The sequence below is a fragment of the Dipodomys merriami genome, unplaced genomic scaffold (genome assembly GCF_024711535.1).
Source record: "Dipodomys merriami isolate MVZ:Mamm:240054 unplaced genomic scaffold, mDipMer1.0.p SCAF_25, whole genome shotgun sequence".
Taxonomy (NCBI): Eukaryota; Metazoa; Chordata; class Mammalia; order Rodentia; family Heteromyidae; genus Dipodomys; species Dipodomys merriami.
In genome coordinates, this window is record NW_027203937.1 from 17,484,615 (window position 1) to 17,757,445 (window position 272,831).

General features: G+C 40.4%; 2 protein-coding genes across 10 annotated transcripts; one reads left to right on the forward strand and one right to left on the reverse strand.

The window, feature by feature from the left end:
• Positions 1 to 16,589: 16,589 nt before the first annotated feature.
• Positions 16,590 to 239,357, forward strand: Fchsd2 (FCH and double SH3 domains 2). 2 transcript variants are annotated; one of them, XM_070035064.1, is made up of 21 exons: positions 16,590 to 16,936; positions 18,693 to 18,790; positions 55,650 to 55,695; positions 118,371 to 118,447; positions 128,169 to 128,313; positions 132,821 to 132,954; positions 136,860 to 136,914; positions 137,938 to 138,066; positions 181,188 to 181,310; positions 188,666 to 188,761; positions 189,290 to 189,361; positions 191,751 to 191,867; positions 200,918 to 201,022; positions 212,097 to 212,258; positions 224,283 to 224,417; positions 230,736 to 230,819; positions 230,934 to 231,111; positions 231,399 to 231,619; positions 233,620 to 233,749; positions 233,846 to 233,928; positions 236,694 to 239,357. In XM_070035064.1, the coding sequence occupies exons 1-21, from the start codon at positions 16,916 to 16,918 to the stop codon at positions 236,775 to 236,777; spliced, it is 2,295 nt and encodes a 764-aa protein (XP_069891165.1). In that variant the 5' UTR covers positions 16,590 to 16,915; the 3' UTR covers positions 236,778 to 239,357. The 2 variants fall into 2 exon arrangements, with proteins under 2 accessions (XP_069891165.1, XP_069891166.1); XM_070035065.1 differs by lacking the exon at positions 189,290 to 189,361 and having other exon boundaries at positions 16,592 to 16,936.
• Positions 239,358 to 246,011: 6,654 nt separating this feature from the next.
• On the reverse strand, positions 246,012 to 261,170 carry Atg16l2 (autophagy related 16 like 2). 8 transcript variants are annotated; one of them, XM_070035066.1, is made up of 18 exons: positions 261,018 to 261,169; positions 258,937 to 259,036; positions 256,967 to 257,081; positions 254,209 to 254,282; positions 253,673 to 253,924; positions 253,454 to 253,519; positions 253,079 to 253,186; positions 251,952 to 252,014; positions 251,273 to 251,381; positions 250,738 to 250,843; positions 249,805 to 249,875; positions 249,438 to 249,509; positions 249,195 to 249,315; positions 248,781 to 248,886; positions 246,998 to 247,147; positions 246,786 to 246,833; positions 246,589 to 246,690; positions 246,012 to 246,329 (listed from the first exon to the last, which is right to left on the reverse strand). In XM_070035066.1, exons 1-18 carry the CDS (start codon positions 261,133 to 261,135, stop codon positions 246,242 to 246,244), a joined length of 1,869 nt encoding a protein of 622 aa, XP_069891167.1. In that variant the 5' UTR covers positions 261,136 to 261,169; the 3' UTR covers positions 246,012 to 246,241. The 8 variants fall into 8 exon arrangements, with proteins under 8 accessions (XP_069891167.1, XP_069891175.1, XP_069891168.1 ...); XM_070035068.1 differs by having other exon boundaries at positions 246,241 to 246,329; positions 246,589 to 246,664; XM_070035074.1 differs by lacking the exon at positions 258,937 to 259,036 and having other exon boundaries at positions 261,018 to 261,168.
• Between the last annotated feature and the right edge of the window lie 11,661 nt (positions 261,171 to 272,831).

Genomic DNA, 272,831 nt, shown 5'->3' on the forward strand with positions numbered 1-272,831 from the left:
TGGGAGGGAGGGAACAAGTGGGAAAGAGGGAACAGCTGACACTCTGCAAAACAAAAGAAATGTACATAGCACCCAATGTGGAAGAAATAACTGTATTGTAAAGCTCACAGAACTCATAAATGTTATAGACCATGATAAATTGCCCCATAAAAGTTAGAATGTGTTTGTGACTTTAACTAGGCATCACTATCCCACAAAACTGTGAAATTTGGGAAATTATGTAATCACTTAATCACAATAAAGAATTTGTAAGCAAACAAACAAAAAAAAGGGGATGGCTTTAGTGATAGAGAAAGCACTTGTAAAGACAGCACAAGGCCCATCTTTAATATTTAGTACCGCAAAATATAAAAAATAAAATGTGAATGTGATCTTATCAGGCAGAGAAAAGGGAAAGGTGTTGAAAGCAGAGGGAAGAGCTTATGCAGAAGTGTGAAGTTGTAAAAGGAGCCTGGTGAGTTGCTGAAATTGCAAATGAACATGACATACATGTGTAAACAAAATGATGCATTTGGGAGATGAGGTTGGGTAGATTCTGGCTGCAGTCATCTATTGAGGGGCCTTGAGTGTCACATTGAAAAGCTGGGGCTTGCTGCTACCATGGCACTTATGAGAATGCACCTAGGTGGCAGAGTTGGAACCCTTAAAAGGAGCATGATTGCCATAACTGTGACACTGTGTGTGTGTGTGTGTGTGTGTGTGTGTGTGTGTGTGTGTGTGTGTGTGTGTGTGTGTGTGTGTGTGTGTGTGTGTGTGTGTGTGTGTGTGTATACTGGGGCTTAATCTCAGGCAGGGTTGGAACCTTTAAAAGGACACCTGCCGGGGGCTGGGAATGTGGCTTAGTGGTAGAGTGTTTCACATGCATGAAGCCCTGGGTTCAATTCCTTAGTACCATATAAACAGAACAAGCCTGAAGTGGTGCTGTGGCACATGTGGCAGAGTGCTAAGCTTGAGCAAAAGCTGCTTAGAAAGTTCAAGCCCCAGGACTGGCAAAAAATAAAAGGAGCGTGCCTGTAATTGTAGCTACTCAGGAGGCTGAGATCTGAGGATCATGGTTCAAAGCTAGCCCAGGCAGGAAAACCTGTGAGACTCTCATCTCATAAACTCTCAAACTACTCATAAAAAGCTGTAAGTAGTGCTGTAGCTCAAGTGGTAGAATGCTAGCCTTGAGCAAAAGGAGCTCAGGGAGAGCGTCAGGCCCAGAGTTCAAGCTTCAGGACTGGCAGAAAAGAAAAAAAAGGAGCATGATTGCCATAACTATTTGTGTGTGTGTGTGTGTGTGTGTGTGTGTGTGTGTGTGTGTGTGTGTGTGTACTAGGATTTAAACTCAGGGCCTGGGCACTATCCCTTAGCTTTTTCTTTTTTTTTTTTTTTTGTGGGTTGTGGGATTTGAACTCTGGGCCTGGGCACTGTTCCTCATCTACTCAGCTCAAGGCTAGCACTCTACCACTTGAGCCACAGCTCTACTTCTGGCTTTTTGGTGATTAATTGGACATAAGAGTCTTACAGACTTTTCTGCCCTGGTTGGCTTTGAACTGTAATCCTCAGATATCAGCTTCCTGAGTAGTTAGGATTATAGGCTTGACCCATTAGTACCCTGGTTGCCATAACTTTTTTGTTGTTGGTGGTGGTGGTCATGGGGCTTAAACTCAGGGCTGGGTGTGTTCCTGAACTCTTTTTGCTCAAGGCTAGTGCTCTACCATTTGAGCCACAGCTCCACTTCTGGTTTTTGAGTGATTAACTTGACATAAGAGTCTCATGAGGACTTTTCTGCCAGGGATGGCTTTGAACCCTGATACTGAGATCTCAGCCTCCTGAGTAGCTAGGATTACAGTCGTGAGACACTGGTCCCCGGCTTGCCGTAACTTTTGATGTTCCTTTTCCCAAATTATTGAAATATTTTTGGCATTTCTAAAATATTGGAAGAATAATAATCCACATGACTGGTTGTACATAAGTTGTTAATAACGAAAAGTTATAAATTATGTCACTTCCAGGTTACCAAGGATGAATAAGAGGAAGATGAATATTTAAACTCACTTCTGTGGGGAGCTGGAGGTGTGGCTCAGTGATAGAGCATTTGCCTAGGAAATCTGAGTCTGTGAGTTCAATCTCCAGTACTACAAAACCAAAACACGAAAAGCCACAAAACTAAAACTAGCTTTTGAAATATTTTATATGAGTTCTTGAATAAAATTTGAGAACAACAATAATAGAAAAATCTTCGTTTTTTTTTTTTAGGGGAAGTAAAGAGCCATAGAAAGTCTTTGAGCAGAGGAGTCCATTTCCAGATAGCTTGCTATAGTTTGGTAAGAGGATAGAAAGTAGGAAGGAGTACAGGGCTGGGAGGCAGGCAGGAGTAACTGCCAGGAGGTAATGGCAGAAGGCTAAAGACACCAGGCCAGTCCTTGTTGAGAAACTAAAACAGAAGCCTACAGCCCTGTGGAGGAAACGGAAACTGAAACTTAGGTCCTGCTGTGGCTGTGGTCTAGGCAGGTGTGGTTAAACAAGGGAAGTGAAACAGTTGGGGTGACTGGCAGCCTAGTTTTAAGGGAGAAGGACAGCTTGTGGTCTGTTTTAAGGTGGGTCAGGGTGAGGGCTTATACTGTAAAGGGAGCTAAGGGACAATGTATTCTTTTATTATTGTGAAAATACTGTACAGAGGGATTACAATTACATGGACAAGATAATGAGTACATTTCTTATCAAGCGTTGCTGCCTCCTTTGTTTCCCCTTCCCATCTTCCTCCCCCCCAGCACCTCCCGCCCCCACCCCCACTTCTCTCTGCCCCCCCTCACCCCCCTCCAAAGTTGTAAAGTTCATTTTTCAACATAGTCTTGTACAGCTATCTCTTTGTTGCAAGGGGTCCACCTGTATCCCTATTAAAACAATGTATTCTATCAGGTCCCTGTCCTTGTTCCTCCCTCAAGGAGCCTACTTCCTTCCTTCTCCCAAGCCTCTTTCTTCTGAGAGAAGCCACCATACTCCATTCTTTACTTTTCCAGCCCCTCAGGACTCCTTCCCTGCCTGCACCAAGGCTGTTCTTCATTTCCTACCATCTTACTCTCTCTCCAACTACCTGATCAGTAGAACCATCAGGTTCTGCCACAGAGATAGACTTGGTTTTGTGATTTTGCTTTTCCATGTTAGTTACTGCTACTTGACCGTGCAGATGCCACTCTCTCATTTGTCTTTGCCTCTGGTTTTTGAGCGTGACAGAAATAATAGAATCAGGTCCTGGGCCTCCAAAAAAGCTAGTACTGCATTTGCCTCTTCTGAAGCAGGAACACTAAAGTGGCTGATTGTGGGCTAGGCTGGCTGGTTCTCACTTCAGGAGAAAGTCTCGATCTGACTAATCCAAATGGCAGATCTAGCTGGAGGGTTCTGTATCAGCCAAAGAGAGACTTTAACAATGGGGATACTACAGAGGTATGCTCAGACAGAGAGAAAAAATCAAGAGGGAGAAGAATTATATTCCTGTAGTCAACTGAGAGATAGGACCACCTGGTAGGAACTGAGATCAAGGAAAGAACACAGGGAGAAACATTCCCAATTCTCTCTGATCTTTTTTTTTCTCTTGGTTGTGGGGCTTGAACTCGGGTCCTGGGGGCTGTTCCTGAGCTCTTTTGCTCAAGGCTAGCACTCTGCCACTTTGATCCACAGTTCTACTTACAATTTTTGAGTGGTTTAATTGGAGATCAGAGTCTCATGGGGACTTTTCTTCCTGGGCTGGCTTTGAACTGTGATCCTCAGATCTCAGCCTCCTGAACCACCAATACTCAGCTTTTCTCTGATTTTTTTTTTTTTTTTTTTGTCAGTCGTGGGGCTTGAACTCTGGGCCTGGGCACTGTCCCTCAGCTCTTCAGCTCAAGGCGAGCGCTCTACCACTTGAGCTACAGTGCCACTTCCGGTTTTCTGGTGGTTTTATTGGAGATAGGAGTCTCACGGTCTCTCCTGCCCAGGCTGGCTTTGAACCGCGATCCTCAGATCTCAGCCTCCTGAGTAGCTAGGATTACAGGCGTGAGCCACCACTGCCCGGCTTTTCTCTGATTTTATCCCATAGTCTTCCTCATTGTCTAAACCAACATAAGTGAATCCAGTTGGAAAGAGGTGAGGTGATGGTGGTACAGCTCTCAGGAGTCAGCCTCCTATAAAGGGTATAAATGGAGACCGATCATTTCCAGATGTGCTTGAAAGATTATTGCCCAGGTGTGACATCTGGATGCAGTCACTTCCCTGTGATCAATGCTGGGTTGGAGGAAGTTTTTCCAGCTGCCCCAGAGAAGAAAGGCAAGTTCCATCTCTTCTCTTCCCTTCTCCTCTCCTCTCTTCTTTTCTCCTCTCTTCTCCTCTCCTCTCTTCTTTTCTCCTCTTTCCTCTCCTCTTTTTTCTCCTCTCTTCTTTTGTACTGTCAGCCTCTTGAGTAGCTTGGATTATAGGCATGAGCCACCAGCACCAAATTCAAATCATCATCTTTATATTTATTTTGTTACCATCTCCAAAGTACTCTCTAATCTGATAGCTAAAAAACTAGAGAATTTGGGTGCCGGTGGCTCACACCTATAATCCTAGCTACTCAGGAGGCTGAGATCTGAGGATCGCGGTTCAAAGCCAGCCCAGGCAGGAACATCCGTGAGACTCTTACCTCCAAGAAGCCACTCAGTAAACCAGAAGTGGCGCTGTGGCTCAAGTGGTAGAGTACTAGCCTTGAGCTGAAGAGCTCAGGGACAGTGCCCAAGCCCAGAGTTCAAGCCCCACGACCAACAGCAACAACAAAAAAAAACCTAGAGAATTTGGGCTGGAGATGTAGGTCAATGATAGAACACTTGCTTAGCATTCATGAGACCTTTGGTTTGATCTCTAGCACAGAAACAAAACAATAAAAGCTCAAAACAGACAACTGTGTCCAGATTATCCAGGTAAGGTTACATAGCTAGAAGGCAGCATGTCAAAAGTCAAACTGGTCAACCTGACTTAGAATTTAATTTAAACTCTGAACTGAGTATGCAGAGAGGATAAATGTGGGAGTTAGTGTAGCCTAGCCTAGGGTGTCTTATGCTTCAGACCTATTCCATCCTCTCCTTATTGGCTACCTAACTCACAAGCCACCCCCTGGGTAGACTAGCAGTGAGGTCACAGGCCCAGTGTAGCAGGTAAAGACAGAGGGTCAAATATCACTGGGCAAAGGACCAGACTGTGTGGGCCTCAGGCACACCTTCCTTTTAGCCTGCTGTACCAGGCCTCCTATTCTGGAACCTGGCTGCCCACGGTAAAGTGCTACTTCTGGTCAACCTCTGGGACTCTCAGACTTCAAATCTATCCATCCAACATGCCTGCTGGGTACTATACCTTATTTTAGGTATGACAATATCTCCTGGAAGTGTATGGAAACGAAGGGGCAATGATAGGAGGGTTGAGATAGCCAATATGTATGCCTGTAACAGAGCAGGATAAACATCAGAAAAAGGTATTAAACATTGTTTTTATTTCACCATCTAGTCCAGGATGGCTTGGATCTCACAATATCCTGCCTTAGTTCCCTGAATACTGGGATTATACATGAACACCAAGATGCCCATCTTACATATTTATTTATTTTTTGCAGTACTGGAGTTTGAACTCGGGGCCTCATGTTTGCTAGGCAGGTGCTGAGACATATCTTTAGCCCTTTTCTCAAGATAAGGGTCTCACTTTTTTTCCCAGGCCTGGGCTACAACTATGATCTTATTTCATCTTCCTATCATAGCAGGAATGACAGACATATGCAACCACACCCAATTTCTGCTGTAATGGGGTCTTAGGGATCCCCCTCTCCAACACACATACACTGTCTGGAATGACAGTCTCCTAAATCTCAGTCTCCTAAAAGCTGTGATGACAAGTGCATGCTACTGCACCTGACTATTGGCTGAAAGGGGATCTCTGGAACTATTTGCTCATGCTGGCCTTGAACTGCAATGTTTTCAAAAATCAGCTTCCAAAGTAGCTAGAATTAGAGGCATGAGTTACAGTGCCTAGCTCCCCATGCTCATCTTTAAGGAGCATGGCTTTTTACAATTTATAGCAAACATCGAAGAGGGGAACCAATTGGAAGCTCATTTTTCTAGCATTTGTTTTTCAAAATTATTCTCAAATGTGCTTCAGGCTCATCACCTTTTTTTTTTTTTTTTTTTGTCTTACTGTTCCTCTATTGGGAGTGCTCAGCTACTATGTATCAATGTGTACTTTTTTTTCTTTCCCTTTTTTATTTTTTTCTGGTGCCAGTACTGGAGCTTGAACTCAGCCTGGGTGTTATCCCTTAGCTTTTTTACTCAAGGCTGGCTCTACCACTTGAGCAACCCTTCATTTTTTGCTGGCTAATTGGAGATAAGACTTCTGCCCAATATTAGCTTTGAACCACAATCCTCAGATCTCAGCCTCCTGAGTAGCTAGGATATAGGTCTGAGCCATCAGCACTCAGCTTCAATGTGCATTTATAATGCGGCTTTCCAGGCTCCTTTTTTTCAGGCAGAGGCAATCTTCTCCCTACATAGAACTACCATAGCACTGTGTTTGGAATTTCTCACTCAGATTCAAACAATAAGGGGAGGTATAGGCCTTGTCTGTCTGTCTATATTGAGAGCTCCTGTTAATCCAATTTGTCATTCTTTTCTCCTTGAACACTACACACCCATTTTGCTCAGTTAAAATGCAGCAACCTCCATAAGGAGGGGCTGGGTGAATCCAGCAACTATGATGGAGTGGATAACCCCGGGACACAGGAGCAGAGCCATCTGGTGGTCCTGTTCCTTCCTAATTATGTGATCTCAGGCAAGCAATATAACCCCATCGTTAAAATCAAGATAATAGAGGTTGCGAGAATCACTAGGTTAACACATCAAAGCCCCCAGAGCCCTGCTTGGTACCTCCTAAGCATCCAAGAAAATGTTAGTTATTATTATGACAGCTATTGTTAGGAGTCAGCTGGGTGTGCTTTGTGAACCACTCCTTACACCCAAGCAAAGCTGGTACAGACATGCATGCTGGCTCAACACCGCCATACTTAGAAATGCAGGAGTCTGGGCAATTGGAATCCCATTTTATTTTATTTTATTTATTTATTTATTTATTTTTGGGTCTGGTTGTGGGGCCTGAACTCTGGGCCTGGGTGCTGTCCCTCAGCTCTTCAGCTCAAGGCTAGCGCTCTACCACTTGAGCCACAGCGCCACTTCCGGCTTTTTTCTTTTTGCTTATGTGGTGCTGAGGAATTGAACCCAGGGCCTCAGGCATGCAAGGTACACACTCTACCACTGGGCCATCTTCCCAGCCCCTGGAATCCCATTTTAGAGATAGAGGTTCAGGGAAGTCAGGGGCCTTCATTTCTTTCTTCTTTTTTTTTCTTGGGGCGGGGGTCCGGTCGTGGGGCCTGAACTCTGGGCCTGGGCGCTGTCCCTCAGCTCTTCAGCTCAAGGCTAGCACTTCCGGTTTTTTTCTTTTTGCTTATGTGGTGCTGAGGAATTGAACCCAGGGCCTCGTGCATGCAAGGCAAGCACTCTACCACTGAGCCACCTTCCCAGGCCCTTCTTTCTTCTTCTTCTTTTCTTTTTTCTTTTTGTCGGTCATGAGGCTTGAACTCAGGGCCTGGGAACTGTCCCTGAGCTCTTTTGCTCAAGGCTAGTGCTCTATCACTTTGAGCCATTGCACCACTTCTGGTTTTCTGTTGGTTATAAGGAGATAAGTCTCAGAGTCTTTCCTGCCGGGGCTGGCTTTGAACTGTAATCTTCAGATATCAACTTCCTGACAGGGAGCCACCAGCACCTGGCAGGAGCCTTCATTTCTTTTTCTTTTCTTTTCTCTTTCTTTCTTTCTTTCTTAATTTTTTTTTTTTTTTTTTTTTTGTCGGTCGTGGGGCTTGAACTCTGGGCTTGGGCGCTGTCCCTGTGCTCTTCAGCTCAAGTCAAGTGCTCTACTACTTGAGCCATAGCACCACTTTGGGTTTTCTGAGTGGTTTATTGGAGATAAAGAGTCTCATGGATGTTCCTGCCTAGGCTGGCTTTGAACCTCGATCCTCAGATCTCAGCCTCCTGAGAAGCTAGGCTTACAGGAGTGAACTACTGGCACCCAGCGAGCCTTCATTTCTTGAACACACATCTATTGAGCCATTTTTCTGAGTCAGGCAGACTCTTCTCCCACACCAAATGTACTACATCATTGTAGGAATTAAACAAGAATCCCCAGGTATTTCAGCAATCAGCCTCTGAAAATCTCGAAAGTACTTGGATTCTAAGATAGTAGATACAGGGTTCCAAACTTCAAGTGTGGCCCTGTGCTTATGGGGGACACAATCCTCCAGTGGCAGCTCAGCATAGCAATGGTAACAGCAGGGACTGGCCTGTTTATCTGGGTACAGACGAGTGCCACTTAACTTGTTTTGTGCCCTTGAGACAAGTTACTTAACCTATCAATGCTTCTGTGAAATGGGGCTAATAATAGTCCCTACCTCAGACTTGTTGTGAGAATTAAATTAGTTATCTGACTGAAGTGCTTGGAATGGCGTCTGCCACATACTATTCTAAGGCATGAGCTGGTATTAATGTGCCCAGACTAGCATCTGACAGAAGGAGGGGGCGGTGGCAGCTTCCCTGCTCTTTACCCAGGATTGGCTCTATGTGCCTTGTGGGTGGCATCTGTCTCTTGGGGAGACTCACCACCTGCTCCTTTCCGCTGGAAGTGCTTTCCTGAGCCAGGGAATTCCCTCCCATGGAGACCGACAGTCGCTTCAGGCATTCTGATACCAGATGCTCTGCCTACAGCAGCACAGTGAGAATTGGATCCTGTCTGGGGGCCTAGGCCAGCCTGGAAAAACAGACAGGCTCAGGAGTTGGGGGCATCCACTTTAGAAGGCTGGAAGTGGGAAGACAGCATAAACATGGGGTCCCTCTTCTGCCCCCTCTGTGCCAGTTTTGGCTGAGGGTAGTGCTGCAGACAGGGGAAGGACAAGTGCCCAGGGACAACATACAGCTTGCCAGGGTGTCTGCCAGCCCTCCAGGACACTCATTTTGGCTCCTTGCCTTCTAGTAGGGAGCAGGAGAGTGTTTTGTTTAGGCATTAACCGGAAGGCTGTGAGAAAATAGGGGGTGGGGGCAGGCTAAGCTGGGCAGAGTCTATTTCCTTCACAAGCCAGCCTACATGGTGATAGGTCAGGCATTTCTGTCCCTCCACTGTAAGTCCATCTTTCTCCCTTGGTCCCTGCCTGACCCTCTTTCCTCCTCAACAAAAGGAGATCACAGACTGGCAGTACCCTATGCCTCCCAGGTTGGGCCTCAGAGAAACGGCCTAGTGGAACCACTGGTGTTACAGATGAGGAAATTGTGGCTGAAGGAGAAGGGAAGGGACTTCCCAGGTCCTCACAGTGAGTCAGGGGCAGAACAAGGATCTTAGTTGAGCTCAGTTTCCCACCATGGGAATTCCTCTTCTTGTTTCTACAAACAAGCTGGGCACTGGTGGCTCATGCCTCCTAGCTACTCAGGAGGCTGAGATATGAGGCTCAGGGTTTGAAGCCAGCCCAGGAAGGAACATCTTCCGATAAACTACTTGAAAAAAAAAGCCAGAAGTGGAGCTATGATTCCAGGTAGAATTCTAGCCTTGAGCAAAAGAAGGTCAGGGACAGCGCCCAGGTCCCAGGACCAGCACCAAACAAAAGCTCAACAAAAAAAAGATCAAAATGGGGGCTGGGAAGTTGGCTCAGTGGTAGAGCGCTTGCCTTGCATGCCTGAGGCCGTGGGTTCGATTCCTCAGCACCACGTAAGCAAAAAAAGCCGGAAGTGGCACTGTGGCTCAAGTGGTAGAGTGCTAGCCTTGAGTTGAAGAGCTGAGGGACAGCACTCAGGCCCAGAGTTCAGGCCCCATGACCGGACACACACACACAAAAAAAGATCAAAATGGAAGAAAATTCACATTTGTGGACCAGCACAGTTGCAAGCACTTTAGATGAACATTCTTATTTAATTCTTACCAGAACCATTATTTTCATCTATCTATCTATCTATCCATTCATTCACTGGGCCTTGGACACAAGTCTTTCTACTCTTGCTTGGCTTTTCCCACTTCTGTTAAGTGAAGAGTCCCACAGACTTTTCTGCCTGGGCTGGCTTGGAACTGGGATCCTCAGATCTCAGCCTTCTCAGTAGCTATGATTACAAGTGTGACTTGTTTTCCATATTAAGAAAAACCAATTGAAAAGAGGTTTCAAGACTGATTGGAAACTTAAAACTAGACAGAAGAGGAACCAGATGTCTAACTCATGTTTGCTGGATCCGGAACTCTAGAAACATCATCCTTCCATCCAAGATGACTGTTCTATTCTTTGGTGCTTGGTTTTTGGAGCTGGAACCATAACACAGTTCCAGGTGGAAGACCATGTCAGAGTCCTACATAGGCACTCAGCCTCCCCTGACATATCTCAGGACTAGCAGTCACCAGCTTACACAGATACTCAACCCTGCATAGATCAAATTCCTGAAAGTTAACTAAATTGTGCAATGAAGGAATATAGGACAAGTCTGCTATTCTCCTGCTACAATTGTGGAAACTGAGGCTGAGAGGAAATGATGTATCAGATTGGTGCCTGGCAAAAAAAGCTAGAATTTGATTTCTTGACTCCCAATATCAAAACCATGTGCCTGCCAATTCTTACCACAGTCCTGGAACTAAGTACTCACTACCCCCAACTTCTGAGCTGTTATATTTACTTTATGGCAGAGGCACAGACTAACTAGACAATTACCTACCCTAGTAAGTACTACTTACCTCTTAAGGATTTGCCTCGGGCCTTAAGTCCCTAGGCCCTTATAACACCCTGGCCTTGGATGTCCCCATTCACTGCACTGACCTTTGGTCTTGGTACTGTAACTGGGAGTTCCTGTGGGGCAGAACCTTGGTCTTATCCAGAGATTTACTCATGATTAAGCTTAGAATAAGGGGCTTGCTGAATAGCACTGCAAGAAATCCAAGGCCTAGTTTTGCCACAATACACTGTGCGCCCTATGAAGAGCCCTTGCCTTCTAGTAGCCACCATCCTTAGAGCTGGGATTCTATCTTGAGAGCTGGACACTCCCCTAGGGCTGATAAGAAGGCTGTGTTGAGAGAATTAATTTGGGAGGAGCAAAGATGGGTAGGGTAGGGAAAGGAAGGCAGGGTTGGGAAAGGTGAGTGGGGTAAAATGGAGGTGAATGATGGAGGAGTGGGGTACTCACAAAGCACATTGTGTGCATCATTGTTCTGGATGCTTTGACTTGGTGGGGTACAGGCAGGGAAGAGCTGGCATTAGGATGTGCTGACAAGTATTCCTGAGAAGTCTGTACCAATACAGGTAAGGGATAATAAAGGCAGGAGAGGGAGTGGAGAGGGCTGTGAACTTCAGGTGCAGGAAGGGTTTCTTGGTACAGTGTGGGCAGGTAGTGTAGTGACTAGCATCTCTGGAGAAGGCCTTGAATGGTGTCAATTTGCCCTGGATCTGGAGTAGAGGGTTGCTCCTATCACAGTACTGATGATCTTTTATAAACTTTGCTTCCCTACAATTTCTCCCAGGAAGCTGGTGGAATATCAAACAAGCTGGTAGGGGTGTGTGTGTGTGTGTGTGTGTGTGTGTGTGTGTGTGTGTGTGTGTGTGTGTGTGTGTGTGTGTGTGTGTGCGTGTGTGTGTGTGTTCTAAGGCTTGTGTGTGTGTGTGTGTGTGTGTGTGTGTGTGTGTGTGTGTTGGTTCTAAGGCTTGAACTCAGGGCCTAGGCACTGTCCCTGAGCTTTTTGCTCTACTACTTGAGCCACAGCTCTACTTCATGGTTAATTGGAATTGAGTCTCATTGATTTTCCTGCTTGAGCTTGGCTTCAAATTGTGATCCTCAGATCTCAGTCTCCTGAGTAGTTAGGATTACAGGTATGATACATTGACACCCAGCTCCTTGGCAGCTTTTGAACCTGGTTCTGACAACCTTACACTTGTATATAGTATATTGGGAGAGGTGTCCTGCAGCACACTAAAGGAGGGCTCAGCTTCAGAAGCCAGAGGGAACCTGGGCCAGGCCTGGTTCTCCTTTATTAGATATATGACCTTACGTAGGTCATTCTATTTCTGAGCTTATGAAATCTGTAAAATGGGGTCATATGTATATTGAGTGGTTGTTGTGAAGGTTGGGAACAATGTAAATAACATGTCTATCTCAATGTCACAAACACACAGGCAAGTAGTAGCTATTAACTTCTTTCTAGGGTAAGAAGTCCATCTGTGACTGGCTGCTATTTCACATCTATAATCCTAATTACTTAGGGGGCTGAGATCTGAAGATTGGGGTATGAAGCCAGTTTGGGCAGGAAAGTCCACGATTCTCTTATTTCCAATTAATCACCAAAAAGCTGGGAAGTATCGCTCAAGTGGTAGAAATACCAGCCTCAGGCAGAAAAGGCAAAGGGACAGTGCCCATGTCCTGACTTCAAGCTCCAGGATAGGCACAAAACAATAATCTTAAATAAGTAAGTAAAATTCTATCTGTGGCTGCTTTGATGGAAGGGAGACAGTATTTGCTTATGTAGCCCCAGGGATGGGGAACATCCACTCCTGGGACAGCTCTGCCTGCAAAACCTTCTTCCTGAGATCCAGCTGAGGCCTGGCCTAGTTCTGTCTCTAGGGCCACAGTGCTTGCTAATCTGCATTTTTCCTAAAGAATCTGAAGAGATGGTACTGGTAACACAGTGCTGGCCTGTATTGTAAGAACAAGGCTCTGGAAATCCCTACACTTGTTCAGAGGAGTCCTTTATTTTCTTTTTTAAAATTATAAATGATTATCTTTAAGTAGTTCTACAAAGGAGTTACCCTTGAACAAATCAGTTTATTAAGTAAAATGCATTTTGATGGATGTCGCCCCATTATCATTCTCCCTCATCCCTCAGATGAAGGCATTTAAAGTCAGGCTTAGATAAGTCACAAAAATCCTTTGCTCTGTCCCATAGAGTTCAGAATGTATGGGTTTTATGTTCCTGAATCTGCTTACTTATTCTCCCAGCTCTTTTAAACATTCTTCATAGAGGACCATTCCCCATGAAAGAATTGGGTTCTATGCATTCAATTTTTGTTATTTTGAGACAAGAGTTTCATTGCATAGCTCAGGCTGGCCTCAAACTTGCAATCCTCTTGCCTCAGCTTTCTGAGTACTGGGGTTCCAGGTGTATTCTATCATGCCCAACATCAATTACCTTATTCTGCAAAAGGACTTCAGAGAAGGCCTAGTAGATCAGTGGTCTAGGCTGGATCCTAAAGATCCCAACAACCAGCATCTCTATACCCTTGGTATTCACTTCTTGAGGAGGGAGGTAAAGGGAAGATAATGTCTGGGCTAGAGCAGTTGCATCCAACTCTTTGTTAGTCTCCTGCATCTGAGCAAGTGCTGCTATCCCTCCCCAAGAGACCAGTGTCATTTATGGGATAGTTGTCTAGAACTTGGCCTTGGTATAGCATAGGCTGATGCTGTTCGGCTCAACTCTACATTTCTAGTGCTTGATAAGCTTTGAATAAGGAGTTGTTTTTGAGATAAAGGGGTGTGAGGAGAGTAAGCTGGGAAACCCACCAGTTTTCCACAAGTTAGAGTCTCAGACAGCTGTTCTCAGAAGTGCAATTCAGGCATAAGAGGAAGGTCAGTGAGGTCTGGATAGACCAGGGTAACTTGCTAGATGGCCACATGTAGCCAAAAATTGGACAGTGGAATTTGAACCCAGGTGGTTTACACTGAGTTAGACTATAGATAAATCTTGAGCAACAAATGACCTTCTTTCCTTCCTTCCTTCCTTCCTCTTTCCTTCCTTTCCTTCTTCCTGCTCTGGAGCTTGATCTCTGGGCCTGAACGCTGTCCCTGAGCTTCTTTTGCTTAATGTTCTACCACTTGAGCCACAGTACCACTTCCTGCTTTTTTGAGTAGTTTATTGGAGATAAGAGTCTCAAGGAGTTTCCTGTCTGGTCTGGCTTTGAACCATGATTCTCAGATCTCAGCCTCCTGAGTTGCTAGGATTAAAGGTGTGAGCAACTGGTGCCAGGCTTCACAAATGGTATTTCTTGAGTACTGACTATGTGTCAGGTCCTGTTAGGAGAAATTCTCATTAATATAATAAATGTGTGAGGAAGGTATTATTTCCCCCACTTTTTTTTTTTTTTTTTTTTTGGAGTTGTAGGGCCTGAACTCTGGGTCTGGGTGCTATCCCTTAGCTCTTCAGCTCTACCACTTGAACCACAGTGCCACTTCTGGCTTTTTCTGTCTTCTGGCTGAGGAATCAAATCCAGGGCCTCATGCATGCAAGGCAAGCACTCTACCACTGAGCCACCTTCCCAGCCCTGTAACTCCACTTTAATTTTATTTTATTTTGGGTCCCGTCGTGGGGCTTGAACTCTGGGCCTGGGCGCTGTCCCTCAGCTCTTCAGCTCAAGGTGAGCGCTCTACCACTTGAGCTACAGCGCCACTTCCGGTTTTCTGGTGGTTTATTGGAGATAGGAGTCTCACCGTCTCTCCTGCCCGAGCTGGCTTTGAACCGCGATCCTCAGATCTCAGCCTCCTGAGTAGCTAGGATTACAGGCGTGAGCCACCAGCGCCCTGCTGGCTTTTTTCTTTTTGCTTATGTGGTGCTGAGGAATCGAACCCAGAGCCTCAGGCATGCAAGGCAAGCACTGAGCCACCTTCCCAGCCCCTGTACCTCCACTTTTAAAATGAGGAAATGACTAGCTTACAGTTCTACAATGGTGGGGACTGAGACTGGAGCCCAGTCAGTTTGTTAGCTCTAGCTCTAGCTGTGGTCCCTCAGCCAGTCTGGGCTCAGGGCCCCTGGTACCCATTTGCTTGCCCCAGGCCTTTCCTGATCTAATTGAGATTTTAGTGGAGGATTTTCATGGAAACCAGAAACTGAAAGATAGGTCTCCTAGTTTGTACCCAGTTCTAGATATAGAGCTGACTCCAGCAGAGCTATGGCTCTTTCCTGCACAAGAAAATAGTCTAACTCAGTGTGAACTACCTGGGTTCAAATTCCACTGTCCCAATTTTTGGCCACATGTGGCCATCTGGCAAGTTACCTTGGTCTATCCAGACCTCAGTGACCTTCCTCTTTTGTCTGAATTGCACTTCTTAGAACAGCTGGTTTACCCAGCTCACTCTCCTCACAGCCCTGTATTTCAGAACAATTCCTTAGGTATGAGGAAGAGCCATTTTCACTCTTTTAAGGAGCCCAAACAAGGCTGACACCACTCCTCCGGGTGGTGTGGGCAGAGCAAGAAGAGGTGTGGAAGGATCTTAGTTTAACCAGGCTACCAGCCTGGGACAAGCAGGATTGACAAGGACTTCCTCCAAGCTCCTTGCTGTGTCCTCTACTTTTCCCTATAGTTATCACCCATCTTTCTCTTCTTTCCTTTTTGTCCCCTCTTCCTTTTTATGTGGTGCTGAGTATGAACTCAAGGCCTTCACAATGGTAGGCAAACATTATACCACTTAGCCACCCCTCTGTCTCCAGTTCCTGCATCAGTTTCTTTACAACGAACAGAACCTCTCCTGAACTACAGATTCTAGTTCTGCCGTGTGACCTTCAGAGCATTTCCAGTTCTCTACAGACAATAGCCTTCACATATGACATGGGGCTGTGGCCTTAAGACCATTCTGTGCTCTTCCAGTGAGACGCTGGTGACCTTCGTCTTGGGGGTGCATTATAGTAGAGCCATTTGTTCTTTTGCAGGACAACTGCTTGCCTCCTCCACCCCCCAACCCCAAATCGTAACGGCCTGGCACTTGCGGTCAGTTGCAAAAGGACTCGTTCATGCTCAATCTCTTCGTGGTGGGGATCCAGAGGGAGGAAGAAAAACACCAAAAACCAAAACCGGTAACTCTCTTAGAGTCACCGGCATGCTGACCGCTCCCGGTTGCAAAGAATAAAATCTCACTTCGAGCATCGCCTCCCACCCTTATCACACATCCCAATACAAACGCTGCAGTCGCTGGAGCCAGCAGGAGGCGGGGGGCGGCCTGTGCGCGTGCGTCGGCGCAGAGCCCTCTCTCGCCCACGTGCGCGCCCCCGGCCGGAGACGCGCACCGCGGCCGGCTGGCGGGAAAGCGCGCGGGAAGCCCCCGGTTGCCTCTCCATGTGGGGGAGGGAGGACTGGAGGCGTTTGGAACGTGCCACTCTCAGTGAGAAAGGGGGGATTTTCGCGCTTCTTTGGTTTTTCCACCTCTCCCATCCGTCCACCATTCCGTTAGTTCCCCCTATCCGCCAGCACAATACAGAGCCCCGCGCCGCAACCCCGCTCCCTCGCTTCAGCCTGGCTCGGGCCCCCTGAAGCCGGGCGCAGGACTGAGCTGTTTCCTTCGCCGCCGGAGCGGGGCGCTGCACCGCGCGGCGGGGCCGGAAATTCCCGCGGCCTGAGTGGTGGAGCTCTAGCTGGGAGCGCGGCGCCGCCTTCCTCCTCGCCGGGCCGGGCGGGGGCGTCGGGCACCGCGAGGGCCGGGCTGCCCGAGTGGGTGGGGTGGGTGGGGTGGGGGGCCGCCGCGGCGGGCGGGGAGCGCGAGCGACGCGGCTGCTGTTCACCAGAGGCTCGGCGAGCCGGGAGACCCTGGCGCCCCCGCTCCCGGCCCCCGCCCCCTCGCGGTCTCCGCCTCCTTTTCCTCACACACCCCCCGGGCTGTCCGGGCCCCAGGCCTTCCCCGCGCTCCTCCTCCTCCGTCTCTTCACACTCTCTCCGACCTGGGTCCTTTTGCTGCCCGTCGGCCTGGCAGCCTCTGGGGCGAGTCCTCCTCGGGCTCCCTTTCACACGCACGCACGCGCCCTCGCTCGCAGGGCGGCCCCCTCTTCTCCAGCCTTCCTCCTGACCGTCCTTTAAGGCCGCCGTCGGGGGAAGGATTGATGTCCCTTCAGCATCATGCAGCCGCCGCCGAGGAAGGTAAGGACGCAGCTGGAGGGGCTTGGGAGCTTTGAAGGGATGCGTACCCGGAACGCGACCGGGGCCACCACTGTGCCCCCTCCCCCTTTCCGCAAGGGGCCGTGACCGCTGGTCGCCTCTGGCATGTCACTGAGTTGCCGCCGGTTCCAGGCGGGGGTGCGGGGGGGGGGATGGGGGGAAGGGGGTGGGAGGGGGTGGCGCGTGTGCGAGGTGCCTGCCTTTCCAACCGAGGGGCAGCCAGGGACTCCGGTAGCGCTGGAGCCCCCCCCCCTTCCCGATATTGTGCAAGAGTTTTGGGTGTGTATTTAGGTGTGTGCGCCCGCATGGTCGTGCAGCCCACTGCAAAGTGCATTCTCGGGGCTGCACCGAGGGGAGCCAGGGGGAGCCCCTGCAGATTTGCAAAGCCCTTGTGCGTTGTGTGATTGTTTAGTCTGCACCAGGTTTGAGCCCTCCAGTCGGTTGTCGCCCTGCGCGGCGTGTGTGTGTGTGTGTGTGTGTGTGTGTGTGTGTGTGTGTGTGTGTGTGTGTGTGTGTGTGTGTGTGTGTGTGTGTGTTTGTTTCAAGCCTAGCGGTAAGGTTTGGCCTGTTCCCCCCCACCCCCCTCCCCTTTTACCCGGGACTGCCGTAAAGAAGTTGGAGGAGTCACCGCCCTTCCACCCCAAGGAAAAGCAAATTAAGAATTGACGGATTCTGCCTTTCTTCCCCCCACCCTCCACCCCGCCCTGCCCCTGTCAAGAGGGCCAGGAAACCGAGGCACTTCCCCCAGGAAAGCGAGTTTGCGGCAGCAAGCTGGGTTTGGATGGCCAGGGTGGGAGTGACCGGTGTTTTAGGCTAGTGAGCAGCTTCCCTTGCGTTTAATCCTGCAGATGAATACTGGTTATCTACTCTGGGCGCTAGATGGAGGAGGCCGTTCTGCCCTCCTCTTCTGGGCAAACATTTGCGGAATGTCTAATTCACCCGTCCCCAGCTTTCTCTTCTTTCCCCCTTTAAATGGGTGTTTCTCCAGCTGAATCTTTTTCTTTTGCATATGTACTACCTCTCCGGTGGTCAGCATTCCACTACTGGAACCTCGAACTCTGGGGTCCAGCCTTGTGGTCGAGGTTCTGGCCAGCTGGCATTTGCAGCTCTCGATGTTTGAAGTGGAGCCACCATGGGGCCTGGCTTGCTGGGTTAGTTTAAAAGAACTGTATATGCTGGAAGGTCACTTTTTGAGTTCTCCTTTGTGAGAAAGAGATTGTGGTTTGATGGGCTGTCAGCGAATGGAGGACATCATCCCCAGCCTGTCCTTTCTCCCAGCTATTGTGGAATAATTTATGTAGTTCATTCATACATATTATTTCACGGTGGTCTAAATTTTGGTTGTTAGGTGTTCGGTATTTTTAATGTCTCTTCTCCCATCTAATCTCTGCCTATCTCTCCTAGTGGTCAGCATCTGTATCTTTTTTGGGGGAGAAGAAATGGAAGAGAGGTTCTTTTAAAACTGTACTGAGCTTGTGCATAAAGTAGAATGTCTACTATGTTTTGCAACTCTTTAAATCTGTCGTTTTTTACTTGTGCACAAAAATGTGTATTCAGCCTCTTTCAGATTATTTGCTTATTACGTATCTTTAGTAATAAAACTAGATGGCAAATAATGGGTTTATGGTCTTCAAGGAAAGTAGAGCAAAAAGTACATATTCTGACAAGTATTAAGTGTTTTTAAGTAGGTTGTGCTTCAAATTGTAAAAAGACTTCATAAATATATGATTTATTCTAGGTGAAAGTTACACAAGAGTTGAAAAACATTCAAGTTGAACAGATGACAAGACTTCAAGCCAAACATCAAGCAGAATGTGATTTGCTTGAAGATATGAGGTAAGGTTATAGTAAATAGTTTGATAACTTATCTATCTCTGTTTCCAAGGACCTTTGAGTTGTTAAGCTCTTGGATCTGATGATGGAATTTCTTTCTTTTTTTTTTTTTTTTGGGTCAGTCATGGGGGCTGAACTCTGGGCCTGAGCGCTATTCCTCTGCTCTTTAGCTCAAGACTAGCGCCCTACCACTTGAGCCACAGCTCCACTTCTGGCTTATGTGGTGCTGAGGAATCGAACCCAGGGCTTCATGCATACAAGACAAGCACTCTACCACTGAGCCACCTTCCCAGCCCTGGAATTTTTTTTTAAATATTATTTTATTTTATTTGAGAACATACTGTACAGAGGGGCTACAATTACATGGGCAGGATAATGCATACATTTCTTACCAAGCATTGCAGCCTCCTCCTTTGTTTACCCTTCACCTCCCTTCCCAGCCTCCCCCCTGGAATTTTTTTTTGGGTTTCCTGCTTTAAGACTGTTAGAACTTTTATTCGGCTGGAACTTGTAACTGAAATTACAACAGAACAAACTTCCTTCAGTGGAGAAACCTTAATTTACAGATACTGTTAGGAAAGAAACAAAGGGCTTAAAGGTGTTAGATTATGATCAATGAAAGAAAAGTTATTTTTTCATCTGTTTACTCTTTTGAAATAAAATTTTTTTTTTTTGCTGGTCATGGTGCCTGAACTCTGGGCTTGGGCACTGTCCCTTGAGCTCTTCAGCTCAAGGCTAGTGCTCTACCACTTGAGCCACAGCACCACTTCCAGCTTTTTCTGCTTAATGTGGTGCTAATGAATCAAACCCAGGGCCTCATGCATGCAAGGCAAGTACTCTACCACTGAGCCACCTTCCCAGCCCCGAAATAAAAATTCTTATTTACATCTTTTCACTGAATTATAACGGCTATTTACTGACTTTAACAATTTTACACAGGTTTTGTTTTTTTGTTTTTTGTTTTGTTTTTGTCAGTCATGGGGCTTGAACCCTGGGCCTGGGTGCTGTCCTGCAGCTCTTCAGCTCAAGGCAAGTGCTCTACCACTTGAGCCACAGCTCCACTTCTGGTTTTCTGAGTGGTTTATTGGAGATAAGAGTCTCACAGACTTTCCTGCCTGGGCTGGCTTTGAACTGTGATCCTCAGATCTCAGCCTTCTGAGTATCTAGGGTTACAGGCATGAGCCACCAGCACCGCCTACACAGGTTTTTTTTTTTTTTTTTAAACTGACACCTGTAGTTAATGGTTAATATCTGGGGTGATTCAGTCAACCTTAGATGATTGTATATTAGTGCTGTTCATTACTGCATGAAATAACTTTGTCTTTGAATGATAAATACAACACAAACTGTGTTTCTCATATTTTGTTGTTACTTATATTTATAATCAAGATAAATTCAAACTTGATAAGACATCTTCTAACATTTCAAAAATGAGTATCAGAAATGTTACACACCTGTAATCCCAGCACTTATGAGGCTGAGCCAGGTGGATTACAGGCTCAAGGCTAGCCTGGGCTATATATTGAGAACCTATCTCAAAAATAAAACGGAGGACAAAATGAACAAAAAGAAATGAGGGTATTGTGAAAATGAGAGGGAAGCATGATTTAATTTATTGAAAGAAATGTTAATTAACAATCATTGTACAAACTGACAGGTCAACATGTATTTTTATAAATAGAAAAGATGATTTGCATGCTGAAATAGAGTGGCTACAATCCTTATTTCCTTTGAGTACCATAGTTATCAAGTGAGAGGTTTTGAGTGAAGGTATGGCCCCAGTAGTAGACCATGGGCCTTGAGTGAAAATTCAAGTGACTGAAAAATATTCTTATTTTAATTCTGAGTTATTTTCTTTCTCCTTTTGTTCTTTTCTTTTTCTTTTTTTGCTTCTTGTCGCTACAAGAGGAAAAAAAAGGTTCTTTTAAGTGGTGCTGAGTATTGAACCCAGGCCTTGTGTACACTAAGCACACACTCTTTACCGGCTCTTCTCCTTAGTTTCAGTGGGTTTTTTAGATTAAAAAAAAACTCCTGTGTAAGATACCTATGGCTAAGTCTACCAATATATTTTTATAGAAATCTCTAGAGGAAGCAATCAATTTTCAGAAGCATTTCAAGAAGGCAAAATTAGTGTGTAAATGAAGATTCTGTGTGGAGTGTGGATGGTCACTGGTCATTAAGTCTTGCTGAGTATATGTGTCTTCTAAGAATTAATTAAATTCTTTACTTCTGTTGCCTGTATGCAAGAGTTTAAGGCCTAGACTATGGACTTTGGAGTCAGTGTCAGATTCGTGTCAAATGTACTTGATGCAAGTGCTTAAGGTCCAGACTATGGACATTGGAGTCAGTCTTCAATTTGTGTCCAGGCTCTGTTACCTTCTAGATGTTCTGGATTCTGAAAAAACAACTTTCTTATTCTAAACTTCAGTTTTCTTATTTGTAAAATGGGGCAGTAGTGGCCTGCATTCACAAAGATTGTGCACTGAATGTTGATATGGCATGTATTAGGAAAGTTGATGTAGATTGTTGTTCCTGCTGTTGTTTCTTCTGTATATTTTTGATTAATCAATTCTGATTGTACTGTTACAATATTCTAGTTATCGTAACTGTGTCTTCATATCTTCTATATCCCATCTCACCTTTTTACTCTGTCTTCTCCATTGCTGTCAGTTAGTTTTATTATATATGAGTTCTCTGAGGCCTTCTGGATAAAGGCTGGCCACCTTGTCATGGCATACATGACAGTAGCTTCCCTAATTACTATCTTGGCATGCCTATGCTTACTTGTTCTTCTGTCCACTCAGGGCATCTGATTATTTGTGTATTCGATACTCATGCATTTGCTTTTGCTGTTTCCATTGCCTGTTGATACCCTTCCTGCCACTTTTTCACCCGATAATCTGGCTACCACTACCTCTGCAAGTTAATTGCCCTTTGTGATCTCAAAGGATTTCAACATTCTTATGTGAATTCTTTGAAGTTAGAGGCCAAACCTTAATCTTTTTTGTAACTTTGTACTTTTGTAATGACAAAATTATCAAATGAATATAACTGTTATATTTAAATGTACCCTTATTTTGTTCTTGGTAAAATATTTTATAAGGGCCTGTAGAGGTATCTTTCTGCTGACCCTACTTTATACTTTGATTTACATGGGCACTTTATACTGTGCTATTTGATGTAGACTGTATATTTATATATAAACAGTAAGTGCAGAGATTGGTGGTGCACCATGGATCAGCAGATTATATTTTAAAGGAGTCGGTGTGCTTTTCTATTTATTTGACATCTATCTAGTTTTGACTAGAGTACTGTATTGCCAGAGGAAATGTGATTGAGGTCCCTCTCAGTCTCTGTCTCTGGGTGTTCAATTTAAGAGATTTAATTGTTAGAGTATGCTATGGTGAACGTAAGGTTTATTATTTGACACATTTTATGAAATGAGATGACTGAGCCACATGTTACCAAACATTGCTACATAATTCAACTTTCTAGAAACAAGGATTCTTTTCCCCTTCTCATTATACAGAACAAATGTGAAAGTGCTGAAAATTTTTATGATTTCTCTTATTGGGAAAAGAATCCGTTGTGGAAATTATGCACCTTATTGACTCTTTTGGGTATGTCCACCCATAAATATTCTTTTTTTTGTGCTGGTCCTGGGGCTTGATCTCAGGGATTGTGTGCTGTCCCTGAGCTCTTTCTGCTCAAGGTTAGCCACATGGGCTGGCTTTGAACTGCAGTCCTCAGATCTCAGCCTCTTGAGTAGCTAGGATTACAGTCGTGAGCCACTTGCATCTGACTTCCATGAGTGTTCTTAAGAATGTATTTTAAGGAAGTGGCACTGTGGCTCAAGTGGTAGAGCATTAGGCTTGAGCTGAAGAGCTCAAGGACAGTGACCAGGCCCAGAGTTCAAGTCCCATGGCCAACAAAAAAAAAAAAAAAAGAAAGAAAAAGAAAAAGATGTATTATAAGCAATAGGGTTATTGCAAGGAAAATATACATGCACGTCTGAAATATCACCACAGAACCCCTTAGTGCAGTTAATAAACACTTAAAAAAATGAATGACAGGAAGAGTAAAACACGCTCTGTTGGGGATAGAATACCAGCAGAATCAGAGAGGGCTAATAAAGAGGGTGACTGAAGGTTAAAATGGTCCAAGTAACTTGTTTACATGATATATGTGTATGTATATATATGCATATATATGTATACATACATATATAATGTACATTACATGTAATACATATTATATATACACACACTGAAACCCTCCTGTACTGATGTATGCTAACATGCTAATATTAAAAAAGAAAAAAAAAAAGGCTGGGCACCAGTGGTCCATGCCTGTAATCCTAGCTACTCAGGAGGCTGAGATCTGAGAATCCCGATGAGCAGGAGAGTCCATGAGACTCTTATCTCCCTCCAGTTAACCACCTGAAAGCTGGAAGTAGCTCTGTGGCTCAAGTGGTAGAGTGCTCCCCTTCAACTGAAGCGCTGAGGGGCAGCGCCCAGGCCCAGAGTTCAAGTCGTTTGACTGACCAAACAAAAAAAGAACATTAAAAAAAATTGGCATTGTAGTGCTTACCTATAATCCCAGGTTGAGGCAGGAGGATGGAGAATTTGAGGCCAGCCAGGGCTATATAATGAAACCCCACCTCAAAAAATCCTATCTCAAAGAACTAAAACAAGAAAATGAGAAAAAAAAAAACATTTCATAGAAATGTTTCGGTTCCCCAAGGGGAACTAAGGAATACTTGCTTTGGTGCTGCTCACAAACTCAATAAGCCCATAAATTACTTTATATAAACAACACCAGTTAATCTTTAAAAAGTCTCCATTAGCTAGGCATTTTCTTATACTGCTATACCATAGACAAAGGGCTTTAAAATCATTAGCTTTAACTTTTCTATACATACTGTATTGGTTAAGAACACACAATTTTAGATGCCTTAGTAAGAGAAATACTTGAAACTGACATTCAAATAAGCTGTAACATTAACTTTAAAACATCACCAAGTCATCATCTACTTGTTGTCTCAATTTTATTTTTTTGGTGCTGGAGATTGAGCCCAGTGCCTGCTAAGCATGCACTCTATCATTGAACTATACCTTCAGTCCTTCCCAATTTTAAATAGATTGCAGTTGAGACTAGATTGGCAATTGGCTTTAAAATTGATTTAACATAAGCAAATTGGCGTTTATGGATACAGAAATGATAAAGACCAAGATCTGTCTTACGCAGCATTACAGTTTACAGAACGATTTAAACTAATATACCTACCTTCATTCAAACTGTAAAAACCCTGCTGAAAATCTATATGACACCTCTGCTCATGAGTGCATTTTTTTTTTTTTTGGGTCCAGTGGTGGGGCCTGAACTCTGGGCCTGGGCGCTGCCCCTCAGCTCTTCAGCTCAAGGCTAGCGCTCTACCACTTGAGCCACAGTGCCACTTCCGGCTTTTTTCTTTTTGCTTATGTGATGCTGAGGAATGGAACCCAAGGCCTCAGGCATACAAGGCAAGCGCTCTACCACTGAGCCACCTTCCCAGCCCCATGAGTGCATATTTTAAGGGCTCCATCACACCTAGAACTGTATATGTGTTTAAAAATTTAGTGACAGTTGTGAAGAGTGTGTCCCCAAATTCTATGCAAAACATTTGAAAAATAGTGAAATGCTAGCCTGAGAGGTTTTTCTGCTTGTCTCTTTCCTGCATCTTTGAGAAGCACAGGCTTTTACTGTGGCAAGCCTAATAATAATAAGTGTCATATGATAAAAAGAGTTGAGGTCTAAATTCTTGTTATTAAATCCTGGCCTTTTATTTAAAGTTGGAAATTGTGTGAGTTACAGTAATCATAGTTTGTGAGTTATAGTAATCAAATCAAGCAGTTGTTCAAACACAAATTTACTATTACCAATTTATCAAGTATTGCTTTGTATAAACAAAGATACACATAAAATCAAGCTAGTATAAGTCTAGGTTTGTGAAAACTGAATTAAAACATGGAATTTTCACTTGAGACCCTTAGAAAGTATGACTGTTGTTTTCTGAAAATATGCCTTGCTAGCCAGGCACTGGGGGCTCATTTCTATAATCTCAGTTCAAAGCCAGCCTGTGCAGACAACTTCAAGAGATGACCTTCAGTTAACTAGAAAAACCTAGAACTAGAGATGTGGCTCAAGTGCTAGAGCCCCAGCCTTAAGTAAAACAGTCAAATGACAATGTAAGACCTAAAGTTTAAATCCAGTAATGGGGTAGAGGTGGAGGCCATTTTAAATATATCATGTAATGTGGTGAACACATTAGTAGATGCATCTTCGTTAATATGTATATTCAAATATTGAGTGTCTGTATGAAAATTCCTTTGGATATAAGTAGTGTAAATTTTTTCATTTTATTATTTTTAAAAATTATTGAGAGAGGGTCTTGTTCAGTAACTCAATCTGGCCTGGAACTCATTGTTTAATCCATACTTGCCTTGAATTCTTGACTCCTCCTCCTGCCTTCAGAGTACTGGGATTACACCAGAGTACTGGGATTACACATCCTGTCTAGCATCTGATTTTCAAAAGTCTTTTAGGTATAGTGACACATTTCTTTTCCTTTTTCTTTTTGTTGGTCTCAGGCCTTGAACTCAGGGTCTAGGCGCTGTCTCTGAGCTCTTTTGTTCAAGGCTAGCACTCTACCACTTTGAGCCATAGCACCACTTCCAGTTTTCTGGTGGTTATTGGAGATAAGTCTCAGGGACTTTCCTTCCCTGACGAGTTTAAACTTATAATTTGTTTCTTTCCTTTCTTTCTCCTTTTTCTTTTTTCCCAGTGATACAGGTTGCACACCTGTAATCTGGAAATCTGAAATTATCTGCTAAGAAGGTTTTGGATTTTAGAGCACTTTTGTCTATGTAAATATTCTAAAATCCAAAAAAAACTCTGAAATATGAAGTACTTTTAGTCCCAAGCATTTTGGATATGGGAGTTGAAATACTGAATTGAAGTCAAAGCTTACTTATTCAATGTTCATAACTTAAGCTGCTTGAGAAGGGAGGGAGGAGTTCTGACTTTTTCTACCTGTCTTAACAAGTGGGATGACCTTTTAAAAATTCATTGTGACTGGAGATGTAGCTCAGCAATAGAGTGCTGTAGCATGTGAAAGACACTTGAGTTTGATCCTCTGCACTACAAAAACAAAAAACTCATTAATGATCTCTGTATTCCGGCTTTTTATATATACTGTGTTGAGTGGAATCTGGGTCTTTTTTTTTTTTTTTTTCTTGAAACTGTCTCATTATATACCTCAGGCCAGTCTTAAACACTATCCTTCTACCTCAGCCTTCTGAGTGCTGGGATTATAGGTGTGTACCACCATGCGCAGTATGTTTTTCTTTTCTGAGACTTCTACTATTCTCTTCCCTGGAACTTTACCTTCTCACCAGATTCTCTATTAGTTTCATGCTCAACTTGTTAGTATTAATTCATTCATTAAAAGAGGGCATATATAGGAGCTGGGAAGGTGGCTCAGTGGTAGAGTGTTTGCCTTGCATGTATAAGGCCCTGGGTTCGATTCCTCAGGACCATATAAGCAAAAAAAGCCCAAAGTGGTGCTGTGGCTCAAGTGGTAGAGTGCTAGCCTTGAGCTGAAGAGCTGAGGATCAGTGCCCAGGCCCAGAATTCAGGCCCCATGATAGACAAAAAAAAAAAAAAAAGAGGGCATATAACTTCTTATTCTTAACATAAATAAATAGCAGGTACTTTTTCTTAAAACAAAACACAACGCAGTGCCAGGCACTCGTGGCTTATGCCTATAATCCTAGCTACTCAGGAGCTGAGGATCAAGGTTCACAGCCAGCCCAGGCAGGAAAATCCCTGAGATTCATCTTCAATTAACCACCAGAAAACTGGACATGGCACTGTGGTTTAATGTGGTAGAGGCTAGCCTTGAGCTGAAAAGCTCAGAGACAGTGCTCAGGCGTCAAGTTCTAGCTCCATGACCAACAACAACAACAAAAAGATAGTGTGGGGCTGGGAAGGTGGCTCAGTGGTAGAGCACTTGCCTTGCACGCATGAGGCCCTGGGTTCGATTCCTCAGCACCACATAAGCGGGAAAAAAAAAAAGCCGAAAGTGGTGCAGTGGCTCAAGTGGTAGAGTGCCTTGAGCTGAAGAGCTGAGGGACAGTGCCCAGGCCCAGAGTTCAGGCCCCACGACCGGACCCCCCCCCCAAAAAAAAAAAAAAAAAAAGATAGTGTTATCTTGTAGTCCCAGCTCAGGGACAGCGCCCAGGCCCTGAGTTCAAGCCCCACAACCGAAACAACAACAACAATAACCCCCCCCCCCCAAATCCACAACATATTAAGCTATAAACAGGAGAGCTTTATGCTGAATGTGACAAGTTCCTCTCTCTCTTTCTCATCTGGAATTGTGAATGGAGATATTAGTGTGATACAGCTGTTTTCTTTGCTTTCCTCCCCTTCATTTCTTTTAGGGATGCATTTGGAAGCTGGCGTGTTGGGAGTATAAGAGGAAAGATAACTTATTTGCTGTTAATCAGGAACATTCCATTCTTTGGGGAGATTTTATACTGATGCATTTCCTGTTGATATTTGCTGCCAGCAGTAGACAAGTACAGTTTACTTTCTTTTTAGTTTATTATTTATTTTTTTCCTCTTTGCTCTCAAGGCTTCTTACCAATTATGTTTCTAGATACTAGAACCTATGTGGCTTTGTTTTGTTTTGTTTTGGTTAGTATTGTTTATTCTTATGTGCTGAATCAGAAAGTTTTTTGCAGAGACTCAGAATATAAAGAACCTTCTTAGCAGATACCTTTTTTTTGGGGGGGGGGGCTGGTCATGGGGCCTGAACTCTGGGCCTGGGCGCTGCCCCTCAGCTCTTCAGCTCAAGGCTAGCGCTCTACCACTTGAGCCACAGTGCCACTTCCGACTTTTTCTGCTTATGTGGTACTGAGGAATCGAACCCAGGGCCTCATGCATGCGAGCAAGCACTCTACCACTGAGCCACCTTCCAACCCTTAGCAGATATCTTTAGGAGCTTATTATATAGTATGAGAAAGTTCTAGACTATTAGAATGTGGTAGCTATATTGTGTTTGGTTATCTTAGGTGTAGGTGGAAACTGAAGCACAGCTTGATGAAGTAATTAATTTTGGTGAAGTCTCTAAGCTATTGTACTCTCATTGTGTTTCTCAAGCTGTATGTGTATATTGGGGGCTTGAAATCAGGGTCTCTTGCTCAGCTTTTTCAGTCATGCCTGGTGCTCTGCCATTTGAGCCATACCAGCTTTGGCATTTTGCTAGTTTATTGGAGATAAGAGTCTTGAGGGTTTGTGTGCCTGGGCTTGCTCTGAATCTCGCTATCCACAGACCTCAGTTTGAATAGCTAAAATTATAGATGGGAACCACTAGCCCCTGGCTTCCCAAGCTTTTAACCAAGGAACCAAGTATTTGCTATCAAAATATGCATTATTAGCTGAGTGCTGGTGGCTTTTACCTGTTATCCTAACTACTTGGGAGGCTGAGATTGCTAGGATCATGGTTCAAGGCTAACCCATGCAGAAGAGTTTGTGAGACCTCTGTTAACCCACAGCTGGGTGTGGTAGTATATACGCCTCATACTCTCATATGTGAGAGGCTGAGATTGGGAGAATTGTAGTTGCAGGTCAGCCTGGGCAGAAAAATCTTCAAAACTGTGTCTCAATCAACCAAAGCTGCTTGTTATTCATGTACACTGGTCATCCTAACTATGACTTGAAGCCTGCAATAGATGAATTGTAGTCCAGGTGCATGCCCATGCAGAAAATGAATGGTATGTAAATAAAAATAACTTGTGCAAAAAAAGGGTAGGGAGAGCTGGAAGCATAGTTCTGTGGTTGAGTGTCTGACTAGCATGTGTGAGGGCCTGAATTCAAATCCCAGTAGTCAAAGGGAGAAAAAGATTCAGAAGAGCTTAACTCTTTTTGAGTTCAAATTCCAGCACTATTAAAGGGGAGAAAAGGATTCAGAATAGTTTAACACTGAAAGTGACCAGTTTTATCTTTTTAAAAATCAGGCATGAGAATATTAGATACAAAAATCTGACTATAAGTTTAAAAGAGCTTTGACAAGTATAAATAAAAATTGTGAGATAGGTAATACCTCACTATAACTGGCAGTATCTTTTCTTAGTGGGACATAAAATTGCATGATGTATCATGAAAACTTTAAGTTGCATATCAGTTAATGGACTCAGGTCTTTCCCTTCATTCCCTAATCATTATTGTTTGCTAGTCACTGTTCTTCTAGCCACCAGGTGCTGGTGGCTCAGACCTATAATCCTAACTACTCAAGAAGCTGAGATCTGAGAATAATCATTTAAGCCAGTTTAGGCAGAAAAGCTCTTGAAACTTTGATCTCCAAATAACTAGCAAAAAGCTGGTAGTGTAGTCATGGCTCAAGTGGTAGAGCACCAGCAGTGATTGAAAAAGCTGAGAGTATGAGGCCTGGAGGTCATTCCCAGTACTGGTGCAAAAACATACATTTGTATGTACACAAGCGCGCACACAACCTAGATCTTGAGAGGGAGATTTGTGGTACTGGAGGTTGAATCTGGGCCTCAAGTTTGCTACACAAACATCTACCAGAGAAGGAATTTAAATGATTTTAAAACTGAAGTTATAAGGAAAAAGATCAAATAAAACCATACTTAGTGTTTCTTTGGAGAGAGGCAAAAAATGATTAAAAAGATGTGAACATTAATAAAAGATAACACAGAATTTCATCTGACTAAATGAATTTAAAATTTAAATATAATATATCCTTTCATATTATGGTCAGTTGTAGAGGGAAGAGACTAAGAAGAAGATATAAGCTAGGCAAAAGATGAAATACAATATGATAAAGTCTTTTTAATAAGATAGTTTTTTTTTTCCATGATCACTGCTTATTTAATTGAGTCAAAGTTTTGGTACTACCTCTTCCTATTGCTTATAAGCCATTCCTCAAAGTTAGTGACCTTAAAATTAAAAGAGTTGATTAGATTTTAAATGGGATAGTCATTGTAGTCTACTGCAAGTTATTTTTAAGATTTTAAATGGGGGTAGTCATTGAAATCTACTGTAAGTTATTTTTATGATTTACAGACTTGAATGGAGAATACTCTCCTGACTCAAATGGAATTAAACTAAAGCTAGTAAGGTTAATCGGATGTGGTGGCACAAACCCAGTAATTCCAGTACTTGGGGCTACATAGCAAGATCCTATCTTAGAAACAAAAACAAGCAAACAAAAACAAGTGCTGGATACTTTTCCTTGACCTGGTCGTTTTTTTAGCCACATCTAGATAATTAAATAAGAGAGATAGTGAAGGTGATCTGGTGTGATAGGGTAGGGTTATATATTGGAATAAGTGCTGCTTAGGAGCTTACTACCAGGGTACAACTCCTACTGCTTAGTCTTTTATTAAGTGTATGATTTTGGATACAAGTCATTTAAACTTCACTGAACCTTATGTTTCTTATCTGTAAAATGATAATAATTATAGTACCTTATGGACTTATTTTGATAATTAAACCAAGTAATGCATATAAAATATCTCTTGCACAGTGTGTAGAATGTAATAGGTGTTCTACAAATGCACAGGACTATAATTTTGTTAACTAATTGAGAGCATCAATTCAGAAATTATGGTCTGTGACTTATCCTCCAAAGAGTTAACCTGAAGTTGGGATCTGTAATTGCCAAAGATAAATTCTTCCTATGACGCAAAAGCATCTCTTTCCCCAAAGCCAGTGGTCTAGGTGTCTATTTCATCTTTCTGTGATTGTAATATGCTCTTATTTATTGCTGATGGCTTTTACAGCTTCAGTTATCATATTTTTTATAAGATTATTTGAGGTAGAAGAAGAGGAAAGAAGGAATTTTTCTCCTTGCATAGCTGTTACCCTTCTCTTCCTTCTTTCCTTCTACTAGGGAAGATGGTTTTTGCCAGTCCTTCTTAATAGACTTAACTTGATAGTCTCATTGATTAACTTTACTTCATATACCATGCATGCCTCATGTAAAGGAGCCTGAGAATTTATCTTCTTGGAAGTTGATCTTTACTAAGAAATAAAGTTATAGTGGTGTAATGTGACCTTTACTATGTAACTGTTTTGCCTAATCTGTCACAGGACTCCATTTCCAATTTACTCCTGTTGATTCTCATAGTAGTATTAAAAATACATTAGTCTTCAAATATGAAGTACATTGATAGAATTTCAAATGTCCCAAGCTGATTTTGGATCAAGAACTCCATCTAAACAATTTGTATCCTCTTCTTCCAACCCTTTTGAGCTCAGTATATTATTTTAGGAGTAGGGGTTTGTATTTGCCATAGGTAGAGTGGCCAATAGGCAAGTGGCCTCTTAGGATACTTTTCAAAGGGATTGGTTAGAGTTAGAGATCTTGGTACTTTTGGTCATCTGATACTTTGGAGAAATGGTGGTTTAAAGGCCCTGCAGACAATTTTATTTTATTGACCACCTTTGCATCTCTGTTGAGAGTGCTAGTGAAAAGACTGAATTGAAAACAAGAAAGGGCAAATGAGGGCTACAACTGTCCCTGGCAGAGTCATTTGCCCTTACTAACTGAGGCAATTTAGTCTTGAAGTATAAGGTGTGAAGCCTATTATATAAGGGGGCCTGTAATGACAAGTTAGTATTTTTCTTTATAAATTTGTGAAATAGATGTTAAGTCCCACAGAAGCCATTCTGTGTTGTGTCAGTCTTCAGAATAAGAGTTTGTTTTATAAATTGTTTTTATGATGTTGATTTTTCAATGACTAATTTGGGAACTAATTGTGGAAATTTGTATACCTTTCCTTTGCTCTACTGCTGCAGATGTTCTCTTATGTGTTGGTCGGGACTAGCTTATAGTCTCGTAACTGGTATTTTAATTTTATTATAACCTCACAACATTCCTTTGGCTTGCTTTAGGTAGATCTCCTTCTAGGCATTAATGTATCAATCTCTTGTCTTCCAGATGCTTTCTAAAATTTGTCCACTTTGAAATAATATCAATTAAGAAGAAAGTGTTATATTTGGTGTTTCAGTGTCCATGGGCCCAAGGAAATTATTGGAGTATACATGTCTTCTGTGCTGTATTTTATTGGTACTTGTGAAAACAAGTACCTCCCTTTGGTGGCTAGAGGAAAGTGTCAGGAGCAGACTTTCATTATATCTTTTCAATTTTCAACTATGTGAATATTACCAATTAAATGATTCAGTAATATTGAATATTTTATTACATATCTGCTAAACACATTAATTTTTGCTATCATTTTTGCTTTTAACTAGTTTTTAGTAAATTTATTTTCATTATTAATAGACTTTAAAATTTACTTATAATATGTATAAGTATTAAGAATATTTAATTACAGACTTACAAAAATGATTGCTTTCCAGCTGGCTGTAGCTCAGAATTTGGGAAAAAAATCTTTATGCACTACTGTGTTCCCTTTTCTTCTTTTATCTTCAAATAAACAAATATATTAGGTTGTTAGATTCCTGTCCAGCCTCAAGATTTTTAAAAACTCGTTTATGCTGGGGATCCAACCCAGGGCCTCATGCATGTTTGGCAAGTACTCTGCCATTGGACTGTGTCCTAGAATTGATGGGTCAAATATATACTGTTAATTGGCTGTTTATTCTTTTTTGTGGTTATTTTTGTTTTTTTGGTACTGGCTCTGGGGCTTGAACTCAAGGCCTGAACACTGTCCCTGAGTTTCTTTTGTTCAAGGCTAGCACTCTACCACTTGAGTCATAATTCTACTTCTGGCTTTTTGACGGTTAATTGGAGATAAGAGTCTCACAGACTGCCCAGGCTGGCTTTGAACTGTGATGCTCAGATTTCAGCCTCCTGAGTAGTTAGGACTACAGGCGTGAGCCACAGGTGCTTAGCTGGCTGTTTATTCTTGTGGCCTAATTGTTTTCATTCATAACTATATATGTATTTGTACAGGTCTGTTGTTCTAGACTTGGAAACAACATGTGCAGATCCAGTATACGTTATCTGAAATTCTTGGGACCCAGAAGGGTTTTGGATTTTTTTCAGATTTTGGAGTATTTGCCGTGTGTGTGTGTGTGTGTGTGTGTGTGTGTGTGTGTGTGTGTGTGTGTGTGTGTGTGTGTGTGTGTGTGTGTGTGTGTGTGTGTGTGTGTGTGTGTGTGTGTGTGTGTGTGTGTGTGTGTGTGTGTCTGTGTGTGTGTGTGTGTGTGTGTGTGTGGCACTTGCTACTTGCCAGAAATCTGCCTTACCAATTGGGCACTTCCAGAGAGTTTGTGAATATTTGCATATGCATGATGAGATACCTTGGGAATGTAATCTGAGTCTAAGCAGGAAATGAATTCATATTTCATACACACTCCATGTCTGTAGCCTGAGGGTAATTTTATACAATATTTTTAGTGCTCCTGTGTTTTGATTGACATGTCACATGAGGTCAGATGTAGAATTTCCTCATGTGGTATCGTGTCCATACTCAAAAAGCTTTGGATCCTGGAATATTTCGTATTTTAGATGCTTTTGTTAATACTGCTTAGTATTCTCATTATTCTAGTATTAAAACAGTATTATCAAAGTCTGACTAATATTTTAATATTAGAATAATGATAATACCCACTATATAGTAGGCAGAATATTTTCATTGCTTAATTATCTTTTGGAGTTTTACCAAAGTTGGATTTTATGTGTTTGACTGTTTTATTATGTTTTCACTAGTTGTTTTTCCTTAGACTACGTTTTCAATTTGAAAGTTTTCTTACTGTTCTTTAAAAGAGGTGCTTTTTAGGGAGAGGAGTCTCACTAGAGCCATATCCCAGTCCTTGTGCTATGTAATAATCAAGTCAGTTCTAGAAATATGAAGTGATGTTTGGGCGAATTACCTTATCAGATAAAAGTAAAATGTTTTACTGTTGGGATTATACTGTTTTTACATGACAGGCTCTCTGGGTGAACCCATTGCTAAACTGCCTTTATTTATTTATTTATTTATTTATTTATTTATTTAGTCACTAACAGTCAATCAGACTAGGAACCTTTATTAGCCTCAGTCATTGCCCTTCATTTTATCAAGACAGTGAAGAACCCTGCCAAACTCTTGTGGCAGGGCTTTAAAGGGGCAAGCAGTAGTATACATGATAGCAAGCAGGTCTATAGAAGCAAAACTAGCAGTTAGTGATCACAAATAACAATTACAATTTCAATCAACAAAGAAGTCATCAAGGTAAAGGTTGAGGAACCTAAGCAACTCCATTTCACTTAAGACCCCCATCTCAGTTCTGCAACTTAACCCTTGACCCACTTCAGCCCCAATGCTAGGAATTAGGACAGCAAGCCTTGTACAAACAATTCTTGGAACCACAGATGGTGTTTTCTCAAGACAGTATGTCAAGGTATCTAAAATTCCAGAATTGCCCCTCTTGGGGTCTGGTGACCATTATCTAAACCAGACACCCTGCAGGCTAAACTGCCTTTAAATAACTGTTTTCTGTTTGAAACCATATTGTGTAAATTATAATTTCATGACTGGGTTCTCTTACTGTCTTGCTTTAGATTAGTAACATTTGTACCTTTTTTTCTCTCTATTTAGGAGAAGCAGAGTAAAGAAATAATTCCTTGTATGTTATTTAGTGTACCAGGCCTAATGTGTAGGTATTGTTTCTCACTGAAGCAAGTGAGGTCAAGAGAGCAGAACTAGAATTACACTGATAGCCACTACCAACTATAATATAGATTGCATTTAAGATGAGTTCTGTGCCCAGTGGGCAAGTGTGACTGTTAGGTCCTTGAGAGGTGTTTAAAGGGTTTAATAGCACAAAAGATTTCTTTGTATTTTTGTCTTAACATTTGCAGTAGTGTTATTTACTAGGACTATAGGTGTCTTGTTTCAAGACCTTGCAAAAGTAAAGGATACAGAAGTGCTTTTAAATAATTTAAAAGCTATTACAAGCCTTCTCTGGAGGAAGATTTGCTTGTTTCTTGAGACTGTTAAAATAGCATGTCAAGTTAATGTCACTTGTTATAATTAGATTTAATGAATATCTAAAATAAATTTTCATAAAAAGTGACAAAAGAATGCTGGTGTTACAAGTTCTTTTTGTTGTTAAATTTTTAGAATTTTTTTTCTTGAAGAGTATATTTTTCTTCATTTGGCAAGAATAATACTACTTATACTTCATATGATGATTTTATATAGATTATAGATACATTTCAGTTTAATTTGAATTTCTATGTGCCAGCATACAGCTTAATCCTTGGAGTTAGAAGTGTGTGTGTGTGTGTGTGTGTGTGTGTGTGTGTGTGACACACATACACATATGTAATATAGTTAGTATTGACAATACATGCTTTGAGAGTGGGAAAGATTAGTGCTTGGTCTGTAACAATTCAGGTAATGATTTCAGCAAGAGATAAAACCTAAACTAAGCATAAACTAAATCTTCCAAAAATGGAAGCAAGTTTTCAGAAATGATAAACTTCCAGTTTTTTATTTCAGTGTTTTTCAAGGGTTTTTATTTTATTTTATTATTTTTTGTAGTAGTTGTTGTTGTTGGTTGTGGGTCTTGAACTCTGGGCCTAGACACTGTCCCTCAGCTCTTCACCTCAAGGCTAGTGTTCTACCCTTGAGCCATAGTACCACTTCTGGCTTTTTCTGTTTATGTGGTGCTGAGGAATTGAACCCAGGTCCTCATGCATGCAAGGCAAGCACTCTACCACTGAGCCACCTTCCCAGCCTCTCAAGTTTTGAAGCAGTGAAACTTAAAAAGTTGTTATTTTGATATTTACCACTTTTATTATGTTTTATTTTTTCCTAACCTTGGGATATAATTTACACATGTAAAATTTTATCCATTTTAACTGTGTATAGTTTGATATATTTTAGTAATTGTGTGTCCTTTGATTGAATAATCACTACCACAGTGGATTTAAAGAATATATCATCTAAATCCAAAATGTTAGGTGATAGGACAAAACTAACAGGACTTATTAAACAAAGAACTCCCACTCATCTGGTCGAACCACTACTAAATATCCCCATGCTGCTGATCACATGTGTGGTGAATATGTGTACACCGTTATATGTTATAGACTGTGATAGACAATTTGCTCCAGGAAAGTTAGATGAACTTGTGACTTTAAATGAGCATCATTATTCCACAATACTGTGAAATTCGGGGAATTATGTAATCACTTAATCACAATTAAAAAAAAACCCAAGAACCTCGGGGAAGGTAGGGAGGGCAGGGATGGTAGGGGGAAAACAATGGAGGGGGTAACAATGCTCAATAGGAAGTGTACTCATTACCTTACTCATGTAACTGTAACCCTCTGTATAGTATCTTTACAATAAAAAATAAAAAAAATATTTAAAAAAATAAAAAGAAAAAAAGAATATATCATCTTCTTAAAATGTATCTTTGATGCTCTAATTTTAGGTAGCTATTTTTCTACTTTGTTATTTATGACTCAGACTTCTTTTTTCTTCCAGTATTAAGGTTTCTTTCCTTTCTTGTTTGTTGGCACTGAAGTTTTGAACCCAAGGCTTCATACTTGCTTGAGCCACATGTCTCCAGCTTGGAATTTTGCTGGTTATTTTGGAGATGGGGTATCTTGGACTTTACTGCCCAAGCTGGTTTTGAACCAGTTTACTCAGATCTCAGCTTCCTGAGTAGCTAGGAGTATAGTTTTGAGCCACCAGTGCCTAGCTAAAAGATCTTTTTCTAATTGTTCATTGCTGATACGGAAGTGCTATTAAAAATATTAGCCTATAGTGGTACTCACTAGACACTATGTTGAAAATGAACTATAGGGGCTGGGAAGGTGGCTCAGTGGTAGAGTGCTTGCTTTGCATGCATGAGGCCCTGGGTTCGATTCCTCAGCACCACATAAGCAAAAAGAAAAAAAGCTGGAAGTGGCACTGTGGCTCAAGTGGTAGAGTGCTAGCCTTGAGCTGAAGAGCTGAGGAACAGCGCCCAGGCCCAGAGTTCAGGCCCCATGACTGGACCCCAAAAAAAAAAAAAAAGAAAAAGAAAATGAACTATACAACTTGTGGGTGAAGAAGGGAGGGAAAAACTGGGAAGAGAGAAAGGGCAGGGGTGACATGTCCCAATTGGCTTATGTAACTGTAACCCCTCTTTATATATCACTTTTATAATAACAATAAAAAGATAATACAAATATAATTTAAAAATGAACAGAGCTCATATTCTCAACAAAAAATATTAGCTCATATCTTGTGACCTTGTCAGATGCATTTAGAAGTTTAATAAGTTTTAAAATAGATTTTAAAAATATTTTCCCTCTGTATGAGCATGCCATCTGAAAATATAGTTTACTTTTTTCCTTCTAATTTATAAGCCTCATTACTTTTTCTTCTTTTGGCACTATCTAGGTTCTCTAGTACAACAGTTAATAGAAGTGGTGAGAGTAGATATCTTTGTTCTTTCCTACTGGCTTTCTTTTTGGTCTTAAGTAAGGGCATTGAGCCTTCCACCATTGCATTTATAACTGTATATTTTTCATAGATATCCACAATCAGGTTGAGAAAATTACCTTTTCCTAGTGTCCTAAGAACTTTGTTTTTTAAATGGAATCTTGATATGTTATCTAAGCTGGCCTCAAATTGCTAGATTTTGAATTGGTCCTGCTATCTCAGTCTTTTTAGTAGCTAGGATTATAGGCATGTGCTATTAAACCTGGCCAAGGTTGATTATTTTTATGGGTGACTAATATTTCGCCATATGATATACCACGTTTTGTTTATTCGCTGATCTACTGACGGATGGTTTGGTTATTTCTGCTTTTTGGCTCTTATGAGTAGTGGTGTTACAAACATTTGGGTATAAATTTTTGCTCTTCTACCTGTTGCTAGATCTGTTGACTATGTACATGGAATTACTACCGTATCATATCATAGTACTATACCATATCCTCTTCTTCCCCCTCTCTCTTCCTCTTTCCTTCTCCCTCTTCCTCCTCCTTGTCTTATTGCTGTTCTTATTATATGCAATGCGATGATCAGACCTAGGATCTTGAACACATTAGGCAATTTATCTTTGAGCTATATCCCCAGCCCTAATTATTTTTCTAAATTGCTATTCTAATGAGTGTTAAATGACATCTTATTGTGTTCCCTATTGACTAATGATGTTAAATATCTGTTCATGCTTTCATTGACCATTTATATATCTTCTCTGAGATCAAACTCAGGGCCTTGTACATGCTAGACAAATATGCTCTTCTATTGAGCTATACCCCCAAGCACTCTGCCAATATCTAATTCAGCTTGTTTTTTCTTTTTCTTTTTCCTTCTTACTGAGATGCAGTTCTTTAAAAATTTTAGATAATAGACCCAGATAAACTATTTGAAAATATCTGTCCCATTCTATTATGATTATGAAAATGATCATCATTGGTAATTTTTTTAATATACAAGAGTTTAAAATGTAGACTAACTCCATTATGCTGTTTTTCTTTGTTAATGTGCTTTTGGTGTACAATTTGAGTCTGTTGCCAAACCCAAGGTCAAAAGATTTATACTTATGTTTTTTTTTCTTTAAGAGTTTTATAATTGGAATGAAATAAATCTCCAGTTTTATTCTTTTGCATATAGAATTCTTGTCTCAGCATTATTTGTTGAAGCACTTATTTTACCCTAAACTTGGCACCATTGCCTAGAATAATTGGCTGAAGATGTTTGGTAGTTTTTTTTTTTGTTTGTTTTTGGACTATCAGTTCTATTTCATTGAATAGTATAACATAAGCCACCTAGAGGTTACTAGTGTGTATAGAATACTCTATTGACGGGCTGGGAAGGTGGCTCAGTGGTAGAGTGCTTGCCTTGCATGCCTGAGGCCCTGGGTTTGATTCCTCAGCACCACATAAACAGAAAAAGCCGGAAGTGGCGCTGTGGCTCAAGCGGTAGAGTGCTAGCCTTGAGCTGAAGAGCTGAGGGACAGCACCTAGGCCCAGAGTTCAGGTCCATGACAGGCAAAGCAGGATATATATCTTCTCAAGTATAGGAATATGTTTGAATAGACCGTATGTTTGGCTACAAACAATTATCAATGAATTTATAAAGATCAAAGTCATGCAGAGTATCTTTCCTGCCCATACTGGAAGGAGGCTAGAAATCAGTTCACCGAAAGAAATTAGGAAGATTGTTAGGTGTGTAAATTAAAAAACACGCTAACACGCTCTTAAACAACTGTTGGGTCAAAGAAATAAAAAATAACTAGGGCATTTACAGAATATTTAGAAACAAATGGAATTTAAAATACCATATTTTAGAACTCCGGTATGCTGGTATGGTGGGGGGGGGGCAGAATTTATTGCCGCAAATGACTGTGTTAGGAAAGAAGGAAGATCTTAATTCAACAAATTTATACATTAAGAACCAGAAAAAACAAACTAAACCCAAAGCCAACAGAAAGAAGAAAATGATAAAGATTGGATCAGAAATGAATGAAATAGAAAAAACAAGAAAATTGTGACCCTGGAATTGGTTCTTTGAAAGGATCTGCAAATTGACAATACTTAGACTGAGCAAAAGTAAGAAGATAAAAGTAACTAATATTGGAAAGTAGAAGGGGGCTTTTTCTTCTGTTAGGACTGAATGGATGATAAGAGAATATTGGGAACAGTATTCTTTAGTAAGTTAGATAATTTGGATGAAATGGAAAAATTCCCAGGAACAGAAAAAAGAAATTCTCAAAGATGTATTAAAAGTAAAGAAATAGAATCAGTGTGCATAAAACCTCCCAACAAAGTAAGTTTTGGGTTTTTTTGGTGTGCTTATTTTGTTTGGGGCTTGAGCTTCTTTGATCAAAGCTATCATTCTATATCACTTGAGTCACAGGTTCACTTCCAGCTTTTTGGTAGTTAAGTGGAGATAAGAGGCTCATGGCTTTCCTGCTTGAGTTGACTTTGAACCAGATTCTCAGATCTCAGTGTTATGATTAGCGAGGATAACAGGCTTGAGCCACTTGTGCCTGGCTAACAAAGGTAAGTTTTAAGACTGGATAGTATAGTAGCCTAATCCTGTGTTTCTAGTTACTTAGGAGGCAGAGATGGGTCTTGGTTAGATGCCAACCTGGGCATAAGATTCATAAGATTGCATCTTAGCTAATGGCTGGATGTAGTGGTATTCTTGTTATCTCAGCTATAGGAGAAGTACAATGGCTGGGTGCAGTTGTCTGTGTGTGCCTGTCATCCTCAGCCATGCAAAATGTGCCTGTCATCCTTGTGACACAGAGTCACAAGTAGGAGAATTATAACTGAGGCTGGTCTGGGTATAAAGCCATACCCTACCTCTAAGAAAAAGTAAAATGGAGCTGAAGACATGGTTTAAGGCATGGGCCCGGAGTTATTTTAATAACTCTTCCTCCCCATAACAACCAAACTAGATGCTTCAATGGTGCATTCTACTGTATAGTTAAGGAATTAACACCAATCTCACATAGGATCGTCTAAAAAATAAAAGAGGAGGAAATAATTCCTAACATGTTCTGTAGGCCATCATTACCCTGATAAAGGTGTGGTAAATGAGACTGAGGCAGGTGTTTAAGGCCAGACTCGGGTACATAGTGAGTTGCAGATAAACCTGGGCTTCATAGCAAGACCAGTATAACACAAAACAAAATGTAACTCCCAAACTTCCTCATCATGTTAAAGGGTGTATATGAGAACCCCATAAATAGCACCATAATGGTGAAGGACTAAAGCTTCCCCAGGTCAGGAGGAAGGCAAATACATTTGACATTCTGTAATTCTATCTGAAAATGGTACTTACTTCACCAATTTCACAAAAAATAAGTAAAAAATTTATTTGAAATATTTGGTCATGCTGGGCACTGGTAGCGTATGCTTGTAGTTCCTAGCTACTCAGAGACTGAGATCTAAGGATTGTAGGTAGTGCCAGCCTGGGCAGGAAAATCTGTGAGACTCTTATCTCCAATTAACCACTAAAGGTGTCAGAAGTGGACCTGTGGCTCAAGTGGTAGAGTGTTAGCCTTGAGCACAAAGAGGCTCAGGGACAGTGCCCAGACCCTGAGTTCAAGCCCTAGGACCTGCAACAATGACAACAACAACAACAACAAAACAAACAACCCCTCCCCTCCACAAAACCAAAAAAACAGAAGTGGAGGTGAGGCACACAAGTGGTGCTACACTAGCTTTGAACAAAAAGGCTCAGGATAGCACCCAAGGCCTGAGGTCAAGGCCCCTTGTCCCCACCACATTTTGTTTGTGTGTATGTTGTTCTTTCCTCCTTTTGGATTCTTAACTTTTTTTGTTGTTAGTCCTGGGGCCTGAACTCTGGGCCTGGATGCTGTCCCTTAGCTCTTCAACTCAAAGCTAGTGCTCTACCACTTGTGCCACAGTGCCACTTTCAGCTTTTTCTGCTTATGTGGTACTGAGGAATTGAACCCAGGGCCTTATGCATGCAAGGCAAGCGCTCTACCACTGAGCCATCTTCCCAGCCCCTGGATTGTTATTTTTTAATAGGGAATATTGTTTTTCCTATAGCACTTTTTAAGATATCAAGCTGATAGCTCATGGTAGATACTGCTTTCCAAATTTCTAATAATTTTCTGTATGAGCAAGTTCTCATATATGAATTTTTAAAAATTCAGTTTCTTGGGCTGGGAAGGTGGCTCAGTGGTACAGCGCTTGCCTTGCATGCATGAGGCCCTGGGTTCGATTCCTCAGCACCACATAAGCAAAAAGAAAAAAAACCGGAAGTGGCGCTGTGGCTCAAGTGGTAGAGTGCTAACCTTGAGCTAAAGAGCTGAGCGACAGTGCCCAGGCCCAGAGTTCAGGTCCCACGACCGGACCACCCAAAAAAAATTCAGTTTCTTTTCAGCCAATTTGAGCAGGGCTGAGCAGGTAGAGCAGGGCTGCTGCTAGGACTGCTCAGTGCATCCTCTCACTATATGCCACACCAGCAACCCAGTTTCTGCCAACGTGGCTTGTTTGTGTGAGTCCTAATTTAGTTCTATCTCTTCCACTTCTTCAAATTATGAACAGGGATGCTTCCTCTGCAAGCCCATGTTCTCTGTTTTGTTGTTCCAAGTGCTGACTTTTAAGTTTTATACTCCAGGAAATGAGTGTGAAGGAATGTACTTGCATTGGAGTTTTGGAGTCTTGTGTCTTATCTTTTTCTTCCATCTCCAGATCATCTCTCTCACTTATTTTCCATTTATGTGTCATTTGCTTCCTAGTTTCATTGAAGATCATGTTCATATTCATGCTTATTCTTTATTGCTTTTAGGTGACTTCTGAGGGAAGAGAAAGACTGACTTTTCTCTGATGTTTAAGACCTGAAGAGCTCAAAATTCGTTTTTTGTTAGTAACTTGTTTATTCAATTAGTCAAATGTTTAAACAAATTTAAACTTCAGACTGTGGAGTGTCATACTTTCATAGATGTAATAAATATTTTAGTAGTATTTGCCACGTGCCAAGTTTGTCCCAAGTACTTTACAAATAAATACTTAATCCTCATAATAATCTTTTCCTTTTCCTTTTTTTTTTTTTTTTTGGTGCCAGTTCTGGGGCTTGAACTCAGGGCCTGGGCACTATCCCCAAGCTTCTTTTGCTCAACTAGTGCTATACCACTTGAGCCACAGTGCCACTTCTGGCTTTTTTCTGTGTATGTGGTACTGAGGAATTGAACCCAGGGCTTCATGCATGCTAGGCAAGTGCTCTACCACTGAGCCACCTTCCCAGCCCTCATAATAATCTTTTGAAGTAGGCTTTCCCTTTTTTTTTTTTTTTTGCAGTTTTTTTAATTGTGATTAAGTGATTACATAAATTTAAATTTCACAAACTTCACAGTACTGTGGGATAGTGATACTTAGTTAAAGTCACCAACACATTCTAAGTTTCATGGGGCAAATTGTCCTTATCGTGGTCTATAAAGTTTATAAGTTTTATGAGCTTTGACAATACAATTATTTCTTCCACATTGGGTGATACGTACATTGCTTTCCTTTTGCTTAGTGTCAGCTGTTTCCTTTCCCACTTATTCCCTCCCTCCTATCTCTGCCATTGAGTTGCTTAGTTCGTTTTAATCAACGTCCAGTGCAGCTGATGCATCCCGCTGTTGTATATTTTCCCCTGTTTCCCTCTGGTTCTGTGTCCTCCTCTTAATTTCCCTCTGATGTGAACATATATACCATATATGTGGTCAGCAGCATGGGGTCATTTAGTAGTTATTCGACCAGATGAGTGGAAGTCCTTTGTTTCTTTTTTTTTTTTTTTTTTTTGGTCTGGTCGTGGGGCCTGAACACTGGGCCTGGGCGCTGTCCCTCAGCTCTTCAGCTCAAGGCTAGCGCTCTACCACTTGAGCCATAGCGCCACTTCCGGCTTTTTTCTTTTTTGCTTATGTGGTGCTGAGGAATGGAACCCAGGGCCTCATGCATGCAAGGCAAGTGCTCGACCACTGAGCCACCTTCCCAGCCCCCTTTGTTTCTTTTAAGCCTTGTTAATTTTGTGTATCACCTTACCTTTTGGATTTAACATCTACTTATCAGGAAGACTATGTACTGTTTGTCTCTGTTCTTGGCTTACCTCATTCAACATGATTTCTTCTAGTTTCATCCATTTCCCTGCAAACGATAGGCTTTCTTTTTATTCTATTCTGATAAGAAACGGAAGCACATCTAGGAAATGGACACCTAATTGATAAGAAGGCAGAGCATTTCCCACTCCTCCTTTATGACTGTAGCCTCTGTGGGCCTCTACACCTTTTGATTATACCTTATGCTCATGAGTCTCTTAAAGTAAGAGCTGTGTCTTATTCATCTTTATAAAAGCATACCTTACTTTGTAGACTTGAGGTTTTACAAATGAAAGTTTGATGCTGAGTGTTGTGCTGGTACATGCTTGTTGTTTGAGCTACTTAGGAAGCTGTGGCAGGAGGATCTCTTGAGATAAAATTATTGTTGAACAGCACAGCGAGATTCTACCCCAAAAGAAAGTAAAGTAAGAAGAATGGCTGGGGAGTGGGGGGAGAATGATGTAAGGCTTGACATTGATCAAGATACATTCTACTTGTAAGTTGACCTTTTAAATTGACATTGATGAAGATGCATTGTACTTGTAAGTTGACCTTTTAAATTGAAGTCCCTTTATACAATTACTTAAAGATAATAAATGAAAATACTAAAACAAGGCTGGGCATCCGTGGCTACTCAGGAGACTGAGATCTGAGGATCACGGTTCAAAGCCAGCCCAGGCAAGAAAGTCCGTGAGACTCTTATCTCCAGTAAACTACCAGAAAACTGGAAGTGGCCCTGTGACTCAAGTGGTAGGGTGCTCACCTTGAGCTGAAGGGCTCAGGGACAATACCCAGCCCCAGAATCCAAGTCCCACGACTGACCTCTGCCAAAAAAAAAAAAAAAAAAAAATACAGACAAGAACTTTGTGACAACCCTGTTTGCTATTTTTGTTTTTTCCATGCTGGTTCTGGGGCTTGAACTCAGGGCCTAAGTGCTATCCCTGAGCTTTTGAGCCACAGGCCCACTTCTGACACCTTTAGTAGTTAGAGATAAGATTCTCATAGACTTTACTGTCTGTGCTGACTTTGAACTGTGATCCTCAGATATAAGCCTCCTGAGTATCTGGGATTACGTGCAGGAACCACTGGTGTCTGGCAACAACCTTGTTTTAAGCAAGTCTGTTGGTGATATTTTTCTAACAGCTTGTTCTAACTTTGTGTCTTGGGGTCACATTTTAGTAATTCTTGAAATATTTAAAACTTTTCCATTATTATTTTGGCTATGTTGCTCTTCGTTGCTTTGATATTTGTTAGTTTTATAATTGTTTTGTGGTGCGTAAACCACAGTCACATAAGATGACAAACTTTTGTGTTCTGACTGCTCTCCCACTAGCTGATGCCTTTTTTTGCCCTGTCTTTCTCTCTCTTGCTCTCCTGTACCTTCAGGCAGAGTGGCCTTTTAGTCTTCAAGTAACAGGAAGAGTCATACATGTTCCACTTTAATTAAAAGTTAGAAATGGTTAAGAATAGTGAGGAAGGCATGTCAAAATCTGAAAGGGAGTATTTTTTTCTTTTTTTTTGGTCCGGTCGTGGGGCCTGAACTGTGGGCCTGAGCGCTGTCCCTCAGCTCTTCAGCTCAAGGCTAGCACTCTACCACTTGGGCCACAGCGCCACTTCTGGCTTTTTTCTTTTTGCTTATGTGGTGCTCAAGCATGCAAGGCAAGCGCTCTACCACTGAGCCACCTTCCCAGCCTAGGGGAGTATTTTTTTTTATGCCAAATGTTTAGCAAAGTTGTAAATGCAGAAGAAAGTTATAGGAGGAAATAAAAAATTCTACTGCAGGGGACAAACAAATGTTTAACACACACACACACACACACACACACACACACACACACACACACACACACACACACACACAATGGGAACAAAATGTTTAAAGCACACACACACCACAATGAGGACAAACAAATGTTTAAAATGCACACACATACACACACACAAAATGACCTTTTGCTGATGTGGAGAAAGTTTTTAAGTCTGCCTAAATCTGGCTAGCTGCAGCATCCCATTAAGCCAGAGCCTAATACAGAGCAAAGTCCTAACTGCAATTCTGTGAAGGCTAAGAGGAGAGGAAGCAGTGGAAGGGAACTTTGAAGTTTGCAGAGGTTGGTTCATGAGGTTTAATAAAAGAAGCCATCTCCATAGCATGAAAGCACCACGGGAAACAGCAAATGCCCATGTAGATGCTACAGGAGTTTCTCAGAGATGTATCTGTGAAACAACAGATCTTTAATGTAGACACAGTGGCCTTATACTGGAAGAAGAAACACTTCGATAGTTAGAGAAGAAATGTCCAAACTTTAAAGGACAGGTACAGTCTTGTTAGAGGATAGATGACTTAAAGTTGAAGCTATTACTTATGCTTCAGAAAACGCTACAACATTTAATACCCTAAATCTGTTCTCCACAAGGCAACAACAAAACCTAGATGTTAACACATCTGTTTACAGTATGGTTCACCAAGTGATTTAAGTCCACTGTCAAGACTTGTTGCTCAGGAAAAGGATTTTCCCATTGATGGACATCAGGACTGTTTTGACCTTCTCCCTTCTTCCCCTCCTCCTCCTCATCCCCCCTACCCCCCTCTCCCTTTCCTTCTCCCTCTCCCCCTTCCTCTCCTTCTTCTCCCTCTCTCCCTTCCTCTCCCTCCTCCTCCCTCCTGTCCTCTTCCTCCTGTCCCCTCTCTTTTGTCAGTTGTGGGACGTGAACTCTGGGCCTGGGCACTGTCCCTGAACCTTTCTGCTCAAGGCTAGTACTCTATCACTTTAAGCTGCAGTTCCTCTTCTGACATTTTGGTGATTAACTGGAGAAACAAATCTCATGGACTTTCCTGCCCAGGCTGGTTTTGAACTGTGATCAGATCTCAGCCTCCTGAGTAGGATTACTGATGTGAGCTCCTCCCCTCCCCTCCTCTCCCTTCTCCTCTCTTCTCTTTCTTTTTGGTTTCTTTCCTTCCTTCTTCCTTCTCTCCCCTTCCCCCCCCCCCCCTTCATGTGTCAGTCCTAGGGCTTGAACTCAGGCCCTATGGTGCTGTCCCTAAACTCTTGCTCAAGCCTAGCACTCTACCACTGAGCCACAGTTCCACTTCTGTTCTGTTCTATAATTAAATGTGTTTTTGTGTTCATTTGTTTTGACTTTTTTTTTTTTGTTTTTTGGGTCCAGTCATGGGACCTGAACTCTGGGCCTGAAGCCACAGCACCACCTCCAGCTTTTTTCTTTTTCCTTATGTGGTGCTGAGGAATCGAACCCAGGGCCTCAGGCATGCAAGGCAAGCGCTCTACCACTGAGCCACCTTCCCAGCCCATGTTTTGATTTCTTTTTATAAATACCTAGCATTGCAGTTGCTATGGTAGAATAGAGACATGTTTAGTTATGTAAGAAATACCAGAAGCCAAACACAGGTGGCTCATACCTATAGTCCTAGATACTCTGGAGACTGAGATCTGAGGATTGCCGTCCAAAGTCAGCCTGGGAAGAAAAGCCTACAAAACCCCATCTCCACTTAACCAGTTGTTGCTCCCAGTAGAGTTATACAGATAGTGCTTTTCTTCCCATTTGTGCAGTAATATATGTGCAAAGTTAATAACAAGCAGTAATGTATGTGCAAAGTATTGCTAATTAGCAAAGCTTCCCTAAGCCTTGGTGTGCAGAGTTTTATTGAGACTTAGTCACTTAGACAAGATTGATTTCTCACATAGCTGACCTTATTCTCCGATATATCACGTAGTAAGCATAGGCTATTTGATGTGATCCAAGGTCTCCAGGTAAATGAAAGCACTCTTATCAGGTAGGATATTCCAAGGTCTTAATGATTACCTCCCCAAAGCCAAAGGTCAAACTTCTCTTTGAGCAAGGTTAATTGTTTATTGCACACTCCTATATTCTTGTTTTTTTTTTTTTCTTTTTTTTATTCAGGTAAGGGTTAGGTTTATTCATCGTTATGGCTGGTACCAGGCCACGTTGGCCCTCCACGTGGCTGGGAAAGGCCTGGGAAAGACCTGGGAAAGAGCTGGGAAAGAGCTAGAAAAGAGCTAGAAAAGAGGGCGTCTGGGCCTGGGATAGGCCTTATCTAGGGTATGGGTGGAGAAAGGTGTGGCCACATCAAATTCAGATGTATCCTCTTCTAGGTGTGACAGTTGCCTAGGTAACGCAGGTACTGGGTGGAGACTTTGCTGCAAGGAGGGTGGAGCCTGCTCACCATCCAGGAGCGGACTTTACATTCCATCCTTTTAATAATCATAAAATAGGGCTCAGATTCTCTCTGGCTACTTCCTGCTGACAAGGGGCATCAATAATAGGGGTAAAAGGCTGGAATTTGGTCCCCTCCCAGAGAAGGCAACGAGCGCAGCTGTCCCTTGGTGGCGTGAGTCCTTAGATGAAGTCTGGAGAAGTCTCATTAGCATTGAGGGGCTGGAAAAAAAAATACTAGATAGCAAATAAATGACAAGAGGAAGGACTTGGGGCTGAAAATGTTGGTAGAAATGTCCCTAGCTACTTCTGACATCTGGCGACTAGGTAGAGGAGAAGTCAGGTGACAAAGGCAATAAATTCCTGTTCAGTTAATAGGTAGACAGGTATAGACATTGGATGAGCAGGCTTCTTACTTCTAATGCCCTCCCGGCTCTGGTTAATTTTGAAAGAGCAGGCACAAAGTAGCTGATGTGACATCATGTCCTCTTATTCCTCTCCATAGTCCTTTGTTCCCCAGACTGACTGAGTTTAGGTGCCCATTGCTGGGATAGCTTTTCCCAGTTAGTATTCATGGAGGTTTGAACTCAATGCCTGGGCACTGTCCCTGAGCACTTCTGCTCAAGGCTAGTGTTCTACCACTTTGAGTTACAGTACCACTTGCAGTGTTTGGCTGGTTAGAGATAAGAGTCTTCAGCCATGCTTCCAGCCTGGCTCTTTGCAGGTTAGTTGGGAGATGGAGTCTTAGGGATTTTTCGGCCCTGGCTGGCTTTGAACTGCGATCTTTGCTACAAAAGCCCTTTATTATTTCCAATTAAAGCAACAAGGAAATCAAGTAGAATAAGTAGAGTTTACCTGGTTCTTACCTAGAATTGACCAACAAATATTCTGCAATGATAAAACTTGTTAGATGTGATGAGAATTTTAGCACAGATATGCCCAGTATTTTAGAACCACGTAGTCAGTAGTAGAATACACAACACAAAACAAAAAAGGCAAAACTCAAAACCTAAAATTTTGACAACAATGTTTAGAAATCTTTGCTAACAAAGCACATCAGATGGTTGTACCTCAGTTACCAGGGCCTGTGAAAAGAGCAACTTGTTAGCAAGGCACCTTAGAATAGATGGATGGAGTAGGAAGCATAGTGGAAGGTCAAGAGTCAGATGAGACCCAATCCTTAACCTACCATGTGGCACCAAGATGGCAAACTCAAGATGGTGAATTTCTGAAAAAATGCAAAGAAAGCCTGAACAAAAGTGGACCCCAGCTTATCACTATGCACAAACATCAACTCAAAATGGATTAAAGACCTTAACATTAAACCTGAATCTCTGAAACTACTGCAGGACAGAGTAGGAGAGACACTTGAACTAAGGCACAGGAAAGAACTTCCTGAACAGAGTCCCAGGGTCACAACAAATTGGAGAGAGACTCGACAAATGGGACTACCTTAAAATAAAAAGCTTCTGCACAGATAAAGCTATCGCAACCAAGCTAGAAAGACAACCAACTAATTGGGAAAAAATATTTACCAGCAATATATCAGACAAGGGGTTAACATCCTGTATATACAGGGAACTCAAGAAACTAATCCCTTCCAAACCTAACAAGCCAATTACTAAATGGGCAAGGGAACTAAAGAGGGACTTCTCAGATGAAGAAATAAAAATGGCAATGAAACACATGAGGAAATGTTCATCATCCCTGGTGGTGAAGGAAATGCAAATAAAGACAACCCTGAGATACCACCTTACCCCAGTCAGAATGTCCCACATCCACAAATCAGCTGACAAATGCTGGAGGGGATGTGGAGAAAGAGGAACCCGATTACACTGCTGGTGGGAATGTATACTTATACAACCACTTTGGAAAAGCAGTCTGGAGGGTCCTTAGAAAGCTAAAGATTGACCTCCCTTATGACCCAGTCATACCACTTCTAGGCATCTACCCTGAACAACAGGAACCAATATACAAGGACACATGCACCTCCATGTTTATTGCAGCACTGTTCACAATAGCTAGGATATGGAAACAACCCAGATGCCCCACCACAGATGAATGGATCCAAAAATTGTGGTATCTATACACAATGGAATATTATGCAGCCATTAGAAATGACAAAATAATGGCATTTGCAGGGAAATGGATGGAGCTAGAAGGAATCTTGTTGAGCGAGGTAAGCCAAGAGCAAAGAGACAAACGGTACATGGTCTCCCTGATAAGTGGATGCTAAATCCAAAATGTTAGGTGATACGACAAAATTAACAGGACTTAAGAAACAAAGAACTCCCACTCATCTGGTTGAACCACTACTAAATATCCCCATGCTGCTGATCACATGTATGGTGTATATGTGTACACCATTATATGTTATAGACTGTGATAGACAATTTGCTCCAGGAAAGTTAGAATGAACTTGTGACTTTAAATGAGCATCATTATTCCACAATACTGTGAAATTCGGGAAATTATGTAATCACTTAATCACAATTAAAAAAAAAAAGAACCTCGGGGAAGGTAGGGAGGGAAGGGATGGTAGGGGAAAAACAATGGAGGGCGTAATGCTCAATAGGAAGTATACTCATTACCTTACTCATGTAACTGTAACCCTCTGTATAGTATCTTTACAGTAAAAAATTAAAAAAAAAAAAAAGAAAGCCTGAACAAATAGATCAAGCCTAATTTGGCTAGCCTTTGAGAGGGAGCCTAGAGGGGGGTCCCCAGGACCCAGCTTGCATGGCATTCTTCAGGGCACAATCCAAAATGTTGTAGAAAAGAGAAAGGGAGAGATAGGGAAAGTTGGACTTGAATGGCGGCGAGAGAGAGCAAAGAGAGCCTGAAAGTAAACAGACTTCTGACCATTTACCATTGCAAAACTGTCTACATCTGAGAATGGCATAAAAATTAGGCGCTCTGACTTTCCAGGGAGCGCAGGAGGCATCAAAGGAGTTTCATGGCTGGGGCATGACTCGCAGCACCCCATTAAATATGTAGGAGAGTCAGTCTGGTGAGTGAAGGAGAGCTGACCAGGCAGAAGTGGCATCCCGACTCCCCCCAGAGCACTCTAGAGAGAAATGGCCAAGCCCCCAAAACCAAGTGTCCTCGGCTTCAGAGGGACCGATCTTTCAGCTAAAGGCTATAGTAGCTCTCAGGTGTGGTGCCACATCTGGATAGAGACTGAGCAACAGAGAGCTGTAGAGAGTAGTTTCACTCACCAGAGTAGAGAAGTGGTGTGGACGTGTATGTGAAGGCAGTAATGGTATCGATATGCTGTGTCCGCAGCAGACAGACAGGTTCGTAAAAGGCTGTCAGAACTGTGGGTATTCCTCAGAACAAAAAAAAAGGGCGGGGGGGGGAATGGAAAGGAATCCCACCTATCCTGACTTTAAGCCCTTCCCGGGTTCAAACGACACCATTTGTGTTAGGTTTTTAAAAAGAGGTAGCCTAGGGGCTGGGAAGGTAGCTCAGTGGTAGAGCGCTTGCCTTGCATGCATGAGGCCCTGGGTTTGATTCCTCAGTACCACATAAGCAAAAAGAAAAAAGCCGGAAGTGGTGCTGTGGCTCAAGTGGTAGAGTACTAGCCTTGAGCTGAAGAGCTGAGGGACAGAACCCAAGCCCAGAGTTCAGGCCCCATGACTGGACACCCCCCCCCCCAAAAAAAGAGGAAGCCGAGTAATAACAACACAACACACTTGGTATTCAGGTAAGGGGTAGGTTTATTCATCGTTCTGGCTGGCACCAAGCCACGTTGGCCCTCCACTCGGCTGGGAAAGAGGTGGGAAAGAGCTAGAAAAGAGCTTCTTGGGTTGTTTTAAAGGCTAATATGTACAAAATGGTTGCATTAACAGATTTAATTTAGGCTCAAAGTCAAGAAACTTAACCTGTCTTTGGGGATGTAAATTGTGATCTTGGTTCTCTGCCTCTCAGAAATTAACCAATGGAGCTATTTAATCCAAATTTATGAAGAATTGACAATCAGATTCTGTAGCTGTTTTCATTGATTAATTCAGGAAACATTTATTGAACTTCTATAGTGTTCATACACTATGCTATAGATACAAATGATGAGTTACAAATACTCTTGTTCTTAGAGTGCTCCATAGTCAGTTCACAATTATAATATTTAAACTTATACTGGAAGACCTGGGGAGGGGGTGGCAGGTAGCTAAATTACAAGTGGAAATCAGAAGACTTCTCAGAGGAGAAGTTGAGTTTTGAAGGATGAGGAAGAGATAGGCCAAATAATTGGGAAGGAAATTCTAAGCTGAAAGGACTACATTTGCTGTAATATGAGAACATGAGCATACTAGTTCTTTTAAGGAACTTGTCTGGGACATGGAATCTGAAATGCAGAGTGTACAGAGATGAAGATATGCTAGAGTCAGATTTTAATAGTTTCTTATGCCATGAAAAAGAAGTTAGCTTTTATTCTGAAGGGGATGCGTCATTTCATAAGAGGTAAACAGGAGAATGGCTTGATCAAATTTAAAAAAGAAACAGGTTTTTATTAATGATTTAATTTTTGTATAACTATTACTTACTTCATAGTACTGGGGATTGAACCTAGGGCTTCATGCATGCTAGACTAGTATGCTACTACTTGAGCCACATTCTTACTGTGGATACTTATTTTTATCTCTAGTACTGAATTTATATTTTCTTCATTCAAATGTTTGAGTTGATTGAAAATTATTTTTTTCTTATAGATATAAATGATGAGGGTGGGTGTTGTTCATTGGTTTAAGCACTTACCTAGTATACATGAGGCCTAGGCTTGATCTCCAGCACTGCAAATAAAAAAGCTGGTGACTCACACCTGTTATCCTAGCTACTTGGAGACGGAGATCAGAGGGTAGTTTGAAGCCAGCCTGGCTAGACAAAACTTGGGGACTCTCTACTCATTAAAGAATAATTCTCCATTTTCTGCTTCCCCACCTACTGGCAACCACCATTCTACTTTCTGTCACTATGATTTTGACTATATTAAGAAGCTCATATATATTATATATTATATATTAGGATTATTTGTGCCTGATAGTTCATTTCACTAACATTCTTCATTCATGTTGTAGTATATATAGAATTCATTCCTTGTTAATGTTGAGTCATTTAGCCGTTCACTTTTTTTCCCTTTCCCTTTTCCTGAGGATTGAGGCTGAGCTGTATCCATAGCCCTTTATAATTTTATTTTTGAGATAATTTTATTTTTCCTGTTCATGGTCCTTACTTCTCTGTATCTTTGTAGGATTTGTGATTTTTTTTGAAAACTTGACACTTGAATGTAATAATATGGTAACTGCAGAAGAGTTGCTGTCAGTTTGAACAGTTAACAGAAGTTTGTTTCAGTTTTTTTTTTTTTTGAACCTGTACCTTTCCCTAAACATATACTGTGATTTTCTGATTTCCCCTTGATATGGAGTGTTTTCTTAATGTCTTATCACTCAATATCTGGCTCATAAGAGGGGAAAAAAGAAAAAAAAGAATGGGAAGCTGGGTGCTGGTGGCTCATGCCTGTAATCCAAGCTACAAGAGGCTGAGTGAGGATCACAGTTAAAAGCCAGCCTGGGAAGGAAAGTCTGTGAGACTCTTACTTCCAATTAGCCACCAGAAAACCAGAAGTGACCCTGTGGCTCAAGTGGGAGAGAGCTCACCTTGAGCTGAAAGACCACTGACAGTGCCCAGGCCCAGAGTTCAAGCCCCACAACCGACAAAAAAAAAAAAAAAAAAAAAAAAAAAAGAATGGGGAAGTTCTAGGCACATTAAATCAGGCAAAGGAAGAGAGATTTACATCCACAACAATGGTTGTCCTTTATTGTTCTCCTCTGATCAGGGGTAGCAATCTGTGATCAGACTACAGATCCTCCATATTTTAAGGAAAAGTGGGATCTTTTTGCCCATTTTGGCTCTTGTAGGTGTTTGCCAATTGCTCCAAGAACACATCTATGGGTGTTTGCCAAAGGTTAGAGTTGGAGGGTGCTGGCTCTTACTATGATAAGGGTTGAAATTGGATGAAATTAATTACAATTTATCATCCAAACTTAAAGTTGCATGCCTTCAGTTGGTTTTAGGGTTCCAAATTGGTTATGTAGACAGATTTTATCTGTGCCATTGTGATCTAGAAGTTGGCAACAGATTCCTGGTTATCCCTTGAGTTTTTATTCAATCTCTGCTTGCTAGGAAGATGCTCAACCACTTGAGCTACTGTGGCAGCCCTTTTTGCTGCACCATTATCATCATCATCATCATCATCATCATTGGTACCATTCCTGGGGCTTGAATTTAGGGCCTGGGTGTTGTCTCTGAGTTTTTGTGCTTGAGGCTAGCATTCTATCACTTGAGCCACAGCTCCACTTCTGGCTGTTTGGCAGTTAAGTGGACAAAAGAATCTCATGGAATTTACTGTCCCAACTGGGTTTGAACTATCCATAAACAGATCTCAGCCTACTCCTGAACAGCTACGATTTTTATAGGCCTGAGCCACCAGTGCTAGACATTCCTTGGTTGTTTTTAAGATAGGATCTCTCTTTATGTCTAGACTAATTTGTAATCCTCCAGTTTGTGCTTCCTTGCTTAACTTGCATGACAGATGTGTATTACTGCACCCAGCAGTGGGTTGACAGGCATACCATCATGCCAGTCATTGGTTGAGATGGATTCTCATGAGGTTTTTGCCTAGACTGGCTTTGAACTGTGATCATCCACATCTATGCCTCCTAAGTAGCGTGGATTATAGGTTTGAGCCATTGTGCCTGGCACCCTCTTACTTAACCCTTGAATGCACTAGGTGTAATTATTAGAGTCTTATTTTTTTAAGTATTGGTATTTTAAATCCCATTAAATATACATCAGTCTTTAGGGTTAAAGTGAGATTTTTTTCTTTTAAATATTAAGAAATTATTTATTCATGCAAAAGAAATATAATAAGATCTTGAACAAGTACTACTATTAATCAACAGTCATGTTAGTAAATTTAAGTTATTTTCAGGTGGTAATTTTAACTTCTTATCTTTTTCTTATTCTAGTGCTCCTTTTCTCCTTTATCTACTTCTTCTTTTATTTAAAAGATAGGGTCTTTCTAGTGTTGGCCCAGGGTGACCCAAATGCCTGAGCTCAAGTGATCTTCCTGCCTCAACTTCTTCAGTTATTGAGACTAAAGGAATATGCCATGGTGCCCAGCTGTAAATATTGTTAATGTTTGAAAAGTATGAACCTCAAAATTTATGAAATAATATGTGTTTGTAAAGTATAACTTGTAAAAACTGGATTAAAGGAAATGATTTTTCACATTGAGAAGTTGATCACTATTTTTTGTTTTTGTTTCTGTGCTGGTACTGGGCTTGAACTCAGGGCCTGGACTCAGTCCCTTACCTTTTTCACTCAAGTCTGGTGCTCTCCCACTTGAGCTATAGCTCTACTTCTAGTGTTTTGCTGGTTAATTGGAGATGGAAATCTTGTGGACTTTCCTGTCTGAGCCGGCTTTGAACCATGATACTCAGAGTAGTTTACAATTATAGGGGGTTTATTATGTGCTAGATACTTTGGAGCACTTCATATATTTAAAGTAACTAAATTTTACAATATTCCTATGATGCATTATTATCTCCATTTTACTAAGGGGGACACTGAAGCACATAGGAATGAAATAGCTTTTCAAAGATTATACTGGCATGGGCTGGGAAGGTGGCTCAGTGATAGAGCGCTTGCCTTGCATGCATGAGGCCCTGGGTTTGATTCCTCAGCACCACATAAGCAGAAAAAAAAAGCCGGAAGTGGTGCTGTGGCCCAGGTGGTAGAGTGCTAGCCTTGAGCTGAAAAACTGAGGGACAGTGCCCAGGCCCAGAGTTCAGGCCCCACGACCGGACCCCCCCCCAAAAAAAAAAAAAGATTATACTGGCAGTGGTAGAACTTAGCTTTGAACTATAGGTTGTCTAACTGTGGAGACCATGCAGTATTCCTGAGTGCATACATAGAGAAATAAAATCTTCATATTCTTTCTCTCAAGTAGTTTTCAAAGGTGTGTGGATAAATTTACATGAAACTATTAAATTGTATTTTTTGGTAATTAATTTTGTTTGTATTTTAGGACATTCAGTCAGAAGAAGGCTGCAATTGAAAGAGAATATGCACAGGTAAGCTTGGAGTTGGAGGTCTCTGTGCAAGGTATGCCTCACTTTGATGGGCTTCAGGTCAGCATCTCTATATCCTCTCTTCTCATTTCTGGGTATCCAACTCTGAGTCCCCTTTTGCTGCATTTAAATCTTCAAATGAGGTGCTAAGTTGCTCCTTATTATAAAAAGATTGTAACTCTTCTGTGGGAAGACATTATTTATGTAGAGTTTATAGATAGTAATGATAATACATTTAACAAATATGTATATGTGTAAATACATATATACACAAAACATATATACATATACACACACAGACCTTGTTTTTGGAGAGGCTGCTGGTACTGGGGTTGAATTTAGGTCTTATGTTCTCACTTGGCTTTATCTACTCAAATCTGGCACTCTACCACTTGAGCCATGCCTCCACTTTCTGAGTTTTTTTGCTGCTTTTTTTGAGACTTATCAGGGATTTGTTGGGTTGGGCTAGCTTTGGACCCAGTCCTCGTATTTCAGCCTCTTCAATATCTAGGATTATAGGCATAAGCCATTGGCTCCCAGCTTAACAAGAATATACATTCTTCGTTCTATACCCCAACCCATCCTCTGTACTTTAAGAAAAGTTGATTTTTGTATTTATTTAGTTAGGTTCTTATTTCTCATCACAGCCCTGGTAGATAGTGATATCTTTTGTAATGATATAGAGTTGTTTTAGGGAAATTTAAGCAGCAGCTGCTTCTTTCCTCCTCTTCTTCTTCTTCCTCCTCCTTGTTGTCGTCCTCATCCTTCAACACAGATTAATTTAATTAATTTTCATTATTTAAATACTGGAGGAGGGGTACAGCATCACATGGATTCTGTGTCCAATGGCTTAACAGAAATTTGGCATGAACCATCCCACTGTTTCCATGAGCACAAGTTACCTTTCCCCAGATTACTCCGATTTTGTTTTGTTTGCTGCCAGGAGCCACTGTGTTGTTTTTGCTTTGTATTCCTAAGCACATCTCTTGCCCAGGTAGAAGTCAGTTATCACCTTGGGCATAAACACCTTCAATTTCAAGGAGAGTGGTGTGCTCCTTTGGTTCTGGAGACCCCACTTAGAACCAGCAAAAATACTGCCTTTTGGTCCTTTTCCCAGCAGGCCTCCATAGGCTTCAAGATGGCAGAGAGAGTTCTTTAATTTTAGTTAGATCTTTATTTGTGTCCTGATAGCTAAATATCACAAGAAAAAATTATGTTACTGTATTATTTTGTGGATGTGTAGGAATCTGTAATCTTAAAAAAACTACTTTATTGTTATAATAGAGGTGATGTACAGAGGGGTTTCATTACGTGTCAGGTAATGAGTATATTTCCTTTCATACAGTGTCATCTGTTCCCTCATTCTTTCCCAGTCCCTCCTCATCTCCATCTGTGAGTTGTGTAGTTCACTTTCATCAATGTCCAGTGAACTCCACTGGTGCACTTTTTTACCCTTTTTTCTTAAGGTGTGTGCCCTCCCCCCTACCCTGTCAAAGATATACACATGAATACACTGAATATAAGGTAAAGAAGACAGAATCATCAGAAAAAAAGGAAAAAAACCTAAAAACTAAAAAAGAAAAAGGAAAAAAAGTCTTTTGTTTCCATATTATAGGAGTTCATTTTAGTATGTGTATTATTTCATATAAATATAAAGAGGCGCATAGGCATTGCACTTTTGTGATTCTCTCATAAGAGAGAATCTTTTGGTCTCACTGTATGTGAGTATCTAGAATCCTGTGTAATTTATCATATCCCAGTATTATTTTCAATATAATTTCTACATATCAGAGAGAACATGTACTGTTTGTTTCTCTGAGCTTGGTTTACCTTGCTTAACATGATCTAGTTCCATCCATTTCCCTGCAAGTGATATTATTTTATTCTTTCCAATGGCTGTGTAAAATTCCATTGTATATAGATACCACATTTTTTTTTTGTTTTTTTTTTGCTTTTTGCTTATGTGGTGCTGAGGAATCGAACCCAGGGCTTCATGCATGCAAGGCAAGCACTCTACCACTGAGCCACCTTCCCAGCCCAGATACCACATTTTTTTAAATTTATTGTGGGACATCTGAGCTGTTTCCATATCCCGGCTATTGTGAATAGTGCGCCCAATGAACATGGATGTGCAGGTGTCCTTATCATATCCTTGTCTCATGATGCTCAGGGTAGATGCCATACGGCTGGCTTGTAGGGAAAGTCTATGTTTAGTTTTTTGTAGAACCTCCAGACTGCTTTCCAGAGTCGTTGTACTAGTTTACATTCCTACCAGCAGTGCAGTAGGCTTTCCCCCCACATCCTCGACAGCATTTGTTGTTTGAATTAAAAATGGTCAAGAAAGTGGGAAAAAACAAGGGAGGGGGTAACATTGCTGGACAAGAAATGTACATATGGGGGGGGGGTGGAGTGTAGCTGTGGAGATGGGAAGGCAGGGATGGTAAGGGAAAAACCAAGGAGGAGGCAACAATGCTTGATAAGAAATGTACTCATTACCTTGCGCATGTAATTGTAACCCCTTTGTATGGTATTTTCACAATAAAAAAAAACTTATTAATAAAAAAGAAATGTTACTTACATAACTGTAACCCCTCTGTACATTACCCTACAATAAAAAAAACAAATAAATGTAGGCCAATCTAACTGGGGTAAGATGGAATCTCAGTGTTGTTTTGATTTGCATTTCCTTTATGCCAAGGGATGATGAGCATTTCTTTATGTGTTGCCTTGCCATTCTTACCTCTTCTTCTGAGAAGTCTATCCATAGTTCTCTTGCCCAATTAGTGATTGGTTTATTAAGTTTGGGAGGGGCTAGTTTCTTGAGCTCCTTGTATATATTGGATATTAGGCCTTTGTGTGATAAATTGGTTGGCTGTCTTTCTAGTTTAGTAACTATATCCTTAGCTGTGCAGAAACTTTATTTATTTTTTTTAATTTAATTTAATTTTATTTGTGAACGTACTGTACAGAGGGGTTACAATTAAGAAACTTTATTTTTATGTAGTCCCATTTGTCGAATCTCTCTCCTGTTGTGCCCCTGGGACTCTATTCAGTAAGTTTCTGTCTATACCTGTAAGTTTTAATGTTTCTCCTACTCTCTCTTGAAATAGTTTCAGAGTTTTGGGTCTGACATTTAGGTCTTTGATCTTCTTTGAATTGATATCAATGCATGGTGACTAGTTTTCTGCATATGACTACCCAGTTTTCCCAACACCAGTTGTTGAAGTGGCTATTTTTTTTCACTGCATGCCTTTGGCTTCTTTGTCAAATATTAGTTAACTGAAAGTATATTGTTTTATTTCTGGGTCTTCTAATCTGTTCTGTTAATCTTTGGACCTCTTTTTGTGCCAATACCAAGCTGTTTTTGTTATTATGGCTCTGTAGTGGAGTTTGAAATCTGGTAGTGTGATACCACCTGCATTGTTTTTTGTGCCTGGAATTGCTTTGTCTATTCTAAGTCTTTTGTTGTTCCATATGAATTTTTGGATTGTTTTCTCTTTTTTCAGTAAAGAATGTCATTGGAATTTTGATGGGGATTGCATGGCTATTTTCACAGTATTAAGGAATCAGTATTAAGGAATCAGTAATTTCTATATATAAAAACTCTTTAACATAATTTGACTATGTTGGTCTTTTCAAGCAGTTATATTTTATACACAGTAGAATTCTAAAAAATTCTCTTCCTTCATCTCCACAAATGGTATTTGCAGCAAAAACTTAAAATACAGGATTTAAAAAAATGATACAATTAGTATTCTACATGGTAACTACTATTGCTACCTTTTTTTGAGGTTTGAACTCAAATCCTCAGATTGCTAGTCAAGTATTCCTGTCACTTGAGTCATACCTCCAGTCCTTATTTTGCTTCAGTCATTTTTGGATAGTGTTTTATACTTTTCCCTAGAGGCCAGCTTAGACTTTGATCTTCTTATCTGTGCTTCCCCCATAGGTGTACACTATCATATCTGGATTATTTGTTGAGATAGAGTCTTGCTTTCCCCAAACTGTGTCCACCCTACCCTCATCTGTGACTCCTTAGTAGCTAGGATTAGAGGCATAAGCCTCTATATTGACTTTTTTTTTTTTTTTTTTTTTTTTTGGAAACAGAGTCTAGTTATATGGCCTGGGCTGGTCTAGAATTCATCTTCTTACTTCAGCCTCCTGAATGCTGGAGTTATAGGTCTATATCACCATACCTACTTTTTTTTTTTTTTGTCTGTTGTGGGGCTTGAACTCTGGACCTGGGTGCTGACCCTATGTACTTTTATTTTTATTTTTTGAGACAAGAACTTATCTGTAGTATATACTGGCCTCAAATTTGTGATCACCTTGCCTCAACCTCCTGCATATTGGCATATACCTAGGAGTAGAACTGCTGGCTCATTGGGTATCTAATAAAGTTCTGCTTTACTAGATGTTGTCAAGTAATTTTTCCAAGTCAAAGTCACTAGTAATGTTCAAATGTAGTTCTCCATTCCCCTCTCCCCCACCCCCACCCCCCACCTCTGTCTCTCTTTCTTTTGTCGTGGTACTGGGCTTGAACTCAGGGTCTTGCCCTCTTTGGCTTTTTGCTTGGGGCCAGCACTGGCCCTGAGCTTTTTTCTTTGTTCTTTTCCTTAAGGCTAATGCTACTATTGCAAGAGAGAATAGGAGAAACATTAAAATTTATAGGTATAGACAGAAATGTCTTGAATAGAGTCCCAGGGGCACAATAAATAGGAGAGAGATCTACAAGAGTCACTCTGGCTGTTTTGCTGGTTAATTGGAGATAGAAAGTGTCATGGGTTTTTCTGCCTAAAGTGGCTTTGAACTTTGATCCTCAGATCTCAGCCTCCTGAGTAGCTAGGAATAGATGTGAACCTATGCCCTGCTCTATATGTGGTTTGCTCTAAAATTAAAAAGTACCATTTTGCCAAGTATACAGTTAGTAGTATTTGGCTGTTCTTTCGTTCTTTCTTCCTTATTCCTTCCTTCTTTCCTTCCTTCCTTCCTTCCGTCCGTCCTTCCTTCCTTCCTTTCTTTCCTTCTTTCTTTCCCTTCCTCCCTCCCTCTTTCCCTTTCTCCTTCCTCCCTCCCTCCCTCTTCTTCTCCCTTCCTCCCTCCCTTCCTCCCTTCCATTTCATTGACTGTTTTATTAGGATAATCACTTAATATTTTAAAAATTGTTATTATAGAGGTGATGTACAGAGGGGTTACCGTTATGTAAGTCAAGAGTACATTTCTTTTTAGACTGTCACTCATTCCCTTGCTTGCTTAACTTTTTTTTTTTTTTTTTTTTTTTGTCGGTCGTGGGGCTTGAACTCTGGGCCTGGGCGCTGTCCCTCAGCTCTTCAGCTCAAAGCGAGTGCTCTACCACTTGAGCTACAGCGCCACTTCCGGTTTTCTGGTGGTTTTATTGGAGATAGGAGTCTCACGGTCTCTCCTGCCCGGGCTGGCTTTGAACCGCGATCCTCAGATCTCAGCCTCCTGAGTAGCTAGGATTACAGGCGTGAGCCACCAGCGCCCGGCGCTTGCTTAACTTTTTAAAAAAATCTTTTTCTTAAAGTCTTTTAAGGTTTAGCTGTAACTCAGACTTTATAATGGAAATCTATATATAATAGTACTGACTTTATGGAAATTTTATTTATAATCCAAGTTACCTAAAATGTATTTCTAACAAGAATGAAGAACAGTATTACTTTAAGCTATAAGAGATTTACAAATAGAATTTTTCAGTGTGTTAAGCAGCATTGGATTTTGTAATATATTCACTAAATTGAGTTGACTTAAAATATGAAGAAACATTTTGGCCTAATAATATTTTAATTTTATTAGAAAAACATAAATCTGTAAAAATGTTGAAAAATAATATGCTAGGAATTTTATTTCCTATTAAATAGTTACTGACATTTTGCCACATTTACTTCAGCTTCATACCTTTTTAAAGCTGGATTATTTGAAAGTAAGTTGTAGCTAGTATACTTGGTTTCTACAAAGTTCACTCTGCATCTTCTGAGAAAAACAATATTTTCCAAAATAACTACTGTCCTTATCATATCTAAGATGAATAATTATTCTATAATATCATTCAACATGTAGAATATATATTTCAGTCTTCTCCTTTATCACCGGAATGTCTTTCATAGCTTTCCTTCGGTTAATATTTACATACTGCTTTTCATGAAGTATCTCTTGATTTTTATGTGAATATTGTCTTTAAACTTTCTTTTTGTCTTTTATGACATTAACTCTTTGAAGAATCTTGTTAATTGTATTGTAGAATGCTCTGTATTGAGGGTTTGGGGTTTTTTCTTTGCTTTTTTATGATTAGAGTTAAGTAAGATTTTAGCAAAAATGCTACATAGGTGATGTTGCACATGGTAATATTTGTGGCTTATTTTGGTGGACTTTGAGATTTAAAAAATAAAAACATGAACAGGGATCGGTGGTTTATACCTTAAATTCCATCTACTTCAGAAGCAGAGATTGGGAGGATTGGTATTTGAGGCCAGCTAGGAAAAAAGTTAGGGAAATTTCATTTCAACAAATAAACTCAGCAGTTCACATGTTTAATACAAGTTGTTGGGATGCATAGGTAGGTAAGAGGATTGCTGTTTGAGGTCATCAATGCAAGATCCTATGTGAAAAATACCTAAAGCAAAAAATAAAAAAAGAAGAGAAAAGAAAGGAAGGTAAAGAATAAAAACTTTGGGGGGATAGTTCAACTGGTAGAGCACCTGCCTAGCACATTCAAACTCCTTAGTTCAAAGTCTAGTCTCTCCACCCCCACCCCACCCAAAGAAGAAATATTGACATTGGCCAATTTTCAAGCTTGATTGACTCTATAATGATAATAATAGATTAAAAATTCCAAAATTGTATCTTCTATTTTTAGATGTGTATTTTCTATATTTGATTTTGCCTATGCTCTAAAAATAGGAATCCTGGGCCTCACATATGCTAAAAAAATACTTATTATGGGCTAAATTGCCAGCCTAAATAATACATTATTTTAAAATTTAAAAAAATTGTAAGGACCTGTTTATTTACATTAAGAAAACACTTATTGAGAACACTTCTAGGAAATGTGGATATAGCAGTGTCTAAAAAGGAACATATACAACTTAAACATACACAACTTCTATTCAGTGGATGTACATAGCCTCCTTAATGAAATATATGAATTAGTCTTCAAAGCCACTTATGGCATTTTGGCAATTTGGAAAAGAATGACTTTTATAGAATGATTAATGTGGTATATACTTCCATTCTGTACACAAAACATTGATTAACCAAAATGATTGAACATTTGTGAGATTCAATAGTAAATATTCAGAAAACTATTTGAATGAAATAAATTTATGTGAACTTGAGGTTAACCATTTGCCAGTACAGTTGTTTCTTGCTATATCATGGTTCTCTTATTGCAGCTTTACTTCATTGCAGGTTTTTTTGGGGGGGGTCTGGTCGTGGGCCTGGGCACTGTCCCTCAGCTCTTCAGCTCAAGGCTAGTGCTCTACCACTTGAGCCACAGCGCCACTTCCGGCTTTTTTCTTTTTGCTTATGTGGTGCTGAGGAATTGAACTCAGGGCCTCAGGCATGCAAGGCAAGCGCTCTACCACTGAGCCACCTTCCCAGCCCTTCATTGTGGGTTTTAAAAAAAGAAATCTAATTCCTGTTTGCAGAGTTTTTTGCCGTATTGTGGGATTTTGCTTATATAGATAGGTACTTATATAATATTTATGATTTTAATTATTTTTGCCTAGAAATTTTAAAACAATATAAAATGTTAATTCAAACATATTAAAAGAATTATTAAATTGAAATAAAATACAGTATGTATTTTAGCAGCAGATAAATACTGTACTGTATGCAGTAATAGCAGTGTGTAAGTTTGTAGTACGGGTTGGAGAAGATTGTACACAGCACACTGTTGGCTGATGGAATGTTTTTGTATCATGAACACTGATTGGCTCAGTGAGTGTAGCTTCACTCTGTTTGCTCTCCTGCATTGTGCCTATACATTCAGTATCTCTCCTTGTCTACTTCAAATTGATGTCTAAGCATCTGCAGTTTTATATTTTTGTGAAATTTTCATAAAAGTTTGAAATTATTGCAAGCCCTATGGTGCCACCCAAACATTCTGTGCTTTCTAAGGCTTCTGGCAGTGGACCTAAGCTCCAGAGGAAGATGCTTGCCATCAGAGAAAAGGTGGAACTTCTTGACATTTTAAAGGAAGGCAAAAGCTACTCAGCTGTAGGTTGCCATTACAGGATCAACAAATCTACTGTTAGGGCTATGGCAGCGATGACTTTTAACAAGACGGCAAAGAGGTGGTCACTTCTTGCAATAAGGCCATTGAGAGGATGGAGTCTGCATTGGCCCTGTAAATAAATGACTACAGGAAGATACTGGACTGGTAGATACTGCTGAATACCAACACCATCTGGATGAAGGTCAAGAAACTTCATGATAGTTTTGTGGAAAGCATGGACATTCATGTTGATGATGAGGATAAGGATGATGATGAGGACAACAATGCAGAAGCAGGACCGTGGAGTGCTTCTTCCACCAGACCAACCCCATTCAGTGCTAGCAAGGGCTGGTTTGACAAATTTCAAAGACGCTTTGTACTCAAGAACGTTTCCCTGCATAAAGAAGCTGCCTCTGCAGATAAAGCCAGAGCCAAGGAATGCATGAAGAACATGTTCAAATCCATCATCAAGGAACGGGGCTATAAGTCTGAACAAGTTTTTAACATAGATAAGACAACGTCAGCAAATGAAAAAGGATAAGAACAGATGAACTACAGGTTGGAGAAGAGGAGGAGGTTGGCCTAACACTGGCTCATCTTGCAACAATTGTAAGAATGGCCAAAGAACTTCAGAGAGTGGCTGAAGAATGGGACCTCCAGATACTTCTTTCGTTGCATTTCATAAATACAATGGAGAGTTGTATACCAGTTTATTAAAACCTTCTTAGAAGAAAAAGCAGCACCAGCAACTCCCTATAACTATGTTCATCATTCAGACAAAGAGATCAGTTATGCCTATGCCTTTAATGGATATAGAAAAGTTACAACTCAGGGCAAAGATACTGCAACCACCTGATGATGTGCCTGATGATGTGGTGCCTTCATAAGATCTGTAATGTTCTTCTTGGCTGTGCAATACATTAATTTCATTTTCATCACCCTCATCACCATCAGTACTGCACAGTTACATAATTCATGATCTTCAGTCATTCAAATTGTATTGTAGTATACTTCACTGGTGAGTACCCATATACAATTTTATATGTTAAAATTATGCATAGATCTAAGTGTAGAAAGTGTTGAAGAGCATATGAAATATTTATAAGAGTGTGGGAAAGGTTAATAAGGCAGTGGGAAAGGTTTTTTTGGAGAGTGGGAATGGTTTATGAAGCCTTAAATAAATATGTACATATATAACTAATATAATAATATAATTGCAAATTTTCACCTATCATGGGGGTCTCTGGAACATAACTCCCATGATAAGTGAGGGATACTGTAATTTCAATAACAGTACCTTAAGCACAAGTAAACTTTCAACACATGTTTAGGGGAATAATAGAAGTAATAATGTCTCAAAACTCAAAAATTTATTTAATTTTGTTACCAATTCTAGGGCTTGGGTGCTATCCCCAAGCCTCTTTGTACTCAAGGCTAGTGCTCTACCACTTGAGCAACAGTACCATTTCCAGCCTTTTCTGAGTAGGTTTTTCCTGCTCAGGCTGGCTTTGAACTGGGATCCTCAGATCTCAGCCTCCTGAGTAGTTAGGATTATAGGCGTAAGCCACTGGCACCCAGCTCAAAAACCTCATTTTTGCTTGATGTAATTGGAACAGTGAACCTTTTCAGGTTACTTGGCAGCTTCAGTTTTCTGCAGAAATATTTATATTTTATTTTCAATTATGGTTTGTGAAGTTCACTTTCTAATTCTAGAGAAATGCAGATAAATTCTTCATCTATATACATGGACAAATTGATCTAAAAACATAAAATGCACCTCAGAATCACTGAAGAGAAAGTGTTAAACCTTAGGATAAAATTAAGTCTAGATTATGGCTGAAGTTAGTCAACCTCTGAGGTGTTGGTGAAACCATTTGCAATACTTACTGAGATTGCTTCAGGCAAGTTCTGTGTATTAATGTATTTCCTGTAGTCTTTGGCAGAATGCTGTTAGTGAAGGAAGGATACAAAAAGGTTACTGTGGCTGGAGAGAAAGAGCAGGAAAAGAGTGTGGACTTTGAGGGCGGCTCCTTGCAGAAGGACAAACAAAGTAAACATGGACATGCTGGCAATTTCCTAAAAGGTTTTGCTATTTTTATTCTTTTAAGAAATAAAGTTTCAAGGAATTAAGTGTAGTACTCAAGAAGTTAATGTTATGGGTGTGAGGTAGGCATTTTTTAGGGTTTGTCTGTATGTGAATTTCATCCATGTAACTTAAAACTAGCTTAGTTCAGCTTTATATTACTAGCTTTCTGTATATTGCTATTGAGAGAGAAATGGTTGCTATGTATTTGAAGGCTATATATTTGCCAGGTTGTCCTATAAACAATCAGGAGAACTCATACAGGAAAGTTTATCAGAATAAAATTCAAGGTTATTTTTTTATGTTCATGTTTTTAAATCGTTTAAGTAAGTGTGTGTGTGTGTGTGTGTGTGTGTGTGTGTGTGTGTGTGTGTGTGTGTGTTGGTACTAGGGCGTGTGTGTGTGTGTGTGTGTGTGTGTGTGTGTGTGTTGGTACTAGGGCTTGATTTCAGGTGTAGGCACTATCCCTGAGCATTTTTTGCTTAACGGTTGTGCTCTACCACTTGAGCCATAGCTCTTCTTCCAGCTTTTTGGCGGTTAATGGAGGTAAGAGACTCATGGACTTTCCAGGCTGGCTTTGAACTGTGATCCTTAGATCAAAGCCTCCTGAGTAGCTAGGATTACAGGTGTGAGTCACGGCCACCTAGTATTTTCATCTTGTTTTTCTTTTCTCTGGCTTGTAGAAGTTGGTAGAAATATGTCTAGAAAAAAGAACAGACTAATCCTGCCCCAAATTCTTGTGATTTGATTTTTAAGGTTTTTAAATTATATTAAAAGAAGAAATAGTGATAGAATATAAGGAACTATTGGTAAATTTGGTAACTTATGAGTTACATAGATTTTCTAGATAGCTATATTTTCATGGCTGTTCAAGCATGCCTTTCAAAAGAAAGAGCAAAAAGTCCTTGCCTATGCCTCCCCATTCTTTTCCTTCCCAGATCCTGTTTCAATTAATTAGTTTAATGGTTAGGTTAGGATAAACATCATGGCATGAGAAGACAGAAATTCAGATGAGAATTGTAGTTTTGAAATTTTCGTGTATACTGTGTCGAGCTCAGGCTACAAAGGTTAATTTGGAGTTAGCCTGGGCTATATAGTGAGACTTTGACTCTGAAAAAATCAAAGTAGAGCAAGTTTCCCTGCTGTGTAAAGTACTTGGTTTTCTTTTTTCACCTTTGAGTGTTTGGTCCTTCTTCCTAAATATGGACATATATAATTATAGGTGTTTTATTTATACTGCTAGGATAAAACTCGGGAATTATTTGTCAGGTAGGCATAGTGGAATACCATTGTAATCACAGCTTTTTAGGAGACAATGACTTTGAGCCAACTGTGGCAAAGTTAGCATGAGCATGGCTCAAAAATAAGAACAAAAGGACTACTAGTGTAGTTCTAATGGTAGAACACTTGCATAACAAGTTTGGGGTCTCTGAGTTCAATCTCCAGACTGAGGAAGAAGAAAGTTATTTGTCGGTTTGAGTGTCTTGCCTTCCTTCAGTTAATTTTGCAAATTTTCTTTCTTCAACATTTTTATTTCTTATTGCTGGGTATTAAACTTCAGGTCTTATACATGCAAAGCAAACACTGTATCACTGAGAGCTATACCCAGGCCCAGCAATTATTTTTATCTGCTTCTTTCTAAAATTTTGTTTTATCTCGGAATCTCAGTCTGATAGCTCTTAACTAACTGTTCTTTCACATTTTTTTTTCAAATTGTAAGGCCTGAACAATTGATTTTTCTCAGTAGCCGCATCAGAGAGTTAACTCCAAGTTCTTGAGTGGATATATGTCCTGCATAGGCAAGTGTGGTTGTCTCTTCATCCCCATCACAGGCAATTCCACTGGTCCCTTTCCATCAGCTTTGACTATTATTTCCTGTCCCCCACCCCAATGGTGGTTCAGGAGCTTGGGACTCGCGAATGGCTCTAGGGGTGGGGGACCCTGACTGGGTCTTAGCAATCTTATTGCATTAGCCCACACAGGTGGGGATTACTCCAAAAGTACAGTGCTGTCCATTGCTCCCAGGACCTTGATCTTCTTGGTCTTGGGATTAGCTACTTCAGCTATGATTTCCTGCAGCAAGGATTGTACCAGCTCCTTGGCTTGGACAGGGTTTATGTAGTGAATGCAGTTCTTGATCTCCTTGATCAATTTCACTTTGTCTATTGGCTTTGTCTCTGTCATTTGTCAGATGGACTGTGAAATATGTCCAATCTGTTTGCAGAGGCCTTTCAATGCTGCCTTGGAGCTGCTGTGTCAGAGATAGCCACCGTTGGCATGAGACTGACATCCTGGATCTTTAAGTTTCTTCAAGAGCTTACTGAGGTCTGAAATATCCAGGAGCATGAGGTTAGGAAGTCCTGCGTTGGATTTTGAGAAGTACTCCTTGGGGCATTATCCAGGAGTGCAGTGGTGAGGCACATTCCTTTATCTGTCATGGGACAAAGCACTTGGCACTCTATCTTGTACAGACAGCCAGTAGTGCAGAGACCAGAGGCACTAGTGGTCTGTTTGTTCAGGTCCACCATCACTAGGGCCAGAAACTACCAGCCAGGATTATGATGACTTCCAAGAGACTTCAATAGTTCCTAAGAGCCTTAGGAAGCCACAGGCTTTAAGGTTGAATGTGTTAATCTAGCATGTGCATTTTGCTACAAGAAACATTTGGAAATGTGGGGCCCTGGGCTATGGCACTGCTCACAGAATAGCACTGTGCAGCAAGCTAGGAAGCTGAGGCCACACCCAGGGTTACCTGGGCTGTGCAGCCACAGAAGGTAGCTACTTGCCCACTGACTTTTTACCAGACCTGGCCCAGCCTATGACCTTCTGTCATTCAGGGCCTCTCAGAACCTGCAGAAATGGTCAGGACTCCAAAGCCTGCCCACTGACTTTTTACCAGACCTGGCCCAGCCTATGACCTTCTGTCATTCAGGGCCTCTCAGAACCTGCAGAAATGGTCAGGACTCCAAAGCCCAAGATGTGGCCACCTCAGTGGCAGATGGTCACAGCCTTCTTCAACATATGAAACATTCTTTGACCCTGGTGTTGGTTGCTCAGATCTCAGGAGACTGAGATGTGAGGATCAAGGCTTGAAACCAGCCCCTACAGACAAATCTGTGAGACTACCTCCAATTAACCAGCAAGAAGGCAGAAAAGTGAGCTGGGTGCTCGTGGTTCATGTCTTAATCTTAGCTGCTCAGGAGGCTGAGATCTGAGGATTGCAGTTTGGGCAAGTAAGTCTAAGACTTGGACAGGTAAGTCTGTAAGACTCTTACCTCCACTTAGCCACAAAAAAAGCAGAAGTGGAACTTTGGCTTCAGTGGTAGAGTGGTAGCCTTGAGCAAAAAAGCTCAAGGACAGTGCCCAGACCCTGAGTTCAAGTTCTAGGACTGGCATACTCATAGATACAAACAATGGAAGCACGGCTTAAGAGTTACAGTGCAACAAAGGAGGAGGCAACAATGCTTGATAAGAAATGTTCTTATTACCTTGCTCACGTAATTGTAACCCCTCGTACAGTATTTTCACAATAAAAAAATCATAAAATTAAAAAAAAAGAGTTACAGTGCCAAAGGAGGGGGTAACAATGCTGGACAAGAAATGTACTCATTACCTTACTCATGTAATTGTAATCCCTCTGTACAGCATCTTTACAATAAAATAAAATTTAAAAAAGTTAGAGTGCCACTCTTAAGCACAAAAACAAACAACAACAATGAAACAAGCAAGAGTATGTGGCCTTCAGTTCTATCCTTAGTAGGACACACAAAAATTTCTTCATATGCTTTATTTTAGATGAATTATCCTCTTTGAACTTCCATTCACCAATTCTCCATTCAGTATCCTGAGACACTTTATCTTATTACATTTTATCAGAATAAATTGAGATTTTTTTTTCTTTTTGCTAGTACTGAGACTTCCACTTGTGCTTTGCCTTTTTCACTTAAGGCTGGTGGCACTCTACTCTTGAGCCACACCTTTACTTCCAGCTTTTTGCTAATTCATGTTAAGAGTCTCATGGGCTTTTCTGCCTGGGTTGATCTTCAGATTTCAGCCTCCTGAAGTAGCTAGAACTACAGGTATAAGCCTGTACATTGACTTTTTTTTTAAGTTGTTAATTGCTATTATAAAGGTGTAATAAATAGAGGTTACAGTTATATGTCAGCTAAAGAGTACATTTCTTTTTGGACAGTGTCACTCCTTCCCTCACTCCTAGTTTACATTGACTTTTTTTAGTGATCATATTTTATCTGAGATTTCTGGATATTTTAAAGGACATACATATATGTGTATATACATATTGTATATAAATGCAATCTTCACACCAGTGTTTGTTTTACTTCCATGTACTTCTCCACTTATTTTTTAAAGCAGAAATGATTTTAAAATGTATCTTTCTTCTTGCCCATGTAATTGTAACGCCTCTGTACGGTATTCTCACAATAAAAATAAAAAAATAAAATGTATCTTTTTGGGCATTTGAAGGCTTAATGGTTTTATTTAGACCTTGAGGTTCCAGGTGATTCAGGCTCCTCTCAGATATCTCTAGAACTGGTGGGGGAGCCCACTTCTATATAAGCATTGGACAAAATATGTTGTCTGAGAAGCTCTGGCTTAAAGGGATAGGGACTGAGCTTGATTTAGATTAGGGGTCATAAAGAACCCTTTGAAAACAAGCATTTTATTAGTAATGAACAAACTGGGAGCCTTATTGTGACAGTATAATGTTCAATTAAACAGGTATTTCTCTCTCCTTCCTTTGCCTTTCCCCTTCTCTCCTCTACTCTTTGTTTATTCCCCAATCACCCACATATCTTCTATCATACAATTTTCCAGAGAAGGCCTATGGCCATTACTATGAGAACAGGAAACAGATACCCACAGTCACTACAAAGAGGATGATGTCTCTAAATGACTAGCATCAGCATAGTGCATGTGCATTAAGGCGAGTAGGGGAAGTAAAGCAGAAGCCAGAGAATCACAAGGAAGAAAAAGCAGTTCCTGTTGTATGTTCCTAAAGGGTGGAGATTAAGTTCTAAGAACCTAATGCGTTGTTAGGGAAATTCATTGTTGTGCAAACAACACAGTATGCAATTATACATGCCTAGATGGCACAGTCTACTACATATCTACGATTCATAGTTTATAATTTTGTATATGGGGCTAGACACTGGCTGAAACATTGTTATTCATCACGTGTGTGTGTGTGTGTGTGTGTGTGTGTGTGTGTGTGTGTGTGTGTGTGTGTGTGTTGGGGTGGGGAGGGCTTTTGCTTTTTTGCTCATGTCTGTGCCCTACCACTTGAGTCATGATTCCAGTTCAGTATTAATTGGAGATAAGAGTCTCTTGGACTTTACTGCTCTGGCCCAGCTTTAAAAAATTGGTGATTCTCAGATCTCAGCCTTCTTAGTAACTAGCATTACAGGCATGGTACTTGTTTAAAGAACTGTTAACACTGTTATTAATTCAAACAAACATTGGCTTGAACATTGGAATTTAGTTGTTAAGGAATATGAGGGGCTGGAAAGGTGGCTCAGTGGTAGAGTGCTTGCCTTGCATGCCTGAGGCCCTGGGTTCGATTCCTCAGCACCACATAAGCAAAAAGAAAAAAGCCGGAAGTGGCGCTGTCACTCAAGTGGTAGAGTGCTAGCCTTGAGCTGAAGAGTTGAGGGACAGTGCCCAGGCCAGAGTTCAGGCCCCACGACCGGCCCCCTCCCCCCAAAAAAGGAATATGAGCAAGTGGTTTGTCAAGTCAAATTTTTTTATTGTTATTGTTATTTTATTGTTATTCCACTTAGTGGTAAAACCTTGGGAGTTTACTTAATTATATTGGACTTTAGCTTACCAATCTGTAAAGCAGAATAATAACAGTAACATGTAGAGTTGTTACTTGTTTTTACTTCTTATTAAGTGTGTTTTCTCATGAATAAATACTTTATATTAAAATAACTGGAGACTCTAAGACAACCAAGACAGTACTTATGTCTAAATGTGTCTGTACCAAAAATCCACCTGAAGAGCAGCATGAAAGACTGTTTTTGTAGTAGGTTTAAATTTTACTTATTTGAAATAGGGTCTCACTGTGGAGCCCAGGTTGGCATTGAGTTTGTGATCTTCTTGCCATAGCCTCTGTAGTGATAGAATTACAGAGATTTGTTACCATGCCTGGCTTAGGTTAGGTTTTAAATTGAGAATATTCAATTTGTGCCCACAGTTTAGGCAACTGCATCTTTACTAACGAATATTTCTTCTCTATCTCTTCCCTTCTCCTTCTCCTTTTCCTCTACCTCTTCCTTTTCTTCCTTTATTTTTCTTGTCTGATACCTCTTCTTCTTCCTCTTCGACTTTTAGGTTAAGAGCAGTTTGTAATAGAGGATTCTAGAAGGCTGGATACTTGTTACTCTAGTTCAAAAAACATTTTCTCAATTTGGGCATTGATGGTTCACACCAATAATTCTAGCTACTTGGAAGGCTGAGATAAGAGGATTGTGGTGTTAGGGCTGCTGGACAAAAAGTATACCTAGACCCCATCTCAGCAGAAAAATCTGCCTATGGGACACATGTCTGTTAACTCACCTATGTAAGATGTGTACATAGGAGGATCATAGCCCAGGCCAGAATCAGCAAACTTAAGACCCTATCAAAATAACCAGTTTAAAAAGGGATTGGGGTTGTGGCTCAGAGGTACAGTACCTGCCTAGCCCATAAAACATTTTTTGCCTTCTGAACAAAGGTTAGAACAAAATGAGATCACCTTCCTTTTTTCAGCTTAATTTTCCATTAATCCATACTGTTAATGGTTTTTGTGTTTATGTATTGGTAATTCATATCATATCAATGTATTCTTGTGAATTAAGTTTGGCACATTCCAAATAATTTTTATAGCTATGTATTTTGTGTTCAGTTCTTGAGCTGCTTTCAAATTGAGGAGGTTAAAGTGTTAATGTTTAATTTTGTTCTCTTTTACTTTGAATATTTCTAAACATCTAGCAAATTTGAAAGAATATTACAGTTAACACTCAAATACTCCTCATCTATATTCTAACATTTAGATACTTTAAGATATTGCTTTCTCTCATAGCTATCCATCTATTGATCTTCCTACCTCTATTGATTTTTCTTGTTTTTAGTGTTTTTCAGACTAACTTGTAAAAATTTTAGGTTCTAAATGCCTCAGGCAAACCCATGTAACACCTCTTATAACCCATCCCCCAATCTTGGTTTTGGTATTTCGCCTAGAGTAGCTATCAGTGTCAAGAGTGGTTGGTACTGTTAAGTATGTGTCATGGGGCCTGGCTCCTATGCTTTGTCTTAAAATTTCTTTCTTTTTTTTGGGGGGGGGGGGCGTCCAGTCGTGGGGTCTGAACTCTGGGCCTGGGCGCTGTCCCTCAGCTCTTCAGCTCAAGGCTAGCACTCTAACACTTGAGCCACCTCCCCAGCCCCCACCTTTTAAAATTTCTAATGCTTTCTCCTCTCTATTTATATGCCTTATTTTATTTTCAGAAGGTATTTTCTCTGGCTAATTGTGTTTCTAAGTCTTCCTCTTAATATTCAAAATTAAGTTAGCTTTTTTCCTGGAGGTGTAGCTCAGTAGTTGAATGCATATTTAATATGTTCAAGGCTCTGATTCCACCCCTCCAACACATACATACATACATATGCTTTATAATCATTTTAGCTACTTGCCTTGAGTATTTTTAATTTTTTTATTTTTATTGTTACTATAAAGGTGATACACAGAGAGGTTACAGTTATATGAGTCAGGTAATGAGTACATTTGTTTCTGGTCAGTGTTACTTCTTCCCTCATTCTTTCCCAGTTTTTCCCTCCCATTCCCACCCACAAGTTCTATAGCTCATTTTCAACATAGTGTCTAGTGAGTACCAGTGCTACATTTATACCCTTTGTCCTTGCATTTCTGTGCCTCCCAAAGACAGATACATGAACAAACAAGACTAAAAGAAAAGAAAGCAAAAACAAAGAATAAACCTTTTGTTTCCATTTCCTTGAGTTCATTTCAATAAATATTATTTAATATGATCAGGGGACATAGGCATTGCACTTTGTGTTCTTCCCCTAAGAATAACCTTGTTTGATCTCACTGTGTGAGATGCCTAGAGTTCTATATAAATGATCAGTTCTGGTGTATTTTAGATGTATCTTCCACATATGAGAGAAAATATGAGCATTTGTCTGAGTCTTTGAGTATTTTGTGTACCATTTTTTACTTGTGGGTGCAATAGTTTAAACCATAATGACCAGTAAGAAAACAGAAATTCCTCTATACTTTTAGACATAGAAGCATTATTTGCTTTTAAACTACTTAGAAGACTTCAAGTTGGTTTTGGACTCTTGGTGGCTAGGGATTGTTGTCATGGATTCGTAAAGTTCATGGCTTCATGAAGGGAAGAACTCAAATACATGATAGATTAACTCTTGGATGAAAGTACTCAAAATATGCTAGCACTATTGTTCTCAAGATAAGAGATTTAAAAACAAATCCTAACATGTTTGCTAGCAACTTTCAAGAATATATACATGATGTATATTGTAATGGAATTTTTAAAAAATCATAGGAAATTATTTAAGAGGTGTGTAATAGTGAGGCATTGTTCTCAGAATAACAGGATATCCTTCTATTTTACAGACTTTACATGTATAATTCAGAAAAGACTAATGACTGACTGTGGGCATAATTAAAACAATTTTATTACTATAGTTATACAAGGTGGGTTTCATTGTGACATTTCCATGATTCATATAGTATACCCTATGAAGCGTACTCTGTCTAGCTTATTAGCCCTTTACCCCTTTCTTAGAACATTTTCAGTTGGTTTCATTGTTTTTTCACACATGCATATAAAATACTTTGATCATATTTACTTTCATTTATTCTCTCCATTGCTCTCCCCCTGTGGATATAATAATTTACAAAAAAATTATTTTCAAATAATTGAGCTATGGGTATTGAAGTATATAAGCATAATTCAATATATATTTTAAGATGACACTCTAAGTAGCAAAACCAGCAATGTCTTGAATTCTATACAAGCCATTTTTTTGAAAGTGTTGAAAATAAAACTAGGAAGATATTTTTTTCTCACGACACACACTGATACAGTTGGAACACTTGATTTCATCCCTGTCGGAAGCAAACCATATTTTGATTCTTTTAAAATAAAAATTGTATAGAAATTTTTGGCTTTAATATGATAAGCTCTTTATTCATCTTCACTCTTTATTCACCTACACATCTGTGTGGGTGATTGATCCTCTATTCAATGCCATAACGCTAATTCAGACCAAGAGATGGATTCCTGGGCTCTCATCTGAAGCCTGAAATCCTGGGTGAGTGAAGCTAGAGAGAACATATCAACACAAACCCTTCAGGTTGGTCTTGCTTCTTTTCTGGTCTCTAAGCACCATTAACTCACACTGGAGGACTCATCCCATTTGTTCAGATTCTGCATCTTAAGTGCAACTCAATGAACTTAATTAATTTTGAAGAAATGTGATTATGTAATTTGACTATCAGAATCTGTCATTCTTTCATTTCAGCTGTTCTCTAATGATCCATGAACACTTCTGTCTGATCACTTGTGTAAAGACTGGCAAAGCTCTGTGTTGACTAGGCTTGAGGCAGGTGCTGAAGATCATGAAGAGCACATGCTTTGTGTATTTGTCACAGCCTCAGTGTTGTTGAAGAGGTAGAAGTTAGTGACAGTGGAGAACAGACACCTCAAACCTGTATAGCCAAGGGGTAGTCTAGTCCTCAGAGTAAATGTAGAGTCTGCTTCAAGCTATGGTTCCTTTGGAAGTCATGGTTGTTCAATCGTGACCAGTGGGTATGGTTTACCAGCATGCATTTCAGGCCTTACACATGTGTACCAGAGCTCTGCTGATATGAGACTCTGAACAAGATGTTGTCAGTGTGGTTGTTGAACCTTTCCATACTGTATCAGACAATGTTGAAGATTCCTGTGTCACTGGTCTTTTTATTGCTTTGGGAAATTGTCTTAAGATCCCAAGAACATGGGGCATGCATGAGGCTCTGGGTTCGATTCCTCAGCACCACATATGCAAAAAGAAAAAAGCCGGAAGTGGCGCTGTGGCTCAAGTGGTAGAGCACTAGCCTTGAGCTGAAGAGCTGAGGGACAGTGCCCAGGCCCAGAGTTCAGGCCCCATGACTGGAACAACAACAACAAAAAAAGGACTCTCAAAAGTACTCAAGACAAGGCAAAAGATGAGTAGTGTCTCAGCCACCCACATGGCTGCCCATGCAGCCAAACTATACTTTTTCTTGCCCTCTGTCTAGAGGTCGTTTTAAGATTCTTGACCTTTGTGCTATCTTAGTGTTTTGAATGACTGGAGGAGGAAAATAGAGAAGTCCAGCCATCCAGTGCAGGGATTGGCCAGGGATTGCTCCCCCAGTGGATCAAACAGGAAATAGTTTCTGTTATGAGAGCCACATGGTCTTTGCCAAATTACCCAACATTGCTGATATAAAGAGAAAGCAACCATAGACAGTTGGCAAACAAATGGATGGAACTGTGTTCCAAAGTTGATTTAGTGAACTAGACACTAGGCTATAATTTGCCAACCTGTATGTGCTTAAAATACCTGTTGTGAAGACCTCCCTGTCCCTTATAATGTATGAATAGCTATTTTGGCAAAATATAATAAAAAGGTTATTAGAAACTAGACTTGGTGGCTCATGCCTGTAATTCTAGTTACTTGGGATGCCGAGATCAGGAGGATTGTGGCTCAAGACCAACCTGGAAAATAGTTCATGAGATCCCTCCTTATCAATCAATAACTGGGCATAGTAGTATGTACCTACTGTTTCAGCTATGTAGAGCAGGAGGATTATGGCTCCTGGCCAGCCTGGACAAAACTGTTCATGAGACTTCTATCTCAGTGGAAGAAGCTTAGTGTGGGTCTGTGGGCCTGTCATCTTAGCTACTGTGGGAAGTGTACAGTAGGATCATAGTCTAGTCATGGGCCTAAGCAAAAAGGGAGATCCTATCTCAAAATAAGCAATGCAATAAAACCCTGAAGGAATGGCTCTTCAGTAGAGAACCTGCCTAATTCACATGAGACCTGGCATTCAAATCCCAAGACTGCAGAATCATTATTGGATAAGCAGCATAATAGACCCAATTTGTGAGTTTAAATTCAAAGACAGTAAATTACATTTCAATAAATAATTGAACATAGAGGAAAAAGAATGAGAGTCTGTTAAATGTTATTGAATATATATTCTTGCTTATCAATATGCTTATTATCTGTGGAATGCCACAATACTAACTAAACAAAACACTGGGTAAAATTTGCAGTTCTGGATTTATTGGATACACCACCTCCACACTAAAGTAATAACTCTGTAGATCAATATTTAAACACTTTAATATGACATAAATTTGCTTCTTTTTTACCTTTTAAAAATTATCTTTAAGTAGTTGTACAAAGAGGTTTTGATTCAACAATTCAGTTTATAAGTACAATGCATTTATTCATTGTTACCCCTTCCATCATCTCATATTTGCTTGTTGATATTAATTTATCGAATCTAGGATGAATTGACAACATATAAGAGATAATATATATGTAAACTTTTCCTTTGGGGTTTTCTTACATTTTTAAAATTATCTTTAGGTGGTTGTACAAAAGAGTTGCCATTTAACAAAGGAATTTATGAATACAATGTTATGTTTTAACAACATTCCTTATAAAGAAATGAGATGCAGAAGTCTGATTTTGAGAATTGAATAGATTTAAGTGTGCTAATTCTTCCCTGTAATCCACCTACTTGGGAAGTTTGAGGCCAGTCCTAGCAAAATAGAGCAACTCTCATAACAACGTGTTAGGTAGGCTTGGTGGCTCTTATCTATAACATAGGAGGCTTTGAAAGGAGGATAGTGGTCTGAGGCTAGATCTAAGCAAAAAGTGATATCCTATCTGAAAACAAATGCAAAAGAAGGACTAGGGGAATGGTTCAAATGGTAGATCATTTGTCTAGTCTAGTATCACAGCTAAAGGATTTAAAAGAATTTTAACAAGAGATCGCTTCAGAATCTTTTAAAAAATCTTTTATTAGTAATGATTTCCAACAATTTGTTCTATGTTTGTGTCACTTAAAGAAATGGGTCATGACTGGTTACCAGTGGCTCATACCTGTACTCTTAGCTACTTAGAGGCTGAAATCTGAGGATTGCAGTTCAAGGCCAGCCTGGGTAGAAAAGTCTTGAGACTCTTTATCATCCAATACATTTCTCAGAAAAAGCTTCATGTGGTGCTATGGCTCAAGTGGTAGAGCGCTAACCTTGAGTACAAAGAGGCTCAGGGACAGCGCTCAGGCCCTGAATTCAAGCTCCAGGACTGGCAAAAAGAAAAAAGAAAAAAATGGAAATGGGTCTCATATATTCCTATATTTTTTATATATGAATATATTGGAAAATATTGAAAAAGTTTACCAAATTTGTAAGAGGATTAGTGATAATATTTCAACCAGGTACTGCACACACACATGCTCTCTTTCTCTCTCTGTCTCTCTTTCACACATACACATCTTGATTTATTTATTTTTATTTATTTATTTATTTTTGGGTCCAGTCGTGGGGCCTGAACTCTGGGCCTGGGTGCTGTGCCTCAGCTCTTCAGCTCAAGGCTAGCGCTCTACCACTGAGCCACCTTCCCAGCCCCCCCTCCCCACATTTATGTTTTTATGTATTTGTATTTGTTTTTTGAGATAGGGTCTTGCTATGTAGCATAGGCTGGTCTCATGCTTTTGATCCTCCAATATCAGTCTTCACATAGAAGCACTGGGATTACAGGTATGTGTCACCATGCCTGGCCTGTAATATCTTATTATACTTTTTTAATAAAATTATTGCTAATTATGGGATATGTTGTAAGGCTCTTTAGAAACTGATCTTTTCATCCTATTAACTTCTAGTTTTCTCCTTAGATTTTATTGACCTTTTAGAAACATGGGTATACCTTCCTTCCATGACAGTATGAAGATCATTAAAGATACCAAATACATAAGCCAAATGTCTAGCTGTCTAATTCACTTTGTTAAATATTAGAACTGACATTTAAAACATTTTTATCTTGTAGTACCATTCAAAATTTGTATCATGGTTGTCAACATTTTTTGTTGACAACCATGGAACCTTACAGCATGTGAGCATAGCAGTAACATAATAGTAATGTATGACCTAATTCCTCTACCATCCCTCATTGGAGAGAACATAATACAAGTAATTCATAATTATTTATCACTAATCATGCTTTTTAAAAATTATTGTAAATGGGCTGGGAAGGTGGCTCAGTGGTAGAGTGCTTGTCTTGCATGCATGAGTCCCTGGGTTTGATTCCTTAATACCACATGAGCAGAAAAAGCTGGAAGTGGTGCTATGGCTCAAGTGGTAGAGTGCTAGCTTTGAGCTGAAGAGCTGAGGGACAGCGCCCAGGCCCAGAGTTCAGGCTCCATGACCGACAAAAAATTTAAAAAAAAAAAAAAATATATATATAGTAAGTTTTCCCATGACATAAGCTAGGTATTGGTTTATGCTCAATTTGGGTAACTTCTCCAATGTATTTTCCTATTGTTATAACTATACTACTAGACTGTACTGTGGCATAAAATTTAAATTTGAATTATAGTTAATCATCTAATCCTTTATAGATTTAGACAGTTTGGAATTATGTTTGGTACTAAAATGGAAAAAAAAACTTCATTCAGAACCCTATTGCTAAAATAATTATGTTTCCCTTGGAATTGTTAAGTTTCAGTTCAAGACACTGCTAGTTTTATTGTATGAATTGGTCTCCTGAGTAATTAACCAGTTGCTGAATAGTTCTAACCATGGTGGTGTTAAAAATAGATTCTTCATTGCATATTCACTGTATATTTCTTTTTTTTTCACTGTATATTTCTTTTTTTTTTTTGTCAGCCGTGGGGCTTGAACTCTGGGCCTGGGCGCTGTCCCTCAGCTCTTCAGCTCAAAGGCGAGTGCTCTACCACTTGAGCTACAGCGCCACTTCAGGTTTTCTGGTGGTTTGTTGGAGATAGGAGTCTCACGGTCTCTCCTGCCCAGGCTGGCTTTGAACCGCGATCCTCAGATCTCAGCCTCCTGAGTAGCTAGGATTACAGGCATGAGCCACCAGTGCCCGGCGTCACTGTATATTTCTAAGCAAACAACTTCAGTGGATTTTCTCAGTGTGTGTGTGTGTGTGTGTGTGTGTGTGTGTGTGTGTGTGTGTGTGTAAATAATAACATTACAAATTTCTTCTGTATGAGAAGCCTGGAATTGCCAAAATGTAAATGCACAACATTGAGCATCTGCTTCTGATGTCTTTGCAGTTTAGAAGCCTTTAATTTACATAATTTGTTTTAAACTTCTTTTATTTTCTACATCAGTGGTGCTTAGGTTTTGATGGTTTTGTCTTATAGCCAGCACATCTGCAAAATAGCACTCTGCTTGCAGAAGTTCACTGTCAGTCTTACTTCCATGTAACATCACATGGACTCTTTGGTCTGCAATTCTTTGAATAATTCTTCTCCTCCTCCTCCTCCTCCTCCTCCTCCTCCTCCTCCTCCTCCTCCTCCTCCTCCTCCTCCTCCTCCTCCTCCTCCTCCTCCTCCTCCTCTTCCTTCTCCCTTCCGCCTCCTCCGCCCCTCCCCTCTCCTCTCTCCTCCTCTACCCTCCTCACTCTTCCTCCCTCCTCCTCCTCCTCCTTCTGCGCCTGCCTGCCTGCCTTCCTTCCCTGAACTCTGGGCCTGAGCGCTGTCCCTCAGCTCTTCAGCTCAAGGCCAGCACTCTATCACTTGAACCACAGTGCCACTTCCAGCTTTTTCTGCTTATGTGGTGCTGAGGAATTGAACCCAGGGCCTCATGCATGCAAGGCAAGCACTCTACCACTGAGCCACCTTCCCAGCCTCCTTGAAATCACTTTTCATTGCTCTTGTTTAGCTTATTATTGCTGCCTTATTCAGAGAAACTGTATCATTTCTCTTCAAAGATGATCAGACAAACCTTTTGCTATATACAGATTAGAAGTTAAAATACCTAATTGTTTCACCGATTTAACAAAAAATTAAATTATAAGCTATAAATTTGATTAAAATTTAAATGGTTATAAAATAGCTAATTAGGAAAATAAATGCTTATATTTTTCAGATTGTTTTATATTTGCATCAATTACAATTTACAAACAAACCAATACCAAATTGTTATAGATAACAATTACCTATTTCTATGTTTATTTGTTGTGGATAAGTCACAGTTGGAGGACTGTGTTGTGTTCTGGTGTGGATGCTGTAGAGGAACATGGTAGCGGGGGAAGGAATGTCTAACTTAATTTTCATATAGTAGAAATTCTTGACCTTGGGCTGGGAATGTGGCCTAGTGATAGAGTGCTTGCTTAGCATGCCTGAAGCCCTCGGTTCGATTCCTCAGTACCACATAAAGAGAAAAATCCAGATCTGGTGCTGTGGCTCAAGTGGTAGAGTGCTAGCCTTGAGGCAAAAATAATAATAAAAAAAGCAGCTTATAAGCATCACACATACAAGAAATTCTTGACCTTTGTTGAAACCAAGTTCTTTTTTTTTGTTTGTTTGTTTGTTTGGGGTTCTGTGTATGAAGATGTAACACTCAACAGATATGAAAAGACTTTATAAAAGCTCTTCACAGGTGTCTTGTCTCATCTAGAAAAAGAAAGGCTTATTGAAAGGCAGAGATCATCATATTCTGTAATGAATATAGTAATGAAGTTGTTGATTTGCTACTGAAATGTCATTATGGTAGAACCTGGGTTCCTATGTCTATTTTCTTATTACTTTGAGGTCTACCTATAAAAGGGAACTTTGTAAGATCCTGTGTTTAGCAGGAGGTGACTTGTTCTATATGTGTTTATAGCAATTTGATTTCTATGTGACTTTTTAAAAGGCAAATGGAGTAAGTTTATTTGAAAGTGAAAAGAAACCCATGAAAGGAAAGTAGTGAGACTCTCCATCAGGAGAGGGGGCCCCAAAAGGAGTCTCTATTTCTATGTGACTTATAAATTCCATATACAATTGTATATGGTCTCTTCTGCCTAAATAGATCCTTTTTCCTCCTCTTTCTGTGTATTATTGAATTGCTTTAGTGACTTTCATGGTGCCTTGGAACTGGAAGTGGTGGTAGGTCATATGGTCCAACCTTCTTGGCATTCACTCTCTCTCTCTCTCTCTCTCTCTCTCTCTCTCTCTCTCTCTCTCTCTCTCTATCTCTCTCTCTCTCTCTTCCCTTCTCTCTTTTTGAATATAGAAAAGAAGTTGGCAAACTATTGCCATCTGGCCTGACATTTATTTTTGTAAGTAAAGTTTAATTGGACCATAGCCATACCATTTGTCTACGTGTTCTCTATGGCTGTTTTTCTGATCCAGTGAGTAGTTGCCATGGGGACCTTCTGGTCTGCAAAGTCCAAATGCTTTACTTTTTGGCCCTTTACAGAGTTTACCAACTGCTGTGCAGAGGCACCAGAGCCTCTAACTGAATCCATTTAGTATTTTACCAGCTTTCAAAGGATTCAGGTTTTAGTTAGAAAGTTTTCATTTATGTTGAGCAAAAAAATCTTCCCTTTTAACTAACCTTCCTAATCTTCTAGGAATTGGATGACAGCTTTTAGGCTTGTCCCTCTTTGTATTGATCTTCATCCCTTTCCTAGGTTTTCCACTTCTGAAAACCTGAAGTTCATTCAGATCACACTTGAATGTCCTATGAAATCCAGTTTTAAGCCAGTGCTTCCTGTTGTCACTCTTTAGGCATTGACACACAAATATAATACTTCAATACATAATACTCCTATGGGCCTGCTTGGCTAAGATTCTTTTTTATGTTTTTTTTTTCCTTTGAGATTTTGCTATGTATTTCATACAACATAGCTGAGTGCTAGTATCCTTTTAGATAGCTATGTCATATTAGTAGATCTTACTGCCCTTAAACTAAAAACCACTAAGTCTTTCATATATCCTGCCATTAAATTAGATCTTCATTTTTTGCTGAACACATGCAGGACTTCTGTGAGATTCTTTTAGACTAGGCTTAGCCTGTTGTGCCAGTATGTTGAAAGTTTTTATATCTTGATTTTGTCGTTCACATATTTACTGTTCCTCTTAGCTCTTTGTCATATAAGAATTCAATAGCAGTAAGTTACTTAGTCAGCACCTTACTATGTTTGTGTAGCCTTTATTGAAATTGTTCTAGGGATTTCTCAATTTACCATAAATTGAATTGTTGCTTAGCAAATATTCCCTACCCTTTCCCTTGAGTTGAAGAATAAATTCTTGCCTCACAAACTTTAGACTTGGTCATGTGATCTATTTAGGCAAATAGTAGGCCATGTCTGCAATGAAGCTTCCCCTCCCCCCAAAGAATAGTGTCACCATCTCGCTCTGTCTTTCAAAGATAGTAGTTCTTTATTTTGAATAAATCTGCTATTTTTTTCTTTTTTAAAAAAGTTTATTGTCAAGATGTACAGAGAGGTTAAAGTTACATAAGCAAGGTAGTCTAACTTGTTACCCCTTTCCTCATTTTCCACAAATGAAGCTTAAAAAGGCCTGGCAAACTCTTCCAGCTCTCTTACACTTCTGCCATAGAAGAAATTGCTCCAGATAACTACCTCTCTCTTTCAGAGTAGGTGCCAGAATAACAGACATGTTAAAGATACTTGAACTTGACATGTATCTTGGAGCAGAGCTGCTCTAGACAAACTGAAGATTCATCTTGTTCAGTGACACTCTACCAGTTGAGTCAGGCCTCCAGCCTGGCTTCTATGATAGTTGTTTTGGAGATAGTCACTGGAATTTTTCTTCCCAGGCTAGATTCAAATTTTTATCCTCTGGATCTCAGGCCCCTGAATGGCCAAGATTAGAGGTGTGAATCACCTGGCTTAAAAACAATTTTTAGTTATGAAAAATAACAGAAGCAAAGAAAAATGCAAGAAATACAAATGCATACTAAATAGCTATTCACTATATTCTTTTTTTAATTCACTATATTCTTATGTAACTATGTTAAATTTAAAAAATGATAAAAAAAAACAAAAACAACATTGCTAGTACTCAAGTGCAAAATACTACTTGTTCTACCCAGACATACACTGCTTTTCTTTACAGAAAACCATATGTATAGTTTGTTTATTTATTTAGTATGTTCCATAAGGAATATAGTATACTTTTTTCTTTTTTCTTTTTCTTTTTATGCTGGTCTTGAGGCTTGAACTCAGGGCCTGGGTGCTGTCTCTGAGCTTCTGTACTTATACCTAGTGCTCTACCACTTGAGCCATAACTGTACTTCCAGCTTTTTGTTAGCTAATTAGAGATAAGAACCTCACAGACTTTCTTGCCTTGGCTGGCTTCGAACCATGAGCCATAGATCTCAGCCTCAGAAGTAGTTAGAATTGCAGCCATGAGCTAGTAGTGCCTGACAGTTTTTTATTTTTTGCTATTTTTGAACATTATTTAAAAAGAACCACATTTTTGTAATTTTTTAAAGTTTTATTTACTGTGTTCATGAGATTCAGCCTAAGGTGTGTGTGTGTGTGTGTGTGTGTGTGTGTGTGTGTGTGTGTGTGTGTGTGTGTGTGTGTGTGTGTGTTGTTTTTATTGCTATATAGTTTTATAAGTAGTATCCATTTTACGGTTGTAGACATTTGTTATTTCCACTTATTGACTCTTTTTTTTTTTCTTTTATTAGTAGTAGGGTTTGAACTTCGGGCCTTACACTTGCTAAGCAAGTGTTTTATCACCTGAGCCATACTCCTAGCACTAATAATTGCCTTTTTTGATCATTCCTGTACCTTTTTATTGGTGCACAGGTATGTGTGCTGTTCTATGTCATACACTAGAAATAGAGTTGCTTAGTTTTTGGATTAAATGTGTCTTCAGTTTCACTGGATAGTTTCACAGTGGTTGTAAAATTCATACAATTGTCAGTGTGAGTTGTCATGCCATCTGCTGTCAGAACACTTCTTGTCAGATTAAATATTTGCAACCCTGTGTGCAGTAAATGGTATCTTATTTGCTTTAAATTTGCATTTCCTTTATCATGAATTGAATTGAAAACTTTTTATTATGTTTATTATATTTTGGGGGATCAGGTCTTACTTTGTAGCCCAGGCTGATCTGAGACACAGATTCTTCTGCCTCAGTGTCCTGAATGCTGGCAGTACAGGAATGCCCTCGAAACCTGATATTAAATGAGCCTTTTTAAGTAGTTATGTTTTTCCTGTAAGTTTGTTTTTCTTTTTCTTACTGATTTATAGGAGTTTGGTATATAGTCACAATAAAATACTCCAGTAACATAAGACTATCTCTATCTATCTATCTATCTATCTATCTATCTATCTATCTATCTATCTATCTATCTATCTATCTATGTTGTTGGTCATGGGGCTTGAACTCAGGGCCTGGGCGCTGCCCCTTAGCTCTTCCACTCAAGACTAGCACTCAGGGTTGGGAAGGTGGCTCAGTGGTAGAGTGCTTGCCTTGCATGCATGAGGTCCTGGGTTCGATTCCTCAGCACCACATAAGCAAAAAAACAAAAGCGGGAAGTGATGCTGTGGCTCAAGTGGTAGAGAACTAGCCTTGAGCTGAAGAGCTGAGGGATACCGCCCAGGCCCAGAGTTCAAGCCCCACGATTGGACCCCCCCAAAAAAGTAGAGCCACAGCTCGCTTACTTCCGGTTTTCTGGTGGTTAATTAGAGATAAGAGTCTCACAATTTTCCTGCCCAAGCTGGCTTTGAACTGTGATGCCTGGATCTCAGTCTCCTGAGTAGCTAGGATTACAGATGGGAGACACCAGTGCCCAACTAAGTTAAGATATTTAGTTCCAATACAGGCTTTTTTATTTTCATTTTAAAACATACACTATTGAAATGGTTGTCACATCCCACGAAGGATTTTAGCTTTTACTCTACAGTAAACCCTTGTTACCCACAGGGCATATGTTTCATGGAGACTATCTTTGAAATATCTCCTCAAATGCTCAGGATGCATAGAATTCAGTCACTCTAAAGTTATATATAGTAAGTTTGAGCATCCATCAGTTGAAACCATGTGGAGTAAACTGCAGTTCTGTCACAAAATTTGCTGTTATGTACATTACTTCTACTTAGGAAAGGCTAGATCTTGTGTCACGCTCTTTATCTGGAGCACTACAGATGCTTGTTTCATTTTTCCCATAACACTGCCCAACTTCTGCTAAATACATACTTCCTTTCAATAAATCTGAAACATTTACTTTATGACTTAAAATATATTATATGTACTTTTTGTCTTGGGAAGGTTACCAGTTTTACCTTGTTCTTTGGCACCATTTACTTTTTATTTTTATTTTATTTTATTTTATTTTTTTTTTTTTGTCGGTCGTGGGGCTTGAACTCTGGGCCTGGGCGCTGTCCCTCAGCTCTTCAGCTCAAGGCGAGCACTCTACCACTTGAGCTACAGCACCACTTCCGGTTTTCTGGTGGTTTATTGGAGATAGGAGTCTCACGGTCTTTCCTGCCCGGGCTGGCTTTGAACCGCGATCCTCAGATCTCAGCCTCCTGAGTAGCTAGGATTACAGGTGTGAGCCACCAGCGCCCGGCACCATTTGCTTTTTAAAAAGCATATTTTTATAAAATTAAGGGCAGGGGAACAATGAGCAGATCACATAATATAAACACAACTGATGATAACTCAGAGGTAACTGAGCTGCATAATGCATATTCAAGAAGTATAAAAATTACTTTGATGTTCCTGGGGCATTGAGCTTTTGCAGCTTGCTTGCTAGGCTGCCTTTCCATTTGAGTCATACCTCGGGTCTTGCTTTTTACTGGTTGTTTTGGAGATATTGTTTAGAGAACTTTTGTGCTGGCACCGTGATCCTCAGATCTCAGCCTATTGAGTAGCTAGGATTACAGGTGTTAGCCACTAGTGCCTAGCTTAAAGTAAGTTTTGATGTCTGATAGCATTATCCCCACCTTTAGTCCTCAGCATCACCCAGACCTGAGTTCCTCCTGTCCTAGAGTTTCTGCCAGATAGCTGGCCACTCCCTTTCTCTGCCGCAGACCTACATGCATGCCAATTGCCCCAGATCTACCAACCTGATGGGGGCAGATGACATATGCGATATGGCCCCTGTAATAAACCTTATAATAATCTTTCTCCTGTGCTTGCTTGCCTCTGTGTGGTCCCTTGGGATGGTTGTGATGGATCCTAACAATACCTGTATAGCAAGACCTTTTACATTGTTCTTTGTTTTGACTCTCTTTGATCCTTGGTGCTTTCATTTTGTAGTCATTTTTTCAGGTTTCACTAAGAGACCATTTAGGGTTTTAGTTGGGATGAGATTGTCTTATTTATAGATTAGTTTGTAAGAAATTAACAACTTTTGCAACAAGTTGTCCAATCTGTTAATGTGGTACATCTCTCCATTTAAAGACATTCTTTAATATCTTTCTAGAGAAAGTGGTGGGGGGAGGGAGGGGGGGAAGGGGGTTATCTATCTATGTTTTTGACAGTACTGGTTATTGAACTCAGGGCCTCATGCTTGATAGGCAAGTACTCTACCACTTAAGCCATGACTTGAGACCCTTTTTTCCTGGTTGTTTTTGAGATAGGATCTCTCTTCCCTGGCTGCCTGAGTTGTACTCCTACTTGTGTTTCCCCATGTCACTGGGTAGCATTATAGGCACATACTACTGTACCCACCTTTTGTGCTTTCCCCATAGCTGTGATAACAGGCCCATACTACAGTGTGTAGTTGGTAAGCACTCAAAATATTAATAAATACTTGTGGGTATATAAATATAAGTAATATTAAGATGATACATTAACCTACTATGTCTACCACTGGTAATCTTTCCTAACAGGATTATTCTTCAGTGTGTCTATTTCAGAGTCTCATCTCATTTTAATGTCCAACAATCATAATATAGGAAGTCATCTTTTTCACATACCTACTATGGTTTGAGTGTAGTTTGTTACCCATCAAAATGCATGTTGAAGCCGGGCGCCGGTGGCTCACACCTGTAATCTTAGCTACTGAGAAGGCTGAGATCTGAGGATCATGGTTCAAAGCCAGCCCAGGCAGAAAAGTCCATGAGACTCTTATCTCCGATTAACCACCAGAAAACCGGAAGTGGTGCTGTGGCTCAAGCAGTAAAGCACTCACCTTGAGCTGAAGAGCACAGGGATAGTACCCAAGCCCAGAGTTCAAGCCCCATGACCAACAACAACAACAAAATGCATGTTGAAGCTTAATTTCTCAGTGTGACAGTGCTAAGAGGTAGGGCCTCATGGGAGGTGTTTGGGTGATTGGCAGAGCCCTTATAAATAAATGAATGTCACCTCTCAGGAGTAAGTTTTCACTCTTATTGAATAATTTCTTTTTATTATTATTATTATTATTTTTGGCAGTCAAGGGCAGTGAAGGGCTTGAACTGTGGGACTGCGCCTTGTCCCTGAGCTCTTCAGCTCAAGGCCAGAGCTCTACCACTTGAGTCACAGCGCCACTTCCTGTTTTCTGGTGGTTAATTGGAGATAAGAGTCTCACAGACTTTCCTGCCCCAGCTAGCTTTGAACTGTGATCCTCAGATCTCAGCCTCCTTAGTAGCTAGGATTACAAGTGTGAGCTACTGGCTCCTGGCTATTTTTATTATTCTCAAGTAGTTGCACAAAAGGATTTTAATTTAACATGTCAGTTGGTGAGTATATGCATCTTGGTCAATATTACCCCTTTAATAATTCTCCATCTCTCCCAACCCCACCTATCCCTTCAAGTTACCTAGTTCTATTTTCACATACATACATTGAATATTATAATTTTTTTCCTCTCTTCATTCATCTCTCTTCTTTCCTTTGACCTTATCATCCCTACAATACATGTTCCAGCTTCTTTGTTTTAATTTCGTTAAACTATGTTAGTTGAACAGAGGTTTTCTATATACCTCAGGTGATATTCTGGTAGCAAACAAAATTATAATCACAGTGGCTTATATTAAAATTTAAATCACAGTGGCTTATATTTTTGTTTTAAATGTTCATCTTGAGCTGGCAAGTGCTCAACCCCACATTTTCATCACATTATCTTAATTCTGGCTCTATTTGGAATATTTGTAAATAGAAAAGAGCCTAGCAAACCATGACCACATTCTTATAACTTGTGTTTGGAAAAAGTATATAGCATTGTTGTTTATATTATGTCAGCTAGAGTAACTTATATTATTAAAACTTCCCTAGAAAAGGGCAAAAGGGTTGTGTGTGTGTGTGTGTGTGTGTGTGTGTGTGTGTGAGAGAGAGAGAGAGAGAGAGAGAGAGAGAGAGAGAGAGAGAGAGAGAGAGAGAGAGAGAGCTTCATTGAATTTATACAATCACATACTCTTATACACATGCACTTTTGTTTTTCTAGTGCTGGTACTATGGAATGAACCTATGTCATTGAACATGCAAATATTCTACCACTGAGCTACATCCCTACCCTTGAGATACAGTCTTGCTATATAAGACCAACTTGACCTCAGGCTTAGGATCTGTTTCTGCCTCCTAAGTACTAATATTACAAATCTTGTATTTATACTCAGGCTAGGCTGGACCATGGTTCTCATTTATTTATGCTTCCTATGTAGGCTTACACCACTGTACCCAGATTTTTAGGTTGAGATAGAATCTCATAAACATTTTCCAGTGGTGATCCTTCCCCAAGTAGCTAGGATTATAGGTGCGACCCACTGTGCCCCGCTTATTGGTTGTAATTTTGTGTGTGTGCCAGTACTGAGGCTTGAACTCATGGCCTTATGCTCCTGTTCATTTTTTTTTTCTCGTGACTTTTTTTGCCTTATGTCTGGTGCTCTACTGGTTGAGCCACATCTCCAGTTTTGGCTTTTTATGGGTTAATTGAAGATAATCTCTCAGATGGTCTATCTGGGCTGGCTTTGAACTTTTACCCTCCGATCTCAACCTCCTAAGTAGCTAGTATTGTATGTATGAGCCACTACCACCTGGGTTGACTATAATCTTAATTCAAATGTATGTATTTCTAATTAAGCATTAAAAATTATGACATCTTATTTTAAAGTGGTATATTTGACATGTATGAACAATTTCATAATCTCTACTTATAAGTATTTGAGAAAATTTACCCCCTTAAATAAATTGAGGGCAGAGCTACTTTGTATAGTGTTAAGAGTTGTAGCTGAGTTTCACATTGGTATTGAAGGTATTTGTGTCAAGCTCTTTACCAAAATAAGCAGGTCATTCCCATTTTTTACTATATAAGAGAGAAATGAGAGATGAACAGGCCAAGAGAAGTAAGAAAAGTATATTGTTTTTGAGTCCTATAGAACTAGACGCCCATCAGCAATATCAGAAATAACTACTTCTAGAGAGAATTCTAACATCAGTTGTTAGAGTAACTTCAAAGCTTCCATAGAAACCAAGGAGCCTAATGGATTTACTTAAATAAAAATCCAAGACATTTTGGTAACACAGCGTTAATAAATGCTAGGAAACAGTGTTCTCTTAATCAGCGTTCTACTTCAAATCTAATGGGTTTCTATATTCTTCTTGTTGAATTATGAGTGGATGCAAAAGAAAAATTATTTACATGAAGTAAGAATGCATTTTATGGGCTGGGAAGGTGGCTCAGTGGTAGAGTGCTTGCATGCATGGGACCCTGGGTTTGATTCCTCAGCACCACATAAGCAGAAAAAAGCTGGAAGTGGCGCTGTGGCTCAAGTGGTAGAGCACTAGCCTTGAGCTGAAGAGCTGAGGGACAGTGCCCAGGCCCAGAGTTCAGGCCCTACAACTGGAAGAAAGAAAAAAAGTGTTTTATCTCTCTTTTGCCAGAGGATGTTTATCTCTTGCTTATAAAATAGAGTGGCCCAAAATATAAATTCATGACTGGGCTGCTGTAATCCCAGCAATTTGGGATGCAGAGTTGGAGACTAGCATAGGCCACATAGTGAAAATTTTGTCTCAAACAAAAAATTTTTAAGTTCCTGTTTGTGTTTTATTGATAAGGGAAGGTGTGACCAATAAGAGAGATAAGAAGATAGAGACCTTAACCTAGGGGACCTTGAGTTCGAGGGCAAGATATACTTTAAATATACACGTGTGTATGTGTCCATATATCTTACACATATTGAAGCAGTGTTCTTGATGAAAACACTTTGCCTCCAGCAATTAAGAAAGAAAAAAAAAAAGAACCCAACTCTGCTTGTTTTTCCACATGACTGCAGAACAATCACAGCTTCTACTAGGAGCCCTTCTCCTGTTCCTGGGAAAATACTCAGCTCACTGACATTTGCATAATCATCTTTAAGGCTATTGTGGGTGGGTTTGGGCTGCTGACACAGAGCTGCAGACTGCCACCTGTCCAAAACAAATGAACTCAGCCTTTGTGCAACATTATCTGGTCTCCACAAGTGTTACTTCTGTGTAATGAATAATTTGATTAAAATACTTTGGAACTATTTTCTAGGAAATGTGTTGAACTTAAGTCTTCTATTTAAGGGGAAGAGAAAGTTCTTTTTTTTTCTGTCATTGGCATAACTAATATTTTCATGCTTCTCTGGAAGAGTTTTGTTGCTGCTTTTGTGAAATTATCCTCATAAATATTAATTAGGGATGTGAGAATTTCACAAGAAACTTTGAAAATGATTTGTATTCATCTATAAATTATAAATTAAGTGTTACTTTATGTTTTCATTTATGTGAAATAACATTGAAAGTAAGCAAAGAAAGAGGAAATGTCTAAGGTCTTGAAATAGTAACCAGCTTTTCATTTATTTTCCTTGATAATTAATCTGTTGATTAATACATGATAGTTAGGAAGTTTTTTCCCTTATAATATACACACTGCTATGTTAACAAGTTTTAATAAGTCAGTATTAGCTTTTGTTAAGTGTGTGTGTATATATATATATATATATATATATATATATATATATATATATGTACATGCAGCTTATTTTTATTATGGTTTGTTTTGTGCTGGTCCTGGGGCTTGAACTCAGGGATAGCCAGAGTGCTATCCCTGAACTTTTTTGCTCAAGGCTGGTGTTCTACCACTTGAGCCACAGCTTCCCTTCCACCTTTTTTTGTTGGTTAACTGGAGATAAGAGTCTCAAATTACTTTCCTGCCTGGGCTAGCTTCTAACCAGAATCCTCAGATCTCGTCTCCTGAGTTGCTAGGATTGCAGGCATGAGCTACCAGTGCTTGACCATTCAGCTATTTTTAATTGGATATGATATAATGATGATATTTCTTGTACATAGTGTTCAAATGAACTTATGTATTGCAATTAACTTGTAATTGGTAGGTTCTATAATTATATTCTATAATTCACAGTGCCAAATAAATGATTACTGAATTAATAAGACACTTTAAAAATTTGTTGCCAGTTTTCTTTTTTTTTGGGGGGGGTAGGATCTAGTCACTTCTGTTTGTTTTTAAGAGAGACATTAGAATATACATCAAGTTACTTTGTGTTCATTACTTCAAGTATTACATGTTTTTTTGATTGGCATGTATTAAATTGTACACAGTAAAGGGTTTCGCCATGGTACTACTCTCTTACTCTTTACTCCTTATGTTCTTTCCTTTTCCTTTCCACCTTCCTAGTAGTCTCCCTTTTACTTTATTGACAGTTTTACTTTCTTAGTGGTTTGGTTTTGTTTTCCTCTACCTTTCACAAATAAGAGAAAATGTGATACTTGTCTTTATGGGACTACCTTATTTCACTTAACATGGGAGGTCTCTAGTTTCATTCCTTTACTAGAAAACAACATAATTTCATTCTTATAAATGGCTGAGTAAAATTCTTCACATTTTCTTTATTCATTTATCTGTTGATTGGTACCTAGATTCCATAATTGATTGTTGTGAATAGTGCCACAGTAAATATGGGTATATGAGTATCTCGATAGTTAACTAATTCTTTTGGGTATATACTCAGGAATGATAAGGCTAACTCATACAGGTATTCTATTTTTAACTTTTTCAGAAACCCCATTCTGAATTCCATAGTGGAACATTACCACTAGCAGTGAATAAAAGTTCTTATACTCCCCAGTATTTGTCTCCTATTCCTGCCAACATTTGTTATTTGTTCTCTTGATGATAACTATTCTGACTAGAGTGAAGTGCAGTCTCATTTGATTTGCATTTCTCTGATGACAACAGCCTATTATCATATATTGCTGTTGCCCTTAATTGTGTGTGTCTGTGTGTGTGTATTGATCCTGGGGTTTGAACTCATGGTCTGGCACTGAACCTGAGCTTTTTTGCTCAAGGTTGGTACTCTACCACTTGAGCCACAGCTCTGCTTCTGGTTTTTTTGGTGGTTAATTGGAGATAAGCATCTCAGGGACTTAACCTGCCCAGGTTGGCTTCAAACTTTGATCCTCAGATCTCAGCCTCCTCAGTAACTAGAACTACAGGCATGAGCTACTGACACCTGTCTATCCTTAATTTTTTTAGTATCAGTAAGTTTTTGGATCATAACCAAATTGAACAGGAAATATAGAAAGGTTCTTATATAACTCTTGTCCTACACATACACAGTCTCCCCTACTGTCAACATTCTACACCTCGGGCACATTTGTTATAGTCATTTAACCTGATACACATTATTACCCAAAGTCCATGATAGGATTTACCCTTGGTGGTATACCTTCTATGGATTTTGATAAATATATAATGATGTATCCTCCATTATAGGATACATAATACATAAAATGATATAGAATACTTTCACCCCTGTAAAAATCCTCTCTGCTGTCTACCTCTTTCTTCCCCAGCCCCTGTCAGCCATCTTTCCCTTCATCTATCATTTTATCCATCTAGCTTTTATCTGTTCATCGTTTTCATGTAAGATGTAGTTTTTCAAGTTGGCTTCTTTGGCTTGGTCGTATGCATTTAAGGTTGTTCCATGTCCTTTTGTTTCTTTCTTTTTAATGCTTATAGTAGGGCTTGAACATAGGGGTTGGGAGCTGCCCTGTTGCTTTTTTGATCAGTGTTGTACTCTATCATTTGAGCAATACCTCCACTCATTGACTTTTCCTGGCTAATTGGAAATAAGAGGCTCACAGGTTTTTCTACCAGAGCTGGCTTTGAACCACAGTCATCAGATCTCAGCCTCCTGAGTAGGATCACAGGCATGGTGCTTGGGATCAAACTCAGGTTTTGAATATTTAATGCATGCAGGCTCTCTGCCATTCAGATACATCCCTAGGTGCCCCCCACCCTTTGTGGTATGAGCTCAGGGCTTTGTGCTTGTCTGGCAGGCACTGTACCATCTGAGCCATTCCTCCAGACCTTTTTTATTCTAGTTATTTATTTTGTTTCTTGCTCTGGTTATTTTTGAGATAGGGTCTTGCTTTTTAACTGGTCTACACTGGACTGCAATCCCCCTATTTATACTTCTCAGTGTAACTGGGATGACAGATATGAACCACACACCCAGCCTTTTCTGTTGAGACAGGTTCTCATGAACTTTTTTTGTCCAGGCTAGTCTGGAACTGTGATCCTCCCATTTTCTGCCTCCTAAGTAACTGGAGTTGCAACTGTGAACCATCAGCACTTAGTAGCTTTAGATTTTTTTGAGACAAGGTCTCACTGTAGTTGCCCAGGATAGCCTCTGAATTAGCATTCTCCTGCCTTTCTGAGTGCTGGAATTACAGGCAAGCTCCCTTATATCCAATGTCTTTCTGAAATTATTATGGAGACTCGGAAAGTGTTGGAAAGTTGTAAGGAGATTCATGTGGGATATGCTGTTGATAATAACTAATACAGGTTATGAAGAATATGTTAGAGGTTAGTAGAGAAATCAAGCCAACACAAAATGTACTGTAAATAGAGTAGGAGAAATGTCAAAATGTACATAGATGTTGCTTGTTACTTCGAGATCCTGTTTAAGTGCTTAGTTGTTTTGTTTTGTTTTTGTTTTTATCTAAGAGTTTAACTGCATAATTCTGAGGTCTTAAAATCAGTCAAGATTTCTTAGTGGTAGATGCTATTGTATGTGACATCTCATCTCTGAAGCTATTTTTGTGTCTAACAAAAAACTTGTATGTGAAAAAAAAACAACCCTTGATGAGTCTTTTTGTTAGAGTATCCTATTTTTGGAAGGATTATTTCATGTAAAAATAAAATAAAGTTTCCTTACTCCTCATTGTAGAATTTAGTCAGGAATTAGATACAAAGGATATACTATTATACCCGGGAGAAGTGTCCTTATTTTTTTGTGTCCTGCTACCCCTATCTTTATAGGTTATTCTGTAAATAACAAGTTTGTTAGCTGTTCTGTTGAGACCGGTTCTTGTGAACTTTTTTGTCCAGGTTAATTTGGAACTGTGATCCTCCCAGTTTCTGCCTCCTAAGGGGAGAAATGTAACTCAGTGCAAAGTGCTTGCCTAGCAAGTACAATCCTCAGTACCAAACAAGACACACACACACACACACACACACACACACACACACACACACACACACACACACACACACACACACACACACACACACACACACACACACACACACACACACACACACACACACACACTTGCGCTCACGGAAATAAAACTGCTATATTCAAAATGTAGTTGACAAGGGAAGACAGATATAAATGAAAAGTTAAATATATTTTATCACTAGACCTTTGTCAGATGTATGTGATTAAATGCTAAATTCATGATATAATATAAGAGTCGTAGATCTGTAGGAAGATGTGAAATGTAGGGTTAATCTAGAGAAGGCAGGAATATTGACTGGATACAGAGGAAGAATACATTGTTTACTATTTGAGGGCTTGATTAAAAAATGCAAAGGTAAAAATAATTATGTACAAATCTATGAGATAGTAAAAAAGATCATTAGTTTCCTCATCCTCCATAGGCTGACTCAGCAGGTGACATTTGTTCTATAGTATAGCCAAGAGGAAGTGGAGGCAGGAGAATCTCAAGTTCAGGGTCAATCTGAGGACATAGTGAAAATACCAAAATCTGAAGGTGTGGCTCAGAGGTAGAGCACATACCCAGTATGCCTACAGCCCTGGATTCATCTCCAGTTGTTGACTGACAGATTAGCAGCCTTGATTCTTTGAATTTTACTCCTGTAATTTATTCTTTTTAGCTACTTAATAGTTCTGTGTCAAAATTTACTTGATCTCTGATTTTTTTTTTTAAAAAAACTACTTTGCTTAATTTTACTTTGGAATTTTTAGATAATGATTGAGTTTACAAATCAGCTTACTGAAGTTGGAAAGAAATGGACAACTTCAGTGGTACAGGTTTTATACTATGAAAAGTGTTAAAACTTACTGTGATTTTGGGGCTGGGAAGATGGTTCAGTGGTAGAGCACTTGCTTTGCATGCATGAGGCCCTGGGTTCCATTCCTCAGCACCACATAAGCAAAAAGAAAAAAGCCGGAAGTGGCGCTGTGGCTCAAATGGTAGAGCACTAGCCTTGAGCTGAAGAGCTGAGGGACAGCGCCCAGGCCCAGAGTTCAGGCCCCACGACTGGACCGAAAAGAAAAATTAAAAAAAAAAAAAACAAAAAAACTTACTGTGATTTTTTTAAATTGTGAATTTGTGACTTGCTGCAGTCTGAAATGTTATGTTTTATTAATGTAATGCCTAACTTCAGATCTTTTCATGATAGTGGGAACTTTGATCTTTATTTTATGAGTACAGGCTCTGGAACCTGATTTTAATATTAGTAACAGTTTCTTGTAAGTAATCATTTATGTTGAAAGTTAAAACAGCTGCAAGTTGCTTCTCTATAAGGAGGAAGAACAATATTTTCATCTTTACTCCTAATGCCAAATATTTTCATCTTTATTGCTAACATCAGATTAAACATGCTACTTGAGAGTTGTTGGGGTTTTTTTGTGCTTTGAAGTATGTGTTAGCAGTTGTTCTTTCTTTAAAATTCTTTTAAAAATTCATTTACAACAACTATAAATGTAGTTAAAACTTTAGAAGGAAGGGCTGAAAAGGTGGATTAGTAGTATAGTGCTTATTTAGTGTACATGAAGCCCTGGGTTCCATTCCTTAGTCCCACATAAACAGAAAAAGCCACATGTGGTGCTGTAGCTCAAATGGTAGAGTGCTAGCCTTGAGCAAAAGAAGCTCAGGGACAGTGCCCAGGCTTTGAGTTCAAACCCCAGGACTGGCAAAAAATAAAGACAAAAAAAAAAAAAAACTTTAGAAGGAATAGTTGACTTATTGAAAAAGGCAGTATATTTACTAATATTAAAATTGTCTCTTAAATTTCCATTATTTCTTTTTGCAATATTTACATGACATATGTTCTTTTAAAACAACTGACATAATTGAATGTTTCTGTATTCTAAGCAATGTTTATTCTCATATATAAAATTTTCTATTTTTCATTTTCCATTTCTCCATTTTTCAATAATCTGATCCCTGAAACTCTTTCACCTTATATTGAGAACTTAGTGTTAAAAATAGATATTATGGTTGCAACTTGTGGGCTGGGACAGGAGGGGGAAATTGGAGGAGAGTGAGGAAAGGGGTGACATTGTCCAAGAAGAATTGAACTTGCTACATGACTTAGGGAATTGTAACCCCTCTGTACAAAACTGTAATAATAATAAAATTATATTTATATTTATGAAGTAAAACTATACTTATAAAATGGTAACCCCCTCTGTATAACACCTTAATAATAACAATAAAATTATATTTTCTAATTTTTTATTGTTATTTTAAAGGTGACTTACAGAGGGGTTACAGTTACATAATTCAGGTAAAGAGTACATTTCTTTTTGGACAATGTCACCCCTTCCCTTGTATTCTCTCAGGTTTTCCCTCCCATCCCTACAATCAAGTTGTATAGTTCACATCACTACATTTGTTTACCTTTTGTCCCTCTATTTCTGTGACTCTCTTTACCCCAAAGACAGATAAATGAATGAACAAGACAGAAAAGAAAAAAAAAATAGCAACAAAGCCAAAACCTCTTCTTTCCATTTTCTGGAGTTCATTTCAATAAATATTATTTGTAAAATTATGTTAAAAAATAGAAATAAAAAAGAGATGCTAGGGTTGGAGGTGTGGCTCAAGTGATAGAGCACCAGCTATTTATTGAGCAAAAGCAAGGGTCAGATATCAAGTTTAAGTCCCAGTCTTGGACAAAAATAATAGATGTTAAATGAAAATTGTTCTGAAGGAGGTACTGTTTAAAGAATGAAAAACAGGCTACACACTAACACATCTGATAAATGACATATCAACAATATATAGATAAATTTTAAAACTTAGCAGCAACAAGATAACCCAGTTTAAAAGTAGGCAAAAGACTGGAACAAACACCCCAGCAAGGAAGATATATAAATGACAGCTGGGCAATGCCGGTGGCTTGTGTCTGTAGTCATAGCTACTCAGGAGGCTAAGATCCAGAGGATTGTGGTACAAAGTCAGCCTAGGTAGACAAGTCCTTCTCTAAAGTAATCAGGAAAAATTTTAGGCTGGAGGCTTGGCTCAAATGGTACAGCACTAGCTGAGTAGTAAATCAAGCAACTGTGAGACCCTGGGTTCTTGTACTTGAGTAGTAAATCAAGCAACTGTGAGACCCTGGGTTCTTGTACTAACAACAAACAAACAAATAAAGCAATAACTGCAAGAGTCTATATATGGAAGATGGCCAACACCATGTCATTGGGAAATTACCAGTGAGATACCATTACATGCCTGTTTGAATGGCTAAATTTTAAAACAATGGCAACACCAAATGCTAGCCAAGATGTGGAGCAACAGAAGTAGTAGAATGCAGAATGTCACAACCACTTTTGGAAGCTAAATGCAGTCTTATATAATCAATCAATTATTCTCTTTATTTTTAAAAATTATGCTCTTTAATACTTAACCCAAGTGTCTTGAAAATATATGTTCACGTATCAACACATGTTTGTAGCTACTTTTCCATAATTTCTAAAACGTGGAAGCAACCAAGAAATCCTTCAGCAGGTGAATAGATAAATAAACTGGTAAATCAGACATTGGGATATTACTCAGTGGTAAAAATAACTAACCTGTCTATTCACTCAAAGATATGAAGAAACTTTAAATGAGAAAGAAACCCAACAGAGAAAGGCTATATACTGTATGACTCCAAATACATGCTGGAAAAGTGAAAAGGTCAGTAATTGCCAGAAGTTATGGGGAGAAGTTGGAGGAAGAGAGATGAATATATGGAACATCAAGAAGCTTTAGGGCACTGAAGCTGTTACTGTAATGCAGTGGTAGATATGTGACATTGTCTGCTTGCCAAAACTCCTGAAACAAATAAAACGTAAGAGTAAGCCTAATGCAGATGAGGAGCTTTAGTAAATCGCATGCTAGTATTGCTAGTATATTATTTCATCAGTTGTAACTAACGTCTTATACTAAGGGAGGATTTTAATAATACAAGAAACAGGATTACATGGAAATTGTACTTTTTACTTAATTTCTCTGCTCTGAAAAACCTATTAATTAATAAATTTACATAATTGTGTATAAATTGGAACTATTTCAGTTCAATTAACTGAACAAAGATTGTGAACCATGTTTTTTATAACTGTTCTTTTAAGGAAGTTAAGGATAGTACTCATCAAAATGGTATAGTGATTTGAAATATTGTACTTGATTGTATCTGAATATACTGAATAAGCTGAAAACATCTTTAAGTTTTGAGAAAAAGACCTGGATTTGAACCTATGTTTAGCTGGGTGATCTTATGCAAATTACTAAACCTTTTAAAACTTCTGTTGCAACTACTGTAAAAGGTGGTGGTTCACTAAGAAATGTGAACTGCCTTGCACCTAGTAAACAATTAAATATTAGCGCCAATTATTAGATATTTGTCTATCTGACAAGGATAGACAAATATGACTGTCACTTGTCTTGAATGTTCAGTCACATTTTGGGTGTTTCTTCTGGATTTCTATCTCTCTAGAGACAGAATATATCTATTCTACTTAATACTTTCTAGAAAGAATAGCTCAAACATGCTAATATAGCATTTTTTATTGTTTGAAAACAACAGAAACCAACTTAACTCCTACCAAAAAAAGCCTTATTTTAGAAGTCTTGTATTTATATATCAGCTAATGTTCATCTTGAAAATATAACTAAGAATTTTTTAAATTACAGTTTTAAAGATGTTTATTAAGTTATTAATGTTCAAAATAAACCAGAATTATGGACATATTGCTCTAAAAATCTTGACACTGATTTCTAGCACCTGATTAGTGGCTAGAATGTAGGGTCTCAGGCATATGAGGCAAGTTTTCTACTACTGAGCTACAACCCTAATTCTGATAATGTGTTAATAAACTCTTTTTATTAGATGGTTCTTAGCTAAACCATCTAATAATTTGTCTTTATTAGAAGATTATTGTATCAATGAAAAAAATTGCTTTTCTTACCAATAGCTTCCAGTATTTTGGAAAGAAAATTCATAAAACATAGATGGGAAAGACACAAGGAATCACAAAATTAAAACTATCAATTCTTAGTTAAGCAATCTAATGAAAAGTGGGAAACAGGTTAAAAGCTTGAAGTTGTAGGCCAAGTTTGTACATTCTAGTCTGGAGGGATTTCTTTTGATTAAAGCTTCAATAAAAATTAGATTAGGAATAAATGTAGGAATATTATAGGATGAAGCAAGGTTTTGTGGGTTAGAAGAGTGAAGAAAACTTTAATTAATTGGCTTTTAATATTTATCATTGCGTAGATTTTTGGCCTTTGTTCCTTCTCAAAAGGGGAGGATCCATTTTATTAAATTCACTTTCATTTTAGGTACTCACATTAGCAGCAGCAGTATGTAATCTGGACTAACATATTCTGTCTGTTTGTTTTATGAAATTGTCTTAGCAGTAGCATTTAGCAGATGGCTAAGGCAACACTGAATTTTATGTAAGCAGAATAAATGAAGATGGCACCTTCTAGTTATTAGAACCGTAACTTTCCAAGAAAACACCTTTTCCAATGTGTTTTTATAAGTCTGCTTTAAGCACCACAATAGTAATGTTGCTTTTACTCCAAAATGAGTAAAAGAAAGACATTGGAGGACATTTTTGTTAGTTTGTTAGTTTTTTTGTTGTTGTTTTTGCTGGTCCTGGGACTTGAACTCTGGACCTGGGCAGTGGCCAGAGCTTCTTTGTGTTCAAGCCTAGCTCTCTACCACTTGAGCCACAGTGACACTGCTGGCTTTTTCTGAGTAGTTTATTGGAGATAAGAGTTATGGGCTTTGGGGGGCGGGGGGGAGGAGGAAGGGATGGGAAGGGGAAACAAAGGAGGAGGCTACAATGCTTGATAAGAAATGTACTCATTATCTTGCCCATGTAATTGTAACCCCTCTGTACAGTATTTTCACAATAAAAAATTAAAAACTTAACTGTCCACACTGACTTTGAACTGTAGCCCTCAGATCTCAGCCACTTGAGTAGTTAGGATTACTCATAGGAGCCACCGGCACCCAGCTTTTGTTTGTTTTTTTTTTTGTTTTGTTTTGTTTTTGGGTTCTGTCGTGGGGCCTGAACTCTGGGCCTGGGCACTGTCTCTCAGCTCTTCAGCTCAAGGCTAGCGCTCTACCACTTGAGCCACAGCGCCACTTCCCGCTTTTTTTCTTTTTGCCTATATGGTGCTGGGGAATTGAACCCAGGGCCTCATGCATGCAAGGCAAGCGCTCTACCACTGAGCCACCTTCCCAGCCCCTGCTTTGGGGTTTTAAGATAGTTTCCCACTATTTATCTCAGGATGGCCTTGAAATCTAGCTCCTCTTACCTCAGCCTCCTGAACACTAGAATGGCAGGTATCACTACTCCTGGCCTGGAGAGACTTTTGAAAGAAACAATAATTTAATGAAAAATGAGTAGAGATGTCCTGGGCACTAAAGGATTAATTATATAAATAAGGCAAGCTTCAAAGAACAAATTGGACTCATACAAGTCAAAATGTACCCTGACAACCCCTCTTCCACATTTTTCCTTCTATTTTATAACATCACAGTTTCTTCACCTAAGTATGACAATCCCTAGAATTCATTTTTTCTTGCTTTTTTGCTGTTACTGTTGTTGTTGTTGGTGGTGGTGGTGGTCATGGGGATTGAACTCTGGGCCTGGGTACTTTCCTTCAGCTCTTCAGCTCAAGGCAAGTGCTCTACCACTTGAGCCACAATGCCACTTACGGTTTTCTGGTGGTTAATTGGAGATAAGAGTCTCATGGACTTTCATCCCTGGGCCTGGGCTTGACTTTGAACCACAATCCTCAGATCTCCTCCTGAGTAGCTAGGATTACAGGTGTGAGCCACCAGCGCCTGGCCTTATCCTTGCTTTTATTGGTCACATTTTATTGTTCTTCATGTTGGTTTTCCTGATACCTCTTACTTCCAGGGTGATAGTGACCACTTCTCTTTTCTTACACTTCTTCCAAACCAAGTTTTGACTTATCATAATCCATAATCATTAAATAGCTTACCAGTATATTCACTCCTAGGGGAGATAGCATCCCACATCTAGATGTAGAGGGCTAAAACCTGAGAATTATCTTTGTTACCTCATTCCATCTTTTCATTTTCATAGCTCCTCATTATTTCTTTATATTTACTTTTCATAATAAATGTTTTAATTTTTTGTATTTTCATTTTTTTATATTCTATGGTGAATTTCTTTTATTTTGTTTCTGTATTTCTGAGGATGGAATTAGGTCCTTGCTCATGTTAGGTAAGTGCTCTGCCACTGAACTACACTGCTTCCAGGTATATGTAATTTTTTTGTGGGTGCCCTTGAGATTATGCTATGTTTAATGTTGTATAGTTACAGCACTCTGATTTGAATTTACACCACTATGACTTCAATAACATAACATACTCTACTCACCTACAACTCTTCTCCTTTCAAGTTACTAAGGTTACAAAATATGTATTTGAACATAGGTGTCCAAAAACATAAACTAATAATTTATTAATATATTTAATATATTAATCCTTTTTTAATTTTTTTATTTTTGGGTCCAGTCGTGGGGCCTGAACTCTGGGACTGGACGCTGTTTCTCAGCTCTTCAGCTCAAGGCTAGCGCTCTACCACTTGAGCCACAGTGCCACTTACGGCTTTTTTCTTTTTGCTTATGTGGTGTTGAGGAATCGAACCCAGGGCCTCATCAGTGGTAGAGTGCTTGCCTTGCCATGCATGAGGTCCTGGGTTCGATTCCTCAGCACCACATAAGCAAAAAGAAAAAGCCAGAAGTGGCACTGTGGCTCAAGTGGTAGAACACTAGCCTTCAGCTGAAGAGCTGAGGGACAGCGCCCAGGCCCAGAGTTCAGGCCCCACAACCGGAGCCAAAAAAAAAAAAGAAGCATAAAATACATGAAAAACAAAATGTAGTGCTATAAACCACTTTAACAGTAGCTTTTGCAACTGCCAGTGTTCACCTTTATTGAGGTGTTATTTGTTGAGTCAACTTCAAGTTACTAACTAGTGTCCTTTCATTTCTTCCTGCCTGATTCTGTTTAGCAGGTCTTATGAGGCAGATCTGATGATGGTGACTAATGCCCTCAGTTTTATAGAACAGCTTAATTTCTCTTTCACTTTTGAAAGCTTTGGTGCACCTTCTGTTCTTGGTTGACAAGTTTGTTTTTTCTTTTTCTTTTAACCCTTGGAATACATCAGCCCATTTACTATCTTCTGGCATCCAAAGTTTCTGATGAAAGGTCTGCCTATATATAATCTTACTGAGAATCCCTTATATGTGACAAGTTGATTCTCTCCTACCACTTTCAGAATACTGTTTTCGGAGCTGGGAAGGTGGCTCCATGGTAGAGTGCTTGCCTTGCATGCATGCCCTGGGTTCTATTCCTCATAAGCAAAAAAAGCCAGAAGTGGCACTGTGGCTTAATTGATAGAGCGCTAGCCTTGATCTGAAGAGCTGAGGGACAGCGTCCAAGCCCAGAGTTCAGGCTCCAGGACTGACAAAAAAACAAACAAACAAAAAAATTCTCTTTCATGAAAGTTTTATGTATCTCTGTATGAGTCTCCTTTTCAGCCTAGTTAGAACTTCTTAAGTATTTGTATTTGTACTTTAAATTTAGAAAAAAAAAATTGGCTATTATTTCTTCAAATATCTGCCCATTTCTGTCTCTTCTCATACTCCCAACAATATGTGTGCTTGTCCATTTGAGTATTCTACATGGCTATATTTGAGTATTCTACCTAAGCTATGCCCACTTTATCTCTCTGTTCTTTATCTGTCTTTATCTCTCTGTTCCTGAGGTGGAGTAATTTGAATTACTCTGTCTTCATGTTTGCTAATGCTTTTTTCAATCCCTATATAGAATTTTTCATTTTATTTATTTATTTTTTGGGGGGGTCGGTCGTGGGCCTGAACTCTGGGCCTGGGCGCTGTCCCTCAGCTCTTCAGCTCAAGGCTAGCACTCTACCACTTGAGCCACAGCGCCACTTCCGGCTTTTTTCTTTTTGCTTATGTGGTGCTGAGGAATCGAACCCAGGGCCTCATGCATGCAAAGCAAGCACTCTACCACTGAGCCACCTTCCCAGCCCCTGAATTTTTCATTTAATTAATTGTACTTTTAGCCTCTAGAACATTTTTGTTTTCTTTTTTTTTTTTTTTTTTTTGGTACTGGGGATCGAACCCAGGACTTTGCACTTGCTTTGCCATTGAGCTACATCCCAGCCCTAGCCTCTAGAACATTTTTGTTTCATTTTGTCTTCCTCTTGTTATCTACATTTTTGCTCACACATCCTTTTCTTAATCTCTTCCTTCTCTCTGTTTTTCTCTCTGTCTCTCTGTCTGTTTCTCTCTGTCTCTCTGTTTCTCTGTCTGTCTCTCTGTCTCTCTGTCTCTGTCTCTCTCTCTCTTGCCAGTCATATGGCTTGAACTCAGAGCCTGGGCACTGTCCTTGAACTTCTTTTAATCAAGGCTAGTGTTCTACTATTTGTGCTACTTCCACAGTGCCACTTCTAGCTTTTTCTGTTTATGTGGTACTGAAGAATTGAACCTGGGCTTCAAGCATGCTAGGCAAGCACTCTACTACTGAGCCACATTCCAAGCCCCACATTTTTCTTTAGTTCCATTTATTTTCCTGCACACAACATTATTTCATTCTTTATAGATGAATAATATTCAACTGTGTATATTTGCCACATTTTCTTTGTCCATTCATTGGTTATTGGATACCTAAGCTGATTCCAGTACCTTGGCTATTATTGTATCTAGTGCTGGGATAAACATAGGTGTGTAGATACCTGTCTTATATGTTGATTTATATATGGCCAAGAATGGTACAGCAGGAACACATTTCATTTAAAGTCTTTTCTAGTAGATTTGCTATTAAATATTCCTTTCTTTCTTTCCTTCCCTTCCTCCCTCCCTCCTTACTGCCTTCCTCTCTCCCTCATTTATTCTTTTCTTTCTTGTGCTGGTTCTCGGGCTTGAACCCTGAACTTTTGTGCTCAAGTCTGGTGCTCTACCACTTGAGCCCCAGCGCCATTTTCAGTTTTTAGTGGTTGATTGGAAATAAGAGTCTCTCTCAGACTTTGCTGCCTGGGCTGTCTTCAAACTTCAGTCCTCAAATATCAGCTTCCCAAGTAGCTAGGATTACAAGCATGAGCCTACTGCACCTGGCTTAAGTCTTGATCTTTTTTTTTCTCTCTCTGTTGAATTAAACATATTGTCCTTCCTTCCTTCCTTCCTTCCTTCCTTCCTTCCTTCCTTCTTTCCTTCCTTCCTTCCTTCCTTCCTTCCTTCCTTCCTTCCTTCCTTCCTTTCTTTCTTTCTTTCTTTCTTTCTTTCTTTCTTTCTTTCTTTCTTTCTTTCTTTCTTTCTTTCTTTCTTTCTTTCTTTCTTTCTTTCTTTCTTTCTTTTTCTTTTTCTTTTTTGTCAGTCATGAGGCCTGAACTCTGGGCCGGGGCACTGTCCCTCAGCTCTTCGGCTCAAGGCTAGGGCTCTACCACTTGAGCCACAGCACCACTTCCAGCTTTTTCTGCTTATGTGATGCTGAGGAATCAAACCCAGGGCCTCATGCATGCAAGGCAAGTACTCTGCCACTGAGCCACCTTCCCAGACCCATCCTATTTCTTTTAAAGCCTACTAATTTGTGTTGAAAATCAGACTCTTGAATCTAATGATATGATGATATTGTAAATCAGATTTTTACTCTCCTGGGTTTTGATGTTTCATGTTTTCTTAACTTTTTGTTTTTGGTATTAATAGTTTATTTTTGTGCTGAAGATCTGAGTTGTAAATTTAGTCTTCTTAGATCTTCATCTGTGTCTTTCTTTGTATTGTGGTGGCTTTTTGTTAAAAATTTTTCTCAAATAGGACATTGTTTCTGAACATCTCAATCTTTGTCTTCCAAAGAAAAATAACAGAACAGGCTCTTTAAGTGCCTTTAAGGTGATTTCAGCAGAGACAAAACTTACAACAGTGAGGGAAGAGTTAACAGAAGCTTCCTGCCTCTGCCTGCACCTCTAAATCATAAGCAGCAATCAATAATTATAGCACTGTGTTTGGCTCCATTTGTCTCACAAGGTTCTTACAAGTTGAATTGGAGCTGCTGGTGAGCAGCACTCACAGGGCTGCCTACCACTAGTCTTAGGGATAGGAAATGGATAGCTTTGTAGAGCCAAAAGCTGAAGTTAGCCAGCATTAATTGTGAAAGTCTTTTTTTTTTTAAGTTGTAAAACTTCAGTAGACCTCAAAATTGCCTCAGACACAAATGACAGTGCCATTATGCCTATTGCTGGGAGACAGATTCTTGTTGCCTTCTATTTGTCCTGGGTTCTCTCTCTTATTGTCCTGTAAGTGGTTTCGTTATCTTTTGCTTTCCCCTAATGTTAATTTCCACATAATTGGGAAATTATCTTTAAGAATTCAAGTTGATTTTTGCCTTTTGTAAAACTTCTCAGTAGCATTCTGTTGTTTCTGTTGTTCACTCTTGTCCTTAAGGTGATTCTCTTAGTCATAATATTTACTGGCTGCCTCCCTACCTTAGTCCTGTGTATATGGCTTCCCTTAGCTTCCCTTAGCCAGCTTACTGCCATTTATATTTCTGATCTTCAACTATATGTACTTCAATTTTATCTGGATATGCAAATCACTTACTCATAGTCTTTTCTCTATTTTTTTCTTAATACACTATGTATGTATAGTAAACTGCACACTCACGTGTTCATGCCCACACACACACACACACACACACACACACACATACACCTGCTTTTCTCTTTCTTTTTTTTGTAATAGCTTCAATATGTAGCTCAAGTGGGCCCTCAGTCTCCCAAGTGCTCACATTCTAGTCATACACTAGCTTTATATAGCTGCTTTTTGTATTCTGTTAAGTTACTATATTTTCCCATGTAAGTTTTTTAGTCAAAATGTAAAGCATATCTGTGTATTAAGTCATGTAAGTGGAATCTAGAATTACATTCATTATTATTTAGCAGACTCCATTGGCATCTGTGGTGTTCATTTTGTTTTGTTTTGGCAGTGCTCAAGGTTGAATTCAGGGCTCTGTGCTTGCTATGTAGGCATTCTACACTTGAACCATACTTCTAGCCTCTTTCTGCACTGGTTACTTTTGTGATAGAGTTTCACTGTATGCCTAGGCCAGCCTGTACTGTGATACTCCCATTTGTGCTTCTTCATGTCATTGAGGGTGATAGCCATGGGCCACTGAGCCCAGCCATTGTGTTTCTTTCACAATTGAGATAAGAAACACTCTTGTTATTCCACTCTTGTTGTGTCCAGACTGGCCTTAAATTGTGATCCGTCGGCCATTGTTTTCCAAGTAGCTAGATTATAGGCTTGAGCCATTGTATCTGGCTTACATATGTCTTTTGGCTATTATATTGTATATGTTTTTTAACAAAGATATACTGATGTAGAGGCTTAATTTACTCACAAGCATAAAAATTATAAAGACTAATTCAGGATGATGTGTATCTGATCTTTCAGTATCATTCACTTACTCAACTTCTAATATACTAAAAACAAACAGGGCTGGATGCCAGTGGCTCACACTTGTAATACTAACTACTTAGGAGCCTGAGATCTGAGGATCATGATTCAAAGCCAACCCAAGCAGGAAAGTCTGTGAGACCCTTATGTCCTTAAAAATTGCAAGTGTAACTGTAGATCAAGTCATAGAGCACTAGCCTTGAGTGCAAAAAGGCTCAGAGACAGCACACACATAGGCCCTGAGTTCAACCCCAGTTCTGGCAAGATGAAAAAACTGTTACCTTGTTCATCATTGCTCTGGGTAATACACATACAAGTGTTTTATTTTTCTTGCAACTTTTAGCCCTTTTAAAAATATTTTATTAGAGAAGAATGGGACAAAAATGTTATCCAGCTTATCAAACTGTTTAAAGTACTTAAAAACACTTTAAAATATGGTAAATAGTAAGCCCAATTTGGCATTTTACTTAGTATCAACAAACTTATACATATATGTACGCATTAACTAAAGACACTTTCTAATAACATCTTGTGATCTCTCTTTGTCTAAAGACAAAAGACAAAAATTACCACAGCACCACAATTTCTTCAACCATTAAAAAATTTAAGCTGGGCATCTGTAATCCCAGCTACTAAGGAGGCTGAGATCTGAGAATCACAGTTCAAAGCCAGCCAGGCAGGAAAAGCCATGAAACTCTCATCCCAATAAACCACACAGAAAACCGGAAGTGGCACTGTGGCTCAAGTGGTAGAGCGCTAGCCTTGAGCTGAAGAGCTGGGACAGTGCCCAGGCTCAGAGTTCAAGCCCCATGACTGACAAAAAAGAAAAAAAAATTCAGGAATTCTAAAGTAAGATCCAAAGGCTGTCTTCTTTCCTTTTTTTTCTTAAAGAGTAATCTTAAATTGATAGAAAAATCACAAAGACAGCACATGATTTCCATATGCCATTCACCTTATTATGATACATTTCTAACAAATGTACCATAATGTAGATTCACTTATGATAGATTATTATTAAGAAATATTAATACTTTATGACGTGGAGTTCACCAATTCTTCCCTCCTCCCTTTTTCCCTGCTCTCTCCTCTCCCTATCTTATTCTCTCCCTTTTCTCTTTTGCTCTCTTTCCTACCTTCCATTGAGCATATTACATTCTGTTTTTTATCACCTTAGTTTCCAATGGTCTGTCACTATGTTTCATGGTTTTATTTTCCACAAGCGTGCGCGCGCGCGCACACACACACACACACACACACACACACACACACACACACACACACACACACACACACACACACACACACACACACACACACACACACACTTTTTTAGTCAGAGTCTCCCTGTGTAGCCCAGGATGATCTGAAACAAACTCGGGTCACTCAAATTCTTGATCCTGCTTCCTTAACTTCCAAAATGCTGGTATTGGAAGTGTGAACTACCATGTTTAGCATAGTCTTGAGAGTTTGAGGAAAGTATTAGTCTTTTGTACAGTGTTCCTTAACTTGTGTTTGTCTTATTTTTTTCATAATTTAACTAGATGAAGACAGGATTCTGGGAGGAACATTACAAAGTACCAACCATAGCATACTATATAAAGCCTACTTTGCTCAACATGATTTATTACTTATGGTGTTAATCTTAATCACTTACCCAAATACTTCTGTGTGAAATATTTTTTCTTTTCGTGTGTGTGTGTGTGTGTGTGTGTGTGTGTGTGTGTGTGTGTGTGTGTGTGTGTGTGTATGTGTGTGTGTGTGTGTTGCTGGTCGTGGGGCCTGAACTCTGGGCCTGGGCGCTGTCCCTAATGTCTTCAGCTTAAGGCTAGCGCTCTGCCACTTGAGCCACAACACCACTTCCAGCTTTTTCTGCTGATGTGGTGCTGAGGAATCGAACCCAGGGCCTCATGCATGCAAGGCAAGCACTCTACCACTGAGCTACCTTCCCAGACCAATATTTGTTTCTTCCTACCCATTTTTTATTTATTTTTATCAGAATAGACTCGTGGGTATTTGTTTTATACTTTAGATTGATTATAGTCCAACATTATTTTATAATTTGTTCCATTCTTGGCCATTAGGAGATCTTCCAGTTTACCTCTATCACTCTAATTTTGGCAGTACAGGAACATCTTGGATCCTACTTTCAGAATCAGCCTTTTCTCAAAGATACCTTGATTTTTTTTTTTTTTTACTGGAAAGTATTATTGGACATCAAGATCTGGACACTGAATGTACTACTTGCTACAGAGTATCATTGCTTCTAGGCATTTTCAGTGAACAGTATTAAGATACACACACATATTTATATTATCTACACAGACACACCTGTCTATAATTATTTTATGTATATGTTGAATTTGAAATATTGACACTAACTCTTCCCTAAGGTATTCCTCCTCTTGCTTTTTAAAAATTTCCCTGCTTGCTTACTTGTAACTTTTCCCCTCTAACATTGAGCAACCTGTCTTCTGTCATCTGTCATCTGTTTACTTAGTTGTTTAATCCCAGTATAGATGTACCACATTTCAGAATTGTTAATTTATAACCATTTAGAAATATCTTTATCAGCTACTGTACAATCTAGTTTTATGATTTTCAGTCAAAGTATTATTTTCCAAAATTATATGTGCCCATTTATAAAAATATTGTTTTACACAGTTGCAAAATTTTCTTAACTCCTCACACCCATCTCTAAGGTTATGTCAGATATTACAAATGTACTTAGATTTATTTGTTACTATTTGCATTTGCATTCTGTTCTGGGTTCCCTCTATTTCTTGGTTGATACTTTAAAATTTACATATTTCAAGAATGATTTTTTTTTCTTTTTTTCTTTTTTTGTCAGTCATGAGGCCTGAACTCTGGGCCTGGGTGCTGTCCTTCAGCTCTAAAGCTCAAGGCTTGCGCTCTGCCACTTTGAGCCACAGCACCACTTCCAGCTTTTTCTGCTTATGTGATACTTAGGACTTGAACCCAGGGCCTCATGCATGCAAGGCAAGCACTCTACCACTGAGCCACCTTCCCAGCCCGAGAATGATTCTTTGTATTGTACAGTTGTATGTACTTTGACAAACATATACTATATCCTCTACAACAGTACTCTGTAAATTAGTTCACAACCCTCAAAGTAATATGTGTTAGGAGTTTTTCATCACTGTGACAAAATGCCTAAGAAAATCAACTTAAGAAAGGAAAGATGACAGGTGCCAGTGGCTCATACCAGTAATCCTAGCTAAAGAGGCTGAGATCTAAAGATTACAGTACAAAGCCCACCCAGGTAGAAAAGTCTGTGAGACTCATCTCCAATAAACTACTCAGAAAAAACTGGAAGTACACTGTGGCTCAAGTGGTAGAGCGCTAACCTTGAGCACAAAGAGGCTGTGTCAGTGTCCTGAGGACCAGCAAAAGAGAGACAGAAAGAGAGAAAAAGGAAAGATTTGGTTTTGGCTTAAGTTCCAGGTATTTCAGTCCATGGTCAGCTTGTTCCATTGCTATCTGGCAGAAAGACATGATGTTTCTGTCATGCCTTGAAGAGCATAGCTGCTCATCTCAAACAAGCTAGGAAATAGAAAAAGACAGGAAGGAGTAAGGAACAAACCATATTCTTCAAAATTCTCCAATGAGGCTCCACCTTCTGGTTTCTACCACTTCCCTATAATGAATTCATCTCAGGATTAACCCATTGTATAGGTCAGAGCCCCCATGGTCCAATCATTTCTTCATAGTGTAACCTGCTGGAGAACAAGCCTTCAGCACTTGAGCCTTTGTGGATATTTTATATTCAAACCAGTATGTCATCAATACTAGCCAGAACTTTTCCCTACTCAAGCCCACTGATCTGTTTTCTGTTCTTACAAACTCATCTTTTCCAGAATGTCATTTGGACAGAATAAAACAGTACATAATCTTTTCCATTCGGTTTCTTTCACTTAGATTAGTCTAAGTTGTATGAATTAATAGTTGCTTTCTTGTTATTGCTGTATAGTATTCCACTGTAATGATGTATAATAGTTGATTTATTCATTTGCTTATGAAGGAAACCTTGCTTGTCTCAAGTTATGAATAAAATTGCTACAAATATTGCAGTATTTATTCTAGAGAAAATAGATAACTTTGATAAGGTCAATGTTTATTTAATGTTTATTTAAATTTTCAAAGTCTAATTTCTCACTGCAGGTTTTATATGGATATAAGTAAGTTTTAAAATCACTTTGCTGAATACCTAGAATACAAGTAGCAGTTAAACTGAAAGCCCTTTTAGCTTGATAAAAAAATTTCCAAACTGTTTTCCAAAGTGCTGTTCCATTTTGTATTTTCAATAACAATTGATGGTTGTCTTATTGTTCTGTTTTCTTTAACATTTGGTTCTATTACTATATTGCTATTTTACAGGTATGGTATAGAGAGTGACTTTCCATTGTTTAATCTGCATTTCCACAGTGACAGAGATGTCAAACATCTTTTCATATGCTTACTTGCCATCCTTTTTAAACATTTCTTCAATGAAGTGACTGTTCAAATCTTTTACCATTTGTAAATGTGCTAATTTTTTTCTTACTGGTAATCTTTAAGTGTTCTTCATATATGTCAGAACATATTCTTTGTCAGATACATGACATGAATTCTTTTTCCTAGTTTGTAATCCTTTTTATTATTTTTACAGTATTTATTCCAGAGAAAATAGTTAATTTTGATAAGATCTAATTTTTTTCTTTCACGTATCTTAGTTTTGGTGTTGTATATTAATATTCTTAAGCAAATCAAGAAGATTATTGCTTTTGTTTTTACAGATACAGTTTTGTACTTTATATTCAAGTCTGTGAACCATTTAAAGTTAACTTAAAGTTAACTTTTGTTTAAACTGGAAGTTCTGTGTTGACTTGATATTCATTCATTCATTCATTTGCATATGGTCATCCAGTTCTGGGGCCATTTGATGATATTCCTTTTTCATCAAATTTCCCTTGCCCCTTTACATGAGTCTTTCTGGTGTCTTTGTTATATACTTCTTTTTTTGGCTAGTACCATACTATTGTAGTTTTTAAGTATACCTTGAAATCAGGTAATTAAATCCTTCGATTTCTTTTTTTTCCCCTTCCTTCCTCCATACTTTCCTCATTCTTTCCTTCCTTCTTTTTTTCCTCCCTCCCTTCCTCCCTCCCTCCCTACCTTCTTTCCTTCTTTTCTTCCTTTCACTAGTTCTGGGCTTGTACTTAGGGTCTGAACACTATCTCTGAAGCTTCTTTTTCCTCAAGGCTAGCACTCTACAACTTGAGCCACCTACTTCCACCTTCTTGGTAGTTTATTGGAGGTAAGAGTCTCATCCACTTTCCTGCCTGGCCAGGCTTTGAACTGCTATCCTCAAATCTCAGCCTCCTGAGTAGCTAGGTTTATAGACATGAGCCACTGGTGCCCAGATTCTTGGTTCTTACTTTTAAAATTTGTTTTGATCATCTTACTACATTTGCCTTTTCAAACATTTTTAAATCAGTTTTTGATATCTACAAAAAAGTTTTCAATGATTTCAATTGTTATTACATTGAATGTATAGACCAGATTGGGAACAGATGACATCTTAGCAGTACCAAGACTTTTAATGTGGAATATCTTTGTATTCATTTAGATCTTTAATTTCTTTCACAATATTTGGAAGATTTATGCATACAGATTTTGCGTGTATTTTGTTAAGATTATTCCTGAAGTACTTCATTTTCCCCCATGCTATCACATTTTTTTAAATTTTCAAATTCTAACTTTTCATTACAGGTATGTAGAAGAGTAATTAGTTTTGATAAATTGACCATTTGTCTTGAAACCTTTCTTAAACCATTAGTACTTATTAGTTGAATTTTTTTAACATAGGAACTCATGTTATCTATGGAAAGTATAGCTTTATTTCTTTCTTTGCAATGTCTATACTTCCCTTCTTTCTTCTCTTCCTCCCTCCCATCCATTTAGTCTGACTTTGAATTCTGGGCCAGCCTTTGGTAAGCTGGTACTCTCCTCTTGAGCCACATTTCCAATCATTTTTGTTGTTTGTGAGATAAGGTCTTACCTTTTTGCCAGGACCTATACCTGGACTACAGTCTTTCTATTTTATACTTTCTTCTGTAGCTGGGATGACATGCACATGCTACCATGTCCAGCTTTTTCTGTTGAGATAGAATCTTGAGAACTTCTTTGTCTGGACTGGCCTGGACTGAAGTATTTCCTGATCTCTGCTATCCAAAAAGCTAGGATTATAGACGTGAGCCACTGGTATCCACTTTATGCCCTTCATTTATTTTCTTAAAGTTTCCTTTTACTTATTTTTTTGTTTTCTTTTTTAATCATAAATGATTGTTACATTTTAATTAATTTTAATACTATGTTTGGTCTTTAAAATCAAATAGGATAGACTAAAATTTCAGTAGAGCACAGGGTCTGGTGGCAAAAGCCTCTGAACTCAAGTTCAGGATGTTGAGCCTGGAGAGTTGCAAGTTCAAGGCCTGTCTTGTCAATTGAAAGATACTGTCTCTTGAATAAAAAGGGGATGGTTTGGGGGAAGTAATACTCAGTTGTAGAATGCTTTCATAGTATGCAGAAAACCTTGTGTTCAATCTTTAGAACAACATATACACAAATCAGCAGTAATATTTTTAATACTCAATTTAACTAAAGCTGATCTTTCTTTCCTGTAAAAGAAAAATGGCTGCCAGTGGTGTTTAATACAAATAACATATACATGAAATTCCTATTTCATTTCACCATGAAATTAATAGAAAAGTCAGTAAAAGCTTTTTATTATGTTATTTAAAATAATACATGGCTTTATTTTTCCCAATGCAATTGTATATGGCACAAAGCAATAAAAATATTTAAAAACGTTCCTTAAGGCAGATAAGAGTAATTTTGTTGCTATTGAATTGATGGATAAATATAGTACATGAATTGGAGAAATAAATTAAGATCAATTTTGTACATTAAGAATTTTATAGTATGTCAAGAATGTTTTAAAGAGCTATCTGATGGCAGAATCTTAGTAAAATTTAAGAGTATTTTACTGTATGGTGGGGAAAAGATAGATTTAGGATAACCTGTGGGAAAGCTAAGGAGCATATTCATGCTCAGTTTGTGGTGGTGAATGGGCCAAAGGCTAAACTAGCAGTCCATTTCCCAGTGTCTACTCAACAGTGGCCTTCTTTGTGTGTCTTTTACTTGTTAGAGTTATTGAAAGGTGAAACAAAGCTAGTCTTACATTAGAAACTGACAGTGTTTTTAAAAGTTGGAATAGGATGTTATTGGATGTTTCATTGGCAATACTGTAAATTTTTAGAAGTTACTGCTCCAGAGTGAACTATATTGCAAGTGAAATCAACTTTATTCATCAGTGATGCTTGTCAATATAAATATATGTACTCCTAGTGAAGTAGTTTTAGAAAGTAATGTCATGGGCCAGGGGAGTGATTATATAATTTTAAAAAACACTTAAAATTACAAGGCATAGTTTATTCTCTTTCACACTTAATTAGGATGGATAACTTTCTATGTAAGTAAGCCATCCATCTATCAAATGTAGCTCAAAGCATAATATTAAAGGCAAACTAATCTATTTAAGGATAGAATGCCTTCAGAGGCAGGAAATGTTATTTAGGACTCTTTTGATAATGGCCACAGAGTATTTTTGAGCAGCCACACAAATTAAATCTTGTACAGCTGCACAGAGCACACAGAAGTCATGATTCCAGCCTCTGTGAACTAACTTGAATAAGTCTTTCATCTAGAGATCTCACTGTTTGTCTATTTCATGAATCCCTCATTTCATCTCTGAAGGGCTCATTCAGTTTAATACAGTTCAGCTTTGTACCTTAGAGTTCTACAAAATAGCAAGTTAATGTAGTTTCATATTTTTAAGAATTAGATAAAATCCACTCTGAAAGTAAATGGGTAGAAGTGAGAATAATAATATAATATAATATATATATATATTATAAAAGGCCTTGTAAAGAAAGACAAGATACCCCAAGAATAAGGACATGCCTAGATGTGTGCCCTGAATATTGTTTTGCTCTTAAAGTAATCATGATTGCACAAAAAACTAGTTTATTGATGGTCTGGGACAGGAGCTATAAAAGAAAACAAGCAATCAAAGTCTATTAATGTCATGGTATAGGAGCCAACTTGGGGGACTTGAACAGACCAAAGATGTGACAGTTGTGCTTAAAAGAATAGTAACTACAAGGGAGGGGGGGCAGAGTGGGAAGCCGGAGAAAACAAGGGAAGGGGTAACACTGTTCAAAAAAGAAATGTACTCATTACCTTGCTTAGGTAACTAACCCCTCTGTATATCATCTTTACAATAAAAAGAATAGTAACTACAGTTAAATTGGAACACATTCATTATTTAGAATATATGAGTTTGTAATGTTACTTTAAAATGTATTGCCAGGCACCAGTGGTTCACATCTGTAATTCTAGCTATTCAGGAGGCTGAGATCTGAGGATCTTGGTTCAAAGCCAGCAGCAAAGTCTGTGAAATTATTATTATTATTTTTTGTCAGTCATGGGGCTTGAACTCTGGACCTGGGCACTATCCCTCAGCTCTTCAGCTCAAGGCAAGCACTCTACCACTTGAGTCAGTGCCACTTCTGGTTTTCTGAATGGTTTATTGGAGATAAGAGTCTCACGGAGTTTCTTTCCCGGACTCAGCCTCCTGAGTAGCTAGGATTACAAGCATGAGCCACTGACGCCTGGCTGTGAAATTCTAATATCCAGTTAACCACCAAAAAGCTTTAGCTGTGGCTCAAGTAGTAGAGTGTTAGGTTTGAGCAGAAACTCAGGCCCTGAGTTCAAGCCTTCTCCCCCACATTATTCATTGTTAGTCCAGAACTGGACAGATATTTATCCTGTCTTTCATCTAAGAGCTTTACCTCAGGAAAACCACATAGTTTAGGAGGAATCCTTCTTTATAGAATTACAGCCAATAAATGTAGGGAAAATATTAAATTATTGTAGTAGAATGAAGTAAAATTAAATACCTATGCAATGAAACTTTTCACATTTTACTGTATATACCTAGGAGTATTTTGTGTTAAGAATTTTTAAAAATTAGGATAAAAGGGAAGGAGATAAGAATTTACCAAGCATCAGTGTAATTTGTGGAAATATGCTTCATGTGATGAGAACAGTATGTACAAGGTACAGAAGTGACAAGATAATGTATAATTTAGAGAAGACTTAATAACTGGGCTTCCCAAAGTACAAGATTTGTTAAGTGGAAGTATTATGGATTGTAGTTGTGAATTCTCAGAATACTTAGTACTTGGAAATAGTGAAGTTGAATTACATTGTAAAGTTCAGAAGGAACTTGAGATTCAGTAGTTCTTCAGTTCTTTTTGGACTGAAGTAATTATATTTTATCAAAGGCATTCAGCTATAAGTTTAGGCCAAATTGATTTGGCAGCAGGTTCCATGTGTAAAGTGAAGCATTTATTTTACTTGTGCAGTCTTTGCTTAAAGTGTACAATTACTGTGATTATTCTTCATTTCACCTTGATACACTTTCATAGCTGCAAGTATAGAAATAAATACCACAAGAATCAATTATTTGTATATCTATTACATGGGGCCCTACTGTAGTGTTAGAGGATCATATTTGATTTAAAAATTATATATATTTTTAACCTCACTTCCCAACAAAATGATCTTTTGTGTTCAAATTCCGAAACCTCCCATACATTATAGACAAATACTCTTATTTTGTTTAGATTCATGTTATAGGAATAACAGGGGGTAAATTTTTCAGTAAAATTATTTTTCTCTGAAGTGAGCTGTATCATGATATTTTTTTAAATGGAAAGATCCTTAAAATCAGTCTTGAGAATTCCCAGTATGAAATTGCCTCAAAGACTATTTATTAATTTTACAAGCAAATATTTGTCTGCTCCAAATTGGATGCATTTTTCCCACTTCAGTTATGTGAGAATTTGTTAGAAATGTATCATTCTTGACACAGTAGAGGAGTAGTGAGAGAATAAAATGTGAAGCTGTGTAATCAGAACTTTGTGGACATAGCTGTCACTATGTCCCCTGTGACATCTTGGAGATTGTATAGCTAGTCAAATAGTTTGGTGAAGTGAAATGTATATAATGGAAGTTTCTGTTATCTCATAAATATGCTCATGTTTTTCCTAAAAATAGAGGCAGGAAGGACTGGAGAATGATGAGATTGTAGTGTTCTGTCATTTGTCATTGGTTCTTCAGAATAAATTTACATTTAGAAAATAGAAATTTTCTAAGTATTGTATATTAAAGAAAATAACTTTTCCATGGTACAATACTAATTTTAAAACAATGTACTTTTTTAACAGGGCATCCAGAAGTTGGCTAGTCAGTACCTGAAGAGAGATTGGCCTGGAATAAAAGCTGATGATCGGAATAATTACAGGTAACTTATTAAATACCATTGACTTTTGTTCTTTAAAAATAGTTTAGTTCTGAGCTGGAAGCAGGTGGCTCATGCCTGTAATCCTAGCTATTCAGGAGGCTGAGATCTGAAGATTACTGTTCAAAGTCAGCCTGGGCAGGAAAGTCTATGAGACTCTTATCTCCAATTAACAACCAGAAAACCAGAAGTGGTGCTGTGGCTGAAGAGGTAAATCTCTTGCTTTGAACTGAAGAGCTGAGGGACAGTGCCCAGGCCAAGAGTTCAACCTACAAAAAAAAAGTTTAATTCAAAGCTATATTACATTTAGATAATAAAACATCCCAGTTTTTAAAAGAATTGCTACCCTCCTCTGCTGTATTTTTAGACTTACTTCTAAAACTGTCAAAAAATCTTATGCTTCATTATACTTACAACTGTTCTATATTAATTAGATTATTTTAATGTCATAAGCCAAAGTTATATTGTTTAATTAATAGCCATATGTAGAATTTAAAAGATTGATGACAGCAGACTATAGATAGTACTGGGGATTGAACTCAGGGCCTCACATATTCTAGGAAAGCTCACTAAACTGAACTATATACCCCAAAGCTTCCACAATGTAATTTTTAAAAAGAATCCAGGTTCCTCTCACACTTCTAAACCTAAATATTCAGAAGGCTGAGACCTGGAGGATCTGAGTTCAAAGCCAGCCAGGGAAGAAAAGTCTGTAAGATTCCATCAACAAAAAGCTAAACTAAAGCCAAGGCTCAAGTGGTAGCGTGCCAGCTGTGAGGAAAAAAACTCAGTAAGAGTTTAAGACCCTGAGTTTAATCCCCCATATCTACCTGTCCTCCAAAATGTAGCTTTTTAAATGTCTTTTGGGACATCAATAATTGAACATATTAAGCCAGGCGCAGGTGGCTTATGCCTGTAATCCTAGCTACTTAGGAGGGGGAGATCTGAGGATTGCATTTCAAAGCCAGTCTGGGCATGAAAGTCCATGAGACTCTTATCTCCAATAAACCACTCAGAAAACCGGAAGTGGCACTGTGGCTCAAGTGGTAGAGCACTAGCCTTAGTTGAAGAGCTGAGCGACAGCGCCCAGGCCCAGAGTTCAAGCCCCACACCGACCAAAAAAATTTTTTTGAATATATTTATTGTTTTTTGTGCTATGGGCTATCCTATTTATTTGGGGACCCAGAAGTCAAGGAACTTATATCTTACAATTTAGTTTGAATTAATACTAATGTGTATCAAAACATAATAAAGATTTCAGAGTAATGACAAACGCATTTTGAAGTATATGATTTAGAGTCTGAAAATGAAATGAAGCTGCTGAAATTGTCAGCAGTGACTAACATCATCAACATAATCAGAGAATTTCTTTGTCAGTCGTGGGGCTTGGGCACTATCCCTGCTCTCTTCAGCTCAAGGTGAGCACTCTACCACTTGAGCCACAGCGCCACTTTAGGTTTTCTGGTGGTTTATTGGAGATAAGATTCTCACGGACTTTCATGCCCAGGCTGGCTTTGAACCAAGATCCTCAGATCTCAGCCTCCTGAGTAGGTAGGATTATAGGTGTGAGCCTCCGGCGCCTGGCTATCAGAGAATTTCTTAAGACTGGAAATGAGAGAAGAACAGAAAAGCACAATGCCTATATGCATCAGATCATATAAAATAATTTTTATTGAAATGAACTCCAGGAAATGAAAAAAAGAAGTTTTTTCTTTTTTGTGTTTTTTTCTTTCCTTTTTGTTTGTTCATTTACATGTCCTTGGGAGTGTAAGAAGAAACACAGAAATGGAGAAACAAAGGGTGAACAAATGAAGCAATGGTACTCACTGGACACTAGGTTGAAAATGAACTATACAATTGGTGGATGGAATGGGAGGGAAAAACTGGGAGAGAGCAAGGGAAGGGATGACATTGTCCAAAAAGAAACATACACTTTATCTAACTTATATAAATGTAACCCCTCTGTATGTCACCTTTATTAATAACAATAAAACAATTAAAAATAAAATTTTTAAAAAGAATGTGGAGATGAGGCTAGAAAATGAAAGGATATACAAGAAACAGTAATAGTTCTTTACAGTGGTAGACCTGGAAAGTGACATGATAGCTATAAATAATAGAATGGTATAATTTCACTTTATAATATTACAGTGAAATAAGCTAGTGTTGGTGGCTCATGCATGTAAACCCTAGCTACTTGAGAAGCTAGATTGGAAGATCATGATTTGAGGCAAGCCCAGGTGCCTCGTTTCAACCAAGAGCTGGGAATGATAACACACACCTATCATCATATCTATGATACGAGGCTTAAGTAGATGGATCATGGCTCTAATATTTTCTCAGGCAGGAAGCAAGACCCTATCTCAACAAACAACCAGCATATTAAAGGGTTGGAGGCATGCCTTAGTGTTAGATCAGTTATCTAGCAAGCATGAGAGAGCCTGAACTCAAAACTGGGAAAATATTAAATGGCAAAATAAATCTAGAGGTGTCCTTCAGATTTTCTAGTATATATAAATTTAAGCTAAAAAGAAGAGATAGGAGATGAAATTTTAGGCAAAAGAGATAAGAGGATTAAAATCTTGAGGTGAGAGTGAACATATTCAGTGATATTGTTATACAGTCAGCATTACTAAGAAAATCATGATATTGGGGATAAAATTTTATAACTTAAAGATGAGCAATATTCCAAGCTTGTTGGAAATTCAGATTTCAGGTGCCAAAGAATGAGTCTACAGGCTATGTTCCCAGGTTAGGTATTTAATTCTAACAAGTATTTTAAGCCAGCATTTACTTAATAGTTACTTTTAGATCCTATGGTAGCAACTTCATTCATGTCTGTGATTATTACTCTAATTTTTTACTACGTCACTAGGTCTTGGGTTATATATGACTTAAAGAAGGTCACACACATGTAAAGAAGATGACCTTCTTTAAGTCATATATAATAATAAGTCATTATTTCTTTATTCATGATATGTATATAAAAAACCTACTACATGCCAGCTTTTAAACTAGACTTCAGGATTAGAGACACCAAAAGATATGATATCTATCCATTAGGAGCTTACAGAAGAAAGCTATTGTTAAAAGTTACAGTATCAGGAAGTACTCTAGAGATGCATTGGAACCATAGAGGAAAACCTAGATTTGTAGAGCTTCACCTTAAGGAATGTACAAGAGCTTGTCAGGCATACCATTTGGTGAAAAGAACTCCACCCAGAAATTATATATTTTTTAAAAAATTTTGCTTATTTATTTTTGTACCCATATTGGGGTTTAAACATAGGGCCTAAGCTCTTGCTTGCCTTTTTCTTTTAGAAATGACACCTTAAAGGCATAGAGTATAGGAAAATGCAAGTATTAGATGAATTGAGTGCAGTTCAGTATGGCCTGATGTGAAATATATGGGTTGGAGGGCAGAATAGTGGATGTGGATAATACATACATAGTTTTCCAAGAGGACTTTGCAAATCAGGTTATGGAGTTTATGTTTATTTGAAAGAAAACAGAAGCATTAAAGGATATTCAGGAGAAGAATGATATGATCAACTCTCCTATTATGAAGGTGATTTAGATGGATAGGAGAAAGAATTCCAAACTTTATTCCCACATTGTATCCGTTCATTTGAACCATGGATATTATAGTAAAAATCAGGTTGTGGGGGAGATTTCAGAGGTATTTAAAAAACTGAAACTAGAGGACTAGCAGTTGATTTGGCAGAGATTTGTTTTTTGAGTTTGTCCCATTCTGAGGCAAACTAAATAGTTTGCTTTGTATTAAAATAGCTCCTGGCAAGTGGGAGGCACTTGATAAATATTTACCGGCTGGATGAATGAAGTAGGAGGAAGGAAGGCAGAGTAACATAATCATTCCCAAGTTTTTTTATTTAAGCAACTGAGAGAATAATGGTGCCATGCTAGAAAAAGACAATAGAAAGATCAGAATTGATGGTGAGAATGGCAATTGCCCATTTTTGTTTTATTATATTCTGAGTTTATTTGGTTGTGGTCAGTTTAAATTGCTTCTTTAATTTTATTCACTTAAATTCATCTTGGAATTTAAAAATATCTTATCCAAGAAATACATGGTTTTCACCAATTAGCTTAATATTACAAAAGTTACAGAAGTACTTTCTCAAGCCTCTTTCATCCTTATTTCTACTCTCTGGAGTAATTGCTATAAAAAGCATGTAGTCTTTCCTTTCACATTTTTTCCTGTATGATTCATTTGTGAAAATATACAGTTTTGCTCTTTTTAAAGGAACTAAGAGACACATATACACACACATATGTATCTGTAAACTGCTCTCTCTACCAAATTGTGTTATGCATATGTATGTGCATGCACACACAGTCTACTTTACACAAGCCTTTCTTGGCAGTTGTTTTCTTCTTTTTTTGGTCATGGAGCTTGAATTCTGGGTCTGGACGCTGTCCCTCAACTCTTCAGTTCAAGGCTAGCGCTCTACCACTTGAGCCACAGTGCCACTTCTGGTTTTCTGGTGGTTTATTGGAGATAAGTGTCTCATGGACTTTCCTCCTGGGCTGGTGTTGAACCACAGTCCTCAGACAGATTTCAACCTTCTGAGTAGGTAGTATTACAGGCATGAGCCACTGGTGCCCAGCTTATTCATTCTTTTTAAGTGACTTTTAAAGTCACAGTATGAATGAACTGCAATTTTGTTATCCATTTCCTTATTGGTGGTTATTAATTTATTGCTTCTATAAATAATGCTACAGTGAATAATTCCTATATACACATATGTGTATTTTCTGCCTGTAGTATAAATTATTTCAGGAAGAAAAACTGTATAGAGGGTTTACACATTTAAAATGTTGATTTTAGAAATAGTCTTTTATAAGTTCTGTACCAATAAATTGTTCATTTCTTTTACTATGATTTTAAATTGCCCCTTTTTTGTTTTTCTTTTCCTTTTTTATTTTTTGGTTGGTCGTGGGGCTTGAACTCTGGGCCTGGACGCTGTCCCTGTGCTCTTCAGCTCAAGGCGAGCACTCTACCTCTTGAGCCACAGCGCCACTTCGGGTTTTCTAGTGGTTTATTGGAGATAAGAGTCTCACGGACTTTTCTGCCTGGGCTGGCTTTGAACCAAGATCCTCAGATCTCAACCTCCTGAGTAGCTAGGATTACAGGCATGAGCCACGGGCGCCCAGCTTGTTCCTGAGCATTTTTGCTCAAGGCTAGAACTCTACCTCTTGAATTAGCTCCTTTTTTGTTTTTCTGTCTCCCTGCCTGCCTGTCTACCTAACTACCTACCTAGCTACTTAACTAGCTACCTACCTATTTACTTAGCTTCCTACCTACAAACTGATCCATCTTTATCTGTGCATATGATCAGTCTTTTAAATTGTTTTCCAATCTAGTGATACTAGCACCATTTAATGTCATGAAATCCCCATTTCCCTGGAAACTAAACTTCTATAGTACCTGCTCTTGTACATTTTTTTTTAATCTTTGAGGAATGTTTCTCTGAATGTTTCTCAAAATTTCCTCAGCTCTGTTGTGATTTTCTCAATAATCTCTACATTGTTAGCTCTAAATATTGTCTCTAGCAATGATCATATATTTTTGTTAACTTTTGGCTGGGAAAATAAAGCCACATGCCTACAATTTCAGCATTTTTCTGTCTCATCTTCTCTTTTCTGGAACATTATATAGCTGCTCATCTGCCTGTGATCTCTCCCTTTCACAATTCCATTTGCTACAATGCAACAAACTATGTTTGCCTTTTATCATAACCATCCTATGTCTTTGTAAAATGCTATTCACTTGAAAGTCTCTTTTATGATATTCAAAGCCATGAAAAAACCTGGCTCCAGATCCTATGTCTCTTCATATCGAGCCATTTCTCCCTCTTTTGACCTTGGTTCCAAACCTATGTGCTTCAGCCGCAGTTGTGCTGTAGTTCTTACCACAGCTCACCTGCACAATTAGTTGTCTTCCTTCTGGATTTTTCTTCTGTTTCCTGGGTTTAGTACATTCTCCCTTCTTATAAACAAGTCCAACATTACAGGAACACTTACTCATTAACATACCATACCGTCTTCTTATTACCAGTTACTGTGTAAATTCATCTAAGTTGTAAACTTAGCTTTTTTTTTTTTTTTTGATCAGTTGTGAGGCCTGAACTCTGGGCCTGGGCACTGTCCCTCACCTCTTCAGCTTAAGGCTAATACTCTACCACTCGAATCACAGAGCCACTTCTGCCTTTTTCTGTTTAGGTGGTGCTGAGGAAACAAACCCAGGGCCTCTTGCATGCAAGGCAAGCACTCTACCACTGAGCTACCTTCCCAGCCCAAACATAGCACATTTTTTAGAGTTGACCCAAGGTGTGATACCTAGAAAGAAATTATTTCTAGGCCTGGGGAAGATTGCAATTTTGTTAATTTTTTTAAAAAACTCATTTTGAGGTAATTGTAGCTTAATGTAAGAAATAATATAAAGAATGTTGATATCCTTCATTGAGTTTCCTCAGTGGTAAGATCTTGCATCATAACAAGGAAATTGTACTGATACAGACTGACAGTATAGTTCAGAATCCATCAGTTTTTAATATGTTTATAAATATGTTCATGCATATTAAATTCCATGCAGTTTTTTAATAATATGTAGATTTCAATGATCACTATACTGATAAAGATTAATTTGTTGGTTTCACAATGAAAAAAAATTTTTTTGCGATACTGAGGATTTAACTCAGGGCTCTAATACATGGTAGGCAAGTGTTCTACCACTTGAGCCATGCCTTTACCCATGTTTTTGAGATTGGGTCTCTAACATTGCTTGACTGGCCTCCAGCTTGGAATCAATTTCCTACTTCCACCTCTAGAGTAACTGAGATTATAAGAGTAAGCCTCCCTGTCAGGCTTTATAATGCAGAGTTCTTTCTGGTAAATTTTTGTTTTCCAATATGATATTCATATAAAAATACTTTACAGCATGTTCTTAGGTAGCATGTAAATGAGTATTTTTGTGTTTTATTAGTTACAGTTTAATTATTATGGCCAGTGTTTGTTTTCACATTTAAAAAGTGATATGAAGTTATAAAAGCAATATAAAATTACCTATTTTAGTTTGCAAGGTATGTCAGTTAAAAAAATAGGTAAGAAAATTATTATATAGAAGTTTGAGACAAAAATTATGTAGGACATATATATAAAAGACCTAGGATATACAAATCTTGGTATACTATATACCTTTATCAGAATGAAAAGACCCTTTTTTATGTTTAGCCGTGTTACTAAAATAAAGGCAGTCCCATCAGCCTTAAGAGCAGAGATTTGGAAGTCAAACAACTCTGGGCTTTCCTTTCTACTTCCCCTGTGTTTGCAGCACTATACTCCATTCTAGATACTGAAGATACAGTGGCGTATACAGTGGAGTATAAAACAAAGGTTATGCCACATGGAGCCTACATTCTAGTTAGGGAAGAAAGTAAACAAGTGAATAATTGAATATACTAGTTAGTGATAATGACATGCATTGTAAGGTGAACCAAGAGTGCCAGGGAGCAGTTGCACTTCAGTTGTTTAATGCATACAGCATAGACATTGGATACAGAGCACAGGTAGAGAAGTCAGTTAAGAAACAATTGCAGGGGCTGGGGGTTTAGCCCAGCGGAAGGGCGCCCGCCTGGTGCGCCCAAGGCCCTGGGTTCGGTTCTCAGCCCTAGTTTTAAAAAAAAAAAAAACAATTGCAGTAATCCAGGCACAAGATAATCATGGCTGAAAATAGGTGGCAGCAGTAGAAGAGATAAGCTATATATATCAGAGCCTATTTCATTTTGTGAACCTAGGCAAAGATGACATCTTTTGCTTGTTCTAAGGCTTGACCTCAAGGCCTCTTGCAGGCTTTTGACTCTGAACTGGTGTTTTATCACTTGAGCTATGCCTTCACTTCTGGCTTTTTGCTGGTTATTTGGAGTTAAGAGTCTCATGGATTTATCTACCTGGAATAGCTCTGAGATGTGATGTTTAGATCTCAGCCTCCTATGTAGCTAGGATCATAGATGTGAACTGGCAGTTTCAGGCAAAGATGATTTCTTGAAACACCACTGTGGTATATAAGTGGAGAAAAAAGAATCAGTGATGATATTAACATTTTAGATTTGAAAAACTAGGTTTGATATGGAATAATTTGCTAGGGTGTAATCTAAGGAAATGAAGACTTTGTTTTTGAACACGTTAAGGTCTTAAGATCCCATTAAATTTCTAATGTGAGTATGTTATATAGGCATTTAGGGGCTAGGGAAGATGGTGGAAAGGAATGCAAAGTTCAGGACTTAAGCATAGTAATAGCAGTTAAAGCCATGATCGTAGGTGAGCTGTTGTTGATGAACATAAAGAGAAAGTGGTCAGTGGTTATATAACACTCCAGTATTTACAGGACTGGGAAATGGGGAAAGCCCAGAAAAATAGAATTAACTGGCCCTGGAGGTAGAAGTGGACCAAAGAGCAATGTCTTAGAAGCCCAGTATTTTTATTTCCTATTTGAACATTGGGAAGTAGTGAGGGTGTATTACATATGGTTAGATGGATTCAACTGGAATGTGAGCACAAGTCTTCTGATTGACAGCTGGATACATTCTTTTCATGATGCCTAGTTGTTCAAGGATGTATTTGCCTGCTATAAATCTGCTAATCTCTAATAGCCTCTTTTTTTTTTTGGGGGGGGGGGGTCCAGTCGTGGGGCCTAAACTCTGGGCCTGGGCACTGTCCCTCAGCTCTTTAGCTCAAGGCTAGCGCTCTACCACTTGAGCCACAGCACCACTTCCGGCTTTTTTCTTTTTGCTTATGTGGTGCTGAGGAATCAAACCCAGGGCCTCATGCATGCAAGGCAAGCACTCTACCACTGAGCCACCTTCCCAGCCCCTCTAATAGCCTCTTTTTAAAATCTCTTTTGATGAAAAGATTTATCTTTTTATTGTGCAGTCCTCATTACTATATTCATCTATTCATCTATATTATAGTATTATAACAATTCTATATTTGCTAGGCCCTAGGAATACTATAGTCAGCACGAATATACCCCTACCTTTATCTAATTTTCACTATAGAGAGAGGAAGGACATCAACTATAAACAATTACATGAAACTATTTTTAATTGGTCAGGCACCAGTGGCTCACATATGTAATTCTAGCTACTTGGGAGGTTGAGATAAAGATCATAGTCTGAAGCCAGCCCAGACAGGAAAGTCCATGAGACAAGTCTTATCTCCAATTAACCACCAAAAAATGCAGAAGTAGAGCTAATTCAAAGGGTAGAGTTCTAGCCTTGAGTAAAAATGCTCAGGAACAAGCTGGGTGCCTGTGGCTCACGCCTGTAATCCTAGCTACTCAGGAGGCTGAGATCTGAGGATCTTGTGGTTCAAAGCCAGCCCTGGCAGGAAAGTCCATGAAACTCTTATCTCCAGAAAACCCGAAGTGACACTGTGACTCAAGTGGTAGAGCGCTTGCCTTGAGCTGAAGAGCTGAGGGACAGCACTCAGGTCCAGAGTTCAAGTCCCACGACTGGCACACACACACACAAAAAGAAGAGCCATTGAACCAGATTTCCCCACTGTGCTTCTCCATGTACTTTAATAAAATATTGCCTGTAACCCAAAGTTAATATATTACAGTAATATAAAAGATTATCTTCCTTTTGGACAATGGAAGCTTTTTCTTCTTTTCCCTGCCTAATTCTTTTCTCTCCCTCTTTAGGAGTATGTATCCTGTTTGGAAATCTTTTCTCGAGGGAACAATGCAGGTAGCCCAGTCTCGGATCAATATATGTGAAAACTACAAAAACTTCATTTCTGAGCCTGCAAGGACAGTGAGAAGCATAAAAGAACAACAACTAAAAAGGGTATTATTTTTATTTCTGTTCTTATATATATATTAATATCTCAGTGTACACTTGTAATCTGTATGATTATACTAAATTGCATTTAAAACTTTAGCTTTTTAAAAATAACGCTTTTTACAAATGTTTGTGGAAGCATTTTACTAAGATTTCCCAACATTCTTTCACTATTGTATTTTGTTAACTGATAAAGGTATGTATGGAAATTGGAAAAACTCTTAGAAAACACTTAGAAATATTGTTTTTCAGTATAGCACAAGTAAATATGCCTACATAGTTTCAAAATATGTTTTATATGCTTTTAAATAGTTACATTATTAATCCTACTAAGTCTTGAAAAAGTTTGCATTAATCATCTCAGTTTCTGCTGGAGCCATTTTGCATAATTGAAAGGATGTTAACATGCTTTAACCAAATATATTAGTAACTTTATTTTTTAAAGAAACAGTTTGCTTCAAAATTTAACAATACTAATTATACATATGAGTAAACATTTTTTTCCAAAGGACCTCTTTCTTTAATTATACCTTGCATCTTATGTATACATTTGTCTAATCTGGGGAGGGAAAGGGGAATAACAAAACGGTACAACAAGAATACAACATGACCCATTGCAACAATGAGACCCACAGAACAGTATATTAGAAACGAACTTTACAACTGGCTGGGGGGAGGGGGGGGAAGGGGGAGACTGACGAGTGTAGGACGTAGGGGAGGGGAGGGATAGTGGGACAACAACAAGGGAAGGGGTAACAAGTAATTTCAAATTAGAGAAAAATATCTGTGTGTCTGTGTGTTCATTCATGTAGGAAGAGTGGAAAGCAAGCATAAAGATTTAATAGTAGTATAACTTTATACTTGGAAAGACGGTCTCCTACTGCCAATCAATGTATTTACCAATTCTACTTCAATGACTAGGGCTATTAGAATGTTTTGAAAGTATTAGAATGTTTTTCAATATTAGAATGTTTTAAAAGAATTTAACACCTCTAATGCTTTTTTCCACTGAGTGAAATAGTGTCAGACCAGAATTCATCAATATCTAGGCAAAAAATTATTGATGAGATTTGAAAATTACTTAACTTGTTTTGTTATAGCTGATAATAATGGTGTTTATGTTCCTTTTAAGGCAGTGTGGAACACTTAGTATATATTGGACATACTTGTCAGGACTTTGGGATTGCAAATGACATAACTACCTCAAATTGCCTTCAGCCAAGATGAGAATGTATTAATTTTTATAACTAAAAATTCTCTAAGACTTGGGCTGACCAGATCCAGGGCACAAATTAGAACCCATTCTTTCTTTCAGTCTGTTGTCTGCTGTCCCCAATGGTTTCATTCTCTCTACCTTGTTGGCCTCAGGTGTATAACTCTTAGCAGTTCTAGATTATTTTCAAAGTTTCAATAAAACTAACAAGATGATTCTCATAGTGAATACATAATTTTACATTCCCACTACAGTATACCAAGGTTTTACTTTCTCTACAACCTTACCAATACTTTGTTTTTTTAAATTAAAATAATAGGTATATGGAGCTGGGAAGGTGGCTCTGTGGTAGAGTGGTTGCCTTGCTTGCATGAAGCCCTGGATTCAATTCCTCAGCACCACATAAGCAGAAAAAGCTGGAAGTGGCCCTGTGGCTCAAGTGGTAGAGTGCTAGCCTTGAGCTGAAGTGCTCAGGGACAGCACCTAGGCCCAGAGTTCAGGCCCCACGACCGACAAAAAAACCAAAACAAAACAAAACAATAAAATAATAGGTGTATCTAACAGATGTGAGATAATATTTCATTGGCGTTATGAGATAATATTTCATTTTGGTTTTGATTTCCCTTTAGTGATATTGAGCAATCTTGTGATTTATTTTTTTCTTCACAATTAGCTTCTTAATTTTATAATTCTATATTTTTTGGGGGGGGGGGTCCGGTTGTGGGGCCTGAACTCTGGGCCTGGGCGCTACCCTCAGCTCTTCAGCTCAAGGCTATTGCTCTACCACTTGAGCCACAGCGCCACTTCTGGCTTTTTTCTTTTTGCTTATGTGGTGCTGAGGAATCGAACCCAGGGCCTCATGCATGCAAAGCAAGCGCTCTACCACTGAACCACCTTCCCAGCCGCTCTATATTTTTTCTTTTAATAATTACCTTAGACATTGCAATATGCCAATTTATTCATTATCTTAAATCAATAATTTTACTATTTTCAAACTTGGTTCCCAGTCCTTTATAATCAACTTTGATTAGTAGTTTACTACTTCATTAACAGTAGAAAAATATTTCAACAGTATAATTCTATTACTTCTGCATTGATGACTTTATTTTGTTAGATTTGTAACTTTGTCCATGTCTTTTACAATTTTTCTATTTCTACCCTGTGTTTCTCTCTCTATTAATTTGAATATTTCCCATTGATCTGCCTGGCAGTGCATTAACACTCAGTTCTAACTTTTTTTTTTTTTTCCGGTCGTGGGGCTTGAACTCTGGGCCTGGGTGCTGTCCCTCAGCTCTTCAGCTCAAGGCTAGCTCTCTAACACTTGAACTACAGCTCCACTTCTGGCTTTCTGGTAGTGTATTGGAGATGAGTCTCATAGACTTTCCTGCTGGGGCTGGCTTTGAACCATAATCTTCAGATCTCAGCTTCCTGAGTTGCTAGGATTACAGGCGTGAACCACTGGCGCCCTGCTTCTAACTTATTTTTTAAACCTATTTTTTTGGAATCTTGATGTATTTTTAACTTCTAGAATTTTTTTTTGATTTGTAAAAAATACATGTTCTGATTCAGATACAGTTCTCCACATTTTTTCCTTTGTCCTCTTTCCCCCTACTCTTGAATCCAGAGCCTTGTGCATATTAAGAAATTGCTGTGGGCTGGGAAGGTGTCTCAGTGGTAGAGCGCTTGCCTTGCATGCCTGAGGCCCTGGGTTTGATTCCTCAGCACCACATAAGCAAAAAGAAAAAAGCCAGAAGTGGCGCTGTGGCTCAAGTGGTAGAGCGCTAGCCTTGAGCTGAAGAGCAGAGGGACAACGCCCAGGCCCAGAGTTCAGGCCCCATGACCGGACCCAAAAAAAAAAAAAAAAAAAAGAAAAAAGAAAAGAAATTGCTGTACTACCACACTACATCCTAACCCTTATCCCTTTCCTTTAGCTTCTCAAATATGTTACTCCTGATCTGTTTCGTAATTCTACTATCTGAACCACTTTGGATAGTTTTTTTTTTTTTTTTTTTTATCAATGCCAGTATTTTAGTTTCATCATTTGGGTCTATAACATTAGTATGCCTCCTAGTGCTGGAGGTTGTAGATAAAAATTATGGAAGCTCTGAGAGACGTTATTTTCAAAGTTTGATAGGCAGATAGAATGCTGAAATTTATAATGAGAAATTATCATAAGAATCACATGGTAGCCTTTTCTAGATCTATTTTTCTGTCAGTTGTGGGGCTTGAACTCTGGGCCTGGGCTCTATTCCTGAGTTCTTCAGCTCAAGGTGAGCACTCTACCACTTCAGCCACAGCATCACAGTGATTAATTGGAGATAAGAGTCTCACAGACTTTCCTGCCCGGGCTGCCTTTAAACCATGATCCTCAGATCTCAGCCTCCTGAGTAGCTAGGATTACAGGCATGAGCAACCAGCACCTGGGATCTAGATCATTTTTTTTATCTGCTAACATTAGCTTATAAGTGAAAACATGAGCCATAATAACCTAAGTCTTTGTACCATTCTTATATTTGCTTGTCCATGCCTTTCTCATTTATGCTAACATTTATTTACTTCCCTTGAAGTAATTCTGATTGAGAGACTGTGAATGTAGCTCAGTGTTAAAGTATATGTTTAGCATATATGGCCCTGAACTATACCCCTAGCACCACACACATGAAAAGAAATAATTGTGATTCAAATTTGTGTAACAGTTTATAGTTTTCAAGTGGCCACAATATCCATTATGGTCTCATTTGATTCTCATCACTGCCCTGACCAGGAGTGTATTACATTTTTCAAATGATAAAACTAAAGCCAAAAATTGTTAGAGAGATTTAGTAAATAGGAACTTGAATGTACTACTTTCTAATTCTAAACTCTATATAGTCTTAAAAAAAAACACAGAAGTCTACAGAAAAAATGTAATTTAACTCCAATACTTTAGTATACTACTTAATTCTCAGACTCCTTTTATCAGCTTTTGTGTTTGCAATCAAACTTATTAAGATTTTGAAGGAATACCAAATGGCTTTATTCACGTGCCTTTATTACCATGATATGTGCAGCAACAAGTTTTTCATAGCTGTTCTTATGCCTTAATGTCAGTCAGCAGCAGAACTGGGTTATTTTGCAAAGCATGATTGTTAGGCAAACTTGATGCTGTTTGATATACTACTTGATATGGAAGTGCCAGCTGTTCATCAGATTTTAATTTATAATTTGAAGGACATTTAAAAGTGCAGATTCTTTTCCAGGGTTTCTTTTCTGTGAACTTGAAAACTAAAATTACAATAATTGCACGTTTATATTTTACAGTGTGTGGACCAGTTGACAAAGATCCAAACTGAATTACAAGAAACAGTGAAAGATTTAGCTAAAGGCAAAAAGAAGTACTTTGAGACTGAACAGATGGCTCATGCAATACGAGAGAAAGCTGACATCGAGGCAAAGTATGTGTTTTTTGCCTTTCTTAGAAAATGATTATGCAAATAAACATTATCTCTGATAATATTTTGTTTTCTGTCAGTACAGACCATAGACTTACTCTTATGGTGTATTGGTTTTTATTTGACCTACATTTGTTTTTCTTTTATATTCGCTAATGTTTATTTTTACTAATATAACAAAATGGAACTTTTTGATTATTAAGCTGAATTTGGAAAGGAAAGAAGATAAATGAGGATTGTGTTTATAGACTTGAAAGCTTATGGAAAATTTTTTTGTTTTTGTTTTTGTTTTTTTGTCGGTCGTGGGGCCTGAACTTTGGGTCTGGGTGCTGTCCCTCAGCTCTTCAGCTCAAGGCTAGTAGCACTCTACCACATGAGCCACAGTGCTGTTTTTTTCTGCTTATGTGGTGCTGAGGAATCGAACCCAGGGCCTCGTGCATGCAAAGCAAGCATTCTACCACTAAGCCACCTCCCCAGCCCTTATCGAAAGTTTTAAGTTGCTATGTTGTCTTAAATTTGGGGCTTAAGAACCTAATATTTATCATGCTAGAATGAATTCAGTTGTAGTTGAAAATATCATGATTCTCCACATGCCATTGAAGGACTGTGGGTATATCAAGTGCACAAGTGCTCTGATCCCCATGAAAATTTGCTCAAGCAGTATATTTTAATTTTGCATGAAATTCTAGTACATATATATTTTAGAATATGTTTTAGCAATTGTGCCAATTTCACTTTCAATGTTTGTAAGTTACAGTCTTTTATTTAGATAATAACAGGAAAAGAAGAAATTGGAAGGGTTTTTTTTTGTTTTTTTTTGTTTTTTTTTTCTGTGGGACTTAAATTCTGGGCCTGGGACTTAAACGCAGCTCTTCAGCTCAAGGCTAGCACTTTGTCACTTGAACCACAGTGCCACTTCCAGTTTTCTGATGGCTTATTGGAGATAAGACTTTCCTGCTGGGTTTGGCTTTGAACCATGATCCTCAGATCTCAGCCTCCTGAATAGCTAGGATTACAGGCATGAGCCACCAGCACCCGGCAGCAATTATTTTTTTAAGGTTATAAAATAAGTAGCATAGCAGAGATTTTTTGCAGTGACAAATTGAAGGTATCTGATCATATATGGTAAGGAAAAAATAAACTTATATTATTGAACTGGACTCAAAAGGTGTATGAGAAGAATTGCTGAGACCCCCTTTCACTGTGCTGACTGCCTCAAAACCTGAGTCTGAACTCCTTGACATGAAATCAGACAACTTTGGACATTTGTAAAAATAGTCTAGCAAGGAAAAGGTGGCTATCTATCATGCTTTTTTTTTTCTACAAAGATTTTAAGTGACTTTGTAAATATCTTGGGAAAATTTAGCGATTACTGGAAAATTTAGTACAAAAGAATACTAAATGAATGTTCATAGAATTCTTGATGTTACCAGAAAGCATGTTAAATCTTTCCCTCAGTTAATTATTTTTCTTGTTTTATTTTTTGAACATACAAATATTTCTTACATTTTCATAGTCACTACACTCTTATTCCCAGTAAAATCTGAAGATTGTAGATTAGGGGAACTTGATTGGGGCTCTCCTGCCATGATGGCTTATAGGAATTCTAGAACTGAGAACACCAAGTTTGTTCAGCTTGTGTAAATACTTAATTTAGCCATGTCCTATAGGATGAAATGAGGATAATGTCAGGACTGTTCCTGAAAAGTACAGACTTGATAGTCATTTAATTCACAGAGCTGATCATAAGGAACTACTTTTTAGTATGGCTCAAATCCAAAATGAGACATTGTAGTTCAGTATGTAATTTTTCTGGAAAATTAATTCAAGTACAAAATAAGAACTACCTTTGTCTTCATTCATTCACTGTTTGGTACAGTTGGTACAGGGTTGATTAGGGTTAGAGTTAGCTTCATGCCATCAAGGAAGTTGGAGCCTAGATTTAGGAAGTACATTTATTCATTAGTAAATACAAAAAAATTAGTATCTGAAGTCATTTACTCAGTAACCTATTATTATAGAAATATGAAGCTGTTAAAACGCATGGAAAATCAAAAGATGAATTTTGCCTCCTGATAAGATGAACCTTTATAGAAACAGTAATGTTTGGATAGAGTCTTAAAGATGAATATGGTTTTCAAAGTAGAGATAGCTACATATGATTTCAAAGATAGTGAGTAGACACCTTAACAGAGACCAGAAAAGCAAGAAGGATGCAGTTTGAAGGAAATGGTGAGCTCCATTTTGGATACATAAATTCTGAAGAGCCTTGGAGAAACTGACTTGGATATTTTTGGTAGGTAGTCAAGTACCCACTCTTAGATGATAATTTGGAACTGAAGATCTCACTTTGGAGGTCAGTTACCTGTCAAATTGGTGTTCTAGGGGTGCAGTCAAATATATATTTAGATGTGATTTTGAATAGGTAAATCCAAGGAAGAGTAGATAGTAAGGTATAGTACATAAAATAGTTCATTATTTGCACAGTGTATAATTTGTCAGAATCTTGTCTGTTTATTCCAGTCTTTGAAGGAAGATACTGTTTTGGTCTTATGTAGGTTGGTAAAGAGCTAATCCAAAAACTTAAATCCTTATTTTGGAAGATGATGGTATACAACTCAGCCTAATTTGGCTAATGACTAGAAAAAGGAGAATGCTTCAGCCACAGTCTTATCCTGAACTAGTGCTCACTTGCCTAAAGTTTGTGATCTTTGCTTTTCTAAATCAAAATGAATAGGAATCTGATAAAAACAAAAAATACATGAAAGATGAATATGACAAAGTAAGAAATATCAGGAATATCTTAGCCCCAACTTTTTGTGTGGGGCCGAGAATAGAACCCAATACTTGTACATGCTGTGCAAATGTTCTATCACTGAGCTATACCCCAGCCCTAGATCCATGTTTTTTCTAACAGGGCAGAAGAGTGGGGTGAATATACGTTCATCACTGATTGCTTTCTTTCTTATTAGAGAGATAAGCAGCTACCTTTGCTGTCTTCTTCACAGTTGCTCTGCAGAGACTGGTTGCTTTGTCTTCCAATCCCAAGTGGTCTGCAGCTGTAATTTATATGAAGGCATAGCTGCCAGCACATGCATTTAATTCTCCCATGGCAATCTCCATGACACCACAGTTAAGACAAACACTGCATCTTCAGAAAAAATCACTTGTCACAAGATCGTTGCTTGTTCCTTTGCATTTGTCTGTTGACTTTCTCTGTATGGTTATCTCTAGTCATTTGGATTCAAACCAATATATTTTACTACTGATTTTTAGATTATAGTTCCCCTCCCAAACTTACAGGAATCAAGAGATATGAACATTACAGTGGGAGATTAAATATAGCAGTGTCCAAGGACCTTCTCTGTAAGTTCAGCAGAATACCTTTTGGAGTGGAGAAAGTATACATAGGCAGGCACCCATACATGAATAACTTCTAGGGGAAGGAATATTGAGAGAAAGAATTTTTTAAAGATTGCAGATTGCACTTTGATGTTGTTATAGCTAATCCTACAGAGCCCTGGAAGCCTACTAATCTTTGCTTTTACAGTTTTGTTGTCTCTTAAGTTTCTCTGACCTTTCTTACAAGAACTAGAATGTGTGAAATTCTATGTTATGGAATAACTAACAGCTCATCATTCTTTTAATTAGGAGACACCAAAGTATTTTCTTTGTTAAATTTTATTTTTGTCATTGAGGATATTTTATTATGTTGATCTCTGTATTTATCATAATATTAAATTCTTCCTGTGATAAAACAATGGCAAATCAACATCACTCTTAATTTTCCATTTTTTAATTAGTTTTAGAATAGTATCTTCCAAAAAAGTTATTTAAAAATTAACTATAATGTTAGTAATTGTACAATTTATAATTTTATTAAACATTCATTTCTATTTTTATTATAGGTCTAAACTTAGTCTTTTTCAATCAAGAATCAGTTTACAGAAGGCAAGTGTAAAGGTGAGGTTTGAAATCGTATATTAATTAATTAAGTAAATAAAGAATTGGATCTTTCAAGGGTGGAAGTGGGTTACTTCTACTTTACAGAATCATTTTAAGGTTGTTTTCATTCAGCTGTCACCACTTTGGATATAAGTTACTTCTCAAGACTATGTTAGGTGTTAGGTTTCTATGCCTTACCTGCTTAGGAAGCGTATTTCTAACTCATAGTATAGGAGACAATGCAATGGCTTTAGGAAGTGCTACAAAAACTAGTTTACTAGCCAGGCGCCGGTGGCTCAAGCCTGTAATCCTAGCTACTCAGGAGGCTGAAATCTGAGGATCACGGTTCAAAGCCAGCCTGGGCAGGAAATTCCATGAGACTCTTATCTCCAATAAACCACTAGAAAACCAGAAGTGGTGCTGTGGCTCAAGTGGTAGAGTGCTCGCCTTGAGCTGAAGAGTGCACGGACAGCACCCAAGCCCAGAGTTCTAGCCCCATGACCGACAAAAAAAAAACAAAAACAAAATAAAAAACTGGTTTACTTAACCTTAAATCCCTGGGCAAGTCTTCTCAGATGAAAATGAGTTTTCCTGGGAGGACTTCAAGCTGTAGAATGTTCAATAAGTTAATACTTACTTTACTACAAGGCTCCCCACCAGCAGGCAGTTCTAGCATATTAGAAGTGTTAATAGTTTAAAAAAACTATTTTCTAACTCCAGTAGATTATTTATGTCTTCCGAGATAAGATAGCTAATTTCAAACCTTTATTTTTCCATTTGCATAAAATGAGCAAAGTATTTCTTTCTCTAGAAAGTTTTAGAAGTATGTTTAAGTGTAACAACTACTTTAAAAGTGTTCTTCTATTATTGTATGTAGACACTATTTTGTTCCTCGAAGTGATGAGTAATTTTATGTATATATAAATGTGTTCTTGACATGGTTATGTTTATTCCTGATGGGAAGCCATTAATTGCCAGCTGGAAATTCATAAGTTCAATAGCAGTTTGCACTGATGGTATTTTTATTTTACTGTGTTCTAGTTGAAAGCCCGACGATCTGAGTGCAATTCCAAAGCTACTCATGCAAGGAATGACTACCTTCTCACACTAGCAGCAGCAAATGCACATCAGGATCGCTACTATCAAACTGATTTACTTAACATTATGAAGGTAATACAGTTTTAATTTCTATGGTAATCTCATTTTGTTAAAAACAAAACTAGTGCCTTAGAGATTTAGTTCCAGTGGGAGAATGTGTGTCTATCTCTGGGTTCAAACCCAGGTACTGTACCAAAACAAAAATCAACTCATGAATATTAGGTATTTGGCATTGAGTCTCTAGTAGTAAGACTACTTTGTATTTTATTGGAATGTATTTGATAGTATTTGGATGACCTATGCTTTAAGTAACTTAGAATTTTTAGTGTTAGAAAATGTTTAGGGCTGGTGATAGAGTTCAGTGATAGAGTGCTTGCCTAACACATGTGAGACCTTGGGATTGATCACCCATACTGCCAATAATAAGTAAATAAAGACAAAAATACTTAAATCCAAAGCATAGTAAAGGGTCCTTAGCTACTGTAGATATTTGCTGTGTAGTGATTATTGATATATAAGATTGGTATATAAAGATATAAGATAATTACTCTTAAACTAGGATACTACTTCTGAGTCATTTCCTTAGAAGCATTAGAATTGATAAAATGTTGGGTCAAAGCAGAATCTTCAAGTACCTTATGAATCACCAGAGAAAGGCTGTATATTACAGGTTTTTTTAAGGTTATATCTTTATTTTCTGAAAGGCATTTCTGTTAAAAATTATAAAAATTATATTTAATGCTTATGCTTATTTTTGTTTTGTGGTCCGGTCTTGGGGCCTGAACTCTGGGCCTGGGCGCTGTTCCTCAGCTCTTCAGCTCAAGGCTAGTACTCTACCTCTTGAGCCACAGCGCCACTTCTGGCTTTTTTCTTTTTGCTTATGTGGTGCTGAGGAATCGAACCCAGGGCCTCAAGCATGCAAGGCAAGCACTCTACCATTGAGCCACCTTCCCAGCCCCTGCATATGCTTTTTTTTTTTTTTTTTTTGGTCGGTCATGGGGCTTGAACTCTGGGCCTGGCCGCTGGCCCTCAGCTCTTCAGCTCAAGGCAAGCGCTCTACCACTTGAGCTACAGCGCCACTTCCGGTTTTCTGGTGGTTTATTGGAGATAGGAGTCTCACAGTCTCTCTTGCCCGGGGCTGGCTTTGAACTGCGATCCTCAGATCTCAGCCTCCTGAGTAGCTAGGATTACAGGCGTGAGCCACCAGCGCCCGGCATATGCTTATTTTTATAGAAAGTATATTTTTATAGTATATCTTTTAAGTAAAGTATTAATTAGAATTTTGGCTATTAGCCATGTTTATTATTAAAGTTGATTTTAAAATCTTTCTAATTTTATCTTTAATATATTAAGGTTTACAGCTGTATTTCATGGTTTTGAATGTCAGTGGGACAAACAAAAGGAAATATCTAGTGGTTAAGTGAAGATATTTCTAACTGTAGGTATTATTTTGAAATGGAGATAGATTGAATGGTAGTATATCCAAACTCCATCCTGGTCTTTCCCCATCTACATAACTTGTATTTTTTTCTAGTTCTAGGCCTTGAACTAAAGACCTGAACTGTTTTGCTTAAGGCTAGCACTCTAGCACTCTACCACTTGAACCACAGCTCTACTTCCACCTTTTTGGTGGATAATTAGAGATAAGAGTCTTACAGACTTTCCTATCCAGACTGGCTTCAAACCACAGTCCTCAGATCTCAGCCTCCTGAGTAGCTAGGATTATAAGCATGAGCTACCAAGACTCAGTTCCACCTATATTTTGAATTTTCATTCAAGATAAAAAAAAAAGAAAGGGAGTAGAGGAGAATAAAACCATTTTAATCTACTGCCACTTGTTCCTGTTACTTCCAGATAAGCCCAACCATGGAGTGCCTCTCTTTCCTTCCTATTTTACCAAGAACTCAAATGTGGGACCAATTCTTTCTCAAAATGCTGTTTTTCAAAATGCTCTTCTCAAATATATGATTCTTAACCATTCTCCAACAAACACAGTTCTATGGTGAAATGGCTTGCTAAGGAATAGGCCATTGAAAATGGGAATGCAGCTGGAGCAGATATTCTTTTTTCCTACAAGGATCTGGAAAAGAAATCAACTCTTCTAGAAACTATAACGTAGAGAGGACATTTTCTGAAACCTTTGCAGACAAACAGGAGTGCTGGAAGAAGTCATTAGATTAGAAACTATTTGAATTTTTTCTTTCGCTTTTACTCCTAAAACTCCCTTTTTAAAATCATCTGTAAAGCTACAACTTTTGCTAATTAGAATACAAGTTAGAATAGTGAAAGACATAGAATTGTTTTAACATTCAAATGAGAACTCTGCATATATTTAACCATACAGTATTGAACCTAGACACGTAGGTGTCTTATTTGGATGTTGTTAGAAATAGTGCTTTACACATAAAAGGACAATTTGGAGACTTAGCCTCTCATTCTCACCTGTTCCTCTAAGGAAATACTGTATAATCAGATTCAAACAATGTATTTACTAAAGACAATTTTTAACACAGCTTGTACTTAAGGTTATGCTATATGCTGTATGTGTCTATCAGCAGATCAGCTTGATAACTACCAGTTGAATGTACTTGACCAGAAGTACTTTATACTTTGGAGAATTTCAGATTTTATTTTTTTATTTGTATGTTTCCTTTTATTTTTAAACATTATAAGGTACAAGCAAGAAAATTTCAGTCATTTACCATTTAAAATTTTGTTTGAGTCATTAACAAATTCAAGTTCTTTCTAGTTTTTAGAGGTTCCATGCAATGCAGATTTATCACCACAGACTTGTTGTAGATTAGAAGTCCAAGAACAGTGTGGCTTAACTGATTCTCTGCTTAGTCTCATCTGGCCAAAATCAAGGTGTTGACAGGATATAATGTTCCTTTCAAGGGTATCTGTGGGTGAATTATCTTCCAAATCCTGGTTGTTAGTAGAATTCTATTCCATGTGATTATAGGACTGAAGTCTCTCTCTCCTAGTTGGCTTTCATCTGGGTGAGTCATTCCCAGCTTTAGAGGTGGCCTGCATTCCTTGGTTTATGGGTCCCTTCTTACATTTTCAAAGCCAGCAAAGCAGATTATAAAATTAAGCATGCTTAGCCTATATAGGTATGTGTGTATATATATTTTTTCAAGAAAACTTTAGTTTTATTTTTCATAGTATGATTTAATTGGTTTTCTTTTTCAAGCCTATTTCTCTTGCTTTACATCCTCTTTTTTTTTACATCCTATTTCTTGGTAAGATTAAACATTTGATCCTATTTCTATTAATACTATATATACCATCCTCAACTCTTTTCACAGCTTTGTCCTTACAGTTATCTGTATGTGTGTTTTTCCTCTCAGTGGCCAAACTGTTCAAATTAGAGGCAACTCTTTTGTCCCCCATAGTTCCCTTCAGTAGCCAGCCCATCTCAGGTTTAGCTGCTAGGGCTCTAAAGTTGTACTCTAATGTGATGGTCCTAGGAATGTATGGAATGAATACATTTTAATGTTCTTTTCATCAGTCACAACAGCCACATTGACTATCATGTTGGATTGTGCAGTTCTGTTGTTCAGAAAAATATGTAGCTTTTTTAGTTTTTGCTGGTTTTTTTTTCCTGTTGCCACTTGCTCTGTCTGGCAACAACTCTGATAACCATTTTTTTTCCTAACATCCACAGCCATGATTAAATTCAAAATTAATTGTGCCTTTGTTTGCACTTTAATTTAGTTGTTCCTCATATGGAAAATTTTCATATGGTAGTTTCCAGTATTACTCTAAATGTTAGGTTTTAATTTTTTCAGTCAATTCTTTTTTAATATGTAGAAATATATTTTATATATTAATTTGTTCTAGTCATACATTTGCATAGCAAATGACTGTAGAGTTTAGTGACCTAAAATAATAACAACATTTATTTTGCTTTTATATCTGTACTTTGGTTAGAACCAGTAGAGATTACTTTACAATTCCATATCATCTAGAATACCTCAAAGACTAGGGTCTGGATTCTAAAAGCTTAACTTTCCAAAGAAGCCTATTACTTGAAGCTTCTATCTTGGCTCTCTTGGCTTTCTCACAATTGTATGATTGGGTTTGCATGACACATGTGAATGAGACAGAGTTAGAGCACACGCTAGGCACAGACCCTGTCACTTTTTATTAAAGTCTACTGTCTCTCTTCTGATGCATTGTATTTATTGAAGCAGTTACAAAGTTTTGACCATTATCCAGGGGTGTTGAAGGATTAGATTTTACTTGTTAATGGAATCTGGTAATGTTATGGAAGTACGCAGGTAACTAGAAGTACTGTTATGACCATTTATTGAAAATATAGTCTGCCAAAAAAAAAGAAAAGAAAATATAGTCTGCCACATGACCTTGTGTCCTGCAACCTTACTGACATAGTTACATCAGTAGATTTTTTTGTGTGTGTGGACTCTTGATAGTTTTTAATAACTATGATCATGCAAAATTGAATAAAGAAAGTTTTCCTTCTTTTCTCCTGATCTATAAGGGTATACCTTACTTGATTGTAGCAACTAAAATCTTGCAAAATGTTAAATAGAAATGGTAGAAGTGAAGCTGGGCACCGGCGGCTCATGCCTGTAATCCTAGCTGTTCAGCAAGCTAAGATCTAAGGATCACAGTTCCAAGCCAATGCAGCCAGGTATGTTCATGAGATTCTTACTTCCATTTAACCATACAAAGAAAAGCTGGAAGTAGAGCTGGGATTCAAGTGGTAGAGTGCTTACCTTGAGCAAAATCACTCGGGAACAGCTCCCAGACCCTAAGTTCAAGCCCTAGGATTGGCACAAAGAAAAGAAAAAAGAAAAAGAAGTAGTGAGAGTAGACAACCTAGTCCTGAGATCTTTTGGGGTCATTAAGAAAACTTTTTTTTTAATTGTGGTTAAAAAGTGCTTAACATAAAATTTGTCATTTTAATCATTGTTAGATAAATAGTTTGTTGGCATTTAGAACACACTTATGCAATAATCACCACCATCTACCCCCAGGATTTTATTATATTTCCAAACGAAAACTCTATAACCAAGTAATTCCCTAGTCCTCTTTCCCTTGTCTCCTGGCTACTACCATTCTACTTCCTGTCTGTATGAATTCCACTACTCTAGGTACCTCATATAAGTGGAATCATTTCCAGACACTAGTGACTCATGCCTGTGATCCTAGCTACTCAGAAGGCTGAGATCTGAGGATAATGGTTGAAGCCAGTCTGGGCAGAAAAGTCCCTGTGTGACTCTTACCCAATTAACCACCAGAAAACTGGAAGTAAAGCTGTGGCTCAAAGTAGTAGAGCATTAGCCTTGAGCAAAAGAGCTCAGAAACAGCACCCAGGCCCTGAGTTCAGTATCCATGATGGACCCCCAAAAAAGGTGAAATAATATAGTATTCTTTTGTGTTTGGTTTATTTCACATAGCATATCTTCCAGATTCATCCATAAGGCACTAGTGTATAGCTCATTGATAAAATGCTTGACTCTCATGTGAGAAGCCCTGGCTTCAACCCAAACCAACCCCCAAAAAGAGATAGAATTATTCATGTTGTAGTATGTATCTGTGTATTATGCCTGTAATACTAGCTCTGAAGGCACTGAGATCTGAGGATCATAGTTCAAAGCCAGCCCAGATAGGAAACTCCACGGGACTCTTTTTTTTGCGGGGGGGGGTTCGGTCGTGGGGCCTGAACTCTGGGCCTGGGCGCTGTGTATTATGTGTATTATGTGTATTATTATGTGTATTATGTTTATTCATCCATTGATGGATAGACACTGAGATTCTTTCCATCTTTGGCTATTGTGAACAATGCTACTATGATTATGGATGCACTCAAGCTTTGAATTCCAATTTTCCATTCCTTTTAATGTATACCTAGAAATAGAAATACTAGATGAAATTGTATTTCTGTGTTTGATATTTGAAGAATCACAATATCATTTTTGCACAAGGGCTGTACTGTTGTACATTTTCATCACCACACAAAAATGCTAATGTTTTTACATCATTTCTGATTCATTCTGCTTTCTCTTCCCTCCCTTCTTCCTTCTCTTCTTTTCCCTTTCTTCCTCCATCCCTCTGTCTTCTCCCTCCTTTCCTCTGTCCTTCTCTCCCAACCTTCCTTTCTTCCTCTCTTCCTTTCCTTACTTCCTGTGAGGGCTGGGCAGTAAGGAATATACTGACTGCTATTACACTGCTTAGATTTATGTCAGCACTCAACCATTGCTTTTTTTGTAGGGGGGTAGTGGGAGGGGCTTGAACTCTGGGCCTGGAGGCTGTCCCTCAACTCTTCAGCTCAAGGTGGGTGCTCTACCACTTGAGCCACAGCTCCAAGTCTGGTTTTCTGGTGGTTTATTGGAGATAAGAGTCTCATGGAGGGGGCTGGGAAGGTGGCTCAGTGGTAGAGTGCTTGCCTTGCATGCATGAAGCCCTGGGTTCGATTCCCCAGTACCACATAAGCAAAAAGAAAAAAAGCCGGAAGTGGTGCTATGGCTCAAGTGGTAGAGCGCTAGCCTTGAGCAGAAATGCTAAGGGACAGCGCCCAGGCCCAGAGTTCAGGCCCCACGACCGAACCCCCCCCCCAAAAAAAAAGAGTCTCGTGGAGTTTCCTATCTGGGCTGGCTTTGAACTATGATCCTCAGATCTCAGTGCCTTCAGAGCTAGTATTACAGGCATAAGCCACCAGCGCCTGGTTAACCGCTGCTTTTTGTAGCATTGGTACAAATGTGAACACAGTGGAAAAGGGAAATATTAATCTTGGTATTTATTTTAAAATTCTTTTGACCTAATGGATCTCCTAAAAGGGTTTCAGCAACCTCCAGTAGCATTCAGAAAACCACAGTTATGGGTCAACATTGGTTAGCTATTCAAGAAGCTGAGATCTAAAGATTGTGGTTTGAAACTAGCCTGGGCAGGAAAGTTCATGAGACTCTTACCTCCAATTTACCACCAAAAAGTCATGAGTGTAGCTGAGGCTCAAATAGCAGACCTCTAGCTTTGAGCACAAAAAAAAAAAAAAAAAGGCTCAGAGACAGTGTCCAGGCCCTGAGTTCAAACCCCAGAAACAGCAAAAATAGAAAAAAACACAATTGTGGTTGAAAACATGACATTGCAAGTGTTGCCAATTTTATTGTTTTGTTTGCTTGTTTGTTTTCGTCGGTCATAGGGCTTAAACTATGAGCCTGGGCGCCGTCCCTCAGCTCTTCAGCTCAAGGCTAGCACTCTACCACTTGAGTCACAGCGCCACTTCCGGTTTTCTGGTGGTTTATTGGAGATAAGAGATTGACTGTCTTGCCTGGGCTAGCTTTGAACCGTGATCCTCAGATCTCAGCCCTTCTTCATGGAGAACTTATCTTCATCTTCTTCATGGAGAACTTACCTTCATACAGTAGGTGGCTTGTCAAGACAGCCTAGCTTTTTTTGGTGAGTAGGATTCAGCAATTGGGTGGTAGAGGATGAAGCTTGGACTTGTAAGAGTAGGAGAGTGGCACAGCCAAAGATAAAAAGAAACTCTGAGTGAAGGGATGGAAAAAGATCTTCCATGCAAATGCACCTTGTAAGAAGGCTGGAGTAGCCATTTTGATATCAGGTAAAATGGACTTCTTATTAAAATCAATACCAAAAGACAAGGAAGGTCATTACATATTAACAAAGGGAATGATCCATGAAGAGGAAATCACGGGTCAATATCTATGAACCAAACAGTGGAGCACCTAAATAGGTTAAACAAATGTTCTTGGACTTACAGAACAAAACCCAAGCACATTAATAGTGGGAGATTTTAACACCTCACTCTCACAAAGGACAGGTCAACCAAACAAAAAATAAGCAAAGAAGTCTCTGAATTAAATAACATAATAACCAAATGGACTTAGCAGACATCTACAGAGTTTTTCACTCAACAATAACCCAATACACATTCTTCTCAGCAGCCCATGGAACATTCTCCAAAATAGATCATATTGGATATCATAGTTGACACAAAGAACCTGAGAAAATACAGGAGGATTTACATAATCCCTTGCATCCTGTCTGACTACAGCAGAATTACTCAAATACATGGAGGGTGAACAGCACACTACTGAATAACACCAGAAGAAATTAGAAAGTTCTTTTTTTTATTTTTATTTTTTATTGTGAAAATACCATACAGAGGAGTTACAGTTACATGGGCAAGGTAATGAGTACATTTCTTATCAAGCATTGTTTCCTCCTCCTCTGTTTCCCCTTCCTATCCATTCCCATTCTTTCCCCCTCCCCCCCACCGTAAAAAGTTCTTATAACTCAATAAAAATGAAAACATATTACAACGGAACCTCTGAGATACAGCAAAAGCAGTGCTGAAGGGAAAGTTTATAGCCCTAAGCACACACAAAGAAAACAGAAACAGCTCAAGTAAACTTCATGATACAATTAAAGCTGCTAGAAAAGCAAGAAAAATTAAATCTAAAGCTAGTAGATGGCGAGAAATAGCAAAAATTAGGGCAGAAATCAATGAGATAGAAATTTTAAAACTATACATAAAATCAATGATGCAAAAGCTGGTTTTTTAAAAAAAATTAATAAAATTGACAGACCACTTGTGAGATTAATAGAAAAAAGAAGAGAGGCAATTCAAATCAACAAGGTTAGAGATGCCATGGGAAAACTATAACAAACATCCAAGAAACACAAATGATTATAAAGAACTCCTTCCAAAATCTATATTCACTAAAGAAAAACCTAGCAGAAATGGAAGAACTTCAAGAAACATACAAACTGCCCAAACTGAACCAAGAAGATATAAATCAACTAAATAAACCAATAGAAGAAGTCAGCAGAAGTCTTCCAACAAGGGAAAGCCCAGGCCCAGATGGAGTCACCACTGAATTCTCTAAGACTTTTAAAGATGAACTAATACCAGTACTCCTCAAGCTTTTCCATGAAATAGAAGCAGACGGGGGTCAATCCCAAATTCATTCTATGAAGCCAATATCACACATTCCAAAACCAGGTAAGTATCCAACAAAAAAAGAGAACTATAGACCAAAGTCTCTAATGAACACAGATGCAAAGCTCCTCAATAAAATATTAGCCAACAGAATCTAGAAACAAATTTTTTAAAATCATACATTTTGACCAAGTAGGCTTCATCCCACAGATGCAAGGCTGGTCTAACATAGGCAAATCAATAAATGTAATTCACCACGTCAACAGAGCTAAGGTCAAGAACCATTTGATCATTTCAATAGATGCAGAAAAAGCCAGATACAACATCCATCCATATTAAAAGCTCTGGAATAGAAGGAACATTGTTTAAAACAAAGCCATATATGACACACCAACAGCCAATATCATTCTAAATGGGGAAAAATTAAAATCATTTCCCCTAAAATCAGGAACAAGCAAGGATGCCCACTTTCTACACCCGTCTTCAACATAGTTCTGGAATTCTTAGCCAGAGCAATAAGGCAAGAAAAGGACATTAAAGGGATCCACATAGGGAAAGAAGAAATTAAACTATCGCGCTGGGAAGGTGGCTCAGTGGTAGAGTGCTTGCTTTGTATGCATGAGGCCCTGGGTTCAATTCCTCAGCACCACATAAGCAGAAAAAGCCAGAAGTGGCACTGTGGCTCAAGTGGTAGAGCTCTAGCCTTGAGCTAAAGAGCTGAGGGACAGTACCCAGGCCTAGAGTTCAGGCCTCACCATTGATAAAGAAAAAAAAAAGAAATTAAACTATCTCTATTTGCAGATGATGCAATCTTATCTCTGAGGGACCCAAAACCTCCACCCTCAAACTCATAGAACTAATTGACCAGTTTGGCAAAGTAGCAGGGTACAATAATAACCCCTGAAAATCAATAGCCTTTCTATACATCAACAGTGTACAAGCAGAAAGGGAAATCATGAAAACAACCCCATTTGCTATAGCCTTTTAAAAAAAATCTAGAAGTTAACCTAACCAAAGATGTAAAAGATCTGTCTAGTGAAACCATAAAAATCTAAAGAAAGAAATCAAAAGAGGACACCAGAAAATGGAAAGAACTACTATGTTCATGGATAGGTAGAATCGATATTGTGTACTGCCAAAAATTATATGCAAATTCAATGCAAACCCCATTAAAATCCCAATGATGTTCTTTACTGAAATAGAGAAAACAATCAAAAAATTCATATGGAACAACAAAAAAACCTAGCCAAATCAATTCTAGGCAAAAGAAGCAATGCAGGCAGTATTACAATACCAAATTTCAAGCTCTACTATAGAGCCATTAACAAAAAAGCTTGGTATTGGCACAAAAATAGACCTGAAGATCAATGAAACAGATTAGAAGTCCCAGAAATCAAACCACATACTTACAGTCATCTGATATTCCACAAAGGAGCCAAAGACATACAGTGGGAAAAACAGCCTCTTCAACTATTTGTGTTGGGGAAACTGGGCAGCCACATGCAGAAAACTAGAAGTGGATCCCTGCTTGTCACCATGCAGTAATATCAAGTCAAGATGGATTAAAGACCTCAACATGACCCAAAACTCTGAAACTATTGACAGAATAGGAGAGACATTAGAGCTGATAGGCACAGGCAGGAACTTCCTGAAGAGAGTCCCAGGGGCACAACAGATAGGAGAGAGACTCAATAAATGGAACTACATTAAAATAAAAAGTTTCTGCACAGCTAAAGACATAGCTACTAAACTAGAAAGACAGCTTACCAATTGGGAAAAGATCTTTACCAGCAATATATCACACAGAGGCCTCATATCCAGTATATACTGGGAGCTCAAGAAACTAACCCCTCCCAAACCTAATAAACCAATCACTAAATGGGCAAGGGAGCTAAGGAGAGACTTCTCAGAAGGAGAGGTAAAAATGGTAAAGAAACACATGAGGAAATTCTCATCATCCTTGGCCATAAAGAAAATGCAAATCAAAACAATACTGCAGTTAGACTGGCCACATTCTGAATTCAGACAACAAGCAAATGATGGCAAGGATGTGCACTGCTGATGGGAATGTAAACTAATACAACCACTCCAGAAAGCACTCTAAACATAGACCTTTCCTACAACCCAACCATACACTGTAGGTATCTACTTGAGCATCATGAACTAGGATATACGACAAGGACACCTGCACATCCATGTTCATTGCTGCACTATTCACAACAGCCAAAATATGGAAATAACACAAGATATGGAAACAACACCCGACAATAGATGAATGGATCCAAAAAATATGGTACCTATATACAATGGAATTTTACACAGCCATTAAAAAGAATAAAATAATAGCATTTGTAGGGAAATGGATAGAACTAGAATATATCATGTTGAGCAAGGTAAGCCAAGATCAGAGAGACAAATGTCACATGTCTCTCTGATGATCGGATTTAAGATGAAACAGAATATCACAAAGTATACAAGATTCTAGACACACATATACAGTGAGACCAAAAGAGGATAGTATAAGGAGAAAAGCACTGAGTTGTAATACCCAAGCACCTCTTCATATGCAAATAAAATAATACATATAACTGAAATGAACTCCTAGATGACTCTGTTCTTTACCTCATATATGGTGTATATATGTGCACATCTGAGGGAAGGAGTGGGGAGGGAAGGCACAGACAGAATCAGTGGGAAATGGGTAAAATGTGCAGCAGTAGAACCCACAGGCTGCACTGGACATTGATGAAAGTGAACCAAGCAACTCATGGGCAGAGATAGCAGAAAGGGAATGAGAGAGAATGAGGGAACAGATGTACTAAGTGAAAGGAAAGAAATGTACTTAATACCTGATGTATGTAAAGGTAACCCTGCTGTGTATCACCTCTAACAATAAGTAATTTAAAAAAAGGAATAGGAGAGTGAACGTGATATACAAAGAAATCACTGGTTCTCATGACCTTGGGAAGAGGCTTGAGGGTACTTGCTAACAGTGCTAGCAAGAGGTTTTAAAAATGAAGCTGGAAAAAAATTATTTGACCTTGAGGAAAGAATTTTTAAATGTCATAAAAGTTGCTTTTAAAAAAGCAGGTTAGCTCTGTTTTCACTGTATTTGATTCCGGTGCCCTGCATCTTGGATATACATTTTTCTAATTTGGGGAGGGGAAGGGAAATAACAAAATGCTTAAATAAGGATACAAGTTGACCCATTGTAACAATGAGATGTACAAGACACTATGTTGACAACAAATTTTACAACTTCAGGAGAAGGGGTGGGGAGAAGGAGTCGGGGAGGTGTGGAGGGAAGGGATGGTAGGAGAAAAACAAAGGAGGAGGTAATAATGCTTGATAGGAAATGTACTCATTTCCTTATGTAACTAACCCTTCTGTACAGTATCTTTACAATAAAAATACATACAAAAAAGCAGGTTAGAATATAAATATTTGGTTATTATCATTTTGGAGGAAGTATGTTGTGAAGTATGATAGTTTCCCATTAGATTTGATTATTGTGAGTATCTTTGCATGCAAAAGCCATTTTCATGTATTAGAAATATCAGATTATTTTTACTCACTGCATTGTATGATGTTAGGTTTTTGGCAGTTTCCTTAAATTCTGTAACATCTATCGTTGGTTAAGAATTTGGCACTAGGAAATGGCGCTGTAGCCCAAGTGGTAGAGCGCTCGCCTTGAGCTGAAGAGATGAGGGACAGCGCCCAGGCCCAGAGTTCAAGCCCCACGGCCGACCAAAAAAAAAAAAAAAAAAGAATAAGAATTTGGCACTAGACAGCTTTGAGGTTAAGAAAGGAAGTAGTATATGACAAGATAGAATTTTATCTGTATAAAATCCTTATCTATTTCTAGCTTTAGCAAGTTTGCTAGATTTAATCCCCTCTATTTTTTTCTTTTCAAACCATTTTTTATTATTTTATTGTAAAGGTGATATACAAAGGGTTATAATTACATAAGTAAGGTAATGAATACAATTCTTTTTTTTTTTTTTTTGGTCGGTCATGGGACTTGAACTCTGGGCCTGGGCGCTGTCCCTCAGCTCTTCAACTCAAGGCTATCACTCTACCACTTGAGCCACAGCGCCACTTCTGGCATTTTCTGCTTATGTGGTGCTGAGGAATCAAACCCAAGGCCTCATGCATGCAAGGCAAGCACTCTCCCACTGAGCAGATTCTCACCCCTATGTTTAGTCTTTTTTTTTTTTTTTCTTTTTCTTTTTTTTTTTTTTTTTTTTTTTTTGTCTGTTGTGGAGCTTGAACTCTGAGCCTGGGTGCTGTCCCTTAGCTCTTCAGCTCAAGGCAAGCATTCTGCTGCTTGAGTCATAGCTCCACTTCTGGTTTTCTAGTAATTTATTGGAGATAAGAGTCTCCCAGTCTTGGGGCTGGGAAGGTGGCTCAGTGGTAGAGTGCTTGCCTTGCATGCCTGAGGCCCTGGGTTCGATTCCTCAGCACCACATAAGCAAAAAAGAAAAAAGCCAGAAGTGGCACTATGGCTCATGTGATAGAGCGCTAGTCTTGAGCTGAAGAGCTGAGGGACAGTGCCTAGGCCCAGAGTTCAAGCCCCATGACCGGACCCAAAAAAAAAAAAAAAAGAGTCTCCTAGTCTTTATTGCCCAGGCTGGTTTTGAACCATGATCTTCAGATCTCAGCCAGGATTACAGGCATGAGCCACCAGTGCCCAGCCTATGTTTAGTCTTTTGAGGAACCTCCATACTGCTTTCCAGAGTGGTTGAAACAGTTTACATTCCCACCAACACTGTGGTAGTCTTCCCTTTTAGCCACATCCCCGCCAGCATCTGTTACTATTTGTTTTCTTGAAAATGGCCATTCTACCTTTGATAAAATTCAACATTCACTCATGCTAAAAGCTCTGGAGAAAATAGGGACAGAAGGAACATTTCTTAAAACAATAAAAGCCGCCGGGCGCTGGTGGCTCACGCCTGTAATCCTAGCTACTCAGTAGGCTGAGATCTGAGGATCGCGGTTCAAAGCCAGCCCAGGCAGGAGAGACCGTGAGACTCCTATCTCCAATAAAAACCACCAGAAAACCGGAAGTGGCGCTGTAGCTCAAGTGGTAGAGCGCTCGCCTTGAGCTGAAGAGCTGAGGGACAGCACCCAGGCCCAAGAGTTCAAGCCCCACGACCGACAAAAACAAAAACAAAAACAAAAAAAAAACAATAAAAGCCATTTACGACAGACCAATAGCCGATATTATACTTAATGGGGAAAAGCTACAACCAATTCTCTTAAAATCAGGAACAAGGCAAGGATGCCCACTGTCTCCACTCCTCTTCAATATAGTCCTGGAACCCTTAGCCAGGGCAATAAGGCAAGAAAAAGACATTAAAGGGATCCGCATAGGGAAAGAAGTTAAACTATCCCTTTTTGTAGATGACATGATACTATACCTTACGATCCCCAAAACTCCATCTCCAAACTCTTAGAAATCATAAATCACTTCGGCAAAGTAGCAGGATACAAAATCAACCCACAAAAATCAGTTGCCTTCCTGTACACTGACAATGTACAAGCAGAAAGGGAAATAAAGGAAGCAACCCCATTCACAAATAACCTTCCAAAAAATAAAATATTTAGGAATTAACCTAACCAAAGATGTAAAAGAACTATTTAATGAAAACTATAGAAACTTAAAGAAATTACAGAAGATAATAGGAAATGGAAAGACCTCCCATGCTCTTGGATAGGCAGACTTAATATAGTGAAAATGGCAATACTGCCAAAATTAATATACAAATTCAATGCAATTCCTATTAAAATCCCAATGACGTACATCTCTGAAATACAGAAAACAGTCCAAAAATTCATATGGAACAAAAAAAGACCTAGAATAGCCAAAACAATTCTAGGGAATAAAGACAACATGGGAGGGCTATCCATGCCAAACTTCAAACTCTACTATAGACAGCATGGTACTGGCACAAAAACAGACTCGAAGACCAGGAATAGAATAGAAGATCCAGAAATAAATCCACAGGCCTACAGTCAGCTGATATTTGATAAAGGAGCCAAAGACATACAATGGAAGAAACACAGCCTCTTCAACCACTGGTGCTGGGAAAACTGGGCGGCCACATGCAGAAAACTAAAAGTGGACCCCAGCCTATCACCATGCACCAACATCAACTCAAAATGGATTAAAGACCTTAACATTAAACCTGAATCTCTGAAACTACTGCAGGACAGAGTAGGAGAGACTCTTGAACTTATAGGCACAGGAAGGAACTTCCTGAACAGAGTCCCAGGGTCACAACAAATTGGAGAGAGACTTGACAAATGGGACTACCTTAAAATAAAAAGCTTCTGCACAGCTAAAGCTATTGCAACCAAGCTAGAAAGACAACTAACTAATTGGGAAAAAATATTTAACAGCAATATATCAGACAAGGGGTTAATATCCAGTATATACAGGGAACTCAAGAAACTAATCCCTCCCAAACCTAACAAACCAATTACTAAATGGGCAAAGGAACTAAAGAGAGACTTCTCAGATGAAGAGATAAAAATGGCAAAAAAAAAAAAAAAAAAAAAAACACATGAGGAAATGTTCACCATCCCTGGTTGTGAAGGAAATGCAAATAAAGACAATCCTGAGATACCACCTTACCCCAGTCAGAATGTCCCACATCCACAAGTCAGCCAATGACAAATGCTGGAGGGGATGCAGACAAAGAGGAACCCTATTACACTGCTGGTGGGAATGTACACTTATACAACCAGTTTGGAAAGCAGTCTGGAGGGTCGTCAGAAAGCTCAATATTGACCTCTCTTATGACCCAGTCATACCACTTATACCACTTCTAGGCATCTATCCTGAATAACAGGAACCAGTATACAAGGACACATGCACCTCCTTGTTTATTGCAGCACTGTTCATAATAGCTAGAATATGGAAACAACCCAGATGTCCCACCACAGATGAATGGATCCAAAAATTTTGGTATCTATACACAATGGAATATTATGCAGCTATTAGAAATGACAAAATAGGGGTAGGAAGGTGGCTCAGTGGTAGAGTGCTTGCCTTGCATGCACGAGGCCCTGGGTTCAATTCCTCAGCACCACATAAGCAAAAAGGAAAAAGCCGAAAGTGGCGCTGTGGCTCAAGTGGTAGAGTGATAGCCTTGAGCTGAAGAGCTGAGGGACAGCGCCTAGGCCCAGAGTTCAGGCCCCACGACCGGACCCAAAAAAACAAACAAACAAAATAATGACATTTGCAGGGAAATGGATGGAGCTAGAAGAAATCATGTTGAGCGAGGTAAGCCAAGAGCAAAGAGACAAACAGTACATGGTCTCCCTGATAAGTGGATGTTAAATCCAAAATGTTAGGTGATAGGACAAAATTAACAGGACTGAAGAAACAAAGAACTTCCGCTCATCTGGTCGAACCACTACTAAATAACCCCATGCTGCTGATCACATGTATGGTATATATGTGTACACTGTAGGGGAACCAGGAAGACGACACAGAACTAGAGGGAATCGGGAAAACATACAACAGTGGGACCCTTCAGCTGCACTGGACATTGCCCAAAATGAACTAAGCAACTTAATGGCAGCTATGGGAGGGAGGGAACAAATGGGAAAGAGGGAACAGCTGATGCTATGCAAAACAAAAGAAATGTACATACCACCCAATATGGAAGAAATAACTATCGCAAAACTCATAGAACTCATAAATGTTATAGACTGTGATAGACAGTTTGCACCAGGAAAGTTAGAATGTGTTTGTGACTTTAACTGAGTATCACTATCCCACAATACTGTAAAATTTGGAAAATTATGTAATCACTTAATCACAATTAAAAAAAAAAAAAAAGAAAATGGCCATTCTAACTGGGTTTTCTTGGTTTAATCTCCCTCTGTTTTTTTGTTTTGTTTTTGTTTTTCTTTTCAAACCAGTTTGAAAAGGCAGGTCCACTCATTTTGCTGGTCTTCTGGTGGCTGTTGATTATGGTTTTCAGGCTGATATGATGTCATAAAATACAGTTGAGATATTCTGTCACTGAGGTGCTTAGTCACAGTTTAAAATAGTCACTGGCTGCAAATGAATATTTTCTGAGCAAAAAGCCCTCTTGTAAAGAGAGCGAGGTTTACTTGTATAAGGCAGGTGATATTTACCTCTCATGATCAACTGTTAAATGTTGTTCATTAAAGTTCCTAAACTTAAAGAGTTTTATTTCTTTATGACAACACATTGTGGAGTTTGTTGAACTCTATTTCAGACAAGGCTTTATAATTTCTGATTTAATTTCATGTCAAGCTAACATTTAAAATGTTTTTGTTTTAAGTTCAGCAGTCAACACATGCCATATTGATTCTAGTACTTAAACTTTTTTATAGTCTTGAAATGTTTTTAAAATCAGTAAAATTTCCTCTATTTTATTAGGCCTTTTCAAAAAGAGAATATTATTTTGTCCAGATTTCCACTACTGTAAGGCATAGAAGAATGAATGAATACTCTCTAAACTTAAAACATTAAAAGACTGCCCTATCTCTTTCTTTCTCTCAAACATACACTCAGAAAACTTAACTAACAACACATGGTAGTTAAGCCTAAATGCCAGTCAGCTTTTCTACACAATTCATTAATCTGATTTTTATTCCAGATATAAATAACTCAAAGCCAAGTTAGATGAAATGAACCCATTCTAACATGATCCAAGAAGGAGAGAGTCTATAGATGAAGATAATAAACATTGGGATGCAGCTCATTCTCTCATATCAGGTTTTTGAAGGGAGTAAGTAGACTGTTACCCTTGAATTTAACGTTCTACACTAGAGAGTTCAAGAATTAACTTAGCTCTGACAATAAGGATGAAGTTTGGAAGATGTAAGAAAACGAGCTGCCTAAGTGATATCCTATGTGGTACTAAGTGATATCCTATGTGTACTATCTTAAATTGACTTCTAAAAATCTGTTTACAGGTAGGATATATAATGTCAAGTATATGCATATTTAAATGTATGTATAATAACCATGTTTTTCAGAATAGCTGTATTTTGGTTTTATTTCCTAGCCTGTAGAAATTTTAATATTATTATAAAGTGATTAAAACTCTAAGAAGTATTGGTCAGAGAGTGCTGGTATCCTAGAGTGAGAGGAATTTGCTGAAGTGTCCTGACTTTAAGCAGGTTTTGTGTTCATGGAAAAGTTCTCAAGTCTTTAGTACTACAAAGTAGCATGTCTGCCAACTTCTTGGAATTTCATGGCAGCAGTCATTCCAGAAATCAGAATACCCTCTATATCTAGAAATTGTAATTTACATATTTCAGTATAACTAGAGACAAATATTGTTTACCAAGAGGGGTTCTTGTTTAAGGCTCTCTTCTGAGAGACCTGTACCACAGTTGTTCTAATACTGCCTGTTGCCTTCTGGTGCTGGTTAATCCTCATGGATTCTCTTTTACTGATACCTCAAGAAGTAAATGCAGGTAAAAATAGCAGATATGACAGAAGGCCCTTTGGAGAGACATAGTCCTTTGTGAATGAAAGCTTCAGGACCACCTGAAGTCTTCCAGTGTTATAAAGAGAGTACTAGGTTATACTTTTTTTTATGACTTTTTATTTACTCAAAAAGCAAATTTGTAACATCTGCAATGTGCCTACAGATGTGCTTCAGTGGCTTGGAGGGAGGCATGGTACTGGGACTTGAACTCAGGGCCCAGGTGCTCTCTCCTTTAGCTCTTTCATTCAAGACTGAGGCTTTACCACTTAAGCCATGTTTCCATTTTCTTTAGTAGCTTCTTGTTGTTGGATAAACTGAAAAACCTGCCTTATATAAGCCAGTGCCAGTGGCTCATACCTATAATCCTAGCTACTCAGGAGGCTGAGATCTGAGGGTTATGGTTTGAAGCCAGCCCAGGGAAGAAAGTCTTATCACTAATAAACTACTCACATGTGGTGCTGTGGCTTACATGATAAAGCACTTGTCTTGAGCAAAAGAAGTTCAGGGACAGCTCTTAGGCCTAGCGTTCAGGCTCCAGGACCAGCAAAAAGAAAAAAGAAAAAAAAGAAAACACTGGGCACTGGTGGGTCACACCTGTAATCCTACTACTCAGGAGGCTGAGATCTGAGGATTACAGTTCAAAACCAGCCCAGGCAGGACAGTCCATGAGACTCTTATCTCCAATTAACCAACAGAAAACCAGAAGTGACACTGTGTGTCAAGTGGCAGAGGGCTAGCCTTGAGCTGAAGAACTGAGGCACAGTACCCAGGCTTCACAACCAACAACAACAATAAAAAAGGGCCTCATAGGTTCTGTTCTCTGCCTAGCTATTGTTTTTCAAAAACTGCAATATAGGGCTGGGAAGGTGGCTCAGTGGTAGAGTGTTTCCCTTACATGCATGAGGTCCTGGATTTGATTCCTCACCACCACATAAGCAGAAAAAGCCAGAAGTGGCTCTGTGACTCAGGTGGTAGAGCGCTATCCTTGAGCCGAAGAGCTGAGGGACAGTGCTCTGGCCCAGAGTTCAGGCACTGTGACCAACAACAACAACAAATAAAAGCTGCAATATAGAACATGTACTATATAGTTTACCTTTTTTTTTTGTCGGTTGTGGGGCTTTAACTCTGGGCTTGGACACTGTTCCTCAGCTCTTCAGCTCAAGGCGAGCGCTCTACCACTTGAACCACAGCACCACTTCTGATTTTCTAGTTGTTAATTGGAGATAGGAGTCTCACGAACTTTTCTGCCCGGGCATGCTTTGAACCATGATCCTAGATCTCAGCCTCCTCAGTAGGATTTTGTGGGGTTTAGTTTACTCACAATTGTATGACCATTACCATTGTCTAACTCCTGAACTTTTCTATCACTCCAAAAACAAGCCCAAACCCCTGTCTCTATACCTCCCAACTCCTTGAAACTACTAATCTGTTGTCTCTGGATTTTCCTCTTAGAGACATATCATAGAAATGGAATCACACAAAAGAAGACCATGTGTGTCTGGCTTCTGTCACTTAGCACAGTATATTCAAGATTCATCTGCGATCTAGTAGCCTATATCAGTACTTTATTGGATTGTATGGATATATTACATTTTATTTATTGATTCACTTGTTAATGGACACATAGTTTGTTTTTGTTTGTGGACTATTATATTTCTCTGTCTTTATCTTTGTCTCCTGTCTCTTCTCTCACTCTTTGTACTCCAATGGGTGATTCCCTTTAGTTCTACAGCAGTGTCAAGCTCCTTCATATATTAATGCCTACTTCCTATTCACATTTGCTTTCTTAACTCTTAATCAGGATTCATATCCCAGTTGTAGTCTGTTTCTGTAGAGAAACTATATCATACTCTTCTATTATATATTCTCCTGGCACCAATTATTTTTCCTTCATAAATTCCTTTTAATTTGCAGTTGCATATTTGATTATATTATCTGTCTTTACCTCCTAACCTTCATATACTACAAACCTGATGAAAGCAAAAAGAGAATAATTACTGCTCACAGTTATATCCTTGGTCTAGAACAGTACTCTTTCTCTATATGTGAGTGTGTATGTGTGTGTGTGTGTGTGTGTGTGTGTGTGTGTGTGTGTAGATGTATTAATGTGTGACATTGTTTGCAATGCCAAAATGAGAAATACAGTCTTTATCCATGTAGAATTACAATGTAGTTAGGCAGGCAAGTAAATAACCATTTTGCTCTAAGTAATGTGGCAATGGCAGTATGTATAAAAGTAATGAGATCATAAAAAATGTGAGGGAAGTCAAAAAAGACTTTACAGAAGCAGCTTTTAAATTATGAGTTCTTTTATATCATCTGAAAATATAAGTGTCTTAAAGGAGTTGTATATTGTTTACCCTTGTTTCATTGCACAAAAGAGTACTTACTAAAAATTCACTGTACTGAATCAGTTTTCCTGACATATTGGCAAACTGAGAACATTCTACTTATAGAGACAACAAAAATCCTGGCATAACGTTATTAGTAGTCCAGTATTTCTGCAGTATATTATATAATAGTAATATAGAGCAAAAGAAGGACCTAAATTACAGGAAGACTATGTGAATGGCTTACATTGCCCTGCCAAAAAGATTTAAGTCTATTTTACAAGCAGTGAAGAGACATTAAAGACTATTGAATTAACTGGAATTATCAGCCTGGTGTTGTGTCATGCCTGTAATTCTTACCTACTTGGGATACTGATATCAGTAGGATTGTGGTTTGATGCAAGCTTGGACATCAAGATCTTTTCTTAACCAATAGCTGAAAATGCTAATAAATGCCTGTCCTAGGGTCTGGGAGTGTAGCTTAGTGGTAAAGTACTTGCCTAGCACGCAATAAGTCCTGGATTGGATTCCTCAGTACCATATTCACAAAAAAATCCAGAAGTGGCACTGTGACTCAAGTGGTAGAGTGCTAGCCTTAAGCAAAAGAAGCTCAGGGACAGTGCCCAGGCCCTGAGTTCAAGCCCCAGGACTGACGGGGGGCGGGGGAAAAACCTGTCCTAAGTACATGGAAATCTAGGATCAGATAGATTGTGATTCCAGGTCAGCCAGGACAGAAAAGTTTGCAAGACTCTATCTCAATGGAAGCAGTTGGGTGTCAGATCTATCTATCTATCTATCTATCTATCTATCTATCTATCTATCTATCTATCTATCTATCTATCTATCTATCTATCTATCTAATCTATCTCTACATCTCTACCTACCTTCCTTCCTCTCTTTCTTTCTCTACCTCCCTTTCTCCATCCTTCCTTCTCTCCCTGTCTCCTTCAAGACAATATCTCAACTTTACATACTTCCTGTATTTAAAATAGCACCAAATGCAGAGGTCAAAACAACATGGAATAAGGTGGGTGCCAGTGACTCACACCTGTAATTCTAACTACTCAGAAGGATGAGATCTGAAGATCATGGTTCAAAGCCAGCACCAGCAGCAAAGTCCTTGAAACTTTTAACTCTAATAAACTATTCTATTCAGAAAAGGCTGGAAGTAGCACTGTGGCTCAAGTGGTATAGTGCCAACTTTGAGCACAAAGAAGTTCAGGCCAGGAGTTTAAGCCCCAAGACCTACCAGAAACAAAAACAAAACAGCAATAACAAAAAAAAATGGGAAACACCTGGGTTTGATATACTTATAGAGCAACTAAGAATTAGGAGGGTAGAAAGCATATTTTAATACCAAACAATCGGAAGTTGCAGTATTAGAGCTGGAAACCATAAGGTGTAAGCAGTGCTGAGTTCCCCCAAGTGTTGGACCTTCCCATTCCTACATTGCCATCTGTCTGTCTCATAGTGCAATCAACAAAAGTGATTTTGTTCAAAAGTAGGAAATAGTGGTGAGAGGCTAGTATGTACCTCCTTCCTTAAGTGTAGTTAACTCTGCGCTTTCATCCTGAAATTTCTGATTAGTCCTTCTTATACCTTGGGAATTCTTCATTTCAAAATCTTTCTTTGCCTTTCTTTATCCTTATTAACAGAGTTTATTTGAAATTCCAATGTTCTTCATTATTCTCTCCCATACTGTTCGGTTCCCCATACCCCAAGATAATTACAGAAGTGAGAATTTTCTGTTGCCCTACAAAATGGATACTGTTTTGCTGGATGTACAAAAATGATGAGCTCTTTGTAACTTTAAAGGAAGGGAAGGTCAAATAAGTTTTAGTTTATGAGTTTAAGTAACCAAAACAACAAAAGTAGAATTACTCTAAAAATATTAAAAGCTAATTTGTGTTTTCCCTCACAGACTTTACATATCTTTCTGAGATTAAAATAGAGGCAGGCGGCTTCATCTGAGTGACCAAGCAGGACCAACAGAAGTTGAGTATACAGAGAGTTTCTAGTTTACTCGCTGATGCTCTTCCTCCCGACCTTTGTCCTCAGTTAGTAAAATAAATACAGATATACCAGGAAGCTTCGGGGATTTTTTTTTGTTCTTGCCTCAAATAAAAACACTCTAGAGTATATCTGTTGAGAGTGCCAACAACATTGAGAATCTCAAAGTTATCTTTCAAGTGAGAGGAGCATACATAAAAGCTACCATTTTCCCTCAGCCTTATAGGAGTGAAAATTTTATCTGCTATTCTGAACTCTTGTTGGAGTTAGACATTAAAATTTTATAGCAAAGGCTGGACACTGGTGGCTTGCACCTGTAACCCTAGCTACTCAGGAGACTGAGATCTGAGGGTCGTGATTTGAAGCCAGCACAGTAAGGGAAATTGTAAAATTGGAGACTCTTATCTTTAATTCTCCCACTCCCTCCATCTTCCCCAAGTGGATCTGTGGCTCAAATGGTGGAGTACTACCCTTGAGCAAAAAAGCTCAGGGACAGCACCCAGGCCTTGAGTTTAAGCCCTAGGACCACAGAGACTGGGGAAAGGTAGATTATGGAAGATATGATATTGAGGTCTTTTTGAAGAAGAAAAAATTGACCTTTAAATCATACAAGACTAAAGGAAATGATAGGTTTGTTAAATCATGTGGCTGATTTGTAACTCTGGCCTGCTTTCCTGTTATCACAAGCAACAATTATTATATGTATAGCCAGCATTACTTGCTTTTCAGTCTTCACTACATTTCCTTGCTATGTTACTTTGTCTCTTAGCAGATACCCTGTGATTTTAGTCTTTTGCTTTAGCCACATCCCACTGCAAGATATAAATTTGGTATCAAAGGAGAAACAGCTAAAATAGGGAAATACAAAATGAAATTATTCACACAAAGTAAATATTTCTTATGGGGTAGTTAAGAGCAGATGAGTGGGTTCTGCCTTGTGAAGTTTTATTCAGAGATTCAGGTAACAGAGTGGCTCCACCACTTTGTCTCATCATTGACCTGGCCAAAACTGAGGCTGTGACTAAGATTCAGTCATTGAGTAGAAGAGATGTTGTGGTGAAGATATACCTATTCTCCTAAGATCTAGTCCAGAAAGTGTCATATATTACTCTACTCATATAATAGAAAGAACTTAGTTATATGGTCATACCTAACAAAGAAGAGCCAACAGTTTCTACCCCAAAGTGCCTCTAAATATCTGCTAAGCTACATGATAACATGAAAGTTAGTGTTTCTATAAATCAGTAACAAAAATCATCCTAATGGAAATATATCCACAGTCTCAGTTTTACTGTAGAATGGAATATATCTAATAGAAGAATTATAAATATTTGGGCTGGGAAGGTAGCTCAGTAGTAGAGTGCTTGTCTTGCATGCATGAGGCCCTGGGTTCGATTCCTCAGCACCACATAAGCAGAAAAAGCTGGAAGTGGCACTGTGTCTCAAGTGGTAGAGTGCTAGCCTTGAGCTGAAGAGCTGAGGGACAATACCCAGGCCCAGAGTTCAGGCCCCACTACCGACAAAAAAAAAGAATTATAAATATTTGTTAAAAGACTGTATCATTGGAAAAAATGATACTAAGTGAAGTAAGCCAGGCCCAAAGAAACATAGGTCCCATGGTTTCCCTTATTTGCAATAACTAGTATATGTCTGAGACAAGCAGAAAAGGTCAGATAAGTTGATGTTAGGTGAACCCCAAGATAAGTATTCAAATATTTTTGCTTTCATGCAATTGTTTCTAATATATTTATAAGGTGATTTCTTTGTTGCTTTGTATGTACCTCCCCCATGCTATAACCCCTGCTTTCACTATATTTGATGTTGCTATAATTTGTGGAGGGGAAGGGAAAAAAACAAATTGTTTAAATAGGGATACAGGTGGACCTATTGCAACAGTGAGATGTACAAATCAATATGTTGAAAAATGAACTTTGCAACTTTGGTGGCGGGGGGGGGGGGGGGAGGTAGAGTGGGTGGGTTGGGAGGAAGGGATGGGAAGGGGAAACAAAGGAGGAGGCAACAATGCTTGATAAGAAATGTACTCATTATCTTGCCCATGTAATTGTAACTGCTCTGTACAGTATTTTCACAATAAAAAAAAAAAAAGACTGTATCATTGAGTTTGTATCAACACAGTGACTAAAAACTTCATATCCCTTACAGGACTCTACAGATCTATGCATATAGCATTGTTATGAGATGTTGGCCACTGTGGGACACAAGTCTATTAAACCATAGTGATTCCCCAAATCACTGTCATCTCATTGTCATGGACCCACATCTCGTATGGGTCTATATTAGGAAATGGGGTTGGGATGCGAGGAGAGTAGGCCCTAGGGAGCTGTATGAGCTATTACATGGTCTGCATAGAGACTTCCTACAGGTTTCTACTCCTAGCACTACCTTGCTGGCAGGCCATCATTTTTGTTATATATCTTTCTGAAGATTATCCTTGTACATGTGTGAATGATTAATGTAACCTAAGACACTATGCTTGAATTTTTTTTTTTTGTCTGTCGTGGGGCTTGAACCCTGGGCCTGGGCACTGTCCCTCAGCTCTTCAGCTCAAGGCAAGCTCTATACCACTTGAGCTACAGCACCACTTCCGGTTTTCTGATGGTTTACTGGAGATAAGAGTCTCACGGACTTTTCTGCCAGGGCTGGCTTTGAACCACAATCCTCAGATCTCTCAGCCTCTTGAGTAGCTAGGCTTACAGGCATGAGCCACCGACACTCATGTCTATGCTTGACATTTTGAGATTGCATTTATTACCCAGTAAAATGAAAGTATTAGCTATCTTATAGGACTTTGTGAAATTTGAAATACCTTACAAAGCATCTTGCATATAAAGTAAGATATTCTGTAAATAACAACTGTTACTTTGATCATACCATATTTTTTTGAGGACATTAGAACTTTTTTTTGGGGGGGGGGTCCGGTTGTGGGGCCTGGGTGCTGTCCCTCAGCTCTTCAGCTCAAGGCTAGCGCTCTACCACTTGAGCCACAGTGCCACTTCTGGCTTTTTTCTTTTTGCTTATGTGGTGCTGAGGAATCAAACCCAGGGCCTCATGCATGCAAGGCAAGCACTCTACCACTGAGCCACCTTCCCAGCCCCGATCATACCATATTTTTATGATTTTTTATGTAAAGTGTGCTAGCTGTTTTCATAATGGCTTTTCCCATTTATATTAGAAGATGCTGTCAAATATTTTGAATTTTTATTTGTTTATTTTTATTTATTTTGGGGGGGGGTCTGGTCGTGGGGCCTGAACTCTGGGACTGGGCGCTGTCCCTCAGCTCTTCAGCTCAAGGCTAGCACTCTACCACTTGAGCCACAGTGTCACTTCCGGCTTTTTTCTTTTTGCTTATGTGGTGCTGAGGAATCGAACCCAGGGCCTCATGCATGCAAGGCAAGCACTCTACCACTGAGTCACCTTCCCAGCCCATTTTATTTGTTTATTTTTGATGCTGATAACAGGTCTTGCATTCTTGGTTGGCACTCTTGCTTCCACCTGGCACTCTACCACTTGAATTATGCCTCCAGCTCAGCATTTTACTGGTTAATTGACGATGGATTTCCTTTTCTGCCTGGACTGATTTTGTGCTCCAGTCCTCTTATGTCTAAGCCTCCTGAATAGCTAGGATCACAGGCATGAGCTACTAGTGCCTGATGTTGAATATACTTTTTATTGTTTTAATTCCTTGCCATGAAATACAAGTTAAAGATAGCAGTATCATAATGAGTAGTGACTAAAGCCTAAATATTTATTAACCCATTATCATCATATTACTTGGTTTAGCAGTTCATCATATTTTATGTGCCCTAAAATAAATATCTCAATTATAAATGTGCTGTCTGAAACTTTTTGGAGCTAATGAACTAAGAGAATAGTAAAATGTAGTGTTTAGCTATCTTGTCATGTCATTCATAAATGTCTACTGAATAAGTACCCATTCTTACTATCTCTTTTTGTTCATTGATCCCAGGTGCCATTCTCAGTGCCTGGGGTCAGTGAACAAAAAGACAAGATCTTTTCCCTCTGAGCTTTACATCTAGTGAAGAAAGATAGAGGAAAAAGGATAGTAATTGTGTTTACAATTTCCAGTTCAGTTTTTTAAGTTACAAAATATCTCTTTATGTTCTTTTATTTTTGTATTCATTCCCCTAGATGAAAATATCATTACATCTGTTCTTGTTCTAGAACCTGTAAAATATGCATATATCAACATTACTATTGACAATAAAACTATAATATTTAAGATTTCCTTAATTCTATAGGTCTTTAGAATGTATCCCACTATGGCTATAGTTACATTTTAGACAGTGTTGAAATTTGTTTTTTATTCTTTTTAATTTTATTTTTTGAATAAAAAAACATTTAAGACATATATTTGTTTAAAAGTCATATATACCTATTTAATTCAGTCTCTAGCCCCTTTACCACCTTCTTACCCACTCTCTAATCTCTTCTGTCATCTTCATTTCCTCCCTTTTCATTAACACTGTTAATAACTGACTCAAGGTAATGTGAATTTCACCTCTGCCACCTTCCCACAATTAAAGGGTAGATACATTATTGCTTGGTGATACTAGAGAAAAACAAGAAACAAGGGAAATTTTTAAGGCTTCAAAATTAGACATGAACTAGATTCATTTAGTACACAATTGCAAGTCTCTATCCAATAGTTAAGCCTTCCTGGTCTTTTGTGCTCTCCCATCCCATAGCCTTCCGCACTGCATATGTCCTAATTCAATCTCCCACTAATCCCTTCTCTCTCACGCCTTCCTATCAGGTGTGTTAGACTATTCTAGTAAACAAATCCCCTAATTATTCAACTCAAAAATATATAGAAAATATTTCAACATCATAGAAAAATACATAGAATAATAAGGATTTATATATCTATCATTTAGAATTACACGTAAATACCTTCTAAAATGAGATACATTATTTACTCATAATCTGCCTTGTTGAATTGAAATCCCTTTGTACAACTAATCAAAATAAAGTTTAAAAAATAATACAAAAGTAAAACAACTCATTTCTCTTTTTCTTTTCCTCCCCGTCCCCCTTCCCCCCCAGGCGAGGGAACTGCCTCTGAGTCCTTTTGCTCAAGACTGGATCTCTAGTTCTTTGAGCCACAGTGTCACTTCCTCTTATGTCTTTCAGTCTCGTGAGTGGTAGGATTTATAGGCATAAACCACCAGCATCTGGCTATAATTTACTTTTGTATTATTATTTTTAAGATAGAGATTCCATTATTTTAAGATAGAGATTCCATTTTTCCCACTTTTGTCTCAGCACCATTTATTGAATAGCAAAGTTTGAACTGACCTTTGTTATAAACAATACTCACAAATATTCAGATTTTTCTTTGTTTTTTCCCATTAGTGTGTTGTTATACTTTTGCTAATACACCATCCTTCAAAATTATGATTCATTATAATAGTCTTTTACTCTTTAGATCAGCTTGTTAATCTTATGTGTATTTTGGTTGAGATTATATTGAATTTAAAAAATTTTAATGATGTATTTTACTATTGAGTCTTCCTATGTGCATGTGTGTACACATACACACCTATAGTTTTTTTTTTAGAAAAATAAAACTTTCAATGTTCAAATCTTTTAATGCTGAAATTTCTTCCTGTGATGGCTATTTTTCTATCTTACTGTTTTGGTTACTATTTTGAGCATTTTGTTACATTTTAATGTGTTGTGCTTGCATATAAATGCTTCTGATGTTAGTATATTAATAATTTTTTCTTTTTTCTTTTTTTTTTTTTTTGTCAGTCTTGGGCTTGAACTCTAGGCTTGGATGCTCTCCCTCAGCTCTTCAGCTCAAAGAGAGCACTCTACCACTTGAGCCACAGTGCCGATTCCAGTTTTCTAGTGGTTTTATTGGAGATAAGAGTCTCACGGACTTTCCTGCCCAGGCTGGCTTTGAACCGTGATCCTCAGATCTCAGCCTCCTGAATAGGATTACAGGCGTGAACGACTGGCACCCGGCCTTTCTTAATTTTTATAACAAGTTTCACCCATTTTGAGTATAAAATTCAGTGATTTTCAGAAAATGTATATTTATACAAGCACCACTACACTTCAGTTTTATGTTTTCACCATTCCTAAATTGTTTCTTCATTCCCTTGCATAGCCAGTCCCCACTCTAACCCTCATCCCCAGTCTACCACCAGTCTATCTCTATATATGTGCCCTTTGGGGACATTTTATATAGATGGAATCAAACCATGTGGTCTTTTGTGCCTTGCTTCTTGCAGTTAAAAGGTGCAGGCAGGTGTTCTATCAGTGAGCCATGCCTCAGGCCTTTATTGCACTGGTTGAGATAGGATCTTATTTTTTGTCTAGGACCTACACCTAGATTTTGATTCTTCTAACTTATATGTCTTCCTTTAGCAAAAGATGATACATTTACACTGTCATGCCCACTTTGTTCTGTTGAGACATAGTCTCACAGATATTTCTGTCCAGACTAGAACTATGATCTTTCTAATCTCAGCCTCACATGTAGCTGGGATATCAAGTTGTATCACCATGTCAAGCTATTGGTTGAAAAGAGTGTCTTGCAAACTTTGTGCCAGGCTGGCCTTGAACCATGATCTTTCCAAAGTTAGTCTCCTGAGGAGCTAGGATTATAGGCATGAGTCATTGCTCCTGACTTGGATTCTTGTGTGTGTATGTGTGTGTGTGTGTGTGTGCACATGTGTGCACACATGCAAACCAGTCATGGGGTAAATTCAGAGCCTGGATACTGGCCCTGACCTTTTTTTTTGTTTGTTTGCTTTAGGCACGCATATTCTACCTCATGAGGCATGGCTCTGCTTCTGGCTTTTTCAGTGGTTAATTGGTGATAAGAGTCTCACAGACTTTTCTTACTCAGGCTGGCTTCAAACCGTAATTCTCAGATCTCAGTGTCCTGAGTAGCTAGGATTACAGGCATGAGACGCTGGCATCTGAGTCTGATGGATTATTATATTTTAAATGGCATATTTTGAGCTAATAATGTTTATAATTTTTATATAACCCAATTTAGATCTTTTATTCTTTTGGTGTCATATCTTTTTTGTTAATTTTCTTTTATTAAGATGATGTACAAAGGAGTTATCATTTCATAAGTCAGATAATAAATACATTTCTTTTTGAGCAATGCAAGCCTTCCTTAACTCTCTTCCAGTTTCCCCTTTCTATCCCCACCCATAAGTTGTATAGTTCATTTTCAACATAACTTAAAAAACAAAAGTAAAAAAAAAAACCTTTATCATTCCCAGTATCACAGAGCTTTTCTCCTGTGTTTCTTTTGACATTTTGTACTTATAACTCTCTCACTTAGGTCTGATACTTGCTATTCCATTGCATATATGTATCACATTTTCTTTTTTTGATATTGATGGACAACTATGCTGATTCCATATTTTAACTATTATAATGAGTGCTGATATGTAAATATGGGGCATGCAGGTATCTCACTGTAGGCTGATTTACATTCCTTCAAATATATGCCGAGAAGTAGCATAGCAGAATAATACGGTGTATTTGTAATCTTATGATGTACTTTTAAAGCATATGTTGCCCATCTTATTTACATGTTTTCAGATTTTATATCTGCCTTCCTAAATACAATTTATTTTTAGTTTCCTTTTTTTTTTAATTTGGGTTATTCTGAAGCTTCACTAATCCTACAGATTCGTTTGGAGTCATTCTCTAATTTTTTTTTTTTTTTGGTGTCATATCTAAAAGGGGGAAGGAGGGCTTAAAGGTATGGCTCAGGTAGGAGAGCAAAAGCCAGTGAGTAAAAGCCTCAAATATCAAACTCAAGTCCTGGTCTTAGAAGAAGAAAAAAAAACCTTTACAATTCCCAATATCACATGTGTCAACTTCACTTGAATATTTTTCTTTTTTCTTAAAAAATACATTAGGAACTATTCCTGCCTTTAAACATTACTTGAAAAATATTATTAATTTTGCCAGTTTTTTTTTTAAGTATGAATGTATGAATACTGGTTCTGGAGCCTGAACTCAGAGCCTTGCACTTTGACTTAAGCTTTTTCCCTCACATCTGGCTCTCAACCACTTCAGCCACACCTCCATTTCTGCTTTTTGCTAGTTAATTGGAGATTCTGTCCAAGCTTGCTTCAAACCGCAATCCTTAGATCTCAGCCTTCTGAGTAGTTAGGATTACAAATGTGAGCCACCAGTGCCTGATACCATAAGTTTTCTTATACCTTTTTTTTCTGCTTTTGTAAATCCATAGTGAAGACTCTTTCATATAAATCTTTAAGACTCTTTCATATAAATCTTAAGATACTTTTTAAAATGCATTCTATGGTTAAAACATTGTTAATACTTTATAGATAGACTATTTGCCTTCCAAAAAGAATCTACCAATCTATTCTACTAAAAAAAGTATAAGAGCTGGGTAGCATAACCTTGTAATCCTAACATTCTGGAGACTGAGGGAGGAGTATTTTATGTTTAAGGCCAGGCTGGGCTACATAGTAAGTTACAGGCTAATCTGGGCTATATAACAGCCAGCTCGAGACAAGACCCTGTCTCAAAGGAGAAGCAGAACCCTCCTAAGTTTTCCCTATATTTTATAATTAGATGTTTGTGGGGGGGGGTATATATAAGCAATAATTTAGATTGAGGACTGTGCTTAGCATTTTTATTTAATTCTTAAGTAGTTACTAAGTAAGTTGAACACATTCATTTTGTATTATTTAAAAAACTTATCTGACCAAAAATGAGTAGAAGGAAAGGATGGATCATTGCAAAAAGCAAGACAGTTAATGCTAAAAGTAATAATGATAAATTAGTAGAATTGGGATTTATCTATCTTTTTTTTTCTTTTTTTTTTTTTTTTGCCAGTCCTGGGGATTGAACTCAGGGCCTGAGACTGTACCTTGAGCTTCTTTTGCTCAAGGCTACCACTTGATCCACAGCACCACTTCTGGATTTTTCTGTTCATGTGGAACTGAGGAATTGAACCCAAGGCTTCATGCATGCTAGGCAAGCACTCTACCACTAAGCCACATTCCTGACCCCAGGATCTATATTTTATACTAAGCAAACTGACATCCACGATACTTTACTAATTTATATCCTCTAAGATACTAGTTTAGATATGGACTATACATTGTCTATTAACAAATATTGTTATTTCAAACCCTTCCTTAAATCACAGCTTAATAGGGGCTGGGAAGGTGGCTCATTGGTAGAGTGCTTGCCTTGCATGCATTGAGCTTTAGGTTTGATTCCTCAACACCACAGTAGCAGAAAAAGCCAAAACTGACCTGTAGCTCAAGTAGTAGAGTGCTAGCCTTGAGCTGAATTGCTGAGGCCCAGAGTTCAGGCCTCACGACCAAAAATCACAGCTTAATAAATACCTACTGAATACTGAATATCTTCTTTGTGTCATTTTCTGGGTATACAAAAATAAACGTGACCCATCTCTTCCTTTTGAAGTGAAATAAAAATATTAAAATAGCTTTATTTACTAAATACTTATTACTTGCCACACATTGATAACCTCATTGCATATATTACTTGCTTTAATATTAAAATCCTACTTGAAGCCCGGCACTGGTGGCTCATGCCTGTAATCCTAATTATTCAGGAGGCTGAGATCTGAGGATCATGGTTCAAAGCCTGCTGGGACAGGAAAGTCTGTGAGACTCTTGTCTCCACTTAACCACCAGAAAGCTAGAAGTGGTGCTGTGGCTCAAGTGGTAGAGCACTCTCCTTGAGCTAAAGAGCTCAGGGACAGCACCCAAGCCCAGAGTTCAAGCCCCAGGACCAGAACAAAAAAAAAATCATACTTGATAACTGAAATTCTAAACATTTTTTTGGTTTTTTTTGTCGGTCATAGGGCTTGAACTATGGGCCTGGGCACTGTCCCTCAGCTCTTCAGCTCAAGGCTCTACCACTTAAGCCACAGCGCCACTTCCAGTTTTTCTGGTGGTTTTTATTGGAGATTAGAGTCTCATGGACTTTCCAGCCCAGGCTGGCTTTGAACTGCGATCCTTGGATCTCAGCCTTCTGAGTAGCTAGGATTACAGGCCTGAGCCACCAGAGCCCTGCCTAAGGTGCTTTATTAAAGGCCTTTCAGTATTAAAACTGTGGTGCTTATTGTGGTAATCATAAGCATACAAACAAATCTTCATTTAAATACCATTGTGATGCTTGAGCCTTTGGAATTTTAGTAGTTAGAAGTTTAAAGGCAAGATTAGCAAGGTGGTGGCTCACTCCTGTAATCCTAACTATTCTGGAGGCTGAAATCTGAAGATAGAGGTTTGAAGTGGTGGCTCACTCCTGTAATCCTAACTACTCAGGAGGCTGAAATCTGAGGATAGAGGTTTGAAGCCAGCCTGTGTAGGAAAATACATGAGTTAGTGACCATAAAGCCAGAAATGAAGTTGTGGCTCAAGTGGGTAGAACACCAGCCTTGGACAAAAAAAGCTCAGGGACAGTGCCAAGGCTCTGAGTTCCAGCCTCAGGACTGGCATACCACACATACACACACACACACACACACACACACACACACACGCACGCACGCACGCGCACACACACACACACACACGCATGCACACACGCGCGCGCGCGCACACACACACACACACACGCTGATGCCAAAGCTATTTCCTACTTAAGACAAAACTTGCTTGTACTGCTTTATGAAATTAGAGCTGAGCCATCTGTATTAGGCTATAAATGCCTTTTCAATTTGAATTTCTTTTCACTTTCTACACAGAAGCTATTGGACTATCCCACAAGACACTAGGGGACTTGCCAGATAAGACTGTAAATAGTCCACAGATATTTTCAAAGAACCTCCCTGGAACTTGCTTACAGAAAGAGCCACCAACCAGCTTCATAGGTTACCTAAAAGCCACAAAATTTTCCTTAAAACCTAGCAGAAATGTTAGTGTTTTTATTAGCTACAGTTAACTTTTTCTTTCTTGCCAGTATGGGGCCATGAACTTGGGGCCTCATGCTATTGCTTGACTTTGCTCACTGCTGACAACCTACCACTTAAGCCACACCTCATCTTTTTTTTGTTGGTTAATTGGAGATGGAGTCTCTGCCTAAGCTGGCTTCCTCAAGTTTCTCTAGGTTTCATCCTCCTTAATAGCTAGGATTATGGGGGTGAGCTGCCACATCCAGCTAGCCTGTCAACTTAAACATGTGAATCACCTGTTACTCTTTAAAGAAAAGTAAGTTATAATTGTAGGTATCTTCAACTTTGGAATAGGGAAATTAAAACTTAATTTTGTTTCATAATTTAAATCTATTTTTAAAAAAGCTTTTTAAGGTACAATCAAGCTTAGCCACAATCTTACTAGTTGAGAGGAAATATTTAGTTGTAAATTTTTAGGGAGGAATTACTGTCATTGCTCCTGAGAAATGGATCCTGTTTTTTAACCTTCCTTCCTTTTTAAATGTCCTTGGCTAATGTTTTTTTTTTTCTGTGTTTCAAATACTGCTTAGACCAGCAGAAATTTTTGCTGGAATAGACTTCAGAATAGACATGTCAGTGTTTACACTAAAGAGAGCCAGATTCTTTTTTTCACAGACTATGTACTTGAAAGATTTGATATTTTGAATATCAAAAGGAGTACAACTTGGCTATTGCGTTAGACATTGAAAATATCCTACATTACCTATTTAGTAGCTCAGAAACAATTTTATGAAGTATAAAGGCAAAAACGTTTATGACTCTATAATCTTTGTGTGTGTGTGTGTGTGTGCATGTGTGTGCGTGCATACATGTGTGCCAGTACCAGATCATAAATTCAGGACATTGTGCTGTCACTCAGTTTTGCTCATGGCTGGTACTCTCCACTTGAACTATGTCCTCTAAAATTTCTATATAAAGGGCATTCATGTTGCCAGAATTAGTGAGACAGCTTCCTGAACAAGGCTTGATACTCTTTATCCTAAATATGTTATGGCATTTTAGTACTTTAATGTAAAAACATACAGAAAAGATGCCCTTTAATAACACAACCAAAAGGCAAATGAGAACTAATTGAAAATTCTAGAACTAAATTGGAGTGCTGGAGTTTGGGGGTTTTTTTGTTGTTGTTTTTTGTGGGGGGGGTTGAGGGGGGTTGTTTGTTTTGTTTTATAGAAGCATTTCTCCACCAGGCCTCTTGTGCCTTGAACTCTATGCTTCTAACTATGTAACCATGCCCTCTCCTCACTACCTGTAATCATCAAGACCACTGCTAAGGAAGAGCTCCTCTTGGCTGCTTGATTGTCATGGTTGGTAAGCATGAGTTTGCTATTTGAATGTTTAGTTTTTACCAAAAAAATGATAGGAGACACATGCACGCATGCACACACACAGGTGTCTGGATGGCTCATATATAGGGGGAAAATGAGTCAATAGAAACTGCCCCTAGGACTGTACTGAAGTCTATTATCTGGGACTTGCTAAATAATCATTTTAAATTGCCTGCTTTCAAAATAAAGAAGTTCATGTATAAAGAACAAAAAGAAAATGTGAAAGTGAACCTCACTAAACAGGAAATATCAACAAAAATTAGAAATTATAAAAGGGTCCAGGTGCCAGTGACTCACACCTGTAATCCTAGCTTTTCAGGAGACTGAGATCTGAGGATCATTGTTCAAAACCATTCTGGGCAGGAAGTGTGACCTTCCTTAACTGCAGAGCTGTGGGACAGCACCCAGACCCAGCCCCACAGTAAAAGAAAGAAAAAGAAAAGGAAGGAAGGAAGGGAGGGAGGGAGGAAGGAAGGAAGGAAGGAAGGAAGGAAGGAAGGAAGGAAGGAAGGAAGGAAAGGAAAGGAGGGAGGGAAGGAAAGAAAGAGGAGAGAGAGGTGGGGGAGGGAGAGGGAGGGAGGGGGAAGGAAGGAAGGGAGGGAAGGAGGGAGAGAGGAAGGAAAAGAAAGGGGGAAGGAGGAGAGAAGGAAGGAAAGGAGAGAGGGAAAGAAAGAAAAAGGCAAAGAATATGTGTGTGTGTGTGTGTGTGTGTGTGAATCAAATAGAAATTCTATATTTAAAAAGTAGAATAACTGCTGTGTGCTGGTAGCTCGCGCCTGTAATCCTAGTTACTCAGGAAGCTGAGACCTGAGGACTGAAGTTCAAAGCCAGCCCTGGCAGGAAAGTCTGTAAGACTCTTACCTCCAATAAACCACTCAGAAAACCAGAAGTAGCACTGTGGCTCAAGTGGTAGAGCACTAGCCTTGAGCTGAAGAGCTGAGGGACGGCACCCAGGCCCAGAGTTCAAGCCCTACAACCAACCAAGGGGGAAAAAAAATAGAATAACCTTCCAGGGGCTGTATCTCAGTGTGAAGGAACTAGCCTGGCATATGTGAGGCCCTGGGTTCAATCCCAGGCATAACTAAAAGAGAAGTACAATATCTGAAACAACAATACACTAAATGGATTCAGTAGTGAAATTGAGCTAGCAGATAAGTCTGTGAACTTAAAGGGACATATATTGAGATTATCCAGCTCAATAAAGATTGGATAGTGCAATGTCTGTTTTAAATATAATACATAAAACAACAATAATAAAACATTCCGGTGAGCCTATAATGTATAAAGATATGCTTGTTCTGAGCACTTGGGGCTCACACTTGTAATCCTAGCTACTCCGATGCTGAGATCTGAGGATTGTGGTTCAAGGTCAGCTTCAGCTAGAAAGTGGTGAGTCTCTTATTTCTAACCACCAGGAAAGCAGGAGTGGAGGGAGTTGTGGCTCAAAGTGGTAGAGACTAGCCTTTAGCAAAAGAGCTCAGAGACAGCACACAGGCCCTGAGTTCAAGATGTTTGCATGATAATAGCAAAGAGTTGAGAGAGAATAGGGCAGTACAGAGTAAAAAGTCATTATATGTTGTTGCAATTAAATTTGTATTAATCCAATCCAGATTGTTGTAAATTAAGGTGTTAATTGTAATCCCCAGATAACTTCTAAAATTATATAAAATCATCAACAAATAAATTAAATGGTACATAGGGTATACCTGTTCAACAACAAACTCCTTGAGGAGAATTATCTAACTCATTTACAAGTAACATACTGTTTTGACTCCATTGCATCTGGAAATTAAAAGTTGAAGAAAGTTCAGTGTTTTCCCAGAGTGACTTTGCTAGTAAGCAGGGGAGCAGGGATTTGAATGCAATCATATGTGGTTCAAAGCATTCTTCTGGCCTTTGCTGCAGTAGGATTGCAGTCTAAGTAATAGGTAGTGTACAACCGGATGGCCATAAGTAGTACCACAAATCTCTCTCTGCATGACTTCTCTGCATGCTATTAGATACTCAAGTGGACAGCACAGGCTTTAAAAAAACAGAAGTGAACTTTCTTTTCTTGGCTTTGTAATTCACAGACAGAAACTTTCATTTGCTTCCTCTTTCACACAATGAAAGCTCTCAGAGCTTTTAAATAAAACAACCAAGTATGAAATGAGGTGACCTGTTGCTAATTTTAATGTCAGTTAACAAATTCAGCTGTGCGTTAGGGTATTTACAGTAATACAAATGTAGCCTAAGACTTGCTTTGATTTTTTTTTTTTTAATCTGTCTCTTTGCAGGTAGAATTTGAAGGCTTTTGAGAAAGATAGCAGCAGTCAGGCCATTGTTGTTTTCTTCCAACATCAGCAAAGGAGGGCTGTAAAATACCATCTTTTAATTTCAAAACGGCTCCCATTTATCATCTTGATATTTATTTCCTTGACTTTTACCAGAGACTATTTTAGAAATGCTCTCTGAAAAATCTGTTTTTCTAGGTTTCATTAAGGAAGCTCAGGAGATTTCAGCATAATGCTGTCACTACAGAATCTATGACCTTCCTGAATCTAAACAAGGAGGCTACTGTTTAACATTCTCACTTGAGAGGAAATTGCATCAAATGCTTAGAAAAATATTTTTTTCTCCTAATTCCCAACTCATCATAATTTTTTCCACTTAAAACAAGTTCTTAGGAATTTATACTTCTCTGTAAAATAGAGATTCACTGGAAGGAACATTCTCAAATTCTTTATTCCTAAATTTTACCATGAGGATATCTGCTGCTACTCTTCCCTTTTAAAAAATATTTTGAGTATTTACATTATGAGTTTGGGTTCCAAACAACTGATTTTAAAGATCAAGCAGATAGAATGAACGAAGAGGGCGGAGGTCATGTGTGAGAAGCATTTACATTTAGAGGAAAACATGGCTGCTTAGAGGCATTTCAAATTCAGGTTTTCACAAGTATTGCTGGACCAGTAAAATATATTCTGGACCAAAGTTCCCATAGTTTTTCAGTTTAAATACTACAAAATGATTCTCTTAGATATTTGTATTAAATGGTCAAAAGTTTGACTGCTTTTTGAAATATAAAATGGATGAGTTACCTACCGAGGTTTTGCATGTTAGATATTAACAAAAACTCACATTCCAGATTAACTCTTATTTGTGTTTCTGAGCTTGTATGTGAATTCTAATGCATCACTGATTAAGATTTTTACAGCTCTTCACCTAGGCCTCTTTTAACTGAAGTTTGTGAACATCTCATTTGAAATTGAACAAATAATTTGTTTTTTTGTTGTTGTTGTTAATTTTTTTTTGGGTCCGGTCTTGGGGACTGAACTCTGGGCCTGGGCGCTGTCCCTCAGCTCTTCAGCTCAAGGCTAGCGCCCTACCACTTGAGCCACAGCGCCACTTCCGGCTTTTTTCTTTTTTGCTTATGTGGTGCTGAGGAATCGAACCCAGGGCCTCAGGCATGCAAGGCAAGCGCTCTACCACTGAGCTACCTTCCCAGCCCCTGAACAAATAATTTGTACTTTGAGAACATTCTTGTGCCTTGCTCATTTAAATTGCTAGACAAATCTCAGATGCAAGTTCACCATATATACCCTAGTCATATTTTTGTGTATGATTGCTTATTATCTATCTAGTATAACTTTTAAAGAGTTTTTGCTTTGAATTTATAGAACATTTATGCAGTACTTGGATTGTATTTGATTCCATTTTGAAATAAAAATTGTAAGGTTTGCAATCTGTTCAGTTGAAGAGAACCAGAATATAGAAAAACGACTTTGAATTATGATTATTTACATCTAATTTTCTGTATGAATCAGTGTTTTTCTTATAGTGCAACCAAAAGATAAAATTTGAATATGGCTTTATAAAACTACAGTTAGCGTTCATTACCCTTTAGTGAGGAGTCCTTTGGTGACAAGTAACAATAACTCAACTTAGAGTAGCTAAAAAAACAGGGAATTTGTTGGCTTTAGTAAGCATATCACAAAAAGATGAGGTGAAGCTTGTTCAGGTCAAGCAATGTCCTTGGGGTTTCATCTCCAGTATTACAAATAAATAAACAAATAAATGAAACAAAGGACTTGAGTCCTTTTTAAAAAATAAAAAAATTGTCCTGCTTCCTGTCTCTCATACCATATAGCTAGGTACAGGCCTTGCTTAGTAATGAGAGTGTAGAAACTGTGGATATTTGGCTTGCCCTAAAATGCATGCTTCCTATTTTTTTTTTGAGTTCATGATGTATGTACTATTATTTGCTATAGATAAGTAAAATATTTTAGTGGTTTTCTGAAAATTCAACATTATGACCACCTACAAAGCATTTCTAAACAAAAAAACTAGGCCAGATGCATTGGCTGATTGGTATAATTCCATATATTCCTTAGGTATAGATCAGGAGATTAGCAGTTCAAGGCAGGCATGGGAAAAAAATTAGTGAGATTCCATTTTACCATAAAAGCTGAGTATGGTGGCACAAACTTGCAACCTAAGTTATATAGTACCTGCCTGGACATAAACACAAGACCCTATTGAATTTTTTTTTTTTTTTTTTTTTTGGTCAGTTGTGGGGCCTGAACTCTGGGCCCCGGTGCTGTCCCTCAGCTCTTCAGCTCAAGGGTAGTGCTCTGCCACTTGAGCCACAGCACCACTTTCGGCTTTTTCTGCTTATGTGGTGCTGAGGAATCAAACCCAGGGCCTCATGCATGCAAGGCAAGCACTCTACCACTGAGCCACCTTCCCAGCCCTTTGAAAATAATTTAAAGCAAAGGAGACTAGGGTAGAGTACCTACTTGGTTCTGAGTCCAAACCCTATTATTTAAAAAAAGAAATAAAGAAAAACAAGAGTCTAAGTGAAAAACCTTGGTAGCTCATGCCTATAATCCTCTACTCAGGAGACTGAGATCTGAGGATCATGATTTGAAGCTAGCCCAGGCAGGAAAGTTCATAAAACTATTATTTCCAGTTAATTAGCAAAAAGTGAGAAGTGGAGCTAACAGATAACACTCAGGCTCTGAGTTCAATCACAATACGGGGGCTTTGTATTATAAGTTATGTGTTTCTTTGAAAAAACAAAAACAAGTTCATAAAAACATGCCTTAAGGTAGGACTTTTATTCTGTCTCAACATCAACTGTATGTGTTACTTCCATAACTACATACATGGAAATTTTATAGTATAGGTATTTGCATTCTGTATTTAAAGTGCTTGATAGTTCCATCTAGTGGTGTACATACCACAGAAGGTTCAGTTTTGCTACTTAATATTTTGGGGACAGAGTGTTTTAAAACTAGGTTTTTAAATTAATTTTATTGTCAAGGTGATGTACTTAGGGGTTACAGTTACATAAGTAAGGTAGTGAGTACATTTCTTGTTGAACTTGTTACTCCCTCCCTCATTTTTCTTCCACTTTCCCTTTCCCTCCAACTCCCCCCCCCATAAAACTAGTTTTATAAGATTAATGCAATAGGGTAAGATTTAAAAGGGATTTTATTGTAAAACAATTCTTATATATAACATAAACACCCACACAATAAAATAAACTGCATCAAAAATGTAAACCTTCAGCAAGTTTCTAGTGGCTCACATCTCTAATCCTAACTACTGAAAAGTCTGAGATCTGTAGATTCCAGTTCAAAGCTAGTTCAGCTGACAAATCCAAGAAAATTTGGTCTCTAGTTAATTAGCAAGAAGCAGGAAGTCGAAGTCTGGTTTAAATGGTAAAGAACCAGCTTTGAGCAAAAAAATAAAAACTGAATTCAAGCACAAAAAAATTAAACATTGTATCAAAAAACTATCAAGAAAGTAAAGCATTCCATAAAATGGGAGAAAATATTTGAAATTATTTTTTCTTGTAAGACTAATATCCAGAATATATAAAGAATTCTTACAACTTTACAGCAAAATGATGACCTAATTTAAAAAAATCAAGTCAAGGAGTTAAATAGACTTTTTCTCAAAAAAAAATCTATAAATGTCCAATAAGCACATGAAAAGATGCTCAACATCATTGGTAATTAGATAAATGCAAATCAGTCCCTGAGTCCAAACCCCAGTATCTCCAAGAGAGAGAGACTGAGACAGAAACAAATAAAAATGACAGTAAGATACTATCACCTGTCAATTAAAATAGCTTTCATAATTAAAAATTTTTAAATGTAAAGTTTGGTAGAGATATGGAGAAGTTGGAGCCTTCATTCATTGCAAACTGATCCTTAAATTAAACATAAAATTCCCATATGACCTAGTAATTTCACTCACAGGTATATTCCTAGTTGTCAATGCTAACATAAAGGTAGAGGCAAATTTTTAAAAGCAAAACAAAGATTTGGGAGTAGTATAAAAAATTAAGATTATAATCAGGGTACATGTACACAGAGTGAAATGGCCACTGGAATGTCTAGAAAGCAAAGGAAGGGTTGGTGGTTATGTTAGGACAAATCTAGCAAGTCATTATGAAAGAAAATTCATTGGACTTTCTATGCTTGGAGCTGGCGAGCTCTTATTGGTGAGCAGCAGCTGTCACTCTACAAGTCCAGCTGGTTGCCAGTTTTGTCAGTTGCTAGGAAAAAATGGGAACTTAAGAGATAAGATTAACTGTTTTACTGAATTGTCCTAGCAGAGTTCCTAGAACAATCATTAGGACCTAAGTGTTCTTTTCCCCATGACTTTTGGGCTCTGTTTTAGATGTGTGTGTGACAAGAATGTTTTCATTGTGTGCTGAGTTTCCACACAGGTGGTCAAATAAAAACCTGTATACTAACGTTCATAGCATTATTCATAATAGCCAAAAGGTAGAAAAGGAACTTCTCATTTAGTGATGAATGGATAAAACATAATATATTCATACAATGGAATATTATTCAGACATAAAAAGGAATGAAGTGTGATTATATTGATGAGCCTTGAAAATGTTATGCTAAGTAACAGTAGCCAGACACAAGACCACATACTGCATGATTCCACTTACATGAAACATCTGGAATAGAGACAGAAAGCAGGTTAGTGCTTGTTGGAGAATGGAGAGAAGAATAAGGAGTAACTGCTTAATAAATACAAGGGTTTGGTTTGGTTTGTCCATAGTGGAGGCCCTCAGGGCCCTATTCTTGCTCAGTAGACACTCTACCACTTGAGCTGTTCCCTGAGCCCTAGACAGTTTGGACTGCTACTCACCAATTTATGTTTCTCAAATAGCTGGAATGACAGGCATGCCTGCAAGGCCAACTTTTATTGATTGAAATAGAAGTCTCACTAACTTTTTGTCTAGACTGACCTCAAACTACAATCCTCCCAATTTCTACCTCCTGAGTAACTGGGATTGTAAGCATCAGCCACACTGCAATTAGCTCAGGAGTTGTTTTAGAGGGGGCTGCCATAAATGTGTAAATAAATAAGAATGCTTAAAACTCTCTATGGATACTGTACTTGTGTTTCTTCCCCCAAACAAGATCTCTGAGTCACTTTTCTTAATATTTCTTTCTTTTTTTTTTTTTTTTTTTTTGGTCTGTCAGTCATGGGTTTTGAACTCTGGGCCTGGGCGCTATCCTTCAGTTCTTCAACTCAAGGCTAGTGCTCTATACCACTTGAGCCATAGCACCACTTCCACTTTTCTTAATATTTCTGTTGTGTTTTATTTCTGACCATTCTTTAACAATATATACTGATTTATAATTCTACCAATAATGGGTGAGGAGACTGGAGATTAATGTTTATTGAGTGTCTAACTTGATTCTAGGCTCTGTCTATAGAAGGTAATAGGAAGATGAGCAGAGATCAGAGATCAGAACCCAAGTGCTTTTGTCTCCAGGTTCTGTCTACTTTCCCCTTCACTTAGCAATATTAGGTTTTACCTGTGTCAGTTGCTGTTTATTAGAGTGATTCACAATTTCCCAAATATCATCTGTTAATTATAATTTTGGGTGACAATGTTGTCAGACACCTTGTATTCATATACTGTTTTGTAGAATGGGAACTTTTTTGTATAACTGCTTAAAGATAATAATGAAAAAATTTTCAAAAACCAACAGCCCAATTTAAAACAAAAAAAAACAAAATCTATCTTTTGTCCATTCATATTAGTATATTTTAAATTTAAATTAAACAAAGGCATTATATGTCAACATTTTTTTACTTTTGTTTACTTTTCTCTTCCAGGCTCTTGATGGAAATGTATATGATCACCTCAAAGATTATTTAATAGTTTTCAGTCGGACTGAGCTGGAAACATGCCAAGCTGTGCAAAACACATTTCAGTTTTTATTAGAAAACTCAAGCAAGGTAAGTGCAACAGGTGCTATTATCCATTTTAGAATCTAAAGTGTTTTTGCATACATTTCAAAATGAAGAGATCAGCAATATTAGAAGAAAATTTAAAGGACAATTTTGTGTAAGCAGCATCTGCTTTGGGTTAGGCTTTTGCTTTTATTTTTTTGGTGTGGGAGTTGTTTGTTTTTGGCAAGAGCCCGGAATATGGTAGGCAAGTGTTCTACAATCATTTTGAGCATTTTTTTTAAAGATGAGATCTTGCTAACTTTTCCCAGGCTGGTGTCTGACCTTCAGACTCTTGTCATCTCCTGGAGTAACTGGAATTATATGTATGTGCCTGTAATGCTAAGCATTCTTTGTAATGAAGTTGGTAAAACTGGTGCCACAACCTTGAACGAAAAGGGAGGTAATGCGACTGGCCAGCTGAAATATCAGTTCACTGCCATATACATTGCCTTTGAGAAAAATGGTTGAAGAGTTTTGTCTTCCACTCTGATTTTGAATCCACTCAACTCAGTCATTTGACAAAACAACAGGTCATGTATCAATGCAAAGAAAAATAAAGGAACACAAAGGGGAAACTGATAACTGTCTTGAAACTAATGTCTTTTTTTTATAAATTAAGCATTTTTCCTATATCCCATCATTCATTCATAGTGGTCTTTTGTTTAAAATGTTTATCAGCTTTGATAACATGCCACCAAGGGTAGAGGAAACTTTTTCTGCCAAAGGCCATTTATAACATCACCTGAAGGCCTTATAAAATTATCAATACAGGCAGACTACTGTGGGCAACTGACAAGAAGTGTACTTAAGTGTATGTGTCTGTCTTGTCATGTACCAAATAATTTTGGGTGCCTTATATGGCCCCAGATGTTACCTACTCCTATGAGAAAATAAAATGTATTTTCTTCAGGATCTGATAGATTACAATATTTTGCCATAATGAAACTATAATCGAAATAAATTGTTCCTGTAAAAAAGGTTATTTTCTTTCTGATAAATATGTACTATATGCTTCCTGCATTTTGTAACTGTTACTTTAAAAGGTCTAGTTCAATTCTCTTTTTTCAGCACAGTAGAGAGGGAAGTGCTAATACCTTTAGAAACCCTTTAGAGTATTCATCATCACAAGACAATCCAAAGACATGAAAGAAAAGGGATGCAGACTCTTTATCTTTTTTCTTTTCTTTTCTTTTTGGTGCTAGTCCTAGAGCTTGAACTCAGGGCCTAGACACTGTCCTGAACTTCTTTTGCTCAAAGCTAGCCCCACTTATGGTTTTCGATGGTGGCTAATTCGAGATAAGTGCCTCATGAACATTCCTGCCCTAGCTGTGATACTCAGATCTTAGCCTCCTGAGTAGCTATGATACAAGCATGAACCACAAGCTCCAGGCTTGAGATTCTTTATCTTAAAGGTACCTTTCTGTAGTACCTGAGCTTCTAATTCTGTTTTTTTTTTTTTTTTTTGGTCGTTCGTGGGGCTTGAACTCTGGGCCTGGGCGCTGTCCCTCAGCTCTTCAGCTCAAGGCGAATGCTCTACCACTTGAGCTACAGCGCCACTTCCGGTTTTCTGGTGGTTTATTGGAGATAGGAGTCTCATGGTCTCTCCTGCCCGGGCTGGCTTTGAACCACGATCCTCAGATCTCAGCCTCCTGAGTAGCTAGGATTACAGGCGTGAGCCACCAGCGCCCGGCCTAATTCTGTTTTGAGAAAAACATTAAAAGTGCTAAGTTGAAAGACATAAAAAACATTTTTGGCCTTATGTTTTAATGTCTTTCCCATATATCTTATTTTCCCATATTTTTACCACCAGAACACAGTAGTGTATAGAAAGGAGGAATGGATAGATAGTAAGATTTCTTAAAGAAAAGTGTTATCCACAGAATAATGGTAATTGGTAAATAGGAGTTTATTAGACCATTCTTTTTATTATAGTGTATAAATATATATATTTGAAAATTTTCATAAATGTTAGACAAAAATTCTACAAAATTATGTTGACTTCATTCCTTCTATAGTTGATTTTTTTTTATTCCTGAACAGATTTTTGATTTTTAGTCAGTCATTGGACTTGAACTCAGGGCCTTGTGTGCTGTCCCTGAGTATTTTTGCTCAAGGCTAGCACTCTACTACTTTGAGCCACAGCTCCACTTCTGGTTTTCTGGTGATTAATTGAAGACACGAATTTCATGGCCTTTTGTGCCCGTGGCACAGGTATTTTATAAGCTTATTTGCTTGCAGAGTTTTAATACCATGTTTGCTTTATTTTGATAAATCATACCAGTCCATTTTCCTACTTTTTCTGGAACCAACTTTTGTTCTGCTTCTCAATGTTCTGTTTATTGAATTTTATTTTATTTTATTTTCAGTCGTGGGGTTTGAATTCTGGGCTTGGACTCTGTCTCTGAGCTCCTCAACTCAAGGCAAGCACTCTACCTCTTAAGCCACTTCAGGTTTTGTGGTGGGTTATTGGAGATAAGAGTCTCACAGACTTTACTGCCTAGGTTGGCTTTGAACTGCATTCCTCAGATCTCAGCCTCCTGAGTAGCTAGGATTACAGGCGTGAGCTACCAGCACCTGGCATGTTTATTTAATTTTTGCCTTCATCTACAATTTTTCTTTCAATGTTCTTTTTATTTTTCCATGCATATTTTTCAATGTAAGTAGTTTATTTTCAGTGTTTCTCGTTTTCTGGTACATCCATTTGAGTCTCAACAATTTTTCTGCTTTTACTGCAGTCTGTGACATGTACAACTTTTGTTGTCATTTCTCTATTTCCCCGTCATTAGCCCATGAATTATTTAGAAGTGAGTTCTCAACAACAACAACAAAATGAGTTTTTCAGTTTATATTCAACAGGCATATAGGCAGGGTGACTTTTTTTATTTTCATTTTTATAGAAACTATATTTTGTTTGGGGACAGGGGGGAGGCTGGGAAGGGATGTGAAGGGTAAACAAAGGAGGAAGCTGCAATTCTTGATAAGAAATGTACTCATTATCTTGCCCATGTAATTGTAACCCCTCTGTACAGTATGTTCACAAAAAATTAAAATTAAAAAAAGAAACTATATTTTGTTGTATTGTACATTTGATTATCCCCTGGAAAAAAATCTTTAAAATCTCTTTTTCCAAGAAAAAGATTATATATACCATCCTTATTTTTAAAGCACATAATTATAACAGATAGCTAATATCATAATGCACTTAATTTTGGGGGAGTTTTTAGCACCACTTACATCCAAATCCTATGAGATTAGCATGATCATGTTCATTTTATGGGATAAAACACAGACTCAGGACTTGCCAGAGGTAACACACTCATTCACAGTATTTTCCATTCTGTGGGTCGTGCCTACTCTATTATGTTAGCTCCTTAGCTTCTTTTAATTGAAAACGAATTAAGAATTTATGAACTACTTTGAACACATAAGTAGATAAACTTCCATTTTCTGTATTCACTCACTAGTATCTCACTCCCCAGAGATAAGATATAATGGAGATAGATGCTTACATTTATATTGAAAGTGGTAGGAATAAATATTTAATACAAATGATATAACTAGGGGATATGCTCTTTTTGTTCCAAGTGAAAAGAACTCATACCTAACAATTTTTATGCCATGGGCTTTTCTGTTACTAAGAGGTTATTTGGCTGCTCTTGTTAAATTGCCAAAAAACAGTTCAGTGATTGATAAACCATTGAGAGGTTTGAAATTCTATGTTTTTTCATTCTATACTAATTTGTCTTTTGAGGTACAAACCTATTCTCCCACTTTCTAAAATGTAACATCCCCAAAGATATGAGATAATTTACACTGATATGACACACTATAAATTTAAGATATTCTTTGTATCTTTCATCCCCTAAATGGTAACAGCTGGTACTAGCAGCTGTTATTAAGTTTTAATTATTTATAAAACTTGCTCTTCTTAATATTTTATGAAATACTTTGTATATGTAACTGAAGCAGATGTTGTCATAGATATTTTCACTAGGATAGTAATTCCAAAGAATAGTAAACCAATCTTTATAGTGTGTTTATACATTATTGATTTCTGTCTGCATAAGGAAACTCCACAAAAATAATAATATAGCTTTTGAAACAATTCATTAAATAAAATACTATTCTGTGTGTGCTTTCAAATTAAAGTCTTTATTGTTATTAATACCTAAAAGACAAACCAAAAAAGTAATAAAATGAAGAGTAAAATCATATGATTCTTTCAGTGGAAACAGAAAAAACATATGGTAAGGAACTGGGAAGGTGGCTCAGTGGTAGAGTGCTTGTCTTGCATGCATGAGGCCCTGGGTTTGATTCCTCAGCACCACATAAGCATATAGTAAATTCAGTGCTCTTTTTGTGACTTAAAACAACTAATAATAGGGGCTGGGAAGGTGGCTCAGTGGTAGAGCGCTTGCCTTGCGTGCATGAGGCCCTGGGTTCGATTCCTCAGCACCACATAAGCAGAAAAGGCTGGAAGTGGTGCTGTGATAGAGTGTCAGCCTTGAGCTGAAGAGCTGAGGGACAGCGCCGAGGCCCAGAGTTCAAGCTCTATGACCGACCAAAAAAAAAAAAAAAAAAAAAAGTAACATAGAGTATGGTATGGGCATTAGATGTACAGACCAATATAACAAAATTGGGAGCCAGAAAATAAACCCAAACTTCTGTGAGCAATTGATTGTCAACAAAGATTTCTTGACAATTCAGTGAGAAAAGAATATTATCTCTAACCAAAAGTTCTGGCTCAAATGGATTAACCATTTACAAAGAAATGAAGTTGAATTAAGTTGCATCTCTACCTCTGACAGTTTTTCATGAATTGTAATGTACTGCAAATAAATAATGAGTAAAGAAAAAGCTACAGAACGCAATTTGGGTTTCTGTAAATCAAATATTGATTTCTACTGCTTCCCAAGAATATAATGCAATGATCCGTCTTATCATACTGTTTGTTTTGCTGCTTTATGTGTGGTAGTATATGTATATATATATATATACACACACAGATATATATGTATATACATATGTATATTAGTCTGTACAGAAAGCAACAAATATGTATATATGTGTGTATATATATTATATGTGTGTATGTATTCATATGCACATATGTATAGGTGTCTATGTATATGATATATATTTGTATAGGGGTGTGTTTTTTTGTGTGTGCGTGTGTGTGTGTGTGTGTGTGTGTGTGTGTGTGTGTGTTTCTTTTTAGTTTGTCTTCGTGGTATTCTTTTTTTTGGGGGGGAGGGTCCGGTCGTGGGGCCTGAACTCTGGGCTTGGGCGCTGTCCCTCAGCTCTTCAGCTCAAGGCTAGCGCTCTACCACTTGAGCCACAGTGCCACTTCCGGCTTTTTTCTTTTTGCTTATGTGGTGCTGAGGAATCGAACCCAGGGCCTCAGGCATGCAAGGCAAGCGCTCTACCACTGAGCCACCTTCCTAGCCCCTCGTAGTATTCTTTAAGATAGTATTTTGAGCTCGGCGCCAGTGGTGCATGCCTGTAATCCTAGCTATTCAGGAGTCTGAGATCTGAGGATTGCTGTTCAAAGCCAGCCCAGCCAGGAAATTCCCTGAAACTCATACTCAATTATCCACCAGAAAACTGGAAGTGGTGCTGTGGCTCAAAGTGGTAGAGTCCCAGCCTTGAGTGAAAGCTCAGGAACAGTGCCCAGGCCCTTGAGTTTAAGCATGAGGACTGACCAAAAAAAAAAAAAAAAACACTATTTTTTAATACAATCTTTCAAAAAGTTGTCAAGAAATACTCTAAAAATAGGATTTTGAGCTGGGCCCTGGTGGCTCATGCCTGTAATCCTAGCTACTCAGGAGGCTGAGATCTGAGGATCCCTGTTCAAAACCAGCCCCAGGAAGAAACTCGTGAGACTCTTATCTCCAATAACCCACTACAAAACCAGAAGTGGCGCTGTGGCTCAAGTGGTAGAATGCTTGCCTTGAGCTGAATAGCTGAGGGACTGGTGCTGGGAAAGGGGCTCAGTGGTAGAGTGCTTGCCTTGCATGCATGAGGCCCTGGATTCGATTCCTCAGCACCACATAAGCAGAAGTGGTGCTGTGGCTCAAGTGGTAGAGCGCTACCCTTGAGCTTAAGAGTTCAGGGACAGTGCCCAGGCTCAGAGTTCAGGCCCTACAACTGACAAAAAATAAATTTAAAAAAAAAAAAAAAGAGCTGAGGGACAGCACCCAGGCCCAGAGGTCAAGCCCCACGACCGACCAAAAAAAAAAAAAAAAAAAAAAAAAAAAAATATATATATATATATATATATATATATATATACACACACACACACACACATATATATATATATATGTATGTATGTATGTATGTATATGATTTTATATTAGGAATAGGATTATCTGACAATTTCCTAGTGGACAGGAATCTTCATAAAACAGACTGAGGAGGCCTATAAAACTTAAGGCTAGGAGGAGAAACTATAAGAAGTAACACACTTCTCTCTCTTTCCATCTCATAACCTCCCCCTCTCTCCTATTTTCCTCTTTCTTAACACCCTGATTTCCTGGGCCAAAGAAAGGTAGGTTTTTATGTGATAGCTGTCTTTTCACTCTCTGAAAATATTATGACTGCCTGTAATCCCACCTACTCAGAAGCCAGAGAATGAAAGGATGTTTTTTTAAGCCAACCCAGACAAGAAAGTTTCTTTAACCACACCTCATCTTAACCAAAAAGTTGGCCATGATAACCTGCACTCTTCATCATAAATATGCTGGAGGAATAAATAAGAGGTAAAAATGGCTTGGGTAAAAATGGAAGACCCACATCCAAAAACAAAGCAAAAAGGGCTAGAAGTGTGACTCAGGTGGTAGAATGCCTGCTTAACAAGTATAAGGCCTTGAATTCAAACACCAGTTATACACACACACACACACACACACACACAAAATGTTCATAAAATATATAATATAAATTAAATATGTATTTATCATATATGTGTATATATATATTTACCAAATTTAGATACCTGAGAAAATAGTACAGGTAAGTAAAAACTCTTATGGAAAATGAAAAATAGGATATGTAATATTGTTTCTTTTTGAACAGGGGCTGGGAAGGTGGCTCAGTGGTAGAATGCTTGCCTCCCATGCATGAGGCCCTGGGTTCAATTCCTCAGCACCACATAAACAGAAAAAACCTGAAGTGGTGCTGTGGCTTAAGTGGTAGAGCACTGGCCTTGAGCTGAAGAGCTGAGGGACAACACCCCAGCCCAGAGTTCAAGCCCCATGACCGACCAAAAAAAAAAAGTTGAATAAATCTTAAACTTTTAAATGTAATTACTAGATATTTTAACCTCATTAAAGACTTAAGATATCTTATTTTCTCTTTAGGTGGTACGGGACTATAACCTTCAGCTGTTTTTACAAGAGAATGCTGTATTTCACAAACCTCAGCCTTTCCAGTTCCAGCCTTGTGAAAGTGATACTGTAAGGGGATTCCAGATTGTTTTACTTGTTGTGCAGTTGTGTTTGTGCTTTAGTAACTATCAATTTTGGAGTCGTCTGGAACAGAAGAGTGTGCATCATTAATTTTATAACAAAACTACTGGTGCAGAGACACCATGACATTTCTTCTTTCTGAAACATGGTTAATATGCCCAGTGTCTTTATGCTAACAACTTTCTCCTGCATGAAGTTAAGTTAGCCTAGGATGAATGAAGTAGAACATTCAAACATATAGAATATGGACAAGTTTTTCAAACTTGCTCAACTTAAAATTGGGCCTTATTTGAGATTATTTTTGCCCTTCTACAAAAAGTAACAGAAACAGTGTTCTTACTTCCAAAATAACAGAATAACAGTGGCTCTTACTCCACTTTTCCAAAGCCCAGTGATGGCCCTAACTTCTTTATTTTCTAGACACTGTGCTAAATGTTCTTACCTGTACTGTCCTTATTTGCCTTAAAATTCTAACTCTGTGCTATTTTCTGTCCTTGCGCAATCTTTACTGGGCAGAGTTTAAAAGCTGCCCAACTGGTGGATATTGAACTGTCCCCTGTCAGTGCTCTGAGAATGACCATAGCTGAGGTATATGGGGGTATGGGTCAGGGTGGGAGGGATGGATGTGTGGGTTTGCATGTCAGTAAAGGGCAGGACCTGGGGTTGGTATGAAAGTCATATATATGTAAAAGGGGCCATTAAATACATTGGCCATGATATTGCTTTTACCTTAGAGAGCAGAATTTTCCTTTTCTGTGTCTAGTGAAGAGTTCATTTTTCATCTTGTCTGAAGCACCTTCATTTTCCCAGCATAGGTGCTAGGATGAACTATCAAGCTCACTTTCCTTTATTAAAGGGGAAATGATGACCTATAGCTAATGTGATTGCAATAATAATGTTCTTTCTACAATTTATTTTATCTTTGGAGAAGGATGTTAGTCACCTGGGGGGCAATTCATTTTTTCACAATGGAAAACAATAAATATCTGTGCTTTTATAAAACTCCCTAATAATGATTTTGAAATGTTTGCTTCAATTTTTTTTTTCATGTGTGTGAACTAGGGTTTGGCCTTTGGGACTCCTACTTGCTAGACAGGTGCTCTCCATTTGGGCCATATTTCCAATCGTTTTTCACTGAGTTTTTGTGTGTGTAAGTGCTCACACCAGGTGTAGGGTTTGTTTTGGGTTTTTTTTGTTTTTGTTCTTTTGGGGGGTGTTGTTTTGTTTTTTGTTTTTGTCGGTCATGGGGCTTGAACTCTGGGCTTGGGTGCTATCCCTCAGCTCTTTGGCTCAAGGCAAGCACTCTACTGCTTGAGTCATGGCGCCACATCTGGTTTTCTGGTGGTTTATTGGAGATAAGAGTCTCACGGACTTTTCTGCCCAGGCTGGCTTTGAACCGTGATCCTCAGATCTCAGCCTCCTGAGTAGCTAGGATTACAGGCGTGAGTCACCGGCACCCAGCTCGGGTGTAGGGTTTATGCTTAGGGCCTCACCCTCTTTCTCAGCTTTTTAACTCAAAGCTGGCACTCTACCCTTTGGGCCATACCAGTATTTCTGGCTTTTTGCTCGTTAATTGGAAATAAGAGTCTCTTAGATTTGTCTGCCCAGAATGGCTTTGCTCCTCCACTCTCAACCTACTGATTAGCTAGGACTATAGGTATGAGCCCCCAGTGCCCAACTATATCCAGCTTTTTGTTGGTTGAAATGAGGTATCGGGAACTTTTTGCCAGGACTGATCTCTAACTATGATCACTCCCAGTCTCCAGATCCTGAGGAATTAGGATTATAAATGTGAGCCACAACACAAAGCCTTATGGTGGTTTTAATTTTCATTCACTTAATGACTGTGGTTGAATTTACCTACTGCTTCTTTTATGGGCTCATTGGCCATTAATATATCCACTTCAAAAAAAAGTCTGTTCTAATCTTTTGTTCATTATTTTGACTGAGTTTATTTTCTTTTCATAGATTGTTTTGAAGATGAATTAAAGTTTACCCTGAATAGTCAAAAAATAATATGATAGGGATTAAAGATAATCATTAAAAATAATACTAATGGGTCTGGGAAGGTGGCTCATTGGTAGAGTGCTTGCCTAACACTGTAGGTTCGATTCCTCAGCATCACATAAACAGAAAAAGCCAGAAGTGTCAGCCTTGAGCTGAAGAGCTGAAGGACAGCACCCAGACCCAGAGTTCAGGCCCCACAACCACCACCACCAACAAAATAATATTAATAATAACAGCTAGGTGCTGATGGCTCATGCCTGTAATCCCAGCTACTCTGGAGGTTGAGATCTCAGGATCATGGTTCAAAGCCAACAGACAGGAAAGTTTGTGAGACTCTTATCTCCAATTAACCAAAAGAAACCAAATGTAGATCTGTGGCTCAGAGTAGTAGCAAAAGAGCTCAAGGACAGTATCCAGGCCCTGAGTTCAAGCCCAGGACTGACAAAATAAAATAAATAAAAGCAAAAAACAGAAAAAGGACAAAGTTAGTTTATAAATTGGTAGCAAGTTGGTGATGGACTTTAACCAAATGAAATCCAGTATCTTGGGGCAGAAAGAAGGATTATGTGCTGTTGCTTTATTGTCTTATTCCTCTCAATTCTGTTCAACTATTTTTTATTCTTTAATTACATTGAAATTATTGAATTGTTTTCATGTCTATCTGTTCAGTGGCTCAGTATTGTAGGTTGGCATAAAAATCTTTTTCTTCCTTACTTAGCTTAGCTAGGTTCCTTTACACCCAAAAGTCCATAGTTTTAGAGATGATGCTTTCATGTTTAGCCATGTAATACAAAAAGCCTGTGTTAATTTATGGTTCAGTACTACTTTCCTGGTCTTTTTCTGACTCTGTGTAGCAGGGCCTGGCATTTTGAGTGTCGATTAAGGGAATGTCTTCTGGTTCAGCTCTAGGAGGGTAACAATTGCATTAAGGATAACAATACTTCTCTCTCTTTTCTCTCTTGTGTTGTAGAGTCGACAACTGGAATCAGAAACTGGGACTACAGAGGAACACAGTCTAAATAAGGAGGCTCGGAAATGGGCCACACGGGTGGCACGTGAGCACAAAAACATTGTTCATCAACAGCGGGTAAGTGAAGTAGAAGACATCTTATCTACAGTCAGTGTAAATCAAATGTCAAACAAATTTTAGAAGTTGAATTTTATTAATGTGAAAATGCTGTGGGTTTTTTTCTGTACTTTCTCAATAGTCAGCATTATGCTCTTAGTTATCTGCATATCTTAAAATTTTAATAAATCGTCTAGCAACAACATAGTATTCTATCTGTTTGCCACAGAATTACCTAGCAAAGCTACTGATAATGTATTACAGCCTTTGGGGCAGAGAAGGGCATATGTATATTGGATTTAAAGACAGAACTATAGATTCCATGAAAGTGAATTTTCAATACTAAACTCTAAGCACAAAGCAGTTAAGTATAGTTTTCCCCCAATTTTATTCCTATCTTTATCGTGTGTGTGTGTGTGTGTGTGTGTGTGTGTGTGTGTGTGTGTGTGTGTGTGTGTGTGTGTGTGTGTGTGTGTGTGTGTGTGTGTGTGTGTGTGTGTGTGTGTGTGTGTGTGTGTGTGTGTCTATGAAAGAGAGAGAGCAACGGTATGTCAGGGCCTGGGTCCTGTCCATAAGCTCTTTTATGGTCAAGGCTAGTGCTCTACCACTTGAACTAGAGCTCTACATCTGGCTTTTTGATAGTTAGAGATAAGAGTCTCATGGATTTCCCTGCCTGGGATGGCTTCAAACTGCAATCTTCATGCCAGATGCCAGTGTCTCACACTCAGAAGGCTGAGGTCTGAGAATCACAGTTCAAGCCAGCAGAGGCAGAAAAGTCCATGAGACTTTTATCTCCAACTAACTATCATAAGACCAGAAGTGGCTCAACTGGTAGAGTACTTGCCTTGAGCCGAAGAGCTCAAGGACAGTACCCAGACCCAGAGTTCAAGCCCCACAACTGACAAAAAAACAAAAAACAAAACAAACAAAAACCTACAATTCTCATATCTCAGTCTCCTGAATAGCTAGGATTACAGGCGTGAGCCACTGGCTTCTAGCTGTCTCCTGTTTTTTGTTGTTGTTGTTGTTTGTTTGTTGTGGGGGAGTTGCCTTCACAACCACTTTTTAAAAGATTTTTTTGTATTTATTATCTCTCTATCCTTACCTCTCACTTGATTTTCTTTGATTTTAAATGCCTGAGGGTTTGCTGAGCTTTTTAGATCCATTCATTTAGTTCTTCCCCTCCTTTTTCTTCTCTTCATTCTCTTCTTTCCCTTCAAAAAGACTAAATTGACAAAATCAGCATGCAGCCTGTGTTGCAAGATCCAAAGTAGACTCTCTGGTTTCTCATTTTTCTTAACCAGTCAAAGGTTCCATGACAGTTAACAACGCCCTTCATCTTAAAACATTTTCTTCTCTGTCATCCATGACTTAACCGATCCTCTCTGGATGCTCCTAGATTCTTTCATGGATTTCTCTATTTCTGCCCCCAATTAAATATTTTAATTCCTTAGTTTTTTTGTTACTAGGCCACCTTCTTTTCATCTTCTATACTCTCAGTAAAGGCAGTTTCAATCACTTCCATGATTTTACTTACAACTAAGTCATAAATTAATATTTCCAACATTGAGCCTTACTACTATCTGCCCCTTAGCTCTTTTGCCTATTTTGACAACTTAATTTCACTGTCTTGTCAACATCTCAGATTCCTTGTTCCTCATATGGAATGCTGCATAGCAAACTATATCAAACTTAATGCCACAAATGAGAGCCTTTTTTTTTTCTCTCTGGTCCTGGGACTTACACTCAGGGCCTAGGCACAGTCCTTAAGCCTCTTTGTGCTCAAGGCTAGCACTCTACCACTTGAGTCACAGCACCACTTCTTTTTCTGAGTAGTGTTTATTCGAGATAAGAGTCTCATGAACACTATGATTTGAGGCCTGGGCTGGATTCAAAATTGCAGTCCTAAGATTTCAGCCTCCTAAGTAGCTAAGATTAGAGGTTTGAGCTACTGGCTCCCAGCTAAGAGCATTTTTTAAAATATCATCTCCCTATTCTCAGTATTAAATAGTTTCAGGCAGTCCAAACTTGAGGTCTCACATGTTTGTAGTCAGATAGTTGCCAGTGCTAGTGACATCTGACAGGCTTCCCCATTAAAATACCTGGTGCTTGGACTGGGAATAGTTGAACAGCTTAAAACTGAACAGCTGAAATTCTCATCCATCTCTATCTCTCTGAAGTCTTTTCACATAGTCTGTCCAACAGGGCAGCTTCCAATTGGATGTTCTTCTTTTATGAAGTGCAATGAATGTACTTCTTACATGAAGTCCCAGAGTTATGAGTCTTAAGAGTGGGAAGACAAGTTGAATCTATGTTATCCTTATAACCTGGCCTTAGAAATACCATGATGATATTTGTATCCCATTTTGTTAATTGAGCCAGTCACAATGCTTGTCCATAGTGTGGGGAGAGAGAAAAGGTCTAGAAGACCATGTCAAATTAGAAACATTGTAGTAGTTATTTATAAAAAAAGAAAAAAAATCTCTTTCAACCATAATTATTCACATCCCTCTCACATGTAAAATATATTTACTTCTCCCTAAAGCCCCTAAAACCTGGTTTTTGCTAAATGTTGTCCAAATTGAATAAAAACTGTAAACGAGGATCTAAAGAGCTCAGCACTTAAAACACAAAGAAAATTGCACCAAACCACTGCATAATTTGTTATAGAAAAAATTGACAGTGATAAAAAACTTAAAGCATTTTCTCAAAGCTCAGGACTAAGCTAAGTTAGGGTATCTATTCAACTTAGTACTAGAAATCCTACCCAGACAGTTAGAAAAGAGGGAGGGTGGTAAAAGGCATCTACTTTGGGAAGGAAGAAGTAAAATTATCTTTTCACAGATGGCATGATTTTGAATGTGAAAAATCCTAAAGATTCCACCAAATAATGGAAGGGGTGAAATTGATCAAAATACATTATACTTGTAATTTGACTTGTGGAATTGAAACCACTTTGTACAACTACTTAATAAGAAATAATTAAAAATCACCAGGTACCAATGTCTCACTTGTCATCCTAACTACTTAGAACACTGTCATCTGAGGATTGCAGTTCAAAGCCAGCCCAGACAGGAAAGTCCATGAGACTCTTATCTCCAATTAACCACCACACATGGGGAACTGGAGTTGTGGCTCAAGTGACAGAGTGCCTGCCTTGAATTAAAAAAGCTCAGGTACAGTGCCCTGAGTTCAAGCCCCAGGACTAGTACAAAAAATAAAGTTAAATTTTAAAAGATTCTACCAAAAATTATTAAAAGCCAATAAATGAATATAGTAATGTTAGCACAAAAATATAAAATTAGCATACAATTCTGGTGCTGGTGGCTCATGCCTGTGATTCTAGCTACTCAGAAAGCTGAGATTTGAGGATTATGGTTCAGAGCTAGCCTGGGCAGGAAAGTCCATGAGACTCTGATCTCAAATTATGCACCAAAAAGGCTAGAAGTGGAGTTGTAGCCCAAGTGGTAAAACACTAGCCTTCAGCAAAAAAGCTCAGGGACAGTGTCCATGCTCTCAGTTCAAGCCCCAGAACACACACACACACACACACACACACACACACACACACATATACACACACACACACACACACACACACACAAAATCAGTTGTAGTCCTGTACACTAAAAAAGAACAGTCTTGAAACAACAAATATATGAAGTCTGCAACAACAAATATATGAAGAGAAAGAGTGAAAATGAAGGGAGAGACAAAAAAGAAAGAAAGCTGGGCACCAGTGGCTCATGCCTGTAATCCTAGCTATTCAGGAGGCTGAGATCTGAGGATCACGATTCAAAACCAGCCTCGGCAGGAAAGTCTGTGAGACTCTTATTTCCAATAAACAACTATAAAACTGGAAATGGTGCTTTGGCCCAAGCGGTAGAGCACTCACCTTGAGCTGAAGAGCACATGGACAGCACTCAAGGCCCATGACTGACAAGAAAGAAAAGAAAGGAAAAGAAGCGAAAAGAAACTCCAAAATATTGGTGAAAGAAATTTAAAACAGCGTAACCAAATAGATTGGAAGTTACTGTTAAAATGACCAGTAACAGCTAGGAATAGCAAACATGCCTGTAGTCCCAGCCACTAAGGAGGCTAAGGCAAAAACATTGGTTGGGTTCATAAGTTTTAGACCAGGCTAGGGCCAACTCAAATAACAATGAAAAAAGATAACAGTAATACCCAGAATGATGTACAGATTCAGTGTGGTCCCTATTTTAATCCCAGTAGAAAGACATCTAGTAGTCATAGAATAGAAGATAAAGTTAAAAGACAGTAACACCTAAAATGATTTTTAAATTCAGTGTAGTCTCTTGTGAAAATCCTAATAATGGGCTTTAAAAAAGGAAAGAAATAGAAAAGGCCATCCTAAAAATTATATGTAATCCTAAGGGGTCCCCCTTCCCCAAATAGCCAAAACAGTACTGAAAAGAAAGAGGACTCATACTTCTAGAATTCAAAGTGTATATAAAACTATTGATTAAGAGAGTGTGGTACTAGAATAAGAACATAAGACATAGGTAGCCTCATATAGACATTTTATTTATTTATTTATTTATTTTTTGCTGGTCCTGGGCCTTGCCTCTAGCAGAGTCTGGGCTCTGTCCCTGAGCCTCTCTGTGCTCAAGGCTATTGCTCTACCACTTGAACCACAGACCACTTCTGGATTTTCTGCTTATGGGAACTGAGGAATCAAACCTAGGGCTTCATGCCTGTTAGGTAAGAAATCTACCACTAAGCTACATTCCCAGACCCTTATATAGACTTTTGAACTTCTAAAACAGAAATTTCTTTTCTTTTCTTTGTCAGTCATGAGGCTTGAACTCAGGGCCTTGGCACTGTCCCTGAGCCTTTTCACTCAAGGCTAGCACTCTACCACTTTGAACCACTGTTCCACTTCTGGTTTTGTAGTGGTTAATTAGAGATAAGAGTCTCACAGACTTTCCTGCTGGAGCTGGTTTTGAACTGTGATCCTCAGATCTCAGCCTCTTGAATAATTAGTAATTACAGATGGGAGCCACCAGCACCCAGCTAAAACAAGTTTTCTGCCTTGAAAGTTTATCACATTTACTAGAATGAATATTTCAGGTGAACTTGACATCATCTGCAGCTGAGAGACAGCAAATGATGGAGCAAAGTTGTAGAAGTTGTCTGACATCTTTTGTGTAAGTTAGTGAATGAGTCAAGTGAGAGTTGAAACAGGAATTGTTGAGCCACACAGTCAAATAATTTCACTGAAATTCCAATATAAACAACAGATATATTTTGGACAATATTTATGGATCCAAAAAGGTGTTGGCTACCTTCTTCAGCCTCCTGTCACCAGGCAGCCAAGCACAGCTACAATGGTTCTGCTGACCTACCAGGGACCTACATGCAGAGACTGGGAATCTTAGGACTATAGAAGCCTAAATTCCAAAATTTTCAGGAAGAGGCTTGCTCTTTCACTGGATGATAAGGGCCTTGAAATTTTATTTATTTATTTATTTATTTTGGGTTGTAATCCTAAAGAGCCTGATCCCTGAGCTTTCTTTTTCATTTATCTTTTTCTTTTCTTTTTTCCCTTAAGACTAACACTCTACCACTTAAGCCATAGCTTCACTTCTGGCTTTTTTGGTAGCTAATTGGGGATGAGTCTCACAGTTTTTCTTGCTTGGGCTGGCTTTTGAACTGCAATCCTTGGATCTCAGCCTCTTGAGTAGCTAGAATTGCAGGGCTTTAGTAATTTTTAAAATGCCAGTTACCTCTGCGTTTATAATGCAATACAAGTCAAACCCAGCAAGCTTTTTCTTTAATAAAAATCGACACACTGATTCTCAAAGATACATGGGTGCAAATAATCTAGAATAGCTAAAAATCTTGAAAATGAAGGATAAAGTTAGAAATCTATCTTATTCTACCTGATTTGAAGAATATAGTAATTGATGTATTGTGGTAAGGTTAGGTTACTTAAGAGTAAAACAAAAGGAAGAGTCTAGAAATAGGCCCACATACATATGGTCAGTTAATTCTTTTTTTTTAACAAAGGCTTAACAAACTTGTAAAAATACTAAATATACGGGGCACCAGTGGCTTATGTCTGTAATCCTAGCTACTCAAGAGGCTGAGATCTAAGGATCACAGTTCAAAGCCAGTCAAGGCAAGAAAGTCCATAAGACTCATATCTCCACTAACCTACTCAAAAAAAAAAAAATCCATAAGTGGTGTTCTGGCTCAAGTGGTAGAACCCTCACTCAGGGACAGCACCCAGGTTCAAGCTCCAGGCTCGGCACAAAAAAAAAAAAAAAAAGCTAAATTCATTTTAATAAAAGTGAATCCAGCTATGTTTAAAATTCATGACTAAGGTACAAAGGTGACTGAACATTCAGAAGTGTATCAGTGCAGTAAATTGCAGAATAAAACTCAAAATTTCTGTGTTCATTTTCATAGGTGCCCAAAATTTTATAAAATTCAGAATCTCAGGGTAAAGATGGAACTCTCAGTAGAATACCTGTGTAGCACATGCTGAGCCCTGGTTTAAGGTTTTCATGATAGAGCACTTGCCTAGCAAGAAGTCCTGGCACTTCAAAAGAAAAAGAAAAAAAAATAGTGTCACTTAGTAAACAAGCCAGGCCTGATCACATACATCTATGCTTAGAAGGCTAAGGCAGGAGATTTACATATTTCAAAGCACCCTTGGCTACATAGTGCGATAGTCAGATGCTACTGGCACCTGATACTAGATACTGGTGGCATATATGATACCCACTACATGGGAAGCTAAAATCAAGAAGATTAAGCTCTGCAGGAAAAGATTATGAGGTTCCACCTCAAAAGAAGAAAGTTGGTTATGGTGGTACAGATCATCTCAGCTGTGTCAGAAAGCATAAAATAGATAGAACACAGTCCAGCTATAGATCAGGCAAAAAGTAAAATCCTTTCTCTAAATAACCAGAGCAAAAGAGGCCTACAGGCATGGTTCAACAGCCATAGTAGGTGTGAGGCCTGAGTTCAAAACTCAGTACTGCCAAAGAAATTCACATGCTTAGAGATTTTTATTAAAGCATGTAGGAATATTATATAATCTCCCTGGAATTTACTTTTAGATACTGTAGCAAAGGAAAAGAAAATAGGTAAAGCAGATATAGAAAAATCTGTATGATTTGAATTTCAGTGGTTGATCTATGGGAGTTTTTTGAACTAATATCTCTACTATTGAGTATACTTAAATTTTTTCATAATAAAAAACATATTGGCCAGATGCTAGTGTTTCACACCTGTAATCCTAGCTACTCAGGAGGCTGAGATCTAAGAGTTGCTGTTTGAAGCCAGCTGAGGCAGGAAAGTTCATGAGACTCTTTATCAACAATTAAGTAGCAATTAAGAGCTTGAAGTGGAGCTATGGCTCAAGAGGTAGAGCAAATATGAAAAATCTTTTTTGCCTCAAGCAAAAAGGGACAGTGTCTAGACCCTTAGGTAAAGCACCAGGACTAACACCAAAAAAAAAAAAAAGTGTGTGTGTGTGTGTGTGTGTGTGTGTGTGTGTGTGTGTGTGTGTGTGTGTGTGTGTGTGTGTGTGTGTGTGTGTGTGTGTGTGTGTGTGTGTGTGTGTGTGTGTGTGTGAAAAGTAAGTAAGTCCTGGGGCTTAGTCTCAGCATGATTTCTCTCTTCCACTACATACAAAATGAATTTCAGAAAAATTTAAAGGCAAAATTCTAAATACAAGATTATTAAAAACCAGAAAAACATGTTTGGTATCTCAGAAATATAAAAACTGACAAATATAAACATGTGGAAAAGAGAAAAGCAATAGAATGGAAATGTTTGCAACATAAAAAACAGAAAGAACTAATATCTAGAAAATGTTTTAAATAATAAAATATATAAAGGTAGAAAATGGATATTCATATATTCATGGAAGTAGAAATCAGCTCGACACGGGTAGCTCAGCCCTGTAATCTTGGGAAGCTAAGATTGGAAAGGCCATAGTTTGAGGCCAGACAGAGCAGGAAAGTTTGTTTTTGGTTTTTGGTTTTTGGTTGTTTTTTTTTTTTGGGGGGGGGGGGTCCAGTCGTGGGGCCTGAGCTCTGGGCCTGGGCACTGTCCCTCAGCTCTTCAGCTCAAGGCTAGCACTCTACCACTTGAGCCACAGTGCCACTTCCGGCCTTTTTCTTTTTGCTTATGTGGTGCTGAGGAATCGAACCCAGGGCCTCAGGCATGCAAGGCAAGCACTCTACCACTGAGCCACCTTCCCAGCCCATAGAGCAGGAAAGTTTGTGAGATTCTTTCTCAGTGAAGAACTGAATACCTATCCACAGCAGAAAGTCTGACTTTGGTTGTTCTCTCAGCCCAAGCAGGAAGCAAGACCCTATCTCAAAAATAACCAGCAAAAAATGGTAAGAGCTACCTAGCAAGCACAATCGCCTGAGTTCAAACTCCAGTTTTAGCAAGGAAAAAAAGAAAAGAAAAAGTTTAAGACTGGGTACCAGTTTCATACCTGTAATCCTAGTTATACAGGAGGCTGAGATCTGAGGATCATAGTTTGATGCCAGCCCAGACAGAAAGTCCATGAGATTCTTTTTTTGGGGGGAGGGGGGGGGCGGGGAGGGTCTGGTCGTGGGGCTTGAACTCTGGGCCTGGGCTCTGTCCCTCAGCTCTTCAGCTCAAGGCTAGCACTCTACCACTTGAGCCACAGCTCCACTTCCCGCTTTTTTTCTTTTTGCTTATGTGGTGCTGAGGAATCGAACCCAAGGCCTCACGCATGCAAGGCAAGTGCTCTACACTGAGCCACTTTCCCAGCCCAGTCCATGAGATTCTTATCTCTAATTAACCACCAAAACTCTGGAAGTGGAGCTATAGCTCAACTGATAGAGCTCTAGCCTTAAACAAGGACAGCACCTAGGCCCTGAATTCAAACCCCAGGACTGACACACACCCCCCCACACACAAAAAGTTTAAATAAATGAATAAATTAAATAATTTAAAGTTCAAAATGGCCAAAATAGCCTAAAGCTTTTTAAATAATCTTAATGCTTTCAAGTAAGGAAAGATAATTGAGAAAGTCATTATTTTTCTATTTTCTTCAATAGGTTCTGAATGATCTGGAATGTCATGGAGTTGCCATATCAGAACAAAACCGGGTAGACCTGGAACAGAAAATAGATGAAGCCAGAGAAAATATCCGTAAAGCAGAGGTAAGGTGGCAGTTAAATGTGTATTTTGTCTAGCTCTAGTCAGTGTCCCAGCTGTGATGTGTATCCACACTAATATTTATTGAATTGCTACTTTGCAGAAAATAGCATTTATGACAGCCTCAAACCTGTAATCCTAGCTACTCAAGAGGCTAAGAAAATCTGAAGATCAAAGCTCACCTGGGCAGAAGAGTCCCCATGAGACTCTTATTTCCAATTAACCATTCAAAAACTGGAAGTGGTGTGGTGGCTGAAATGTAAAATGCTAGCCTTGAGTACAAAGAGGCTCGGGGACAGTGCCCAGGCTGAGTTTAAGCCCCACAACCCCCCCCCCCACACACACACACACAAATACAGACGATTTAGGACCTATTATTCCAGCTACTTTGTAGAGGTAGAGACAAGATGATTGCAGTTGTAGGCCAGTCCTGGCAAAGTTAGTGTTGAGACTGTATCTGAAAAGCAAACTAAAAGCAAAGGCAAAGGGACTATGAGTATGGCTGAAATGGTAGAGTGTTTTCTAAATGTCTTGTGTTCAATCCCAAGTATTGCAGAAAAAATAGGGAAGAGTTAGTTAGAGGGAGTGAAAAACCAAACTATAGTAGTAGGTTTTAATCTTTAATTGAAGTCATAGGATGCGTTGAGGGTTATATGAAAGCTGTGAAGATTCTTCTACTAAAAAGAAAATATGTCAATGGCAACTACTCTCTGCCCAAGAAGGCTGAGATTGAAAGGAGAGGCAAAATGTTAGCAAACAAGTAATACACAGGGTGTAGACTGATCATTGGATATAATTTGAGTACATTTCTGTAAAGAAATATGATTGAATGTAGAACATACATATGTATTAATCTACTTAGCTGCCAGGTAGTGAAAAAGATAGAGAAACGGGCTTAAAAATAAGACTGAGATTATGTTCTTGTTAGGAAAGCATAGAAAATGCTAAAGATAACTAAAACAATAAAACATAAGTGCCAAGGAGTGTTCCATATGAGTATATAAAAAAAAAAGAGGATGCATCAAGTTAGCTACACATTAGAGTAACAATGGATATTAGCCAATAAGTGATGTTTGATTAGTCAGAAAAAAGGGAACACAGATTTATTTCATATAATTTGTAAGAGGAATAACTTGAACCAGAAGATGAACGTAGGAAGGAGGCAAGTTTGAGTTTGGTACTGGGAAATACCAAAGGCCTAATACATCTTTCCATTGGCAGAATACATACCCCTAGGACATAACAGCCTGAGTGGCAAGAAGATACTGGGGCTAGATACAGGAATGTTTTATTGTTAAGTGTTCATCTAAACTAGTGACTTTCAAACACTTCTTCAAACTCATAAGGTCTTAATAAGTAAGTGCTTTAGTGGTTATAATGTGAGGGTAAAGACAGCACAGGGAATTTGAGAGTGCTTTTGGCACAACCCCATGGAAGCAATCTGAGCCACATCCCACTTGCCATCTGCTCTTCTCCTCACCTACACTTCTTTCCTAGCACAGTCTGACCCATAGTATTCTTGGTGAGGTAGTCAGGGTGTGCAGTGTATAACATTTTCCTCCCAGGACTCAGAGACATGCCTAAACCACTACCCTAGTATGCAGGCCAAATACAATGGGTGGACCCTTTCCTATTTTGGGAGATGCTGGCCGGTGGTGGAAGAGTTTTTCCTGTTATATTTATTTCTCCATACTCTGATGAAGCCTAGTGGAACAGAACTGATTACTTTAAGACAGTCTCAGAAGTTTTCTGAAGAGTATGTTCTTGGGTTTTTTTTATGTGCAGACTTCATCCATGGTGTTATCACTAATAATATGTCTACCTGGGTCCACCATCCTTAGTAGTAGCAGTAGAAGTTATCAGTTATGACCTATTTTTTTCATTATTAAGGGTTCTAAGCTTACAGTTTGTTAGCTTGAAAGTAAAAATATAGATAACAGAATGTTCTGATACAAGAATTTAAGTCTGCATCGTCAAAGCTAATTTTCTTACCAAAAATATGGAATATACTAAAACTATGATGTCAAATCTATTGTCTCAGTTTTTAATGTTGGTAAAATTCAATTCATCCTATTATCTTAAAATGGTCTCTCACCTTCTATTAACAGATATTCACAATAGACAAGCTAAAATTAGCTGATAATTAGAGCATATTTATTGAGGCAGCACTTACAGGATTGTCATCAGGATTGTTAAAATAAAGTTGGATAGGCTAGACCACAAGTCTTTTCAGAGTAATTAACAGTAATTATTTCTCTATATACCCTTTTTCTCTTTTCTACTATATTAATTTTCATTAGTTTTTTTTCCTCTTCCTATTGAATGGTTAATTTACTTTATTATAAATACCTATACAAAAGAAAGCCGTTTAAGGGCTTGGGAGTGTGGCTTAGTGGTAAGAGTACTTGCCTAGCATACATGCAGCCCTGGGTTCGATTTCTCAGTACCACATAAGCAGTAAAAGCCAGAAGTGGCCATGTGGCTCAAGTGGTAGAGTACAGAGAGGCTCAGGGACAGTGCCCAGGCCTTGAGTTCAAGCCCCAGGACTGGCAAAAAAGCTGATTAAAATTTGATTCTGTTTTGGTAATCAATATAATTATCTTGCTTTTTAATTTCTGCTAATGTGAATGGTACTCTCCCTGGTTGCTTAATCTCCTTTGTCCATTCTGTTGTGGAGCTCAGTAATAGATTTAAAGACATTTTGGCTGGGTACCAGTGGCTAACACCTGTAATCCTATGTCCAATTTGACATCCCCATTTGAAGTCAGCTCAGATACCAAGAGACTCACAAAAAGCTAGATGTGAAGGTGTGGCTCATATGGTAGAGTACCTGCCATGAAGGAAAAAGTTAAGCAAGTATGAGAGGCCCTGAGTTCAAGCCCCAGTACACACACACACACACACACACACACACACACACACACACACGCACACACACACACACACACACTTCCAGTGAGAAAAAAAATGAAAATATAAATGTCCTATGTTTTTCTAAAAGTAGAAGTTATATAATGATTAATTCTTGGTTGGTTACATTTGGACAATTAATGAATAGCTGCTACCTGCTAAATGATAAAAACAATATATAGTGACAGACTATTCCTATATAAGATTTCTAGGACTGTTCCACACATATTTGTAATAATTCTGGCAGTTTACAGTCTCAAGACTTGCTTAAATGAAACATTAACACACACATACAACCTATACACACACACACACACACACACACACACACACATTCTCTAATATATCTACTTAAAAAGTAGTTGTTAAGCCATGCACTGATGGCTCACTCCTGTAATCCTAGCTATTCAGGAGGCTAAGGTCTGAGGATAATGGTTCGAAGCCAGCCCAGGCAGGAAAGTCTATAAGACTTGTGTCTCCAATAAACTACAAAAAAGCCAGAAGTGGAGCTGTGGCTCAAGTGGAAGGGCACTAGCCTTGAACAAAAGAAGCTCAGTGACAATGCCCAGGCCCTGAGTTCAAACCCCAGTACTAGCACAAAAAAGAAATAAAAGAGAAAAAAAAGTAGTAGCTATAAGAATGTTATAGCATTAAGATACTAAATATAGCCGGGTTCTGGTGGTTCACACCTGTTATCCTAGCTGCTCTGGAGACTGAGATTTAAAGGATAATAGTTCAAAGCCAGCTTGGGGAAGGAAAGTCTGTGAAACTCTTACCTCCAATAACCACCAACTGGAAGTGGCACTGTGGCTCAAAGTGCTAGATCACTATCCTTGAACAAAAAGAGCTCAGAGACAGAGCCCAGGTCATCAGTTCAAGCCCCACAACTAATAAATGTTTTAATGGAAATAAGGGAATTATCAACGTAAAACAAAATACCTGGGCTGGGAAAGTGGCTCAGTGGTAGAGCTTGCCTTGCATGCATGAGGCCCTGGGTTTGATTCCTCAGCACCACATAGGCAGAAAAAGCTGGAAGTGGAAGTGGTGCTGTAGCTCAAGTGGTAGAGTGCTAGCCTTGAGCTGAAGAGCTAAGGGACAGTGCCCAGGCCCAGAGTTCAGACCCCACGACTGACCAAAAAAAAACAAAAACAAAAACAAAACTAAATAAGCACAAAAGAGGACAGTAAAGCAGGAAATGAGAGACAAAAAGCTGTTAGGCCTTTTGCAAAATTCTTATCAATAATTACTTTAAATATAAATGTAATTATCTGATCAAAAGACAGAAATCAGCTAGAGGTATTCTCTCTCTCTCTCTCTCTCTCTCTCTCTTTCTCTCTCTCTCTCTCTCTCACACACACACACACACACACATGCACATATCTAAAATCTCAGCTAATCAAGAGACTAAGGCTGAAGAATCACCAGTTGTAGGCCAGCTGGAGCAAAACTAAGGAGACCTTATCTAAAAAAAAAAAAATCAAGCCTGAGGCTATAGCTCAAGTTATGGAGCTCAAGTACAAAGTTCAATTCCAAGTAGAGGGAGGGAGGAAAGGAAGGAAGGAAGGAAGGAAGGAAGGAAGGAAGGAAGGAAGGAAGGAAGGAAGGAAGGAAAAAAATTGACAATGTATAGAAATATGTCAGCCAGCTACATGCTGGCTGGTGGCTCAAAGTGGTAGAGCCCTAGCCTTGAGTGAAAAAACTCAGGGACAGCATCCAGGCCCCATGACTGACAAAAAAAAAAAAAGAACATTATCACAGGTTTGTACTAGCATTAGCATTAGTATTAGCAGACTTCTTGAGTAATCACTTTTATTTATTTATTTATTTATTTATTTTGTTGGTCGTGGGGCCTGAACTCTGGGCCTGGGCGCTGTCCCTTAGCTCTTCAGCTTAAGGCTAGCCCCCTACCACTTGAGCCAAAGTGTCACTTCAGCTTTTTCTGTTTATGTGGTGCTGAGGAATCAAACCCAGGGCCTCATGCATGCAAGGCAAGCACTCTACCACTAGCCAGCTTCCCAGCCCCAAGTAATCACTGTTTAAATGTTTTTTCTTGTGAAAATGTTAAATATAGAGAAAATAGAACAATAAACAGGTATTTCTGAGTATCTAGATTGTTTTGTACTATTAGCTTTTTATATATTTATTAGACTAGCCCATTATTTTTGTCCTGTGAAGTTGAAGTTAGATCAAAACTAATTAGAAGCATATTCAATTTTTAGGCACAAATACTTTATAGGTGATGGTCTTTATAGTTGTACAACTTTGTATAACTACTTAAGGATGATAGATAGGTAGGTAGGTAGGTAGGTAGGTAGGTAGGTAGGTAGATAGATAGATAGATAGATAGATAGATAGATAGATAGATAGATAGATAGATAGATTCATACGTACATACATACATACATACATGCATGCATACATAAAGTTGAACTGATATTAATGATACTAAGAGTGGTAATTTAATTAAAGTAGTGCTACCAAAACTATCTACAATAAGCCGGGCGCTGGTGGCTCACGCCTGTAATCCTAGCTACTCAGGAGGCTGAGATCTGAGGATCGTGGTTCAAAGCCAGCCCGGGCAGGAGGGACCATGAGACTCCTATCTCCAATAAACCACCAGAAAACCGGAGTGGTGCTGTAGCTCAAATGGTAGAGCGCTCGCCTTGAGCTGAAGAGCTGAGGGACAGCTCCCAGGCCCAGAGTTCAAGCCCCACGACCGACAAAAAAACAAACAAACAAAAAAAAAAAACTATCTACAATAAAGATTCTTTGTCTCACTCCCGATTGCATTTGGCAAATACTGGTTTTTCACCAGTGGCAACAATTAGGCATTTGTGGTAACAAGTAGGCATTTTTCTCTATTTCTCTATTATTACCTCATAGAATTTTGTAAGTCAGGGTTTTTACAAATATTCTATACATACAATAAAATTTAACTATTTCAAGTGTACAATGAGAACTTTGATATGTTTCCTTGTAGTTCTGATGATTAATGATGCTGAGCACCTTTTCATTTGATTGTTGGCATTTATGTATTTATTTATTTAGGTTGGTTAAGGTACTGGGTTTGAACTCAAAGAATTATGTTTACTAGGCAAGAGCTTTACCACTTGAACCACTCACTCATTCCTAAATTTTCTACCATCTAGTATAGTGTCTTTTTTTGGTGGTAGTGAAACTGGAGTTTGAATTTAAGGCCTTAACCCTTTCTAAGCAGATGCTCTACCACTACACCTATTCCCTAATCTCAGCTAGTCTTCAGTATTTATTCATATCTCTTGCTCACATTTAAAATTTTGGGTCAGTCTTACTGAACTCTCTATTCTCAATGCTAGCCTCTGTGTGTGTGTGTGTGTGTGTGTGTGTGTGTGTGTGTGTGTGTGGTGTGTGTGTGTGTGGTGTGTGTGTGTGTGTGTGTGTGTGTGTGTGTGTGTGTGTGTGTGTGTGATATAGCTGGAAAATGGCCCGAAGTATGTAAAAACCTGAAAAAGAATCACCCCTTGATGACATTTGCATTATACAGCTTTTGGACTATGAGGAGCACCATGCTTAGAACTCAGCAGAGAACCCATACTTAATGGCTTGAGGAGAGATATCAGGCAGTACTCAGATTTGCATATAAATTACCATCCAAATCTTTAGCCTAAGAAGGAGCTGGACTGGAAACAATGGCAGAAAAGCAGAGTAACTGAGCAGAAATTTCAGTTGTTGATTACATTGGAAAGCAAACACTAATAATTAGAAAATTGGAGTGACCATGTTCTTGACCTCATATATGGTATTTACATGTGCACATCTGAGGGAAGCTAAGAGGAGGGCACAGAGGGAAACATGGGAAAAAATACAACAGAGGGGCTCATCAGCTCCACTGGACACTGATGAAAATGAACTAAGCAACTCAAGGGCAGAGGTGGGAGGGAGGGAATAAGAGGGAACAGCTTACACTAAGCAAAAGGAAAGAAATGTACATATCACCCAATTTGGAAGAAATAGTTGTATTGTCAAAGTTTATAGAATTCACAAACTTTATAGACCATGATAATGACAATTTGCCCTGTGAAGGTTAAAATATGTTTGTGACTTTAAGTATCACTAACCCACAATACTATGAAATTTATGTAATCACTAAATCTCAATTTAAAAATATTTTTATTTATTTTTTGTTGTTGTTGTTGGTCATGGAGCCTGAACTTGGCCTGGGTGCTGTCCCTCAGCTCTTCAGCTCAAAGTTAGCACTCTACCACTTGAGCCACAGCACCACTTCTGACTTTTTCTGCTTATATAGTGCTGAGGAATTGAACTCAGGGCCTCATGCGTGCAAGGCAACCACTCTACCACTGAGCCACCACCCCAGCCCCCAAAATATTATTTAAAATTTTTAAAAGGTAGACAGGTACAAGAATTGAATCTAGTTAGGCTTCACTCTGTGCTTAATAGTTTGCTTAAGTTTCAAAAATACTTAAGGGAAATGGAGCTTAAATCTCAATATGCTGTTAGTAATCACATTCAATGACTTATGACAATAAATATACATAATAAATTAAAGAAAAGAAAAAGAAAATCGGAGTGATAGCCAGGCGCTGGTGGCTTATGCCTGTAATTCTAGCTACTTAGGAGGCTGAGATCTGAGGATCACAGTTCAAAGCCAGACAAGGCAGGAAAGTCCATGGGACTCTTATCTCCAATTAACCACCAGAAAACTAGAAATGGTGCTGTGATTCAAGTGGTAGAGCACTCATCTTGAGCTGAACAGCTCAAGTACAGTACCCAGGAAGCAGAGAAGGAATGTCTGTATATCTGTGCTAGCTTCCTCACCCCTGCTTTTTTGCCCTTATTGGAACTTGAACTCAGAACCTCTCTTGCTCAGCTTTTTTCACCTGGCTGGAAGTCAGTCAATCACTTGAACTATGCCTCTTCTGGCTTTTTTTGCTGGTTAATTGGTGATAAGAATCTCATGGATTTATCTGCCCAGATTGGCTTCTAACTGTAATTGTAAGTCTGAGCCATTAGCATCTGGCTTATCCTCTCCCTATTTTATTCCATTTGGTCTCCCAGACTAAAGGATGGTACCACTGTGGGTCTGTGGGTTTTCCTAGGATCCTTAGTTAATTCTCCCTGGAAACATCCTCATAGACATACCCGAGTTATGCTTAGTAAACTCCTAGGTGCTTCTCAATCTAGTCGAGTTAATAGTCATGATTAACTGTCACAGCTATGCACTGAAAATTTGGAATCAGCACACCATTAAAATCCATTTGAAGACACTCTTGGTGTGGTAGTACATGTCTGTAATCTCAGGCATGAGAGTAAGGCAGGATTGTGAATTGAGGCTAGCTAGCCTGTGCTATATGAGATCCTGTCTAAAAAAAAAAAAAAAAAAAAAAAAGATTCAGCTGAGTGCTGGTGGCTCACACCTGTAATCCTAGCTACTCAGGAGGCTGAGATCTGAGAATCACGGTTCAAAGGCAACCCGGGCAAGAAAGTCCGTGAGACTCTTGGTCTCCAATAAACCACCAGAAAACCAGAAGTGGCGCTGTGGCTCAAGTGGTAGAATGCTAGCTTTGAGCTGAAGAGCTGAGGTACAGTGCCCAGGCCCAGAGTTCAAACCCCACGACCAAAGGAAAAAAAAAATTGATTCAAAAACACTAGAAATTCTACTCTTCAATAAGTGTTAAAATATAAAAAGCTGCAAGCTCTTGAAGATTTCAAGGAAAACAAACCAAATTGAGTTCTTCCTATGCTACACCCACAACCAGATCATTTTCATAGCACCAGAATGTGTAGGATTTCTCCCCAGCAGCAAGCAAGAAAGCAAGCAATTCTTGTTTGCAAATAACATGTTCATCAGCTGTTTTGAAAAGTACTGACAAAACTAGATCTTAAGTAAACTAGGCTAGCTGGTGTTGACAGAAGAGAATATACTAAATTCTCCCAGCTTTTTTTTTTTTTTTATTTCTTGGCTTCAGTTAAATAAAGACTTTTTAAAATTTCTAACCTTGTTGGTTAACACAAAGAAAAATATTTCATTGCTTTAAAATGTATACTTAAGGGGCTGGGAAGGTAGCTCAGTGGTAAAGCGCTTACCTTGCATGCATGATGACCTGGGTTCGATTCCTCAGCACCACATAAGCAAAAAGAAAAGCCGGAAGTGGCGCTGTGGCTCAAGTGGTAGAGCCCTAGCCTTGAGCTGAAGAGCTGAGGGACAGCGCCCAGGCCCAGAGTTCAGGCCCACGACTGGACCAAAAAAAAAAAAAAAGAAAAGAAAAGAAAAAAACAGTGTCATGAACAAATGTGTAAATGTAACTAATGTGTTAGAGGAACAGTATATAGCTGTATGGGCACAGGGTATGTGGAAAGGTATGAGAGAAAATATTTTCTCAAAATGTGAAAGATACTTTATAAACTTTGGATGTTTATACTGGGTGTTGGTGGCTCACACGAGCCTCTCAGGAGGCTGAGATCTGAGAATCTCAGTTTGAAGCCAGCCCAGGTAGGAAAGTCTACGAGAATCTCATCTTCAGTTGTCTAACAAAAGTCTGACGTGCTTTTTGGCCAAAGCAGTAGAGCTCTGGCCTTGAGCAAAAAAGCTCAGGGATGGTGCCTAGTCCCTTATTTCAAGCCCCATGACTGACATCAAAAACAAAAAAAATAAAAGGTTCAGAGTTGTGGAAGTTTTTGTTTATTTTTGGTGTTGGTCCTGGGTCTTGAACTCCAGGCCTGAAACTGTCCATGGGCTCCTTTTTGCTCAAGGCTAGCACTCTACCATTTGAGCCACAGCTCCACTTTTAGCTCTTTTGGTAATATAATGTGGAAAGAGTCTCACAGACTTGCTTCCAAACACAATCCTCAGATCATAACCTTCTGAGTAGCTAGGATTTCAGCCATAAGCACCAGGGGAGTGACAAGAAAAGGTCAGACCAAAAGATAAATTATAGATAAATAAAAATCTCAGGGCTGGGAAGGTGGCTCAGTGGTAGAGCACTTGCCTTGCATGCATGAGGCCCTGATTTCGATTCCTCAGCACCACATAAGCAGGAAAAAAAGCCGAAAGTGGCGCTGTGCCTCAAGTGGTAGAGCGCTAGCCTTGAGCTGAAGAGCTGAGGGACAGTGCCCAGGCCCAGAGTTCAGGCCCACAACCGGACCCAAAAAAAAAAATCTCTGAGTTCAACCCACTTGGGTTAAAATGGGCTACTGAAAATGCTGGATCTCAGCTGTTCAGAGATATAACCTTATTAATAGGAAAATTAAAGCACACTAACCTCTACCCTTTCATAGGTTATGTTTGACGTCTAATCTCATACTTTGCTCTGGTAAAGACACAAGTATGCCGAGCACTAGTGGCTCACACCTGTAATCTTAGCTACTCAGAAGGCTGAGATCTGAGGATGTGGTTCAAAGCCAGCCTGGGCAGGAAAGTCTGCGAGACTCCTATCTCCAATAAACCACCAGAAAACCGAAGTGGTGCTATAGCTCAAGTGGTAGAGCACTAGCCTTGAGCTGAGGAGCTGAGGGACAGTGCCCAGGCCCAGAGTTCAAGCCCCACAATGGACAAAAAAAAAAAAAAAACAAGTATGCAAAGGGTAGTGGGGATAGCTTAATAACACACACACACACACACACACACACACACACACACACACACACACACACACACACACACACACACACACACACACACACACACACACACACACACACACACACACACACACACACACACACACACACACACACACACACACACACACACACACACACACACACCCTGTATGCCACCATCAGATGTTCTTTCTTTCTTTCTTTATTTATTTATTTATTTATATTTTTGTGTATCTACCTGTCCTCTTTGCAGGTGAACAATTGCTTCTAAGATTTGCTAATAAATATCAAGATTGTTAATAAGTAGGGAATAGCTGGGAAGGTGTCTCAGTGGTAGAGTGCTTGCCTTGCCTGCATGAGGCCCTGGGTTCGATTCCTCAGCACCACATAAGCAGAAAAAGCCAGAAGTGGTACTGTGGCTCAAGTCGTAGAGCACTAGCCTTGAGCTGAAGAGCTGAGGGACAGTGCCCAGACCCAGAGTTCAGGCTCCACGACCGGACCAAAAATAAATAAATATGTAGGGAATAAATGTTATTGATTGGTTTCTGACCAGCTTCTCTGTTTTCTTAGATAATTAAGTTGAAAGCTGAAGCCCGGCTGGACCTGTTAAAGCAGATTGGTGTGTCTGTGGACACATGGCTAAAGAGTGCCATGAACCAAGTAATGGAAGAACTAGAAAATGAGCGGTGGGCTCGTCCTCCTGCAGCAACCAGCAATGGCACTCTACACTCGGTACAGTTGCTTTTCTCATACATGGAGGGCTCATTGACCTTCACTGTTCGTTGATATTGTAGCCAATATTTAGCCAAAATTTAAAAGAAAGGATAATGTTTGCTAATGGTTTGGGTTTGCTGTTTTTTTATTTTGTCTTCCTTTAACCTGTTGCTTGATTTAGACTTACTACAGGGATTTTTTTTTTTTTTTGCCAGTGGTGGGCTTGAAATCTGGGGCCTGAGTGCTGTCCCTTAGCTCTTCAGCTCAAGACCAGCACTCTACCACTTGAGCCACAGCACCACCAGTTTCCTGGTGGTTAATTGGAGATAAGAGTCTCAGGGACATTACTGCACAGGCTGGCTTTGAACTGTAGTCCTCAGATCTCAGCCTCCTGAGTAGGTAGCATTACAGGCATGAGCCACCAGTGCCTGGCAGTACAGGGATATTTTAAACTTAGTTTGGGTGTTTTAATGTGCTGTGAAGAATAACTATTACTAATTGAATTATCAATGCCTCTCTATCAAACTCAATATTCATAATGTAAACAGAGTAAAAATAGTACAATAGGAAACTTAATAGAGTGTCTCTGAAGTTCTCAGAGGTCTTCTCTAGCAAAAATAAAAATAAAGCATCCAGAGAGTTATAGTACATCTTTTACAAATGTGTGGACCTACCCTAAAGTCAACTTCAATCCCCAAGGCTTTTGTCACTCCTGTCACTGGGAGCCAGTCCAAGTAGGGTTTGACGATAATACAAGGACCCTAGCTTGTTTTCATACTCAGTCCAGGGCTTTTTCCACTCTGTAACTTCCTGCTCAACCTTGGTTTGTCATGCTGGAGACCTGAGTTCCAAAAAATTCAGTGATTTCTTTGCTATTACACAGGTAGGGATGTGATGCCTACTAGTCAATAACTCCTGTGGCATCTCATTTCCTTTTACTCTTGGTCATCTTTCTTCTTTATTTTCTTAATGTTATTTACAAGTGTGTGTTTCTCTCATTTGTTTTCTTTTGTTGATTGTTTGCCTTGTTTACTATTCTTCATACAAAAGTGCCTGGTGCACAGTAGGTAAATATTTATTGGGAGAAGAAATGAGTATATAGATGGAAGAATAGAAAAGTGGTAAACTAAATAAGCTAAAACTTACATTTAGTACCTCTTGAATGTTTGTGACCTTCAAATATAAGGTATCCTTGCTGAAGAAAACAGTGAACTTTTAAAGCATTCTAGGAAGTTGTCAATTTTTTTCATATAGGATTCTGATATTCTAATGGAACTGTACTTATACACTTAAAAATGATTGTGTGGCTGGGAATGTGGCTTAGTGGTAGAGTACTTGCCTACCATGCATGAAGCCCTTAGTTCAATTCCTCAGTACCACATAAATGAAAAAGCCAGAAGTAGCACTGGGGCTCAAGTGCTAGAGTGCTAGCCTTGAGCACAGAGAAACTCAGGGATAATGCCCCGGCCCTGAGTTCAAACCCCAAGACTGGCAAAAAAAGGGGAGGGGGAACCTGGGAAGGTGACTCAGTAGTACAGTGCTTGCCTCGCATGCATGAGGCCCTGGGTTCCATTCCTCAGCACCACCTAAGCAGAAAAAGCTGGAAGTGGCACTATGACTCAAGTGGTAGAGGACTAGCCTTGAGCTGAAGAGCTGAGGGACAGCTCCCAGGCCCATAGTCCAGACCCCGTGACCAACAACAACAACAAAAAAAAGTGTGTAATTATACATTTGAAGGAAAAACAATCAGTTTAAAGCTTTATTTTATTTTATCTTATTTTTGGTCAGTCATGGGTCTTGAACTCTGGACCTTGATGAAGTCCCTGAGTTCTTCAACTCAAAGGAAGCACTCTACCACTTTAGCCACAGCATCACTTCCAGTTTTCTGGTGGCTAATTGGAGATAAGAATGTCATGGACCCTGGGCACCGGTGGCTCATGCCTGTAATCCTAGCTACTCAGGAGGCTGAGATCTGAGGATCGTGGTTCAAAGCCAGCCCGGGCAGGAAAGACCATGAGACTCCTATCTCCAATAAACCACTAGAAAACCGGAAGTGGCGCTGTAGCTCAAGTGGTAGAGAACTCTCCTTGAGCTGAAGAGCTGAGGGACAGCACCCAGGCCCAGAGTTCAAGCCCCACAACCAACAACAACAACAAAAAAAGAATGTCATGGACTTTCCCACTCAGGCTAGCTTTGAACCATAATCCTCAGATCTCAGCCTCCTGAGTAGCTAGGACTACAGACTTGAGCACTATAAACAGTAATCCAGCCAGGGAAATCATACACAAGCATACACATACAAACACACCCTATCCACTTGACTTTGTGGTTAGAACTTGCCCTATTTCCAACCAAACCCATGATTGTTCTTGGGCTAGCACCTTTCTTACTAAATCACCTGAGTGGACATGTGACACCCAACTCTGTATTTCTTTTCTGGGCAGATGAACAAGGTTAGTCTCTCCTTAAAGTTTACAAGCTGGTCTCCTTTAAGTTCACAAGCTGGGAAAACAAACAGATCTTTATAGATCCTGTTGATGCTTGGCAGTGTATAACTGGGCCACTGTGTGGCAAACTAGAAATTGTTCACTTCTTACTCTTCCAGCACAGCTTGGAAAAAATCACTTATTTCTGGATTTCTTAGAAAATGTTATACTAAATTACTCTAAAATCCTGTCAAACCCCAAGATCTTCTGATTCTATGACATATTTTCAGAAAAGTTCAGTGCTAGCTGGTTGTGGCAGCTTTAATTTACCCTGTACTCCTAGCTACTTGGGAGGCAAAGATCAGGGAATTGTGGTCCAAGGACAGCCCAGTTCCTCCTACCCCTACCCAAGAAGAAAAAGTTCAATCAGTGGCTTGATGTGGTAGTGTACCCTTTGTCATTTCAATGGCACAGGCAGCATCAATAGAAAGATTGCAGTCCGTGCTAGCCTGAGGATAAAGCAAAACCTATCCCAAAAAATAACCCAACATGAAAAGGACTTGGAAGAGTGTCTCAGGTAGTAGAGCACCTGCCTACAACATGTAAGACCTGAGTTCAGCCTCCTAATACCACCAAAAAAAGGAAGAGATGGGAAAGGAGAGACGAAAGGAAGGAGAAAAATAGAGAAGAAATTTTGCCCATGAAGAAAATGTCACTGTGAGGAATTTTAGTAAGGGATCTAGAAAAGAGTTCCTGAATATGAATGAAGGAATTTGTATTTTTTTCTCAGTCTAACATTCCTCATCACTGGCTGTTCTTCATATTCATCCTTTTAAGTGACTGTATACTAGAAAGATACTTCAGAATTAACTTTTCTAGTGGCTTATAGACACCAGCTTATCTGGAGATGTCTCTTTCTTTGAGAAGGGGCTTGTAGTCTCATCCCATGTTTCCCTTCTTGTAGCTATTCTTAATGGAGAACAAGTTATCCGTCTTCCAAATAAGAGGTTATATTTTAGCCGGCTCATACCTGTAATCCTAGCTACTCAGATGGCTGAGATCTGAGGATCTCAGTTGAAAGCCAGCTCCAACCAGAAAGTCTGTGAGACAGTTAAAAAGCCAGAAGTAATGCTGTAGCTCAAGTGGTAGTGTACTAGCCGTGAGCAAAAGGAGCTTAGGGACAGTACACAACCCAAGTTCAAGGCCCAGAACTTGGGGGAGGGGGTGGGGGAAAGAAAAGAAATGAAAAAATAGGTTATATTTTGTGGAAGATCTACCAGTAATATAAATAAAGGAGAGAGTAAAGCAAAAATAGATTAATGGAGCCCCAGTAGTGGCTTAACCTGCTTTTAACTAACATCGAAATAATTTAGAGAGGATTTATCTGTTTATACTGACAGCTGACTGGCTGAGGAACAGGAAGCAGGAATAACTCATTCTGGCAACCAAATATTTTCTCTCATTGTAGCTGCCAACAAAAGCATTAGTCATCTGGAAAACATGATTAATGCTACTGTTTGACATTAACAGTATAACTAAACTAAAAAATGCTTTATGGAAGATAAATGTTTTGAAAGTATGTAATCTATGTACCTTTAGAATAAGGATGTGAACTCTTTGCCTTCTGTCTCATGCCATGGTATGGAATATAAGGTTGGGAAGGGGAAAACAAAAAAAATGAGAAGAATCCCAGAGTATAATAACACTATCCTAAAGAAGAGCAGTCCAATGATACTGATATTTAGTTAAAAGTATCTGAAACCTACATGAACTTCTGAGATTGGACTGCTGCCAATGACCAGATCAATCTTTTCTCTTACTCTCCTGCTGTCTCTTACTCAAAACCTATATATAGTTTGCAACCTAATTTTTGAAATTATATTAATCTTATAATAGAAATGTAAGAAGAGGGAACAACTGATGCTATGCAAAACAAAAGAAATGTACATACCACCAATGTAGAAGAAATACTGTATCGCAAAGCTCATAGAACTCATAAATGTTATAGACTGTGATAGACAGTTTGCTCCAGGAAATTTGGGAAATTATGTAACCACTTAATCACTTGAAAACTTGAAAAAAATAATGGAAATATAAGTAGGATTATAGAAAATTTTGAAATGCTATAGAAAAGCAAAAAATCAGCTCCTCAACAATATTTCCCCTCCATTTATTTTAATTGACAAGTACAAATCGTGTGTGTGTGTGTGTGTGTGTGTGTGTGTGTGTGTGTATTTATGCATGCAAACATTTAAAAGGTACTCCTCATTTTACTGTTTTGTTTTTCTAGACCTGGGGCTTGAACTCGGGGCCTAGGCACTGTCCCTGAGCTTCTTTTGCTCAAGGCTAGTACACTACCACTTGAGCCACAGCACCACTTTCGGCTTTTTCTCTTTATGTGGTACTGAGAAATCAAACCCAGGGTTTCATGCATGCTAGGCAACAATTTGTACATTTTTCCAACCTAACATTCTTCATTACTAGATGATCTTTATAATTATTATTTTAGTGTCTCCTTAGAAGGGTATTTCAGAATTGATTAACTTTTCTATTATTTACTGAATATTTAGATTGCCGCCAGATTTTCAGTATTATAAATCATTTATAAAACATTTTTATACATACAACCAGTCCTCCTTCTGCATACGTGGATTTAACCAATAACAGAGGAACAAGATTTGGGGGAAAAAATTGACACCTTTATTGAACACATCTACAGACTTTGTTCTTTTATTAGTATTCCCTAAACAATATTGTATAACAACTATTGCACAGAATTTACATTAGATAATATAAGTAATCTACAGATGATTTAAATTATATGGGAGGTTGTACATAGGTTGTATTTAAATACTACATTATTTTATATAAGAGACTTGATCATCCATGGATTGTGGTATCACAAGGAGTCTTCCTGGAACCAGTCTTCCTTGGATATCAAGAAATGATTTCTTATTTCCATATGGAATTTTTTTTTGGTGATGTAGATTACCAGAAGGAGGATTAATGGGATGAGTAGACCTTTGCTTGAAATGGTTTATTTTTATTCTATTTCCTTTTTCTTAGATTTTCTAACTATAGCTGATACTTTTTACATGATTTTTTGCTATCTTAAGCCACTTTTCCCAGCTATTGTGAAGACACATTGACAGTTGGCTTTGTTGTACAGCTTTCCTTAGAGCACTTGAAGGATTGTGTAGAGATAAATTGTGATGGTTATGTGGGGGTTTTCATCTGTAATCCCCACACCTGGGAGGCAGAGGCAGGAGGATCACATGTTCCAAGCCAGCCTGGACTACATAGTAACTTCCAACCAAACAGTAACACCGTCTCTCAACACTCATCTCATGTCTCTTCCCTCTACCAGTAAAAGAAAAGAAATTCTATTCATTATGAAGACTATGCTAAAGATGGCTGGAAGACTAGGAGGTGCAGTATTTTTAACCAAATTCAGATATCAGTTTAGTTTTCAGCTGCCTCATTACTACCTACTAATACAGTGTGGTTTGACTTTAAAATATGAAAATCTGGTTTCTTGGTTTAAGATAATCCCAATGAAAAGAAAAGAACAGGCTTTTATAATGAGTTTCTTATAAACTGTGAAATAATAGAATGTGCCTGCAAAATCTTTTGTTTTCAAGTTTACACAATATCTCCAGTGGTCGTGTGTGTGTGTGTGTGTGTGCGTGCGTGCGTGCGTGCGTGTGTGTGCGTGTGTGTGTGTGTGTGTGTGTGTGTGTGTGTGTGTGTGTGTGTGTGTCCGTGTGTCCATCTTGGGGCTGAACTCAGGGCCTGGGAGCTGTCCCTGAACTTTTTTTTTTTTTAACTCAAAGCTAGCATTCTTCCATTTGAGCCACAGCTCCCATTTCTAGCTTTTTGGTGATAATTGGACATAAAGAGTCTCATGTACTTTTCTGCCCAGGTTGGCTTTGAACTTCAGTCTTTAGATTTCAGCTTCCTGAGTAGCTAGGATTATAGGGGTGTGCCATTGTCTTTTAATTGAACTAAACTCAATTCCTAGTAAGATCCATTGAATTCAATTTAGCAAGCATGTATTGAGCCAGCTCTTCAATGAATTGATTCTTATTGACAGCCAAGACCCAAAAATGGGCAGTGAACATATGAGAATTTACCTCTGAGTGATGTGTTTCTAGCTATGCTGTTTTCTGACTTTTTGCATAGCCATGACAACCAGTACAGGGATCTTCCTGTAGTAAGTAACTGGTGGAAATGGCTTGCTACACTCTTGATCCAGAAAATTGTACAAAAACATGTAAATAAATAGGTTCAGTTTTTCATGTTCACCCAAAAAATCATCCAGGCTATATCCCAAAAAACTACGTAGCATCTCCAAGATGTCATTTTAAAGAAACAATGTATGTTATTCTGGCATTACAATGGTGGTGTTGGTAGGTGTGCCCAGGCCAAACATTGGACACTGAATCAATCAGTGTCCAAGATGAGTGCTTAATTTTTGCTATACGTGCTTAAAAATTCTAGATTTCGATGTGGAGTTTATTTCATTTAGCATATTCAGCATGAGTTGTGGTACTTTAAAAGCATAGTCCAGTTTACCCATACTAGCACTCCCCCTGCCATATTGAATTGTCCTCATTAAAAATATGTTGTTCCTAAACTACAAGAAGTTGCACAGGAGAAGAAGACATAACAGAAGGAACTGAAGGGGAAAAAATATGACACTGAAATAAGTAAATCTGGCAGACTTCTCTGCTTCATAGTTACTGAAGCTGATTTTTTAAATTTAAAATTAAATTCTTCATTACTAGTTATTTTTAAAAATGCAGTTGAGACCAAGCCTACTACTCCATCTTGCTTGGAAGCAGAAACCATTTTCTTGATATTTAAAATCATATTTTACAACTACTTATGTTATACATGGAATGAAGTTAACAGTGATCAGTTCTCTGTCCAGATAGAGTTTGTTTGTTTGTTTGTTTGTTTGTTTGCCAGTTGTAGGGCTTGAACTCTGGGCTTGGGTGCTGTCCCTCAGCTCTTCAGCTCAAGGCTAGCATTCTACCACTTGAGCCACAGCATCACTTCCAGCTTTTTCTGCTTATGTGTGGCTGAGGACTGGAACCCAGGGCCTCATGCATGCAAGGCAAGCACTCTACCACTGAGTCACCTTCCCAACCCGTATGTTTGTTTTATGTTAGTTCTGGTTGTTGTGGGCCTGAACTCTGGGTCTGGGCACCGTCCCTGAGCTCTTCAGCTCAAGGCTAGTGCTCAACCACTTGAGCCACAGCACCACTTTCAGCTTTCCTGCTTATGTGGTGCTGAGGAATGGAACCCAGGCCCTCATGCATGCAAGGCAAGCACTCTACCGCTGAGCCACCTTTCCAGCATCGGTAGAGGGATTTTGTAGGTCAGTTTTTGTTTGTTTGTTTGTTTTTGTAGGTCGTGGGGCTTGCACTCTGGGCCTAGGTGCTGTCCCTGCACTCTTTAGCTCAAGGCGATTGCTCTACCACTTGAGCCACAGCACCACTTCTGATTTTCTGGTAGTTAATTGGTGATAAAAGTCTCACAGACTTTCCTGCCTGGGCTGGCTTTGAACCGCGATTCTCAGACCTCAGAATCCTGAGTAGCTAATATTATAAGTGTGAGCCACCAATGCCCAGCTTTAATCAGTTTCCTTTTTTTTTTTTTGTTGGTCGTGGGGCCTGAACTCTGGGCCTGGGTGCTGTCCCTCAGCTCTTCAGCTGTAGTCTAGTGCTCTACCACTTGAGCCTCAGCCCCGCTTCCTGCTGAGGAATCAAACCAAGGGCCTCATGCATTCAAGGCAAGCACTCTACCATTGAGCCACCTTCCCAGCTAGTCAGTTTTCTATAGCAAATGTCTTTGTTTGTATTGGGTATTAGCAGATTCTTTGTTTAGATTCTTTCCGCCTCATGAAGACAACAAATGCTTATGATTTATTGTCTCCTTTACATCAAGTATATATTAGGGGTTTAAAATGTTTTATTTCATGAAGCCTTATAATAACCCTTTAAAGAAGTTTTTTGTGGGGCTGGGAAGGTGGCTCAGTGGTAGAGCGCTTGCCTTGCATGCATGAGGCCCTGGGTTCAGTTCCTCAGCACCACATAAGCAGAAAAAGCCAGAAGTGGCGCTGTGGCTCAAGTGGTAGAGCGCTAGCCTTAAGCTGAAGAGTTGAGAGACAGCACCCAGGTCCAGAATTCAGGCCCACAACTGACGAAAAAAAAAAAAATTTTTTTGTTTGTTTGTTTTTTGTTGGTTGTGGGGCTTGAAATATGGTCCTGGGTGCTGTCCCTCAGCTCTTCAGTTCAAGGCAAGCGCTCTACCACTTGAGCTACAGCACCACTTGTTTTTCTGGTGGTTTATTGGAGATAAAAGGCTCACAGACTCTCCTGCCCTGGCTGGCTTTGAACCGAGATCCTCAGATTTCAGCCTCCTGAGTAGCTAAGATTACAGACATGAGCCACCAGCACCTGGTTATTATCTTCATTAGAAAGATGAGATGGTTGGAGCTGAGAAGTTAAATAGTTTCCCAGGCTTACACAAAGTACATGGCATAGTCAGCATTCACACCATGTCTGCCAGACTCTAGGCCCTCTGCTCCTTCTTGTGACACAGTAATGATGCCTATCAGAGGTGGTTTTGCTGGGTACAAGAAGACAGCTACTGCTGGGCGCTGGTGGCTCACACCTATAATCCTAGCTACTCAAGAGGCTGAGATCTGAGGATCAAGGTTCAAAGCCAGCCCGGGCAGGAAAGTCCGTGAGACTCTTATCTCCAATAAACTACTAGAAAACCAGAAGTGGCACTGTGGCTCAAGTGGTAGAGTGCTCGCCTTGAAGAGTGCAGGAACAGTGCCCAAGCCCAGAGTTCAAGCCCCATGACCGACCAAAAAAAAAAAAAAAAAAAGACAGCTACTAAAACAGGCTGAAAAAGAGTCTTCTTACTGCCCTTGCAATAAGAGTAAGAATTTTACCACATGTAAGGAAGGAAAAATATTAGTACAGGTAGAAAGAATTGTTATGATTGAAGTTCTGGCAAGTGACAGGGAGAAAAGGGGTTGAGAGCAGTTGTTAAGATAAGAGAAGAAGGGGCTGGGAAGGTGGCTCAGTAGTCAAGTGCTTGCCTTGCATGCATGAGGCCCTGGGTTCGATTCCTCAGCACCACATAAGCAAAAAGAAAAAAGCCGGAAGTGGTGCTGTGGCTCAAATGGTAGAGTGCTAGCCTTGAGCTGAAGAGCTGAGGGACAGCGCCCAGGCCCAGAGTTCAGGCCCCATGATGGGACCCAAAAAAAACAAAAAAACAAAAAACAAGCCTATAGTGGTCGTTCACACCTGTAACCCCAACACTTGGGAGGCTGAGGCAGGAGGATTGAGTATTCAAGACAAGCCTGAACTGTGTAGGAAGAACACAACTCTGTACCTGTTAATGGACTGGGAATGTGACTCAGTGGTAGAGTGCTTGCCTTGCATGCATGAAGCCCTAGGTTCAATTCCTCAGCACCACATAAATACAAAAATCCTGAAATGATGCTGTGGCTCAGTGCTAGGTAGAGTGCTAGCCTTGAGCAAAAGAAGTTCAGGGACAGCCCTGAATTCAAGCCCCAGGACTGGCAAACAATAAGTATTATTATTATTATTATTATTATTATTATTATTATTATTATTATCATTATTATTATTATTTCCCATTACTCACCTTTAGCCCCTGATAATTCCCATTATACTTTGTTTCTATGAATTTGACTACTGTGAAATCACAGTGCTACTTTTTTTTTCCGCCAGTCCTGGGGCTTGAACTCAGGGCCTGGGCACTGAGCTTCTTTAGCTCAAGGTTAGCACTCTTATCACTTGAGCCACAGCACCACTTCTGGCTTTTTCTGTTTATGTGGTATTGAGGAGTGGAACCCAGGGCTTCATGCATGCTAGGCAAGTGCTCTACCACTAACCACTAAGCCACATTCCCAGCCCCTACAGTGTTACATTTTTTTTCAGTGTTACATTTTTATGACTAGTTATTTCACTTAGTGTAATGCCGGGTCATCATCTGTATGATAGCATATCAGAACTTACCTCCTTTTTTAGGACTGGATAATGTTCTATATACACTATTCTTTTTTAAGTTGTTATTTTTTTTTGGGGGGGGGGGAGGGTCCAGTCGTGGGGCCTGAACTCTGGGCCTGGGCACTGTCCCTCAGCTCTTCAGCTCAAGGCTAGCACTCTACCACTTGAGCCACAGCGCCACTTCTGGCTTTTTTCTTTTTGCTATGTGGTGCTGAGGAATCGAACCCAGGGCCTCATGCATGCAAGGCAAGTGCTCTAACACTGAGCCACCTTGCCAGCCCTTAAGTTGTTATTATAAAGGTTATATACAGAGGGGTTACAGATATACACTATTCTTTTATCCACTCATCTATCATAGGGCACTTGTGTTACTTCCCTGCTTTGGCTGTTGGAGTAATACTACTTTGAATAACATTACACTAATGAGACCATGCTTTGGGTTCTTTAGGAAAATACTCAGTAGTGGAATTTTAGAAATATATGTTTAATTATTAAGAAATCACCGTACTGAAGATAGAAAGGTGAAACCTGTTGAAAATGTTGGGGGTTTTTTGTTTTGTTTTTTTGCCAGTCTTGGGGCACTGTCCTTGAGCTTCTTTTGCTCAAGGCTAAAACTCTACCACTTGAGCCACAGCACCACTTCTGGCATTGTCTGTTTATGTGGTTGGTACTGAGGAATCCAACCCAGAGCTCATGCATGTTAGGCAATGCCCAGGACTGACAAAAGAAAAAAACAAAAAACTTTATATTCTTTTTTTGTGTGTGTGATTCCATCTTCTTTTCCTTATGTATGGTGTACTTAAGTGTATATCTTCGGTAGGGTTGTAAGAAGGGTACAGAACTGGAGAGAAAAAGGGTGAAAAAGTGCAGCAGTAGAACTCACTGGACACTGATGAAAATGAACTACACAAATTGTGGGTGGAGTCGTGCAGAAGGGATTGGGAGAAAGGGAACAGAAGACACTGTAGGAAAAGAAATGTACTTACCACCTGACTCATGTAATTGTAATCCCCACCGGAAGTGGTGCTGTGGCTCAAGTGGTAGAGCGCTATCCTTGAGCTGAAGAGCTGAGGGACTGCGGCCAGGCCCAGAGTAAAGAAATGTTGCAGAAAACATCTTAGAATAAAGTCTTTCCATTTTCTGTGATGTATTCACAAAAGTGGAATTACTACATCAAATGATATGTTCCAGTATATTTTCCAAAAGTATATTTTCCAAAAATGATGTGTGAATTCACATTTTTACCAGCCTTCAGGGAAAGACTGTTTCTCCATATCACTGGCACTTAAAAAGCTTTTCAATGTTTTCTGATACTGTCAGTTTAAATGATGAGGACTTTGTTGGTCAGTATTTAATGGTAAAAAGTGAAAGAACACTGATAAATTTATACTTGACATATATTTGACATCGATTTTCATGAAAAATGCAACTGAGAAGTCCCTTTGTGTGAAGTTGAATAGGTAGATTAACATTCTGAAGCAATCAGATTTTAAGTGCTCTTCCTGTTTTCTACCATTTTCTTGACTAAGCAAACTAGCCAATGGCTTCTTATTTTTTCTTAGCTTAATGCAGACATGGAGAGAGAAGAAGGAGAAGAGTTTGAAGACAATATGGATGTTTTTGATGACAGCAGTTCAAGCCCTTCTGGCACCTTAAGAAATTATCCACTCACCTGCAAAGTTGTTTACTCCTACAAGGTTTGTATTCTCCAACATATTGCTGATAGCAGATCTTGGAGACTCTGTATCTACCTAGCCTCTCATAATGTGTCTACTTAGCATATTATATTAGATTACTTGTGTTAAAATGTCCTACACTAATCCCTTAGTCTCTGTGAGCCTCAATTTCCTTATATCATAAGGATAATATTGTAGAGTTAATATGAAGATAAATCATAACTTAAAATAATTAAAAATAAATAATAAAGTAATAATTCAGTAGGAAGGCATTTAGCCCAGTGCCTAGTATATTGAAAATCTTTAGTAACCAAAACTTCCTGCTTGACATAAATCCTCCATTAAGATGAGCTTCAAAATAGATATCAAGGAAAATTATTTTACAAAGCAATTTTTACGCTTTGCCTGTACTCCTAATATAACCATCTCATTATCTTTGTTAGGCAGGAACTTTGATAAATTTAGAATTTCTACATCTGCTTTGGTATAATTGTTCTTAATCTCTCTCACCCTTTCCTTGAAGTCCCATTAAACTTTTTACTAAACACAGAGTAAATTGAGTTTTGACCTCCAGTTGTTCTTTGTTTTGCCTCCTTCCATCCATCAGCCAGTTCTATTGAACTCACCTCCACATATCCTGAATCTGGATTTGGGAAATAGCTCACTGACAAAGTACTTGCCTAGTACATGAGGCTGTGTTTCATCCCCAGTACTTTAAAAAGAAAAAGTGTATATGTATACACATACACATGCATACACACACACAAACACACACACACACATCTTGAATCTAATCACTTTTTATTTTCTCTGCTGCTATTATCTTAGTCCACACCATTGCTTTAGTGATGGGGAGAGGGGACTTGAAATTAGTCTCCCTCTTTCATAGTTGCCTCCCCATTGTCCATTTTTAACTTTGCAGTCAGAAAAACCTTCAACATATGAAAGAGATGATATTATTCCCTTTGCTAAAACTTCTAAGCTTTCTATTACACATAGGGGAAAAAACACAAACTCTTTCCTGAGATCTGTAACATCCAGTCTGATTTGGCTCCAGCCAGTTTCTTTGGTTTCATATCACACCATCTTCCCACCTCTCCCACTCAAAACTTAGCTACCCTGGCTGGCTTAGGCTAAGGCCCTAATTATACTCCTTTGTACTTGAGATCCTTTCTGCCTAGACTTCTATTTCCCCAAATCCTAGTTTGCTGCCCACTTCTCACCATTGGAGCTCAGCTCAAATAGTGCTTCCTGAGGCCACCCCTAACCACTTAAGGAGACTGCCAATACCTCAGTTGCTTCTCTGTCCCATTGCCCTCTTTTACTTACTCTGCATAGTCATGTGTTATTAATGATGAGAATTCCTTCTGAGGGAGGCAGTATTAAAAGATTTTATTATCATGCACCTATCAGAGTGAGCTTACATAAGCCTAGACACTATAGCCTACTATACATCTAGGCTACATAGTAAACATGCATTATTACTGTTCATCAGACCATGATCAAGCAATGTGAGATTAAATAAAGCCCAGGAGAAAATGATGAACTGTGCATGAGATATATGAGGCTGTTGTACTAGCATGCTGTTTAATAAGCAAACATTTTTTGTAAGTAGAAAGATAGACTCAAAAATGATAAAAGTAGATGGATACCATTGGTTCACATCCTAGCGCTCAGGAGGCTGAGATCTGAACTAACCCAAACAGAAAAGTCTTAGAAATTCCTATCTCCTAATAACCAACAAAAAGACAACTGGAGGTGTGGCTTAAGCAGGAGTACTAGCTGTGAGTGAGAGCTAAGTGAGAGCATGAGACCCTGAATTCAAGCCCTAGTACCAACACAAATAAATAGGTGTTTATATATCCATCCATACATATACACGTATACATACACACATACATATATACATACATATGGGAGACGGAGACAGACACACTGACTTGAGGCCAAATCATGATTCTTATGGCCCAGAAAAGGTCTGGATTCATCTGGTGAGGCCATTTTTAAAGATCATAAGAAAAGATTCATAATTTTTTTGTTGTTGTTGTTGGTCATGGGCCTTGAACTCTGGGCCTGAGCGCTGTCTCTCAGCTCTTCAGCTCAAAGCTAGCGCTCTACCACTTGAGCCACAGTGCCACTTCCAGTTTTCTGGTGGTTTATTGGAGATAAGAGTTTCATGGACTTTCCTGCCCAGGCTGGCTTTGAACCACGATCCTCAGATCTCAGCCTCCTGAGTAGCTAGGATTACAGGCGTGAGCCACCGGCACCCGGCTAAAATTCATAATTTTTAATCCTTAGTATCCTAAGGAAATAAATTCATAAAATTCATAATTTTTAATCCTTAGTATCCTAAGGAAATAAACCACAATAGAGTATTTTAGATACAAAAAAAAAAAAATTGGGGGATCAATCATGGGGCTTGAACTCTGGGCCTGGGCACTGTCCCTGAGCTCTTCAGCTCAAGGCAAGTGCTCTGTGGTTTAAGCCAGAGCACCACTTCCGGTTTTCTGGTGGTTAAATGGAGATAAGAGTCTCACAGTCTTTCCTGCCTGGGCTGGCTTTGAACTACAATCCTCAGATCTTAGTCTCCTGAGTAGCTAGGATTACAGGCATGAGCCACCAGCACCTGGCTACAAACTATTTCATTCTAATATACTCTATAAAAGCTCAAAGTTGAAAGTCCAAGAAGAGAATAGTTAAATAAATTATGATCACAAAATACAATATTATTGTGACAATTATTGAAATTTACATTAATGAATTTTTTGGTAAGAAAAGTATACACTGAGCCAGCACTAGATTGCTGAAACAAAAGGATTTCTAGGCCAGCCTGGACTATATACTGAGATCTTGTCTCAAAATAAAACAAAAAAGGCTGAGGGTGTGACTCAAATGGCAGAACACCTACCTAGCAAGTGCAAGGCTCTGAGTTAAAAAAAGACAGGATCCTAATGGCTCACTTCTATAATCCTAACTTCTCAGAAAGCTGAGACCTAGATAATTGAGATTCCAATTAACCAGCAAAATGTCCAACTGAAGGAATGATTCAAGTAGTAAAGCCAAACCAAGTGAAAAAAAAAAAAAGCAAAAGCTTGAGGCTCTTGAGTTTAAACCCTAGTACCAGACCAAAACAAAAGTGAAACTCTTAAGATCATAATGTCAAATAAAAAAGTACGATATCAATTGGGGCTGGGAAGGTAGCTCAGTGGTAGAGTGCTTGCCTTGCATGCAAGAGGCCCTGGGTTTGATTCCTCAGCACCACATAAGCAAAAAGAAAAAAGCTGGAAGTGGCGCTGTGGCTCAAGTGGTAGAGCGCTAGCCTTGAGCTGAAGAGCTGAGGGATAGCACCCAAGCCCAGAGTTCAGGCCCCACGACTGGACCAAAAAAAAAAAAAAAAGTAGGATATCAAATTATATGTACCTCAAAGATCTCAACTGTGAATTATGTTCAGCTTGTCGACAATGAACATGTATTGCTTTGAAAATCAGGAAAAGTGTATTGTAAAGTACAAGACATTCAGAAAGATCTGGGTGGAAATGAACTTCTGGCTGTCACTGGATATTAGGACTTAATGGAAACATTATGGGACCATGTGTAAATTTTTAAATAATTTTTTATTGAGATTAAGTGATGATATAAATTTCACAAATTTCACACTATTGTGGGATAGTGATACTTAAAGTCACAAATACAGGCTGGGAAGGTGGCTCAGTGGTAGAATGCTTGCCTTGCATGCATGAGGCCCTGGATTCGATTCCTCAGCACCACATAAGCAGAAAAAGCCAGAAGTGGCACTGTGGCTCAAGTGATAGAGCACTAGCCTTGAGCTGAAGAGCTCAAGCACCCAGGCCTAGAGTTCAGGCCCTACAACCGACCAAAAAAAAAAAAAAGCCACAAACACTGTGTGTATATTTAATAGCCATTTAGTGACTACTTACTAGCTATTGTTGGGATGAGAGAAGAAATACAGTCCCCACATTAAATAGGTTATCCTTGAAGCAAGGCCACAGGGCAACAATTAACTGGAGTACTATGGTAGCTATTGTTGCAGAGATCTAAAAAATCTAGGGACAGAAGGAGCAAAAAGCAAGTAGCTCATGATGAGTGATCTGGAAAAGTATATCAACTGGACTGCACATCCCAAGTAATAATAATAGCTGTTATTTCTTCAGTTCTAATTTCTTCAATAACCCTGTAAGGAAGAGATTTCCTTATCTAACTACCTCATATGCAAGCAATGCTTACTTCTAGGCTCTGGAACATAGCAGTGATCAAAACAGACAAAATTTTCTGCCCTGGAGCTCAACTACAAGAAGAAAATAGAAAGAAAAGGAAAATTGAGGCTCAAAGACATCTTATGCCCACTTGCACATAGAAACAGACTGAAATGAAGCTGGACTTAATACCCACAGCAGTCAGCCTTTCATCAGATAGGAATGATGAAACAGAGGAAAAATATTGGATAGCCAGTAGAAACACAGAGGCAAGAAAGAATATAGTATGTCAGAGGATAGGGGAAAATGTGCTGGTCCAAAGCTTTAAGAGGCCTACCCACCAGGGACCTTGTGGGTCTTGAGTGCACAAGTTGACTTTGTTAAATAAAAGAATAGGTCATCGGTGTATGGGGATAATGCTGCCAACCCATAATGCCTACATCTGTTAGACAGTTAGTGCTGCCAATCTGGACAACTTACATTTTCACAAGGGCAGCAGTGTGTTTAAAAGTGCTCCGGCCTGGAGCTGGGAATGTGGCTTAGTGGTAGAATGATTGCCTCTCATGCGTAAAGCCCCGGGTTCAATTCCCCAGTACCACATAAACAGAAAAAGCCAGAAGTGGTGCTGTGACTCAAGTGATAGAGTGCTAGACTTGAACAAAAGCAGCTCAGGGACAGTGCCCAGGCCCAGAGTTCAAGCCCCAGGACTGGCAAAAACAAAATATTTTTAAAGTAATTTACTTAAAATTTAGGCCTAGGATATTTCCTAGTCACCTATCTTCAAAACTGTGGCAGGGGTTGGGAGGAGATTATTGGGGTTTGAACTCAGCCTAGCAGTCACTCTGTCACTTGAGCCCTACCTCCAGCTATTTTTTACTTTTTTTCAAATAGTCTCTTGATCTTTTTGCCTGGGGCCAGCCCACCCCAGGATCCTTCCGCCTACAGCTTTTCACATAACTGGGATCACCACACTTAGCTTGCTATTGGTTGACAAGGGGTTTCAAGAACTTTTTACCCAGGCTAACTTCAAACCAAAATCCTTCTAATCTCTACTTCCTGAATATCTGGGATTATAGGCATTAGCCACAACTCCTAGCCCTTCAGTACAGCATCATCTAGAATCTGGGATTTGATTAAATGTTTTTCATGTTCACGATATGGGAAGTGGGTCTTAGAAAGTGATCTTATTACTGTCTCTTTGCCTGTGCACCTCGGGGATAGTTTACATTTTGACATTGTGAGATTTGAAAAACTATATGGTCTCAGATGATACTATTAACTGATCTTAGGATTTGGGGAAATACTGTATGTGTGCTTATTAGAGAGCTAGAAGATAACCTACAAGTCCTTGCCTGTTCATATGACAGGCAAGTCTCTTTAGAAAGCCTTAAGATTTCCCAGTGCCTCTTTGGAGCCTCTCTGAGTTTTCTTCAGTCTTGAGGGCACATCTAGTAGCTGGTGCTAGCAGGGATCATACAGCTGTCCCAGGATGAACAGAAGTACCCAAGTGGATCAGCCAGTCTCCACACTCAGATTGAAGCAGAATCTAAACCTTGAACTCATCTCAGTCATTGCTTTTCCCACAATTTTCTTCTTGGTCGCTGTTACAGTGTTTCCAAGTCACTCATTGCTCAAGCCAGTGTCTAATCCATACATACAGTACATTGCATTTTACTGCATGCACCTCTATAATAGCCTCTGACAGCCATTCCATTTCAGTGCCTTCTGTGTCTGTGCTTTCCAGACCATCATGGTTTATCCACATTGATGCCTCCATCCTCCTGAGAATGGCAGGGTTGTCATTTGGAAGACATGAAGGCATCAGGTCACGTAGCTTACCAGCCAGACACATGGGTTGGAGCTGGACCCTGAGTCCTCTACTTCTATCATAGTGTTTTGCTCACTGGATCTCATAACCTTTTAAGAATCCAGTTTCTGTTACAGTTTTATTTTGTTTAGTTCTTTGAAGTAAAATTTCATCTCATTATGAGATTTTTGCCATGTTAAATATTTTGCTTCTCCAAATCATTTCAGTATTTTGGTCTCTGTTTTTTTGTTATGACCAGCTTACATCTGCTCTTTATCTAACCTTTTTAATTTTGTCCATGACCATCCTACATTGCAGGCTTCTCAACCAGATGAGTTGACCATTGAGGAACATGAGGTGTTAGAAGTGATTGAAGATGGAGATATGGAAGACTGGGTAAAGGTATATTCCTTTGCTCATATCGCCCCTTCTTGTGACATTTTTAGGAGTTTTGGTTCTTGTTATGTCCTGTCCAAATTGTGTATGCAGACCTGTTTGCCCTTGTGTTTTACCCAGGCTCGAAATAAAGTTGGCCAAGTGGGTTATGTGCCAGAAAAGTACCTCCAGTTTCCCACTTCGAACAGCCTACTGAGCATGCTGCAGTCGTTGGCTGCTCTGGATAGTCGGTCACACACGTCCAGCAATTCCACAGAAGCAGAGCTCGTTTCAGGCAGCCTCAACGGAGATGCCAGTGGTAAAGACTAAAACAAGGCATTCTTTATCTGTTCCCATTGAGACTAAATTGTATTGGCTGGGAGGTTAAAAGCATTTGATTCCCATCCTGTGATGTTTTCCTGTATTCAGTCACATTTTGTCCTGTACAGAAGAACCATAAAGTTGATATTCAGTGGGCAGAAATCTTACTACTTTACATTACCCAGCCTGTGTGATGCTCTTTAGTTGTCATGGGAACACAAGAGAAGTTGCAGCACATTCCACTGTTAGTATTCTCACCCAATTTGTCTCTCTCTCCCTCCTCAGTCTGTTTTGTGAAAGCACTTTATGACTATGAGGGACAGACAGATGATGAGTTGTCTTTTCCTGAGGGAGCAATCATCCGTATCTTGAACAAAGAAAACCAAGATGATGATGGCTTCTGGGAAGGGGAGTTCAACGGGCGGATTGGAGTTTTCCCATCGGTGCTAGTAGAAGAACTTTCAGCCTCAGAGAATGGTGACACTCCATGGACGAAAGAAATTCAGGTACATGAGAGGGAAGATGAATTAGAAGATAAAAAACTTATCCCAAGAGGTCTGTTGATCCAGACATAAATGGTCTATAGACTCTGCCTCGCCCTCCCATCTCATTCCATCCCTAGTTGCCTGGGGTCTGCAAAAGTGAATTTGGGAAACCAGAGACTTAGCTCAGAAAGTCAGGGACTTGTCTTGTTCTCCCATTTTCTGTTACCTGAATCCATGTACCAAAATGCTAAATTACATGTGAAATATTGTTTTGATGGGAAGGAAAAGAAGCAGGAAAGGGATATGTTGCCTCTGGTTGATTTATGTGGTACAGCTGTTAGTTGGCTCCTCCTCTCCCTCACTATGAGAGCCTCTATCCCACACTCAGGTAACACCCTAGGCTTTCTTCCTTGAAGGGACAAGTGCCTTTACAGGAAATTCCTCATTGGGTCCACTTCACTTATCCTTTTGGGGGCTCTATCATAGCAGCTTGGCAAGTGGAGGAATAAGGAACATGTTTCTAAGTCTTGTTTGCATGGTAATTATGACTGCTTAGCCTTATGTGTAGAAAACCTAGGGAAGTCAGTTATCTTATTTATCACCAATTTTATCTTCACATTCAAAAAGATACTTTTTTGCATTTTGCTCATTTTTCAGCTTACTGAATTGACTGGATTTTTTTTTTTTTGGTTTTTTGGGGGGGTCCGGTCGTGGGGCCTGAACTCTGGGCCTGGGCACTGTCCCTCAGCTCTTTCAGCTCAAGGCTAGCGCTCTACCACTTGGGCCACAGCGCCACTTCTGTCTTTTCTTTTTGCTTATGTGGTGCTGAGGAATCGAACCCGGGCCTCATGCAAGTCAAACGCTCTACCACTGAGCCACTTTCCCAGCCCCATGGATTGTTACATTGACAAAAAATGCTAAAGAATGGTTTAACTTGGTAACTGTTTAAGATAAACTAAAATTAGCTAAAGGTATAGCTAAAATAAAAAGACCCTTCCTAGCAGGTACAAGGAACTGAGTTCAAAAAGGATAAAAATAGGGGGAGTGGGGGGGTGGGAGATGCGAAGGGGAAACAAAGGAGGCAACAATGCTTGATAAGAAATGTACTCATGGGCCTGGGAAGGTGGCTCAGTGGTAGAGCGCTTGCCTTGCATGCTTGAGGCCCTGGGTTCGATTCCTCAGCACCACATAAGCAGAAAAAGCCGGAAGTGGCGTTGTGGCTCAAGTGGTAGTGTGCTAGCCTTGAGCTGAAGAGCTGAGGGACAGCGCCCAGGCCCAGAGTTCAGGCCCCACAACCGGACCAAAAAAAAAAAAAAAAACAAGAAATGTACTCATTATCTTGCCCATGTAATTGTAACCCTTCTATACAGTATTTTCACAATTAAAAAAAAAAAAAGAGGGAAAAAAGGATAAAAACAGAAGTTAGGGAAGAGTAACGTAGGTCAGGTGCTGATGGATCATTCCTGTACTCCTAGCTACTCAGAAGGCTGAAATCTGAGGATCACAGTTCAAAGCCAGCCTGTGCAGAAAAGTCTGTGAGACTCTTATCTCCAGTTAACTACCAGAAAACCAGAAGTAGAGCTGTGGCTCAAAGTGGTAGAGTGCTAACCTTGAGCAGAAGAGTTCAGGGACAGCACCCAGGCCCAGAGTTTAAGCCCGATGACCCCCCCCCCAAAAAAAAAAAAGAAAGAAAGAAGAATGTAAATGGAATGACTTTGACCAAAGTACATTTTATATGTAAATACCACAGTGAAAACTCATTTGTGAAATTAATTTTTATGCTAATAAAATTAAAAGAAAAATGGACTATAATCAGTTGTTCATAATGAAATCTATTAGAGGGAAATTAAGTGTGACAAAGAAGTGGGTTTGGGTGGTTATTTTAGGCCCATTTGCTTCTATTGAGGCTGACAAGCTTTAACACTTATAACTTAGCACCAGAGAAAAGGTACATGGGCTGAGCAGCAAAGGAGCAACCAAGCTGCCCTTCCTGAATCTGTCCTTCTTCCTTCTTGCTGCAGATCTCTCCTTCCCCCAAGCCAAACGCCGCCCTGCCTCCGCTGCCCTTGTATGACCAGCCTCCCAGCAGCCCTTACCCCAGCCCAGATAAGAGGAGCTCACAATTCTTCCCCCGATCTCCGTCAGCAAATGGTAAGGGTCTCCTGGCACAGTCTGAATATGTGTTTACCTCAGGAATCCAAATCAGCAACACCAAGTAGATTGAGTCTCTTTGGTTCTCTCCCTTAGAAAACAGCCTCCATGTTGAATCACCAGGATTCTCACAGGCATCAAGGCATACTCCTGAGACCTCATATGGAAAACTGCGTCCTGTAAGTTTCCTAATGGTCAGGGTTATAGATTGCATAGTTCTTCCAAATCAAAAGTGAGGAACTCATGTTTTAGTGGCCCCTGTGTTCCTGATTCTGCCAGAAAAGGGTTTGGGAAGATAAAAAGAGCTATTGCAATAGGAGGCTCTAAATTCATCTAATCCAATTTACTGACATCTGCACTGGAACATTTCTTATTGAGCCATAGTAAGATGACAAGACTATTGCTCTACAGGAGTATTTATGCCATTAAAGTGATATAATTGTGAAGCAAATTATTTTAGTAGGAATTTATTAAGAACCTATTTTTCGGGGCTGGGAAGGAGGCTCAGTGGTAGAGCGCTTGCCTTGCATGCATGAGGCCCTCAGTTCGATTCCTCAGCACCACATAAGCAGAAAAAGCCAGAAGTGGAGCTGAGGCTCAAGTGGTAGAGCACTAGTCTACAACTGAAGAGCTGAGGGACAGCACCTAGGCCCAGAGTTTAGGCCCCACGACCAACAAAAAAAAAAAAAAAAAAAAAAAACCTGTTTTTCCAGATCTGTATTTTTCTACTTGAGGGACTACAACAGAGCCGGGCACCAGTGGCTCATGCCTGTAATCTAGCTACTCAGGAGGCTGAGATCTGAGGATCGAGGTTCAAAGACAGCCCGGGCAGGAAAAGCCATGAAACTCTTATCTCCAATAAACCACCAGAAAACTGGAAGCGGTGCTGTGGCTCAAGTGGTAGAGTGCTAACCTTGAGCTGAAGAGCTGAGGGACAGTGCTCAAGCCCAGAGTTCAAGGCTCATATCTCACACAAAAAAAAAAAGCCAATAGAATAAATTTAATGATTTCAAACAATGTATTCTCGAGAATATATTCTGACAAATAACTAGACTCTGCTTGCCATTCACTATTCCATCTCAGTTCCATCCCACCACTACACTCCAAGGCCATAACTTTTATACTGGTAAGCCAACAGATACTGTTAATTTTATTTCCCGTAGCCTTTTATCAGCATTTGATACCTTGATTCTGGCTTTGTTCATTCAGCAAGTAGTACATGAGTGCTTTGCTAGGATCTTAGGTGTTTATTCTAAATGTGACAAAAAGCCATTGCAGGATGGTAAGCAGAACAGTGTTACAACTGCTTTGCATTTGTAAAACACTCCTGCCAGCCAGCTAGGGTAGTGTATACCTGTTAGTCCCAGCACGTTAAAGCTACCCTGGGCTACATAATGAAACCCTGTCTTATAGACAGACAGATGTTGTGTCTGCTAAGTGGAGAGTAACGGAAGGTGGCAGAACAAATATCAGGAGCCATTATGAAACTGGAGCATTGATGTAAGCTGGTGGGAAGAGGGAACAGAATGAGGGGAGCTAATCTGCCTGTTCCACCACACTTTCCTGACTTGCTTTCTACTTTTCTGGTCCTCCCTTTCCTCGGACCTTTTACAGGCTTCTTTGTCTATCTCTATCCATCTCTGCTGATAGTTCCATGATTGTGAGAACCTTTATACATATAAGCAGCTCCCAGATTTATAAGATTCAGATTTGTAGGCATCTCATCTTACATGTCCTGGATCCCCAAACTCAGCAAAGTTGATTATGTTCTCTCTTATCCATGTTCCTTCTTCCTTATTACCTGTCCTGATACCTCACTGGCCCTACCTCCCTCAGGAGTCATCACCAGATCCTGCTACGTTTACCTAGAAGGAAGTTTTCAAACATTCCACTGTTTTGTTTCTACCATTTCTGCCACTCCAGTTCATGCTAACATCAGCTCTTATTAAGACAGTAAAAAAGGCTCCTAGAAGCCTGGTGCCAGTGGCTCATGCCTGTAATCCTAGCTACTCAGGAGGCTGAGATGTGAGAATCACAGTTGGATGCCAGCCCAAGCAGAAAAGTCCCAGTGAGACTCTTATCTCCAGTTAACCACTCAAAAAACCAGAAGTGAAGCTGTGGCTCAATTGGCGAGCTAGCCTTGAGCACAAAGAGGTTCAGAGACAGCACCTAGCCCTGAGCTCAAGACCCACAACTGACAAAAAAAGGCTCCTATGTAGTCTTCCCCACCTCTGATCTCTTCAAACAGTTACCTGAGTCATCATATCCTACATTTAATAATCCTTGCAGTCTACCAAAGACCTCTTTGTAGGCAAAGTCCAAGTTTCTTTTTTTTGTTGTTGTTGGTTGTGGGGCTTGAACTCTGGGCTCGGGCACTATTCTTCAGCTCAAGGCAAGTGCTCTACCGCTTGAGCCACAGCACCACTTCCAGTTTTCTAGTGGTTTATTGGAGACAAGAGTCTCACGGACTTTCCTGTCTGGGCTGGCTTTGAACCATGATCCTAAGATCTTAGCCTCCTGAGTAGCTAGAATTACAGGTGTGAGCCACCGGCGCCCGGCTAAGTCCAAGTTTCTTAACAAGGCCCTTCACTGTGTCAGCCACCTTTCAGCCTTCTCCCCTGAGACATGCTTAGTTCTACATGAAGTCTCCTTGCTGCACTCCCAGCCTTAGCTTTGGAGGAGGGCTTTCAGACTACAGGAACTCCTGTGCCCATGAGGCTTTCAGCCTAGGTATCACTATTCCATTTTTGGATTTAGTACTTCACCTAGAACAGCACTTGCTTCTCAGGGTGGGAGACAATGAAAATTAGTTGGAAAGTGCAAGTTCAGGGCTTCTGGGCCCTAGAATGGCTATATCCTTGAATAGAGGAGTGATTTGGGTTTACAGATGTTCTAAGTTGAGTCAGGAAGCTGACTGACACCCATGTCATTGTCTTCTGCTCAGGTCCGGGCAGCTCCCCCTCCTCCCACACAGAACCACAGGAGGCCAGCTGAAAAGATGGAGGATGTGGAGATCACGCTGGTGTGACCATGGCTTTACCCTCTGTTACTGCTACAATCAAGGCCAGGCTTGGAGTTCGGCCCATCTTGTTTTTTTAGGCACCTTTGCATGATGATGACTCTTGAACAGAGCAAAACCAAGGAGGATTCTTGACTGGTGGCCTGGTGGACTCCTCCCATGTTTTGAATATTTTGTGCCTTTTTTAGTTGTCATTTTCTATATCATCTCTCCTACCATAGCACAAATCTTAGAGGCCCTAGAAGAAGAGTGGAGAGCAGCCCCCATGCCTAACAGTGGCCCATTTTTATATGAGACTGGCCTCATGCCAGGGCACAGTCGCAGAATTACTGATCATGTGCATTCGTACAGTATATTACTGTGGCCACAAGGATGTGGCAAAGATCTCATCTTTCTTCAAGTGGCTTTTGCTCATCTGATTAAGTATTAATCAGGTCATGTTGGCTACATAAGGAAACAGAAGGAGGGATTCAGGAGAGGCTGGCTCCTCCCCAAGGTTCATCCCCCAGACTGAAAGTGAAACTTGACCTGGGAAGAAAGGGACTGATTGCCCTGAGTTTAGCGCCAACTGCATTAACGCACACCTCCTCCACAACTAACAGGTTTTAAATGGTAACCGTGTCCTTTGTGTTAATATTTATGCCATTCATTTAGTATTAGGGGGCTAACCTGGAGGGGCTGAACTAGTAGCCACGTCTTGCCCATTACATAAATAATAGAAAGAAAGGAGGCCATGGCTGAAGCTGAAATGGAGCTTCCAGATCTGAAATGAGGTGGTTTAATGTTCTTTTTGTCTTTGGGGTATTTTTCATCATAGTTTTTACAGCACATACTTTTCTGACCAGTATCTTTAGAATCTGAATGTGTGGATACATTGAGGACACATGCCTGCATTGCTGAGCTTCTCTACTGAGGAGGCATTATTTTATTCACAAGCTAGTGTTCTGGCCTACACAGCCAGATTGTGGTTGGTGCAGACCAACTGTCACCCATGGAAAATTCAGCTTCAGCTCCCACTGTCCTGACATTCCCTTGGGAGGAAGAGCCTATGGGCCCATGAAGGAAACTAGCTTCCTGTGAGAAAGGACCAAGTACTGCACACCTGCACAAGAGGAGTGGATGAGAAAAGTTGAATGCCGGGACAAGTGTTCTTGGTGGCCTACAGCAGCAAGGCCCAGAATGAGCTCTGGCACTCCATACCACGGAAAGTAAGGAGCACATTACCTGAGGACTAAGGGATATTTGCCAGCTCCTGTTTATTTTTGTCAAGAAATCAAACAGAACTTAATCCAAACCTTGTATTATGCTTTTGAAAATTCCATCCCTTCTAAGAATCTTGAAAAACTTGAAGTGCTCGCCAAATGTCCCCATGGGATCTTTGACCAAAAGTTAGGTCAGAACCCAAGAAATTTTCAGTTAGTCACTTGATCCTTCAGTGACAACACTTCTGGCAATTTTTCCTCCATGATTTTGTTTTTGTTTTTTGCATTTCTTAATCTGTTGATCTATTTGAGGTCTTTTTGTGTTTATCAAACTTATTCTTAAGTTTAAAAAATTAAAAGGGTGGCTTTTATAAGACAAAAAATTTCCTATGTTCCATATCTTCAAAGTACTTATGAATAGTAGAGCAGTTCTTGCCACCCAGACCTTGTATTCTCTCTTTAGCTAGCCAAATTTGTCCTTGAATTTGGGTTTTTCACAACCTCAGAGAATTATTTCAAATCTTTTGTTATATTTTAAAGTATTTTTTGGAAGAGCTGCTAATTTTATTTTAAAAAACAAAGTTGTAAAAATATGCCTCCTTTTTAAAAAATAACCCCTCCCTCCAGGCCATGTAACCCAGAGTCACCATGCACAGGTCAGGCTCACAGAGAGCCTATGTGCAGATGTGCTTTCTTTACAGTGGCTGTAAAAAGTTTGTATTTATTATGTATAAAATGTTGAATAATAAAAAAACAGAATTAAGTTTTCCAGGATCTTTATAAAAACTCTTAGGTAAATGGGGGATTGGGGCGGGCAACATGCTTGTTACAGACACTTCAGGATCACAATGCAATATCCTAGGTAGTAGAGATGAAAATAAATACTGGTCTTTGCTTAGGTTTTTTCCCATTGGGGGAAAAAACAAAGAACAAGAGGCCTGTACTGAAGGGAGGGGGGACAGCCTGCTGAGGAGGAAGTACTGATTTTGGTATAGGAAGGGCCAAAGTAGGATTACTGAAGCCCCTCCAGGGATTTATCTACTGGTTTCCAGGAAGTAGTCACTCTGGATGTATGTTCACTTCCCTAAATCTTCACCCTGAGGAGAAATTGTATGAAAGGAGGCCCTGAGGACTGCTGATGTGAGTAGAGGATTCTTGGTTACAGGTTGAGTCCCTCTGGCTTCTAGCCAAGTACACCAAGGACTGAGGTGCACCACGGAGGCTTAATCCTTGGTGGAGAAGAAGAAGCACACACACCTCCCCTTTCCTAGAGCTGGAGGAATATGGCATGTATACTTCTAGACATCTTTCAGGACATATATGATGCTATTTATACATTGGTGAGGATATTAAATATATTCAGGTTTGTATCATTCTTTTACTTTATATTTTTGTTTTTGTTTGTTTTTGATGGCTTCTTCGGTGAAGGACATTAGGTTGTATCTGGCCATTTGCTTTTAGCAAATGAAGTTAACATTGTTGTTCATATTTCTTTATAAATTTGTTCCAGTGTTAATATTGGGTAATTTTCTAAAGGTGGGATTTGAAAGTCAGATAGGTATGTGTATATTTAACTTAGATTTGTCAGATTGGCATCCAAAAGAATTATATCCAGACGGGTACCGGTGGCTCACACCTGTAATCCTAGCTACTCAGGAGGCTGAGATCTGAGGATTGTGGTTCAAAGCTACCCCGAGCAGGAAACTCTGTGAGACTCTTATCTCCAATAAACAACCAGAAAGTTGGAAGTGGCGCTGTGGCTCAAGCGGTATATATATATATATATATATACACACACACACACACATACACACACACACATTTTCACCAATGCATGTAAAACAACATGAGAGTTGGAAGATAGAAGGGCTGGGCTAATCCTGGCCCCTTACTTGACAGCCATGGATTGGTCATCAGTGTCCTCTTCTAGAACCTGAGAAGGCAGCTATGAATCCAGGAAAGACATGTAAACCACAGGGTGGTTTCCACAAACATCAGCTCTCCTGGAGCCTTCAAGGGCCTCACCCCACAGTAACACACAGGTGATATGAGGCCTTTGGGAAGGACAGAAACCTGGGCGAGGCTGTCAGGACAGTTAATATTTCCATCTTCCTCCTTTCCCTGCAGTGGAAGCTGCTCACATTTTAGTCTAATGTTGACCCTGAAGACATAGTCTGTGACTGGGGTTTCCCTAATCTCATAACTAAATTTTAGCTTCCTTTATCAGAGGAACTCTATGCAGTCAAGCCAGAGACTCAGAACGTATCACTTGAACCTCTTTCTCTCTGAGCCCCTCCACTCCAGCCTGCATCCACAAGGCAGAGACTGCAAGTAGAAGGCTGTCATCAGCCCTACCCCTGCCACCACCCAAAAGGAATGAAATAGCCCAGGCGCCAGTGGCTCACACCTGTAATCCTAGCTACTCAGGAGGCTGAGATCTGAGGATTGCAGCTCAAAGCCAGCCCCAGCAGGAAAGTCTTCAAGACTCTTATCTCTAATAAATCACTCAGAAAACCAGAAGTGGTGCTGTGGCTCAATTGGTAGAGCGCTTGCCTTGAGCTGAAGAGCTGAGGGATAACACCCAGGCCCTGGGTTCAAGCCCCGTGACCGACAAAAAAAGAAAATGTGATTACCAAGGGCTTATCCAACTTTCATTATAGATCAGTCCTGTGTACTAAATGCGGACTAGAACCTCACAGTTGAAATGGAAAAGGACACGATATTTGAGAACAGATTTATGTTGAGAACATGGGCTTATTGGGGTGCCAAGAACTGAATTCAAGCAACTAGATTCATCCCTTAGGCCAAAACAGCCCTCAAACCCTAGGTTGTGTTGCTCTACCTAAGGATCCCAGCCACAGCCACAGCTTTTGGGCTTGTTCACATTACTGCCAATCCTCTTCAAGTGGTCATATAACAAAATCTATCTGCTCTGAACTGAACTATTTTTTTTCTTTTTCTGTTTTGGTTGTTAGTCCTGGGGGTTGAATTCAGAGTCTGGGCGCTATCCCCAAGGTTTTTGTTTTGTTTTTTTCTGCTCAAGGCTAGTTCTCTACCACTTGAACCACAGCTCTGTTCTGGTTTTTTTTTTTTTTTGGTCTTGTGGCTAATTGGAGATGAGTCTTAGGAATTTTTCTGCCCAGGTTGGCTGCCTCAGATCTCAGCCTCCTGAGTAGCTAGGATTTCTGGTATGAACTACTGACCTGGGCTTTCATTTGTATCCCGTAAGTTGTTTCTCATAGCCAGAGCAGCTGGTAGACACTTGCGGTCCCAGCACTTGGGAAGCTGAGGTGGGATTGTGAATCTAAAGTTTTTGTCAGTGGTGGAGCTTGAACTTAGGGCCTGGGCATTGTCCCTGAGCTCTGTCTTGCAAAGCTAGCATTCTACCACTTTGAGTCACAGCTCCATGTCCACTTTCTGAGTGGTCAATTGGAGATAAGTCTCATGGGGAATTTTCTGCCTGGGCTGACTTAATAAAACTGTGATCTTCAGATTCCCAGCTTCCTGAGCAGCTAGGAGTACAGACACGAGCCATGGGCACCCGATAACAAGGGTTTGGGGGGGGGGTTTTGGGGGGGGGCTGGAGAGGTGGGGTTGTGGCAGAATAGAACCAAGTTACAATTTTGTTAGGAATGGGAGAATTGAAATTTGCCCTTAAATCCTACAACTTGACACAACTAGTTAAGTTTACTCCTAGACTCTTGCAATGTTTATTTTGTTGCTGCTTGAGCTGCCAAGAACTATATGAATGCCAAAGAGCGTCTTGTTCCTGGACTATTTTCCATTGGTCTCAGTGGCCAAGAAAACACACACAGTACTTCTGCCATGTCTGTTTCTGAGCACTCTGGTCTGGGAATGTTTTTCTAGAACATTTTTTCCTAAAACATAAAAAAGGAACCATGGTCTATAACCCCTTCTATGCTGTGTACCTAATACATTCCCTACCACTTGTTCATGTGCAAAGACCTGTGGACAGAACCCTAAGCCACCCTGGGCTCACCATGACCTCAGGCTCAGCCTTTGCCTTTCTAAGCCTCACCTCCCTCAAATGTGAAGTGGGAATGAGAAGATAATACAAACTTCCTAATATCCACCATGATCAAAAGGAACTAAAGGTTTTCTGACTAGTGGATGTACTTGAAGAGGAAAAAAACCATCCTGTACTCAGGCATTCTGTGTGTGAGTCTCACAAGTGTGTCTACACCTGGCGTCAGGATTTTTCAAGACCATTTCTATTGTTCTTTTTCCAGTCATCAACCATAGTGCCCCAGACCATGTGCAGGGCATGTGAAGCCCAGCCCCTATCACTGAAGGTTCATACTAAGTGAGGGAGACTCAAACACAGTAGATTTAAACCATGACTGGCGGCCAGTGGGAACCCAGAACAAGGGCTTCTGTCCTTTCCTCTCCTTGAATGCTTATATCCTTTAAGGTCTGACATTGGGTAAGATGAGGCAGCCCCCATGCAATCTGTGTCACCTTTGAGGGACTTACAGCCTTGAGGTGGGAAGTTTCACAAATAGAGATGAAGACTCTAGAAGCCACTGACTTGCCCAAGATCTCTCAAGAGACAGAACCCAGAACTGGCCCTCCACAATACCAGGCCAGCTTCTCAGAACTTAAATCCAGTTTCAACCAAATAGAATCAAAAGTCCCTAGTTCTGGGAGCTGGGAAGGTGACTCAGTGGTAGAGCGCTTGCCTTCCATGCATGAGGCCCTGGGTTCAATTCCTCAGCACCACATAAGCAAAAAAAAAAAAAAAAAAAAAGTGGGGCTGAGGCTCAGGTGATAGAACGCTAGCCTTGAGCTGAAGAGCTGAGGGACAGCAACCAGGCCCAGAGTTCAGGCCCCATGACCAACAAAAAAAAAAAAGTCCCTAGTTCTTCCCCAGTTCTGCTGTGTGACCTTATCCCCTCTCTGGCCTCAGTTTATTCATATAGCAAGGCTACAGGTCCCCACATTGTTTACTATGGTCCCAAACTCAGGCAGGCAGTACCTAAGAATGAGAAACTTGAGTACTGACCAGCAAAGCTGAAGTGGCTGTCAGCGCTTACTCTGTACTTGTTCCTCTCCTGAGAGCAAACCTTCCAGGCTGTCCTCTTCCTTTAGGAAGCCAGACATTAACCTGTGCTCCTGGAAGGGCAGCAACTCCTCATCACATGTGTGGCCAGATTTGCCCCTTGGGAAATAGAAATGAAGATTGAGTGGAGCAAGGAGTTGCTGTTTCCAAGAGTGGGTCATGATATTTCCTGGGTCACCTAAGTGTTGCTATGCTCCTGTGAGGTATAACCAAAACAGGGGTTTGCCCCAAATGGCATGGCTAGAAACTGCCTCCCAGAATTTATATTTTTCACCTCTTTGCCACCTGAAGGGACTCCAGCCCTCCATTCTCAGGAGCCAGAATGGAAAAGATGTAGGGAGGGGGAATCAGATTAGATGCAAAGCTGAGCATTTGGCACAGCAGTCTTCCTGCAAGGACCAGTGGGGGAGAGGCCTCTCAGACCAACCCCTTAGAGCCTGAAGTCACATGTCTTTTGCTGTTTTGTTTTGTTTTGCCAGTTCTGGGGCTTGAACTCTGGGCCTGAGTACTGTCCCTGAGCTGCTTTTTGCTCAAGGTTAGCACTCTACCACTTGAGCCACAGCGCCACTTCCAACTTTTTCTGTATATGTGATACTGAGGGCTTCATGCATGCAAGGCAAGCACTCTACCACGAAGCCACCTTCCCAGCCCTTGTTGTTTTTTAAGTGTGTAATACCATCACAACCCAGCTGTGATATTAGCTGGGTCATCATGAAAGACACAATTTTTAAGTGAAGAATTGAGATCCTGTAACTTGACACTACCAGTTAAGTTTTTCCTAGATGCTGACTGTTTGTTATTACGTGAGCTGCCAAGAACCATATAAATGCTTAAGAGCTCTTTTCTCATCTGGAGACGAGAAGAACAAACCTCTAGAGAGCACAGAGCAGGGTTGACATCCCAAGTCATCCACCGGAAATGTTGCCCTTTCCAGCCGCCAATCCCTGCACTGAAGCAGGCAAATGGCTTCAGCCAAATAAGCAGCTGGTGACCTCTGGTGGCCATTGGGAGCCAAGGCAGGAATGATGGAATGGGGCTTTAGGGTTGCTGAGACAGAGCTGGAACATGGGACTCCTAGCACCCTAGGCTGTTACACTGTACTTGCTAAATAAGACAGTAAACATTCCTGACATTTCTCTTAGCCATGACGGACCCCAAGGACTATTTTGTTGTCATTTTTCAAAAGCCAGCCTCTTGACTTCTTAAAATGAAGAGAGAGACAAAAGGAGTTCAGTAGAGGCCTCCACCCAACCCAGCAGGAAAAGGCTGGCTGTCAGCAGGGAGATGGTGTAGTATGAATTTCAGTTGCCAGCTGCAAAGGAAAACAACCTTCTGGGCAAAAAAAGAACATGTATAAGATATACTCAGAAAGGCAAGAGAGCCAGGTGCTGGTGGTTCACGCCTGTAATTCCAGCTACTCAGGAGGCTGGTGTCTGAAGATCACACAGTTCAAAGTCAATTCATAGGCTGGGCACTGGTGGCTTCTACCTGTAATCCTAGCTACTCGAGGCTGAGATCTGAGAATCATGGTTCGAAGCCAGCCCAGGCAGAAAAGTCCCCATGATAACTCTTAATCTTTTTTTTTTTTTTTTTTGGGTCCGGTCGTGGGGCCTGAACACTGGGCCTGGGCACTGTCCCTCAGCTCTTCAGCTCAAGGCTAGCGCTCCGCCACTTCCGGCTTTTTTCTTTTTGCTTATGTGGTGCTGAGGAATCGAACACAGGGCCTCAGGCATGCAAGGCAAGCACTCTACCACTGAGCCACCTTCCCAGCCCCCCCATGATAACTCTTATCTCCAGTTGACCATTCAAAAACTAAATGGAGCTGTGGCTCAAAGCTATTCTGTGCAAAAGAGCTCAGGGACATTGCCCAGGCCCTGAGTTCAAGCTCCATGACCAACAAAAAAAAAGTTCAGGCAGAAAAGTCCATAAAGACTATCTCCAATTAACTAGCAAAATGCCTTGACTAGAAGTATAACTAAAGTGGTAGAGCACCAGCTGTAAGTGTAAAGGCCCAGACAGAGTGCAAAGTCCTGCAAATTACTCCAGTGATACAGAGACAGAGACAGAGAGAGAAGATGCAAACTAATGGGGTAGCATTGTGAAGGAAGCAGAGCAACTTCAAGAGATGCTCAAGATGCATTAGAAAGTTGCTCTGGCAAGGAAGGTACTAGGAGGAAGATAGTGGGGGTGGCAAGGAATATATGGCACAGCAGCCCCAAGAGTCTGGTGTCATTAAGGACACAGATCATAAACAGAGACATGATGGCCAGAGCTCAGGAGTCTGCCAGGCCAGGAGGGACCTGGAAACCAACACTGGATTTTGTCATTTAACTGACCTCTCCACAGGCATGTGCCAGCTAGAGAAAGGAGTCCTGGGCACCTGGCTCTTTTGAACTCTACCCTTACCCAAAGGCTCATTGTGTGGATGATGCCAATGTAACTAAATATCACTATCCCACAATACTGTGAAATTTATGTAATCACTTAATTAAAAAAAATAAAAAACGTTTGATGCCAAGGTTAAAGAATCTACAGACTCAGGCCTGGCCCTTGTGTTCTCCTCCCCGACACTCTGCCTCTGCAGGAAGAATGAGCCCCCATCTCAAGGCAGGCCTGGTATAGCAAGTATGTGGATGTCCTTCTGGTCTGTTAGTGATCCCCCCTTGCCCTGACTGCCTCTTGGCTCCCTCCTCAACCTCAGTCTATCCTGGCTGCCTCAGCAGAAGGGCCCACTGTGTTTAGTGTCAGGACCAGACTGGTCCAAGGGTCACATTCATTCCTATGGCCCCAACAGCTGTTGACTTTTGTTGCCTCTGAGCCTTTCTTCATGCTGTTGCATGGTTAGAATGGAATAGCTCTTCTCCCGTGTCAAAGGCTGCTAAGCCCCAGCTCTATACAGAAGGAAGGGACCAAGCCAGCCCTAAGGTCTCCCTATGCCTCCAAACACTACAAAGAATAACAGACAGTGTTACAATACAATCTTTTTCCACTTTGGGGAGAGGAAGTGAGGAGATACATTTGGATTTTAACCAAACAGGCCAGGACCTGCCAGGCCTTCTTTCATTAAATCTGGAAGCACCACCCCCCTTCCCCACCCCCAGGTCCTGGAGCCCTGTGGAGCAGAGGGAAATTGTTCCAGGTCTTCTTCAGGCTTTGTACCAGAGCTCTAGTTCAGGTGGAAAGTCGTGGCCCTAGTGCCAGAGCACAATCTTCCTGGCCTGGTCCACGCTCACAACGTGGCTCCCAGAGTAGCACCAGGCCACAGCATTCACCGCAGCACTGAGGAGAGGGAGGGCAGGCTTCAGTGGGGCAGCAGAAGCGGGTCTACAGCCTGACCCTGTTCCTCACTGTGGCCCTAGGCAGCCTGGGGTGCCTCATCAGTAAATAGGTCTCTGGGGTTGTGGTGAGGGGCAGAACTGAGTGCGAGTGGGAGGTTTGGGGACAAGTGCTAGGGACATGTCAGAATGTGGCATCAGCTTGGCAGGGCTGGGGCGCAGCAGACGGGGGTGGGGTAGGGTGGGGGGGTAGCCATACTCACCAGTGGGGTCCCCGAAGGCTGCTCTCCAGTTTCCCTGTGTCAACATTCCAGATGTAGAGGGCGCCGTCCCAGGATCCTGCCAGTGCATAGCTTCTGTCAGGGCTGCAGTGGCCACAACACAGCAAGAAAGGAATTCAGACGCTAGAACATACACATGTAAGAGCCAGACTGGCAGAGGCATGCGCTCCAGGACACACCTGAACACAGCTTTGGTCCAGTCAGAACCGCATTTGAAGCCATCCGCTCTGAAGACAGATAAGGCCAGAGTTAGAACAGAGGTCACTGCCAGTCCTGCCACCAGCCAGGAGCTTCTAAGAGCCTCCTCTCTCTGCCAGAGAGAGATTCAGGTCTAGAGGGCCATCAAGGAGGGCCTTGTGCAGGATTTGAGGCCAGCTGCCCCAGCTGATACCTGAACACCTGTCGGATATTGCTAACACGCAGGTCGATCACCTTGAGTGTATCGTCTCGGGAACAGCTAAGCAGGTGCATTTGGTCATGGCTGAGGCTCAGGGAAGTAACCCTGCCCTGCACAGGGATGACCTGGGTACAGCTGGGTAACCTGAGGATGAGTAGAGAAGAGACAAGTAAGGAACAGCCTGCCTGCACCCCAGGCCACCCCACACAAGAAAGACCTGGGTACAGCTGCTACCCTAGCTGACAAAGTCCAGAGGCACCCCAGCCCCAGGCTGCTAGAACAGGGGCTGACGGTGATTCTCCCTTCCCACTGTAGCCACGCCAGCCGTTGAGGAACTTCACAGACTGAATGGGAGCCCTGGGAACCCTTGGGTCACTAAAATAAGCACTGAAAAAGAAGTAGTGAAAAGCCTGTTATAACCATATGTTAGTGAACAGTCTCAATGGCAATCAGTGAGGACCAGCCAGTGTGAGCCTACATGACTCAGGCAGTGGCTCTATCTGTGCCATTGTAAACCAACCATGCCCAATGTTGGGCCTTTTGGTTTCGGTGGGTTTTTTTGCTTGTGGTTAAAAAGTAGCAATAAAAACCAGGCAGCAGTGGCTCGTGCCTATAATCCTAGCTACTCAGGAGGCTGAGATCTAAGAATTATGATTCAAAGCCAGCCCAGGCAGGAAAATTTCTAAGACTCATCTCCACCAAAAAAGCCAGAGTTGGAGCTGTGGCTCAAGTGGTAGAATGCTAGCCTTGAACAAAAAGCTCAGGGAAAGCACCCAGGTTCCAAGTTAAAGCCCCAGAACCAGCACCAAAAAACAGACAAAAAGTAGTAATAATAGCTGGGTGCTGGTGGTTTATGCCTGTAATCCAAACTGCTCCGGAAGTTGAGATCTGAGGATTGTGGTTTAAAGCCAGTCTAGGCAGGAAAGGCTATGAGACTTTTTTTTTCTTTTTCTTTTTGGTCAGTTGTAGGTCTTGAACTCAGGGTCTGGATGCTGTCCCTCAACTCTTTTGCTCCACTTCCAGTTTTTGAGTGGTTTATTTGAGATAAGAGTCTCACGGGGATTTTTCTGCCTGGGCTGACTTTGAACCACAATCCTCAGATCTCAGCCTCCTGAGTAGATATGAATACAGGCATGAGCCACCAGCACCCAGTTTGGGCTATGAGACTCTGATCTCCAATTCACCACCCAAAAAAGCCAAAGTAGGACCATTACTCAAGTGGTAAAGTGCTGCCCTTGAGCAAAAAAGCTCAGGGAGGTTTGGGAAGGTGGCTCAGTGGTAGAGTGCTTGCCTTGCATGCATGAGGCTCTAAGTTCAATTCCTCAGCACCACATAAGCAGAAAAAAGCTGGAGTGGGCGCTGTGGCTCAAGCAGTAGAGTGCTAGTCTTGAGCTGAAGAGCTGAGGGACAGCGCCCAGGCTGACTTCAGGCCCCATGACTGACAAAAAAGGGCTCAAGGACAGCAACCAGGCCAAGTTCAAGCACCACAATTGGCACCAAAAAAAAAAAAAGTGGTACCCAAATGGGAAAAGGTGTTTGTCCATCATGACTATAAGGGTCAGGCAGAGTCCAGAGATGAATGAGAGCCACTAAGAAAGTGAAACAGCTCCTCAGAAGTGCTGAATTCTCAAGAGACTATGACCAACAGAGGTCACAGCTGATACTGCCAGACTCTTGCACAGACCCTGTGCCATAACCTTTCCTGTCACAGCCGGAGAAAGGACAAAGAGCTCCTGGGCCCTGCCCCCAGATTTCCACCCACATCCACGCCTGTCACCTGCTGTCCCAGAACCGGATCTTCTGGTCATTGTGACCACTAATGATGATGTGGTCCCCGCATACCACGTCATTACAATAGGAAATGACATTGATTGTTCTTGAACCTGGGGACCAAGGGGCAGTGTCAGGAACTAGGCCATTGGACATATGGAGACCCCCAAGGTCCAGGAGGGGTGATGTCTTCCTAAGACTGGAACCCAAGTCTTTCCAACCGTACTCACCCCACCTCTTCTGAACCTACTTGAAACCCATGGGCACTAGGAACCCAGGAAGAGCACCAGTGGGGGACAGAGAAAGAGAGCCTCAGGAGGCTTAACTCGTAGATATGAATCCCAGAGCCACTCCCAGAGAGCATGGCAAAGCCGCTTGTGCCTGGGGGCTGGCCAGGAAAGCAAAGTGGGCTAGGCCTCACAGTAGGCACGGCCGAGGTCCCACTCCTTCACTGTTCGGTCTCGGCTCCCAGTCACCGCCTGGTGCTTCGTGAGCTTGAATTTTGCAGCTGTCACCTTGTCCTTGTGTCCAGATAGTGTCTCCTGCCCCGCCCCATCCCAAATATGGATCAAGGGCATGCCCAAGATTCCTTAACTGCATGCCCCACCCTCACTCCTAAGGCATGACCCTTGACCCCTAGTCAGCCTCCCCAGTCAATCCTCACCTTGGACTGTGCCTCTCCCACCTTCCAGAGCTGAGCCGCCTGGTTGTAAGTAGCTGCCAAAACCTGGGAGCCCTGGAGAGACAGGAGTAGGGATGGAAGAGGACCAGGGCCTAGGCCTAAACCTGGGCCTGAACTGAGCCTAGTCCTGGGATAGGCAAGGTCCCTAGACCAGCAACCTGGGTGGAGGCTGCCTCAGAGCTTCCCATGGCTCAGGTGGGAGAGCCCCAGGCCCAGGGAAGGGGCAACCCAAGGGCCCAGGTCTAGGATATTATGACAGCCCTTCAGGCCCCAGAGCCCCAGCCCAGGTTGGACACTGGGGTGGGGTGGGGGGGATTCATGCCATGCCACTGGGTCAAAGTCTCCTCACTGAGGGGTCGAAGTCCACACTGGTGATGCTGCCACCAGCTCCTTCAAGTGTCTGGTTGGCCTCTAGGCGACCTGGGGAGAGCAGGAGAAGGAAAGAATGAAATGAAGTCACTAACCTGACAAAATAAACTAGAGCCAGAATGGGTAGGTCAGCCTTTCTTAGAGGACAGAAACACTAGGTCTGTTCCAGTGCCTGGGTGGAAGCGATACCTCCCCTAACTTTTAGCAGAGGTCTCAGGGCGAGCGAGGCCACTCAGAGACAGGGCTAGGGAGGACCACTGAGGAGGAACTATCCCAAGGTCACATAGCAGTGAAGCCAGCCTGCTGGAGACCTAGCTCTCTAAGAAGCCTAGATGAGTATCTATCTAACTTACTACCTACAAAGCAGAGCTGGGACAAGGTACAAGGGGGCGTGTGTGTGTGTGTGTGTGTGTGTGTGTGTGTGTGTAAAAATACCACTAAGACAAGGTACAAGGGGGCATGTGTGTGTGTGTGTGTAAATACCACTAAGACAAGGTACAAGGGGGCATGTGTGTGTGTGTGTGTGTGTGTGTGTGTGTGTGTGTAAATACCACTAAGGCCCCTCCTGTGCCACCTCAGCTCACTGATTTCTGGGAGCGTAAGTGATACTAGAAAAGGAGGGGGCCTGGTGGGCCCAGGGACAATACCTCAAAAGCCTGACACTACATTAATTCATGCCAGGGGGGTTCCAATAGGGACTTTCCAAGCTCAGCCCTCCCCATCCTGCAGACCTGACCCAGGAGCTGAGAGGTTCAATGCTTCTTTGGAGCAATAAGCCAAGTCTCGGTGCCATTGCCCATGAACATTCCAGATGAGGAAACAAAACGATCCAAGACCTTAGCTCATCCATGAGCAAGCTGAGGATGGGGTCTGCAGAGAACATATCGGGTTGGCCTCCAGGAAAGGTCTTTACCTCCCACAACATTCCAGAGGTGGATAAGACGGTCATCCCCGCCAGTGGCCAGGAGGCTGCTGTTGGGGCCAAACTGAACAGCATTGATCTCAGAGAGGTGGGCATCCTGTGGGGAGAGGAGAGGTCAGTGTCTTTGTCCTCTCCATGTGTGACTCTTCCTGTCTTCTCACAGACCACACCTCTGCTGTCTTGGATATCCCACTCCAGGTCTCTGTCTAAACCTTGAATTTCAACCCTGGTCCCAGCAGGTCTCTTTATCTCTGCCTGGATCCCAGAGCGCCTCCCACTGAGCCAAATCCCCTGCTGAGCAACTCTCCTCTCTCCTCTCTTTTCTCTCTCTCTCTCTCTTTCTCTTTCTCTCTCCTAGCCCCATTATAAACACTGTGAAAGATATGAGCAGCTCATACCACCAGCTATAAAGGCAAAGTCTTGCCCCTGCTGAGGCCCAGCCTTGCTTCTGTGGCTGTAAGGGCCATCCCTGGTACCTGCATTCCTCTATTAGAACCCCAAGCATGTGGCCCAGCTGTTCTCTTACCAGGGCATCCTGAACCTGGGTAGGAAGTCGGGCAGCTACACACACAGGTATGCTTTGGTATAGCTGCTCAGGGGCCCCTCCAACTGAGTGACCTCTCCTCTTCTTGAAGCTGCAGGGGTGTAAGGGGGAAGAGGGGGATCAGAAAGGCACTCTGCAAGATCTTCTGCCACAGGGCCCCAAGCTCCCCTGAGGCAGCAACAACTGGAAACAGATATGGCAGTTGACAGATCATGGCCCTAAGGTACAGTAAGTGTGACCCCTGTGCTGATGCGGGAGTAGTACACAGCCTGGCACAGGAGTAGGAAAGGGTTAGTGGAAGCAGAGGACTCTCAAGGCCTCACCACCATTTGGCTCTGTGATACTGAACAAATCTTAGGCATTTCTGAGCACTAGTTTCCAAACCGAGTGAACATTTTCATCCAGCAACAGGCTGGAATTCTTGGTTCCCTGAGAGGACCTTGAATAAGGACAGAGCCTTGTGAGCTTGGGAGATACTAGGCAGGAGTTAGACATGAGGCTGCATACTTGGTTCCTATCTCCAGAACCCAACAGAGATTCACACACACAGACAACAGGCATCATAAGATAGAGATACGGAGGAACACACACAGACCAAGCCTGGGCTCAGGAAGCCTGATATACCCAAACCCTTCACACACATGTGCACATACACACTTACTCCAGCAGCCCCTTCACCACATCCACACAGCGGGACAGTGTCAGGGAGGTGGCCGAGGCAGACCTGAGGCAAATGAGAGACTGCTAAAGGCCTGGCCAGTGGGTAGTCAAGCAGCAGTCATTCATCCCGGGAGACCTGGAGGCCTGTGACTTCTTGAGCCTGGAACCAAGAACTTGACCCCTTGTAAACCAGGAGAGGTGAGACCTGGACCAACCCAACAAGGTCGAAGGACCTGGAAATGGGTAACTCCCCGAGTTTCCACCATGATGACAAGAAATGCCTCACCCCAAGTAAGTTATCACCAATAAAAACTCCTAAGAAGGGCTGGGAATGTGGCTTAGTGATACAGTGCTTGCTTGTATGCATGAAGCTCTTGATTCAATTCCTCAGTCCCATATAAACAGAAAAAGCCAGAAGTGGCACTGTGGCTCAAGTGGTAGAAAGCTAGCCTTGTGCAAAAGAAGCTCAGGGACAGTGCCTAGGCCCTAAGTTCAAGCCCCAGGATTGGCCAAAAAAAAAAAAAAAAAAAACTCCTAAGAGACTGGGCCAACCACTAAGAGGAAAGTGAGAGGGGCTCTCCTGGCTGAAGCAGAAGCCCCAGCTCACCTAGCAGCCCTAGAAATGCCCAAGTAAGGTTTTAGATGGCAAAAAAACTTTGGGAACCAAGTCTTATTACGCTTCTGCCCAAGGTTCCTTCAGCATCTCAGGGCCTGGACACTGGGACTTACAAGAAGAGCCTTCAGGCTAGGGAATGGGGCCCAAAGGGGCAGCTTTAATGGCAGGCAAATCAAGGTAAGGGGGACTGAATGGAGGGGCACCCAAGGACTCAGAAGTGTGAGCTCACCGCTACACATTCTCCCATGTCCATGCACACCTGTGCTTACAAATACACATGCCTGTGACCCTGATTCCTTCCTAGTATCACCTCTTCACAAGCCTTATGCCCCACCTCAGAGCTCAGGTCCTGGGAAGGAAAAGGGAGAGGGCTCAGTGACACTGACCCCAACTGGCTCCAGGCACTGGAAGTCGTACCAGTCAGCCTCTCCCCAACCCAACAGCAGGCCCCAAGATCCTAGAGGAAGACTGGCAGTTCAGAGCTCTGGGACAGCGGCCACCTGGATTCTCACCTGAAGGGCCTCTTCCATTTTTCACAAGCCTCCCTCTCCAGGGACTCGGGCTCAACTGCCTGAGTCTCAGTCTCCTGTCTGATTCCATCTCCTAAGGTGTCTGGGCTCCTGAGAAAGAAAATGAGGCTCAGAAAGGACAAAGCATCCCACCAGCCCTCCTCCCTACCCTGGTATAGGTCAGGGAGGTGTGAGTGTCCAATAAGGGGGTGCCCAGCAGGCCAGGCAAGCTGGCTCTTACGACCACCCACCTCCAAGAGTATCCAACAGGGACTGCGGGTGTGCACTCGGGTACACGGATAGCAAGGGCCAGGGGGAAGGGAGGAGAGCAGCATAGTTCCCCTTACAAGGGTCAGACCGGCCCCTCCTCATTCTTACTTGCTGATGCTCACAGTCCTCTTGGCAGCCTTCTTCAGCTCCTGGGACACCCGTGCCTGGTGGGCTCTGGCAGAGAGAAAACCATCCCAAAGGCCGAAAGTGACTCAATGAAGTGGACTCGAGATGGCCACGCCTCCCCTCCTTAAGGCCAGGGAGAAGCCAGACTCCTCCCACAAGAAGCAGGTCTGCCCCTAGGAGGCGGGGCCCCAGCTCCCTCACCGCTCCCGGCGTTCGTTGCGCAGGTTGCGCTCAGCTGCCGCACGCGCCTTGCGCTGCACAAGCCTCTCCAGTAGGTCGCGCGCCTCCTCCTGGAGCCTGCGCAGTGCCGCCTCCTGTTGCTCCGAGTGCGCACGCAGGGCCTCGTAGGCCGATCGCAGCGCTGCGTTCTGCGCACGTTGATCCTCCACCTTCAGGGCGTGTTGTGCCCGAGCCTCCTGCAGCAGCTCCACGCGGGCCTCCAGAGCCGCCAGCCTAGGGGCAGGGGCGGGGATCGGGGTAGCGGGGCGGAGGGGCCTCAGGAGAACAGCGACCTTCTCCATCCCAACTAAGATCCCAGAACTGCATGGTTCTCATGGCCAGCAGGTAGTAAAGGGGTTTCCAGTCAAGCCTTCACCCACCTTGGCTTCCACTGACCTTACCCACATGCCTGGGGAGCATCTGGGGATGTGGGGCAAGTCCTTAGGCACGCACTATACCCTCTCCCGGGGCAGGATGGCCCTGAGCCTCCCAAAAGTGAGCTGCTGCGGCCCCCTCACCTGCCCTGCCGCTCCTCCAGCTCTGACTGCATGGTGCCCAGGGCTGCACTCTTCTGCACCACCTGGTAGGCCATCTGGGGAGGAGGAAGGACGGACAGGTGAACTCTGGCGCCTCTGTGGCTCTCTAGCCCTTGGGGCCCGAAGAGGTTGGCAGCACTGAGCCTGCCACCCTACCCCTGCCATCCTCTTTCTGACAAGCTAAGACTCCCATGGGTTTAAGATACTGCATAAGGTTTTGGGATCTACATCTGAAGTCTGCTTCTGCGTTCTGAGTTGTAATGGTGCCAATTGTTTTCTCTGTGACCATGGGGGGAGTTATTTAATCTCTGAGCAAGAAGAATTCTCACCTGGAAACTGGGAATGAGTGCTTATTACTTCCTAGAGCTATTATGAGAAAGGATGTGTCAGATAGGAGGAAGTGCTCTCTAGCACTTATAAGTGCCATGCTTTGTTCTGAGCACTCTAAACACATTAACTCTTTTAACCCCCAAAATAGCATAAAGGGAAGCACTACCATTCTCATTTTACAGGTAAGGACATGGACACAGAGATTAAGTACCTTGCCCAGACTCACACAGCTAAGTGGCAGGGCTGATAAATGAGCCCAGGCCAGTAAGTACATTATGCTTCATGCAAAGCACCTGTGGTCTACAGGATGGTTTGGTGCTTGTGATCTCTACTCCCCACCTCTCCAGCTACTAGCTTCCTCCACCATCCCTGACCCCCTGTCTGCCCAGGCACAAATCTCACAAAGCAAGAGCACACAAAAGAAGAACAGGGATAGTCTTTGGGGGTGTAAAGTTCAGGTTGAATTCTGGCGCTGCTCCAACAGCCCCAGGGCTGGGTAAGGGGAATCTCTGTACCCTGCTTTTCAACTTTCTGCAACCAAGAGCCAAGAACAGGGAAGACCATAAGGAAGAATTCCAACTTCTTTCTTTTGGTACTGTGGGAGAGATAGACTCTAAGCCAAGGCTACACCCATTAGTGTGGAAAGAAGAACCAAGAGCTACAGACTAAACATCTCTAGCCCAGGAAATCACCAAGGCTGGAGGCTTTTGTTGCTAAATTGTTCCTGACTCTTTGTCATGATAAGGCAGCTGCCCATCTATCTGGAGACTACTGTCCAGGCTTAGGGCTTGGGAGGCACCTGCACCTACAGAGTGGACACCTACTTTGTAGTTGCTCAAGTTATTACATTCATCATTCATTTCTCCACAAACTAATCCTTGCTTTCACTTCCTCACCTGACGTTTGCTTTCATTTATGCTATGTCATTCCATACTTATTTGATACTTTTCAAAATTCAAGTGATACATGTAGAAAACAATTTGAGACTACAAGAGGCTAGGGCTGTTGGAGGAGGGAGGGAGTATGACTGAAAATGGGTGGGAAGAAGGGGATCTTGAGCATGACACAAATGTATGTATGAGATCATGCCACACCATGGTCAAGTTGCAGCCATAGAAAGAAGCTCTGGGGAAGAGGCATTAAATGGAATTCATAACCCAATGTCACATTTGCATGGTGATTTGGACAGCTGTAACTAGTCATGTATTTGCTTGACCATTGGCCTCCTCTTGTGGAAACTCCCTAGGGGCACATCTTGTTTAAGGCTGCACTTCCCATTTTTCTTTGAAGCTATCAATTGTCAATAAACAATGAAAGAGTGAACAGAGATCATGGAAGGTGAATTGTAAGGGTGGAGGTTCAAATCCAGGTTCTTCCTGTCTAGGCCACAAGTTTTCTCCTCTACAACTATAAAGCTGAGGATAATTAGCTGAGAATATGCTTAGCCCCAGGCCTGCAGTCTACTTTTGGTGTGGTGTTGGCCATGTTATGGGGAGGGGGTGACTTAGATGGCATGCTCAAGAAACTGAGCAAGAGTCCAGAGCTCAAAAGAGAAGACTGCACTGGATATGAGAGTCAGCAAAAAGAATCCCTAAAGTCCCCTATCACAGCCACTGAGCCCACCCACACTCAAGAACACCTGTTTGTAAGGGATGAAGCCAGAGAGGAGGGGAAGAAGGCACTGATGGAAATTCAGAAGCAACAGCCACAGAAATGAAAGGGAAACTGAGAAACACAGAGAAGGTCACTTGCCCATGGACCACATGACCAGTAGTCATTTAGTCTGCAAATGTGTCTCGAGCATCAGCTGCTTCTTGAACCTGGAATCAGCTTGGCAAGGAATGAGGTGGTGAGTCATAGAGTGAGGAGAACAGGCTAAACTATCTGAAATGAGGAACAGGCTCCGGGACACTTGTACTCCTTAGTCCCTCCAGCCATCCTTGGAGCCCACTTAATCCTAGGCTGCGGGAGAACTCTGACTCCTGCCCAGTTTCAAGCCAAGACCTGATATACACTAGGGAATCATAACTCAGTGCCTGCAGCACTAGATTCAAGAAATGTAGCAAATGAGCCGGGCGCTGGTGGCTCATGCCTGTAATCCTAGCTACTCAGAAGGCTGAGATCTGAGGATCGCGGTTCAAAGCCAGCCCGGGCAGGAGAGACTGTGAGACTCCTATCTCCAATAAACCACCAGAAAACCGGAAGTGGCGCTGTAGCTCAAGTGGTAGAGCTCTCACCTTGAGCTGAAGAGCTAAGGGACAGCGCCCAGGCCCAGAGTTCAAGCCCCACAACCGACCAAAAAAAAAAAAAAAAAAAGAAATGTAGTAAATGTAGTGAGTGTGTACCACTTGCTTGCTGGCTTCTTTGGACCATATCTCCCTGCCCCATTCTCTGAATGAGTACAGCTTACCTCACCACAGACCAGCTGGAGACCCTCTTCTTCCTCCTGCCACTTCAGCCTCAGAGCGGCTAGTGATGAGACTTGGTCTGAGTCAGGGCTTGACTCCTCCTCCCCGCCAACCTCCCTGTCAATCAGAGTGGTGCTCATAACTCCTCTACTCACCCCAGCACCCAAAGGCCCTCCCAGGGGTATTCCACTAAAAGCCTGAAGAGCCATTAACTTTTTCCTGGAGAACGCAGAGCCTGGAAGCCAAAGAAAAAGCAAGTCTCATCAATGAGCTGCCCATGACTTTTCTGCTGAAAGACTACTCTGACTGTAAGTTCCCTGGCCAAAGACCCACCTCAATAAGCACTGACCAGGGGCTGGGAATGTGGCTTGGTGGTACAGTGTTTGCCTAGTATGCATGAAGCTCTGGGTTTGATTCCTTAGTACCACATTAAACAGCAAAAGGCGGAAGTGATGCTATGGCTCAAGTGGTAGATTGCTAACCTTGAGCACAAAAGCTCAGGGACAGGTCTTGAGTTCCAGGGCTGGCAAAAAAAGAAGGAAGGAGAAGGAGAAAAGGAGAAGGAGAAGGAGAAGGAGAAAAAGAAGAAGAAGAAGAAGAAGAAGAAGAAGAAGAAGAAGAAGAAGAAGAAGAAGAAGAAGAAGAAGAAGAAGAAGCAGAGGCAGCAGCAGCAGCAGCAGCAGCAGCAGCAGCAGCATTACTACATTACTAGCTGGACACCAGTGGCTCATGCCTGTAATCCTAGCTACTGAAGAGGCTGAGCTCTGAGGATTGCAGTTCAAAGCCAGCCTGGGCAGAAAAGTCCACAAGACATTATCTCCAATAAACTACTCAGAAAATGCTGGAAGAGGCACTATGGCTCAAGTGGTAGAGTGCTAGCCTTGAACAAAAAGCTCAGGGACTGCAGTCAAGCCCTGAGTTCAAGCTCCAGGACTGGAAGAAAAAGAAGAAAAAAAAAAAAGAAAAAGAAACAGCATGGACCAGCTAGATGTGGTGAAGCACACTGTAATCTGAAGACTTAGGAGGCAGAGGCAGAAGGATTGTGAATCTGAGGCCAGCCTGGACTATATAGTGAAACTTAGTCTCAAAAAAAAAAAAACCCAACCCATTCCCTAGTTCTTAATATCTTCACTCTTTTTTTTTTTTGGTCAGTTGTGGGGCTTCACCTCCGGGCCTGGGCACTGTTGCAGAGCTCTTCAGCTCGAGGCTAGCGCTCTACCACTTTGAGCCACAGCACCACTTCCAGTTTTCTGGTGGTTAATTGGAGTCTAACAGACTTTCCTGCCTAGGCTGGCTTTGAACCATGATCCTCAGATGTCAGCCTCCTGAGTAGTTAGGATTACAGGTATGAGCCACCAGTGCCCAGCACTTCACTCATTTTTTTTTTTTAATTCGGTATATTTACTTATTTATTTTTGGTTGGTTGTGGGGCCTGAACTCTGGGCCTGGGTGCTGTCCCTCAGCTCTTCAGCTCAAGGCTAGCACTCTACCACTTGAGCCACACAGCGCCACTTTCGGCTTTTTCTGTTTATGTGGTGCTGTGTTATGTGGGCCTGATGCACGTAAGGCAAACATTCTACCAATGAGCCACCTTCCCAGCCCACGTCACTCATTCTTTAAAACAGTAGCAAGACCCTTTCTGTAAGCATCAGGTCTAGTACAGAGAAGTGGGATAAGACTAGGAAGGGAAAGAGGGGTACAGGTTTGAGAGAGGAAGGAGAGGGGCAAATGCAAAGGAGAAGGATGGGAGAAAGCAGATGCTAAGCAACTGGCTTAGGAGGAGCTCAAGGGCTACCTCCCCTCACCCACTCCTGAGCAGTAGCAAGAGCCAAGAATGAACACAGCGCTCAAAGGCTCTCTCCCCTCACCCACTCCTGGGCAGCAGCCAAGGGCCAAGAATGAACACAGCATAGGCAGCAGAACCAGGACCAAGCACAAGTACCCCATTGTGACCACTGATATATACACTCACCAGGAGCCCTGATGGGTACTAGGGGTGACATCATTTGGTTGTGGCTGCAGCTTCTCTGAGAAGTTGGCTAATAGCTCGGCCTTCTCTAGGAGATGATTATCTGAGGGTACAAGAGGGTGGGCATGGGCAGAAGCAAACACTCTTTAGCAGAACCCTGGCATACCTTTGACTGGAGGGCTGCAGGGCCCAGAGATGGTGAGAATGAGAGAGTTAGTGGGGGATTGGCTCTTGCCCCTTGCCTAAGGGCTAAGTTGGCAGTTCTACGGGACCTTCAGCCCTGGCACTGCCTCTTCATAGCCCGGGTCCCTAGACCCACTCAGAAGAAGAGGGCTTGCTATCCCAGAAACAGAAGGCCCACAGAACACAAGGAGAGTCCTGAAGGAAGCTGGGAGACGGAGATAGACTCAACCCAGGTGAGGCAAGGCCTCACCTCCAGACCGCAGGGAAACAAAAGGATCCAATTGCCCAGGGCCTTCAGTAAGTCACTTCCTCCTGAGTGGCCTAATTTAGCAATAAAGTAATCCTAACTTCCCCAAGGTAAAGTCTCCTCAAGTCAGAGTAGAAAGTCCTTGAGCAATATCCAACAGATCTTGTTATGTTTGGTGGTTTGACCCTTAAATACCCCCCTCCCACCCCATCCACAGTTACTTCCTCTTTTCTTACAACTTCTACAGCAGGTTAAAGGGGTAAGCCCAGACAGTTCATCAGCAATCTTCTCATAGGGTGGTACCCTGACTATCACCTTGCCTAAAGTCTGGTTCCCCCATAAATCTTCCTCCTTAGCAACCAAGACACTGCTTCCCCCTCCCACCTTGCAAATCTAAACAAGTCCAATTATGCCTAATGGACAAGAAAGCTGAAGCTTGGGGCTATGAACTGCTCAGGTTCACAGAGATGCCTAGAACTAGTCCAATTTGAGCAGTCTGGGTCTCTCCAAACCCTCAGACTTTCAGCTCCTAAAGATAGGGGCTTAGGGTGACTCCTCCCTCAAACTAGGTAGCTCTGTCCATCTCAAATAGTGGAGAATGAAGCTGCCGCCTTGGAAGTGTGAGATTACAAACCCAAAAGGAGAGAACCAAACCCTGGAAGGCTGTAAAGAAATTTCTCAGGATAAGAGCAGATTTGTCAGCTAGGCACCGGTGGCTCACTCCTGTAATCCTAGCTACTCAGGAGACTGAGATCGAGGATCATGGTTCAAAGCCAGCCTGGGAAAGGAAAGTCTGTGAGACTCTTATCTCCAATTAACCACCAGAAACCCGGAAGTGGTGCTGTGGCTCAAGTGGTAGACTGCTAGCCTTGAGCTGAAGAGCTGAAGGACAGCGCCCAGGCCCAGAGTTCAAGGTCCATGATGGGGGGAGGAGGGGAGAAGAGGGCAGATTTGGTTGTGGGGTCACATCAAAATTATTCCCCAGTAGGAAGCATCAGAGATTAGGTTAAACTTTAAACTCCAAACATACTATCTCAGGTGACTGGTGGCTCCACACACAGTTGCATACCTGTTTATCCCATTTTGAACCACCACACTCCTTCTTGGCAAACTCCCCCAGAAAGACCTATGAGAGGGAGAGCCTGGCTTCCCAGATAAGTCAGATCCCCAGTGAAGCTTGGACCCCTCAGGCTGGGGTATCCCCTAGTACAGAAGTGCTGCATGAACCTGCATCAACATCGGCAACCAATAGCAGACCTTGAAACTCAGAGGTTCGCCCACAAGAATAGGCCCACGAGTGTCTGCTAAATACACCGCTAACTTCACGCAGGCCCTACCCTAGGGGCAATGCAAAGAGGCACAAGAGATGCTGCAAAGCCCACACTAGGGAGCGAACTTGGGTCTAAGATGCTCAGCTCATAGGAGGAAGCACTGAACCTTGAGACTAAGTAGAAGAGTCTCTCCAGCCAAAAGGGGTTCTAAGCAGAGCCTGGGTTGGAAGGGGCAGCAATCATGGCCAGCAGGAAGTGAGGTCAAACAGATGGGCTCTAGGCCCAAGGCCTCGACAGCGAGAAGGCACTGGTGCACTTGGGTGGCAAGCCAAGTAATGGGACAAAGCCTCTCCCCGAGCCCAGGCCCGCCAAGGAGCACTCACAGGCCGGCACCAGCTCCAGGAAGAGTGCCTTTTGCGTGCGGTCCCGTTGTCGCAGCTGCCGCACGATGTGGCGTTTCCAGAGAGCTGCAGGGGCGCTGGGGTCGCTGGACCCGGCCATGGCCGCTACCTCCCGCCCAAGCCTCAGGGCCGAGAGGCGGGGCGGGGCCGGGGCGGGGCCTCCGGGGGACTCCGTGACGTCACGAGCGGCGGCGGGGAAGCCCCGGGCGACACCAAGAACACACGGAGGTGGCGTGGGGCGGGGAAACACGTGGCGAAGAGCGGCCTCAGGGCCCGTGCCGCTGTGATTCCTCCAAAAGGTTTACCATGGGGGCTCGCCCTCCTGTTGCCATTATGGTTGCGAAGCGGGGACCAAGGCTGGAGCCCCTGGGAGCGGTTCCCCCTCCCCCCGCCCGCCGATTGGTGCGCTCCAGAGGCGGGGCCTCGGGGTCCGCCTTTCTTAACCCCGCCGAGCGGGACTGGAATTCAAAAGCGTAGTTTCTAAGACCCGGAAGCCAGCAGCAAAGAGGCAAGGGAGGCTGAAGAAATCCCACTTTTCCTCCGTGTATGAGAGGGGTTAGTAAGGTCCAGAGAAAGGAACGACTCTAGGCCATGGTGGGAACAAATGCAGAAGTTCTGTGACATAAAAATTCCCAGGAGGCCTGGTGCTGGTGCCCTGTAATTGTAGCAACCCAGGAGGCTAAGATCTGAGGATCACGGTTCGAAGCCAGAACTGGAGCTGTGGCTCTAGTGAGCACCGGCCTTGAAGCAACAATATTAGCTCTGAGTTCAAGACCAGCACCAATAAGTAAATAAGAGAATTCCAGTACTCCAGAAGCTTAGGCAGAACCACCTTCACGCATTGCTGGAAGTTTCAAAAGCTAACAGTCACATAACCTTGTAATGAATTACAAGGTATATTCTCATAAGAATCAAAAGCAGGAACTACGAACACCCCTGTTATGGCAGAATTATTCAATATACAAACAGTAGACGCTATATGCTTTTATCAACAGATGAATGGATAAAACTGAATACACAAAATGGAATATTATTCAGCCATTAAAAATAATGAAGTTGTTGCTAGACACCATGGATCATGCATATAATTTCAGCTACTCAGTGGACTGATATCTGAGGATTGCAGTTCAAAGCCAGCCTGGGCAGGAAAGTCCATGACTCTTATCTCCAATTAACCACCAAAAAGCTGGAAGGGGAGTTGTGGCTCAACTGGTAAAGTGCTAGGCTTAAGCAAAAGAAGCTCAGGGACAGTGCCTAGGACCTGAGGTCAAGTTCCAGGACTGGCACACACGAAAAAAGAATGAAGTTGTAAACCAAGCATGATGATTCATATCTGTAATCCCAGCCAAGAGGCTATATCAGGAGGACCCAGGGTCCCAGGCCAGCCTGGGCATCCTAGCAAGACAATGACTCAAAGAAGAAATAAAGGGAATAAAAGAGAGAGAAGGCCAGGCACTGGTGGCACAAGCCTGTAAACCTAGCTACTCAGGAGGCTGAGATCTGAGGATCACAGTTTGAAGTGGACCCTGAGATGGGGCCCAAGCTGATAAGATTCCATTTTGAACTTGGGATTTTAGACTCTATGGGCCTAGTTCCCAGAATGAAAAAAAAAATGCATCTGGTCGCCCTCCCCTTAACAACCTAACCCACCCTTGATTGTTCAGTGAAGGATTGACTGATAAAACAGATAGGTTGTAATCTGGTTCAAACTGGCGACAGCACCCCCTTACAGTAAACTCTGCCTTTTGCGCATACTTACCTTAAACTCTGTCTTTGCATGTGCTTACTGCAAACTCTGCCTTACACGATGAATTTGTGTGCCATTTAAACCAAAAGTGATAAGGCTGGTTTAAACAGCCATTATGAGACAAATTGTAACTCATTGACCACCTGTGTGTGGTATGGTATGACTGTACAATCCTTTGTGTGTGTTACAATCTCATTGGTCACCTGCTCTTGATCAGGCTCGACCTCATGAATTTTGCCTTTAAAAAACAAAGTACTTGGGCCACTGGGGGTCACAGTATCAGCTCCCCAGCCTGTGCTGGGGCCCTGACCGGTCAGTGTAGGAACCTTCTCAATAAAGTTGCTTCTTTATTAACAACTTTGTTGTGGTGGGCTCTGTCACTCCGGATGACTAGGTGGGCTTGCCTGCCTGTGTAGGGGTCTTCCCACTACAGGTTGAAAGCCAGCTCAGGCAGGAATGTCTGTGAGACTCTTATCTCCAATTAACCATCAGAAAACCAGAAGCAGCACTGTGGCTTAAGTAGTAGAGTGCTTGCCTTGAGCAGAAGAGCTGAGGGACAGCACCCAGGCCCTAGAGTTCAAGCCCCATGACCGACAGAGAGAAACAGAGAGAGAGACAGAGAGAGAGAGAGAGAGAGAGAGAGAGAGAGAGAGAGAGAGAGAGAGAGAGAGAGAGAGAGAGAGAGAGAGAGAGAGATCTGAGGATTATGGTTTAAAGCCAGCCCAGGCAGGAGAGTCCAGGAGACTCTCTCTCTAATTAACATAAAAAAAAGGCAGAAGTGGCGCTATACCTCAAGTGGTAGAGCACTAGCCTGAGCAAAAGCAGCTCAAGCACATTGCTGAGGTCCTAAATTCAAGCCCAGGACTGGCACAAAAAAGAGAAGAAAGAAAACAGGCTTGTACTGTTTACCAAGGATTCGGCGAAAGCAGAAATGGAAAACTATTGTGTGATGAAAGCTGGAATATGTAAAGAAATCAGTGTTCTAACCCAATTAGCCATTGATTACCAAGGACAAAAACATAGTCTAATGAAGTCAGGTTTATAGACACAGGTGATCAGTAGAAGAACTCTGAGGTGTCCCACTAAATACAAAGAAAGAAAGTTATTACAGGCTCTGAAAGTGGGGTGGAAAATAGGTGAAATTTATGTTTTGTTTTGCTTGGCTCTCATTGCATAGCCCAGGCCAGCCTCCCAAATGCTGGGATTACATGTACTACTATACCCTGCTTGCTTTTTTTCTCACGTTTTCATTAATTTTTTTTCATTTTATAAATTTTGTAATTTTGCTATGTAACGTCTTTACACATTGAAGTCCCACAACTAGACCAAAGTTAAACTTGGATATAAAATTCATTACTTAGCTCCAGACAAGTTTCTGCAATCCTTAACCAGCTTCAGTTTCATATAAAAACAAGCAGCAGTAAGTGGCGCCCTCTAGAGCTGATACTCTTGTTTAGGCCCTGGATGCCAGGACCCTTTGCCCAGCACTGGCTATGACTTCTGTATCTTGGATGTCAGGATCCATAGTGCTTGAGAGTTGAAGCCAGTGTTCCAGCTTCCCCTGCCCTGCTCCCCCCTCCCCCAGAGACAGAGGCTCACAGTCTTTCTTATTCCTGGTTTCTCATCACTTAAAACTATGCTGCCAGCATGGTGATTGTTGCCACTTCCATTTCATCACTGCCTTTTATCAGGGTCTATGTCAGGGTTCTATTGCTAATGTTGCAGCAAGCAGCTGTGGTTGTCTGGTATCTTCCTCAAGTAATTAAGAATATTCCAAGCAGCCAATTCTGGCATGAGGGTAGTCCTACAGAATGCTTGCCTGATAGTCTTTCCAAAGCAGCCAGAGAACCAGGAAATGGTCTAACAACTGTCAATTATGAAGTTAAATCATACCAGCCCCCAACATCACAGCTTATTTAAAGGAAAATTACAGCTTGCCAGTCATATTAACAGTGTTTTTTTAACAATGCTCTGACAATGTTTGACTCTTGCTCCCGAGTTCCTAGGGGAGATGAGTCTCTACCATCTGTTTCCATTATGACATGTTATAGCTGCAGTATGTCCTTGGGAAGAATACTATTTCCTGCTAATTTTACAACTGACCTTCTCTGTGTCTGTTATTCCAGACTAATGAACAGCAAGGGAGATGTTTATAGTCCAAACCAATTTTTTTAGGTTTCAGGAGACAAACGATGGAGAAAGAATCTACAACAACTAATGAGTTGTGAGTTGACAGAAGAAACTGAAGTATGAACGTTATAAAACAAGGGGGTGTTATTGTTAATGTTGAAAATAGAAATGTCTAGTTTACTGAGCTGTCCAATATGGTAGCCCCATCCACAGGTGGCCACTTAAATTAATTTTAAATGTTTAAATTAAAATTTAAAATGCATCCAATTAAGTAGGAACTTACACAGGACAGGCAAGTGTTCTTCCACTGAGCTACATGTCTACCTCTTAGATTTTTTTTTAGTGTGTGTGTGTGTGTGTGTGTGTGTGTGTGTGTGTGTGTGTGTGTGTGTGTCCTCGTACTGGGCCTTGAACTCAGGTTCTCAGGCTCTCACTTGGCTTTTCCACACAAGGTTGGTGCATTACCACTTGAGCCACATCTCCACATTTTGCTTTTTGGTGGTTATTTGAAGATGAAAGTTTCATAGGCATTTCTTCCCAGGCTGCTTCAAACCTTGATCCTCTGTTCTCAGCCTCCTGAGTCCTAGGACTATAGGCCTGAGACACCAGTATGTGGCAACCTTTGGCACTATCCCTGAGCTTTTTTGCTCAAGGCTACCATTCCACTACTTGAGCCACAACTCTACTTCTGGCTTTCTGATAGGAGTCTCACAGACTTTCCTGCTGAGGCTGATTTCTAACCTTGAACCTCAGATCTCAACCTCCTGAGTAGCTAGGATTACAGGTGTGAGCAACCTGGGCCTGGCAAAACTCCTTGGCTTTTAAGTAGCCCAGGCTAGCCTCCCACTCTCCTTCCTCCTACCTTCACCTCCCTGCTAGTACAGGTGTGCAATGATAAAAACTTCTTCCTGGCATTTAACCTCTTGTCAGGTGTTCATTAGCCAGAGCCTGGTTGCTGCCATATTAGATGGTACAGATGCAGAACATTTCTTTTAGTGGTGAAAAAACGAAAGTTCCATTTAACATCAGTAAAATAAGAGGCTTAGGGTTGTGGGCATATTCTCTCCAAAGGGTGATAGGGAGAGACTCCTGTGCAATGTGCAATCAACCAATGAGTAGTATTGCTTCTTAGACACAAGCCCTAAAGATGCCCCTGCGTTCTTAGGCTAGCCACGTGTAACTCAAACGTAAGGGCCCACTCCTAGGTTCAGAACCCTTGCTCCTTTCCTAGCCAGCTCGCTCTCTTTTCCAAACTCAATCTCCCAACATGCACCGCGGGCCCTTCTGCCACTCTGACCCTTGGAATTCTGGGGAACGTAGTTTCTTTGCGATGTTCCAGCCCCAAAGACTTCGTAGCCACGGACTACAAAACCCACGCGGCATTGCTCTAGTCGTTCCAGTGGGATTTACCGCGGGCTTGCGGTTTGTGTTTAGATAGATTGCAGAACGGGTGGCCAAGACTTCATGGACCCCTGGCTGAGAAAGAAGCTGGAGTCCGTTGGAGGAGATGGGGGTGGCCGCGCTGTGCCTCCTGATGCTCCTCGGACTGCTGCTGCTCCTGGGCTGAAGAGATGCCTCAATGCATACGGAGCCAACCCCAACATTGACACGCACCGCTGAGGCCGGCAGCAGCCTTTTGGGGGTTTGGACTGCCTGAAGACGACCGCTAAAAGCCGGAGCCCGGGGGCGGCGTGCCTGACAGCGAAGCGCATGCGCAGACTCAGGCCTTGTGGGCTCGGTAAACATCTCAGAGCGCCTGCGCGGCCAGAGAGCTTGGGATCAACTTATGGGGACACCCCGGGGAGATAACAGCCTTCCGTAGTAACAGGCTGGTCATTTTCCTGTGGGCCATTTTTCTCTCCTACGGTTTGCAAAGCACAGCCCTCCTCATTGCCTCTCCTAATTCGATCCTCATTCAGGTCAGAGAAGGGTATACAGATGGAATCAAAGCATTACTGAGGATAAAAGACCAGAGACCCAGGAGGATTCGAGGACTAAAGCCCAGCCTCTGCTTCTGACTTGCTGTGTATGACTTTGGTAATTGTTTCCTTGGGAAATAGAATTGGTTTATAAGTAGGATTAGATAGTTGGGAGGATCAAATGAGATCCAGGGATGAAAACAAAATTCCCAATCAGCCTATAAAGGCAAAAGATTATTATAGTCTGGTCATTGCAGACTGAGAGACTCATTTCCTCTTTCTGCAGATTGCAAACCTGAGGGCCTCAAAGTGGAAAGGGACTGGCTCCAGGTCTCAGTGTGGGAACAAGGGTTAGAGTCAAGCCCTCCTACCTTTGGGCCTGGCTACCTTCCTTGTACCTCAAGGACCAGTATCTGTTGGATGTAGGCTTATAGAAGGACTGTACCTAAAGGACCTGGGAGAGGCACTGTTGCAATGGAGGAAGGCCTTGCTCCATGAGATGTACATGAGCAGCAGAAATCTGAGGAGATTCTGGAAAATTCTACAGGAAGAGAGCTGTACAGGTCCTACTTCTTAGGACAAGGGTTCAAATATGACAGATAAGGGGTCAGTAGTAAGGGGACAATTTTTTTGGGGGGGGTCCAGTCATGGGGCCCGAACTCTGGGCCTGGGCACTGTCCCTCAGCTCTTCAGCTCAAAGCTAGTGCTCTACCACTTGAGCCACAGCGCCACTTCCAGCTTTTTTTCTTTTTGCTTATGTGGTGCTGAGGAATCGAACCCAGGGCCTCAGGCATGCAAGGCAAGCGCTCTACCACTGAGCCACCTTCCCAGCCCCTAAGGGGACAAATTTTGAATGGGGGAGTAGCATTGGACTCTCTGAACCTAGGAGGCACAGGTGCTCAGGTGACTCTAGCTGGGGCTGTGACCATGGGAGGAAGTGATAGTTGGGCTGACCTGGGTAGTGAGGAAAGGAAGTGGTGTATGTTGAGCTGAGGCCTGAGAGCCACTGGAACAAGTAGTGAGATAGCACATGGTCATACCCTGCCACCTGCAGGTCCGTGTAGCTGTCCTCTTGGGAAGTGAACTTTTCTCTGTCCTTTGTTGTTGTAGGGCTAGACTATATGCAGATGTTTCGGGAGTGCTTTAGAGGATCTGGAAGCACATAGCAGGAGAGGCTGGGAGACCCTGAGGTCTGATCGAGGTGGGGCCTTCTCAGAAATCAGGAAAAGTGTTTGTAGAAACTGAAATCCAAAGTCCTCCTCACCTCCAAATATCTTATTTTTTAACCTTCACTTAGCATTTCTGTTTTTCAGCCAGGGAAACTGAGGCTAAAGAAGGAAAAAGGACTTTTTTAAGAACACACAGGAGCTGGGATAGAACTGGAATGAGATAGTGATCTTTCCATTACATGGAAGTGACAGACCATCTTCATCAAACATTTATTGAGTGTCTAATGTATACTTTGAGAAGTGCTTTCTTAGGGGTGGCAAATAGAAGCCAGCATAGCTGTCGGACCTGGTTTTTCACCATTCACTGTCCCTTTCCATCTGAGCCTTCCAATTGTCTGAGGGGGTTGCAAGATTTATCCTGGGCTGTCTTGAAGTGTAACTGTAAATTAAATGAATTAAGACCTGTCTAGTGCACTGAATAGCACCAGGCATGCAGGAAGAACTAAATAAATGCTGGCCATCATTGTGGGGAAGACAGGTTGAAACAGGTTGTAGACGGGGTTCTGCTTATCTATAATATCTCTATGTCATACTCCCATGCTTACATTTCTGGGTGACATAGGCCCCATCTTCTCTGGCATGGGGAGCCTAGCAGGGAAGAGATGTTTCATGTGCTGACAACTCACATGCACAGCATGGTCAAAGTTAGGGTGGCTTGCCCCAAGTTGCATATTATAGTCCTGGGCAGACCAGAACTAGACTTTGGGCTCATTCCGGCCCCTTCAGAGTGTGACATTGTCTGTGACTCTTCCTTCATACTGGGCAGACGTCCAGGAAGGCTTACTGAAGATCCACAGCCTGTTTCCCTGAACAGGAGTTGAGGTAGGAAGGGTGGTGTAAAAGTGTGGAAAACAGGAGTCACTAGATATCAGATACCTCACCTCTAGCTCACTGCATTCAAAGATAGAGACAAAACCCAGTAGTAATTTCAACTTTGGTCCAAGCCTCTCTAATGGAAGTCTGAGTCAAACCCTTTATTTACAGAAGCTTAATAAGGTAACTCACAGGGAGCCCCCCATAAAAGAGGGAAGAAGTGTAGTCTAGAATCAAGACTTCTCACTTCAATGAGAGCCCTGCTTGGTAGTCTAGGAAGAAAGGGCAGTGCTTGACTCCACCTCTCCTTCCCCCAACCATTACCGTCCTGCTGGAGCAGGGCTATTGTGGCCACTCTGGTGCATGAGCTCTTGTTGGAAGGTGTGGGGAGAGAAGGGATTTGAGGTTAGAAAACTATGAGACTTGGTAAGAGAGAAAGCCCAGGACTAGCTTGGGCACATGGGAATGGGAATTCTGGGGCTTTACTAATCAATCTGAGGCAGCAAAGGGTAAAAATACCGTGGGAGCACACTCCTGGAGGAGGGAGCAAAGCAGACTCAGGATGAGTCATGGAGCCAAGTCCTAAATTTAGAAGGTGCTGAAGGAGGCAGCCTCCCCGAGGGAGGACTTGGAGATGCTTGCTGACCCAGGGTGCCAGGACTCAGGGTAGGAAGGAGTGGTTGGCAGGAGTCCCCAGAACTGAAGTGCCCATGGCAACTAAATCTATTCCAGGCATGGAGTTTTGACCATAGAATAAACTTTAACCCAGAGAAGTCTTCAGCCTCAGAGAAGCCCACCCACAGCAGTCCTTCACAGAGTGAGTCCTGAGAACCAGCCCCCCTCTTTCCCCCACCCACCCCCGGGGTGGGACAGCTCAGAACTGGCTGCCTGGGGCTGAGCGTGGCTGGGTTCTCTGTGCCCTGCTGCTGTTCCAGCACCCAGTAATCCCATGCTGAGGAGGGGGCTGTGTGGGCACAAAAGGCTAATGCTATTGAGCCCTCCCAAATAGGGGGACCACCAGGCCTTTGGCAGTTCTTTCTGGAATGGAAGAAGGAGGAGGACAAGATGCTACTCTACCCATCTCTTCTTCACTCTCAGTTCTTCAAGCTCCAGGTTAACTCAGGTCAGGAGGAGGAGGAACAAAGGAGGCCCTGCCTTGTGGACAGATGCCAGGCCTGGGGGTAAAAAGGCTCAGGAAACGGGAACTGATGACAGTCATGGCATTTATTGGGCACTCGTGATTGGCCAGGCACTGAACTAAAGCGCTCTACAAGCAGTAATTCATTCTGTTTCTTGTAATGATGTACATCCTTTTAAGCTACCCATCTTAGAAGTGGGACAACAGAGACAGAGATGTTAAGTGAGTTGTTTGAGATCATACACTGAGTATGAGGTTCTAACCCAGACAGCCTGGCTCCTTGACCCTAGCTATTTTCCTGGACTGCTGAGCTAGCTGGGTACTTTACCTCATCTGCCCAGCCTCCCTCCCATCCTTCTCAGCCCATCCTCCAGTCCTAGTACACTGAACACTATAGGCTTCCCTCTGGGCTTTGCAGGGCTTTGCTCTCCAGGACACTCCCAGGCTGGGGCATGGGGGTAAGAGGGGAGTCTAATCCACACACAGAGATATATCCTGGGCCCTGCAGCTGCAAGCTCTGTAGATTCCTCCTGATCACCGCCATGCTGACAGGAGAGCAGGCCTAGAGAAGTACTGGTAGGAGTTCTTGAGCAGAACCATAGGACTCGTCTTCAGTCAGGTCCTTTTTTTTTTTTTGGGGGGGGGGGTCCGGTTGTGGGGTCTGAACTCTGGGCCTGGGCGCTGTCCCTCAGCTCTTCAGCTCAAGGCTAGCGCTCTACCACTTGAGCCACAGAGCCACTTCTGGCTTTTTTCTTTTTGCTTATGTGGTGCTGGGGAATCGAACCCAGGGCCTCATGCATTGCAAGGCAAGCACTCTACCACTGAGCTACCTTCCCAGCCCTTCAGTCAGGTCCTTAAACCTGGATGCCACTCCATCCCTGCATGCTGAGACTCTTGCAGCCCTGCTGCCTGCAAAAACTCAGTTCAATCCTAGGTTCTTTTGCTGAGTCGATGCAGCCTTCCAGGAGCCTTGGGATTTCCTGTCAAGAGACACAGATCCAATTGCTGTCTCCAGGCTCTCTCCTGGGTTCTGTGCTCAGGCTGGGTAGGAACTCCAAAGCCTTAGGCCCTGACTCGTGACAGTTTTTACTTCTTAGAACTAGGGAGGGCCTCTGGAGAAAGCCCAGATCACCCGCTGTGTGATGGTAGAGAACAGGAGTTGGTCCCTCAAGGTAAGAGGTACCTGTGAGTGTTCGCTGGCCTGAATACTGAGGTTGTCCTTGGAACTACCCATGGGTATAGCCTGGCCTGTCTATATCTATAACACCAGACTGATGGGCTCTGCTCAACCCTCTGTCTAGTGGTTGTGGAGACAGAATGTGTGCAGAACCCTGCACACACGTGTGTGTGTACATATACACAGGATAGCTCATGCCCCACAGTGATGTGTGTGCAGTGCACATGTTCCTCTGTCACAGCAAGTGCCTGAAGTCTCTGTGGGAACTGGTATGTGACTCTGGTGCCTCAATATTTGGTAATACGGATGTGGCAGAACTTAGGATGGGATGTGCCAGATTCAGGTGAGATACAGGTAAAAATGATTAGTGTGTCAGGCATGGTGGTATTTACTTGTAATCCCAGGACTCAGGTGGCTGAGGCAGGAGGTTCAAGAGTTGGAAACCAGCCTGGGCTACCTACAGAGACTGTGTATCAAAAAAAAAAAAGCAGGTGGGGGTTTAGCTCAGCGGAAGAGCGCCTGCCTGGGGAGTGCAAGGCCCTCAGTTCAGTCCTCAGCTCTGGAAAAAAAGAAAAAAAGCTGAAAAGGGAAAGAAAAAGAAAAAATAGCTGGGCATTGGTGGCTCATGCCTGTAATTCTAGCTACTCAGGAAGCTGAGATCTGAGGATCAAGGTTCAAAACCTGCCCAGGCAGGAAAGTCCATGAGACTTACTTCCAATTAACCACCAGAAAACTGGAAATGGCACTGTGGCTCAAGTGGTAGAGCACTCACTTTGAGCTGAAGAGTCCAGGCCCACAGTTCAAGTCCCACAACCAACAAAAATAAATAAATAGGGCTGGGAAGGTGGCTCAATGGTAGACTGCTTGCCTAGCATGCATGAGGCCCTGGGTTCCATTTCTCAGCTCCACATAAGCAGAAAAAGCCGGAAGTGGTGCTGTGGCTCAAGTGGTAGAACATTATCCTTGAGCTGAAGAGCTGAGGGACAGTGCCCAGGCCCAGAGTTCAGGCCCCATGACTGACAAATAAATAAATAACATTATGACATGTCAGAAATTTGGATATCACAAGACCGTGTTTTTCTTATTTGTTTCTTGTTTTGTTGTGGGGCTTGAACTCAGGTCCCAGGTGCTGTCCTTGAGCTCTTTTGCTCAAGGCTAGTGCTCTCCTACTTTGAGCTACAGTGTCACGTTCAGTTTTCCATTGGTTAATTGGAGATGAGTTTCAGACTTTCCTGTTCAAGCTGTGATCCTCAGATCTCAGCTTTCTGAGTAGCTAGGATTACAGGTGTGAGCCACCAGCACCTGACTTATCCTGTGTTTTTATCTGGCATCTTCACTCTGTGCTGTGTATGACCATGTGTCATGCTGACCTGTGTCAGGCTGGCCATGTATGCGATGAACATAGTTGAGTATCTGTCTGGGACTGTGACAAGACATCAGGGTATTGGTATGTGTCTGTGACAGTGTCACCAGGAGTAAGGAAATGGATCCTGACTGACTGGGTTAGTGGCTGTGACTTTCTGAGGCTCTAACAGGAAGGTTTGAGCTGTTTGCTCAGTGAGGCCAAAAGGACCAATTATGAGACTCACCCTGGGTAAACAGTTAGATCCGGGACCACGTGGGGCCAGACCATAGCTCCTACT

Coding starts and splice junctions, on each gene's coding strand:
- Fchsd2 (XM_070035064.1), top strand. CDS start 16,916: ATGCAGCCGCCGCCGAGGAAG. Junction 136,915..137,937: donor TACAGAAGGCAAGTGTAAAG/GTGAGGTTTGAA, acceptor ACTGTGTTCTAG/TTGAAAGCCCGACGATCTGA. Junction 181,311..188,665: donor TATTAGAAAACTCAAGCAAG/GTAAGTGCAACA, acceptor TTTTCTCTTTAG/GTGGTACGGGACTATAACCT.
- Atg16l2 (XM_070035066.1), bottom strand. CDS start 261,135: ATGGCCGGGTCCAGCGACCCCAGCGCCCCTGCAGCTCTCTGGAAACGC. Junction 249,876..250,737: donor CCTCTGGAATGTTGTGGGAG/GTAAAGACCTTT, acceptor TGCTCTCCCCAG/GTCGCCTAGAGGCCAACCAG. Junction 249,510..249,804: donor GTGTGGACTTCGACCCCTCA/GTGAGGAGACTT, acceptor CTGTCTCTCCAG/GGCTCCCAGGTTTTGGCAGC.